This window comes from Lytechinus variegatus, chromosome 18 (assembly GCF_018143015.1).
Source record: "Lytechinus variegatus isolate NC3 chromosome 18, Lvar_3.0, whole genome shotgun sequence".
In the NCBI taxonomy this organism is placed as follows: Eukaryota; Metazoa; Echinodermata; class Echinoidea; order Temnopleuroida; family Toxopneustidae; genus Lytechinus; species Lytechinus variegatus.
Genome location: NC_054757.1, coordinates 21867224 through 22116394, shown reverse-complemented (window position 1 = coordinate 22116394; position 249171 = coordinate 21867224). Strand labels below are relative to the sequence as shown.

Here is a 249171-nt window from a genome sequence, read left to right as displayed (position 1 = left end):
AAATGCATATATATCAGAAATTTTGAGTACTTTATTTTGGAAAAATAATGGGTTTGTATGGGAATAAAAACCAACTTGATTAACCACTCTAATTGCTCGTTTTTGTATCGTGAATATTTTATCAATTAAGGTTGTATTGCAATTACCCCAGGCCAATATGGGATAGAACAAGTGTAGAATATAATGTTTTTAAAATGTGATCAGGAAAAAAAAATTTAGTTTATTCAAAATGCCAGTGTTACGAGAAGATAACTTACATATATAATCATATATATATATATATATATATAGTTGCCTAATTCCGTCTCTTCAAAACATTAATCACACAATACCTTGCAAAATAGTGAAACAATACAAAAAAGATTGCTTTATTCCAACTAAACATAATATCGTCTGGCTGGGAGCATGAAAATAAATATTTGTGTCATGTACAAGTATTTCTTTCAGTTGTCTAATTCCGTCTCTTCAAAACATTCACACAATACCTTGCAAAATAGTGAAACAATACAAAAAAGATTGCTTTATTCCAACTAAACATACATCGTCTGGCTGGGAGCATGAAAATAAATATTTGTGTCATGCGTAAGTATGCGGCAAATGCATTAAGTCTTACCCTTTTCACCTTTTTGTATTCGATATCGAAGAAAGAACAGTATTTGTCTATAATTCCTGCGTGTTTGAGAATCTTACGTGTACATTATGCATGAAACAATGGAATCGAAGTATTGATTTTCCCTAAATTCAATTGACAGTGTTTTCCCTCCTATTTCGGCAAACGTTTTAATTGAATAACACAAAGTGCATATCAAAATTACAGTCTACTTTACATGGTCTTAACTTAATTGGATAAAGCAGGCAGCATCGTAAATTATATCATCGCAATCTTATTTCAATATATGTTATAAATAACTATGTATGTTCATTAAACGAAATGTTTATCTCCTCCACAAACATACAAAACAATAATAATAGCGGTATTTATAAAGCGCTCTTTGCCTGAGGATACAAAGCGCTGCTATTATTACCCCGACTTGCGAGCTACCATCACCGGTTCTCAGCGCATGCAAGGAATTAATCCTGCCGGGTACCTATTCACCTCACCTGGGTCGAGTGCAGCACATTGCGGATAAATTTCTTGCTGAAGGAAAACACGCCATGGTTAGGATTCGAACCCACGACCCTCTGTTTGAAAGACGAGAGTCAGAACCACTAGACCACGACGCGCCCGTAATTCGTACATACTCATGTGTACATTCATGTACATATTCATCACTATCGTGTGGGAGGAGGGGGATTATTTTATTGAATCGGTGAAAAAAAACATCAGATTTTGTGAAAATTAAGCATTATTATGAACGCCTTTTACTTATTCATAAACAACCCACATTATACACAGTTAACTGACGAAATGCAATTTTCCTTTTATACATTTTCAAACAAGCGCTTTATTTGAATCAGGTTTTTGAAAAAATCATTTTACATAAAAAATAATCCACATTGACTCTAAGCTAGGTCTATCTATAGCATACTTGACCTTTAACAGTATGTGAGGGAGAACGTGAAGGTGCGTGAGTGTGTGTGTATGCCGCTGTACAAATTTGTGACATTGAAAAATCCATAATACGCGTGGGCTGTTTTTCATCTTACGATATTTTTGGCAAGGCTCAAATGAAAGTGACAAGCTGCCATTTAGCACATTAATGTTACTTATTTCTAACTTTAAAAAGGGTATTTTATGTTTGGAAAGCATATATGAAGAGGGAAGAACGAGTATGTTATACCTCCTCTCTCTTTCTCGCTCTTTCATCAGTGATTATAAAAAAAAAACATGAATGCATAATTCAAGAGCTTTTTGTCCAACACATTAAGAGGACAGTAAAAAAGATAGACATTTACAATCTATACGGGTAAATGAAGTATTCGCTCGCCGCTGTTTTTCTACGAATTATGTTTCAAATAGATGGTTGGTTGCCTATAGCTCCCTCGCTCTAATATCATCTAATGATGATATGGAGAAAGAGAAATTTATTTCTGGAGCCACTATAATGCCCAGATAATAATGCATCAATATTTTCAACACATAATTACTCCAACTCTTTTGATACTTTAAAAGTTCGTGAAACATTATAGCCACTTTCACTTATCCATTATGTACTCTTTGCCATATCAAGAAATGGATATATATAATTTATTTGACAAAAAGGTATTGATTTTTATCAACAGGAATGAAAATGAGTGAGTTCTTTCATATACGATTTCAGTACCTTCAACAAGAGTATAATGATGAAAGTGGCGAGTATTTTAGCACAATTAATTTCACCGCATGCTATCTATATACGTGTCAATAATGTCCATTCTATGTGTAACAATAGGAAACCTTCGAATTAAGTATAGTCGAGCGACCTTATAATTTTATAAAAGGAAATGATATTCATTGGTCCCCTAGCTCCTTCGTTTGAAGCTTATAAAATATAGAAGCAACGTTGAGTCGATCAATTACTTCGCCTTTAAAGGAGAAATGACAGTTCCTATTTTTCTTTAAATGAAATATTGGAGTTTTCAATCGTTAGCTGCGATCCAAGGTAAATCGCTTTTTGTCGCTTTTCAAAGTGTATAACGCTTTAATTTGTCGATTTATTTGATTTTCCTCTTCTTCATCCTTGGAACTCACTTCATCTAACAAATATCGGTAAAAGAAAATGTGAATAACATTCGTTTCTTTATAACGAATGATTTTTAATTGCCTACAGAAATTATTTTCGTCTTTGGAATTTAGGTCCTTTTAACAAAATGATCGGTAAAAACTAGCGAATAATGATTTTTGTTTTCTTTCAGGGTGACTTTTAATCATAATATTTCACTCAGCGTATTAATGATGAATAGATTGACAGCTCGTGTTTGCCTCGGATCGAATGAAAAATGAAGAGCGATGTACATGATGTAAGCAGATACAGGTGCATACATAATTAAGACACCGTATCTATGGTTTCTCAAACAGACAAAATTTATACCATGGTGTATAATTATAAAAGATCGAAAAAAATAAAGAATTATTTAGGTCAACCAGGACTAAATTGACACAACCGATGTACATGTATATATGGGAAAGGGAAGGCGGCCGGGAAAGGGTGAAAGAGGGAAGACGGAAATTGAAAAAAAAAAGCTTGGGAAAATTAGTATAAGTTTGGAGGAGAGAAAGGAGGGAGAGGGAGAGGGGGAGAGGGAGAGAGGAGGGGGAGAGAAAAGGAGCTGGTAAACTCACTCGAAATACGACATTATTTTCAATCAAAATTGTGTATAGGAGATTCAGATATTTAAAAAAAATAATAAAAAACGGTTAGATTTTTTGAAAATTGGTCACGATGGTCTTGAAATCGAAGGTACACATTGTAGCCTTTAATCATTGAACATATTAAATATCCTGAGAAGAAATTGGATGAAAGTTCAATTCCTCCAGCAAAGAGGTTGATTTATTTTTAATATAAAAGAGAAAAATCAAGTGATCAAGTAAACTGAAAAGTTCTTCGAATCAGTTGTAAAAAAACAACATTTTCCATTAATTTCCATACCATTTTCCCGTTCCCTTTCCTATTTTTCCAAGTATTTCAGGAGTTCTTAATTACAGCGTAGGAGAATATATATGCACAGTTTCTGCGCTAAACAAATTAGTGTTATTACTATTATTAAGCTGATAAAGTTCTGATATTTTTATTAGTAGTATTTGTATAGTAGTGATTTTCACAAAGCAATGAATGCACGGAGATCAATGGCAGTAAATGCAAAAGACAGAAACGATAGTGCGGGGACCTGGGAACGATTTTTTGATTGGGGCGCTGATGTAAATTTGACAAGCCTCCCCCCAAAAAAAATGGAAATCAAATTGATCCTAAGAAATTCGAAAAAAAGGTTTGCTACAAAATGGAAGTCATTTTGGTTACATTTTCTCATTTTTACACATCTTCCAGAATAGTGGGGGGTGCTGCCTATGGAAAATAATACACGCAGCTGAAGCACCCCCAGCACTGGGAATCAAATCAGTGAAGAGCTTGATTTAATCACCAAATGTGCAAGAGTCCAATTATTTGATATTTAATCTTTAAAGAAAATAACAAAAATACCACTGAAAGGCAAGGATGTTCATGTGACCGAAAATAAGCGATACTCAAAAATATTTTAGTCAAATTTCAATGAAAATGGCGAGTGACAAAAATATCTCTGAGTAATGATTTGCCTTTTGGGGATATTAAGTTGTTGGAATTCATATATTTATTTGGATCAATATAGAAGTAGATCAGTAAACAAATACACATGCGCACTCAATATCAAACATGTTAAATGACTCGTGTATAAACGTGTATAAATTATGATTGCTAAGTACTCTTTTTAGCAATCGAGTGAAAATGTCAAATGCATATCAATCTAAAATGTATTAAACCAATACCCGCTGTTTACGAAGGAGGCCATCAATCAATTGCAATTTTTCATTTTATCAAATACGTGACTAATTGTGGGTCTAATATTAACAATTGGACATGTATTATGTTTCTAGCTCCATCTCCTCAAATTCAATACACATAATATTTGTCCTAATGAACAAATTATGGGTCGTAACTCGTAACTGTGTCACCGTCATCATGATCAGCTCATTTGCCATAGAGATGAGCACGTAGTAGTTCAATTATGACATCGATGGATAATGGTCGTAGTAACTTTACAGTTTGGGTCGAATAAAGCTTCCAACAGGACCCTCTGTTGACTTAACAACTTTTACAATTACATTAATCATGGAGACATCGGATACATGTGAATCTTGACAAAGCGGCACTAAGACCCTGTTTGAACGCCTTATACCGAAAAGCATAGACAAACGGATTCACGCAGATGTTGAAAGTAGCAAGTATGGTGGTGTAGAGGTGTAGGCTGCTGCCTAGGTAGTTCTGAGGAACCCCGAAGACGTTATAGACGAAGAATGTGACTTGGTTAGGTGTCCAACAAACAAGGTACGTCACGAAGACGATCAGGAGGGTGATAGTGATGTTCCGCCGTCGGAGATCTCGTCCTTCTTCGGCCGAGGACTTCGCTACCGGTCGTGGGTTATCGAGGTTCTGGTTGTTCCCAGGAGGCGCAGAGGACTGCGGACCTCCTGTCGTGAGTCTTTGAGATCCTGGAGCCTCTTGCATTGGTACTTCATCTGTAGTGCTTTGGCAGGTTGGAGGTGGCCCATCTGAGTTGGTGCCTGCCGCGGGTCTGACACGCTTGAATGTGCGTAGTTTGGCCGTGATGCGAGCGAAAGAGTATCCCATGATCACAACTGGCATAAAGAACTCGACAAGGAAAGTGGCAACACCTGAAGCAATTGGGAAAGCCGCGCTTGTCTGTACGACGATACAGTCATTGGCCGATGCTTCATCGTAATCGAACAAGACGACGGCGAACATGATTTGTAGCGTCGGCGCGGTTAGCCATGCCGCTGCTGCTATAAGATAAATCGTTCGACGTTTCAATCGCGTCATGTAGAGAACCGGATGCACGACGGCGACGTAACGTTCGAGGGAGATGATCGTCAAATTGAAGGTGGAGATTGCAAACCCGCTGAAGGTCGCCACTCTGGAGTTCCAGACACGACAGAATAACTCCGCTCCTATTCCTTTATGAGGAGGCGAGAAAGGATACCAAGTTGTTTGGATGGTATTGATGATGAGGATGAGGGAGGTGATAAAGTCGATGGCGGATTGGGTAACGATGAGCCAGTTGGTGTTGTTATCCCTTGCCTGACGTCGCAACACAGCAAAGCAAAGGGCATTGCCCAAGACCCCAAGTATGCCAAAGAGGATCTGAGAAGCTGTAGCGATGGAGAGATCAATCGACAACGCCTGGGAATCATCTTGCAACGGCGAGGTGTCGTTTGTTGTTCCCGCCATCCTCACCTATCCTAAAGTTACACCTCCGTGCAAGTGATGTAATATCCTCGCACAGTCGTTTATAAGGTGGCTAAGAGCATGAAGAGTGAAATAGCTCCGCCTTCAAATCAGCCGATTGTAAAACCTATCTTAAAGTCAATAATAGCAGACTCATAATCAATAATTGAAATGGATGTAACCATAGCAACATTCCTACGGATTCGACACGTATAAACTCAAAAGGTGCCAAATATTGAAATATAATGATCAACATACAAAAAGTTGCCTTGCTTTAAAGTGAAACTTCAAGGCAGTTGCCTGAAAGGTGACGGAAATTAAAATAAAATTGATGTCAATTACTCGATGGGCGAGATAAAAATCAGACGATATGACAGCAAAAAGACATCGTGAAGTGAAAAGATTTTTAATTACATACTGAGTGCTTTGAATGACTGCTCAATTAAACTCCATTTTCAAATGTTCGTATTCCCGCTATATGACATCCAAAATACGATGCAATTTTGTTAGAGAAGAGGAAATTATAATGAGGGCGCGCCATAACTGGAAAAACAGCTTGATAATTACAAGAGGAGAAACTCAAATGCACGTTCGACCTTTGATTTTGACCGTAAATTTCGAGTGAAAACATTTCTTACTTTGCATGTTCGTGATTTTCTCGATTAGATTACATCATATCAGTATAGTCGCATATATGCGAAATCGAAAGCTATTCGATTCAATTGCATAAATATGAAAAACATGAAAATATTCTGATTACCCTTGTAAATGACGTCTATTGTTAAAACTACCCACAATAAAACCAATGGATGGGCCATTTGGAAACGACAGCGGATGGTGAAATGTTTTGATTTTATAATGCTATATTAATTTATTTATTCATTTTACTTAATTCATTTTGCTTATTTCATATATTTTATTTATTTTACTTATTCATTTATTTATTTTAGAGGGAGTGAATAAAAGGGAAATATCTGAGGTTGGATGTTTGGGGTGGCAAAGAATGAGCAGAATCTTGGATAAGACTAAGGGGTATGGAATAGAGCAGGGTTTTGGGGGTGGTCCTCTATCTCTGTATATCCCTTTCTCTCCATCTCGCTCGTCATTCATGGAAATAATAAATGTGCAGAGTGCAAAGACAGTGATTTGATGGATTATTCATGACATGAAGGTAGTCTACTGTGCAAACCCTTCACTCGAGTTAAGGGTCTGAATGTGCATTTTACTCATGCCTTGTGTATGTACTGAAGGCCCTCTTGCTGTATTGAAACAGCAAGATTTGTTTGTGTGCTAGTCTGCGTGGAGACACAATCAGGGTCTGTGCCTGCAGACTAACTTGAAGGGGCGGGGTCGCGGAAACGGTTTTGATAGTGTATGTGTGCATAGGGGCGTGGGAGGGGGTCTGACCATAGGCGGCGGAAGCGGGGGGACGGGGGGGGACGTGTCCCCCCTAAATTTGAGGAGGGGGACGGTCCCCCCCTAAATTTGTTGTTGACCTTTTTTTCAATTTTTTTTCCTACGTCCCCCTAAAATTATTGGGTTGAGAACCCTTTTTTTTTTGCTTGTCAAATTTTTTTTTGGTTGACCCCTCCTAAAATTTTTGGCTTCCGCCGCCAATGGGTCTGACAAGGAGTTACTGGTCTGATCATGCAAGGAAATCACAATCAGATGGTCATTTTTACGTTTTTTGTACACGGTTTATTTGGGGAAAAAAGATGAAAGCCCACCTTGTCGGTTTCACGGCACCTGAGGGGGTACTTCAGGCTGAAGATGATTATGATTTGAACAGAATAGTAAAATCGGTCAAACAAAATACTTGTGATTTCATAAAAATTGGACAAGGGTGATATTTAAGTTTAATAATGAAATTTTAGCGCTTTGCATTATTTCGGTGAAAACATCTTTTATGAATATTCAATGAGCAAGCTGATGATGTCATATCCCCACTTATTTTGATATGAAAATATATTTGACATTGAAATATTCAATGAGCAAGCTGATGATGTCATATCCCCACTTATTTTGATATGAAAATATATTTGACATTGTGTAATGAGCCAACAAAATTTGAGGAAGGGCAAGGCAGGGGCGGATCCAGACTTCACCAAGGGGGGGGGGGGGCGGCGGAATATTTTTCAGACATATTTTCCCCGATCGTCCTCTCAAAATTGAGTTTTGTTTGTTTCGTTGAAGAGGCAGTTCTAATAGTCATATCTTATAAATCAACATAGAAATACATTATAATCTTATTTAAATAGTGCGAGCGCGCAGCGCGAGCAGAAATTTTTAATATATTCATATTTTTGATCTGATGGAAAAGGGATCTGTTAAGAACTGCTTGCAGTTAGCCATATGATGTTACCTATCTCAACAATCAATTAATGTGAGTGCGAAGCGCGAGCTGAAAAAAATGACATTTCTACCCATAACGAATGGAACTTCCAAGCACTTTTGGTAATCGTGACTAGGATAGATAGGCCCTACATAACTATTGATGCGAGCGTGAAGTGCGAGCTGAAAATTCGAGATTTAGGGGAAAAAACCCGGGACACTCTATTCATGCTCTGTAAATCATGAAAAGGATGAGTAATTGGGGATCTTCTTACATTAATAATGCGGGCACAAATCGCGAGCAGAAAATTTTGGGTAATCTGATCTGAAACTGGATAATGGTTAAAACAGAGAACAAGCTGTGTGTCTGAATATACATGAGCGCGAATCTGAGATTTATACCTATAATCTAGGCATTCTAAATACAAAAAAGCGAGCGCGAAGCGCAGGCTTAAAATATTTGATATTCCGATCTGGAAAGGGGTCAATTTAAATTCTATATTTCCAGCAGTTTATAGGAATATTGCGACTGTGGATATGGATCGCACTTAATTTTTAAAGGGCTGGGGTCTGTTTCATAAACAGTTACAACTGTTGTTACTTTGCCATTATGGCAACTACCATGACAACAGGGCCCCGTCTTACAAAGAGTTGCGATTGATCCGATCAATCGTATCTCTATGGAAATCCATCAGTGTCATAATTCTTTTCTACAGTAGATTTGCAAATTGTCCTTTGTAAACAAAAAAAGAACACACCAAAATGTCAAGAATTCGATGAATTTATGAAAATACATGTATAGAATATTTCACGAACAAACATGCATTTTATATTTTAACTTTGCTGGCTTTCCATAGTTGTGATTGATCGGATCAATCGCAACTCTTGTAAGACGGGCCTCAAGGCTCAGCAGCAAGTAAAAATCAAGATTATCATGGTTGTTGTCATAATGGCAAAGTTAAAACAGTTGTAACTCTATTGAAACAAGCCCCTGATATTTTTCATCATTATTATTTTGAGTTTTTACATTTTTTAAAACTTTTTTTTGGTTTACTTCGACATTCTGAGGACTTTTTGTCATCATTATGAAAATTATGACTATCTCCCTATTCCTCTTCCTCAGCACGAGATGAAACTTGTCGATGTTCCATTCTGAAAGCTTATTTAATAATCTGGTAAGCCTATAATGAAAGCGCGAAATCTGTTTATACCAGGCCTGGTTTATGCCATAAAACCTGAAAAATTGACATTTTAAACGCTTTTGAAATTGTAAATAGGATGCATGATAATTACATTTTTAACAATAATGCGAGCGGTAATCGCGAGCCGAAATTATTGATAAACTGTCATGAAATTTCAAGCAGTATTGAAATACTGTATACAACTTGAAACTCAGCACCAATCAAAACGCGAGCGTGCAGCGCTAGCTCATACTTTTTGACAATTAATCAGATCTGAATATGGATACTTGAACTTTATGGAATACAAAAAATTATAGGTACCGGACAAATCAGATTTTGCAAGCGCGTAGCAGAAATGTTAATATTCAGACCATAAAACTGACATTTATATAGAGCATTAAAATAAGTAAATCAAGCAAAATAATGAAAGTTCGATTTCCGAACTAAAATCCCGGGGCTGAAATATATTTTGTATATCAACTTCAAAAATGGATATTCTAAAGCTCTATATTGAGCATATGTGAATCACTTGTGTGAATCATATGTGAATAACATGCGATGCAAGCGCGAAGCTCGCGAGCGAAAATTTTATATAGTGATATTAATTTTCTTTCCAAGTCTTCCCCTCATTTTATTTTTTTCACTCGTCTCCCTCCTTTTTCTTCTTCTTTTTCTCCTCTTTCCTCTTCTTTTTCTTCTTTTCTTTCTTCCCCTTTTCCTTTTTTTTGCTCCGTCAATAGGGGGTCTTTCGGCCGTCAGGATCCGCATATCAGTGTTGCAGTGCCTTGATGCTCGGCCTTGGCCTTAAGGCCTATTTTTTCAAAGCCTTGGCCTTGAGGATTTTGAGCCTTGAAATTTCAAGGCATTTTCAAGGCATTTTCAAGGCTTTTTCAAGGCATTTTGTACTCTCATTTGTTTTATATAAGTAATTATAAATGTTTCAATTGTTCTGTGTATCTAATGACACTAAATACTACCAGTCAGCAGAAGCAGTAAGTGTACTTAGCAGTGCCATCAATTGCAATTATCATCACATAATTATGTAACGAAGAGAAGTGATGAAAATTAATATTATTTATTGGTAATATGATGTAATCATGACTAATAAGGATAATGACAATATCAATAATAATGATAACAATTATGATTAGGATTATAGTCAGTGGTGTAACTACAGGGGGCATGGGGCACGTGCCCCCCCCCCACGACTGACTAAAAAAAGGAGAAAAGGAGGAAGAAAGGAAGAGAAACGTAGTGGGAAAGAAGACATTATTGTTCATTATAATGTTATAATTATGTTATGTTACATTACATAAGAAACATTTTTTTCATATAAATGAAACATAATTTGCTCAGGGCATATGTCTTCATTGTTCCTGGTGCTCCCATTGTCTGTTTACCGAGATATATAATCCTGTTATACTAAAGCCTCCCGTTTTCAAGTCAATATACACCAAACTACCAAATATATTTCCTCGCACTTCGAGTTATTGTTTTACATGTACAATAGCATGCTTCTTTTTCATGAATACTTTAAGTGATTGTCCCATTTTAAGGTCTTAATATAAAACATTTCCTGAGCTCGCGCTTCACGCTCGCAAGATTTGATTAGTGAGATGGGTATGTTAATCATGATTACAAGTGCTTTATGTGCATGTTTAGATGTAATTCTAACAAAATCAGCAAGCGCTTATTGGCACTCCCATTAGATGGTGAGATGTGTATAATCTTAATAGATAAAAGATTCCTAAAATATAGTCCTTAAAATCTTCCTGTTTGGGGTCAATATTTACAAAAATTTCAGTTCGCGCTTCGCGCTCGCATTATTTAGCGAGACAGGTACGTATCATGATTACAAAAGATTGATTGTAATGTCCCTTTTTAGGTTTGAATATTAAAAATTTTAAGCTCGCGCTTCGCGCTCGCATTATTTGTGAGATACATGTCCGTTTATTGGCACTGTCCTTATAAAAATATCTCTATTAGGTCAGTATACCTGGCAACTGGGCGCGCTTCGCGCGCTCACTAGGCGATTCCAAGTTTTAGCTGGTGCCCCACAATGCCGTGACCCACGGTACGCCACTGATTATAGTGTTTTTATGACAGGAATACTATTCTGACAGATCTGACTGCAATTTTGACAACAATTTTCATACTTTAAAAATAGCTTACTCTATAAAAGAATGATAACAAGGTTGATTTTTATTCCATTAGGTTTTCCTTGTATTATTTTCTTTGACCAACAAGAATGTTTTAAGTCTTAATGATATTCTGAAAAGATTCGGTAAACTTGAACACAAACTTCAATTTTGTCATTTCCAAATGGGCTATGGCATCAATGGCATGATGAGCCAAAAATTTTGGCATGGCATACAGAGCAAAATTTTAGATTTCAAAATCAACAAATTTTGGATTGTGCTTGCATGGATTATTGTTAAGTAAGTTTCGCATTCAATTTACACAAAAAATGCTTAGAATGTCCAGGGGCCCGTTGCAGAAAGAGTTGCAATCGATTGCAACTCTGAAAATCATGCGCAACTTGATTTTCAACCAATCAAAAGCGCGCATTTGGGACTTGCGTTTAATTTTCTGACTTGCGTTTAAACGCAACTCTTTCTGCAACAGGCCCCAGTTCTTAGGTCGGAATATTACAAATTTTTGAGCTCGCGCTTTGCGCTCACATTATTTGATTGGTGAGTTTTTTGTATGTATCCTATTTATGAGTCACTAAATGCAGTCCAGAACAGCTTCCTTTTCTGGTCAGTAAATATTCCAGCTCGTGTTTTGTGCTCGCGTTAATTTGTTTAGTAAGATGCACAACTTTTTCATGATTACAAAAAAAGCTCGAAATATTTAAATTTCATTTCTTATTACATCTTATTACAACATCTCGCAAGGATGCCCTTTTAACAGTGATTAGCACCATAATTGACCCAAAATCGAGTTTTACAACTTCAAAATTGATTTTTTTTTTCAAAACCACTTGCTCGCTATGCTTTCTATAGCAAGAAATTAAAGCCTAAATCAAAATATTTGTCTTATCAAATTAGAAATCACTTAAAAAAGCTTTGCTGAACTTAATTTCCACAAAACACACAACTTCTTCACACAGTTGATAATCTCATTTTGAAAATATCTGTTTGCACCAAAATTCTCATTTTGACTTATAGTGTAAGTGCATTTTTGGCTTTGACCTCCCACCCCCCCAAAAAAAATACATTCTGCCTCTCCTGTCCCAGGTAGAGGAGAAAGACATATGTTGAGATTGGGCATGCCAGGATCAGATCACCTTGGTAATAATAATTATTGCAATGTGAATCGCCTAGAAAAATAATTAAATGCACAAAGGTAACTATATATTTATTTTAACTTTATGTCTAAATCTACATGATCTATCATGAAATTATTTTCGTTTTAAGTACAAGGGTCAAAATTTTGCTCGCTCACACCTTTTATACGTTTGGTCCTGTTTGTCATGTCTGCCCCTTAAGTATTGTTGTCTAATTTTTGTTCTATATATTGTACAATTGAAATGCCTTGGCCTTGGCCTTGAGGTTTTCAGGCCTTGGCCTTGGGTTTCCATGCCTTGGCCTCAGCCTTGGGTATTGAAGCCTTGGCCTTGGGTATTAAAGCCTTGGCCTTGGCCTTGGAGGTTTGAGCCTTCAGTTGACTACAACACTGCCGCATCATGCAAGATATGCCGTAGGCCCATTCGGCAAAATTTAAGTTGTGAAAATTTTGGCTTTTTCATTACAAAAAAAAAATCAATTTTTCAAAATAGCGTTTTACTTAAGATTCAGACAATAACATCCTTTTTCACCCCTTTCTCCTTCCTTTGCTTTTTTTTCTTGGTTGTGAAGGGATTCCCGGCCTCCCCGGCAGGCATATAGGCCTATATACTACTATTAAAAATTTATACAAATTTGTCTGAAATTTCAATTAGGCCTAATGCAATCCAATTAGACCTATTAAACTGTTGTATTCCTTACCCCCTTTTATACGGCCCTACATGCCGCCGAACGTTAGTGCAGCATCAACATCCCCAACGGGGTGACCCCTGGGGATTTTGTCTTTTCCAGGCATAGGTCGAGTTGCCTATGATATTTGGTCGAGCTACTACAGGGCGTTGCCTTTATTTGTTGTTGATATTGGCCGAGGTACTAGAGCTGTACTATACTGGGTTCAAAAGCGAGGAGTAGAATTATCTGGCCAGGCTGTAGGAACGAGCAAGAATTTGCTATTATCTGCTCTCATCATGAGTGAAATACGTCAAAGGGAAGGTGAACAGGTCAAGAAAGAATCCAGTGAAGATGTGAAAAATGTAGAACAAGAATCAAATAAGGAAGAAGAAGAGGTAAATATAATGCATCGAAATTGCTCTTCCAGCGGTGACAGCTGCGCATTGTCGCCCGACCCCGGCCGTTCACACTCACACTGCACTGCCACTGGCTGTATCTCGCTCAGGTTCTGAGCGCAGGCTAATATTAAAGTAACAGTCTTAGTTACAGGCTAGACCAAAAAAAAGCTTCTATGTTGTAAGTGTAAATAGAGTATTAAAGTGCCCAAATATCGGACACATACAGATAATCATTTCATTGGACCAAGACAAAAATTACAATCGTTGAATCAAATAAAAATCATGTTGAGGTCTTTTTAAAGGTCAAGTCCACCCCAGAAAAATGTTGATTTGAATCAATAGAGAAAAATCAGACAAGCACAATGCTGAAGATTTCATCAAAATCGGATGTAAAATAAGAAAGTTATGACATTTCAAAGTTTCGCTTATTTTTAACAAAATAGTTATATGAACGAGCCAGTTACATCCAAATGAGAGAGTTGATGATGTCACTCACTTTTTTTTGTTTTTTATTGTTTGAATTATACAATATTTCAATTTTTAAGAATTTGACGATTAGGACCTCCTTGCCTGAAGCACAAAATGTTAAAATAATGGAATTCCACGCGTTCAGGGAGGAATGAAACTTCACATGACAATGACGAGAAAATCAAAATATTTCATATTTCAAACAATAAAAAACAAAAGAATTACCGGTAGTGAGTGAATGACATCATCGACTCTCTCAGTTTGATGAAGCTGGCTTGTTCATATAACTGTTTTGGGGAAATGAAGCGAAACTTTGAAATGTCATAACTTTCTTATTTTACATCCGATTTTGATGAAATTTTCAGTGTTATGCTTGTTGAATATTTCTCTTCTTATTCAAATCAAGTTTTTGTTGGGGTGGACTTGTCCTTTAATAAAGATGCATGCAGCCGAGTGCGTTAATGGAAATGCAGAGCACGCGAGGTTTATTTGAGTTTGACTTAAGATAGGACATACATGTAGGTCCCGCACTATGCACAAGCTGCTGGCGGCGAGTGCCCAGTGTGTACCATCTGAAGAAACCAAGCTTTCTCTATATTTACTCTTATGCACGACAGAGCAAGTGCATTATTTGTTTTATGAAATAGCTATGCAGAAACAAATTCTTATTCTTAAAAGTTACAGTACAGACGGTTTTGTTGGACTCTTCCCAGGACTGTACCGGTACCACACTTGTTTGCTTGAGCGTGCAATGTCAATTTTCGTTGCGCACCTTTTGCACTTATCCAACCTTACTGGCCCCTGCCCCCATCCCTTTTTTTTAATCACCTTTAACTTGTCCAACCTCACTGGTCCCCGACCCCATTTATTTTTTTTCATATTTTCTTTTTTAGCTACCTTAACTATACTGAATCCTTTTCCCGCATCCTGAACCTATTTCTCTTTTAGCTACCTTTAAGTCGAACCTTACTGGCCCCCATCCCCTTTTTTTAGCTATCTTTAATTAGAGGGATGGTCCGGGCTGAAAGTATTTATAGCTTAATAAATATAATAGAATTCACTGAGCAAAATGCCGAAAATTTCATCAAGATCGGATAACAAAGTTATTGAAATTTAAAGTATAGCAATATTTTGTGAAAACAATCGTCATGAATATTCATAAGGTGGGCTGATGATGTCCACTTCCTCTTTTGTATTTTATTATATGAAATTAGGTTTATTCAAATTTGTTCCTCCAAGAACTAGAAAAATTGGATTGACAACTGATTTAGTGCATTTAGATATACATTGCTGCAACTAATTTAGGGAGACATATTATTTACATGAATTTGCATGAAATAATGAAAAAAGTATGATTTTATGTAATAACATTCAGGGCGCGACAAACCCGCTTGCCCGATTGCCCGGGGCAAGTGAAAATGACGTGCGGGCAAGCACCTCTCAAAGTCAATTGCCCGATCGGGCAAGTGGTTGCTGCGTCTTTTTTTTCTGTACCGTACCTCGTTTTTCCATAAATCATCTAAAATCCACACTCAAAATCATGAATAAGCCTTAAAAAATAGGAGTAGCGCCGTTTCAAATTCCGAAATTGCGTTATTTTTTCTGTACCACGTATTTCCATACATGGTACGGTGTGGTACCAGTTATGAAAAAAATCAACGCAATGGCCGGGAAACAGTTGAATGTAGTATAGGGGTCCATTATGACTACCACCATGTGCAATTTCTAATGCACATTTTCCACCTTCCGATATCACAATTCTGTGATAAAATAATTAGAACTACACAGGAAATAAATCACAGAGTCTAGTAACTTCGCATTGGTGAGTTGTCATGTCATTCGGCTTTGCTTTTCAAAACGGCCTATTAACATCCAAAATAACTTGCCTTATTTGTTAATTATAACTTAAAATTCATTTGTTTCCCTTTTTGAGGGGATGAGGTAAATATCAGACAATAAATCATCAAACAAAGCTCCATCTATTTTACAAGGCCGGCGGGAGGCTCACACATGTGCGCATACTAGCTAGCCAGTCTGAGCTCTGTCTCTCTGCCAGAGCTCTGGGGGACAATCTGCTCAGTAAAGGCCACAATGATGGTGATTTTCTGTTTCAGACAGAGTTTACATTTCGGGTATATTATTCAAAACTTCCAATAAAGTTTGATGATTTCTTCATTGTCATGTATATTTAAGTTATTAATGAATACATTCTCACCAAATTTAGACTCCCCCATAGAGAAATGCAATTTTCGTGGAAGTCTGCGTTTTCAAAGAACTTCAGGAAAAGTTAGGGTATGTGGGCCTTTATTACACGGCCGAGTACAGGTTATTGTACTGGAATAGGCGAAGTAGAAATTAGATATTGAATTCATTTATATCAAAGTTCAACTCACAGTCACACCCACACAAACACACCCTCGCACACACACACACACACCCAAGATTCTAAGCATAGTGAAAAAAAATACTTAAAAATCATACAATATTAAACAATGTTACTAATAATTCATTAATAAGTGAACAGGTATTATTTAAAAAAATTGGGCAAGCAGTTTTTTCTATCGGGCAAGCAAATTTTTCATCACTTGCCCAACAGGGCAAGTGACGAAAAAATTTTTTGTAATAACATTTAAAGGAAAGTTGGGATGTGACATCATCAGCCCACCTAATGAATACTCATGACGACTGTTTTCACAAAATATTGCCAAACTTTAAACTTCAATAACTTTATTATTTGTTGTTATCCAATTTTGATGAAATTTTCAGCATTTTGGTCAGTGAATTAAGATGTAAATATATTCAGCCTGGACCACCCCTTTAAGGCAATACATCTCACCAAAAATAAACTCATATCCCAACACTCCTAATATTTCTTGTAAATTGTCTCTTAATAAATTTCATCTGAATTTTAAGAATTCCAGTCTGGAGTTTGCAATATTAATCTTTTATATATCAAACTCATATTGACAATCTGTTGAATGGATCATAATGCACATGTTATCAGTTCAATCTTGAATTTGAATTTAAATTCAAATGACAATTTTGTGAAGAGTGTTTTTACATTTAGAAACATGAAAGAATAAAAAAGTTAACATCACAAATCCCTTTGCACCTGTTGGATTAATTGTATTCAAGGCCAGAAAGTCTATCTTAAAATATTCTTGATGTTGAATATACTTGTTTTAGAGAAGGAAATAGCAACAAAATACATCCTTTCACAAGTGAACATTCATCTTTGAAATGCAGATGATACATGTGTGGTATACTGTACCATTGACCAATTCATTGATCAGTGATCAGGCAGGTTTCTTGCATAATGATAATAATACTAATAAATCAATAATGGTATTTCATTTCAAGAATGTTAGCAGTATGAACTGAATTGTACAGAGGTTTTACATATAAACAAAAGAAAACATAACTAGTACTTAATAAAAAATAATATCAAATTGGAATATACAAATATGCATGTATACAAAGCATGAAGAAGCATAAATCTTTTGAGGGTAATAATGAATGCAGCTGGGCAAGTACTTAGAACTGCACTTGACTTGTTCATTACGTATTCATCTCATTTGCATATTTACCATATTTTGTAGAAAATAATATTCTATGAGAATTTGTTCTTGTGCAATTAAACACGATATCATGGATGATGCTTGTATCCAATTTACAAGTAAAAAAATGCCCCATACCTAAGAACAAACAACATCGTAATATATACAATATGCATACTATATTGCATCATAATCTTATTTGGGCATAATTAACTAATTCAACATTTCTACTATGGAAATAAATGTTTTTATTCTATTCAATGATTGTATTTTTGTTTTGGTCCAATTTTGCTTAAGTGGCCGATATTTGGACACTTTACTACCAGAAACTTGTTTATTGCCAAAACTCGGACGCGTAGAGTTGTGGACAGCGATAATTTTTTTTCATTTAAATCTCGCTCTATACCCCAAAATAATTTCTTAATTGTTGATAGAATAACTTATTTTAGCTGCGCAAATAGCCATTTTAATTATTGCTATCATTAATTTTGACATAGAAATCGGTAAAAAATTTTAATTTACTTACCAAATGAACCTCTATCCTCTCTCTTTCGGCATAATAGTTTTGCAAAGCTTTAGAAAAGAAATCAAGCAGACAAATGTAAGATAACTATATCAGATGGAGATTTAAATGCCATAAATTCAATTTGTATCACATTTTACTTATTTGGAGATCTCTGCTTGCAAACTGATGAATTCTCGTTGCTTGCCAAGAAGATCGGATTTTCTCGGAACTTATGCAAAAGGTAACAAAATTCGCCAATTTTTTGCCAATATTTTCGCAATTTTAGACCTTACATTCAAGAAAATTATCATACTGAGCAATTCTGGCTCGCTTTTTCTGTTGGTGATTTTAAAGATCCAGACCGGACCCAAAAATGAAACTGACAAATTATATACCAATCGAAAGCTTATAAGCTACTAAATACAGAAAGGTATGCTTTATGCATTTTCACCGCTTCCCAGCTGAGTATTTTGCTTAAGAATATTCCAATTATCGGGCTTCGAACCCCGTTTAGAAAATAGGCTTTATTGTGCTTTTCACCTGCCTCGAGACCGTGACGTCACGTTGTGTAAGAAGCGTCGTGATTCCATAGGTTTGTACACAGAAAAACTGGGTGATTTTTTTGCTTTCCAGATAACGCATTTCATTTTCTTCACTTCTATCACAGAGGGATATCACATATATTTTTTCCCACAAGCTTGAATTTATGAAATCTACAATTTTGAACTAGTTTTTGCCATATTTTATATCCTGCTTATTTGGCGCAGATTTCAATTCTATCTGCATTTAGATTATGTATAACAACTTTTCCTGACATAGCAATTTAGGCCCAATAAGAGCCAAACAAAGAAATCACAAAAAAGGTAGTGAATAGTTGTAGGTTTACAACAATTTGAACAGTGAATAATTTTGAGTTCCATTTTCATCTGAAAACGAAAAAAATGGATTCATAACATGGAAATGGAAGAAAATACCCAATGCTTTTGTACACAAACTATGGAATCAGAACCCTCCAGACACAACGTGACGTCATGATTTCCAGGCGACGTGGGGGTGCTCAATCGAAACGTAATTTGGGGAGCAGTTTCTTTGATTTTTATTAAATATTTGTCAGAAATGGAAGGAGATATATGTAATACCTTTGGTATATTTGTATGGTATGAATCATTACCTTTATTTTGATATACGATTGTTTTTACACCGGTCAGGGTCTTTAAGTTTTTCAAGATAGCTGATTAGATATAGATATTCGACCATGCGCAAAATTAGGTAACGTGAGAATTTAGGTCACACCACCATACAGGGACTCAATTTCAATATGTTTATGTATTAGGCCTAAGTTTGGATTAACCAGTGAAGTTAAAGGTCACTGTTTTTTCCCCTTTTAAGTTTGTTTTTCCTGTTTCGGTACATGTCAGGCCAAAACAGAATAATAATCTTTATTTTGGTCCAGTTCTTTTTATATATTTTTATGAAATAAAGAAAAAAAAATGATAAGCCCTGTTAGGGGGATTTTGCATTGAAAATTACTATTAGACCAACTGGTTATGAGACGAAGTGGTCACAGACAAATTGGTGATTAGACAAAGTGATTATTGGACAATGTACACATAAATGAAGGTAGACCATGGCCCCATCTTACAAAGACTTATGATTGATCCAATCAACCACAACTATGGAAAGACAGCAACATCAGTATCTAAAATATATGTTTGTTTAGAATAATTTCTAGATTTATATTCATACAGTCATATTTTTCTTGACAATTCAGTGTGCTTCACATTGTTTTGAAAGGACATTGTGTTCATGTCCTGAAGAAGAAATCATGACATTGATGGATGTCCATTTTAGGTAGATCGTAACTCACTATAAGACAGGGCCCTAGATGTGATGAGTGGACGAGTTGGCAATAGACAAATTGGTAAATTTACCCATGAAGGTACACATGCAGTTTCACAGGGGTTACAGGTAGGCCTATCCCGGGGGGGGGGGGGGCACTTACATTGATGAGTGGATACCATGCGCGACCTAAAAAGGATGTCTTTTTAACCATAGGGCACGTTACATACGTAACGTGATGAGGGTGTCAAAAACACTAAAATAATGAAAAAAGGGTATCCATTTCGCTAGGAAAGGCACGTGTTTAGGGTCAAATTTGCGGGGATGATAAAAAAAAAAAAAAATTATAAAGGATGTCCTTTTTGCCCCAACACTACGTGTTTAGAGTCCGATTTTCTTGCACGAGGTGTTGAAGGTGGGGTCGTACTCAACCAAATGTTGTGTAAAGGTAAAACCAACGACCGAATTAGGACCCTAGAAATAACAATAAAATATTCCTGTACTTGTTTAGGGGTTCATTTCAGGGAATACTTGCCAAGTCAGAGTATCGTTTTGTTCACACGCCAATACTTGTTAAGGGGTGTATTTTCAGAATATGGAAATGGAAGTGGTCACCCCCCCCCCCCCCCCGAGGCCTATATGTAGTACCAGTAATTATCATGAAGTCTAAACCCAAATATAGTCACATGATCATTATTGTAGTCTCAAAGGGTCTGAGGAGTAAAGATGATGTAGACTACAAGCTCCCTCTTTTTATCTGAATCTACATGTATTTCTACGGATGCTATTTTTAGATTCTTCACTGCATCCATCTCCTACAGTGTGAATACATTACCAGCCCACCTTCCCATCTGTTATCATTAAAATTCTGATACCTCTCTCCCCTACACCTATTATAATGCATTAATCTCTACATGTATATTGTATAATGCACCTGGGAAATGGGAGTTCAGAGAAGAGCTATTGGGTTGTCCACGCAGGCCTATCTTTCACTGACCACTTAAAGGAGAATGAAACCATTGGAACAAGATAGCTTGTGTGAAAACAGAAAAATAAAAAAAAAACAGATCAACGAAATTTGAGCAAAATCGGACAAATAATGAGAAAGTTATGAGCATTTGAATATTGCAATCACTAATGCTATGGAGATAGCAAATTGGCAATGCGACAAAGATGTGTGATGACACTTGTGAACAACTCTCCCCATTACTTTAGTATATATTTCACTTGAATTGCCTCTTTTATCACATCTATCCATAAATCATGTGTTCTTTCTACATGAGGGCATGTAAAACATATTTTTTTAAAGAATACATCATGGATAAAGAGTTTGTATCATCATAAGAAAAAGCAAAAGAGACATTTTGAGGGTATTTTATAGTCCACCAAAGGGAAAGTTGTTCATCAGTGACATCACACATCCTTGTCGCATTGCCAACGGGAGGATCACCATAGCATTAGTGATTGCAATATTCAAATGCTCATAACTTTCTCACTATTTGTCCGATTTTTCTCAAACTTTCTTTATTCTTATTCTTTGATTTTTCTGTTTCTACACAAGCCTATTTGTTCCAAAGGTTTCATTCCCCTTTAAAATCTGCCAAAAAAAATCACATGTACATGTAACTGTATACTGTGCCCAGCGTGTATGATTGATAAATGTTGTACATGTACCAGTATTTTGTACAAAGCAATTGTAAGTTATGTCAGATTTATGATAATACTATTTAAAAAAATAAATGCAGAACCTTTATATTGTTGTTGTTTTTTTCTCCAGGGTCCTATGGGAGATAACCGTTCGTTGAATGGGCTATATGTACCCTGTTGAAAATATGATGTAAAAATAAAGATGATAATACAGAAGGTGTCTGCAGTGTATTGAAGTACATGTAGCTATTTTTTTCAAAACTGAATAGTGAATAATACATTTGAGACTCTGGATATGTAGGCTACATGTAAATTCACCGATCTGCTGTGAATTCAGATGGCCTTTGCAGAGCCCAAGTGCTTTTCTCCCTTCCCTTTTTCAGGCTTTAGTTTGTAGAAATAACTTATAGCATACAATAAAGCAGTTAGGAATCAGAAAAAAAAGTGATGTTGTAAATATTGATATTTGTGTAGGCTATACGTACATGTATATACTGCCACTTGACTCAAAATGAGATGAATGCAAGGCAACCGCAATTATATTGCAACATCATACTAGCTGCCTATAAAGATGCAAGTTTATGTAGCACACAAATTGTCCGAAGACACTTATGTGTACAAGCCCAGCAACAATATTAGATCTACATTGTATTTATAAAAAAAAATACAAATCAACTTAAAATTACACGATGTTTAAGAAGCAAATGAAAGTTTAGAGACAGTGTTTTTCCGTTTCCAAAAAAATTGTCTTTTCTGTTTCTGAAAATCCTGTTATTCCATGTCAACTTGATCTAAAACTGGAAATTCTGTTTTGTCACTGAAATTGTTCACAGCAAAAACCTGAATTCTGTTTTGAAATAGATGAATTCCATGAATTTTTACGTGAAAAGTATAAGAAGCAAACAGAATTTCCATTTTATTTAAATGGAAAATCACTGTCCCTACAAGTTCAGTTACAATTTTACAGTGTAATTCTAAAATACAATTTGCATCACTCATGGAAATCTTTAAAAGCTATATTTACCCAGAGCCTCTTCTAACAAAGAGTTACGACTGATCCGCGATCAACCTCACGTATATGGAAATCAATCATTTTCTTAAAGGAAAAGTCCACTCCAACAAAAACTTGATTTGAATAAAAAGAGAAAAATTCAACAAGCATAACACTGAAAATTTCATCAAAATCGGATGTGAAATAAGAAAGTTTTGGCATTTTAAAGTTTCGCTTATTTTCAACAAAATAGTTATATGAACGAGCCAGTTACATCCAAATGAGAGAGTTGATGACATCACTCACTCACTATTTCTTTTGTATTTTATTATATGAAATATGAAATATTGTTATTTTCTCGTCATTGTCATGTGAAATGAAGTTTCATTCCTCCCTGAACACTTGGAATTCCATTATTTAAACATTTTGTGCTTCAGGCAAGGAGGTCCTAATCATCAAATTCGTAAAAAAATGAAATATTGTATAATTCAAACAATAAAAAACAAAAGAAATAGTGAGTGAGTGACATCATCGACCCTCTCATTTGGATGTAACTGGCTCGTTCATATAACTATTTTGTTGAAAATAAGCGAAAATTTGAAATGTCATAACTTTCTTATTTTACATCCGATTTTGATGAAATTTTCAGCTTTGTGCTTGTCTGATTTTTCTCTATTGATTCAAATCAACATTTTTCTGAGGTGGACTTGACCTTTAAGGAAATTTGAACAATGTCCTCTGAATTGAAAACAAAGAAAAGCATACTGACTTGTCAAGAAAACAGTGACTGTATGAATATACACCATATCTAGAAAGTATTTTTTACAAACATGTATTTCAGATTTTGACGTTGCTGGCTTTCCATAGTTGTGGGCCAGATTGGATCAATCGTAACTCTTTGTAAGATTGGGTCCAGGTGGGGTCTGGTACCCTTCAGCTTGCTAATCCATTCACTATTAAACAAAATAGCATGCATGCACTCGTGTTGTCTGTAAGTACATTGAACTTATTGTTGATCAGATCATAATGGATCTGAAGTCAAACAAAATGAGACTTTAATTTGTATGGGTTCATTTTCCATTGTGAAATACATTTACATGTAGGACCCCTATTGTATTGTTTTTTGCTATAAATAATTGAGTATATCATGTATGTCACTCTGTGCATGTAAATGTATTATGTATTATACAGTTTGTCATTGATCTGTGAAGTGAAGTTCAATGCATGAATTTGTGGCATTGTTAGCTATATATTTTAATGATATTGGCTTAATTTCATTTTGTTTAAATTTTCACCAAAGATAACACAATTTGAATTTCAGAACACATAAGGACAAAGAGCAGGGCTCTACTGTAGGAATGTTTTTTTTTCACAGGGGGTGCTGGTTTGGAAGAAAAATTTAACAAACTCCCCCCCAAAAAAAAAATGGTTTTCAAGACAACATTAAGGTGATCTTCATCAGGAAAGTGGGACAAGCAAAAAAAAAGAGGCTTTCACTACCAATGAAGGTAATTCTTGGTTTAATTAAAAAAAAAACACCTTAAATTTATATCATTAGCATACCTACACTGTACCTGAATTCCAGGGGATTCTGTCTATGGTGCATAGCATGCGCAACACCCTAGAGGCATATCTGGGGGGGAGTTTCCGCACCCGCATCACCCCTGCTTCCCAGGGGCATGACAAAGAGCTATTTCTTGTCATAGAAATAACAGAAAAAGTTGGGAATATACTACTGTGCATTCAAATTTTCATTCATCTATATTTGCCCATTCAATGAAATTATTTATTTAATGGATGAACATGATCGATTTTGATGAATGACTGCAATTATACAGAATGGCTTTTTGGAATTTTACTGTACACGCCCATTGGCCAATGCACATTCCCACACGGTACAGATCTTGCTGCTGCACGCTAATTAACCATGTGCATGAGGCAGTTTTTAATCTGATAAGCATTCAGAAAAATAAATAGAATTTTCTCCTTTGTCATGACCAGTGGTTCTGTGTGACTTCCAATACTTCACTTGTAAATGCCTCACATACATCAGGGAGTGTATAGGGCATGTAGACCTTGTACAGAACTTATGTATTGTTGCCCTTGAAAAAAAAGAGAGAAAAGAAGATATTTCCCACTTTCGTTTTATTACCGGTATATATTGTATGAAGCTTGCTATGATAAAAATATATTCATTTATATGTATGTAGATGTATTTATATCACAGTTTTTTGCCAGATAATATGTGATCTTGTACATGATGTACATGTACATATGTAATCATGTACTGTACATTGTACATGTAGGCCTAATGTTTTTGTTTTGCATGATTTGGAAGTTAGAATTCTGGTTCAACCGATTTACATTGCTCAGTTAGAGCTTCCATCTCATAACCGCGAGGTCAGGAGTTCAAGCCCCGGCCATGTTAGACCTACATGTACATATATGTATAGACGTCAAAAGATGGGAGTTGCTGTTATGTTGGTGTTCAACAATTTAAGGGAATCTTAAACTGCACAGTGGCTACCGGGCCATGATCATTTGGGCAAAATGAATTTTCAGGGTATTTCTATAAATTTACATTTACAATATATATTTCAAACAATAAAATGGAATTTTCTTTTCATATTTCTTGTCTATCTATTGATTGATTGCTGATATTTATTAGGAAGTGAACAAATATCCTATAAGCTTGTGGGGTCTACAGTTATTGAAACTCTCTATAAACAACAACATGGCTTAAGAGATACTGTATGATATACAATATTTACATCATCAACGTTTGTGCGACCTGCTTTTTTCCCCAGGACCTGAAAAGGCTGAAACTATTTTTTGAAAATATTATTTTATTTATAAATTGTATGTTGCTTTCTGTGAAATTATACAGTAGAGCTGCAATACAAGGAAATGTTAACCAATGCGATATTGTATTAAGGAAACAGGTAAATACATGATTAAAGGTCAAGTTTACATGTAACCCAACAATGAGTTGATGATCAAACAAGTTTGTGCATGAAAATTTAAAGTTTAAATTATGTAAAATAAGAAAGTTATGACATGTTGAAGTTGTTGCTTACATTGTACCTGTACATATATTTTCACCCCCAAAATGTTATGCACAATTTGTGAAACATTAAATGAATGAGCTGATGATCATTTACATGTACTACACATTCACATTTTTTTCTTTTGTTACATTACCAAATACTGTATACATGTATTTACATAATAGATTGCACATGCTATAAATGTAAGAATAAACTTAAAAATTGATGCAGGTACATTACTGTTCAGTCTGGAAAATTAAGTAAAAAGCTTGCTTTAATTTCCATAAGTAAAGTTGCTATGATACAGTAATCCTATTTAATTGTTCTTCACATTTCCTTTGTCGCTTCAGTAACCAGTAGCAGCTGGATGTGTTCATACATAATTTACCTGAGATCCAAGAATGACCCGTCCCACCTCGGGAGATTAACGTCTCTCATCCTAATTATTCTTTATATCGTATTGTTCTTTTCAGAAACCGGTAGCAGAAGGATGTGTTCCTCCAGAGAACCTTGGGTTACCTGAGATCCAGGAACCACCGATCCCACCACAGAAGGTCAACGTCCCTTTCTTCCTCAAAGGACTTCCTCCAAGGTTTGTATTTTATATAGGTTTTTAAACTTGTGTGAATATTTTGATTTGTTTTGATAATTCCTATAAGTTGTAGGGAACACCCAGTTTGAACTGTTGACTATTGTAGTGAATGAATATAATTACCATATGCTTTGCACATGTACAAATACAACCCACCTCCAGAACATTATGGCCTGAGTTTACAAAGGTGGTTTAGAAAACCCACGGTTGAGTCCATGGTTTATGCAGATTTCCTGTATAAATTACGCTTATTTTACCGCGTATATTAAAAATGTCCAATACTGATGCGCGCTTTTGTCACAGTGCGCCAAATTGACGCCCGTTGCCGTGGTTATCCACGCTGTTTTATTCATGAGTCCACTTTTTGAAGAGTGGACTCGTTACTCAAAACAGTGGACTAATGAATAAAATAGCGTATCTAACCATGGTAACTGGCGTCAATTTGGCGCACTGTGACAAAAGCGCGCATCAGCATTGGGCATTTTTTATACACGCGCCCGATACCCGCTAAATTGAGCGTAATTTATACAGGAAATCTACATAAACCATGGACTCAGCCGTGGGTTTTCAAAACCACCTTTGTGAATTCGGGCCTATGAGATTTGATACCTGCGTGCAAAGCTGTATTTCTTTGTTATTTTTCATATGTCCTCTGCTTCAGATGGCAGAATTGGTGTATCCGTGGAGGAGTCACCTTTGCTCTGGTGTTTGGGTATATGCTCATCATCTATGCCGGACCAGTGGGATTGACAGGATTGGTAAGGACTATATATCAAGTACAAACTTTACCAGAAAACAGGGGTCTCATTTTATAAAGAGTAACGACTATTGAAACTTTGCCATTATGCCAACTACCATGATTGATAAGAATAATAATTATCTGGTTATTTATAATGCGCTTAGACGTGCATGTACATTGTACGTATATCACTTACAAATTTTTAAGTACCTTGGTCATCGGATTCAATCAGTCATTACCGCATACAGAGTATGCACATTCTCCACTCCTTGTGGAGTATTCCAGCATAACATCAATTAGGTGCACACAGTGCTAGACAATCTAAAATGACTTAAAAGGTCAAGTCCACCTCAGAAAAACGTTGATTTGAATCAATAGAGAAAAATCAGACAAGCACAATGCTGAAAATTTCATCAAAATCGGATGTAAAATAAGAAAGTTATGACATTACAAAGTTTCGCTTATTTTAACAAAATAGTTATATGAACGAGCCAGTTACATCCAAATGAGAGAGTCGATGATGTCACTCACTCACTATTTCTTTTGTTTTTTATCGTTTGAATTATACAATATTTCAATTTTTACGAATTTGACGATTGGGACCTCCTTGCCTGAAGCACAAAATGTTAGAATAATGGAATTCCACGTGTTCAGGGAGGAATGAAACTTAATTTCACATGACAATGACGAGAAAATTATATTTCATATAATAAAATACAAAAGAAATAGTGAGTGAGTGATGTCATCAGTTCCTCATTTGCATACCGACCGAGAAGTGCATATAACTGTATTGTGAAATGAAGCGAAACTTTAAAATGCCACAACTTTCTTATTTTGCATCAGATTTTTGATGAAATTTTCAGTGTTATGCTTGTTGAATTTTTTTTTTTAATTAAAATCAAGTTTTTGTTGGGGTGGACTTGTCCTTTAATACATCCTACCGGGTACACATTTAGCACCTGGGTGGAGAGTGGCAGAGTGTGTGCCTTGTCAAAAAACGCTAGGCCATTGTGGGATTTGAACACACAATCCTCTGATTACAAGGCGAAAGTCGGAACCACAACACCACACCTCCTTATTGATTGTGACTGGCTGCTAAGCCATGTTAACCTGGTAGATGACAGGGACAAACTTACAAGCTATACTATTTAATAAAATGAAAATGACTGAACAAAATTTGAAATTGAAGAAATAAAGAAACAAGGATGAATGCATAAAATTTGAAAATGAAATAGTTAATGAAAATAAAAAAAAATGAATTGGATGAGCAAACTTTGAAACTGCAGAATATGAATGGAGCATATACCTTGACTTGTAGATCCTATTGATTGAGGTAATTTGCTTCAAGTAGATCATTAGTATTGGACATGTGGTATACCACACAGGGGAGCACAGAACTTTCATTGGTTCTAAATGAAATTACGTAAATGAATGAAAAAGAGGTGAGAATCAATGAATAAAATTTATTCCTTCTTTTGTAGATCCTCCTGATCGAAGTGATGTGCTTCAAGGAGATCATCAGCATCGGTCACGCTGTCTACCGCACACAGAACTTGCCATGGTTTAGAACACTCAGTTGGTACTTCCTTGCCTGTGCTAACTACTTTGTCTACGGACAAAGCCTCAAGGATTATTTTGGCATTGTACTAAGAAGGGAATTGGTAAGGATATGAAAATTGAGTGTGTTCTATTGAGGTATGTTAAAGTATGAATTTACTCCCCATCAACTTTATTAAGCATTCTATTGACCAAGCAATTCATATAGGTCAATCTCTTCTGGAGAAGTGTCAGATAAATGTGTGAAGATATATTTCACATGTACCTGTTTGAGTACATGGTGTTCATGTAAATGGGCAGTAAACATAATCACTATAGATGCAATTTGTCTGTGGTCTATAGAGAGAAATTTGAATATTTGAACAAATTCCTTTCTGTTTTGAGTGCTTGATAATAGTAAACACAGCATTCATAATGAGCCATTGATCTAGTGAGTTCTGAGGTTAACAGCCTCCAGTTGTTCTCTTTTTAATGCTTATAAAATGGTTAATGACTTTCTTTATGAAGCAAGCATATGCATAACTATTGTGGGCATTCTTTTTACCTTGACTTCCAACTGGTTGTTTTACATTTCTTGTCAATTTGTGCAATTTCTATATAGGGGAAGGCGGGGTAAGTTGTGACAGTTTTTGCTTTTTGCATGTTAGAATTGATATGATTAATAATCTTGTCGAAATAAGTACCTTGCCTTGAAATTTAATTCTTCTGAAATATTTTCCACCTGTATATAACTTTCTATCCCCACACTGAAAGTCATTGTGACCTTTGAAAAAAACGATGTCAAATGGCTCAACTTGCCCCATATATGGGGTAAGTTTGAGCCACCTTCTGGGGTAAGTTGTGCCACAAAAACTATGTACAAAATGTATGAGGGGAGGACCAGCATGTCAATTTTTTGTTTAAAGTCTTTTCACTTGCTAATTCTCTATAAATACTAACATCCTTTAAAAGGAAAAGAGCAGTCATGTAAATTTGCTCCTTTCAGCCAGCATTTCAATCGATTTGTATGGTTTGTTTGTTTTTTAAGATACATTACCATAGGAATTACCATGGCTCAACTTGCCCCATGCTGTTTGGCTCAACTTACCCCAGTCCGAACTTAGTGCGATAATTTTGTATCCACACATTTATTATGCATCCATCATATAAAATACTATGACAAGAGGTTGATCCATACCTGGACTAATAATGTTGTTATCATGTCTTTATTATATTTAAAGACGTGTGTGTTTATAAAGCACTTATCTATTTCACACTCTTTTTTACTTTTTTGGCTGAAATTCATATTTTTCCCTCTAAAAAACTACTTTTTGTTTCAAAGTTGGAAACAATGTGGTGGGGTTAGGGGTTATGCTATGGGTCATCAATACATGACACCACCACAATGTCTGACTCATTCATTATTGGCCTGGGGCTGGTGGCTCAACTTGCCCCTATGCTCAACTTACCCCGCCTTCCCCTATTAATTGATTTCATCTTCTGTGTTGTATAAGTTTTCCAATGTTCATTGTGCACCTTGAGTGTCATTTTTGAAAGATATAAAATTATTATTAGTAGTATGAGGTGTTCTAATCTCTTTTAGTACCAATAGCAGAGTCAAGCCTGATGTTTTTTCCCCTCTCTTCCCCTTGTAGCATGTCTTGCAGCCCTTTATTGACTACTATAGGTTCATCTCATTCTGGTTGTATGTAATTGGTGAGTAAAAAGGCCTTACTAGTAAAATTATGCAATACCAAATGGGGGAAAGGGCTGTTGTTCATGCTCGGCTCTCACTGTGAAATTCCATCCCTTGACAGATCCGTGATACCAACTCCATTGAAGCATTTAAAGAAAATTTGAAGACTTATTTGTACAACTCTGGATTTAGTGTTTCGTTTCTGTCTTTCACCTGTATGCCTTGAGCATTTAGATTGAAATAGATTTGGTGCCTTAGAAATGTAATGTTGCCATTTTGCTTTCTGTACCACAAGGAACATGTTCGTCAGCAATAACAAGGTTTATTCTTTCAATTAATATTCAGAAACACGAATTGGAAGGATGTAATGTAATTCGCTCTCCTTTTAGCAGCTTGTCAGCACAGTGGAATGGCACTATTATTGGTATTGCAATGGCAAGGTTGCTGGTTTGAATTACAGTATACCCATGGACCTACTTTGAATTCTCTTGTTGGTTGGAATAGAGATGACACCTTGACAAATAAAGATAAACTCAGGACTTGTAGCCTGATTAAAATTATTTAGAATAGGCATTTTGATGTGTTAGTGGTACAGAAAGAAAAATCGCTTATACTTCACCAAGCTATTATTCCGGAGGAATGTTGAAATAATATATTGATGGATTGGAAAGAGTTAAATGAGAGATTAAATGAGTGGTGTTGAAATCTAAACAATATTGTACATGTATGTTAACCTTTATCATGTACATGTACATAGTAAATGCTTATTGTCATAAAATTCACCTACATGTATAATGTGCAGAAAAATTTTCTCAAATGAATTGTACATCAAAATAATTCAGTCAATTTGATACTTCCAGCAGTATTACAATCGTGTCTCAAATATTACTGTAAGCTACTTGCATTTGCATGTTCAGATAAGTATAGGTGATTTGTTTATGTAAGCTATTAACTAATGGAACACATTGTTGCTTCTCTTTGCTCTAGGTTTTATGATGTTTGTCCTATCTCTCCAGAAGAAACAATACCTTGTGCAATTTACTCTGGTAAGTGCTCTTGATCTAAGTTGTAGAGTCAAATTATACTGATGATAAAACGATAGATGTATTACAGTACTTTGAATAAATATTGTATACTGTATGGCCCGTATTCTGAAGTCAGGTTTAAGTTAGACCATGGTCTAACTCTGTGCTAAAATTTTGGGAAGTCAAACGTGTCAAAATATTGATTAAGTTGTATATTTCTTATGTTTACTGTGCTCTTTCCTTATTCATCAATAGTGAAGACAATCTTCTATATTACTTCCTAGACAATTATGAATGATTTGAGAGTCAAATGAGCTGAAGTATGATATCTCTACTGTTAGTGATTCATGTAACAATTGGCTTTCAATACATAAACCACATTCTTTAAACCTGAGTTTAAGTTAAGCCCGACTTCTGAATACAGACTTATGTATTTAAAGTACATTAATCATTTACTCATTGTATTTATATGAGGATTGATATTGTGCCCTATATAATTTTCAATTGTATATATGTTGAATGCATTCACCATGTAGTATTTTTATAATATTGATTGAATTATAAAATGTTGGTCTGCTTAAACCTCAGACCATATCTTTATGGAGTGCTAGTTGTCAACTCAGTCACTATTAGTAAAAATCTGGTATAAAAAAATGGTATAATTGTGAACTTCTATGATTATTTGGTACATTATCCTTTTTGCAGAATGTTGTATATTGAAGGAAGATGAATCCATGCATTCCATAGAAGTCTGTACTAAAATTCCCATTTAGTCTGGAGTGAAATAAAGGTTCAATTATGGGAATAGTTAGCACCCTCTTTCTTTATGTCAGGATTACATCTAAATATCATTGTCAACATCTATGGAGTTCATTTATTGTATATATGTTCAAATTGTATGTACTGGTATACAAATAATAAATGTTTATGAGTGCAATGGACAAAATACTTCATGAGGTGAAAGATGAAATGATTCATTCAACAAAGCGTAGCCGAGTTGGATGGACCATTATTTCATCTTTCACCGAATGTAGTATTCTGTCCATTGCACAACCGGAAAAAAAATGATTATTTGGTATATTTGACACCTGAAAATTGATTTGTTTTTTCATTTGAAATTTATGAATTTTGATGCAAAACATGCTCATGAAATGCAAGTTTGGTCTGTTGATTGTTACGTCATTACAACATGCGCATTGCTGGCATTTATTTATCTATGAGCTGCAGTCTCAGTGCGCGCGTGCAATGGACAAAATTGTATGGATCCAAAATTTCATGGTTATTGACGTCATTGCAAACTGGGCTGAATGAACGATATCTATCTAGGTGTCGTATAATATAGTCTGTGTGCTCAGGATATAGAAAACAGGAACATATGAAACCACTTTGGTTTATTCCTAGTTTGGTTGGACCCACATAGCCCTTCTGATTGTGGTCACTCAGTCCAATCTTATCGTCCAGACGTTGTTCGATGGTATGATATGGTTCTTGCTCTCAACCACATGTGTCATCTGCAATGATATCATGGCCTATATGTTTGGTAAGTATAAGGCATCATTTGGCATGTTGTATTTTCATAGGGACTTACTGGCTTATTATTTATTTTTCTTACTACATTCATTACGTTTGATGAAGCATCTATGTCTGTCTCTTCTCACTAATGCCCCTTTTGTCTCCTTGTTCCAGTGTTGCTGTTGTATGTCTGTGGTCTATATTATGGTTGTTCCACCTTATAGGTTTGTCATTTTGCCTCCGAAGAAGATTCTGCTAGGATCGAAAGCTTAGGCCCCTTTTGACTCTCTTATGTCTGAAGTTTCTCATTAAAAGCTTTTTAGTCACTCTTTCACTTTATAATAATACATCCAGTTTGTTGTATATAGTGCTTGATACATCAAAATATATCATTACACCGGTTATTGTATTTTGGCTTGCCCGCACACAATGTATGCACTTTCTCCGCTCCCTGTGGAGCATTCAAGCAATAGTTTCCAAACTCAGTTGCATTAGCTATTGCATCCTGCCGGCTATCCAGGTAATACCTGGGTTGAGAATGGTTTGATGCTCTGCCAAAGGACGATAGGCCACAGTGGGATTTGACCGCAAGACCCTCTGATCACAAGATTCAGAACCACTCCACCGCAATGCTTCAAATTTCATAGTGTATTGTTTATCTGTATTTTCTTTTTCAAAAGGTTTCTTTTTTGGGAGGACATCACTAATCAAGCTTTCACCTAAGAAGACCTGGGAAGGTTTTATTGGTGCTCTCTTCTCCACCGTAATCTACAGTCTATTTGTGAGTATTTATTATTTTACTACCGGGTACTTTATTAACCCATTGCTAACTGGAACTAGGTAATTCCTGTTCATGAGCCTTGCGGGAAATAATAGATTCAGGAGCCAATGAGGTTCAAGAAAATGCCTAGCTTTCTTGACACAAATTTTTCAGTAGTTAACAGTTTCTTTCAGAATCCTGAGGCACATGTCTTTTATTGATTATTATTATTTATTTGGCATTTAAACAAACAGAACCATAAAACGATGGCATGAAAAAGTATGGCAGAATTTTAAAATGCCCCCCCCCCCTGCAGTCCTGGAGTTGCCTTGAAGAAAAAAAAATGTAAAATTCCTGTAACCCGCAAGTCATTCCTTCAGACTCCAGGTAAGGCAGCGAGAGATGTCTATTACATACATATAGACACTTGCATGGTCATTTTATTGGATTCTGTACAATATCATTTGAAGTCAGTGTCACAACTGGCATTTATCTTTAACATGCCCTTTTCCAAGCTTTGATCAATGCATGTTCCTTCTATATAGTTCCTTTCAGTGTTGGTAATTTTCCCAGGGCCCAAGTTCTCTGGCAGCCGTATTGGATCGGCTTGAACTTTCATCATTTAATATGAAGCGAGGCTTGATATTATTGCGTGCCTACATGTACATGCAACAAGGAAGAATGTCCATTTTATGAAACCTGACCCAGATACCATTCTGTCCAATATCTTGCTTTTCAACAGATATATTTTACTTTGTACATGTAGTAACAGCTTTTTTATTGATGAATAAATGTATAGATAATTAAATAATGATGATGAGGAGGAGGATTTTGATGATGATAATGATAATCAATATGAAAAATAATCATGAATATCAAGGCTGTGAACATTTTAAGCAAAAGCCAATGCAAGTCAATCTAGGAATAAGACACTCTGGGTATGGTTTTAATTTTCAGTGCCTTACTGTAGTAAAAGGACACTTTATTTACTGCAAATGTATCATATATATCTTTGTTTCATAGCCATATTTGGGTTGATTCCAATGGTTTTGATCAGGAAGTTCAATGTAGAATCTTTAGATTGCTACTAATTTGTTTTGAATTCCTTGTTTTTTATATCAATATTATTTACTGTTTCATTTCTATCAACACTTACTGTATATCTGGTTCATGGCATTTACTAATTTTGGATGAAGATTTAAAATAAATTTTCATGAATCACAACTTTGAAATGAATGGGGGGGTGACGGAAACAAAAATTGATATTGAAATGAATGATGGATTGTAATCTGTTTCAAATTTTGTTTTTAAGACAAAGCTTGCAGTTGCCTTGCGGATTGTGTGTTTGAAATGTGCAGACACTGATCATTTAAAGAAAGAACTTCCACAGACTCCTTAACCCTTAAATTGTCACTAAATTAAGTGCTTTCAATTACCAGGTAAATTAATTAATTTATTATGTGCCCCTCTACCATCCTATTTTGTTATTAGTTCACAAGACTTCTCGCACAGTTTCAGTTCTTCACCTGCCCAGCAGAGGTAAGAATTATATATGTTGGATTGTAATTTAATGTTTTATTCCATTGAGCCTTTGAACAATGACATACATGTATATTTTTCATATGAAATTGGTAATATTACGTGGAGCACTTTTGTCTGTTTGCATCAGAGCATGTGAAAATTTCTCCGCTCTAAATTCCACACACTAATGGAACTACAACCCTGGGTTTAACATACCCGACCCTAAACCTAGCAAAACTCTGTTTCAACCCTAACCCTATATCTTAGACAAAATTAAGCCAAGAGCAATTGTTGCTGGAGCAAATGTTGTGTCACTGCGTCAATACCACACTAGATTCCTTGAATGTATGTGTATGAGAATCCTTTGGAAATCTTATAGATTAATAGCAAACAATTTTTCACCCTTAGTGGAAATTATGTGATCATCCATAATATTTATAGGAAAGAAAAGAAAAAAAAGTTATATTTCTAGAATATATTTTTGGGGTTACTTAACTATTGTTATTTTAAGTGATGTTGGGGCATTGTGATAAAGTGGTTAGAAAATCTCATCTTTCAGTCAGAGGGACGTGGGTTCGAATCCCAGCCAATTTGTTTATTCCTTCAGCAAGAAATTTACCCACATTGTGCTGCACTTAACCCAGGGGCCCTTTTCATTAAGCTGTTTGCAAGTTACGAATGACTTTACGCATGACTGATGACCATTTCTTGTGCTAAATGGTCCCCCTATGTAACTGATTTAGCACCAAAGAACAGGTTTCAGTTGTGCGTAACTTTACGAACAGCTCTATGAAACATCACCCAGGTGGGGTGAATGGGTACCAAACAGGATTAATTCCTTGAAAGGCAGCTCAAGCTAAAGCCGGGGTAATAATGATAATACATAATGTGCCTTGGAATAGATTATTTCCTGATAGATGGGGCTATATAAATACCTAATATACTATTATTATCATCATCATTATCATTATTATTATTATCATTGTAGTATGATGAAGAGAGTATGGTGTTTGTCATGGAGTGCGAGCCGAGTTCAACGTATCAAGTCAGAGAATACATCCTACCTGGATTCGTGCAGACTCTCTTGGGATTTGTAAGTAAACAAAATGTTATTCTATGCTAAACCTGCTCCCCACTTTGAAGAGAAAATCTTTGTTTAACTCTTTGCCCGCCATGGACAGAATTACTCCTGTAATTACAAGGTGCAACCTTAAGAGGGGATTTGCATGGACTGTGCTAATACCTTGGTCACGTTTGCTCTACGGCGGCCTTACGGCGAGTCGAAAACAGCAGTTTTTACATTTTATGTAGAGCTATATGTAGGTGGTTTGTCTAAAAATGAATAAAACGGCTGTTTTTGACTCACCGTACGGCCACTGTAGAGCAAATGTGACTAAGGTATTATTCAGCTCACAATAGCCTTTGATTGGTTTATTGTAAAGGAAAGCTTTGGCCCGAATTCACAAAGGTGGTTTTCAAAACCCATGGTTTAGTCCATGGTTTATGCAGATTTCCTGTATAAATTACGCTTAATTTAGCGCATATCGGGCGCGTGTATAAAACATGTCCAATGCTGATGCACGCTTTTGTCACAGTGCGCCAAATTGACACCTGTTACCATGGTTATATACACTATTTTATTCATGAGTCCACTGTTTGAAGAGTGGACTCATTAATTCAAAACAGTGGACTCATGAATAAAATAGCGCGAATAACCACGGCAACAGGTGTCAATTTGGCGCACTGTGACAAAAGCGCGCATCAGCATTGGACATGTTTAAAACACGCGCCCGATACGCTCTAAATTAAGCGTAATTTATACAGGAAATCTGCATAAACCATGGACTCAACCAAAGCCACCTTTGTGAATTCAGGCCTTTGTGTTTACACAGTACAATGCAATGTACACATCACTATTGTGTATATGTGCATGGATGATAGACTTCATACACTCCGTGTGTATTGTGAATGAAATGTGACTTGAGCCAAAGTTGGCAGCCTGCTGTATGTGACTCTAGTTGAGCAAAGTGGGCAAAGAGTTAAGGGAGGCCAGGGGGCCATTTCATAAAGCTGTTCGTAAATTAAGAGTGACTGGTGAATCTTTCTTACGCGCTAAACCATCGCCAATGGTGTATACCATATACCACAAGAAAGGTTCACCAGTCATTCTTAAAGTCGTTCTTATCTTACGAACAGCTTTATGAAACACCCACCAGGGGGCCATTTCATAAAGCTGGTTGTAAGTTAAGAGCGACTTTAAGAACGACTGGTGAACCTTTCTTACGCGCTTAACTATCGCAAATGAATATACAATTCTCCACAAGAAATGATCACCAGTCGTTCTTAAAGTCGCTCTTAACTTACAAACAGCTTTATGAAACACCCACCAGGTGGTGAAGAAATAAGCGTTCATAGCCTATTTGAAGTTTTGGTAAATCACCCTAAATGCATGTGATTATTGCAGTTCATTCCTAGAATGAATTTTTAACGTATATGCACTAAAAAAGTTATTATATGGATGATATGAAATAAAGTGTGTTCTGTATTAGATTTATTCTGTGGTTTTATATGAAAATTCTTTTTAATGTTCATTATTAAGAGAGGCCTGTGGGTCTCCTAAGATTTACATGTACAAAATATATAGCAAAGACTGTCAGAGAGAGAAAGAGAATTGGAAAAGATAAAGATATTTTATCAAACTGAACACTGAGTCCCAAGCATAGGGAAGAATAAGGATTAATCAATAGAACTATAAGTGAGATCCTGGAGAAACTGGCGTTTAGATGTGGTTTGTAATAACTTTAAAAGAGAAATTAGATAATTTATTCATGGTGTCGAGTACACTTTCATTGACAAATTTCTGAGGATTAATGCATGTGAGTGACGTCACAATAAGGGGGAAACTGATATGCATGTATTATGAAGCACATGTATTGTTTCTTAACATTTTCCCCTCTATGTCTTTGTGTAGGTTGGTTTGAACTGGGAAACCTTAAACCTGATGCCAGCTCAGATCCATGCTCTTGTCATCGCTCTCTTCGCATCCCTAGTCAGTCCGTTCGGAGGTTTCTTTGCCAGTGGGTTCAAGAGAGCTTTCAAAATCAAGGTAGTGTACATGTATAACTTTCTATTTACCGCTCACCATCCAAGTGTAATATACATGTGAACACATGGAGCATTGTGGCCCAGTGGATTAGTCTTCTGACTTTGAAACAGAGGGTCGTGGGTTCGAATCCCAGCCATGGCGTAATTTCCTTCAGCAAGAAATTTATCCACACTGTACTGCACTCAACCCAGGTAAGGTGAATGGGTACCCGGTAGGAAGAAATTCCTTGAATGCTTTGAGCGCCTAGGCAGCCCAGCTAAAGCCTGGGTAATAATAATAGCAGGGCCCGCTGTGAGAACAGTTTTCAGAACTGAAGTAGCTTCCCTGGGTAAATATACCTTTACTACTTCTATTATTATTATTATTATTATTATTATCATTTTCATTATCATTATAATTATTATTATCATTATCATTATTATTATTATTATTATTACTATTATTATTAATTATTATTATTATTAATTATTATTGTGTTATAACAAACAGTGCAAAACACTCACGAGTCTGCAAAACAAAGTTTATGATACCTTTTTAAGAAAGCAAGTCCTCAGCTTCAAATGAAACTTACAAGTCTGGGAGCCGTTCGTAGAGCCGTTCACAGGTTAAGAGCTACTTTCAGAATTACTGGTGATCCTTTCTTGTGGTAATTGTTGATGATTTAGTGCGTAAGAAAGGTTTACCAGTTGTTCTTACAGTCGCTCATGAATTTCGAACAGCTTTATAGAACATTCGCCTGTATTCCTAAGAGGTTTCAATTGTCCCATGGTACAAAACCATAGACTATGCAAATTTTTTATACATAATTGTGCTTATTTCATTGCGTACACTGAGAAAAATCCAATTACAAATATGCGCATTGGGCAAAAATACGTTTTATTATTATACCAGAAATCTGCATAGTCCATGGTTTTGTACTGTGGTCTATATGAAACTTCTCTTGAGAATATAGGCCAAAAGGTTGTAAGTATACCCAATGAAATTCATTTTAGGGTAATTCCTTGATGTAACCAATCTTTTTGTACATCCACACCCCAATTTCATCCGTTCTTATTTCACTCTAACAATAATTGGAAAATTTTACAACATTTCATATGAATGAAAAAAAAATAGGACAACATTTTAGGAAAGTCCCAAATGTAGGGGGTCGGACAAACATGCTCTATGGAATTGCCCTGTTGAATAATTCTAGGAAGGGATTTACAGAATACTGTGATATTGGTGTTCAAAGTCATGCACATGCGCTGCAAGATCTGACACCAATGAGTGTATCTTATTATCTGATTATTTGTTTGATTTCTCCTGTGCAGGATTTTGGTGATGTATTTCCTGGCCATGGTGGTATCATGGACCGGTTTGACTGTCAGTTCCTAATGGCTTCATTCCTCTATGTATACATCCAAACTTTCCTCAAGTACGTGTTTGTCTTCTTACTCTATGTGCTAGCAAAGGAGAATGTAATCCTTCAAATTAATTTAATTGTATGAAACAGGATAATCAGAGAGCAGGTCAATGAAAGTTTGATCAAAACAGAACTGCCAAGTAGTACAGATTTTTTCATATTTAGTACTGAAAAAATGAGAAGAATACTGATGGTTTCATGCAAAATACAGATGTCCAAAGTTTCAGTTTATGTGTTATCCTGTGGTATCTCTTTGAAAATACTGATTTCCTCACCAGAATTCTGATTTTCAGCATTAAAAATACTGATATGTTCTTGTTCAGGTTGGTAGCTCTGGAAAAATGAATGAATTATAAGAAAGTTATGAGTGTTTCAATGTCAGTAATGCTTATGCTAGGGCGGTCCTCCTCTTGGCGAGGTTACCAACAATTCTCCTATTTGACTCTTCCTAATTATTTTTTTTTCAGAACTGCTAACCCAACGAAGCTAGCGCAACAAATCCTAAACCTCTCCCAGGAGCAACAACTCTACGTTTTCAACCAGCTGAAAGAAAATCTCATCAAAACGGGAGCGATAGAGGCTTGAATCCCCAACTCTCCATGACGAGACAACAGAGGTCTCCCTAGTCAGTGGTGGAGGGAGTGTGTATATCGGCGACATGGCTGTCAGTAGGTACAGGGAGGACAGATCAGAGTGAGGTTGATATTTGAGTGACTATTGGTATATTGTCTGTGTATTGCACAAAAAGAATTTCTAGCTGCACTGCTCACTACCTAACAAAATGTGCATAATCCTGTGTACTATAATATAACCCCAATACTTCAGCTTTGCAATCAACTCTTTTGTGGTATAGTGATACCACTGTCATGTCAATGTTCCCGTACACATTTAAAGGAAAGGTAGACAATGACAGCATTGTAGCACAGTTTATCCTGAGAAATAGGGGAATGGAGGAAATCTTTGTCAGAAGGTTGATTTTTTGTGCATTGTGTTGGTTGGAGATATCTTCTAATGAGATAAAAACAGCTCATCATGGCTTGCCAAAGAGGGCGGTGTTCAAGGCCTAATTGGTGATTTTGCTAGAGAAAATATTGATGTCACAAATTATTAGAATGGCCATCAATTTTTTTAAATAAAACTTTACAGTATTTTTCTGATTGATTTAAGAAAGTGTATATGCTCCAACACTGTCCTAATACTCATGAATCTCTGACAAGAAAATCACTGTGTACTAAGAGCATGATGTTCTGGGGGGCATTTCATGAAAGGACTTGTCGGACGTTTTATCTGACAAGTCCCATTTTATCCGACAGTTACCATAGGAACGGTGCCTCTCAGCCAATCAAAATCATGGAAAGATGTCAGATCTGACAACTTGTTGGATGAAAATATTGATGAAACGCTCCCCAGTTCTCCTTTAAAACTCTAATTACTGACATAGCGCCAGCCTCTCCCTCTATCAGAAGTCTCTCAGCATCCCACAAGGGTGTATTAACTTTATCCTGGCTTTAGTACAGAAGTCTTGCATATTAACCAGGTCCCTTCATCATAAAGCTCAGTGTTTGATTGTGGGGCTTGTTTCTATTATTGATTGTACACAATAGTCAATGTTACCAATCGTAGAAACTGGCCCTGCAATCAATTACTTAGCTTTATATAACAGGGTCCAGGGGGGCGTTCATGAAAGGACCTGTCAGACGTTTTATCCGACAAGTCCCATTTTATCCGACAGTTACCATAGGAACAGTGCCTCTCAGCCAATCAGAATGAAGGAAAGATGTCAGATCTGACAACTTGTCGGATGAAAATATTGATGAAACGCTCCCCAGGTCCCCATTTCAAGGACAATAGCTCAATCTGTAAAAAGGGGGGGTGTTTTGTGTTCTGGTGATCCGGGTTTGATTTCTACTTGGTGTGCGAAAGCCCTCTGGTAAGGCATTAATCCTCATTACCAGGTCCCTCAGAGAGGAACTTAGTCCTCTGGTTGCTTGGTTGCAAGCATTCATGTTTTCTTAGAAATCATTTTTTTTTAATCACCGTCACCACTTATACCTCATCTGGGATGTGGAATATTTAATGTACTATGATGCTAGTAGACTAGTGATGAAAGTCCCCAGTTATCTGCAATACAGAAACAAACTCAAAGTTATCTGTCAAAAATCAATTCCTGGAAGAACACAGAATATCATGGGATCTCATGGAAAATGTGATGAATTTTTAGGGCAGAAATATTGATCACATTTTACCTACATATGAATAAACCCAAAACAACATAAATCATAATCAAAGAAAAATTCAATAAGATATTCTTCAATAGTTAATTCAAATCAATCTGTTTGCACTGATAAGGATGGGCCCATGAAGTAGCATTGCATCTCTGGAAATTGCACCATTTCAACAAGTTTTGGTATCAAAAGTTACATTCCATATGGTTTGTACATGCTACCAAAGAAAAAAGAATTGGAATGTAAGAACACTAAGTAATGCAGAATTTGCTGAAAGAGTTGATAGTAGAAACTGGGGACCTAATAGGAAAAATGCTGAACAATAGAGCCCAAAGATTTTTATATTTGCATGTGAATATTGGAAAGACAATATTGTCTTTATGTTGTTCTTTGTGATGTATATTACAAGTGTACAACTATTAGTAATTTGTAGTATTAATGAAATTGGTAAAGAATATCTGATTTATGTGCATGCATTTCACTAGGAGAATGTAAAATGGTGGATTACATGTATTTAAGCACAAGCACACACTATGCGATCTGATACGATGCGATTTCTTGATAAATTGCATATTGCATGAAATATGAAAGTTCCAAGAAGAAAAATTACTTTACAGGTTGTACTTAAAGTTTGGCATAATGTTAGTGAAAGTAAAATAATAATTTTGCTTTGCAGCAAGCCCTGTTGTCGTGGTAAAGTCCCAATTGGCTTCAAGTCACAGCTGACAACGTCATTGCACTTTGGAATAGAATTTTCTACAGGGAGGGTTGAACTTGACTGAAATTCAATTTCACTAGTCCTACTTCTATTCTTACCTCTGATTGCTTAAATTTTATTGATTTTAATGTTCATATCAAATGTTAAAATTTCTCTGAAAATCAGATTGCAATGAATCACATATTTAGTGTGTGTCGGTTTTTAAGGATTGTAAATTGATTTGATTTGATATGGAGAATTCATTAAGGAAATTTAGATACTAATAGTTTTGAAAGAAATTCATATCACCAAAATAATGCCATGAATTCTTAGAATTCCTCTTTTTTTACCAAGTAAGCTTTAACTTACACATTAAAGAACAGGAGTCAGTAAAGCTTTCTTGTACATTCTTTCAAAGTTCAACTGTTCCTGAAAAAAAATTCTTTGATCTTTAAACTTTGCACGGGTATGAAAGATTTCAAGTTTTACGGAAAATCGTCACAGGGATTGAATCATGATTATTTAGTTTTTAAGAATCTAGAATTATGATCTATTGAAAAATATGGAGTTTGGTGATTAGTGAAATATTTGATGCATACTTGCTGTAGTAGGAATGGTTTATAACATGAATGAATATGTATACATAGGATAAGATTTATTTATTGTTTGCACTGTTTTATATTGATGTTATAGGGTCTTGTGATGTGAGAAGAATTATTGTGTTGACTAAATGGGTGATTTCAAGTCCGGTGTTGGCCTTGGTGTTAGTGTTAGTGTTGAAATTTGGATTGCTTCCCCTAGCTCCAAAACGTATTTAGAGTTTGTCAAGCTGATCCAGATCACATTATTGACATCTCAACAACTAGTGAGTGACTTTTCAGGACCATCTTCATTTTATGTTTGGCGTTATAATCTTGTAAAAATCGACCTTACACCAATACCAAAAGGTCAACACTAAACTTGAAATCACCCAATGTAAGATAAGATGAACATATTTTGGTCCTATCAAATAAATTGGCTTATTAGATTATAAAAAAGGCTTTATCAATTGCGGAAGAAAAGCTAATATGTGCTGCAAAACTTTTCTTTTAAAAATTCACTGTTTTTGGTATTCACATGGTCAAATCTTATAGATAATAAGCATATTTTTTGTATGATTTTCTTATGCACTACTAATTTGTCCTCCACCAAAATATCACTTGGAAAAGTCACAGTTAGAAGTGCTTGAGAATGGGTAAAAGTTGTCAAAAGTTTGAAACATTGATGTACATGTCCTTTTAACTGGTAATGGAAGAAAGAAACTCCTATAGATGTTGTCTTTGTGAAAAATTAGTAGAGAAAAAACATGGTGTGATGCTGGCGTCATATGTTTATCTATCGCAGAAATATTTATGTACAAAGTTAAACTCATCTTGAAAACGATATTCAAGTGTTTGTGTGAATTTAAGAAAATATGTTGCATTGTTATTCTTATGACTCTTAATTATTTTGATCTAATTCCTAGGTAAACCTAAAAATAATGGCAAACTTTTGTTTAATTTTGAATTTTCTTTATAAATCTTTTTTTAGTTGTAGCAAAGAATTTCTTATAAGTTTTAGAGTTCTCACACATATTTTTTCATTTCTATTTTTGTACATGCTAACTCAATGATACATGTAGTAATATTGCCAAATCCGTTTGTACCTATGGATAAACCATGTCCACTTTAGTAAAGTTGTGAGTGATAATTAATGACGACAAAAGTTTTGTACCAGACTCCAAATTTCTTACTGAAAGCAATGTATTTTCTCATCCTCTGCTACCAACAAGCACTAACCAAGTAACTGCATATTGTAGTCAATTTTGCATCCCCCAATCAACGGGGGGGTGTTTCACAAAAATTTAAGTATGACTTAAGAGTATCACTTAAATGCCTAGTTACGTGCGGTATAAAAAAGCATTAACACATTGGTCAGATCGTGCAAAGAGGATGCGCACAACTGCATATTGGTCAATTAGATTACATGTTGCATTTCAGATATGCGTGGGAATTTAAGTGCGACTTAAGTCATGTTTAAATCTTTGTGAAACACCCTCACAACTCTTTGCAATGAATTTTCTTAATAACAGAAATCAATTGATTGCTGGTTGGCATTCTTCAACTGATATTACTAATTGTTGTAGTATAATCGATTCATCATTCAAAAATTTCACTTTGTTACTAATATTTCATGAATGCAAATGATCATCTTGCATTCCCTCCCGAGACCCAGCAATTTTGCATGTCCTCATTTGAAGGGTAATTTTTAAAAATCTTTTTAACATTTGTATCATATGAAAGGAAGGAGTATGTATATATTAAGCAAAGTTGGGCCAGTATTATCTATTTTTTAAAGACATAGTAGAGGTTAACACTTTTCAGCATGTAATTTCTATATTGCTGTTCATGTGAGTAGAATGTATAATCCATTCCTTTGATAGACTGATGAAGAGGAGATGGGGGGGGGAGGGGGTGAGGTTACTGTGGATATCCAGTACCACTTCTGATAAGTCCAATCTTGATCATGTGAAAGTTAACATGTATTTTTAAAGCCTCATGAATGGAGACCCCCAAAATAATCACCCCTCCTTGTTGGCCTCTGCAAATTTGGAGATATTGTGACCCCACCCCTATCACAAATAATTTGTTCCTCTTGTCAGAATATCTGTAATTGTAAGTATATCTTACCCTTCCCACTGTTTCACATTACAAAGACAGAGTCCCAAGTATGCCAAGATACTTACAAGTATGCCATATACATACAAGTATGCCAAGATCTCTAGCAGTGGTTGTTTTCTCGTGGTTTTACCTAAAGCCACAAAGAAATTGAATTCATATTCTATGATTCTACTTTAATCTTTCATACTGTAAAAGAGCTGTATAGAATGTATTGTGTACTAACAAAATTCTATTATCAATAAGGGATGTGTGTATATTAAGATCAAGAGAATTTATTTTAAGTGATTTCTCATTTTTTCAAGCATCATGACATTTGAATGTTTTCCCCCCATGAGAAAAATTTCAGATGTTTATTATAGCACTGTAATAAAGTTGTGATATGAGTATTGAATTTCAGCAAACTGAGAGCTTTAAATGCTCTAGACGGTCGTCTACATTTCACTTTCCAATATCTCCATTTCTTTATGAAAGCGTCTTTATAATCCATTGGCATATGATTTTTTTATTTACCTCTTCATTTACACCTGACTTGGCAGAGGAATGTATAATAATTTTACTGGATAGAATTAATTTGTGTTATGCAGTTATATTAATACAAGACACACAGTTGTTGATATGATTCAATATTCTACATTTACACCATTTTATTTTTTATATATTGCCTGTGATCATCCTGAATTCATTTAAGAATTTGATGTCCATTAACTTGAGATTGATTTACTTGAACACTTAAATAATGTGTGAGGTGAATCTGGTCTGCAAAGGCTATCCTAGGGAAACAAGAGTATAGTAGTTATTTATGAACAAGTTTTCTATACATGTACGGTCAAGTTCCTTAATAACACATGTTTCAATGGGGAATACTTGTGAAATATTGTGATATATACATTCAAACAGGTAGTCTTTCCATACAGATGGTTACTGAAGCAGGTTTAACTGTATCTCTTTGCCATTATGAGATTAATTCCCTCTCACATGTCCACCAATTTTATCACATTACTTTGTGGAATAAATATCTGTCCTGGTGTTTTGATTGATGCTAATTCTTTTCTTTATCTGATAAAATAGTTTATATTTTGGGGGTCAGTTCACATTGCTCCAATAACTCGGGAACAATGTGAATATTTTTAGTGCATCCAATCTCTTTGTGTAAAATCACTCTGTATGCTGTGGAGGCTAGCAAGGGATTTGTACCATGTAAATGTGCAGTGTTTCTCATACAGTCAAGCAAGGTCACCATTTAACTTCTGAAAATTTTCAAAGAGTGAATAATGGCTGACATAAATGTTAGGGTTTTAGTATCTTAAGGGTCCTGGATTGGTTGCATGTAACTTATATCTAACAACTGATGGTATTTTCCCAATACTAATTTACATAAGATCCTTGATTTTAATTGGTTATTGAGCCTTGTAACCATGGCAATATGATGGCAGAGTAACCATTAGTAATTTTGTGCAGTGCCTGCTTCCTCATACAACTAATTTCATTCTAGCATTCTTTGTGAGTAGGTCTTGTTGATCAGGAAATGATTGGTTAGCACTAAATCGTTTTTTATTTCAATCCTTTCAATGAAATCACCACTTTTATGTAGTAAAATAGCCATATTAATTGTATTCCAATTTGCGCATTTGATCCGGCTTGTTAATTTTGTGTCACCTGCTTATTGGCTGATGATGTTAAGTTTCTCTGATATTTTTATGTTTTGTTTTAATGGTTCCCCAAGATACAATGAAATAACATTGATAATGGATGTTGATTATCATTTGATCATTTTTTTTAGTTGATTAAACTTGTTTTATGCCAACTGTATTATCAAGGGTAATTGACAATGGTCAGAAATGCTAGTACTTAAATATTTGTAACATATGTACTAAAACTATCTTTAAAATCCCTCCCCCTACCACCCCTGGCAACAATCCCAAAAAGTCATCTGACTGGGCATGGCCGTTCACCTACAGTTCAAGGGACATTGTCCAGTAGGTACATAATTCACAGGCCACCATCTCCCAAAATAATTTTTTATGAACTACATATCAAACCTATTTTATAAAAAATCATTTTCCCTCTCACCCCGGGCAACAATCCAAACAAATCATCTACACAATACTAAATTAATAACAACACATTTGAAACTTAAGCATACTAGGAAGCAAAAACCTTGTTTTAATGTGTTATTATAGACAGCAAAGCCACTACCCCCCCCCCCCACTATGTGAAACCTTTTTTGCACATGTACATTGTAAGTGGTAACGCTAACATGTTTAAGTTTAAGTAATGGTTTACAAGTTAGAAGACCACCTTGTATACTTGCACTGTAGGGTAAATATGACTAATTGATATGACTAATTGACCATTATTATGTGATGCCATTCATGTAGCAATATAGTGAATATATAGTTGACTTCCTTATTTTTGTGGTGTGTTTTGGTGTTTATTTGCTGAAGTGAAAGACTTTCTCTTCATAAAGCATTTTGAATTTCGATGATGCAATGTGATAATGGAGTCCCTGTAAATTTAGACATGAAATGATAGTTGTGCTCATTTAAAGTTGTGCTGTCAGACATGATTTGGAATTTCAGATTTGCTGACCCACGATGAGAAAAAAAGTATTCCTGTGACATTTTTAGGTATTTTTATTAGTTCCAACGCATGGGCTCCTTTGTTGAATTACTACAATAACATTAATTGTAGTACATACATACTGCATTGATTCTGTTCATGTGTCACAAATTGCTAACATAAATTCATAGTTTGAAATTGCTTGGTTATTTTGTTAAATGTGAAAACATATTTCCATTCACCAATTACGTTGTACGCATTAATAGTTACATCTTATATTTATCTACTGGTATAGTTCAAAATTTGCTTTCCTCTTTTTTTATTATGATTACATAATTTAGTACATGTAGATGTATATGCATTGTTTTTACATGTTGTGATAATTAGACAGAAAAAAAATACATTTGTGTTGAATGGTGTAATCGTAAAGGAAAAATAACATATTTATTTATATTTTAGGAGAAAACAAGTTGTTTACAGGGATCGGTTTCTGTGTTACAGTGTGCAATGGTCAATTTAGCCTAGCCAGAGATTTGCATTGTATAAAGTTGTATGAAATAAATAAAAAAGTTATTATCTTAAATGAAATTCATGCATTGTATCGTGTGTGTCCTATATGTGGTAAAAAATGCAAACCGTTTCAAAAAGAAAATCCACAGGTAAAAGGAAAATTGTACGTAATGTTCTGCATTATGATGATTTCTTAAGAGAGATGTCTATGACCGAGAGTGGGAGAGAGAGGGGGGGGGGATAGACAGGGAGAGAGAAAGGAGACTGAATTAGAGGGAGAAAGGGAGAGGAAGAGAGCAGGGGGCAAGCTGCCCCCCCCCCCCCTTGGCGGATTTCACCGGAAAAAAGAAAGAAAGAAAGCAAGAAAGAGAGAGAGAAAGAAAGAAAGCAAGAAAGAAAGAGAGAGAGAGAGAGAAAGAAAGAAAGAGGGAGAGAAAGAAAGAAAGAAAGAAAAGAGAAGTGGAAGAAAAGGAGGAAGGGGGAGACGAAAGGGAAAAGAATACAGAGATAAACGGGAAAAAGAAAGAAAGCAGAACAATTGAGATAGAACAAATCCCAAAATACTAATACATTAGCATGATTAGTAAGAAATGAAATGAATTAAAAGATGACAAAAAGAAAAACAAAGGCGGAAAAAAGGGTAGGGTAAATGTAAACTGAAAAATTAAGAAAAGGGACAATTTTGATAACACGACCGGGCTGCCGAGGATTGAAAATAATAAAAAATTAAAAAAAAAAACGGAGAAAGAAAATACATAAAATAGTACTTCTTGAATGAAATGGGTGTTGCATAAGCTTCATAATATTTTTAAAATAGACTGTGAAACTCACATCGTACTCTTGAGGTACTAGCCTACACGAAAGCAGGTGAAACTTTGCCCTTTGTAAAGATGACGCAAAGTACTTTAAACAGTAACAGATAATCTGGGGCTCGTTTCATAAAGTAATTTGCATCTGTTGTAACTTTGCCATTATGGCAACTACCATGGAAACATTGATTCTGATTGGCTGCTGAGCCCTGTTACCATGGTAGTTGCTATTACGGCAAAGTTACAACAGTTGCAAATACTTTATGAAATGGGCCCCAGGGGACATTAATGGCCCCCTAAAAAATATATAATGAATATATAACACGACAGGGCCACGCCATATCGAAGACTATTTTTGGGATGTATGCATGGGTATGCGGTTATGATCTTATACACAACAAGTGCATCCCGGACCTGAATTTCTCAAAAACCTTTTTTCATGTATAAAATTCCTCGCCAAAATTTGTATCTGTATCACTATATGTACTTTTTGGTAAAGGACAAGTCCACCCCAACAAGTATTACTTGTTGGGTGTGTGACCTTGATCGTATTGTTATATGCATTTGAGGTATGGTATTTCTTGATAGTTTTGTATTTACATCTATATCTGCATGTATATAAACGGTAACTGTACATCAATCATTCTATATCTATCTCTATCAATATTCTTGCACAATAAATTAAACGGCTGTTTGACCTTGATCCAGTACCTCCTTGTATTTCCTTATACAAAATATATCAGTGTATTAAAGGGGAATCCAGCCTTGGCCATAAAATGGTGTGTTGGGAACGAGAAAAATAAATTAAACAGAATGGTAAAAGTTCGAAAGAAATCAGACAAGCAATAAGAAAGTTATTGCTATTTTAAAATTGAGATCACTAATACTATGTAGATTTCAAATTGGCAACTGTGTAAGTAAATTATGACAAGGGGCAAGGACAACTTTCCCATAGGCCATGTACTTTATTATCAGGGATTTGTGGTTTTCTCCTAAGTACCCATTCCCCTGGGGCAGTAATCTAAATATAACCCAGGTAGTATATTGTTTAATGTCCTCATGAAAGAAAAATACAATTTGAAATAAAACTTTTGGGGAAAATGACATTTTAGCCATAATATGTATTGAAGTACATGGAAGAGTAGTCCTTGCCTTACATCACTATGACATCACATAAGCGGCCAATTTGAAGTCTCCATAGGTATAGTGATTACCAATATTTACAACTTTAAAAAATTCATAACTTTCTTGTTATTTGTCCAATATTGTTCAAACTTTCACCTATCAACTTGTCTGATTTTTGTTTTTCTTATAAAACCAAGTTTTTATTTGGGTTGGATTCCCCTTTAACTTTCATAACTGGATAGACTACATGTAATGCTATACTAATTATTGCACTAATGCAAGCTGTGTATAATTCCAGAAGATAGGACGGTCTTATTGATAGTTCCTCTTTTTTATCATATCATTTGCATATTCTAGTTTTTGTAAAGACACGTTCATTCCTGTTTTGCATGTCATGTTCGTTATGATTCAAAAAAAATGTTATTACTAACTGTTGTTGCCCTCTTCTTAGTTTGGCGTTATTTGATATGTTTTTCCCTTTCATTCTTTCTTTGACTAAATTCTGTTTTTACACGTGCCTTCAAGTTCTTTTCATGGACCTGCATGACCAGTGGGGATTATTCTATTTTTACTGGGGGTGCTGTGACAATGCTGTGCACCCCCCAGTAACAATAGAACAATCCTCCATGGACAGGGCCCTGCACATTTACGTGTCTAGCCGAACAACATGTACATGTGAAGTTTATTATGTGACCGAAACCATAGTCAAGCTGATTCATCTGATTTTATATGTTCCATTTGCAATGGAAAACTCTTTCCTTATAACCGTTGAAGATGATGAGTTTTTATGGGTACTACAACATTTTTTTTTTTCATATGAATAGGAGTATTGCATATAGGCTTAATGTTCAAAATCTTAAAATCATTATTGTAATGCACAATAAGCTTGAATTCGTGCATTATTCCCTCAATCTATATGTACAAACTTCTGAAGAAGATATTGCAGAGGAGGAGACATTTAATTTCCCAACAAATCCATGTTCATATTATGTTATTTCCCGATGTTATGTTTTATCTTAATTCTACAAGTACAATGATACACCAATCTGGTGGACTGTATTTATGAAAATCCATAATTTATTTATTGTTCGAAATAGACATGAAATGAAATACTCCGAAAATTTGGAATTTGCTTTGCCCAATTGATCGTGGGCCCGGCAGCCACCGTAAAGCGCCAGATCGACGAGGCTCTATCCCTTTAATTGTTGAACGCCAAACAGGGTAGCAGCAACTCCCATCTTTTAACGTCTTTTGGTCTGACGCGCGGCCGGGGTTTGAACCCCCGACCTCCCGGTTGTGAGACGGACGCCCTACCAACTGAGCCAACACACCGGTTATCATATGAAATATGAAATATTCTATTTTTCTCCCCATTGTCCTGTGAATCAAAGTTTTATTTCTCACTGAACACGTGGAATTAACAATGTTTAACATTTTAATGTTCAGTCAAATTGTCCTTATTGTCAAATCTGCAAAAATTGAAATAATGTATCATTCGAACGATAAAAAACAAAGGAAATAGTATAAGTGAGGGACATCATCAATTCTCTCATTTGCACATGACTTATTGTGCATATTACTATTCTGTGAAAAATAGGAGAAATTTCAAAATGTTAATAACTTTCTTATTTTAAATTCGATTTTGATGAAATTTTCAGCATTATGCATTTCTGATTTTTCTCTATTGGTTCAACTCAAAATTTTTCTGAGGTGGACTTGACCTTTAAGTGTATTTTCAAATCGAAATCTCGAGAATTACTAGGCATAATTAGTATTTTACATTGCTGATATATATTCATACAGAGTAACAGTCATTGGGCATGTTGGGGTTGTAATAGTTCTTTGCACCATTTTGTTTCTGGGCTTTGGTATTGGTTTGTGTCAAAGTGACAGTTAAACCAACAGTCGATCTGTATGAATTTTTTATTCAATAAATGTCTGATTTTTTTTTTTTCGGGGACGTTGTAATGAGGTCCTGACCGGGAGTGATCGCGTCCGAAGGGCCAAGGGGGCAAGGGGAGGGGGTAATGATATAGGTGATTTAGGGGTCATTGTAAAAGTCCAAACACACTTTTCCCTCTTTCTTTCCATGCACGCCCCTCTCACTGATGATCAAAAATGTAAATAATGCTATGACGTTCACATTGTGAGCGTCTGGTACCGGGTACCATCTGCTATAAGCATCTCCCTATTTCAGAATCCCCTTTTCTCCATGAGCGATGAGTATAATGTGTCGCAGCGTCGATCGACAGTAATGTCAAAGGTCACACATTGTGCACAACATCCCGTCGCTGTCAGTTAAGCTGTTTTATCATGAAACCATGGACTAGTAGAACTATGAAACAACCGCCGCAAATCATTTTATAACAGCACCGAGTGCCTCGACTTAAGGCTACCGTTTTATGCTCCGATGCACCGTGTTGCATTGCCTGCGAAGCGACACGCAGTATTCGAATGTTTTCGGAACGATATTATTATCGACGCACTGACTTTTCTCAACACAATTTTGTATTCATGCAATAACCATAGAGCTATTAACAGATGTTATAGCTCCATGCATATACTGTCTGGTACGAGACCTGTCCTTCCTAAATCTGAACCGAGCTCGTGTAAGACAATGTAGCTCGCGTGCATTGCCACTTCGAAGAAATAAGGATTCCCTGTCTCGCGTCGAATAGGCTATCGTCATCTCTCTCCCATCCACGAGCATGCATCGTCGTTTTGGTGGATGACAAACCATGGATGTCTTTCGGAGATGCCGTGCCTATCTCTCAGAGCGATGGGGATGGGTGGTAACCCTGGCTGGCTTCTGCATCCATTTCGTTTGCTTTGGGATATACTACAGCTTCAACATCACCTTTCTAGCTCTCCAAGAAGAATTTCAGACCACGTCTACAGCTACGTGTGAGTGTAAAATAGTAGTGTCCCACAACCATTACTATTTTTCTGATGCCTCCATTGCCAACTAGTATATCATAGTATAGCATAACCTACTAGTATATCATTTAACAGTTGCGCTAGCCTAGAGCGTTTCTATATTTTGTGGCGCAAAAAAAGGGAGAGAGGAAGAGAGATGGAGAGGAAGGGAGGATGATGGAGCCCGGGAAAAGAAAAGGGAGAAAGAAAGGAAAGAAAGGAAAGAAGGAGAATTCGCATTGCCTGATACCTAATAACTTATCCGGAAACATATCCCGTTTAATAGAATGAAATGGCGCGTAAAATTTCCCATTTTTCAGATGCTCCGCAAACAAAAACTCCCGGGCAAAAACTATTCTTCAGCTTCGACGTTCGACCGATATTGCATCATGATCATGATTTCAATTTGACATAATAATCAGAAGCGTTCGAGCTTTATAGTATCTTCTTTCATCTGTTAAGGAACGATATATTGATTGAACCATAATTGAACCATGGACCAGGGTCAGAAGAGTAATCAACGAGTAGTATCGAGAACTGCTCGAGTGATTGCGATCTTTTCTCGGAGTATGGTAGAGTAATACCTTGGTCACATTTGCTCTACGGCGAGTTGAAAACAGCCGTTTTAACATTTTTTTCCAATTAACTACGTACATGACGTACAGGTGGTTTGAATTAAAATAAATAAAACGGCTGTTTTTGACTCGCCGCAGAGCAAATGTGACCAAGGTATTAACTGAGAGTGAGAGAGCAATTCAGTCCTTGATAGGTGGGAGTTTTCGTGCATTCTGCTTTTCCAAATCCAAGATGGATTGCCAAGTGGACCTTCTAGTCCAGGATAGAAGAGGCGTGACCTTGTTTTTTTTTCATTTGCAATATTTTTTAATGTTTTTTTTTGGTCGTTTTGAGGGTGCTGACTGATTACGAAACTTGAGCATTTTTCGCAAATTGGAAAAATCCAATATGGTCGCCAATATGCAATTACCCATGAAATTTATTGTATTTGGGTATAAATAATGTTTAAGAAAATATTTAACTTCTACATCACAGTAACATGCATTTTATGGTTCTCATTCTTGAGAAAATTAGTTTTCCTACAGCATAAATACATAATTCAGTTAGGGCTTGCTGTAGCAGCTATTTTCAATGTTAAAATACATTATTTATCACCTACATATATGACAGAAGAAATACTATATTTCATTAAACAAAACATGTTTTCAAACAACACTTTATTAATAGAACATAATTATATGGGTTTCATAGTCAAGCAAATCCAATTTCCTACAAAATTATACTGTTAAGGTCAATGGGCGCCAATTGTTTATGGGGTTATTTTGGGGTGTTTGGAAATAATTTGGTCACGCATGTGTAGAGCAATACATTAATTTGACTGCACCCGGGGGGGCGATACTTGCATCCTTGCATTCCTAGTCTTAACAAATGCGTTTTCACGGTTAGGGTCGACAGGACATGAATGGAGCTTCGTTTTGAAAGAGTCTCTGATAATTTTTTTTTTAAAGGTCAACGTATGCCAACGCGTATTGACTAGTGTTATCGGTCGCTTGCCATTTCAACGAACTTGATAACAATGTTTTGTTGTCTCGTGAGGACGTTTCTGTAATACAAAATGAAAAAAAAATCAAAAGAATGGTTCTCCCATAAAATGAACCAGGAACAATCACCTATGCCTATACCATACAGGCTGTGATCCTTACTGGAAATAATGTCATACAGTGTGTGTCCTCGTAGTAGATCTATATGAAAATATTATTAACACATAGTACCACACTAGTCATTAATGTTGGGCAAAAAAAGCCCCAATTTTTAACCATCACTGGGCAACATACTGTCCACACAACTATTGGTCCAAATTGGGTAATTAAAACTAGTAATCGGGTAAAACATTTGCTCAATTGAATAATAATTACCCAGAATATATATACTAGTATTTTTTTACCATAATACCAACGTACGTGAATACCCAACACAGTGGACAGTATGTTGCCCAACATCTTAAATGTGTATACTTTTGCTTAACTGCAAATAATATTTTATTTTCTGTAATATTTTATCAGATTTGCTCATCTGCTCATAGTCGAGGTTTATACAGCTTATACCAATTTCATTACAATCCGTCTCCAAACAAAACCACCTTTCAGGCGCGGATCCAAGGGGGGGGGCGGGGGGTCAGCGAACCGGCCGGTTGCCCAATTGAATATTCAATTTGGCAACCAAAAAGTGTCCTTTTTATCTTGAGAGAAACGCTGAAAAACAAAGAAAAGTCAGAAGGAGGTATTATATCCATGTTCAATTTACGGCCTTGTAACGGCCGGCCCGACTCCTAGAGGCCTAGTCGTAGTGGCAACGCATTCTCTTTGTTCACGCGCAAACCACGCTACCGCAACTGCGCGCTAATCAATGAAAGAAATTCTCCTACACATGGGTTTCCTTCACTCCGTCAACGTCCGAGTAGGAGGATTACCTTATGCACTCAAGTAGGCATTTAAAAAAGCTTAATTTTCAGGCCTTAATATCAACAAATTTTGCGTTCTTATGGTGAATAAGATAATTAACAGTCATGAATTTAATGGTCCTTTTTTTCAGAATGGAATATCGACAAGTTTCATCTCGCGCTTGGAGTAGGAAGGTGGCCATCATTTTCATATGATGACAAAATGTCCTTTGCTTACAATGCTCCGGTGCTATAGGTCTAAATATAAAAAAATGGACTCGCACTTCGCGCTATAGCATCATTCGTTCAATAGAATCCATATCCACTTCACACTTTTCTTGCACAGTTCTTGAAATAGTCTTTCAATTGACCCTGTTCAGATCGTTATATCATTTTTTCAGCTCATATTGAATTTCATAATAAAATATGTATTTATATTGCCAAGATCATGTTTATTCTAGGTCTAAGTCTGAAAAAAAAAAGGAGCACCCATGTTTATTGAGACATACAGCTGGTTGTTTATTCAAAACTTGCTTAATCTATCCATTCTCATATCAGAATATCACAAATTTTCTTCTCGCGCTTCGCGCTCGCTTTGTAGGTCAGAATGTCACAAAATTTTATCTCGCGATTTGCGCTCGCATTATTTCATTGTTGAAATTTGTATTGTTTTCATGGGTGACTGCAAACAATCCTTAACAGATAGGTCCTAATTTTGGATCAGGCCAGAAGGTATATTAAACATTTCTGCTTGCGATTTGCGCTAATTATTTAGCTACATATGCTACACATCTTGTTCACGATCACAAACATTGCACAAAACTTTCAATTTTCAGGACAAAATAATTTTTTTTTAAATGTAGCTCGCGCCTCGCGCTCGCACTATTTAATTAGGGTTTATATGAGAATTTTGATTTATTGTGTTGTAAGAATAAAGCCAAGAAATGGCTGTTATAGGACTATCCATTCAAAGAAACTAACAAAATTTGAGCTGCCGATCGGGGAAAATATGGGTATTTTTCGGCCCCCCTATTGGAGAAAGCTGGATCTGTCCTTGTCTTTGATATGGGGCGAGTTCAAGACTGGAGGCTGGAGCAAAGCATTCTATTTGTATGGTTCTTTTTATGTGTTTATCCTACATCACACAAACGAAAACAAAACTGCACGCACTATTCTCTCTATGTTGAATTCAGGGTAGGGAATTCAATACAAAACAAATAAAAGTTGCAAGTTTAAAATTCATGGCAAACAATATCAAAAGGAGACGATGGTGCAAGTGCAAATTCAGATTGGGCATTGTGATATGAAATGATATTCAATGCGATGCTCTATATAAAAACACATGTATTCTTAACAGGGAATGGTCAAAACAATTGAAGAACAAAATAAGGAATTATAACGAATTAACGAATATTCGTGTGTAAATCAGTCAGGTATCCATTGCGTAATTTAGGCATCATTCGCAAGTGTGTAACCCGCTCCGCTAAGGAAAAGATAGTACATGCTCTGATATCATCTCGACTTGATTTTGCCAAGTCTCTTTTGTTTCAGCTTCCACGATTCCAACTCTCACGTTAGAAAAATTACAGAGTTCTGCAGCCCGTATTGTTTACCTTATCAGACACTCTATATTCTTAAAATAGTTGGGCAAAACTTTTAACCAACCCTGGGCAACATAATAGTCCATAAAATTATTGGTTAACCCCCCCCCCCTGCGGGGAGCGCGAGGTTTTCGACATCTCATTAAATTCAAGTCAAAAGAAGGCGTCTCTTGTACCCTTATCAACTCGACTATTGATTTGCTGTGATTAAAACAAAATCGTTTTCGAAAGAAATTATGAGCGCCCCCAAAATGGGAAAAGATTTAAGAATTTGAAATAATTCCTCTTACCGCGCGAAGCGCGGAAGCTTAACAAATTATATAATAATATAGAACATAAATGTATTTACCTAACTTGGTCACATCAGATTTGATTGTAAAAAGGTGTATCTACATATAGAATAAAGTTTAATATCGTACATCGTCTTGCATATAGCACGGCATGAATTTAATGCCTTCCCTTTGAGCAGATACTTTGCGAAAAAATTACTTGCTGAAAAGCGGAAGAAATAGCATTTGGGGACTCTGGGAGTGACGGTAATGTTTACCCGCTCCAAACAGAAGAGCCAAACTTTTGTGTCAATGCGATATTTGAAAAAAAAAATACTTGTCATTCTCTTTACACCCATGTATAATTTATAATTCCTGGCAAGAATACACGATTCCTACAGCCGGAAAGGGGAAAAACGGAGTAGAAAAAAGTTGTGGGAAACAAAAGGAATGGCAATTTTTATATTTTTCCGCGCGGAGCGCAGAAGCAAAATTCTGTATGAGGGAGAGCGTCTTTGTTTAGGTTTTTATTCTTTTAACCAATAAATAAGGGAAAAAACAACAAACCTTTATCTTTCTTCCATTTTCTTCTTTCGCTTTTTGTTTTTCTCCTTTCCTCCTTTTTTCTGGGGGGGGGGGCGACCGCCCCCACGCACTTGTTCAAAATGGCTTGCAGATCCTAAATCAAAACAAAAATCATGGGGGATCGGTCATTTGCACATGCTGGACCATCTTTCTGGCATTAGTTGCCTTATTCCATCCGTAATATTTCAAATATCGATTGTTTCAAAATTGCTCTAAAAACCCATTTGCTTAAAATTGCCTTCAAGTAGTTTCCGCTCACTGTCATGAATGTGTTTCTTTATTGTTTGTCTTTTCCTGCTCATTGTATTTTTTCTTATTTCCCTTTCTCAGCGCCTTGAGCACATAATCAATGTGGATTTGGCGCGATTAAAATACTCAATAATACCATTAATATTTACTTTTATTATTATTTACGGTCATGTCACACCGTCGCAGAATTAGATTCGACAAAATCTAATGCTAAGCGTCAACCAAACATATTTTCTTGTTTCCCGTTGCGGACGAGTGGTGTAATAATTATATAAACCTTTGTCTAGTTACATGAGTCAGACTTGGTACAATCATTACACTGCATGAGTTTTGTTTAAATTACACCAGACGCAGTTTAAAGGGAATGCATTAAGCACAAGTATACCGGTGTTAACTCACGGTGTATAGCTTAACGCATAGTAATTCATCTAATCGATACCACTTACTCACGTTAGCTATATACCTCACGCAGCACCTTTGGTGATGTTTCAAACACCGGAGTTTCTACAGAGTAAATTAAAAGATTCAGAATTCAATCCAGTCATTTAAATTAAATTCAATTTAATTTGTTTTTTAACCGAAACAAGTATTCCAGCGTGCATATATTTTTTAAGTGAATGTGAGAATATTTCAGTACACGTGTTTTTACAAAAAAAATATTTTAAAAACACTTGTTTTTTTTCCTTCACTGGTAAGAAATCCCGGTAAGAAATACTGCTTACAGTATGAATTTAGACTGGTATCTATTTTTTAAAAATCGTCAAAATCAGCGGAAAGAGTCATACTTTTCAACCCTATCATGAAACTGAAATATTCGAGGCATTATTTACAGCGGGAAAATATGCAAAATACTTGTTCAGGGGAGCGTTTCATGAAAGGACTTGTCGGACGGTTTATCCGACAAGTCCCGTTTTATCCGACAGTTACTATAGTAACAGTGCTTCTCAACCAATCAGAATGCAGGAAAGTTGTCAGATCTGACCACTTGTCGGACGAAAATATTGATGAAACGCCCCCTGGAAACTCTCAAGTCAAAGGATGAATAATGATTAATTGTTTATAAGGGTTTTTTTTGTTCAAAGTGCATGTATGAGCTCAATGTCCACTGTAACCACGCTAGCTAAAAAAACGTTTGAACATGCTTCTCAACTTTGCTTTACTGTCGAATGGTGACTTCCTTGTAAAATGGGTCATGAACAAAATAAAAATGTTCATTACCTCTCGATGAACTTGTTTGCAGGTCAGTTTTGGTAATAAAACATTAATGTACAGCCTACTTCTTCCATCATGATTATGGACTTCCTTTATTTATGATAATGGGTCATTGTGATCTGCTTCACAATCAATGGTGTGCTGAGGTAACCAAAAAAAAAAAAACTAGCACATTAATTATGTGGAGCTCATCCGGCATATTGCAAGGAAATGTAACACAATTTCTCATTTCAGCCCAGTTGACGCGGCTGTGGTGACGTAAGTTTCCCCTTCAAGCTGCTAAAATGCTAGAAGGAGAATCCAACCCAGATAAGAACTTGTTTTCAGAGGAAAAGGTAAAATCAGACAAGCCCATAGGTGAAAGTTTGAACAATGTCGGACAAAAAATGAAAAAGCTATGAAGTTTTAAATGTTGTAAAAATTGGTAATCGCTAAACCCATGGGGACATCAAGGCAAGGACTACTATTCCATGTACTGCAACACATCAAATGACTAAAATGTAATTTTTTTCAAAAAAATTACTTCAAATTATATTTTTCTTTCATATATAGGGATATAAAAAATATACTACCAAGGTTATATTTAAGATTACTGCCAGAAGGGAATTGGTACTAAGGAGAATACAACAAATCCCTGATAATTAAGTGCATGTCCTATGAGAAGGTTGTCATTACACCTCGTCATAATTTACTTACCCAGTTGCCAATGTGAAACCTACATAGTTTTAGGGATCTCAATTTTAACGCACCCACAACTCTCTTAATGCTTGTCCGATTTTTTTTTCAAACTTTCACCTATCTGCCTTATTTTTTTCCTTTCCAACACAACATTTTATTACCAAGGCTTGATCCCCACTAAATATTACTATTACCACCACCACCACCAACATTACTAATACTACTACTAATAATAATCGTCATAATTATTGTTCAATCGTTATCACTCATTTGACATGTTTGGTAAGACGAATATTCGTTAATTCCTTGATTTGTTCTTCATTTTGTTTTGACCATTCCCTATCAAGAATACATTTGTTTTTGGATAGCATCGCCTTGAATATCATTTCTTACCACAATGCCCAATATTGCGTGCATGCAGAAATCATTTTAAAGGATATTTTTATTGTACTCTTTTAAATCAAAATGCTTATTCCTTAAACAAGTTTTACAAATTATTTGAAACACGATTATAAATCACACAATAATCCATATCTCATATATTTATGCAAATTATACATCAAACTTCAAAGACACTGGAAATTAATACTGATGCGTTTCAACAATTAGAAAAATAAAATATTAACAAGATGTATTAAATGACAAGAGAAAAAAAAAGGTGATGTTCTACCTCCCACCCACCCCCCATCCTCTGGTGAGAGCACCCTCCCCTTTTACTTGGAAGGGACTCAAATTCCCCGTATTATTCTTGCTTTTTCTGCAACGAGAAACGAGTATGTGTTTTTGTTTAATTGTTTTCGTGTATTGTGTGGTTTTGTCTCTCGCGGTATGCAGCTGAGGCCTAAAGCTCACATACATTCGCCCGCCAAACATGGCAAACTTTACCATTTTCCCCAAGACTCAATACCCCCATGACGAACTCAGTATCAAAATGGAAGAAAGCTCCTTCACATGATTGGGATGCCGTTGGGATTAAAGTACATTTCATGTGGAATTTTCTCTGAAGAAAAAAAAATAATATTCGTGCCAAATACATTCTATTGTTTGTTGTTATATTTTCAAACATCGTTTCATAGAAACATATGAATGTTGAATCTATGATTTATATTATATTTTCTATCATGATATGTCACTACTAAACAAAGAGGTGTAATCTGACATGTCTGAAATGTCTGTCAGTGTTGAGATGTAACTAGCACAGATATGAAACGTTTTTGTCAAGTTTTTATCTTTAATTTGTCTAAAATACTGTAACGAAATGTAAAGTTTATTTAATGTCCCAGTATGGTTTCGTAACAGTGATAAGCGTAGAATAAGTTTTAATCCATGTATATAGTTGCATAAGGAAATTCAGTAATCGTTTGGAATCGATTACGTAAGTATTTTCTTTGAAATGTGTCTGGGTACTATTTGCTGAGAAATAACGATGTTTACAAATGTTTGATTATGTAAGATGTTTATCATTAAACAGAAGTGAAAAAGACGGATTTTACACCAACTGGTTGTATATTGCAGCCGAAACGAACCAGCTCGTCAGTAGAGAAAGCTGCTGGTTCGGCTACAATAGGAAGATTTTTTTTTTTTGGGGGGGGGAAATGACACCTAAATATATTTCAATTCCTGACGATAAAGCAAATGTGATGAAGGGGCATGATATACTCATGTTTGACACCAAATCCACCACGACAGCACAAATATCTCATATGACACAGCAAACCCCACGACGTCCGGCAAGCGCCAACCTTTCCCCGAACCTCCCGCGTGCATGCATATGTACTTCCGACTCCAACTGTTCCTCTGCCTCTCTCTCCCTATATATTCCTTTAATTTATATTTTCCCATTTCCTTAAATGTAGAGACATAATGCCTCTACCTTACGCCAGCCTTTTTTCTTCCCATTCTTCTTTAATTTTCCTTTTAATTTCCTCATGATTGTGAGTGTGCCCTTTCCCCCCTTTGAAGATTTTTTTTTACAAAGATTATAAAGTGATTGTATTGACAAAATTCTTTTTCCAGTTATAAGCGATATTTCTTCCCTAAGAGAATCCTCTTTGTTATCTATTTTCATATTTCGTTTCCAGCTGACTGGAATAGCTTTTATAAATTGACTCTATATGGAAATCATTCATGTTTAATCCCTATCTTTGGGAGTATGGAAATGACTTGAAACTTGAGTCTGGCGCCTTAGACCGCTCGGCCATCCTGACAATGACCTTAAGTTTCCATCATAATCCCTAATTATTTTTCATTCTTTTTGGTCAAATATGCATTTCCCTTCAATTCGTACAAATTTATTATTAAAAATTATCTCATTTCCTGTAAATGTTTCAGATTTAAGTCGAAAGTCCTTCGTATCTATCCATACTTCTAACAAGTCTATACAGAATTCCGGCAATGATATCTCCAACAATCCAAGCAAATAAATTTACACTTCGACCATCGCCTACTTTTGATATTGTTCGGCGTAAATTTGCAACTTGCAACTTCTATTTGTTCTGTATTGAATTCCTAACCCTGAATTCAACATAGAGAATAATACGTACAGTTTTGTTTTCATTTGTGTTATGTAGGATAAACAGATAAAAAGAACCATGCAAATAGAATGCGTTGCTCCAGCCTCCAGTCATGAACTTGCCCCATATTAAAGATGGTTTGCTACGGTGCTTTGTGGACAGATTGTAATGAAATTGGTATAAGCTGTATATTAGTTGCAGTTAAGCAAACATTATATGAGTAAAAATATAACATTTAACTGACTCTTCAACTGGCCAATTACCTACAGTCAAAGATAATAGAGAATGTAACTGGAGCTTAGCAATCGGATGAAATAAAACTGAATGAGTATAAAGAAAAGTTTCGACACTGCGATCGATATCATAAGTAAAACACTACACTGTTAAAAAAAAAGTTGAAATAACTCAATAAAATTGTGGCAAAAAATGCCCTATTTTTGTTAAGTATTTATGAGTTTGGCAGTTTTAAGTAAAATTTACTTTATTTTTTTTTGCATCCATTTTACTCAAGAAAATTAAGTTACAATACCTTCATTCAAGTAAGTAAAACAATTAGTAAAATATTTGAAAAAAATCATATGGGGGAGTGATTCGAATGTCCGCTCCCCCATTGTCCCACTTTTGATGGCATCATTTTCATCTTAGACATCTTTTATCCAAATATTAGACTTTGTGCATTGTCACATGTCACTGTAAATACAGGTACTGACATTGATATTTATACGCGATCGTTTCATTCTTACAAATAAAACAGCGAGAATACTTAAGCATTTTCCGAAAACCTAAAAAAGAAATCTGAAATTTTGTGCTGAATGACCATTTAATGTTGCTCTTCCTTTGATTTAACAAAAGAATAAAATAGTTAATTAAATTTCACATCATTCATTTTCTTTTCCGGGTTTACATATGCAAGCAACATAATATATATCCATTTTATTTACGGATAAATGTGGATAGAATTACAATTCTAGTGGTTTGCTAGAGTCATATTATTATCATGATTATTAATGAGTTACAGATGCTGGTACCCTAGTCATGTCAGGATTTCTGACTCGATCTGTAAAACGAATAATGATCTTAATGTCAGGTATCTGGAGCAAGATCTATTTGCTTGCGTACAGTTTAAGCTCCTTTCACAATTGATGGTGCGACTGCGATTGTGTGCAACATAGTTATGTTGTGACCAAATGATCGCATTATGAAAGCCCCTTTGGACCTGTTTTTACCAGAGTATAAGGTGAAAAATTACGCCTATTTACCAACCAAAAATAATTCGACGTTTGTGAAATAATGACTTTGGAAAATTATTTTAAAAAAAACGAAGGAAAAAAAGGAGAAAGAAATTTATCACATTATCAGTCTTGTATTTATCCAGTCAAATATAAAAAAAGTGAAATGAAAATAATCACTTTTTATACCAGAGTAATCCTAACGAGAGGAAATGAAGGTAACTCAAATTTTTCACTCGAATGTACATTTTATCGTTGTTTAGCAGACTGCTGTGGGGCTGTAGTGCTCGACTAAAGCCCCTTTCACAATTGACGTACGACCATTTGCGGCCTTTTTGGTCGCGCGACAGGCTGCATGCGACAGGCATCAAACGGTACTTATCTCATATGATTGCACAGAGGCTTTCACAAATGCAACAGCTGTACGAACGTCGAATCCAAGCAAAGAGTAAACCCCGTTGCACGACTAAGACGCATATGCTCGTGCGAGTGGTCGTGCGATCACATGGGAATGTTGCACGGGTGATTGCGAGTGGTTTCACTGCTTTAACATCAGTCTCGCTAGTTGCACGACTGATTGCATAGTCGTGAGAGTCGACGTGAGACAATGCGATTGCTCATATACGTTTGAATAAAACCAGTTCGTGCGATTGATGTGAGGTATAGATTCGACTTCAGAGCAATGGATGATTTCAAGTACGGTGGTGGCCTTGGTGTTGGTGTTGATATTTGGATTGCTTCCCCAGTTCCAAATTATTCAGAGTTTGTAAAACTGACCCAGATCACACTATTGACATCTCAACAACTATATAGTGAGTGACTTTTCGAGACCATCTTCATTTTATGTTTGGTGTTCTAATCGAGTAAACTTTACCTAACACCAACACCAAAAGGTCAACACTGAACTTGAAATTACCCAATGTAATATAGCAGCCATAGCTTGGGCTTCCAATGGGCTATCAGCCAATCTGCAATGAGCTAGGTGCGCGTATGTATGCGCATATGGACTACTTATACAGAGTAGCTCCATCTCCATGGTCTGACCATGTCTATGTGTCTCTCTCTCTCTCCCCCCCCCCCCCCTCTCGTCTCTCTCTACTTCACCATTCCCTTGTCACGTTGCTCTTTTCGATATGACATCCTCTCCCTCATCCCTTCTCTCCGTTTATCTCTTTACACTACAGCATGGGTGGGGACCATTCCCATCGGGCTTTCGACGTTGGCGGGAATCTTCGTCATGCCGCTCATCTATCGCTTCAGTAACCGAGCCATCACCCTCCTTGGGATTATCCTGTGCTTCACATCTTGCATGGTAACTTCGTTGATCACGATCTTCCCTCTCATCTACCTGACTTACAGCGTGCTCTATGGTGTCGGCTGTGCCTGTGCGTCACTGGCATCGATTGATCTTATACTCCGGTATTTTCCGGTTACCAACTGTACGCGTGCCACTATGTTTGCCATGATTGGCAGTAGTGCAGGTAAGTGTGTGTGAGTAGGTGCGTGAGGAATTGTCCGTGTGTGCGGGTGTGCGTTGGTGCAGTAGACCCGATGCACAAACCCGATGTGCGCGCATAATGTGTATGCGATGTCTTTAAGGCTTTTTTACAGGGGAGTGTTTCATCAACATTTTCATCCGACAAGTTGTCAGATCTGATATCTTTCTCTGATGTTGATTGGCTGAGAGGTACTGTTACTATGGTAACTGTCGGATAAAATGGGACTTGTCAGATAAAACGTCCGGCAAGTCCTTTCATGAAACGCTCCCCAGACGTGCATCAACTCAAGTATATACCTACCATGGAATCCTTGACTGTGACTGGCTACTGATGAGCCGTGTTGCCTTGGTAGTTGTCGTGTTGTCAAAACACCAGTCATTATAGTAATTAATGAAACGGGTCCCTGACGCCTAGACCAACCAGGGATGTGAGCCCTCTCACGTCCCTGGACCAACCTATAACATCACCATCCGAGAGACGATCTATAGGGATTCGAACCTCTCCATCCGTTTGTAACTTCCCCAAAATGTAGCCTGGATTACCAGCGCATGCCACAACGCCCTAGCAAAGATCACCCATGATAACATAAATCTTTGCGATCTTGTGGTGCTTTCTACGATCGGTCACATTCATTAACATAACTGCCCTGTAATATTTGATTTATTATCATCATGGTAGGGCAATGACGTTACCGAGGGAACATGAACGGCTGTCAATTTGACTTCTTTTTCTATTCAATTTTCAACACCTTTGACCGTTTTCCGATCGAGGGCTAATCCTGACTATGATAATAAAGCTTCCGGATATACATATATCCAATGAAAACATAAACTGCAAGCCATTCGTAGGCAATTGATAATTTTTATTAGGTCATTTTCTTGAATTATAAATTTGAATCTCTGTTCTTGAGTAGGATATAGATACACAGTCATATTCACCAAGGCATTGGTTATGCATGTTCATTCTTGATTATCTTTTTAATAGGTATGTTGTGTATAGGACCTTTCACATATTTCCTCATCGAGCAATGGGGATGGAGGATCATGTGGCGTGTGGTAGGAGGTCTACTGCTTGTGGTTGGTGTCGCATCAGTTTTAGCTTTATCCCCCCCTTCCTCACCTATTTCAACATCTTCGAAGGAGGGCGATGATGACAACAAGAATGGAGAAAAGACTGGCAACAAGGCCAACTCGATTCCAAACAGCGCTCGGGAGAAGTTGGAAGTAAAGGATGACTGCACGAACCATCGGGAAAGGCCGAAGTATGCCCGACTCGATGATGATGATCCGACTGAGGATGGCGGCGCAAATAATGATGACAAATGTGAAGAATCTGGAGAAGAGAAAACGCCATTCTTAGAGGAGAATATTGGGGATGACGAAAAGAAGGTGTTCTCTTCCCTGACAAGAGACAGCTGTGACACGTGCGATAAATCAGTTGTCATGGACGCCGGAAATCTTCCTGCCCCTGCTGATGTAGCGAGGGTAGAGGCTGAAGGGGAAGTTGAAGAATCCGTCAATTTTTGGACGAAGCACAGAGCAATTTTCTATCCGGATGTGTGGGTCCTTGGATGTTGCATCATGGGACTTGGAGTCATGAATTCATTTTTCTATATCAACATGGTAAGATTCATACACACGTGACGTGTCATTGTAGGGGGCCGGGGCATGTCATGAAAATAATGACTTGCACTATGTTTATCCATATGGAAGCTTAAAAGTGCCACCGAGATGTTGAGATAATTATCTCGGGAAGTCGACATCTTGATAGCAAAAGATAAGATGACGAGATCCTGGATCTCATCATGTCGACATCTTTTAGAAGAGATGATGAGATGACAAGATCCTGGATCTCATCATGTCAACATCTTTTAGAAGAGATGATGAGATGACAAGATCCCGGATCTCATCATGTCAACATCTTTTAGAAGAGATGTTGAGATGACAAGATCCCGGATCTCATCATGTTGACATCTTTTAGAAGAGATGATGAGATGACAAGATCCTGGATCTCATCATGTTGACATCTTTTGGAAGAGATGATGAGATGACAAGATCCCGGATCTCATCATGTTGACATCTTGTAGAAGAGATGATGAGATGACAAGATCCTGGATCTCATCATGTTGACATCTTGTAGAAGAGATGATGAGATGACAAGATCCTGGATCTCATCATGTCAACATCTTTAGAAGAGATGTTGAGATGACAAGATCATCTCATCATCTCATCATCTCTTCTACAAGATGTCAACATGATGAGATCCAGGATCTTGTCATCTCATCATCTCTTCCAGAAGATGTCAACATGATGAGATCCAGGATCTTGTCATCTCATCATCTCATCTACAAGATGTCAACATGATGAGATCCGTGATCTTGTCATCTCAACATCTCTTCTAAAAGATGTTGACATGATGAGATCCGGGATCTTGTCATCTCATCATCTCTTCTAAAAGATGTTGACATGATGAGATCCAGGATCTAGTCATCTCATCATCTCTTCTAAAAGATGTCGACATGATGAGATCCAGGATCTCGTCATCTCAACATCTCTTCTAAAAGATGTTGACATGATGAGATCCAGGATCTTGTCATCTCATCATCTCTTCTAAAAGATGTCGACATGATGAGATCCAGGATCTCGTCATCTTATCTTTTGCTATCAAGATGTCGACTTCCCGAGATAATTATCTCAACATCTCGGTGGCACTTTTAAGCTTCCATAGTTTATCCATTAGTTACCATATATCAGCAGTCACACACGTTTACTTCTCTATGGGCAGCCAAAAGGGCCAAAATCTAAAACAGAACAATCTGAAAAAAGAAACTCTCAGAAATACATGTAGGGGAAGGCGGGGTAAGTTGTGACAGTTTTTGCTTTTTGCATGTTAGAATTTATATGATTAATAATCTTGTCGAAATAAGTACCTTGCCTTGAAATTTCATTCTTCTGAAATATTTTCCACCTATATATAACTTTCTACCCCAACACTGAAAGTCATCGTGACCTTTGAAAAAACCGATGTCAAATGGCTCAACTTGCCCCATATATGGGGTAAGTTTGAGCCACCTTCTGGGGTAAGTTGAGCCACAAAAACTATGTCCAAAATGTATGGGGGGAGAACCAGCATGTCAATTTTTTGTTTAAAGTCTTTTCACTTGCTAATTCTCTATAAATACTAACATCCTGTAAAAGGAAAAGAGCAGTCATGTAAATTTGCTCCTTTCAGCCTGCATTTCTATCGATTTTTATGGTTTGTTTGTTTTTTAAGATACATTACCATAGAAATTACCATGGCTCAACTTGCCCCATGCTGTTTGGCTCAACTTACCCCAGTCCGAACTTAGTGCGATAATTTTGTATCCACACATTTATTATGCATCCATCATATAAAAGACTATGACAAGAATGAAGATCCATACCTGGACTAATAATGTTGTTATCATGTCTTTATTATATTTAAAGACGTGTGTGTTTATAAAGCACTTATCTATTTTACACTCTTTTTTACTTTTTTGGCTGAAATTCACATTTTTCCCTCTAAAAAACTACTTTTTGTTTCAAAGTTGGAAACAATGTGGTGGGGTTAGGGGTTATGCTATGGGTCATCAATACATGACACCACCACAATGTCTGACTCATTCATTATTGGCCTGGGGCTGGTGGCTCAACTTGCCCCTATGCTCAACTTACCCCGCCTTCCCCTAGTCTTTCAGAAATAAAAGCAGTCTCAGAAAAAGTTGCTGTTTCTTAGAAATAAATTAGTTTCCTCAGAAATAATAGTATATCAGAAATATACCATTCAGAAATGAATACATTACTTTGGACGAATAGTACATAAGTCAGAAATAAAAGTATTTAACCAGAAATGGATATGATTGAGAAATAAAAGACAACTCAGAAATAAATCTTGTCAATCAAAGATAAAAGATTTTAGAAATATAAGACTCATTCAGAAATTGAAATAACAGTATATTTTACAAATGATTGTCATCGTTCAGAACTAGATAATCTCGCAAATATAATAAGAAAACTCTAGAAATAACTACAGAAATAAAGACAGCCGCAGAATCAGAAGTTTATGCGTAATTAAAACAACTATTGGAAATAAACACAATCACAGATTTACATGCTTTTGCAGGAATATATGTTATCACAAAAATAATTTATTTCTGAGAGTCTGAGAGACTGCATTATTTCTTAAATACTACATGTCTTTCTGAAATACTACATTTACATTTATTTCTGAGAGTTTCTGTATTTTGTAGATTGTTAATTTTGGCCCTTTTGGCTGCCCATACTTCTCTCAACAAATCAAAGCCATATTTCTTAAACAAGTGCACACCTATATAGTAACAAAAATACATTTTACAGCATTCACATTTATCTAAATGAAGGATAAAAGAGGATTGTCGACTAAATGCCTTGCTCAAGGGCATAGGTGCCGTGGCCGGGATTGAACCGTGGACTTTCAAAAGTCTATAGTCAGGCACCTATAGACCACTCGGCCAAGGTATCAATGAATGCCGTCAGACGAGAATGTTGATGAACGTTCACATAGCTTAGCAATGATCGTAGAAAATTTTCTACTTTTGATCCAATTGGCTACAATTTACAATTAATTGCTAACCTTTGTGTTACGGGACCCTGGTAACCTCTGTTGTTTAATCATTGTCTAATGAAATGGATATCAATCAATAAACCTGTACAAACATACAAAAACAAAATACCATTTGAAAGTACTTTTTGGCACGGTCAGCCCCTTCCCACTTTTCAAACAATTTCGCTGCATCTATTAAACCATGTAACTTCAACTGTGTTGTGAAAAATGGGCGAAAAACAGAAATATTTCATAAGTTATTCTTTTTTACATCCGATTGTGATGAACCGGTTGATTTTTTTCCTGATTATTCAAATAAACTTTTTGTTTTGCTTGGGTGATTGAACTTGCCGTTTAATTTTCCTGTGTATTGTCGTGTGTATTTCGCTTGTGTAGTTGTGACCGCTTGGTTCCAAAAAAAATTGAAGAAGAAAGTCATGAATTACTGATATTTTAGTTGTCATGATATGTTGACTTTTGCCTAAGAGATGTTTAAAAATGTTAGGACTATAACATTTATTTCATTTTGCTTCTTGTAAATAAACTATTCAAAAATTATTGAGATAAACAAGAATCAGTCAGGAGTTAGAAAATGTACATGCAATAGATAATAAGATGGGTATTGCAAATCATGATATTTCCTGATTGCCATTTATCCTCTTCATTTATCAGATAGGCCTTATTATCTTATTTGTTTGATACAAAGGAGAAATAAATTATTATTAAGCTTTAAAATCTCTCTTAAGGTCCTCTCTACGGGACCCGGTAATGAGGATTTAAATGCCTTACCAAGGGGTAATAGCGCACCAAGTGGGAATGAAACCTGTGGTCACCGGAATACACATCTTCTGACTAAGCGCGGGAAATTAATAAGTCTATGAAACAATGTTTGCCCATTTTTGTATGTTTAGTAATTCTACTTGTTCTGTATCTTTGATATATCCTTTTTATTTCGATCCTTCCAGGGCGACTACCTTCTCTCTGTTGGGTTTGAGAAACGAGTGGTTCCCTGGGTTGTAACAACTCTCGGCGTCACAGAAATGGTGGGAAAATGTTTGCTTGGTGTTATCTCTGATCGTCTGCCTTTCCCGAAGATATTTCTCTATCTTGTAGGGAGCCTGACAGGGATCGGCTGCATGATATGTCTACTCGTCGTCCAATCTGTCGTATTGTTGATATTATTATCGGTTGGTAAGAACAGATTCAATTTTTAATTCAATTCGATTATTTATTTCATTTCTATTCAAACATAATACAAAGTAATATAAACCAGAAACAAATTTAAGGATAGACAATGTAAAAAAAAGCCATATAAAGCCAATAGTTGATGCAATTTAATGTATATAATTCTATACTTTTTGTTACTTAACATTTATATTTTATTTCTGACAATTGTAAGCGCTGTGATAATTTTTGTGTATAGCGCATATAAATAACCGTTATAATTATTATTATTATTATTATTATTGTTACTATTATTATTAAATGATGCATATGGGAATGAGGGTCCACTATAACAGCAATGCTACAGTGTGGATCCCCTTGAAAACATAGAAATAATTTGTTACTCTATAAGATACCTACGTATGTGGTGAGAAAGAAAAAAAAAAAAGGAAGGAATCAAAAAAGAAAGGTAGGGATCGGACTGACGTTCAGTCACACAAAGAGTGAATAACTTTACAAGAGTTTTCTTCTTTCACTGACACAAGCGTGTGTCACGAGAGCAGCCCACCAATATAATGCCCTGTCTTACAAAGAGTTGCGATTGATCCGATCAACCACACTTATTGATGGCCAGCAACGTCAACATCTAAAATGAAAATTTGTTCAAAATTTCTAGAAACGATGCATATTCATACATTCATCGTTCTCTTGAAGATTCAGTTTGATTCTGTTTGTTAACTAAGGAGATTATACATATTTCCTGTTGAAAAGTTTTGGATATCCATACAGTTAAGATTGATTGGATCAATCGTAATGTTACACCCTAGAGATTCAAAATAAAATCACGAAACAGTGTAAAACTAACAATGTAATCACTGTTGTGGTGCTTTATGTACAGCAATCAACGCCACTGTTTTGCTGTGCGTAGGGGGAAACTCATGTTACCCCCCCCCATTCAGGTGATCACCTGTACCGCAGTAAGATTCTAATAGTCCGGGGTAATAAAAAGGAGTATAATTTAGGGTTCATAGTTCAGGGGGATATGAAAAATCCTTTAATATAAGTTCTGTTAGCGTTTTAGTTAGAGGCGCAGTTTGAAAATCTTCCCAGAGGAATTATGAAACTCGCGGGTAATTCTGACAGATTTCCCTCCAAATACCTGTAGGGGTATGATTTTGCTGGCTCTCCCCTTGTAAATGCCTTTGCCAGTTTGGGGCGGTCAAAATCTAACCGATCTCCATTCTCAAAAAAAGGATGTTTCTAATAATTTGAATAAACACAAAAATATGCTTGAGTGTGAGAGAGGCAGGTTTGGGGATGTCGTGTCATTGAAAAGATTAAAAAGTTTCACCCGGGGCATTTGCCCCCCCCCTCCTGACCCCTTTACACACATGGACAATAATAAAAAAAAACAATATTAGGATATGCAGAACCTTCTTTAAATTATTTCATTCATTTCATTTCATTTCATTTATTTTCCACAAATCAATCAAAATACAAAGAAAAACATACAACTCATTCCGAAATAGTATGCATAATTACAATATAAAAGCAGATTCTAAGTGGATGGACCTAAAGTAAAGCAAAAGCTTGTTGTGGATAGGCCCTTAACAAATAATTTATGTGTAATCATTGATAGCTACAAATAATTATAGAAAAAATAGAGCTGAGCTCGGAGAAAGTTACAGAAACTGGACAAAGACGAAAACAGAGAACGTTACAATGAACAGGGGCACACAGGTTACTAGACAAGAAAATTATGATTTTCTAGTTATTATGAAAGGTTGCAATTCTCGCAAGTTACAGTTACTCAAGTTACTCTGGATCAAAGAAAGAATAAGAAATTGGAGATAGAGGATGTCAATAATGGAAATAAAGTTTGTTTAATCATAGTATGGTTTAGGCATTTCTATCATTTCATTGCATTTGAAATCATCACAATCTATCACTATATCCAGAGATGCCAAGTTCAAAGACCAGCTATGCGTGAGATTTTCTGTGAATCTGGGTGAGATCACAGACATTGTGTACAATGTATATGGGGATAAGCTGTGATAGTTGCGTGAGACAGAGATTCAGTGGCGGACCGTGACCCCGAGGAGACAAAGCATTGGGGGGCACGGCATTGTTCACGAACAATGCAGTGCCCCCCCCAAAGCTTTGTCTACTCCGGGTCACGGTCCGCTACTGCAGAGATTTGAGGGGATGAACAAGAGTCCAAAATGCTTGAGTCTCATGCATAATGCGTGAGACTTGGTAGCTCTGCTATATCTTATAGTTTATTCTTTTTTTAGCTTCGGTTTGGAAAGCAAAAAAATGTTTTGTCTTATATCCCAAAATCTCATGTTTGCTTTTTCTTTAATGTACCCCCCCCAGTAGATTAATAAGAAAAAACATAATTTAATTAAGAATCAATTTAATTAAATCAATTATTTTTGTTTTCTTTTGTGATAGTAATTGGATTGGTTGTCATGACAATTGCTGATGTTCTCTCCTACTCCATCTGCAACCAAGTTTTCCGTAACGAGGATGCTGTCCATACTTGGACCATTGTCATGGTGATGCAAGGAATTGGCTTCATGGTGGCGGCCGTCTTTGGTAAGTTGAACTATATCAGAATTGCATGAAGACTGGAAACATTACTTAAATCTTAACTAGGCCGGGGGAGGGGTGGGCTCCCAGGGACCCCTTCTACGCTTCGCGCGATAGGTCTTAATCCGTAATAATTTCTGAACTAGCATAATCAGTGTGCCTATGCGCATATCGCTCGATGTTGAAATCCCTCCGTTTGACGTCCTATATGAAAATAAATAGCCAGTTTTTATGAAAATTGAGAAGTTTGAAATCTAAACTTCGTTCAGTGAAGAATATAGACAAGACTTCATTCAAACCGTACATTTCTCCGGATTATACTTCAGCTACGTCCTAGATAAATATATAAAAAATTATGAAATTTACAGTTTTTATGCATAAATATAAATGTATCTATAAATATGATGTATTTTTACTTTACAGGGGAAAGTATCGATAAAACAGGGTCATATAACGAGGCCATTTATACGAGCATGGGGATGTATGCAGTCTGTGCTCTTCTATGCGTGGCGGTTCCAATCTACCAAAAGATATTTGCACGTCATCGTTTCGTCATGTTCGAACACCAAGCCAAATGTCGACGCTTGAAGAAGGGCACGACGGTTAAGACGGCGGAAGAGATGGCAGCTTCTGCAGTTTGACTCAGAAGTCGTGATTTTCGATAATCATGAGATCTGGTGGTGTTGTCGGAAAATTAACACGTATAGTAAAAAAAAAAGTTACATTTCAATAACTTTCACCAGCTATTTCATTCATTCAGGGGACGGGTATTTCTCATGATTATACACAGCAAAAACGGTGGTGTTAACCGGTGTACATAGAGGACCACACCAGTTATTTTACACCGGTGTTAAATTGGTGGTGTTAGTTTCACACCTATAGGTGTTATTACAACACCTTTTGTTGTTACATTTACACTCTTTGGTTTTATGTTGTAATTTTAACTCCTCAGGGTGTGGTCCTCTATTAACACCAATTGGTGTCAGTTTTAACACCACAGTTTTTACAGTGTAAGAGAGTTTTCGCAATTGTAACGAAGACGGATTCTGGAACGTATTAAATGCTTTGAAAATATCTGTCAAATTACAATGAACAGCTGAGAGGTCTTTGTCAAAAAATGGTGAACCGGGACTGCAGACTGTCCTAAGATTCGGAGCTGACGAAAATTGCAAATGAAATTTTGTCGTTTGACCAAAGTCACGGAAAACACTGCTGTTTTTGATTCACTGATTTTTGACAAAGACTGCTTTGTCATGAAGGGCTTTTGACAATAGATCCTCTGCTTTCCAGAAAGCGTCTGTACACTCTAAATTACAGGGATTTAAAATAAGTCCAGATGGACTGTAGTTAGGGAGCAAACGATTTCTGGATTTAGTTTTAATCCTTAAGATTTACATTTAAATCTTTTGAGATTTAAAAATGAATCTTAAGGATTCAAACTAAATCCGGAATTCGATTGGTCCCTAACTATACAGCCCATCTGGACTTATTTTAAATCCCTGTAATTCAGAGTGTACAGAGTTGCAAAAACTCCCTAAATAATGCCTAAACAGCCACGGCAACAAAACCTCTAACCAACTGGTAGTATGCCTTTGTTGGTCAGGCACCGTAACACAAAATGCTAGCGATTAACCATAAATTGGCAATTTTATGGCAGAACAATATACGATATGAATATACACTCTAAATAACAGGGATTAAGAATAAGTCCACATGGACTGTAGTTAGGGACCAATCGAGTTCCGGATTTAGTTTGAATCCTTAAGATTCATTTTTAAATCTCGAAAGTTTTAAATTTAAATCATTTGAGATTTGAATTTAAGTCTTTAGGATTAAAACTAAATCCAGAAATCGATTGGTCCCTAACTACAGTCCACCAGGACTTATTTTAGATCCCTGTAATTTACATTGTAACCATAGTCTCAGTCATTGAGTGGAATTGTTCGGGATTGGATTAAATTGTCATGCGATCCGATACGAACGCCACGGGAGCGGGAGTGTGAAATAATTTGTCTCACCGCTGCAATATTACCTCGGACATTATTACCTGTGCCATTTTTACCTCTGCATTTTTACTCTGAACTTTCCTGAATGTAATGTGTGTGGGCGTGCATGCTTGTGAATTCTTATCAATTTTTATTTACAAATAAAAATGATCATAGCTATATTTCAATCAATTAATTCGAGCGCAAATCTTGATAAACGGTCAAGAAAAGATTTTGAGTAGTCAAAGAATTAATATATAGGTATACACAACTCAAAATGCGAGCGTGCAACACTGGCTGTTAGGCCGACGTTTTGACAATCAAACCTGAAAATGTTATAAATCGGGTATTTTACAAAGTATTTTTTTATAAAATCAAGTGGTAAATCAAACGAAATAATGAAAGCTCGATGTCCGAGCTAAAACATGTTTTGTGTATTGACTTCAAAACTTCATTTTAAACTTCATATCAGCCTATTGAGCAAGATATATATCCCATATAACAGGCAATGCGATTGCAAAGAGCGAGTGAAAATTTAATTTAGTGACATTAATTTTTTTTTTCATTTTCATTTTCTAAGTCTTCCCCTTATTGTATTCACTTGCTTCCTCTTATTTTTCCTCTTCTCTTTTCCTCCTCCCTTTCCCCTTATTTTTTTTATGTCTTTCCTCCTTTTTTCCCTTTCTTTTGCTCCGCCAATAGGGGGGGGTCGGGTTCCTCGGCCCCCCCCCCCCCCCCCCGATCCGCCTTTGCAAAAGAAACCTGTTTCCCAAGCTTTGCTTTCGTTTCCTCCACATGATCATTGAATTATTCAACTGCTTTCACGAATGTATTGTATTGTTTTCAATAACTTATAAATATGTCCTCACAACAGTCAAAATTTATTCCTACCTCTTACCCATCATAAATGGAAAATGTTTTACTCAGAGAAGTAAAAAAATACCAAAAAAACGTTTGATTTTTTTTCCTGCACCTCAAAAGTAATCCTTTCTTCAGATTCTTCTGAATGCATATAATGGTGCTAAGAAATTGTTACTACCGGTATATCATTGTATTTCATCACAATATTCAGATAGTCCCCAGACTTTGGACCGTGAGTTCTGGGTTCAAATACCACCGCCACAGTACCATTCGACAAAAGAGTACCTACTAGTATTCAGTATATTTTGCCACAAAGATGGATTTTACAGCATGCAGGGAGATATATGTGTTCTGATTGATATACACTGTATGTTAACTAGTACAGGTAGCACACAGTAAAACAAAATTGTACAACGCTGTTTACTATATGAACCTTACAGTAATTGTTTAAAAAGTTAAAACAAGTGTTTAAATCTTAACCAACAAAGTTTAATTTTTAATATCTAATTTTCAATAAATTAAAAAAAATTGTACAACGCTGTTTACTATATGAACCTTACAGTAAGTGTTTAAACAGTTAAAACAAGTGTTTAAATCTTAACCAACAAAGTTTAATTTTCAATATCTAATTTTCAATGAATTAAACATGATTGTTTAAACGATTAAACACATACTGTAAGGTTCATATAGTAAACAGCGAAATCTTAAACAGCGTGCACTTGAGCATTTAAGTATATGCCAAGCCGAGTTAGTGTGTAAAGACAATGGAATATACCCTTATTGTGTATAATTATGATTGCTATTTAGGCTTGATTGTACTTCATCCAGTAAATTATTAAGCGAGTGTGTCAATATTCATGAAGTTTTATTGTGGTACCACATAAAGATATTTCCGAAATAATTGAATATTCTATTGTACATTGAAATAATTTACATTAACTGATTTGGCATACATACTTGTGTTTACCGGAATTTAATGAAATGAATTCGGTTTAGATTTTTATATCTATGGTGGTATTATGATAGTCATGGTTTAGTTAAACCTGGATTAACTTAGAACACACCTTTATGGAATGCCAGTTGTCAACTTATTCATCAATCATAAAAAAATATATATTTTAATCCTGCTTCAAAACGTAAAAAAAATTGAGTTAGTGAAACAAGAAAAGTATAGGAAAACAAAAAATTAAATTGAATATTGGTAAATTAATTGATAAATCATAATTGCCAAGAATATGGACGCAATATTATAAACCAGCATTCCATAGAAAAGTGATTTATATTTAACTATATCAGAATACCACACCTAGGCCCGTATTCTGAAGTCGGGTTTAACTTAAACCATGGTCTGTCTTTGATCTGGGATAAAATTATGGAAAGCCAAGTACGTCACATTTTTCCTTACATTGTATGTTTTTAAATTTACTGTACTCTTTCCTAGCTCGTGAATGGTGGAGAAAGCTATCTTATCTATTCTTCCGAAGCAGTTAAAAATGATTTGTGAGAAAAATTACCTGACACATTGAAATCATACTGTTAGAGATTCATGCCACTATTGGCTTTCCATAGTTAAACCACAACTTTCAACCAGGGTTTAATTTAAAGTTGACATCCCAGTCGTATATAATGGCCATCTGGTAAACACTCAGCAGGATTCTTGGTCAGTTTTATTTGACGGAGGCTCCCTCAAGTTATTGGAATTGCTGTTGGTATCTTTTTTTAGAAGAGACAATCAAACCTTAAATATATTCACCATTCTAATTGCTATTTGTTAGATAGAATGATTATGATTCTGTGGCTATTTCATAATTTACAAGACACTGTAAGTGCCCTTCAAAGAAGTTATGATAGTCGTTAATGTTCTGAAAAATAAATATCAACTGAAATTCACCAAACGTGATATATATACTATACATTAGTATATGATGTTACATCCTTTATTATGTTTTACCATATTGACAGAGAGTATATGCATGTAGTTTTATGGATTAGTTTTATATGAACGGTTTATAAACTGTTGAGTTTTACGGAAAACTATAATAAACCAAGTGAAACAAAAAAAATGTCTGATGTGATTTATTCTGGGTGCTCGTTTTTTGTTGAGTCGTTTTCTTTCTCAATCGACTATAAAGTCCGAACTTTTCGCATTTACTATATACGTAGACACTGTCTACAATGCACCAATTCCTTTGAAAATGCAAGTTAAATCATAATGGAGAGCTGAGAGGCTTTTGTCGCAAGTTGGTGGACCGGGGGAGCGTTTCATCAATATTTTCATCCGACAAGTTGTCAGATCTGACATCTTTCCATGATTTTGATTGGGTGAGAGGCACTGTTCCTATGGTAACTGTGGGATAAAATGGGACTTGTTGGATAAAACGTCCGACAAGTCCTTTCATGAACCCCCCCCCCCCCCCCCCCCCCCGGTCGCAATCTCTTGACTCTGGACAACGACATAAAATTGTACATCCAGTGCAAATTGGATGATCTGCTGTCCCAGTCCACCAACTTCTGACAAAAGCTTTTTGGCTCTCCATTGCAGTTCTAATTACCTTTCCACAGGAATCGATGCATTGTATAGTTTCCCCGTAGTAAATGTGAAAACTACCTACTGACTGCACACAAGTTTAATAACACAAATCTCTCTCTGCTTTCCTCTCTCATTTGCTTATCCCATCTTTTCTCGGTAACACTTCATAATTCCGAAACACGTAAATTGCCTATACCTTGATGTTCATTAATCCGAAAACGTAAGAGTTTGTTAATCCGAACATTTGTGGCGTTATTCCGAAGGTTCAATAATCCGAAGATGGGGCAAGGTCGAGAATAATAGAGACAGGGAGAAACAGGAAGGTTGAGAAAGAAATTAATTGTATAAGAAATGAGGAGTATACAAACAGAAAAACGCTGAGAGAATAAGAAAACACAAGATGTAGGAGCGATAAATTCTGCAATTAGGGAGACAGAAAAGGAAGAGAAACTTGAGGATCCTGGAATCTGTATAATACAAAAGCGTTTACGTGCCATCAACTTGTCATGATTGGGCCAAAAATTATCTCAGCAAGTTGACATATAAAACATTGTAAGTTACCGTACATGTACATAGTGAGATAAATTTAGGTGAGATATGTTATCTCTCCAAGTTGACCTATAAAACATTGAATGTCCAAATAGCGAGTATGTTATCTTGTTGTATTCAGACATTGCATGGCAACCATTAATGGTAATTCAGTAGCTACCTTTATGTAATGCATTCTTCACCACCTCTATTGTGTTTGTGCACATGCCTAGCATGATCAGTTCTGAATGTTAGAAATTCCAATCCTATGCTGTGCCTGCTTGATTTTGATATCCAGATATTCTGGGAGTCTGCCATTAAACTTCTCTGCAACTGGACCTATTTAGTTTCTCTGCCTTTACTTTCAGTTACTGTACATATATGTATTAGTTCAAGAACCCATGATACAACACTTGTCAAATTGACATATGAAAAGTTGTAGGTCAACTTGGCGAGATAACATATATATCTCGGCAAGATAACACATGTTGACATACATGTAAATAATGATATTATGTTGACTTGGTGAGATAAATTATCTCACAATCTCAAAAAGTCAATGGCACTTTAAAGCTTTCTTATTATAAACAATTTGACAATGAACAAAACATTATCCCCGCATTCTATTCAGTCATACAAACTCAATATGTCTGAAGAAGGAAAACCAGTACGGATAAATATAATTTTTTTTCATATCACATACTTCTATACTTTTATCACAATTATTGCATTCCATAAAAGCAACTTAATACATGTTGTAAACATAAAAGCCATATCCCATTGGTTTCTCTTAAAATTGTGCCTTTGCCAACATACAAACAGATAAACATTTATCACCGGGATAGTCTTTGAAGGGGAAGATCACTCTGACAAAAAGTTTGCTCTAAAATACCAAAACTAATAGTTTTAAAAAATATTGGTGAAATTTTTATAAAAACCTATTACAGATTACTAAAGTTATTAGAATTTTAAGTTTGTGATGTCACCAGCTCCCCATATGTCATGTAATAATTTCAATATTTTAATGACTTCATGATGACCAAAAAATTTTATCTCAAGAGCGAGTGTGAAATGATTCGTTTGTTGATATGCAATATTTGAAAGTACTAAAAAAATAATGTTTTTTTTCTTTAAAGCCATTTCATTAATTTTTTTTAACTAAACAATAAATGCAGAAGCTGTTCGCATATGACGTCACAAATCTAAACATTAAAAATTGTAATAATTTTGTAATTTTCGATGGATTTTGCTCAAACCTTCACCAATGATTTTTAATCATTTTGTTCTGCTACCGTATTTACAATAAACTTTTAATCAGGGTGAAACTTCCCTCTAAACCTTGGATAGAATTAGGAAATTATAATTACCTTTTTATCTCTTATCATCAGGACAGTAAGTTTACATTCATGTACAGGGCAATTTTCAATTCTAGTGCAGCTGGCATAAGGGCTGTAGCTTTAGTGTGCGTTACCCAAAATACACTGTGTTTGAAGGTTAACACCCTTTGAATGTTAACACCCTTCTGCCTAAATACACAGTGTTTGAGGGTTAACACCCTTCTGCCTAACCAAGAGAATAGGAATAGACGTATGCTTTAAATCATATCATTCTGCCAGCCTGGTGATAAAACGTTTCACTTTTGGAAGAACTTTACAATGAACTACCAGTCGTCCCAGCACCATCTAGATGACTCGATCATCAGCAAATCTAGAAGAGTCACTGGCCCGAATTCTGAAGTCAGGTTTAACTTAAACTCAGGTTTAAAGTTGTGGTTTAAGTATGGACAGCCAATTGTTACATAAATCACTAAGGGTAGACATGTCATATTTCAGCTCATCTGGCTCTCTAATCATTCATAATTGTCTAGGAAGTACAAATAGATGATTGTCTTCACCATCGATGAATCAGGAAAGAGCACAGTAAACATAATAAACATACACCTTAATAAAAATTTTGACACTTTTGGCTTCCCATAATTTTAGCACAGAGTTAGACCATGGTCTAAGTTAAACCTGACTTCAGAATACGGGCCAATGAGACTAGAGCCCGTTTACAATCATTCAATAAACAATGCCATCTTTGCCTGGAGAATCAGGCTTCAAAAGAATGCATACTTTAGTTGGCCAAATATTATCACACAAGCACAGGGCCAGAATGTATCTAGCTCTAAGTCCATTATGACCAACATTGTGGCATTAGACCATGTTGTGTGTTCAATGTATAGAGCACCAAAGTGATGACATCACAAAAAACTTTTTTGTTTACATTTCAGCATTTTTGATACCATATATTGGTAGAGCATGATGTAACCCCCCCCCAAAAAAAAAAATTTGGTGGGAATCAATCCATAGGGCCCCAAGATAATAACCTCATGAATACATTGAAGTCAGTGTATATTGGCCTGGTTCAAAATGTTTGGAACCAAGTTAATAACATTGACTTCAATGGGGCTAATCATGTATTCATGTCATTTCATGAGGTGATATCTCGGGCCCCCATGGATCGATTCCCATCAAAGTTGGGCTGTGGGGGGTTTTCATCATGCTCTACCAAATATGGTATCAAAAACACTGACATGCAAAAAGGGAAAATTGAAGACGTCAGACTTTGGTACTCTTTATGGGAGGATCTGATATCAAGAGATGTTATGATTCAAGAATCCCAGTTTGGGCCCTGTTTCATAGTCTTACAGCCATCATGGCAGCTATCATAGTAACATTGATCGTGATTGGCTGCTGAGCTCTGGGCTCCGTAACTCAAAGGTTTGCGATGAATTGCAAGTATGAAAGAACCACACTGATTGGTTCCTGGTCAGTATTTTAAACCAAATGTGCAAGTAACATTGATATTGATTGGTCAGTTTATTTAGCGATTGATCGCTAATCTTTGTGTTAAGGAGCCCTGGTAATAATAATAATCATGCAACCTTTATATTACGCTTTATACAGTGTTTCTACAAACCGCATACTATTATCCTGGATTTAGCATGGTTTCTCTGAGTGGACGCTCGAGCAGTCAAGGCATTTCTTCCCATCGGGTACCAATTTACTTCACCTGGGTGGAGAGTGTAGATAAACACCACAGGTGCTGTGGTGGGATTCAAACCCTGGACCTTGTGGCTCAAAGTCCAGAGACTTATCCCCAGAGCCACAACACCTGTGGTACCATGGTGGTCACCATAATAGTTAAGTCACCCTTATTGTAAGCCTTTTATATGAATCAGGCCCCTGGACTCCATCCTTGAAAATATCGAAAATAAAATAACACAGCATCACGATTTATGTCTAGTACTACATGTATATATACAAATGACTATAGTACAGGATCTACCAGAAGATGGGCATGACGTCACGGTTTTGCTGCTCTCTTCGATGCCACTAGTTCCCTGAGGTTGCTTTCACTGTCCTTCAGTGAGCGTTCAAGGTATGTCTTGTTACTCTGCATGCATACAGGAAAAGACAATGAAAAGAATATTGTTTATATACATCCTTAATATGATATGATGTTCATTTTAAGATAAATGAAAGTAGTTGCAGTAAACACCTATTGCATGAGACGGTCAGTTAAACCAGGCTTAAAGGGGAAGTTCACCCTGACAAAAAGTTTATAGTAAAAATAGCAGAAAAAATAATAAAAAATATTGCCGAAGGTTTGAGAAAAATTCATCAAATAATTGAAAAGTTATTAGAATTTCAATTATTTGATTTGTGACGTCATATGCGAGCAGTATTCCTACATAGCGAATGGTAAAAAATCAATGAAATGTCATTTTCTCAGAAAATTGAAAATGGTTTTCACTGTAACTTTTGTATATCAATAGACAAATCATTTCACACCCGATCATGAAAAGAAAACAAACTTAAGTCATCAGGAACCATACAAAATTTGAAATTCATACATTTTATATTATAACACATGGGGCAGCTGCTCGTTTATGACGTCACAAATTCAAAATTTTGAACTCTAATAACTTTCTTACTCTTTAGCAGATTTTCCTCAAACCTTCTCCAAAATTTTTTACTATTTTTTCTGCTATTTTTACAACAAAGTTTTCTTCAGGGTGAACTTCCCCTTTAACTGTTACTATATCATCGAGGATCTAGATCTGGTAGTTACATAAACTGGACTTTGTGAAATCTTGAAATCTACGCTGAAAACTGTTCACACTGATCACCAACACAGAAAAGTGCATGTGGGACAGTGTATTATTATTGCTTTTAATGTCGGCCCGACGCTTGACCCAAATCCCGTGCTTTTTTGCCAATTTCTCAGCAATAACAAATTTTCTTCCAGAATCCTTTGGCACATATTTTTTTATTTATACAAACAGACACTTTGGTGGTCATTTTATTGGATTCTGTACAAACTCATTTTGAAATCGTCACCAAAACTGGCATTTATCTTTAATACCACATTGATTAATTTGTGGACATGGATTGGATGCAGATCAATTTTAATCATGTAAGGCTGAGACGCAGAAATGAAAAATAATCTGGATTATATTTAGTACTGATTTTAGGAGGACTCGATCTACACTCAACCCCCACTCTCAACCCATCTTCTGCGATCAAAGTCACTCATTTCCCATGTACCACAGCACTGCACTATGTGCCTACTATCTGAATGAACCACATACTCAAGAGCACTTCATCACAATGATTATAATTTGCAAGCATGAAAAATAATGTGAACTATTTCTAAACTGTTATTACCGAGTCTGTATTAGTCTGATCTGTATTCAATCCAGATTATTTGAGAAGAAATTGATCATAATCATTGTTACAGTCTCCTGGCTGAATTGCACACATTTTTTAAAAAGTAATATGAACATAATGCAGCGTGCATACCAAATACTAGATTCCTATAAAACATGTATGATCAATAAAAATAGAAAATAATTTAAAATTTATAGAAATATATCAATTAAAGGTCAAGTCCACCTCAGAAAAATGTTGATTTGAATCAATAGAGAAAAATCAGACAAGCACAACGCTGAAAATTTCATCAAAATCGGATTTAAAATGAGAAAGTTATGACATTTCAAAGATTCGCTTATTTTTAACAAAATAGTTAGATGAACGAGCCAGTTACATCCAAATGAGAGAGTCGATGATGTCACTCACTCACTATTTCTTTTGATTTTTACGAATTGGATGGTTAGGACCTCCTTGCCTGAAGCACAAAATGTAAAAATAATGGAATTCCATGTGTTCAGGGAGGAATGAAACTTCATTTCACATGACAATGACGAGGAAATCAAAATATTTCATATTTCACATAATAGAATACAAAAGAAATAGTGAGTGATGTCATCAGTTCCCTCATTTGCAAACCGACCGAGATGTGCATTTAACTGTTTTGTGAAATGAAGCAAAACTTTGAAATGTCATAACTTTCTTAATTTACATCCGATTTTGATGAAATTTTCAGTGTTATGCTTGTTGAATTTTTCTCTTTTTATTAAAATCAAGTTTTTGTTGGGGTGGACTTGTCCTTTAAGCTTTGGTGAAAATCAATCAGGGAAAAACAGAATTGAGAAATAATATCATGATATCATGAACTGAAAAAAAAATGCTCAATGACAAATAAAATATAGCACTGCAGCATAATTAACACCATTTAAACAAATTGACACCCACTCCCCCTGTAAATACTTGGTCTTAGTGAAAATAGGATTATTTTCCAAATTTCTGCATTATTCTGTAGCATCAAATGAGCATGGGCTCATCGACAATATTTACCTGCACTTTCTGTATTTGTTTCTCTGCATCAGTAACTCTGTCTGCAAGTACAGTTTTAATGCCCTCCATATCTTGCAATAGAAACCTATATAATAAAACAAATAATCAATTAGAATGTTGCTTTGGCTACAGAATTCTTATATCTATACAGGCAAAGCACATGAAATGAGTTGAACTTTACCCTAATCAGGAATTCAACATATCAAATGAATTGGGAAATGCATATGGACTTTATAATAATAATAATAATATGCAACATTTATATAGCGCTTAATACAAATGTTTCTAAGCGCTGCATACTATTTTTATATGAATACTTTATGAATTTGGTACCATAAGAAACATTCAAAAACTTTATTAAAAAATCATGGTGACACCTTTGTTCATTTCATACATACCACTAGACCAAAAGCTTCGGTTTCTGTGTTATTGGTTATTCCGCTTAACTCCGTTGGCACCACTCACCAATTACACAGACCGAAGTTATAACTTGATCTGTACCCAATGGCCATGTTTATGTCTTAAGTTCGGATAAACCAGGGAATTGGGAGTCCCGTGGCAGCCAAAGTAAGTCACTGTTTTTGTCCTTTAAAGTTTAATTTTTCCCTGTTTTAGTGTATTGCAGGCCAAAAAATAATTGTTATTTTGTTCCAGTTCTTTTTATATAATTTTATGAAATAAAAGACAAAAAATGAGCCCCGTCGGAGATTTTGCATTGTTTACCCCCCAATGGTGGCTGCATGATAGTGAGTCATCTGTGTATGAGAAAATTTTAAAAAATATATAAATTTTTAAAAACTCCTTGTTAACAGATGGCTGCCAAGTGCCAACTGCCTAACATACCACATGAATGTCTGGGGGTAATTGATTCAACTTCTGGCCTATTAAAGTTTCAAAAAATATATATGAGCGTGTATGCACAATTTCCTGACGATATACAATCTCAACGAATACATCAAGTTGAAAAGATAGGCCAATGCTGTGAGTCCATACAATCAGTCACATACAATGAGTAGCTATTTATTATTACCCAACTACACAGGTCTTTATAAGCATTGTCCCGTTTCTTATGTTAATTACACATTCCGTGATCTGTGTTAGAATTACTGAAGCATCTATATTTGACCATGTCATGAAAGCCAGATTTTGAATGTGGTATACATGTAGATCTTAATATTTCCCGGGTTAAGGACACCAAATGAGACTGTTTAATGAATGATGCCATATTTTGGCCATGAGATGGTGCTGTTTATCAAACTCTGCATGCTTGGTTACAGTGCTGGTAACCCAACATATCTCATGACCATAAACGCAATTTAATCTCTTACAATAAAATTGCAATCCACTCATATTGCCACAAATCAATCTGATATTCACTAGATAAATGATACAAAAATTTGGGCATCCTGGCACGTGTATGGCAAACCATTTTTACATCTCATCATATTTTGTGATATCAAAAATTTAATTATCGATGTAAACTCATTGTCATTTTGAATGAAACCAAAATGATTTATTATTAAATGATAAAAAGAAGTACACGCAAGATAAAATGATAATAAATATAGGGTATTTGTATAGTGCACATATGCACCTTGAAAGGTGCTCACGGGCAGGCACTCCTATTTTACCTCGGCTATGCTTGGCTACCGATTGGCTCACAGCTTTTGAGGAATTGATTCCTGCCGCTACCCATTTACCTCACCTGGGTTGAGTGCAGTACATGGTGGATCAATTTCTTGCTGGAGGATATTACGCCATGGCTGGAATTCGAACCCATTACCCTCTGGTTCAAAGTCTGGAGACAACTAACTGGGCCACAACTTCTTAATGCTATAAGAGATTATTATACAGGTATGTACATTGGCTTCACTGGCTAAAATGTCCAGGGTCCCATAACACAAAGGTATAAAGCGATTGATTGTACGCCTGATTTTTACGATTGATTGTACATAGTAGTCAATGCAATCAATCGAAAAGATATTCTTCTACAATGATTGCTAAGCTGTGTGTCACAGGTCCCAGGTGTGAAAACCCTTTATAGTAAAACGTACCAAATCCTTAAATGTGATACTTGATATAATAGCAGAGGTGAAGTTTTATGGAAAATATAGAGACTTTAATAATGCACATTCTTCCTACTCCTTCAAAGACCCTAGTTTCTCTAGGTAGGCCAGCACACTATGTGGCTGCTCCTGGGTCACCCTAGTAATAGTCTAGTTCCCTCACATCTTCCATCCCAACATATATTTTATAGGATTTTCATGCTTTTGCCTAAGTAAAAAGGCGCCCCAGTAAAAGATACTGGAGATAAAAGCGGGGGCATTTCACTCAAAAGAACAGGGACTTACATCCTTCCTACTCCTTCAAAGACCCTAGTTTCTCCAGGAAGAGCAGCTAGTTCTGCAGCAGTCAGTCTGCAATGCTGCTGTTTTCTCTTCAGTTGTTCAACTTGCATGTCAGCTATCTTAAGCTGCTGCGTCGTCTCGATCATACGGATCTGCTGCTCCTGGAATGCCTGAGCAAAATAAAGCAAAGAAATTTACTGTTGTAAATGTTGAGGATCTCCAATCCAAAAATACTATGTGATACAGTATGAAAATGGCATGCAAGGAGAAATTTCTGTAGAATCGTGAGTGTAATGAGTCAACAGCAAAATTCATCTATTTGGAAGGATGTCAAATTTCCCGCCGTACGGAATCCCCACAGCGGCGATTGCAGATTTTTTGCGATAGATTGAACGTGTGCAATCTCAATGGTGATATTTCTGGCAAAAGTCACTTCCCCCTTACAAATTTTTTTTGGGTCATCTATCTTTTGGAGTCCATAGAATCTTTTCTTTGAGCAGCAACTTGGATCTAGGCCTATGTCAGTATGTGTACAGTTTAATTGTAGGCATGTTCATGTATCTTATGCATGCAAGTCCTCTGCCAGAGCGGGTCCCTGTAGTTTTGGGGAGGGAGTTATATAGTGAGTGATTGTATTACCGACCGGCCTTGTATTACCGAACGCGCGCATCATATGCGTCAGAAAATAATCAAATATGCTCAAACCTTTGCAACTTCCTTCCAAAGGGAACTTAAATAGAAAAATGATGAAAAATTATCAAAAACACAATTTCAAAGTCTTTATATCCTCAAAACAATAAAATATGGTCAAAATAGCTCATGAGTGACTTTGTTGTTTTCCCAACTTTTCCCATAGAAAACACACGTTCGGTAATACGATACCTTTTCAAGTGACCAAAATATTTCACTTGCGAAGAGGGGTCCGATTGGAAGCTGATGTCGTAAAAATGAAAAACAATTTCGGCAAAATTTCTGCATAATTATATTTTGTAGGTATTTGTGTATTTATGGTGAAAGTTTAGTGAATTTTATTGGAATAATGTGTTTGATATGATCAAATTCATGAAAAGTGTTCGGTAATACGATCCACTACCATACTAAGTCATTTACTCCCTAGACGTCAGACGCCTCCAGTCTACCAACGACACCAGTTCGCTGTTGCCCGGGAGTTCTCCGCCGATGTCGAGCCCACCGACTCGCTGACAAGACAGGTGCTGCAGCTGAACCTCGGCCTCTGCATCGAGCATCACTTGTCAATGAATTTTTTGTAATTTTTGTACACTTTCACGTACTCAATTCACCCCATTCGAAAAACATATAATCATACAATAATCACAGATTTTTTATCAGACTGATTTGGACAAAAAGTGGATTTATTTACCTTCTTCAACTCAAGATCGACAGCCATGGTTGTGCTTTTCTATAGCCAATTCCTGTTCAATTACGACCGAGAGAGGGCTAAGGCCGCATATGAAAATCATGCCACACTAGCCTGCGCTATAACTAATAACATGATTAAGAGATGAGTGAATCATTCGATAAAATGGCCAAAAAACTACTAACTTGGTCTATATGACAATTATTTTACATCAGTTTTGAAAGTATATCTTTCCTGACAAATTCATCCTACAAAGTTGAAAAAAAATCTCGCCATCTTGAAAAGGCAAAAATGATATATTGATTCTAATTCAAGCTAGGCCTAAATTGGCATACTATATCATTATCTATCATGATTGATCATTATGTTACATTATGAAAAATATGCCAATAATAATGCTAGATTCCAAGAGGGTTCTATCTCATGCTAAAAAGCTATAGTGGATGATGGAATTGAACACCAATAAGTGTGAAGTCATCACAGTCACCAGGAAGCGAAACAGGATTGTACACCAGTATAAACTCAAAGATGCTATCCTTACTCCTGTAGAAGCAACAAAGTATCTTGGTGTCACTATCACATCAGACCTGAAGTGGAACAGTCACATCAGCAATGTTTGTCAAAAGGCTAACAACACCCTTGCCTTCCTACGAAGAAACCTGCGAGTAAACTCTCCCAAGTTGAAAGCTACAGCATACCAATCACTCGTCAGACCTTTGGTGGAATATGCATCTACTGTCTGGGATCCATCAACCTCCAAGAACATCTACAAGCTTGAAATGATCCAACGCAGAGCAGCTAGATTCACGCTGAATCGATATCACAACACATCATAGAGGTACCGTGGCCGAGTGGTCTAAGGCGCCTGGCTATACATGGAAAGTCCGAGGTTCGATCTCCGGCCGCGGCACCTATGCCCGTGAGCAAGGCATTTATTCTACAATGCCCTTTTATCCTGCTTTCAAATAAATGGAAATGCTATATGCAATATTGATAAATAGGTGTGCACTTGTTTTAAAAAAAAAAAAAAAAAAAAAAAAAATCAAGCTTTTGTTCTTGGAGAACTTTCGGCATCACAAAAACAAGCAATTATTATTTCATTAGCTAAAGAAGGGAAAGACCCACATTACGTAAAGAATTATAGACCCATTTCGTTATTGAATACAGATTATAAGATCATATCCAAAGTTTTAGCAAAACGAATTAAAGAGGTTTTGGAGAGCGTGGTGTTAGCAGATCAAATAGGATTTATTAAAAACAGGAATATAGGAGAAGCTATTAGATTAATTGATGATATGCTTTTTCATACGTTATATAATAATATCCCTGGGTATATGATAGCAATTGATTTAGAAAAAGCCTTTGATTCGATATCCCACAAATTTTTACATCAAACATTAGGTTCATTCGGTCTTGGCCAGCAATTTCGCAAATGGGTCAAAATATTATATACAAATAGCCAAAGTTGTATTTTTAATGGGGGGGATTCTACAAGCTATTTTCATGTTGAAAGAGGGGTAAGGCAGGGAGATCCGCTTTCACCATATCTTTTCATTTTATGTATTGAAGTATTAGCGCATAATATAAGATATAATAATGATGTTAAAGGAATTTCCTTTGGAAAGGAAGAAGTAAAACAGGTTATGTATGCAGATGATATGTCTATATTTGTCCGAGATCTAGATTCAGTAAGAAAAGTAATAGAAATTTTAGAAAAATTCAGAAAAGTGTCAGGACTCAAAGTTAATAACGATAAGACGAAGGTTCTATTATTAGGTTCCTCCCAAGGAAAATCATATGATTTATCTTTTGGCCAAAAGGTGGATTTTATAAAGATTCTCGGTGTATTTTTTTCTTTAGATGTAGAAGTAAAAGAAAGATTGAATTATAAAGAAATATTAAGTAAAATAAAGAAGTTGTTAAACTGGTGGAAGCAAAGAGATTTAACTTTGATGGGCAAAATACAACTATTAAAGCAGTTTATCTTTTCAAAATTCATATATGTGGCATCTCTTACACCAATTCCAGAATGGGTTTATGTTGAGCTTGATCAGTTGACTTTTACTTTTTTGTGGGGTGGCAGAAATAAGATTAACAAAAAAACGATGTACTTAGATTACCATCAAGGTGGCTTGAAAATGATGAATTTTCAATGGTTAATAAAGGCACAGAGAGTTATGTGGATTAAAAGACTAAAAGAAAATAATACAATGAAATGGAAACAATATTTCAATTATGCCACAAAACATCTGGGAGGAAATTTTATATTTTCATGTGATTACTTGCTTGGATTGTTGGAGATAGCATTGCCGCAGTTTTATATAGATTTGTTAGAAGTATGGATAGAGACGAAGGATTTTCGTTTAAAATCTGAAACATTTAAAGGAAATGAGATATTTTTTAACAATAAATTTGTACGAATTGAAGGGAAATGCATATTTAACCAAAAAATATATGAAAAAAATATTTACAGATTGAAACATATTATGGATTATGATGGAAACTTAAGGCCATTTTCGTACTTCCAAAGACAGGGTTTAAACATAAATGATTTTCATCTGATAGAGTCAATTTATAAAACTTTTCCAGTCAGCTGGAAACGAAATATGAAAATAGATAGCAAAGAGGCTTCTCTTAGGGAAGAAATATCATTTATATCTGGAAAAAGAATTTTGTCAATGGAGGAGTTAGTATCTAAAAACGTTTATGCAAATTTTATGAAATGCAACTTCTCAATACCTGATGTTTTCGAAAGGTTAAAAAACAAATATAGTTTCTCTTATGAAAAGATTGAACACATTTTTATGAGACCAAGACAATGTACTCTGAACAGTAGATTAAGAGAATTTCAGTTTAAAATGTTACACGGCATTGCTTACACAAATCATCACTTGTTCCGTTTTAAAATCTCACAAAATAACCTTTGTTGTTATTGTAAAAAAGAGGAGGAAACATACCGCCATCTTTTTTTGGAATGTGAATATGCTTGTCTGGTTTGGGATAATTGTAAGGAGATGTTTGGTTTTATTTCTACGGGTAATTTAAGCTGGGAGGAAATTCTTGTAGGGGTAGAATTAAAGGACGAAGGAAAAGAACGCTTAATCAATCACTTTTTAATCTTTGTTAAATTTTTAATCTTCAAAGGGAGGGAAAAGGGTGCACATATAACCATGGATGAAATTAAAAGGAAATTTAAAGAAGAAGAATGGGAAGAAAGAAGGCTGGCGCTAGGTAGAGGCAAGATGTCTCTTCATTTAAGGAAATGGGAAAATCTTAATTAAAAGAATAAATAGGGAGAGTGAGGCAAAGGTATATATACGAGAGACAAAGCCACAAAACAAAATAAATAAAAACACAGAAAAAAGATAATACGGAGAATTGCAGTCCCTTCCATGTAGAGTATAGGCATAAAGGGGAGAATGCTCCTAACCTGGGGACGGAGGGGAGGGAGGGGGGGGGGGGAGGTGGAACAACATTTTTATCTTTTTTTCTCTCTGATCATGTCATATATTTTGTTAATATTTCATTTTGTAATTGCTGAAACGCATTAGTATATTAATTTCTAGTATTTTTTAAGTTTGATGTATAAGTTGTATAATTATATTGTAATGGATTCATTGTATAATTCATAATTATGTTTCAAATAGTTTGTACAAATTGTTTATAGAATCTGATTATGTATGTTGATTTGAGAGAATATAATAAAACATCCTTAAAAAAAAAAAAAAAAATCAAGTGTGTCATCGATGCTGCAGGAGCTAGGATGGACATCCCTTCAACAACGACAGGAAATCTCTCGCCTTGTGATGTTCTACAAGATCCACAACGAGCTTGTCCCATTCAACTCTGATGCATACATCACCAAATGTACCAGATCAACAAGAGCTGTTCACACTCAAGGATATCTGATGCCTCAATCAAGGACTCAACAACATCAATGCTCTTTCTTCCCCAGAACCATCAAGATGTGGAACACTCTCCCAGTAAATGTTGTGACAGCACCATCAACCGAAGCCTTTCGTCTGCAACTGACGAAAGGCAACAACAGCTAGATCAATACCTGTTTTTACTTGCACCATGTATATATTTGGCACATGCACTTTATCCTTGTGACACACACCTCACCAAGTTCTGCAAGAATCTTCAGGATTGAAGGAAGCAGACTACACAGAAGAAGAAGAAGAAGAAGAGGTTTGATTATGGTAGATGTGGCTAGGGCTGCGCCACAAGGAGGGAAGGTCGACTGTCCAACCCCCCCCCCCCTTCTCCCTTTCCACTATGATTTTTTTTTCCTCGTAGTGTAAATAAATTCATGGGGGAAAGAGGAGAATAGTAGGCAGAAAAGGGGAAGGAAAGAAGAGGTTGCATCACCGTTGCCAATTCGTCTACTGCCATCTCGTCCATGCACTCACATTTAGTCTAATGCCATTCCGTTCATCAACATTTCGTCTAACAACCATTTGGTCCAATCACTACAGTGGCGTACCCAGGATTTTCCAATGGGGGGCCAAATTCGTCCAGATTTTGTACCAGAAAAAAATTGACGAGCAAAAAAAATAAAATAAAACAAAAGAAAGCCTTCAACCACAAATAAAGGATTTCGTACCAGAAAAAAGATTGACAAGCAAAAAAAAAGTTAAAAAGAGGGGGCTCGTCAGGGAGCAGTTACTCGTCAGGGGTGCGTCCCTTGCATGAGTTATTACTCGTCAGGGGGGCGTTAGTCTCCCCCCTTAGGTATGCTAGTGACTACGTCTATTATAATCACCGTTTCGTCTCATGTATGGCCATTATTCTGTCTCGTAACCATGTTGGTCTAATATCCATTTCATTTTCATTCACTCTGCACAATGAAACACTTGGTCCAATTAGACCAAATGGTAAATGGACTAAATGGCTATTGGACCAACTGGTTATTAGACGGAACGGCATTAATTAGACTAAATGAAAGTAGACGGTGGCGAGTGGACGAACTGTTGGTAGACCAAAATAATGATCGAGTTAGCAATTGGACGAATTGGCATTAGACGAATGGGAAATAATCCGTCACCATTGGGTCGTTTGCTTGACTTCAAAGTTTAAACCAATCAAAAACGGGCCGGGTCTTTATGAGTACATGGAGGTATAAAATAAATCAGAATAGAAGACACAATCTTGATGAAGACGACAAGATAACATAACAATATTTCTCATCACAATGCCTATATGGAGGAAGAGTACAGGTAATAATAATAATAATAATAATAGTTTGTAGGGCGCTTTTTATGGTGTTTCAAAGCGCACAGGTTGGCAGATACAGTCAATCCATTAAAAAAAAGAAAAACAGAAAATAAAGTTATGAGAAAAGGTGAGTTTTAAGAGACGATTTGAAAATTTCCACGGAGTGAGCATTTCCAGAGGGTTGGAGCAATTACAGAAAATGCACGTAAATGCAGGTAAATAGTGCATAATTGTCTTCTTGGCTTTTAGTGTATCATTGTCATCTTTTCAAAAGTTTAATACCAAAAGTACACACACTGAGAGATAAAGATTGTGCTTTTCAGTGAATCACTCTATTCCAACAGACATAGACCCATATGCTGAAGTCGGGTTTAATTTAAACTCTGGTTCAAGTTGTGGTTTAACTAGACCAATAGTTGCACAAATCTCTAACAATATGATATAATGTACACTGTAAAAATGATATGCTTATTTAGCACTTACAGTGCTTGTATAGTGACTGCACTACGAGTGCTGATTTTCTAGTTTAAAATTTGAACTAGAAAATCAGCACTCGTAGTGCTGTAAGTGCTAAATTAGCACTTCATTTTTTTACAGTGTATCAGCTCATTTTTCGCTATAATTTCCTAACTGTTTCGGAAAGATAAATAATATTACTTTCTTCACCATTCATGAGTTAGGAAAGAACAATTTTTACATGTTTGGCTTTCCATAATTTTAGCACAGAGTTAGACCATGGTCTAAATTAATGAAGATAATAATAATAATGATAATGATGATTATAATGATAATTATAATTATAATTAGAAATGATAATGATAATAATAATAATAATAATAATAATAGCGGTATATTTACCCGGGGTATAACCACTTCAGTTCCAAAACTGTTCTCCCAGCGGACCCTGTTATTATTACCCTGGCCTTTTTTCTCAAGGAATCCTACCGGGTACCCATTCACCTCACCTGGGTCGAGTGCAGCACAGTGTGGATAAATTTCTTGCTATAAGGAAAACACGCAATGGCGAGGATTCGAACCCACTACCCTCTGTTTGAAAGGCAAGTCAGAACCACTAGACCACGATGTACCGATGACTTCAGGGGGGCGTTTCATCGACATTTTTGTCCGACAAGTTGTCAGATCTGACATTTTTCCTTAATTCTGATTGGCTGAGAAGCACTGTAACTATGGTTAAGTGTCTGATAAAATGGGACTTGTCGGATAAAACGTCTAACATGTCCTTTCATGAAATGCTCCCCAGAATACCGGCCATAATCTACATTATCTTCGATAAAAAATATTTTTTTAATACACACATCCCTCACCCCGCTTACCCACAAGAATAATGAAGGAAATGTTGTAGACTATCACCCTTTCCTCTCCCCAAAACATTTTGGGTGAAATTTTGTAATTTCTAGTGTGCTCACTGTACATTGCTATACAGCAATTGATATTTTTAAAGAGTTCCATTTTAATTTTTCAATAATCTGGATGGATTTAGGATTGCTGAAAATCGAAAGTTTTCTCTAAAATCGTGTTAAAGACCCTTGCAAAACGCGATGTGTAAGTATCAGGGTCAGGATATTTGATACATGGTCAAATAATATTAGACACTGCAGCGGTGTCTAATATTATTCACACTGTAGAACATACCATTCACGAGAAATTGAATTTGACTGAATAAATTCTGAAAATAATTCTTCAGTTTTCTCCGGCGACAATTTCTCCGATGGAAAATCTTCAGCCAAATATCAAAGCATAATCTCCCAAACGAAATAAACCATAATTTTTATTTTTCAGTTTCAGTTTGGTTTATTTTCATTTCAACTCAAGTCAATTTGACAGTACAAGAAATCATTACAAAGATATAATTGAATATATGAATACATACAGTATGGCAATATGACATAGATAAATAAATATTTACAATAGGCACTAAGCAATATGATAATCATATTAATAATGATATTTACAATGAGCTAGATAATCATAATAATAACTGTAGACTATTCATGATAAAGCATTTTGCATATATATTTTATTAATCTTTACTTTTTAAATAAATGTTGAGGAAATGGAGGGATCTTTACATTATTCTCAACCAAAAACCCTTATTACAATCATAACTCTAACCCATAGCCTTATGAGATGTTAAGACCAGAGTTATTGTCGCAGGAGCAAATGTCGTGTCACCTTGGTTGAGACAATGATGCGAGAAACAGTTCTTTTTCAGAAGTTTTATCTGTTTTTGTAAACCTTCACTTGCGAGGCTGCAAGCGTCATCAGAACTTTGCCGTAGATGGCGTCGTTGCTTCTACTACTATTTTGCTAAATTGCGTTGAAAGAGTAACCCATTTCGATTTTTTTTCTTTTTCAAGATATTTTTATTTCTCTATCATTTCATACATAAGTTTCACATGCACAGATACATTGTAATTGAAAAAAAATAGCATACATTTCAAACAAATTCACATAGATTGTTCATTTTGTATACAAAATATTCAATTTTTTCGATGCACGTTCATAAAATTACGTTTAAAACAATAATTCTCTCGGTTGTTTCGATTTTTTTCCAAACTAAAATGAGCAAAAGTGGGCTTGATATTCCTGTATTTACATAAATAAATGAAACATTTTGCAAACAACACAATAATATTGGTAAGATGCAAGTTATTGAGGGTTATAACTCCAAAACAAATTTCAATGTCACTAAATTGTGTACTTCTAATATGCTTGGGCCCCTTGGCCTTCAACCACTCGTGAACTTGGTTCCAAAATTAAATTACATATTCACATCTAAGAAATAGATGAGCTATCGTTTGAACGTGCATGGTTTTCGCAGAAATTACATAAAGGAGAATCTTTTACTCCAATTTCAAATGAAAAAATCGTGTGTTGAAATTCTTCTGTAAATGAATCTAAATTGGAAGTTTCGAAGTATATTATCACTTCATGACTTATATAAAAGAAGGAATTAAAGGGATAATTCCAAATATATGAGAGTCTGACAAAATCACTCAAATCATCTTGCCATTTGATTTCTTAGTTCGTCATCGAATAAAATAGTCTAATATTTTCGCCGATGTAACGGCCTTTTAAGAAACCACTGATCTTCATAAATAATTGGGTCTAATACTTTTTTCAACTTAAATGAAAATTGATCTTAGCCAAAATTGTTTAATCATTATTTAATAGTGAAATAGGACGCCAGTTTTCAAAAGAAGTATATTTTTATCTTTTGGGGGATTAAGGTAATGATTACTCTCCGCATTGATGGGCAAAGCAAATTAATTTCACAACATTCGTTGAAAACGGCACATAATAAAGTTTTAATATTGTTCCATAAAGTTCTATAAAGTTTTATTGGAAGACCGTCTGAACCCGGTGAGTTATCGTTAGCAAAATTACACATCACATCAAAACATTCCTTTTCTGTTATTTTTTTACCCAACAAAGATCGTACATTTTCACTTAGGTTTGGTATATTTAGGTCGTCAAGAAAATTCAAAGTCTCTACACTATCTTCTCATGAATAGAGTTTACCCTTAAAACGTCTCTCTGCTTCCAGTGATTTTTTCATATTAGTATAAAGACCATGCATTACTTGTCTCCAGTTTCGTATTCTTTTCATAATTTCTTGTTTCCAACTTGAAAAATATACTTTGTATTCCGTTTTCCTTCCGCCACCCATGCATTTTGCTCTCGTCCTTACAATGTTTCCTCGGACATGTTCTTCTTGTAATTCTTCAAATAAAAAAAAATTCTTTTCTCTTTATTTCTAAGCTTTGTAACAATTTTTCATCTGAGGATTCTAATAAGATATTAATATTCAAAAGATTTATCTCTTGTTCCAGTAAACTTAATTTTCTCTTTCTCTTTTTAGACTGAAAGATTCTTTACAAATTGATTTTGCATTATAAAAATTGTACAATTTCAAATAACATAATCGCATTTGTTGAATAGTAATATTAATTTGATATGAATTATGGATATTCCAAATAGGCTAATATTAATCAAATTTATTCATTTATTTCGTTACAAAAAAAGAACCTTTCTTGATATTTTGTGTCTTGTTTAGTTTTTTTTTTGAGATGTGAAATACATGTATTTGAAATGCTGTTTTACGATTTTGTTATAAAAAAAATGTTTAATCTTGAAAAGGACTAGTTCATGACATGGGGGGGGGGTAGAGAGTGCAGAGAGGGGAAAGGGCATCAAGAGAGAGGGGTGGGGTAGTATTTAAACCAGCAGTCAGAAAGAGAAAGTGTGAGGGTGGGGGGGGGGTAGAGTAGACCGTCCTACCGACCAGTCTTATAGCCTTTCGGGAATTATTATAAAATATGATATTACCTGAAAAAATACTGGCTATAACTTATTATACTCTGCTAAAATAATTGGGCGCTATATTAACCATAATCAAGGGGGGGGGGGGTCGTTATCATTAAAATCATTATCACTACAATCATTTACATTTTGCGTTTTCATTTCCTTCAAAATGACCCTTCATTTCTGGACTGCATGTTGGAGGCGTCGTGGTCTAGTGGTTATGACTCCCGTCTTTCAGTCTGAGGGACATGGGTTCGATTCCCAGCCATGGCGTGTTCTCCCTCAGCAAGAAATTTACCCAGATAATATTGCTGCACTCAACCAAGGTGAGGAGAACGGGTACCCGGAATAAGAAGAAATTACTCGAATGCTTAAGCGCCTGGAGGCGGCACTTTTGTAGCCTGGGTATTATCATCGTAATGCACAGTTGAGAAGAGATATAATTGCGTAATTTTAATATTTAGAGTTCCCGAAATTCCTTGATTTTTTTTTCATTGCCCGAAACTTTCCTGGAAAAATTTCCCGAATTCCGGGAGAAATGGAAACGAGAGTACCGGTACTCAATAAAGAACAGCTAGGTGGCGATATTTAGCATCGATTTTTTTTAGCACTTTTTTCAGATTATCGACGAGAGTATATACCGTACCGGTACCGGTACCTTAAAATTCTAGCACTTCTGTAGTGAGTGCATTGCTCTTCTGCAGCTGCGATAGGATACGGGAAGCCATTTCTTGTCAAGGAAATTTAACTATTTTACTCTCTTTTGCAGAAGATGTAGACGCAATTTGGATTTTAATGATCGGAATTATATGCAAGGATGAAGTTTTCATAGCGGAGTCATAAAAGAGTCCACATTTTCTCCTTATTTTGTCCAGCGTTCGGGTAAGTTTAAGCAGAACAGAACAGAAGAAAAACAACTCGAGGAGTCGAGCTGAGCTGCCTGCGGCCACTGCAATGTCTTCATGGGTGGGGGCTGGGCAGGCGCGCTAGCGCTAGGCGAGGGCCGAGGGCAGGCTAGTGCTTTTTGTCGGTCCTTTAGTCTTGAGGACTCCATGGTGATGTTTTTTTTTTTTTTTAAATATTTTGACATATACTTCTTCATCAAGGAATCTTGAACCACCGGCCATATAAGAGACACACATGTACACAAAGATGGATTTCCCTAGAAATCCTGCGCGATTTGCGTGCTGTCGCCAAGCGGAAGACAAAGAAATCAAGTCTGGCGACGTAAACACGGCCGTAACAGCTCTTCCCATCTTTTCATAACAAATCTCTCGTTTTTTTTAATGAATTCTTTAAAAATGAAATCAATATCGCAGAAATGTTGGAAATGAAGTTGGACCCCATGTACATGTTTTACTTTTAGGGCTAGATCTTTTAGAGTGAAAGTAGAATTTTCGGGGGGCGAAAGTTTCTGGTTTTGTACCCGTATGTGGGGAAATATAGGTAGGGGTCCCAGGCGATAGTGGGGAGTGACCATAGTCCATACGTACAGTATATGACTTTCACTCCCCAGACACCCCAGGCTAGTCTAGACTAGTAGAGCCAGAGGGTAAAATCGGTTTTGTAGGGGTGAATTTATCTAACAAAGAGTTATGTACTTATTTATGAACCTTGAACCTTCATGCGCCTATATAGAGGGATATAAATAATTTCATTATAAATGGTAAAAATGAGACGTGTCTTACCAGCCCTATCTCCTGTACTCCCTGTAGATCCCTCGATCCGTTTGTGAACAAAGCAAAGACAATAGGACTGACCCTCGAAACGCTTCGTCATGAGGTACCGGTACATCCGATCAGCGATGCCGTTCTGAAGAACAATTTATAGATAAAAATTATTTCCCAAAATACTAAAATTTGATTGATTTTATTAATGATTAGTACTGGTAGTACTATACTAATTATTTATAATCACATATTAAATTTTAGTATTTTTGGAATAATAATTTTTATCTATAAATTGTTCTACAAAGCGGCATCGCTGATCGGATGTATGGCAGTGTATCCTATTGTCGGACACCTTTATTTCAGTGCTTTAAAAATGACAACTAGAGGAAATACAAATATTATGAAAATTATGAATATGATGAAATTATTTTATATTTACCAACCATTTTCTTTGCATCGCACTTGCCGCATACCCCTCCACGAAAAACAATTACTTTCGTGCGCGACAAATTACATCATGATTCCGGATGCCCGCCGGATGGGTAAAGATATCCTTGATTATAATGATGTAAGAACAAATTTGTGTGATTTTTTTCTTCTTATGTCATATTATGAGTAAATTCTAAATTTTTTTGCTTTTTTTTATATTGAATCTGAGCAGTTGTTGGTAATAAATTCGTGTTTGAAAACTGATTTAATTTTTTTTTGTTAGCTGCATGTTCCATGGCACTTTCCTATATTATGCTCATTCCTATCGTGACGCTCATCAAGTTCTATCGATGCGCTAGCTGCCGATCGACGGCTCTACTCACGGTAAACCTTGCGCACAGGTACCTTGAGAACTACTGTCGACGATCACCCACAATACACCTCATCATTCGATCAAAGGAGCGGACCAGATTGAAATTCGGCCCGTATCATGCTCATATTTCCGTTATAAAATATATCGATTGTTATGATATTTTAAGCATTTGCTGTCATTTTAGAGATAGATTAGGTAAAAGTTGGATTTTTTCGCCTTTTTTTGCAATCTTGTTCTTTGTATTGCTTTGTGAAATTGAATTGCGGAAGTCTTGAGGTAAAAAATTGTTTTCGAATCATAATAGTGTCTGGTAATAAAATACGTGACTATATGTCTTGACGAAGCAGTTCGAGGGTCAGGCGTATTGTCTTTGCTTTATTGACAAAGTCCGGTAAGACATGTCTCAATTTTACCATTTATAGTGAAATAATTTTCATCCCTTTATACGCATTAGGCGCATGAAGGTTCATAGATAAATAAAATTCAACCCTACAAACCGATTTCACCCTCTAACTATGGATTTCTAGGGAAATCAATTTTTGTGTACATGTGTCTCTTACATGTATATGGCCGGCGGTTCAAGACTCTATGATGAAGAAGTATAATTATGTAAAAATATTTTAAAAACATCATCATGGAGTCCTCAAGACTAAGTGCTATACTAATGTAGTTAGCGGTAGGCCTAACTTTTAGGTAGCCAAGAGGTTCCTGGAGATTATGTCATATCACTGACTAGATGCTAAAGATTTCAATTTTTACTGTGTTCTTCACATACACGTAGACCCTACTCTTTAAAATTCTACTGATTTAAATGTAGCCTCAGAACAACCAAATTTTAAAAGCACTTAAGGAGTTTTGTTTGAAATTCTTTTCATTTGAAATTAGTGGTGGGAGGAAATAGTGTTTTTCATGATTCGTTGTGGTGAGAAATCTTCTGTGCCAGTTGGGCCGACCACTGGCTAGGAGTACAGACATGAATTAAATGTATTTTTGAAGGGGTCAATGATGAGAGACAATTAAAAATGTATACAGTGTATACTTTACCTTTTTTATGTAATATTTGAAAGATTAGGGAATATTCTGTGAAAAGGGCACCATATTATGGAGATTTCCTCAGAAAACACATACTGCACATTTACTCCCATGTAAAGTTGTTTGAGCTACATCTGCCAGTATACAGTGGTGCTAAAAAGTTAGTATACCCCACTAGAAAATGCTCTCCTTCATTGCTCAGTGTTGAATGGAGACAACAACACTACAATGTTGGGCAAGCCCAGAGAAACAAGCCTTATTCAGTGTAATATTTTTATCCCCTGACTTTAAACCATTACATGTAAATATCTTAAAAATGGCAGAACTTGAATACTAATAAAATATGTCCATTTTCTGGTGGGGTTCGCTAACTTTTTAGCACAACTGGACATGTACGTGAATGTTCGATCTGTGTGTCATGGTAATGGATGAATCTGCATTACCGTACATGTAAATCTTTTATTTAATCTGAGCATTTAAAGAATGACCTCTCCCCCTCCTCCTCCCCCCCCCTCCTCTCCTCCTCCTCCCCCCCTCCAGTGATATCAGTCCCTCCAATGTGAAATTGAATGTGAGAGTGATGATCATGATGGATGAAGAGGGTGCATTTGTGTGTGTGTTTTGTGTGTGTGTACATGTAAGCGATAAGTGAATGGAAAGAGCCCTGGGCAGATAGACAGGTAATGAAGTGATTGGAGCAGGAGCATTGTTTGATGGCCACATCGAGGAGTACCGGTAATTGAAAATGTTATGGAATATGGACATAGGGATATGATGAAGTGCTTTTAATTCAGACTGATGAATGAATTCAGAGGTTGTACAGTATAGTTGGAAGCTTAGGAATGTCAAATACATGTAATCATAGCGAGTTTCATCACCTTTATTACATGTACATGTACATGTACAGTTTATTTAAAAAAAAAAGCTCTCAATGAATTGGCTACATTATAAAGCCACATGACTTTTCTGATTACTACATACATATATATACTGGTGCATATACATGTTTATAGGAAGTACATGTAGGGTATCCCTCTTCTATTCCTTGCCTATAAACTGGAAGTGTTTATTGTCTGCTGAAAAAAAAGATGTAATAATGCATTGTAAAGTCATGTTTTTCAATTTTTCAGGAATTCACTACTCGTATTGTAGCATACAGACATGTACATGTAGGGACAGTGATTTTCCATTTATCAATAAAATCAATGTAGAAAATCTGTTTGGTTCAACATGTATGTGTACATTTAAGACCTATTTTCATGAGAAAATTCATCAAATTTACAAAAATGGATTTTCCAGTGATGAGCATGATCGGTTAAGGGTTCGCATTGAGGTGAAAATTTTTTTTTAAGGTACTTTTATCAAATTTGCTTTTAAAATAATCTTTGATATCTCAGGTTTAAAAAAAACTAAGTTTCATGAAGATTGATGATTCCGAAAGTACCGGAATAGTCCATTTTATTCATGAGGGTGCTGCTACCTCTCATCACGGACGGACATTTCTACTCAAATTAAATTCACTCTAGTTTTATTGTATTTAAAGTTACTCTAATTTGGTTTGGATGTTCTTGCACTCTGAACATTACTCTATTATCAGACATAATATAGTAGGAAAAAATATTGGGAAGTAATTTTTTTGGTAGGTGTTAACATTTCCAATTTGAAATTTCCGTCCGTGATGGAAAAAAAGATGAAAAGTTATTTTATTCTTTATCAGAATAGAAATTAAAAATAAAAAGGTTTAGAGGTATCTCTCTAAACACTGTACATCATTTTATTTGAACATAGCTGAAATCCATACATTTTATCCATATCATAAACTCAATCAAAAATGATCACGGACGGACATTAATTTCATCACGGACGGACAAAGTTAATTCACTCAAATTCATTTCACTCTAGTTTTATTGTTTTCAAAGTTACTCCAATTTTTTTTTAATGGTCTTGCACTCTGAACATTAATCTATCATCAAACATAAATTAGTAGGAAAAAATATGGGAAGTAAACTTTCCTTGTAGATGTTAACATTTCCGTCCGTCCGTGATGAAATTAATGTCCGTCCGTGATAATTTTTATTAGGATAATGTCTATGGATTCACCTTTTTATTCTTTATCAGAATAGAAACAGAAATAAAAGTGTGTAGAAGTGTTTCACTGGACACTGTACATCATTTTATTTGAACATAGCTAAAATCCATACATTTTATGCATATAATAAATCAATCAAAAATGATCACGGACGGACATTAATTTCATCACAGACGGACGAGTGAAATACTTGTGGAAAGATTCATATATGCAAATGAGAAACTTTGCTGAGCAGATTATGAATTTAATTTTAGCTTCTAACTGCAGTGAAAAATGGCTCTGAGAATTATTCAGAACTCAAATGGAATAAACCTACAACTCTTCACAATTTTTTGTGATATCTTTGTTTGGCCGTTATTGGGGCTATATTGTTGTCAGGAAAATTGTTAAACTTTGGAATGCAGATAGAGTTGAAAAGCTACATGTACACGTATATACCAAAAAAGTGGGAAACAAAGTATGGCAAGAACAAGTCCAAAGCTGTAGATTTCATCAATTCAAGCTTGCAGAAAGTGATGGAGAAGAAGTAGAATGCAATGCATAATCTGATAAGCAGAAAAATCAATTTTTCCATGTACAAACCTATGGATTCACAATGCTTCTAACAGAACATGACATCACAGTCTTGAGATTTGTGAAAATTACATGAATACCTTTTTTCGAAGTCCATTTTGGAGCTAATTTTAAGCAAATTGCTTATCTGGTAAACTGTGAAAATGCATAAAGCTTGCACTGCAGTGTTTAGAAGTTTTAATAAGCTTTGGATTGGAATATCAATTTCAATTTTGGATTCGGTCAGGGCCTAAATACATGAGGGCTGTTGATGTTATGGGGTGTCTCCGCTTTGATATGTGCAAAAGATGGATTTAAAGAGAGCCCCTGACAAGTGTTGATCCAACAAACAAGCATAAGGATCAGCGACCTGTTGATCTTTTAGATTTAGTTTTTGGACCTTAAAAAAAAACATCTTTGCTCTTGGAAAATTAATGCCTAAAAATCATCATGATCATAAAAATACTTGTATCAACATGATCATTAATGAACTAGCTGTTGATTTTGAACCTACTAGTATTCTACAATTTAAAAAGACAATATTCTTTACATTCAATTTTGACAAGAACTGTGTTTTATAGAGCAATCGTATGTCTAGATTATACTGTGCGTCTAGCATAGAAATCAAGTTGCTACATCTTAAATCAAGTTGCAGCAACTTGATTGAAGTTGTCACAACTTGATTGTGCAACTAATACTGTTTAATTTTATTAAAATATGTACAAATCATCAATACAATAGCATTTGTTTACCCAAAAAAGTATTAAGAACTTCTTACAGCGTACTTCCATTGTATTTTAATTGTGTCCGTCCGTGATGTCCGTCCGAGATGTCCATCCGTGATGGAAAATACATGTATTTGCAATTCTCTCAGAAGTTTGATATTGGTTAAGAATTCAATATGCTGAACATAGAAGCTAACATACCCGAGTGTTAGTCGCATTAACAATTATTGGTCCATGTAAAGCTGTTTAGATAGAAACAATAAAAATGTACTAAAATTCGAAAAACCACATTTCTATCATGTCCGTCCGTGATATGGCACATTTAGTGGATACCTATGTTTGTAGGTAACCATGGCAACAAACTTTTTTCATCATTCAGCATACTTTGTCCTACCCTTCACTATAAAACACAAAGGAACCTTGTTCATCTTATTCCTAATTTGTTACAAGCCTTCAAAACTTTCAAAATCTATCAAATGTCCGTCCGTGATGAACCGATCATGCTCTGATCAAGATTGTAATGGAATAGCGGTTTTCAGAAATGGAAAAGACAATTTTTTACAAAAATTCAGAAAATCGCTACCCCTACATGTATAATGGGGAGAGCTAAAGCTGCGCAATTTGTTTACAAAGCAATAAAAACTATGCCAAGTTTCATGTTTGAACAATTTATCTTTTACTAATTTGTGGTAAATAATATTCTAAAGATCTTTAATAAACCAAAAAGAAAAAAAACAACTCACTAATACGAAAATCATGCTGTGTTTTCCGAAAAATTCTTGATTTCACCGCCCAATGTAGACGGGGTCCTTAAGCTGTACTGTACGCACTCGATTTATCATGCAGAGCAATCATAATTCCTTGCCTCAATTTCTAAAATATGTTCATATCAATATCATTATAGGAAAATATGAAATTAAAGTGAAACTCCATAATTCCAAACAGTTGCTGGTTTTTTCTGTACTTAGTGTTTTATTGCAGCCTCTAGAAAAAGTGAATAGGAATCGTTCATCACTCTACAGTCACAGTTCCGCACACAGAGTGCGCATTTTGCCATTGAAATTGCCTTTGTGGTGAGTGGTGCGTATCTTTAGGACCCGCGTAACTTCGGACCCCTTACATACACATACTGTAGTACATGTACACTATGTGAACATTGAAGTATTTCTTGTAGTCAGCATAAACTCTTTTCACCAACGTTTATACTACAATTATTCAAAATACACTAGACTAATAATTACTTAAAAGAAAATGAAAGAGTCAAAGTACAATGTAGAATTAAAATGAAAGTTGTACTGTTAACGTGTACGTACATTAAGCTCTATGCAGACAGCATGCTAAATCTTGATTCTTGAATCATTATCATTCAGGAAATACTTTGCAACAATGCTAAATTTCAGGAAATTAGCTCGTCATATTTTATTGAGAAGGCTGGTGTACATATTGAATTTGTGATTGCTCTTGGCATTGTGTCAAGAAAAGTGAAACTTGGTACAGTTATGATGGTAGATCATACAGTTTAGCCTCATTCAGACATGGGATCCTAGTCGGAGCATGGGTAGGTCCATGGTCGGAATAAACTCTAAAAGCATGGATAAAAGGTCAAGTCCACCCCAGAAAAATGTTGATTTTAATAAATAGAGAAAAGGCCAACTAGCAGAAAGCTGACAATTTCATCAGAATTGGATCTAACATTTTAAAGGAAGCTATGACATTTTAAAGTTTCACTTATTTTTTACAAAATAGTGATACAGCTGTATGCACAACTTTAAAAATGACAATTTTTTTGTTTATTTTTCGATCTTTTCCATTGCATTCTGCTCTCAAGTACGCAAAGATTTAAAATCAAGATTTTCCCCCTTTTCATCCAGGGATACCAAAGAATTACGGTATGTGCACTGTATATGATTTTGTGAAACATTTTCATGAGACTTTAATAGAGACGGTCCAATCTCTAGAGTATTATTTTTAGTTTATTGGTTAATAATCCCTGAATGATTGGAAGTGCCTAACGTACATTTGAACATGTGTATGTCACAGTCTCAGAGAATTACCCATTCATGGATAAAGCTTTTTGTAAAGAATGAATTTATTAGTATATTCATGCTTGCTGCTTATATTGTCCCTCTTATTATTGATTTCATGTTTTGTAGGTTTATTTTTTACCCCACCACATTCTGTTGTCAGTGTTGTATTCTGTTTTTAATACTCGTTCATATAATGCATTTTGAATGTATTTGTTCTAAATTGGATTGTTTCTATTTTAATAAGAATGTAGAAATTAACTTGAATTACTTTGAATTAAAAATGACTTTATATAACAACAATTTTTTCCTGTCTTCTTTAACAGAAATGGGAACTGGACAGACTGTTACTCCCTGATGAGCAGATCAGAGTAATGATTGAAGAGGGACTCTCCGTGAATAAAGCATATTGATGTGAACATGGAAAGCTCCCATGATCGACATGCTGAGAAAGTTTCTTCTGACTCCACCATGTATAATGTACGTGTGGACTATGCATTGCCTCCTGCTTCAAATGGTCTGAATTTGTTTAGGGTCGACCCTGATATATAGACTGGAATCATACATTTGTGTTCACCATCTCTAATTTTAGGATTTTTATTGATCTTGAGGCGTTAAAAGCTGTATTTTTCACTTACATGTAGGATCATTCTTTCACTATTTTTCATATGTTAGAGGAACTGAATACCGTGCACATTCTTCAGACTGTACAACTTTCAAAGGTTCGGAATCTACAACTTTGCTAGTTTGCTCCTAAATGAGTAAAGTGAGACATTTTCCTTTAGAAACAGACCGTCATATTTGAAATCGAATGATGGTTAACTTGAAAATCAGCTAGCGAGGAAGTCTGAAAACACTGAACGATTTCCCATATTGGATTATACAAGGAGCGGCGAAATAAAGACTAGCCAAACTGAAGAAGTTTGAAGATAACAGGGCATCGGTAGTGTACGGAGGGGACAACATGAGTGTCTACATCGACCTCCACTTTATACGCTGCCTCAAACGCAACCCGGAGGAGAGAACACCAGATGTAAGTATTAAAATTGTCCTAAATTCCACAGTTTTCCGTTTTCTATTCAAGTTCTGTGTTCACCGGTGCTCTAAACATCAAATTATGTCTGTTCGGTGACATGTGCATTATTAAACATATATGATGAAGTAGCGTAATATGCACATGAACCTGCAGTACAAAATGCAGATCTAGAATCTCTGTTCAAAACAGGTTTACATGGCAGATTTTTCTCTCAAAGCACGACTTCATGTATTGGAATTTTGTCATGATTTTCACTGCATTTTGGGGAATTCAATTTTTTTGAGGGTCAATACATTTTGTGGATTTTTGTTTTCCAAAACTGAGGACTATCTATTATCCTATTCCTACGTGTATCAATTTTGGTGAATGTGTCATACAAGCGTAGTAGCCTAGCCTTTAAACAAAGCCCTGTGTTATGATATTGATATCAATGCCTACAATGTACTGACTGGAAAAAAGACTATTCACGAAAGGCCAGGTGAATGCCAGCCCAGTCACAGGAACCTGACTACTTGTACATAAGATTTCTTTATGTTGTTTCCGATTGCGATCATTAACTCTTATACCCCTTTCATAAACCCAATTACCATGAATTAGGCGGTTAATAGCAGCATAATTTGGTCGTAAAATTGGAGGAGGACAAGAGTTATCCGCATTACTCTGATGCTGCTATTACCCGCATAATAGCGGCATCGGGATAAGATTTTGAGTTTATGAACGCATTTCCAAATAATGCGGATAATTGCCATGGTGCGGTCACAAGGTCACCCTTTTCCAACACAACCGCATTGGAGGGGGCGTGTACAGTTTTCATGGCGATTATCCGCCTTTTTCAGGACGGGCACTCGTAAAAATAATGCGGCTTATTTTCGGAGTTTATGAACGCAATTTTTATTGAATTATCCGCATTACTCTTAGGCGGCTAATTGGAGGATAGGTTTATGAAAAGGGTATTAGGTAGCGGCCAATCAGTGAGTGTATCATTCGCATCAATGAACCCTGTATGACCCTGTACTACAGAACCGAACGTTCCGGTCCCATGTCATCAGCATGGACGGTGCGGATTGGCACATCGGCATGCTAATGAATAATTCATACATCCACGTCTCCTACAGGTTTCAAAAGGCATCTCAACGAAAGTCCCTCGATCTCTCAGTCACTCTGGTCACGCCAATTTCTCTTTGTTGGCGGCGAGTCTCGTCTCAGCTACATGTACATGTACTACTTGATGACGAATGTATAGCCAAGTCGCGAGGCCTTTTCAAAAGGCTATGTAGCCCAGAACACAGTAATTACATGTAGGCCTACATGTACATGTAATTGCAGATTTTAAACACGAAATAAAGAAGACTGAAGCAGGGCCATTCACATGCATGTACAAAGCATGGTACATTACATTTACATGCAAAATGCAAGCATTTATTTGTAAATTCCTCCAACAATAATGAAACAATGAATACACTGTAGTAAAAAAAAGAAAAGAAAACAAAGGAACATAACAAGCACATGGTATGAAAGCCTATAAAAAGAGAAAAGAAAGTTTTGAGATTTGCCAAATGTGGAATTCACATGCTTGTTTTCTACATGTATCTCAATCAATGCTTTTGTATTATATCTGAGTGAGAAGAAGAAAGTATATTCACAAGTTCAACAGAAGGCTGAAAAACTCTATTACACATGTCTGTTTCTCTTGTATGACAAATGCATACAACAAATGTTATAATTTGTAAGGTTTTTTGTTCTACATGTATTTTAGACAAGAAATCCAAAATGTTGTTTTTGCAGTGAAATAAAAAAATCAAGTGCAAACAGGAAATCAGTGTTCTTTTCTGTATGGGGGGGGGGGGGGGTCTGTTCTACTATTGCAACTTCATTGGAATACATGTACTCTACCAATGAATAAAATATCCATTCAACCATCATTATGTGTTAGAATTTTGAAGCTACCATTATCTCGAGTGCGAAAAGGTTACTACTTGATTGAGCTCCCAGCCACCTGCTTTTCATCCAGGGTTTGCTTCATTAAAAGTGACTTTACGAAATATTAGTCCGTAATCCGAACCCTCCGGCGTGGGCTTCGGGATTGGGTTGTGCTCATCTCGGCTTTTTTTCTTTGGGGGGGGGGCTCTATGCTGAGACTATTTTGTAAACAACACCTATCTTGATGGCTATATATATACATGTACATGAAAAGTGAAATGCTTGGAGGAGAAATGTCAAACACAGTCTGCTGAGATCAGCTATGGTTAGTTTAGCATACTGAAAGCAACTATTGATGCACTCGTACTGATATAAAAGTGGGGGATGAAAAAAATAATTCCAGTGTGCACTTCTGACACCAATATGCACCTGAGATACACTGTACATTGATGTTCTCCTGTCAAATTGGTTCTTCTGCAGTACTTAGTGTATCTTTCTTTTTTCCATTTTTTGGAGGGGGCAAGATTCCATGAAAAGAAGAACAATACATTCTGTATGATACATGTACAGTTATGCACATAGTACATTGTATGTAGCAAAGCACACACAAATACAGTATGATTGAAATTGATATTCTTGTGTACATTGTAGTACCGGTATCATATAATGTACCATACATGTACATGTACATGTATGTGCTTCCAAAGCATGGGGGGGGGGGAATTTAGTACAAGCCTTGACAACAGATCTTTTAATAGGGGGTGCCAATTGCCCCGACAATATTTTTTTTCTAGATACACTCTACTACAAGGCCTGCAATGTATTCATTCATGACATTGTACGGTGTCCCGATCTCTCTAGCGGTGCGCTGGGGGTACTGAAGTGAATAACAAAGCTTCTGCAGTTTTTAGTGAATGATATTTACTGCATAATGAAGCATAATAAATCCCCCAACTGTGCATTTTATACTATTTGATTGGTGGATGATTGATAGACTGGTAGCGTTGTGGCTGAGTAGCTGAGGTTTGGCACAGATGAGTCATAGCAAGGATACGCAGTACATAATGTACATGTAAAAGAAAAGCATGGTTGCAGGCCAATGTACAGTATAGGAATTGTATTTTGTGTACTGTACTTTCAAAGCACATGTATGTGTATGTACACGTACATGTACATGCAAGGATGGTGCGTTTACGCATGCATTGGGAATCTATGCATGTAACATGTAGAAAGTCTTTTTTTTACTATAAAAACTAAACACTTCTCTATAGTCCTACATGTACATGTATATGTAGGCCTTCACTACATTTTTTTGCTTTATTTGATAATGGTTTCTTTGAACCTTGATTATGTACACAAAAATGACAAAGGGCGATTCCATACAGGTACATGTACTGTACATGTCGTACGGGACATTTGACATTTCAACAACAATTTCTAGTCTCGTAGCTGAATGCTTGAGCAATTTTAACATTTTCTTTTTATGTCAAAGATAAAGTTAGAGTTGATAGTCATGTGAGTAACTGATAACCAACAAATTGTTTGATTATGGGTGAATTACTCACTGTAAAGGTGAAAATGTGTAGTATGGGACTCAGAAATGTCATAGATGACACGCAACGTTTTCACCTGTTATTCACCCATGGACAGTATATGCCATTGACGGATTTCCAAATAGTTGAGGTTGATCGGATCAGTCGTAACTCATTGTAAGACGGGGCCCAGATCTTTTCTTAAACTTCAAGTATTCATACAAAACTAGGTTGATTTTCATGGTAAATGAATACATGTAACTAATGTACCATAGCCTACATGTCCATGCACTGTACCTGGACTTGACGTGAAATTACAGAGTCAAATACATGTACATGTACATAAAACTACACACATTATTTTATTTATCTAGTTTCCAGCATTGACCTGCGCAAATTTTAGGAAAATGGTCTGAATTTACAACCAAAAAATAAAATCCGTCTCCGTTTCGTAAGACTTGTCTCAAATAGTAAATAAAATCAGTCTACATGTATGTAGCAGGGCTCGACATTAGCATTGTCCCGCTGGCTCGGGGCAATCTAAATTATGAGTCGGGCAACCAAAATTTTTTGGAAACCCACACATGGTGGCCCGGGCAGGCTACCAAAGTTGTGAAAAATTGTAATGTTTTCTATTGTTTTGAGGCCATCAAATTTGCAATGCGGGCCTTCAAAATTGTGAAATCGATGATTTGGGTGGACCGACCGTGTCACCAAGAAAAAAGTCAGTGTGGAGCCTTGATGTAGCCTATTTTGAAAATTTGAAACAGAGTCTATGCCTGCAGACTAACGGTATCATCATCATACTGGCATGTGTTGTTTGAAGTTTTTATAGACAAACCACAACCCACACACCTGTAACAATAGAGATGGGAACACCAGTGGCCAGTCATACTTCATTCACCATGTTTATATTGTATCATTTAAATCATATTATTTGTTCATACTAAAAATAACAAAATGACACCCAAAAAGAAATATAAGAAAACTAAAAATATCACACGTAGGTATACAGTGTACTTCACATAGGTCACAAGCAATAAAGTGTATGGAATAAATGTACCAGAGCATGTACAGTTGTTGAAAAACATCTATTGTACAATAATAGTGCTCTTTACTTTTCTTTCATGGTTTTCAAAATAGATGGACATGATGTGGCCTATACATGTAGGCCTAAGTACTGTAAATGTAGGTCTAGTATACATTGTACATGGATATAAATTTGTGAATGGTGATGCGGTTGTCAGACCTGAACGTCAGTGTATGCTTGACGTACAGTAGACCTATATACACATGTAGAGTGTACTCATGGATAGGTCCTTAAAATCGAATGTAAAGTTATTGCATATTAAAATTTCACTTATTTTTTTACAAACCTCAGTGACATGCAAATGAGACAGTCGATGATTTCCCTCACTCTTTCTTTTGTTGTATGTGTTTCTCTTTTTATTCAAATCAACTTCTTGTTGGGATGGACTTTTCCGTAAAAGAATCTAAATTAAGAACAGGATCTACATGTACATGTAGGAGATAGTCCTTATCTTTTTCTTCTAGAGCTTTGATTATTAAGGAATCTAAATTAAGAACAGGATGTATGTAGCCTAGAGTAGATAGTTCAGATTCCAAGTCAACCACTCTATCCATACCACACAGACCATTTGGAGATCTGTGTACCCAGTACTGTACACATCTTGAACTCTAGACAGAAAAATGTCTTCAAGTTTCATGACATGTTACATTAACCATGTAGTAGGTCCATGTATAAACTTATTACATGAAGCTTCATAATGCAGTTACATGTACAGAGTGTTTGCTATTAAATAAAGACTTCTTTTCTTTGTATACTTAAATTTCACAATCAAATTTAAAAAAGAAAAAGAAAACTTATATTAAAAACGAAGAAGAGCACAGTACAAACAGCAACAGCAACTACAGGCATCAACACATGTACATGTACTGTATGTACATGTTCTGTGCCCAGGAGGAGGGGGGGGGGGGGGGCAGTCAAATATATTGCTGTACACATGCATGACCAAAATTCATGTTTAAAGGGGTGGTTTTTTTTAAGTTTTGGCCAGGGGTTGTGCATGCACTTGTTATTAAGGGTATCAAAAACACTGATTTTCAATAAAAAAAGGTGGTTTTGAGACTGGTTAATCACGGAGTCAAATGTATTTTTTTTCCAAAACTTTTATTACTAGCGAAACGTGTTTAATTAGGGTATTTTTTCCCCAAGCTTTTCCCCCAGGGTCAATTTCTGGTGACAACTTGTTTAGGGGCTAAAATGTGTAATGCCCTTTTTACACATGATTTTCTTAACCCCGGACTATCGCTAACCCCGTACTATCCTTAACCCCGTACTATTTTTTTCCTTTTCACACATGCCAAATTGTTATTGCTAACCCCGGATAAGGAATGCTTGCTTTTTACACACGAAACTCGCTAACCCCGGACTAGTGGTTTTTGTCGATCATTCGTAGTACAAGTGCTTCACTCGTACACTTTACACACGCTACAATTTCCTTAACCCCGTACTATAGGTGGGGCCAAATTGCCATTTAGCCCCACCTATAGTACGGGGTTAAGCTTAGCCCACTTTCATTTTACACATGCGATCTTAACCCCGTACTATTGCTCTTAGCACCACAATTGGTGGGATAACCCTGCTTTTTTGCAGGGCCAAATAATCCCGTACTATAGGTGGGGTTTTTAGCCCACTTTGCAAAAACGCTGTGTAAAACGAAAGTGGGCTTAGCTTAACCCCGTACTATAGGTGGGGCTAAATTGCCATTTAGCCCCACCAATAGTACGGGGTTAAGGAAATTTTAGCCTGTCTAAAAAAGGTATAAATAAAGCCAGTGAAAAACTTGTTTAGTGGTTGCTTTGCACACAGAGAAAACTTGTGTATTAGGGGGTCTTAATATTCTATGTCTATAAAAAAAAAAGAAAGCTTAACCTGTGTACTTGAAAATAGGAGGGGATTAGCCAGGGGATTAGCCCAGACTGTTGAATTAAACACTAATCTTGAACATCTACATGTACATGTAATGCACATCCCCAGGTAGAGGCAAAACTCTTAATACATGTAGTTTGTAACCTACCTTTTAAGAAAGTTACATGAAATTGTATACAAGATTTTTTTTTAATGCCATTGTCCCAATCATGTTCGAAAAAAAAATCTAGGAAATGAACAAGATTTTTTGTAAACAATTGTATGCTTACAGTAGTACCTCTAATACACATGGGTGAATTTTAGTGCATTATTATTATACGTGTAGTGAACAATTCAAACTGTACATGGGCATAGGGGGAGCTGGGAGGGGATGTAGATGGGGGCTAATTTTCACATGTTTACATGTTAATCTCTGACATTGGATAAGCTTTAACATTACAGGGAAAGTGGATTTCTAGGGCTTTTTAACAAATTTTCAGGTCATATAGGGGTGAAATTTGTACTGGCTGAATTTCTAGAATATGTGGACAGGTACTTGTACCTATGTATAAAAAACAAAAAGAAAGAAAATTAAAATGTAATTTTTTGTTAAACCTTGAGTTAGTTTAAGAGTTTTCTTAGTGGCGATTCATGCCTTGCATGATAATCAGTCATCAGTCTTTTTTTTTATTTGTTTAAAATCATCAATTATCATGCACTACATGTATTATCTGTTTTTTTTGCACTGCACACAGTATAATGAGGAGCATCATTAGTGCATCCTTCATACATGTAGACCTTCACACATGTATTGAACAGTATACATGTGGAATAAATGGCCAGCGGTGTCTGCTGCCTTGTTCGAATCATCCTTTTCTCAAACTTCTCAATACAGCTTTCTACGTCTGTGGTTTCCACGGCAACAGGCTCCTTCACTTTCTAAAGTGTGTGCCGAAGAAGGAGAGGTGAGGAAAGATGATGTGCCAAGTGCATCGTGTGTCCGTCATCATGTTTTCTTTTTATATTTCAACATACATGTACAACCGCAGCCTCCTCCATGTTGGATGCTGCAGTATTGCAGTATTTTTCATTCATTCATTTTTGGGGTAAAAAATAGTTTTATTGTATGCACATGTAAATTACAAATCATAATGGTTGAATGCAGATGTTCACTGTATGTACAGACACACACAAAATAAATACCGGTAAATGCAAATGATGAATCACTTACTGTACATGTATAATTATTTTAATTGTAAATGTATGGATGTACAGTGTACATGTACATGTAAGGCATCCTTGTTTTGTTTAGCACACTGTAAAGCTTGAAAGAGCTGTAGCATACATGTACATGTAGCCCATAATCATGTACAAATCTTTGGAATGAATTTATTAGGCCTAGAATTTGTTGAAAACTTGACTGCACTGTCACTTGCGATTTACATGTTCATGTACACTGTACATGAAGTTGGGTAATTCACAAATAGTGCCCTTGTTTTGCATAAAATAAATTCCGGAACAAAAAACCCAATTTGGGATAGAACTGTAGCCTTGTGACAAAGCCACCAAAATAATAGCGTTTTGATAACAAATACATTGTATTTCGGAGATTTTTCTGATCAAGAGAATTTGCTGGAGCAGGAAAATTTTTGAAAATTCGGTTCGATGTCGAAAGGCGGCCTACAGGCACTTGGTGTTCAGTGTCTAGTTCATCCCATCATCTGTGCATGTGCCTTCTCACATTCCAAGTCATGGTGTGTGCTGAATGCCATTGCCAGTCGATCCCATCCCTGTCATGATGACACATTAGTCATGAGTGTGCATTGCTTGCTTATTACTTGAGGCCCACTACGAAGTTTGCTCAGAAGCGACAACAAGACACACCACGTTAAAGGCACGCGGTCTCTTCAGTGCACGTGCAAGGCATTGGAGGTACAAACCCTGATAATTTTTGCATTGGTTAATCTTACATGGACATGTAGGTAAAGAACGGTTTGCCTCTCAGTGAGTTTGGAAATACATGTAGCCTCTGCTTTGCATACTGTTAACATTAAAAAAAAATGAGAAAATAGCATCAAGCCTATTAAACGCCCCACCTCGCCTTTCCTTATGTCATTCATGACCAATAATCACAAATAGTAATAAAAACGAAAGATACACAGGTTTCGCTAGAATTCTAAATGTACATGTAGCTGATGGGTGAGCTTTGCAGACAAAATGGCAAGTTGATCAATGAATTGTTCAATTAGAAGTGCAGTGTATACAACCTACATGGTTACATACAGGCCAATGGATGATCAGCCCAATTTGTGTCGATGAGGAGTTGAGGACACATAAAACAAAATGAGTCATTAAAAGTCATTGAGTCATTTGGATATTTAGGACAAAGGCTACATTTCGTAGACTATTAAAACTGGCTATGATATTCTTATCAACCAGCTTTGGCATTGGTGTACAAGTACATGTACCCGTCCCTTTAATAGGAAGAAGGTGAACTTGTTCTCCTACCCCATGTTGTGTAAATTAGAAATGTAAGAGCGCAAACAAAATTCCTAAACAGGTAGGAAAGAATACCACGAAACCACTTCCTCTTGGGATGTTGCTGTCTGTATGTACATTGTATACGCAAGGTGCCTTTCTGGGATTAAAGAGAATTTCCTATATGATCCTGTGTCAGGAAATATTACGGTATTAATTAGGTCTAGATTTCAGGTCAAAGTCAAGTGCATGCCCAAACTACAGCTGTACAATAATATTGGCATTTCTGCAGATGTACGTGTGTCTAGCAATAATCTTTTCTGGGATGCACAGTTTTTAGTAACTTGGCTGTTAGCTGGAGCTGCTATTTCCAGGACTACGCATTCAAGGAATATATCCTGCCTGCTTGGTACCCATTCACCGTGAATGTTCATATAGCACAATATGGATTACTGGTGATATTTTGCTGATAGACTGGAACTCCCAACCCTGTTTTTAAGTTGGGACACTAACCCACTGGGCCAGTGAATTCTGTTCATGTTAAATGTATATTTCCCAGACCCATATTTAAACCATTTTTTAAGCAGAAATATGAAAGGGGTGCTTGTAGACAGTGTGACCTTGGTATAGCATCTTTTGTTAGACGCACGGTACATGTACATGTATTGAAGATGAATCATCTTCATGTTTCAATGATCTCCCATCTGCTCTCACCATCTTCCGATCTCCAAAGTCATGGATATCCATGCATCTTCCTCCCGCCTCCTCCACTTTTATCTGCTCCGAAAACCTGCTCAAAGTCTGCCAAATAGAACCATTTTAGGATAGGATTGTATTTTTAGGGGTCAAACCGATGACAAGGTGTTCATTTAATTGAAATGGGTCTGAATATCAGCCCCTTTGTGCTTTTCTTACACTATTTATCATGCTGCCTCTACTGTTTATTTTTTGTGAACATGGGGTGGTATTATACTCATACATGTATGTAGCTGCACTTGCGCAAATTTCAACATTTTTTAAAGAAAGTATTTTAACTGTCAAGTATTTGCAAGCTTATGATAGTGACCCTAGATAATCATCAACAACCCAGGAATTGAAACTACTGAATGCTTTTTACTTTACCCACTTTTGTGCGATGGTGAACAAACTTGACCTCAAAAGACAAGGATAAAGCAAGTCTGTTGAGTGAGTAAATCTATTGAAAGGATAAAAGAAATATTAAGTATATGGTGAGTCAGGCATCAGTGTATACAGTTGGTGCTTTCACACTATTCACAATAATCGTGAAAATGTAATATACACTTAATTCTGTCCAGTATGCTCTCTGCGGATGTGTTCATACCATTTCTGATTTTTTAAAGACAATATGAATTGTACAAAACTACGTTTTGAAGCAATTTCTGCAAGGAGACTTTTTTCTCTTTCAATAATTTTTTATTTTCATAACTTCATATACATATTACATACCCGGTAATCATTATACATTATACATATTATATACAAAATGAAATAAGATACAAAACAAAGCAGATAACAAAGGAAAAAAGAAAACATTTCAGGATTGAATGGTTATGACAACACATATGATTTTGTTTTCCATCGAGGAGACTTGCACATACATGTACATGTACAATGTAGTAAGATATTTCCATGTACATGTAATTGTTTTATTCAGGTTTTTCCAGTTACTTTCTTGATGTGCTATTGCACATTATAATTTTCAGAACATTACCATCTTCCATGTGCATGTACATGTACATGTAGATGCTGTAAACCAAGACCAATATTCCCTCTTTTATTGTTGATCCTCAGTATTGGCCTTGGTGGGCACTGATACTGATAGTAATGTCTCACATGATTAAGATATTTTTTGCAATCAAATTATTGATAAAAAGAATCTTGTTTGAAAAGTATTACTTTTTTCTTCTGTTTGAGATTGGAATTTTCACAAGTGAATTACCAAGATAGATTTGCCTGATTTCTTTTGTCAATTAAATGTGATTCTTCAAATATTCTAACTGAATGATGTGCATTTTATAAACTATGGCAGGCTTTTATGTACAGAAAGAAGGAAAACCATCCAAGAGAAAGATATCTTCAGGGGCGTAGGGCAAAATTATTTTTGTGCGAAAGATGTATGATGATGTGAAAGCACCTTGCATGTGTATACCTGTGGAAGGCTCGCTTGGAGGGGATACTATAATGAAACACCGTCAATTCGTCGATTGGTGAAAATATGTGTGCCAGGCTGAGATAATGAAGTTCCATGTGGCGTTGAGCGAGAGTCGACACTGCAAGCTATCGTTACACCACCGCTGTCGTCACTTGCTATGATGTGAAGTGAGGGTGCCTAAAAACATGATAAATGAACATAACATTTAAGTTGGGATACATGTAAATGTATAGGAAATACTGTTGATTCATGAATTTAAAGAGAAATGCCAGTAGTTGCAGTAAACACTGATTTTATGAGAAAGTCTGTAAAACCAGGCTTAATTGCCAGTATATCATCAAGGGTCTAGATCTGGTACATAAACTGAACTTTGTGAAATCTTGAAATCTATGCTGAAAAACATTCACACTGAAGATCACCAACACAGATAAGCGCACGTGGGACAGTGTATTATTATTGCTTTGAATGTCGTGCCCGACGCTTGAACCGAATCCTGTGCTTATTTGCTAATTTCTCAGCACATACACAATTTTTTCCAGAATCCTTTGGCACATATTTTTTATTTATACAAACAGACACTTTAGTGGTCATTTCATTGGATTCTGTACGAACTCATTTTTATGTCGTTACCAAAACTGGCATTTACCTTTAACTGTATGGTCTATACATGTATGGTTACTGAGCTGAGACCACTTGACTATCCAGACTATACTTTAAATTCTGGTTTTAATTTTGCGGTCTTTGCTCACAAGTTCCCATATTAAAATTAATGCAATTTCCTTTATTGTATACATACAATATACATGTGTACATGTAGGCTACAGTATTTCTCAAGAATGCTTTACATGTACATGGAAATTTATGTTGGCCACTCACTTTATATAACATTAAAAAAAAACTTTGTACATGTACTGGTATACAGAATGACACGTAACCTCTAGATAAAACTTCATAAAAATGTGAAATACATGTTTATAGGTGCATGTGTAATTTCATTTTTTTCATATCAAATATAAAAACAAAAATCGAGCATACCAGTGAATTTTAGCAGGGATTATTGTACCAAATTAAATGAAAATATGATAAGTTGTTTAAGTTTACACTAGTATGTTTCCACATCAAATATAGCAACATGAATCAATGCATCTCTTAGCCTGAAAAGTACAAAAGTTGAAGTATACAATATGATAATTCAAACTTGTTTGGAATCTAATAATACACCTGTTGATAAGAGAATACGTGCATGCAAGACTGGATTATTATAGAGAACACGTCTGTCGCCACCCACCACTAAAGTAGAGTAGAGCGAGGGGATTTAGGATTTACCTTCTGTGATGTGTGCATGGATCAATTATTGGTATTGATTAGTGAGTTGTTTTTCCTCTCTAGATGGGTGGATACTATATGCATTTACTGGACTTGTTTGATTGCAATGTACATGTACGCTTGTAATGTTGACTGACACATGAAGTCCTGCATGTATGTGTATATTACCATATATAATGAGACTACTACATGTTACATTGCCAAATTGAAAACAAAATCAGAATTATTTTCGATCCTGTTTGACATATATTTCATTATTATTTTAAGATGACCTCTTCATAAATATTGTTATCAACCCGGAAAATTGAACGAAGTAACCGTCACAAATTTCTATTTTCCAGTCTACCATCTGTGGAAATTGAAATTATTTTTTTTAAAGAAGTGCTGGAATGTAAAGTCTATAATTTGTCAAAATTGATGAGGATGAGTCACTCTCAAAATTTCAAGCAGGGAAAAAATTAAGGTATCTCATTTTTTGCTCAAGAATACATCACCAGTTGTTCATAAAGTCATTCATAACTTTAAGGACAAGTCCACCCCAACAAAAAGTTGATTTGAATTAAAACAGAAAAATCCAACAAGCATAACACTGAAAATTTCATCAAAATCGGATGTAAAATAAGAAAGTTATGACATTTTAATGTTTCGCTTAAAAAAATGCACAAAACAGTTATATGCACATCCTGGTCGGTATGCAAATGAGGAGAGTGAAGACGTCATCCATTTACTATTTCTTTTGTATTTCATTACCTGAAATATTCTCATTTTCTCCTCATTGTCAAGTGAAATAACTATTAATTCCTCCCTGAACATGCAGAATTTGCCTTGTTTAATTGGTCCTTATTGTGAAATATGTAAAAATTGAAATATTGTATAATTCATACAATAAAAAAAAGAAATGGTGAGTGAGGGACATCTTCGACTGTCTCATTTCATGTCACTGAGTTGCATGTGGAAAAGCGAAACTTTAAAATGCCATAACTTTCTTATTTTACATCCGATTTTGATAAAATCTTTCAGCATTATGCTAGTTTGATTTTTCTCTAGTTATTCATATCAACATTTTTCTGGGGTGGACTTGACCTTTAAAAACAGCTTTGTGAAACCCCTCCCCGGTCCTGTAACTCCAACAGTTATTAAAAATTAACAGTTTTATAAATAACATTAAAAATAAAGAGCTCTACAGTTACAATGTATAAAATATGGTTATTATTATTTTTGTCAGCAAATATCCATATCCACACGAAGAAGCTGGATCGATCAGGTGGATTTCATTGGAGCAGGGAATTGATATAATAAGGGAGAAGATTGTATTGACCAAGATACAACAGATGAGATCATCCTTGCCATAAATACACTGTATGATATTTACACATTGTCACCTGTAGAGCTTCTGTAGTGTTTATGTATGCCTACATACACGTCACTGGCGGATCGGGGGGGGGGGGGGTGATGCAAAGCCGGCCCGTGCACCCCCCCCCTTGAGAGGCACAATTAAAAATTTGTTATGTAAAAATGCATTTTTTCCTGGACGAAATATCCTTAATTTTGGGGTAGGAACCTTTTTTTTCCTTTTGGTTGTCAAATTTTCTCTCGAGGAAAATGTGCCCCCCCCCCCCTTTTGGAAAATCCTAGATCTGCCCCTGATACACGTGTAGTCTCTCACATTTAGGATATTCCTCTTTCATACATCTATTTTAACAAATGTTCCAATTCAATACACATGTTTGATATTTTTATGGTAGTATATTTATAAATCTCTCTCCTAGACAATTGAAGAGGAAATCACTCCATAGAATGTTATCCTTCCGAATCACCTTTTAAAGAGAAATACCAGTACATTAGTTGCAGTAAACGCTGATTTCATGAGAAAGTCTGTAAAACCAGGCTTAATTGTTAGTATATGGAGGATCTAGATCTGGTACAGTTACATGTACATAAACTGAAATTTGTTAAATCTTGAAATCTACGCTGAAAAATGTTCACACTGAAGATCACCAACAAAGATAAGCACACATGGGACAGTGTATTATTATTGCTCTGAATGTCGGCCTGACACTTGACCCGAATCCTGTGCTTATTTGCTAATTACTCAGCAATTACACAATTTATTCCAGAATCCTTTGGCACAATAAAATACAAACAGACACTTTGGTGGTCATTTCATTGGATTCTGTACGAACTCATTTTGATATCATTACCACAACTGGTATTTACTTTTAAATAATGCATCCTTTTTTTGGTATTTCATGATTGCATTTTGAAAGATGTTTATGTTTGCTGCTAACAAAAATATTGGTAAAATGCAACCATGGTTTATTAACAACATCTCTGAAAAACGTGATTAAAGGGTAAAAAAGGTAACGATTTCTATGCATCCTTTTACGTTGTCCTATTAAAGTTTGAGTGGGGAAGGGAGGGGGGGGGTGGAGTTTGACATGTAAATGAATTGTTGAATTCAAAGAAGCCATAATTGAATTGATGCGATGTTATACACGGGCATGAAACCAGACGGGGCATCTCGGTATTCATTACAATACTACTCCAAAGTCAGAAATAATTACAACTCTCTTCATCGGTATCTGTAGCCTGAAAGCAAATGAATAGAACGGATAAAAAAAAAGTTTGGGGAAAATGAGTTCAGCTTGGGAAATGGATGCATTGTTACCGTCTGACCCATGGACTCCTGTTGCCATGGTAACGTGAAACTGATCAGGGAGGATTGAAGAGGGGGAAAAAACGTACATGTGTATGGGATGGGGAGAAAAAAAAATAGTGGGTGGATTGAAAAGAAAGTGAGGAATAAATGATGTATTGGGGTACATGTAAGTGGGAGTGGATATGGTTTTGCCTGTGGAAATAAGTGACTATTTATGGTAAATGTGGTGGGGGAAAACATCTACTCTTATGACAATAGTGACAAAAGAAGCATCGAAAGCTATATTTTTAGAGGAAAACTTAATTGTTATGTGTTTAGATATAAAATAGACAATATAAATATCCAAAGTTTTATTTTTAGAAGGAGTATTGTCTTAAAGCTAAAATTGAAATATCACTGAGTATATAGAGATATGGCTTTGAGTCTCTGTATGTTTTCTGAAGTTCTTTATAGCCATATCCACGCCACTCAATATTTGAACAGTCATCCAGTATAACTTTCAAGATACCAAAGGTAAAGATGAAATTTCATCAGTTGTGTTTGGACAAAACAGGGAACTGATGTATACACCTTTATTTATTTATTCATTTATTTATTCATTCATTCATTCTATTTATCTATCTATCTATCTATTTATTTATTTCCGTTTTCATTCAGGCAGGGTAGCCCTTTCAGTTACAAAAGTGCTTTACCAAGGGGCCCTGCACAATAAAAAACAAATACATATGAGTAACACTTTACACACACAAAAACTTAAAACTATGTACACAACAGACAACTACAAATCACATTAAATCAAGTAAAATCACATTGAATTAAAATTTGAAAAATAGAATCATATACATGTACAAGCAGAGTATTTATATTTAATTTGAATTAAATCTAAAAAATACAAGTATAATGTTTACATTAAATCAAAATTAAAACTGCTTTTTAAAATTCGGAGTTAAGAGTTAAAATTCCTGAAGCAAAATTATGAAGAATTCTGTATTTCAACCATTCTGAGCATGGTTAATTTTCATCAGAAGGTGGTTTCAAACTGCCTCGATCACAGGAATCCCCTTTAATTTACAAAAACTTTTTCAGGCTAACCCCCCCCCCCCCCCCGATAATTATATAAACTTCTGTACCTGTAGATCAACCCATGTACATGTATTAACTTTAAAATTTCTCATACTGTATAAAACTAGACAATAAAGATTAGCTACTGTGAAGCTAAGTATGCAGATATTGTAGACATACTAGCGTTATTACTCCTTTAATCTTCTTATTAAAAGAGGACTGCAGTTTGAATGTAGACTATAGGCATAGACTATTGAAACTGCAATGGTCATTCATACCCTTGAGGACACTGTTGTTCTCAAGAGCTTGTTTACAAGTAGGCCTAAACATCAAATTCTGCTCATTGATCAATGCAAAGGCAATACAGTCTATACGTACAATCCATGCACATTGTGCAGGTAGGCCTATACAATTTATCTGAATTTGTTGATCCAACAGTTTGGGGCATTATGTATAAAAATATACGGCCTACAATTAATGGTATCAACTGTTCTTTGAATGGTACACATGTAACTGTAACTTTGCTAAGAATTGTACACATGTAACTGTGCTATGAATGGTACACATGTAACTGTAACTTTGCTATTAATTGTACACATGTAACTTCCATGGTACCATGAGTCAACAACCAATCAAAGGATCCTATGTTTCAAATGTAATTACCATTTTTAGTTCTTGCAAAATGAATGTAAAAGACCTAATATTCATGTACCATACGCATACCCCAGATCTTGGTGATGATATTTTCCTGTAATACAGGCAGATACATGTAGGCATAGGCCTAGGCCTACATGTACATGCTACATGTACATGTATTATATGGCCATAAAATGACAATGTATGTATGGAAACATACAGAGTAGTTATCCACATATAGAAATACAAATTGAGGTCATCTGTATTTACTCAAGTTTTTGTCACGCAAGAAAAAAAAAAGAATAAGATGTCATCAGCATTTTTACCTTAATTTTTACAACATTTTTCATGTTCGGCTTGTTTCACATAAAGCAAGTTATTTCATCTGCTAGGCCAGAGATCATGGTAATCCTGTCAATTATGGCCTAATCTATACTCATGAATTTTTGGTACCATTTTATTCCCCACTAGTGTAAATGTCACTCCAAATCTATTAATTTATTCCAATTAAAATGGAAAACAAATTTTCAGTTTTTACAAATTCAAAGAATTCTGTAACATGAATTCTTATGCCAACGAATTTTGTAACATGAATTCTTATGCCAACGACTGGCAGTCACTTCAGTGGGCTTCAAAACGTTAGATGAAATTAAAATTTAAATACAATGTTTTAAAATGTAGTAGTGTGAGTGGGCCCTGCTATATCTCCATATAGATCTCTGTAATTGACAAGAAATTTCATTCATACTAGCTGTTAATTTGATTCATTATTCCATTGCTACATCAATTCAGGTTGCTCCCATAGACGGGTTGTAGGGCATCCATTCTTGCATGCATCCTCCATAAATCAAACCATCTTGTTTATTTGTTATGCCCTCCTCCATGCACAGTTAGCTTCGATCTCTGATTTATCGTTATGATGACAGGGGAATGCTAAAGGTTGATGTCAACTCTACAATATATCATGCAATCCCAGGGCTTCTTGATAAGTTACATGTACATGTATATGTACAAAACAAAAATGTAGGTTGCTGCTTACATGTATAAGTCTGTATTCTCAGACTAGGCTGATAGCAAATTGCATGTAGCACAGTGCTCGTAGTTCCAAAGACTACCAAAGATTAGTCTGGTACTTTACATATATGTAGGCCCTAATTAACTTTATAATTAAAAAATATGTCTTGAGACGAGCCTATCTCAGGCCAATTATAATGTGTGACCATTCATTATAATGTATAATTCTATAGTAATTCGGCAAATTAATAATTTTGATTACTGACCATAATTATGAAATATTTAAAAATGAAGTTTTTGCAATCGTCAAAGTATTTAAATTTAAAACATGAAATCACCAGATAACACTTTGGGTTTATAGTAAAAATATGATAAAGATATGTTTTATCTACACTGTTATTCCTTGTGATAAACAAATTAACTTACAGTGTAGTCCTGTATTTCACATCAGCCATCTCCTTTTCATAAAATATGACACAAGTTGAATTCCCAAAGTGATACTTGAAGGCCTACACCCCACTGCACCCTGGAAGCAGTAACAAATTTATGGGGATGAATACAATTCTCAACTTATAAACAAACATTTAATGGAGACAAGTGAGATATATACATTGCACTTGACAATGTTGAAGATTGGATTTAGGAATGAGATATTTCATTTTGCTGGATAGTATATGGTTCTGTGAAAGATACACATTTCATCGCAATTAATAGTTGAATTGTGGGACAGGGAATACCTTTATTATTGAAAGTATTATTATCTTGTAGATGAAATTGCTTATAAAAAGTTCTTAGCATTTAAATTAGGCAATACTTTGATATACATATGTTTATATTTCTGTTATATTTATATCATTTCTAGGAACAAACACACTGTAACAACATAGGCATATAATGACAACATTTTATTCAAAAGAAAAATAGCCAGCCACATATATACATTCAACCAATTTTTGTGGATTTCCTGAAAAAAAATCTGTTTGTACATGTAGGCTCTACTCATTGGTTGTTGCTTGCAAACTTATAACAACAAAATGGTCAGCATGTATGCAAAAAATGGATATAGGAAGACATGCCCAAGTCGTTTGCTGAATAACCATTTTTTGCATTCATAAATATATATAAAAAATAAAATTTTGAATATGTATTCATTCGGTTCATGATAAAGAGAAAAGCATTTAAAAAGGAGGACCAGATAGATACGTCAGGATTGTGGGCTTTAATGAGGAAAGTTGGGAACATGCAGTTTAAACGCATACTTTAAACTTTAAACAATTCTGGCAAATTCATGATAGAATGTAATAAGGAAATGTGTACTGTAGTATACAGGGCTGAATATCTTTATTAGAATGCAAGATATCCCATGTTCCCCCAACGTTGTCCCCCTTGAGTTTGTCCCACTTCATACATGTACATATAAGCAGCAAAATGTGGGATCCTCTAAACATGTCATCTTAATATCATGAGCTTGATTGAAGTTAGAAAAACACAATATTAGCAAAAACCAAAGTGGTCACAGATCACTTCGGTTCCTCTGCGATTAATTCTGAAAAGCTAGGATACATGCAGTGCCATTCTCACCAGAGAAGTTCTTTAGACGTTATAGTGAAACTCAGATGAAGAACTTTTTAGTTAGCAAAGCAGAAGTCATTTCATTTTTTGTGCATAGTATTGATTTTAAAAATATTCTTGGATATTGTTTTTACAAATATTCTAGGATATTGTTTTTACAAATATTCTTGGAAATTGTTTTTACAAATATTCTTAGATATTGTTTCTGGCATATCTTGAAGGGATTCTAATGCAGTCCATATAGAGACAACTCTCTATGCATGTAGAAGAATTATTTTGCTTTATATAGGGCTAATACATGTACATGTATTTCTTAGAGAGATATGTTTTTAACACAGATTTGAATCTGTTGAAATCTGTTATTGATCTTCTATTATGAGGCAGATTATTCCACTATTTTGGTGCCTCAAAGCATTTTTTAAAGGATTTTTTCAGGCGATTTGGCGATTGTTCCACAATTTCAGCTGCCTCAAAGCATTTTTTAAAGGATTTTTTTTCAGATTTGGTCTGTGATGACCTCGTGTGAACACCCATAGCATTTTGGATTTTCTCAGCTGAATTTGGGTGTACATTTATCATTTTCTATTCAGCCATTTTTCACAATGTGAATTGGGGGTGAGCATCTCTTGTACATGATCTTGGGAAAATCTTGTGTAAATATTTTGTTAGTGCCATCCAAGTCTTAATCTTGGATTGCTACATCCTTCATTGAACAAGCTCCATGATTTTCTCATTATCGTTCCCCGGACTGGGAAGGGGAAAAACACTGCAAAATATCATCTAAAAATATCCACAATATGACAACATGACCAAATCATCCAGTCAGTGGTTATTAGATTTGTTTCAAAATGCTAAGCTGACTTCTGTGACATTCTATTTGTGTTGACTCTTGCTCGGTGCATTGAAGACATAATGAATACAAAATGTTTTAAGAGAAGGAATCTCCTTTTTAGTATTAGCAAGTTTAATGAGAAACAATGTGCCAGGATTTATTTTGATGGTTTTAATCTGATTGTATTACGGTAATCTTTACCAATTATTATCCATTTCACATGTATGCTTATGAATTATCAGTTCTTTCTAAAAAAAAATTGATGAAGAAATAATGATGGTGCTAGAATACACATTTTATGATACATTGTATCTTGATCTTCCTCATTCCTCGTGATTCTATCATATAATTTTAGAAATAAATACCATTTGTGGTAACGGTCTCAAAATGAGTTCGAACAGAATCAAATGAAATACAACTGTAACATCCCACCAAAGTGTTGTATGTATAAATAAAAAAATATGTGCCAAATATCTGTGGAAGAAAATGCATAATTGCTGAGAAATTAGTAAAATAAGCACGGAATTCCATCAAATGTCAGGTATTTTTCGAAGCAATATTAATACACTGTCCCACGTATGCTTTTCTGTGTTTATAGTGATCATCAGAATTATTGATTTTGTGCTAAGATTTCATTATTTTATGAAGATACATTAATGTACCAGATATAGATTTATGATAATATTTTGACATCCTTGATTTAAAAGACTCTCATGAAATAATTGTTTGCTGCAACTACTATCTTTTTGAGAAATAAAGGGGCGATAAAATAGTGTGGAATACGTGTATAGTGTAGGCCTATATGATATTTTCATGCCTAGACCACATATGTAAGAATGTGATTGTACATGCGTGGTTCTCCAATTTTAAAGCAGTTCTTTTCTAAACAGAAAAACCGGGCCCATTACATGGTAACTTGCATGGAATCCTTGATTTTGATTGGCTGATGATCTGCATTACCATGGTAGTTACCATTGGATGGCAGAGTTACCTATGCCAATGGGGCACTGACTGGGCTCTGATTTCAAACCATTGAGAATAGAGAAACTTTTTTATTGTCCCATTTTGAAAAAAATCTCTTTGATTTTTAAGCTGTGCTTTATATGAACAGTTTACTAACACTAATACCGTGTTTACACATTGACTCGGCTCGGGTGTTGAATCCGCGAGCCGTGTCACTGTGTAAACACGGTCTACAAGTATTCATACCTTATCCCATATAGCTAGGGCAAATGTATCACTCAAAATTTTGGCTCTTTCAAGGAGTTAAGCAGCTTTATATGTTGAATGAATACTGTGTCTATATTAGCTGTTTTAAAGCTCTGGGATAAAAGAAGGCCCATGGGAATTTATTCTCAAGATTGAAAAAAATAGAAGTAAATTCAGAATGTGTAGAGCAATATGGCAGAAGAAAAACTTCATTAGACAAGGACCATGAAGCTTATACATCATCTACATGTACTTGTACTATAGGCCTTTTTACATGTATGCATTATTTGTTTTATATTGTAAAATGAATATAATGAGAAAAATCATGAAACTCAAGGGATGTTCCCACTCATGTTTTTACCTCCATAATCTATGAAAGTACAGGCTTTTTATTGTCATGGAAAAAACAGCATTTGTACGTATGTATGTGGAAATAGCATCATCATTTGTACATGTTTGTGGAAATAGCATATCATCATTTGTACATCCCCTACAGAAATTTCCAAGCTTGCGGGAAGCGTGCGACTAGCTTGCGCAAGCTTGCGGCATGCTAGTAACTAGCATGCGGTTAGCTTAATAAGCGTGTGATATGCGTGCAGAGTAATAGTTAAGCGATCTTTTAGCGAGCAGGGACTGTTCGCTAGCATGCACTCGCTTATTAAGCGAGTGCCCTGCTAGTCGCATGCTAGTTACTAGCAAGCGGCACGCTTAAATTTCGGTAGGGGATGTATGTGGAAATTTAGAAATAAACCTGATACACAAAATTGTAGATTGGTAGAAATCATGCTTATTTCTTTACAAGAAAACCATGGGATGCGTCGATCAATCATGTATGCATGATTTTTACAAGCCATACTACAGTTACTGCTTATGATTTTCATGTAAAGCGGTATGAAAAATCACAAAAAGCTTGTTTTTTCTCCATAATTTGTCATCAAGAGATACGGTACATGTAATTCTTCTTTTTGAATGTTTACATGTACATGTACATGGCATCTACATGTAAGATGAGCGTTCTTATCGCTGTCAAAATTGATGGTATTGCTGGTGTCGGATGTGATAAAACAACAACTCCCAAGCATGCACAGTAGGCCCTATATTGTCAAAGGCAATTCAAACACTCCGTCAAGAGGAATTGTCAAAATTATGGCCGAGTCAAAACGTTTAAACACCGTTCAAATGACCGTTAAATGCATAAATGTTTACCTTTTTTGACTGTTTTTTAATAACTGAATGTAGATCCAGTGCAGGGGGGGGGATTAAACCTTCCCCCCAAAGTTGCTGATATTTCACATTTTGCAGCTTTAAATCCATGAAATTGCCATATATTTTCCATCAGGGAGTTGAGACCCTGTTTCTTTGTTTCCTTGAAACTGTGTTCGATTTAGTTAGAAACCATCAAGAAAATGAAGAATGTTTAACACTTTCTTGACTGAAAATCATTTTATGATATTAAAACTCGGTATGTAACTCAAAATTCATATTTAGATTGGCATTGATTACTGGTTGATCTAGCCGAAATGAATTTCAATATACATGTATTTTCATTGGTTCAGCGAGGGCCAGGCCACGTTTACAAACTTTTTTTTTCAAAGATGAGATTTGTTGAAGGCCAGCATCATTATCATGCTAAACTACATCCAAATCCTCTTTCTATTGAATAAAAGCATCTGAAAACATTAAACATAGTGCTAAGAGAGGGTTTTGAGCCTTCAGGCTTTCACTCTTTTATAGAAAGAGAAGAGGACAAGAATTGATACTTAAGATCTTTAGAGTTCGTTTTACTTTTGTTCAAATTTGAATTAAAAAATCTCCCATTATATAACATCTTTGCAAACTACTCCCTGGGGCGTGTACCAGTTCAGGGAGAGCTGAGATTTGAAATGTTTCTAGATTTGAGCGACTGACTGCTAAAAATTTTGTGTCAGTTTATTTTCTATTTGGTATCCATCAGGAGTTATACACAAGTCATTTTGAGGTGGAATACAGTAGATATTTTAGGTGAGTTTCTTTTATAGGAAGTTATGCTATTTTCTAATTATAAGTGAGAGGAGTTTCAGCATAATCTGGATGGCTTGTGCTTCTTGGGGAGGGCAAGTCAAATACATTTACATGTATAATTGCATTGAACAAAGTAAAAATAAACTAGATCGTATTTATATCAAGGATAAGAATTGTTGAAAATGCATGAGATTATTGTTGCAAAACATTCTTTCATTGAGCTATATTCGTATTGTCGATGGAAGAACAGATACTGTATGACAAGAACAATTAGGCTCTTGTCAGTAGGGAACATTGTGTTTGTCCGGTTTCATGGTGGCAAACATGCATGTACCAGTAAAAAAAATATCTCTTCTCCTCCGTGAGCAAGCTGGTCTGACGTATCAAGTGTCCTCTAGGTTGGAAAATGAGACGCTGACTGAGTATGTGCTGGTTGATTGCTCATTAAGGCTCACAAATAATTACCCAAGATGCATCTGGCTTGATGATCTCAAGGCTTCCCCCGGCTTCCTGCTGCCTCATACAATGTCGGCAAACTTACAACTTGTATCTCTTTTCTATGAATGAATAGCATTTTGTCTTTGAATATGAAAAATTTACAGTATATAAAGATGAGGCTTTACCCAATTTTTACGTCGTCCACAACTATACTAGTACAACATGAGTGGAAATAGATGGTCTCAGGATGGTCTTCATTGTAAAGATTATAATTAGAGTGTACCCTTCTCCATTTGCTTTTAGAATTTCACAATTAATTGTTCTTCACAATTCTCTACTTAAACAAATGCAAGAACATCCTTTGTTACACATGAGAATAATCTCAAATTGTTAATGAAAAAAATATATATATACTAAAGAAGATGAAAATGGTGAAGTATCAGTATCCCAGAAATACTGCCAAAACAGTTTTAGAAGTCAACAGAGATAAGGGCAATGATTGTGACACAAGTCACACAACTCTATTTTTCATCATTTTTTTTGCCCATTCATGTTTCAAATTATACCATAGATATACCTGTAGGCATATAGAGCTCTTCCTCAGTGACAGATACATGTAGGGCCTACATGTACAGCAGTAAAATCGAACAGCAGCAAGGTTACCTGTAGAACAAAATGGAAAGCCAAGCATTTCTCTCCTGAAAAAAAGAATTCTAAAGAGTCCAGTTCTACAATTCCTGTTTTTGTCTGAAATTGTCTGATTTGTTTTGATTCTTGAAGGGATCATGGTCCAGGCTAGATTTGTAGTATAATTCACAGAGCAAAATGCTGAAACTTTGATCAAAATCGGACAACAAATAACAAAGTTATTGAATTTTAAAGATTTGCATTATTCTGGTGAAACAGTTCTAGGCTTGTCTTCATGAATATTCATTAGGTGAGCTGATGATGTAATATCCCCACTTGTTCTTTTGTATTTTATTTTAAGAAATTAAGTTTATTCAAAATGTTTCTACCAAGAACTAAAATAATTGGATTGACAACTGATAAAATGCATTATTTATTTATTACGGCAACTTAGTCATCATAATGGAGACACATCATTTACACATGTATATAAAAATGAAACAATTATGATTTCATGTACATTTATTAAGAATAAGGAAAGTGGAGATGGGACATCATCAGCCCACCTTTATGAATAGTCATGACGGTGTGCTTATAACTGTTTTCACAAAATATTGGTAAACTTTAAAATTCAATAACTTTGTTATCTGATTTTGATGAAATTTTCAGCCAGACCAGGCCTACATTGACAATTAGGGCCTTCATGTAGACAGCTACATGTAGTACTATAGAGCTCCCATAACAAAACTCTGTTCATTCATAGTTGTATTGGTTGTAAATTACATGGTAAATTACGTTGTAACTGCCTGGCAAGATTCTCTAATGGGATGTGTTGTGGAAGTGCTCAGGAGTTCATATCTCAATAGCAGTCAGACTGCAGGTCCCAAGAAAGTGGCTTCTTTCATCCAAGTGATATTCATGACTTGAGATGTTTTGCATATTTAATGAGCTTGATGCGGACCAAAACACCTCTTTTCATTCGGTCATTACTGCTCTAATTGTGCATTGAATTTCATGAATTTGGTACCATTGTAAAGAGGAAGAATCATTCTTTCAGGTCATGTGTTTGGATTTATTCAAAGATTTTGTAATATAGGTTAAAACTTTGATTTAAAATATGCTACAAAATAAATATTTTCACCTGACAAAAGCTGCTATTTTCACACTTTATTTTTGTTTGAGCCCAAATGATTTTTATATCATGATAAAGCTGAATATATATGCTTTGAAATGATATAGGTTTCAAAATAAGAATTGGTTTAATCGGGTCAAGATCACACTTTCATTTGCCAAGTACATAAAGCAGTTTGAAAACAAGAATACTGCACTCTGATTGGTCAAAGAGACCACATAATGGCAAATTCCAACGGTCCCAGTGCCTGGGTTCGTGGGAAGGTCACACTTCCCATGTGGTAATCTCCTCAAATACCCCGCGCCTGTTGTTCTGTGAATCTTATCCAGCCAATCAGAACTCTGGATTTCATGCAAGTACAAAATTTCAGAAATCTCGTCTTGTACCTTGGTGGGAAAAGTGTGATCTTGACCCGATTAAAAGGTGCCGCATATCAAGAGTGGCATTGTGAGAAAGTACAGAAGTTCAGCTTCATGGTGATATAGATATTATTGAGGCTCAAAATAAAAAGTTTTGCACAATTTGCAAAAGAAAACAGAGGAAGAAAATTCAGTTTTGAGGCACATTTTCAGGCCAGAAATTTACTTATTTAACAAAATATTGTATCCAAAATAAATTACCAAAATGAAAGAGTAACTTTTACTCTATCCGATGGTGCAATAATATTTCATTTAACTTGAGGTTAAAACAGGTAAATTCTTAGAGAAAGAAAATCTCACAAATCACGAGATTTTGCAAGGAGGAGGATTCAGCCACGAGATGATTTGGATGAATCTGGCCTTTTTGCTCATTAGCATAGGGACCTGCGGTCTGACTGATAGTAGGTGACATAGGTATGAATGGGATGAACAATGGAATGCCTAGTCTTGTTCCCAGGCTTCATCCAATGGACGGGTGTCTAAGTTGTAGTCACAGGATGTTTGACAGTTATGACTTTGGCTCATAATAAGCGCTAATTAATCCAGGTTGTCGATCGTGGTCACTACAAGATTATCCCTAGATCGATGCTAAATCAAATCAACCTACATTGAAGTATCCTGCTGCAATATATGCTACTGCTCTTGCAGATTCTGCTGCTGCTGCTCCTGGGTCATTATTGTGCTAGTGCTGGGCCCCATCATACAAAGAGTTACAATTGATCCAATCAACCACAACTATGGACAGCCAGCAAAGTCAACATCTATTATGCTTGTTTGTTCAAAATATTTTCTAGCTTTGATGTATTTTCATGCATTCATTGTTTTCTTGAAATTTCACTGTGCTTCTCTTTGTTTTTTACAAAGGACATTGTGCAAATTTCCTGTAGGAAAAAATTATGACACTGTTGGATTTCCATAGAGTTTTGCTCTCGCATACATTGTTCACGCTGGATAATTCTGGCAGGGCTTAGGGAACTGAGACGTTTCATAACAAGGGTCCAGCGAAAGGGGCGGAGCGGCTTCTGAATGGAATTTTTGTTGTTCGGAGTATCTATAGAACTAAAAATTGGGTCTGACAAAGGGGGTCATCAAAGCGGCATGTCCCTATACCACCAACATATATATGTGAGTGCCGACCCCCCCCCCCCCGGGCTGCCATTGAACAGGATTTGTTATTAGAACATAAATATGCATTACAAGTATCATTTCATAATCATATTAACGTTCATGTATTTCAGACTGGAACTTGACCTAATTATTCTAGTGATTCAAATGTCACTGCAGTGTGACCTTTTCTGGGATGTGTTGAATCCCTCAAATATATATGATGGCATTTTTCCTTACATAGCACAACATACACATACGCATGCAAAGACATATACATGCAATATAAAAAAGTCTATCATGGAATTGCACAAAAGTTTGAAGATTGGTCGATACTTAAGCGATTTAAGCATCGACTAGGTTTGAAATGGAAATACCAATGAAGATCAAATTTCTTCCATAAATTGAATCTTATAAGCAATAGGCTTACTTGTCCAATCTCAATTGTCCTTATGTTTTCTATATTATCATCCAAACCATAGAGTTGTATAAAAGATCTACACTGTACTGACCGAAAAATATAGCATGTGACATCATTGCCTCACTAATTTGCATACTGCCCATGTTGTGCATTCACTTTCTTACATTATGATGTAAGTTACAATATACATGTAGGCTCTATCTTCTTTGTATGAAGTCACCAGTGTTTGACTCTTGTGATTTATCCCTGTCTATTAAAATCAATATTGATTGTGTGTGTGATTGAATTTTCCAGACATGTATCAATTGGATATGATTATTCATGTGTGAGACTGAAATCAAACATCATCATCTGGAAGACGTGACCAGGGCTTGAACCTCAAACCTGCTCTGTGTCAATTCATAAATTCCACAATGTACCTTGGCTTATAGGCATAGGCCACAATGCCCAGTTGTTGTTGACAGAGTTTGCCTTCGAATGAATACCTACAAGTTATTGCGAAGGTTGTTATTGTCTGTGAAAGTTCTCCTTTGTCGTTAATTAAATGTAAGACTTTCTTTCAAATTGATTGGTACATGTATATATTACGTACAAGATACTAATCACTTTTCATTTCCTTCTCCAACTCTTTTGACTAGGATCTTCAGTGTATATTTGCTCATCTCCATGATCTGGAGGCGCTGCGGTCATTACGGGAACCCGCCATCAGAGAGATAGCGAAAACTGTACGATATGAACGTCACGAAGCAAATGATATACTCTATTGGTAAGCTTCATCCATTTTATCATCTTATTTTTTAATTGCACGAAAATCCCTCGTGAATACATGTGGGACAGGACAAAAATGTTACATGTAGTGTTTTTTTTCTCAAGAAAAAAAAATATTAAACAGGAAGCTCACTCTTATGATACATGTAGGTTGCTTTACATGTAATAAAAGCAGAAAATTTTGAGAAAAATATCGGTGAATGTTTGTTGAAAATCCGTCAAAGAATAATGAAGAATGAATGTTTACAGTAAACTTGTGATTTGTTGACATCACAGATGAGTAGCTTCTCCATACATCATGAGATCTGAATTGCTCGCACATGACATCAGAAATCAAAAACTTCATAAATTTCTTTTTTTTTCATCAAACCTTCACCAGATTTTTCTCTATCATTCGTTTTATATTAATTAACCAGCTAATTGTCAGGGTGCACTTCCCCTTTAAGAAATTCTAACTTCTTTAAAAGGCATTTCTGAAGCAATCTCCATCAAACTTTTAAAAGAAAAATATTGTAGTGAAAGGAATATATCTGTTGCCAATTTGAAGAATGAAAGTTGATTTTTGACTGATTCATTTTATAGTTACATGTAGTTCAAAAAAAGAATTATGCTGTTTATACAACTTGGATACCAAGTGAGAATACAAGGCATAAAGATCAGTAATTGATTAACGGCGTGTATTGTGAACAATTATACAGTCATCAACGTAAACATGCAGCCTTTTATGTAGCGTGTAAGGTGCTGTCTGTCATTTAGATGACAGTGAGCGGACAGACTCTTTCCTCACGATTGATGGCTTCACTGACTAATACATGCAAGTTCATACTATGCATGTAATAATCTAGTCCAATTTGTGTGAGGTGTTTTACTTTGCCTGCCAGAGGGAATGACGTTGATGAAGGAAGATAGGTCGTCCCTGGAACTACATGTACATGTAGTTCCTTGTAGAAGTTATGTCTGACTCACGCAGATATTACTAATTAGCTTTAATTGGGGAAACAAGGGATAAGAGGTGTATCAATGACTTTGGCAAGTTCGGTTGCGTTCATACAAAATTTTAGCTCAGAAATGCAACCTTTAATCATCGCACAAAAAATGATTCAAATTACTACTAGTTAGTGGCAAATCTTTGATAGCTTGGCTTGAGTTTTAGCTCAGAAATGTAAACTATTGTGCAGCGTTCTCGCACAGTTTGACCTCATGATTAAATGTCACCTTTGAAACACACAATTAAATCTGTTCATTGTGATGTCATCATGAACATGATCGAGATTGCCATCATGTTCAATCTAAAGAGCAATTGTTGAACAATCATGTGTCAAAATGCATTTTCATTCAAACATATTTTCAGATTTTACTTCTAATCTGGACACACTGTAAGATATTACGACAAGCTAAATTCTAAGAAATTCTAGCAATATCAACGAACTCTCGTGATTATCTTCATATCTGTCTAAGATTAGAATTCTCAATTACTTTGGTATGATTTTTTTTCTTTCATCTACAAATAACTATCTCCTGCATGCACTGAATTCTAAAACAAACCCACCACAATAGTGGGTTAAATATATTTTGAACAAACATGCATAATACACTTTACTGGCCGTCAAATTTTGCGATTGATCGGATCAATGGCAGCTCTTTGTAAGATGGGGCCCAGATCTACCCCATCCATTCATTCATTCATTCATTCACATTCCTTCCCAGAGTGCAACATTCTGGTCATATCTTACGATATCTATACGTTCAGACACGTCAGAGTCTTGCATTTTAGCAGGGAATGGGAGTGTTATGCTACCAACTAAAATCACTTTTTAAGAAGTTGTCCAATCAAAATTCCATTTTAGACTTGATGTTATCTCACTTGAAAACGATTTTATACCCCTTTCATAAACCCAATTATGCGGCTAATAGCAGCATAATTTGGTCGTAAAATCGGAGGAGGACCAGAGTTAACCGCATTATTTTGATGCTGCTATTATCTGCATAATAGCAGCATCGGGACCAGATTTTGACTTTATGAACGCATTTCCAAATAATGCGGATAATTGCCATGGTGCGGTCACAAGGTCACCCTTTTCCAATGCAACCGCATCGGAGGGGTTGTGTGCGGTTGCCATTGCGATTATCCTCCTTATTCAGGATGGGCGCTCGTAAAAATAGTGCAGATTATTTTCGGAGTTGATGAACGCAATTTTTATTGAATTATCCGCATTACTCTTAGGCTGCTAATTGGAGGATAGGTTTATGAAAGGGGTATTAGATGTCTTCGACCATCCCTCCTATTCCCCACATCATCCAAAATGTGCAAACAAATAAATTGGGGCCTCGAATCTTGATTTAGGTACAGGCTAAGTTAAAAATGCTGTAAATTCACTTGTGCATGTTTTCATATTTAGTACACAGAAACAGACAATGTGAAACATATTTTCTACATGTATCTCAGTAGATAGGCATTTATAACTTGGAAGTTTTGTAAAGTTTTGAAATACGAGTGACATGCCATGTGAACATGACTCTGCTTAAATCCATTCTACAAGTTTTATAATCAGTAGCCTGAAGGCTTGCTTTTCATATTCATATCAAGTTATTGGATAAAGTTAACATGCTTGCATGAGAGTTAGAAAGCTCTATTTAATCTTGGCCAATCATATTAAAGAAGATTCACCCATGGCCATAGCCTATTTCCAGACATTTTCTTGTGATTTTTATGAGGAGTCCAGATACGTTTCAGTGACAATTAAGGCCCCTGATCTTGTTGAATTATTATCTTCGCATTATTGAGGACAAACAAGCCATTCATATTCTTAGCCTTTAGATGCCTTCATATAAAGTCTAAAGACAGGATTATTTATCAGAGGAAAATGTTCAGTGCTCTTATGATCATGTATTGTTGTCAATCAAAGATTATTGCTACAATGAAGGGCAAACTTCTCACTATAGGATTTATAGTACACCTATCCACCTTGCTAGGTGCTCAAGGCGCTCCTAATTCCGCGGCTATGCTAGTCCACCGATTCCAGTACTCGCAGCTTTTCGGTGAGGAAGGTTTACCTCCTGCCGGTACACCTTTACCTCACCTGGGTCGAGGGCAGCACAATGTGGGTAAATGTCTTGCTGAAGGAAAGCATGCCATGGTTAGGAGTTGAACCCATGTACCTCATATCAAAAGACGAGAGTCTTAACCACTAGACCACGTCACTCATTTGTTGATCAGATTGAATGAACATGTATCTGAATTTCCTAATGTTTTATTGTTTTGTTTTATTGTTGTTTTACAGCCGAGACGACCTAAGTACATGTTGGTTCATACTCCTCTCGGGCTCTGTGTTCATAGACCATGCCATGTACCTACCAAGAAGCAGGTTAGTTCTTATATCCTTTTATATACATGTATTTTAATAACAGACAGTTATGTCTTTGGGCAATGCCATTAAATATGTACGTCCGACCCCATATAGGTGAGACCTTCATGAAATTTTCTTTCTCTGGTTTCTGGTTCTTTTGACAATCGGTAATGTCAGTTTATGAAGTGAAGTAAAACCTGAGAAAAATGGGAGGCAGATGTACAAAAAGGTTGATTATTTTACGGAATTGCCCATGTGACACCAGGAGCGCCATTTCATATTGCCTTTAGACAAGGCCCTGTGTCTGACATGTTTAGGCCAAGTAAAAAAAGATAGTTGATCGTCCGGGTTTTTTGAGAGCGGTGATGAGGGAGGTCCTTGCTATTTGCTATCTTACTATTTTTTTTAAGAACACGGAGGCATTTTCTCGGTCCGATTTTTGACATCAGTGATGAGGGAGGTCCTTACTATTTACTATTTTTTTTGCTATTTTTTATTCAAATGATTGTCAGGCCATGTCAAGCTCGAATTATGTGATCGATGTATGCTCAATAGTAATAATAAATGATTAGAAATATATATATACATATTATTATATATGTATGAATATCTACGATTGATTGGAAATCTATGGAAAATAAAATCTATTGATGAATTATTACTGATGTATACTGGTACTGTATTGTTGTCAAACAGAATGTTCATGTCAAGTGAATAATTTAAACATTTTAATTTATGTAAGGGTAAAAAAATGCATGGGGGGTCTTTTTTATTGTCATGGAGTCTTGTTCAATTTTCCAGAGTCAATCTCATTTGTAGCTCTGGGTATGGTTTCGCATCGCAGTTTTCGGGTGCTTGTTCGTTTACATAATGTTTAATACTACTGCTCAATTTTTATTCATTTTTAAAATTGATATTGAATATTAAATCCCTCATTGAATATTCGATGCATTGCCTCCTGACATTACAAAACTCGCCAGAAAATTCAATGCATTTCACAAATTCACATGTCACGCCAGCACAGTCAATCACATCATCCAAGCACACATGCAGTTCTCCCAACAGAGTCACAAGCACACAATCACCGTAACACACATCTAAGTACAGGCGCTATCACTCACCAAAAAACCCCGCTGAAATACAAATTACGTCATTAGAATTGATTTATCTGCGCCATATTTCAAGAGCATGCGACGGATTAGTTCAGATTCAGTAAGCGGGGTCCCCGAAAATGCACTAAAAATGAAGAAATCCGCGATCTTTTCCGAGTTTGCAAACTTTATTTCCTCGCTAATTTATGATGGTATCTTCAAAATCCAATAAAAAAACAAATCAGAATTTTTTTCTTTCTTGCAATTACGGCGATATCGGACTTTGCAATTGTTTTTGAAGTTGCGAGAGAGTTTTTTTTTTTTTTTTTTTTAGAAAATAGTAAATAGCAAAAATTTTCATGCGGCGGCCAAAAGTGATGCGCGCGAGGACGATCAACTACTTTCTTATTTTACTTGGCCTTATCAGAAATTGAGCAACGGGTAAAACGCAACCAATCGGACAAACCTGGGTGAATATGCCATCCATGGTGGATTGAGGAACCTGGCTTGGATTTCGTAAGTTAGCCAGCGTTCCTGGATTGAATCCGCCACCTGAGAAGTTGAAGCCAATCGGTGAGTATATTGAGTGCATCAAGGAATCCCTTACCGCAGAAGAGAAGAACCGGTCTGATGACAACCCCGTGTTTGTAACAGAGAGTCCGATCCACCAGCCTACATATATATGCACAGACCCTTTCAAAACAAAAACAACTTCATCTTGACCCAGACATGACCTCTCTCTCAGGGTATCACATCCTATGGTTAAACAACAAATGATTAAACCTTTGACAAACACAAGAAATGAATCACACTGCTTCATAATTTCTGTTTTGCTATTCTTGGTCCTGTATTACACAAAGCTGTAGTGACTGATCTTACAATTGTATTCATGATTATTGATATATTGTGGTCGCTGCAATTAAATTGTACAAAAAAAAATCATGATCAACTAGTTTACTGGGCACTGATTGTGTTTCTTCCTTGAATTCCATTTAAAGGAGATTTTCTTAATCTCGTGAATATCCTGGATAAGGATCTTATAAGATTTATAAGTTGTATCAAGGTAAATGACGTAAGGGATTATGCATTATCTTATAGACCCAACCAGGAGGGGCCACAGTAATCCCGAATCGTGCTGATCCAAGATGATTCTGACAATATGTCCAATTATATTCCACAGAATATTCAACATTAATAATTTTATTTCCACATTTTTTTTTACCTGAAAGGTGATTAGATCTGAAAAAAACATTGCCCATGCAGGGGCTGGGGGTGATTTAGCCCTCGAAATGCTCAAAAGAACCCTGGGAAATCCCCATTCAATGATGGAGCTCATCCAGTGTTACAGATTTAGACAGTTAATTGTGAAGAGTAGATCCTGAAAATTGAAAAAAAACCTTTTCAACTGAAATCAGATAAATAACACTTACATGAGTGGCAGGGGTTGGGGGATTTTAGGGATGCGTCTCCCCCGTCCCCTTTCATATAGTAACTTCATCCATGCCACATTCATGGTACGGTATCGCTTTCTTCCGTCATCCTTGTCAATTACATTATGAATGCCTTTATGATTATCATGATATTGGTTTCATGCTTTCGTAGCTTCTTGACTGTCCCACAGCGATGCTTCTGACACTTCATTAAGAGTCAAGCTTTGGTTGGCATCCCACCTCACCCCATAACCTATGATCTAGGCACAAGCCGCAACTGTTGTCTTTGTTTTTACAAGTCCGATGCTGTTAAATGCGAAAATTTTGAGATAAATTCTGATACATTGCAAAATCGCTGATATTTATAAATCCATTTAAAGGTATTAAACAAAGAAAATAGATGGATATTTTGTACATAATTTTTTTTAAAACAGACACAAGCTTGCATAAATGTTTTCAGTGACGGATGTCTAGGACATCGTTCTCACTACCGTCTTAAAACTAGTTGACTGGAAACTAGATTTGAGCGCGCTACTCCTCACAATATAGGGCTGTCTGCACCAGCCTGAGTTTTCAAATTAGTGTGTTATTTCTGATCCAGCAAATTATCCCGATCACGAGATTATTTGTAATGGAGACGCAATTATCGCGTGAGTTCACTGGATTAATCTCGAGATATTTGCAAAATAGCGCACTATTTTCCGAATTATCCCACTAATTTGCAGGTGCAGATGCACTCAGGATTATTTATTCATGTGTCAGACCGTAATGCATCGATGCCTTGCTAGAGCAGGAATCGCTCTTCTTTCAATGGTGGAGGCAGGGAAAAATGAATTTACTTTTTTCCAGTCAGGGAAAAATCAGAGAGTTCAATAAAAGATACCTCAAATCGGGGGAAAATTCCTCAATGAGGGAAAAATCAGGGAATTTTCATTGGCCCATAAGTCAAAAGCATGGTAGTCAGACTCTTGTTTATATTTTGATGCATATCAAATCAAAATCCATTGAATAATTGGTTCTGATGGAGTGGTTTTTTTTACGTGTAATTCACTGCAACAACTTAAAAAACATCCGAAACTGGGAATGGGTTTAAATAATTATCAGTGAATTTTTAAACTTCATCAGGGAATTTTGTTTTCTTTAAAAGCTGGGAACCCTGATAAACCGGTGTGCCAGGTCTTATTCTTCACCATTCAAGAGTGCAGTAAACAAGAATATTGGCATCCTTCAAAGGCCTCGTGACCTTTAACTGAGCGTGCATTCAAGAAATTACTCTTTGAATTTGATTACGACCCAGAATATACACCAAGTGACATTATAGAAAGAACACTGATATCTTTCTAATTGAATACTCATGTACATACAGTATATACAGGGATGCTCAGAAGTATGTGAACCCCATCCGGAAATGAACATATTTCAAGGGTTCAAGTTCTGCCATGTTTTTAGATACATGTATTCAATTGTGATGTCAGGTGATGAAATATTATATTCAATAAAGTGGTTTCTTTTTGGCTCATTTAACATTAGGTGGTTTCAGACCGCCTCGAAGTTCGTCAGTTCCAGGTATTCTCTGATCGGGAAATTTACCCCGATCAGAAAATACCAGGTATTTTGGTAATGTGAAAGCAAACTATGCGTAATCTCCCCGAAAGAAAATACCCGCTAAATAGTAGGTACTTGGCGAAATTACAAGAACTTTCGCGGGGATTTTTCCAAGGTCGCAGGTATTTTGGCGATGTGAAAGCAAATTACGGGAACTTTTAGCCCAGCGTGTCGTTGGGTGCGGCGCCGTGGGTGGCTGCTGGGCTAGTGATTTTGAATCTCGCGCCTTGCCTGCTTATCAGACCATACTGCGCATGCTCGTAACTTCAGGAACTTATTCCGAAGGGGTATGTTTCAGGGCGGTGTGAATGCAGGAATAATTAATGGGTATTTTTCAGCCTAAAAAAGTTCTCGTAATTTAACGGGGATTCTTGTGATCGAGGCGGTTTGAAACCACCTATTGTATTATCATGGTCTTCTTTTAACACATAAACATGAAGGAGTGCATTTTTTGGTGTGGTTCACTAAACTTTGAGCACAACTGTACATGTATAAGGCCTTATGTTATTTTCACATCCATAACCAAAAACTTTTGATTTTATTTGCAGATTATTCTTTATTTCTATCAATTTTTTTTTATTAGACTAATAATTATATCAATTCTTGAGATAAAAGTCTGTATATAGGTAGCACTTTTGATTTAGACTTTAAATAAGGTCGTTGTTCAAAATCCTGTAATATTGCTGCCCTAATGCAAGTTTATGTAACCTCAATGAGGACTGTAATTCAAATTTCTACAATGTAATTGTAAATCCTTCTTAGTAATAAAATGGAAACATTGTTCTTAGGCCCAAACTTGACATCAATATCATTGCTACACCACTAACTTCAAACTACCTAGTGTTACCTAAATTGGAATAGTTTTCTGAATGTTTGGATTATATGAGGCCGTTCTCATTATGCTTTCTAAAACTATATGTAGTTTACTAGAAACCGATTCCGGAAACCAGTTTGGAAGATCGCTTTGCTAGTGTTCACACTTGATCACACGAAAGTGGTTATCAAAATCACTTCACATAGAGCGATCTTATTGCTATGGAAACACTCTCAGTGGGGTGACACTTTTCACGCGAAATTTGAAACTGCCGCGTAGACATTCTACACCTGTCGTGTGGAGTAGCGCGCTCAAAATGTGCGAAGATCGCTTCCGGAAGAACATTTATGTCCTCACTTACGCTAAAACCAGTTTAAAGAGGCAAAATGATCTTGAAAACTACATCGCGAGGTGGTTTTCCGAATTGGTTTGGAAGTTCGCTTCCAAGACTGCTTCAACCGTTCTCACAGCACCGTAAACTAGTTTCCAGTAGATTAGTTTTAGGAATGTAGTGAGAATGGTGTCTATGGTAGCAATTCTTCCCAATTCTTTGTATCTGTAATGGTTGCATGCCATAAACAATAAACTCCTCCCATTGCCTCAAAATTGTCAATTTTCATATGAATTTGTAATAAAAAAAATTTCAAGGGTAAGGAACGGCATTATATTTTTTAATTTTTTGTATTCATTTCAGTTTTATTTATGCAGGTCGCCATTTCAGTTATAGAACTGATTTACATAGAGGCCCTGCCTATACATATTTTACAATGGACCTATAAATAAGATACAATCATACAATGAAACTAACATTAGGAAACGTGTACATGTAAAGTTAAAAAAAAGGAACCAGTAATGGAATAGCTGGAGAACAGAAACAGGGCCTTCTCCTCAATCTGTTTTGATGACATTCAAAGCGGTTTCACTTTTTACCATACTTTGTGTGAAGATTAAAAGTCATACGCTGAAATTTCATACTAAGTATACTGTACGAAAACATTTCGTTGTATTGTGACACAGACATTGGAGCCCTACTGATACATCATTGAATGTCTAAGCCTCCCCGTGGAGTTGACCTTGTAACCCACTGTTAAGGTCAAAGGTCAGAGGTCAGACAATTTACCTCTGGAGATGAAACATGAGGGCAAACCGCATCACACATTGGGGAATAGAAAAGGGACATTTTTGGATGAATTTCATTACTTTCCGATTTCATTCATGAGTGGAACATATAATATCCTTTCCTCCTGTTGGCAGACTGTTGCGAATTGATTGGAAATTAAATATTTGATGGTATAATTGATTTATTGGAAGAGGAAGGCGATGATGGGAGGGGGACTTCATGTAGGATGAGGAGAAAGGAAACAGAAATGGTAGGCCTATACATTATGGGCTGTGGTAGTGTCCCTGTATGATGGATAAAAACCGGAAAAAATATAGTGTAGAAATATTTTCTTTTTCAGTTGTACCACAGTTTGTATATGTTCTGTCTTCAAGCAAAAGGCTATCGCACACTCTCACAACTGACCATGTGCAGAAAATATGTGGTATTTTGCAGGTGTGAAAGAACTTTTAATATCATAGAAAAAAACCTGCAATTTAGTAGATAATTTTCACCTTAGAAAGCTTTCTCTCCCACAGGAATCGTACTATTTTGTGTATCAATCACATTTGTAGATTTGGGATTCTGCCCCCCCCCCCCAAAAAAAAAAAAAAATTATGTATTTTTTATCAACTGACTCTGTATCATATAGGGTGCGTTTATTCGACACTTTTTACCCTAGAATCATGATTAGAATCATGATTCAAATCACGATTCTGCAGAATCACGATTGCGTTTAGTCGAAATTGAATATAATCATGATTAGAATCACAAACATGAAACACGAAAAAAGGGGCGTTTGGAAAGACGTTTCTGTAGAATCATGATCGAAAAAGGTCGTATAAACGATATCGTGATTTGAATCATGATTCTATGACGTCATTGTGTCGTGCTTCTTCCGGTTCGACTCAAAGGTGCGCGCTGTGTTTCGTGCAGGTTAATTTTCGTGTAGCAGAGTATTGCCAGCATTTAGGAATTATCATTCTGTGTATTGTACCCCCGGGGTTGTACTGTAGCGTCATTTGTATATTTCATTGTTTTCATCCATCATTTCTTCAAGTTCCAAAGGCACAAATTGGACTGACGATGAACTCAGGGCTCTGCTTGTGCTTTGGGCTCAGCCTGAAGCACAAGCATCCCTTACCGGGATTCACAGAAATAAGACGATCCTTTCAGCGGCGCTTGCGAGGGAGGGATTTCAACGGAGATGTGGCACCGCCTGTCGAGACAAAATTAACAGAATTCGTGCCCAGTACAGGACCATCATAGACAAGAAAAATCGATCGGGAGGTGGGAGGGAGGATGATGACCAATTCTGGTTCCCGATCAAAAACAATACGAGGTACAATACACGGAATTCTGGAAGTAAAAGATTTATTTTTCGGAAGCCGAGTAAGCGTTGCACTTGCACAAACGATCGCGTGTTAGCTCCGGCGGCAGCAAAAATCTAGCAGCCGACGTGAAGTTAGAAACACGTGCGAAAATGTTGACCTATACTTCCTGGGTCAAACTGCGCACTGTGATGCGCACTGGATCGGCCCGAATTCAGGGAGAAACAGCGTTAGAAAGATGGTCGTATAAACGCTGATTCTGTCGGATCGTGATTCATGCTGCTGTTTTGAATCATGATTCAAATGGTGATTCAAATCATGATTCTGGGTCGAGGTCGCATAAACGCAGCCATAGATCTGAGTTATTGAAGCTTTCAAACTCAAGGAGGGGGGGGGGTATATTCTCAATAATATGGGTCATAAGTTGACTGTTTACCCCCATGGGTGCTTGAACTTGACCCCCTACCAGAGTGGAACAATGCCAGGGATACCTGGTGTTTGCCCCCCTTCCTCGGAACCTGTGAATCACCCTTCCCTTTTGTTAAGGCTAGTTTCCTCTGAGTTTCACAGAGGTATTACCTACACATAACCATGTTAAAAATACTTCTGGCCCATTCAATCTAGGAGCTTCAAACACAAGCTACTTGTTTCAATTAACAGGTTCAACAATAGTCCGCTGTGCAAACCCTTCACTCGAGTAAATGGTCTGAATTGCAGCCTACTCATGCCGTGTACTGAAGGCCCTGAATGGAAACAGCAAGTTTTGTATGTGCTAGTCTTTGCGTGGAGACACACCTGTTGATCAAAGTTTCAATCAGGGTCTGTGCCTGCAGACTAGTTCAACAAAGCCTTTAAGGTCACCCTGTAGATTGCCACCATTCACCTTTGTGTTTGCTTCTGAATGACAGGCACCTGTTAAAAGCTACTGAAATCTTCACACCTGATTGGTTGAGAGGAAATTTTTCTCTAAAAAATATCCATTGCAAATTGAAATACCTCTCAGATTTCAAAACAAATATACTTGTAGATTTATGGGTACTCACTATAGAAAAACCGTGGTTTGACAGAAAGGTGTTTGAAAGTTGTGATTCTTGAAGTGGACGCAGCCATTTATAGGCTGAAATACTGAAATTCTCTTGAAATCCTCGGTGTTTGTTGCCTTCCTGTTATCAGTCTCGGTTTTAATGATTTTCACTGACTAATATGAGCTACTGAATCGTTGCATCTGATTGGCTGATAGAAAAAATTTTTGGTCTGATTTTCTGATCACTGACTCCTTGCTTCATGAAACGCTCTCCATAATTGAGGTTTATAGAGAACCGAAGTGATGATGTCACAAAAACACCTTTTAGCATTTCAGCGTTTTTGATACCATATTTTTGTAGAGCGTGATGAAAACCCCCCACAGCCCAAATTTGGTGGGAATCGGTCCTGATATGCAAAAAGTGAAAATTGATCATGACGTCAGACTTTGGTACTCTATTTGTTATGAAGATGCAAGTAGCTGGCTATTTTCTTGATCTCATCCCAAAAATAAAAATTACAAACCCTGGCCAAGCTACTAAAACTTTATATTCAGAGTTGCATGACGTTATTAGGGCTATCTGCACCAGGGGGGGCCACTTACATTGGCGAGTGGATACCATGCGCGACCAAAAAACACGTAAAAAGGATGTCTTTTTCACGATAGGGCACGTTACGTACGTAACGTGATAAGGGTGTCAAAAACACAAAAATAATGAAAAAAGGGTATCTATTTCGCTAGGAAAATTACGTGTTTAGGGTCGAATATGCGGGGATGATAAAACAAAATTAATTTTTTTTTATAAAGGATGTCCTTTTTGCCCCAAAACTTCGTGTTTAGAGTCCGATTTGAGCGAAGTGTAGAAGGTCAGAAGGTGGGGTCGTACTAAACCAAATAAGGTAAAGCCGACGACCCGTAACAATAAAACATTCCTGTACTTGTTTATTGGGGTTCATTTCAGGGAATATTTGCCAAGAGTATCGTTTTGTTTCCAATACTTGTTAAGGGTAGGGTTTCACACGCCAATACTTGTTAAGGGGGTGCATTTTCAGAAAATGGAAATTACGTGTTTAGGGTGCTTTTCGAGGCCCCATGGTCGCGCATGGTATCCACTCGTGAATGGAAGTGGCCCCCCCGGGCATCTGCACCAGCCCAAGTTTTCAAATTAGCGCGCTGTTTCTGATCTGGCAAATCATCCCGATCTGAACAATCTTGAGATTATTTGTAATGGAGACGCAATTATCGTGCTAGTTATCAGTATTTATCTTGAGATTGCAATCCCAAGTCAACTTGGGATTATTTGCAAAATAGTGCACTATTTTGCAAATTATCGCACTAATTTGCAGGTGGAGACGCACCCAGGATTATTTATCACAGCATCAGACCATAATGCATCGATGCCTTGCTCAATCAGGAATCGTTCTTCCTGAGATGGTGGAGACGGGGTTTCTTGAATCTCAAGATTAATCGCGAAGAGGGCCGATCGGGCTAAAATCTTGAGATTGAGCAAACTCTGGCTGGTGCAGCACCGCCTATTGTCATAGTAGTCCACTAATTCTAAAAATGAAAACTTTCATGTAATGAAGGTTTGAGAATGAAGAGCCTGATCAAATATGGCTGATGGGAATCTACATTCTGTTTAGTCTGAAGGCACCAGACCCTTAGTTTTTTGCATAATTCAGAGTCTCAACCAGGAGACTACATTCACTCATGCACTGTGACTACTTCTACCAAACTTCTATTTGATGCACATCATTTCCATTCCATTCCTTGTTTTTATTTGTAGGTTACATGTAGGTTCTTTCTAGTCTCCATCCCAGACATGGTATTCTTTGTAAAATTATCAAATTTGAGTCTGTGCGTGCAGACTGCCTTCTATGTGTGTGAATACTGGTTTCGCTAAGTGCTCCTATGGGGAGAATGAATAAACCATGAATCCAGACTCTCTCTCATATGCATATCATCCTTTTTTGCGGTCAATAATAATTGATTAGAAAGCTGTACTTGGGAAGATAATTTTTAAATCTTATGACAATTTCATGGAAAAAAGCTGCCAAAAACTTGAATTGAATTTTGATGGTTCTTATTTCATGAAATGCAAGTAGTTGCATGTCATAAGGTGGTCCAATTTCCCAAACAGGGTAAAAATGGTTTAAAAAATTATTTTTTATGTGTTATCAGACCTGCCAACCAGTACGTTTTGGCCGTATTTTGTATGTTTTTGCAACCAAAATATGGCATTTTTTTGTTTAAATATGTTTTTGTAAAAAAAAAAAAAAAAATTACAAAATCGTAATTTGAGAAAAATTCATCTCTCTATGTCATAAAACTTATACCAAGATGCAATGCAATGAACGTTTTTGTCCTCACTTATGCTAAAACCAGTTTAACGAGGCAAAGCGATCTTGAAAACTACATCGCGAGGTGGTTTTCTGAACCGGTTTGGAAGATCGCTTCGAATATTCTCATTACACGTTAAACTAGTTTCCACTCAACTAGTTGTGGAAGGTAGTGAGAATGGTGTCCATACCGCTTTGACCGTTATTACATGTTAAACTAGTTTCCAGTAACTAGTATTAGGACAGTAGTGAGAATGGTGTCTTGTCGAAAAGAAATGCTCCAAGAAAATATCAACAAAAGGCCAAAAGATCAACTTGCCTCTACTATAGCAGGAGACTCCAGTCCTATATAAATCAATGCATCCCAAATGTCAAAACAGTATGATATCTATGTGAATGACATTTCTGTTTTGTCATCTGTCCTTTTCCCTTTTGAAAGGAAACAAAACGAGGGAATTTTTGCTCATTGTCAGTTGTGTTATTTTCTAACCATTAATACAAAAGAAATTGATTCACACCATCCTTCGGTAGCCATAAGTTATCCATCCTTCCGTGACCTTTTGTGTCCATAGAATTCCGAAAAGCCAGTGAAGCGATGCATCATTTCTATGGGATCACTTGGTTAATGAAAGATATGTGTTGTTGGTTTGTAGATGAATAGACTAATGAATAGTACTGAATTATTAATAGGTGTTTCTGGTGGGCTGTTCTAATCTGTTTGCTTTACTGAAAATGTCAATTAATGAATTGCTATTGATTTTATTACATTGCTTAATCTTACAATTTTAAGATAGAACACTTGTAAATATTGCAGAAATGAGATAAAGGGGAGAAACAAAGTATTCTGTTAGATTTATGTATTGTGTAGGTCTCTGTGTATACCAAGATTTGATACATACAAACTAAGTATCATGTGCATAAAGCTCTTTACTTCTTAAAATGTATGACATTATACAAAGTAATTTCACAGCTGATGTGTCATCATAATATAATAAAGAATATTAATCATGTGAACATAGCTTGATGGTTCACTATGATATGCTATAAAGACTGTAAAGTCTATCTTTGTATGAATGCATCTTGATATTTCATCATACTGCAACACATAAAGAGTAATCATCTTAATGTGAACGCAGCCCCATGTTTCATTATGGTACAACAACCTATAGGAGGTAACCCTCTGTGTGAACACATCTTAATGTTTCATCATGAAAGTATTCTGTTTTGTACGAACATAGCTAAATATTTTGTAATAATAATACAAAACAAAAAGAGTACAGTAATCTTCTTCATGAGAATACAGCACCATGTTTCGTTATGTGAGTGGTCATGTTTTTATGAACGTAGCTCAATGTGTCATCACAATACAACACAAAGTAAGTAGTGTAATCATCTTCATGTGAACACAGCTTGATGTTTCATTATGATATGACACACACAAATAATTGACTCCATGTCAATTTACATTATGTGTCTGCCAGGGTGGTACATCCTGTGTATATACTACCAGCTCCAGACCAATTGCGAATGTCATTGACCTCAAAATTGATAGTAACTTTCCTCCACATCATAGCAATTACATGTATTAAAACATAATCTATGCCATAAAAGCCTACATGCATATAACTATTTTATACATTTTTGTTCTATAGACTGTGCTGAAACTGGCATTATTTTGGTATTTCATTAATTTCATTACCAGGAGATCTATTTGGTAGTCTCTAAAACACAGACTTTTAAATCTGCGGCACTATTACTATTATGAATGTCCAAAATGCAACATCAGTCTGAATTTTCAGACAGTAGAGTCATTGGAATTATGTACTGTAGCTTCTCCAAGTTGGAACTACTGCTAGAGTTTTCTCAAGACTTGCTGGTTAATTAGATTGCCAATTGGGGTCTGAATCTGGAGACTGGTTAGGCCCTGGCCTTGATGATAGAGGAGCTGAATATGATGTATTCATTATCTTATATGCTTTTATACATCTTTAATTTTCTTCTTTTTTTCTGCACAGTTTTGGTAAACGAACATCCGGTAGTGGAAGACGAGGAACAGACTGTTTGATTTTAGAACCTTCGGAACTTCTTGTGGTGAGTAAGATAGGGAATAAAAAAACACCCCTTCCTTAAAATAAATAATAAATTCATGATATTTGGTTTCATGACCCAAATGAATGCATAAATATCAATTGTTCCCATTTTAAAGAAAGGGTATTTTGCATTCCTTTATAATTTGAGACATAACTTCACAAAATTTGACTACATTTTTTTTGTAAATCTTTGTCTTATTAAATCCAGGTTTGGCTATTTTGTGAATGAGGAATAGTGCACACATACTATTTTTGTAGTTGACATAGAGAACATCTCAGTTATGGAAAAAGAGGTCACAGCTTCATGTATTCAATATGATAAAGGGATATTCAATAATCAAAACAGAAAATCCAATTAATTGTTACCAGTAGACCTACATTTATAAACATTGTTTTGATTTGCAAAAAAGAGCATTAAAACTATAAAATAAAAAATAACATATGGTTTAGAATTCAGCAAACTTTTAATGCAACATCTACATGTACAATAAATCCTATTCATACATATTTTTTTCCTTAAGTTTATTAGTTTTTGAAAGTTGTATCTATTTGGCATAATTTTTTAGCAGCTTTTCTAACCTGCATCTCACTATACTTTACACAAATCCGATCAAATCCTGAAAACATTTAATATCACTTTTGCCACAGGGGCATTAATTTATCTTCATTCATGAGGTAATTTAGGTTCCTTTTGATAATTTTTACAGATGGAGACTAAATATAAAAAAAAAATCAGTAATCAAAGAAGACAAAAAATATTCATGTTTCTAACATTGCTCTCCAAAATCAAATAGTACACACATTTCTAATGACACTCTCACACCATCTCAGAAAGATTGTTTTTAATAATAATGCAATATATTTTGGAGAGAGTTCCCTTTGAAATGCTACTTGCTATTCATTAAAATCACCTGCATGTTGAGGGCCTAGATTTGAAGTCCCCGTGGCGGAGCCTACCCTGGCTTGGTTGAATTATTCACGAGAATGTCAGCTTGATGAGAAGTAATGTATTTCTAATGTACATTCAGTGATCGGTCCCATTCCATTTGCTCCGGTGACAAATGCTCCGCTCGAAATTCCACACACTAATCGAATGGCCAACTTCAACTGTGGGGGTTTAACATTATACCCTCCCCTAAACCTAATCCTGACATAAAACCCTATTGAACCCTAAAACTATGGCCCGTATTCTGAATTCGGGTTTAACTTTAAATTTGTGGTTTAAGTATGGATAGCCAATTGTTACATAATCACTAACAGTAGAGACATCATACTCCAGCTCATTCGGCTCTCAAATCATTTATAATTGTGTAGGAAGTATAGATAAATGATTGTCTTCACCATCGATGAATCAGGAAAGAGCACAGTAAACATAAGAAACATACAAGTTAATAAAAAAAATTTCAATCATTTTGTTAAAACCAGGGTGAGATATACACATGTTTCAATGGTTTTTTTTTCATGTGCAAGAGCAGTGCGCATTTTAGCTTGCATGCAGCTTGAGCACCGCAATGAGCGAGTGCGCCAAGCATTTTATTATAAGATACACTTTTGAGGGGAAAAATAAAGTTTTTTTTATCACAGAATACAGTTTTTCACTTCAAGAGGTTGGCTGGTCTGATGTTGCGTCATCTAGGTGATTCTGTCTGGTTTCATTCATATCCCATGCCATTCACTTTCTCTATGGAAGTTATTCCAAGGACCCATTTGTGAAGCTCAGCGCACAAATTCAGCCCAGCTTAATTCCGTTTGAGAATTGTGTTCATAATCATTGGGCTCGAGAAATAATCCAGGGTTTTAAAGGCGAAGTTAATCCACCTTGGCTTGAAGTTGGTTTTGATAAAAGCAGGAAAAAAAAGGAACACATTGGTGAAGATTTGGCGAGAATTCATCAAAGATAAACCTAGTTATGAATTTTTGAAGATTTCAGTGTGTGGCAGGTCTTGAGTCTGTTTCGCAGGTGTTAACCGCATCACTACAGTGTTTGTCAAGAAGTTTCCCAAAACAGTTTCGCAGGCTGGCATATTTTTAAGCAATAGACCAGTTCGTAGTTACTTCATGGGCAATTTTGGTCAAATGACCTTTCATTTCTTTCATCATGATAGGCAGATTTCAAAGCAAGATATTACGTAACCTTGCCTTACATAGCAGGATGAAGAAATTGAAAAGACCAGGTGACTAGAATAGCACACCAATGAACACTTAATGAAGGTATTTGTTGCATTCCTTCTTTGAATGCATATCTTGGCATGTTGCACAATGTACTTGACAAACTGTGAAGTACCAGTCGTTCGTGGAAGCATTGTTGTTTTTTGTGGATGTATAATGAAAAAACTATTCAAAAGAATATGAATAATCAAGACAACAAAGTTGGTGCTTATCTCATTAGATTTTAAAGCACCATGTCACTTTAGTACAAATGACCTTCTTCTGATCATGTGTAGAATCTTTTGATCATGCGCAGAAAGGAACTACGAACTGGCTTATAAAGAAATTGTGGTACTGATACAGTGCTGTTCCATGTGAACATTAGTTTGGGAGCTTTTAAGGTAAAATTAAAAACTGTAACTGTATTGCATGAACATGCATAGCCGTTTTAATAAGTGATAGTGACTTGACAAGTCACAAGATTATTGCAAAATGTCAGAAGTATGAGTGCCATGATGTGAACCCTGAGTTGGTATTAATCCCAAAACGATATTATTTAGTCTCTTTGACAGATGTGGGTTACAGAATGGCTCTGAAGGAGAACCTGCATTTACACTGTAACCAAAATTGTTATTTCTTGTATGAAAATTAAGTTATTCATGTTATTGTTGTATTTAAAGAAACAAATAAATTGACCTAGGATAAGATGATTACAAATTGAACGTTCATTAGTATGCCAAAAAGAGCTATGTGTAACCCAGGAAACTTGGCAAAAAGAATAGGAATAATATTCTTACTTTTTTGGGGGGACAACCGATTTTAAATGATTGTGCATATAAAAGAGGGAAAGCAAACTTTTCTTTAATAATGGAATTAAAGGGGTATATGTGGAAGGTCCCATGCAGTATCATGATAAAAAGCCATGGCTGTGCTGTGATTTGAAGAATAAATTTAGGAGGATCTATGAAATGAGTCAAGAATTAGTCACAACTCAAGAGGGATTAGAACATCTTGGCATTGATCCTAAGGTCGAGAAGTGCTGAACATTAAACTGTTATCTCTGCGTTCATGTCAAAATGTATTACATTAGTACTACACATACCCCTGTGTGTCATAACCCTAGATTTCACAGCCTCATAAGAACAACTTGGATTAGTATTCCATTTTCAAAAAGCAATTACATGTAAAGATCTCCCTTACTACAAAATAAATGAATTCCATTGTACATTTAAATGTATTTTTTATTGTAACCATCACACAGTATTGGGAAAATAAGGGAAAATTCCTTCCATTATGGAAAAAGTGTGATTATCTGAATACTGCCTGCAATCTTTTAAAAGTAACGTATCAAACTTTCTATATTTTTGGTAAATTTGTGCAAAAAGGGGGGGGGTCTATTGGCACTTAGGCACCCACAATTGTTCGAGAATGTTGGCTAAGGAGTGAATAACATCTTGTTCTTGCCCTTTTCTATCGCAGTCTTTAGCCCCACCCCAAGGGTATTACACAATCCTTTCAATTCCGGTACTTAACCTGCTCTTGGAAATAGGTTCCAGCTCTTGTGTCACTTCTTCAATTTTCCATTTGTCACTCCCGCTCTTCCTCCCTATCATGGAACTTGTTCACATAGTCATCTTATGCAGTGAAAAAGAACATGGATGCCAGTATCTCACCTTGGTGGACACCAAAGATTGATGCAAGTGAATCTGTGAGAGTGGGGTTGTTCAGCCTTTAGATCTCCCTATCCTCTGTTGCTTTCAGTCTCAGTGTTGAAGTCCGTCTTGGGCTCTTGGCTCACATTATTTTGTCCATTTCTGTATTTCTTTCTCTTTTTGTCTTTAAAAATTCTGTCTCTAGCAAATCTCTCCCTGTCCCTATTTCGCTAAGTGTCTGGTCTCTAAAATTTCTATCCCTTCTCTCACCTGTTTATCTTTTCTCCAAGTTTTACCACACCCTCAATGTCTGTTTTGATCACTTCATTTCAGTCTTTCTTTATACTTTCTTACTCTTTTCTCTCTTCCTGTCTTGTACTCTCTATCTTTTTCTTTTTATTTCTCTGTCACCCTTAATCTGTTATCCATCTCTTCCCCCCTCTCTTGTTACTTCTTTTCTCTTTTGTCTCATTCTACTCACCTCTCTCTCCCTCTGTTTTGAATTGTTCTACATTATTTATCATTCCTATTCTCTCTCCTGTTTCTTCTCTCTCTCTCTCACTCTCTATCTATCACTCTCCTTTGATCTCTTCTTCTATCTCACTTTGTTCTCATTCTGTCTATGAGTACGTGTCCTCTTGAGACATGAATCACTTGTTGTTCTCGTTCCCATATGACGAAAGTGGAGTTGAGAGAAGATCCCATGCGTCTTCAACAGTGACGTAAGGGAAGCAGGGAAACTATAACAATGCGGTGTCAGCTATCCATTTTAAATCGCATCCAGACTGCGGTCGCGCCTTAAACGTGCACGTCGTCGCCAAAATGTCACTTTTAACGATACCTGTCTTGAGAGTTAAGAGGCCATTGTGCAATCAAGGGCTGATCATCAGCTATCTTTAAAGGTTAAAGTCAAGCAGGAAAACATAGTCACAGTGTGGAGATGAGTTCAGGGATTCTTGAAAGTGGTGGAACTTTTCGAAAAATAACAATCTCAGAATGCACCAAAACAACTTCACCCTCTCTTGTTTTTTTTTTTAATGTTTATCATCGACTGTCTGAAACTCAACAACCTTTTCATAAATTAAATGTAGCAAAGACATTTCAAGTGATTGAAGTAATTGTCTAAAATTTGTGATTTAATGCAACAGCGATTGCTTACTCGGTATCAGATATTGACAAATGTACCAGGGCTTAAAATCAAGTCAATAAAATTGGATTGAGTTTAAAACCTTCACAAAGCATTTTGCTACGATTAATATTGGACGAGAGTTGTATCCAATTAAAAACTGAAGAATTTGTAATCAGTATGGAGACAACTGAAAATCAGAATCAATATTCAAAAAGGTTTTTGTCATCTCACTGTCGATGCAAAATATTGTCTCACACATTCATACCTTGTGTGCAAACTGGGGATATTCAGTTAATCATCTAGATCTGTTAATTTGCAGTTGGATGTTTTGTGATTTACCGAAACCCTACTGCTATCCCCTCCATCAGAATAAACCCAAAAAGCTTTTATTCTTTTTGTAATCATGACTTCGATGTCACATTATATGTTTTGGAATCCCTTCCTTAATAATAATTGCTAGACTTCAGTTTTCTTGCGAGCGTGGAATTAATGACTGTTCTCGACCCCGTTTTCTCGCGTTCTCAGACCATCCTCGCTTCTGGTTGATCATGCCTCTCCTCTTAATTTGTGATGAATTGGAAAAAAGCTCTTTATTCTGGCTACATGTACATGCGCTACATGTACATGCATAACATGTCTTTTGAATTTGTGATCATATAGTGCAAGCTTCTAAATTAGTCTTCAGATCGGTTTCTGATAAAAAAAGAAGATAATTGATAACTTCAAAGTTTTGTGTGATGACAAATTCCTTTGTATTTTTGGTTTGTAAATCATTTTCATCCCCTCATTTCATGGTTAAATTGAGCCATGTTGCATTACAATGTGTATTTCAAACAAGTCGTAGAGGTATATCTGCAAATGGAATCTCTAACCCAAAACGCTAACACTAAATCTTGGATGAAATAAAGCCCGAAGCAATTGATGCCATGAGCAAATGTCGATGAGAGATAACCAGAGGGAGAATGTTTACCAACAGAATGAGATACACTATACATTTGAAGTGGTGATAATTGATATATAGGAAATAAAATGTGCAGGCAAAAAGATACCCTATCGATTACATGTTTGTTGATTGAATGTGAGTCGTTTATCCACATTTATTTCAAGACACATATATCAGAATTTCTGATTTGGGGGTGGGGTCTCTAAAAAGAGCATGGATGAGTGGTGGGGATAATGACTGCTCTCCTGGGCAAGTAAGATAGCCTGCATGAAAACTGATTCGTTATTCAGGAGGGGCATCTTCATCAGCCCATGTTTGCTCATTCTGTACATTGTTGCATTATCTGCCTGCGTTGAAGTATCCTGTCTCTACTGGGACAATTAGACCTTAGACCTTGGCTCCATCCACATATGGACATTGATCCGTAAGGGTATGCCACTGGCGTCGATCATGAGGACTGCTTCATTCCAAGTTGTGTCCTTTCTATTAAATGTGTAGAATGTGACCATATAGGCAATGAACTCAAAGCATGGACCATTTCGGCTTCATGTTTCAAATATTTAGCAGGTCCAAACAATTGCGTGTGCCGTGTTTCGTACAGCAAGAAATTTCCCCACATTGTGCTGCATTCCACCCAGGTGAGGTGAATTGTTACCTGGCAGGATTAATTCCCTGAATGCACCAAGCACGTTTAGCAGCTGGAGCTGTAATCGGTGTAGTATATAATGTGCCATTGAAACGGCAACTAGATATCACCGCCTAATAAATGCTACATATCATTATTTCTAAGAAACACTCAATGATTTTGTAATCTTGAGCAGAAAAAAAATGGTGTGTTGGCTCAGTTGGTAGAGCGTCCATCTAACAACCAGGAGGTCAGAGTTCAAACCCCGGCTGCGTCAGACCAAAAGACGTTAAAAGATGGGAGCTGCTGCTACCCTGTTTGGCGTTCAGCGATGTAAGGAACAGAGTTAAGTCGATCTTGCGCTGCACAGTGGCTGTCTGGTCCATGGTCAAGTGGGCAAAGTGAATTTTCAGAGTATTTCTATATCAGAATTCTATTTCAAACAATGAAAGTACCTAAAAAGATTACTAATTGTACCTTCATGAAAATGAACTGTAGCTTGTTGGATAATTTACCCAGTCAAAAATATCAGTATAATTTGACAATTCAGGCTGTTGTGAATGGGGCACTCGGTTTGCAATTCAGAGGGTTGCGCATGAAGATCACACCTGACTTCTCATTTTCATTTAAATAGGAGCCAGGGGAGTTCCTTTTTTGTGAGGATTTCCCTGCTCAAATGAATCTAAAGAGAACCGAAAATGATATTACATTAATGACCCTTGAGAAGATAGCCATTATTTAATGCAGTCTTCGGTTCTCTGCCAAATTTCGTTTTTCAGCTCTGCTAAATTTTGGTAAACTGAATGTTATTAAAGGATGTGATAGGAGAGTTCATGAATGATGAAGATTATGGAAAACCTTTTGATAGAAATAAGGAGAAAATATTAAAACATTAAGAAGAGACAGAGAACGAGAGTGAAGGAGAAAGAAATATGGGTACTGGTAATATGTAAAATGAATGGCCTTTCGGGGCTGCGATGAATGCAATGAATGCTCCCCAGGGAGTGGAAATTGTGCACTTTCGTGTGGGATTGAAATGAATCCAATGAACGGGATAATAATATGCTGGAAAGCGCAGCATATAAAAATGGCTATTATTATAAAGCAGGTTTAAGTACAAGCAAATTTGGGGAGGCCCATTGAACAAAGTATGAAAAATATAATTATTTGGGGGAGAAAATACCTATACCGAAATAGAAGTTTGTGATAGGTAAAGAAAAGAAGGATTGAGATTGTTCGAGAGTAAACTAGTTGAAGGATAGAGAAAGACAGAAGGAGAAGAAGAGTTGATCTATTGTGGCAGCAGGTCAAAAGTAGGATATTGAACTGAAACAAGTGATTGATAGAACAAAAGAAGATGATCATCGAAAGGCCTCGAAACCCAGAGTTGAATAGGAAAAGGTAGGAAGGGATGGCCCGATTTTAAATCCTATTGCCACCTCTGCGGTCACGCGTACCTTATCAACCCTCCGCTCACGGATTATAGATTTTCATCCCTCATCAAATGACAGTGCAATAAAGTGCAGGAGCGTTCATGCTGTCCAGGGCTCTATAAATAGGTTCCTGGGTATTGGAAAAGCCTGTGGTGACGTCCTCTCACTACCCCTAAATAAAAATCTGGAACTGGGCTCTTCTTGTGAAGGTGATATCTGATATGAATAGATGTGGGAAGAGATGAAGAAGGAGATAGAATATCTTTTGATGAAAAAAGATATTTGGGTGCATTCTACCAATTTTCTTATGCCAAGATCACGGACATGTATTACAATTCTAAATACAGACATACGTTGTAGAACATTGCCGCCTAAGAGATTAATAATTTTTTTGGCTGATTTTTCTTCTTTTCAACACATTCATCTGTGCAATACATTTCAACAACATCTATATATGTCTGAAGTAGGCCACTATTGAAGTCAAAGAATCATAATAAAGATACATGTATATCAATTATGCTCAAGACATTTTAGGGCCATTCTTGGTCATGTGTGTGTCAGAAATTATGATAGATCTTGACTTTAATTAGTTATGAATCTAAAACTTTTAGAGATTTAGTAAAAAAATTTGAAGGTTTAGTCAGCTATCATTTGGAAATATTTTGTGCTGTCTCCAATATGCAGGTTCAAGATCAGAGGTAAAAAGAATTGAGTCACGTGTATCTTCACACAGATGCATGATTTTGAATGTTTAATTAGTTACAAATCTCTAAATTTTTTAGATTTTAATAATTTAAAGTCACGATTTGTCATAACTTCTGTCACACAATGGCCCTTAAAGCAACTTGCTCTGCAGAATCATTTTACAAAACGTGTCTTTTCAGTATATTTCATTTGCATTTTCAGCGATTTTTATTTCTTTGACTGACAAAAAAATCACTTGAATTCAACTGAGTTTTAATTTAAATATCTTTAAAAACAAACCACGGTTCTTAGGTGAAAATTGTCACTTGAAAGTGATCTGATAGTAATTAGATGCACAGAGATAAAGATTAAATTTTGGGAGCCAAGGGGGAGGTTACCAGACTGTTTAAAGTTTTTTGTTCGTGATGAAGGCACATTCATGTCTATCCTGTGAATGGCAGAAACAGATTTGTATCGTATAGTCAGCTTTGCTTTTCTGCCGAAATCTCTTTAAGAAATAAGATTTTGACCAAAAGCGGATGAAATAACGGTTCTGAAAATCGTCAAGCATGTGATGTCAAATCTGATAAAAAGAGATTACCGGTGGGATTATGAACCATTGACTGCTTTGCTCGATTCAATTCTCAGTTTACAAAAATTTGCCTTTACAACAAAATATATTGCTTAGCTGTAACTTTGTGTCAAAAATGGAGACAGTATGCCTACATTTATGTGTAGTTTTAAGGTATTGTTTAACTTTGTGAGCAGCCGATTTAAAAAATTCTCAAACAAAGATGAATCATGTGTACCAGTGCATACATGTATTAGAACTAATAAACCCTGAAAACAACCATTATTGAGAATGAAAAGCTAAAACTACAAGGCAAACCCCGATTTTGTAAATAGGCGTCTTATAGACGCCTAAATAGTACACATAAGTGTATGGGATGAAATTAAGATGGTGTTTCTGGTCACTTTATATTTCAATTTTTGAAGCACTAAATAATTACTTTCGAACGCAATTTTTTCTGGGCTTCATTTTTGTAACATATCCTAGACACAGGTGACAAGTGTGACCTTCTAGCTCAGATTTTTTAAAAGTCAAACCAATGTTAAACAATCACTTTAAGAGAAATATTAATCTATGTGTATCAAATTATTCCCTATCCTTCTTCAATAGTTTATAAGCAAACGGCTAATTGTACCGATGCATGATAACTCGACACCCTACCTATTCATGTTCTATTGTACTCCTCATTGTGAAAGTGTGTTATAGCTACAAAGACTAGAATGGCAGCAGATCATATTACAGTAATTTAAGAGAAAAAGATCTGAATGTAATCGTTAGATGAGGGTACGATGCTTCTCCTTGGAAGAAATGCTGGTACAAGACACCAACGATAACCCCCTTTCGTGTTTAGGTAGTATTTTATTACCTTTCATAGAAAGAGAGTTGTTATGATGGTAATGGTGAAAGAAAAGTGTGGATGTGTTAAAGGGGAATGAAACATTTTAAAGAATTTGGCTTGTGTGGAAAGGGAAAAATCAAAGAATGAGATCAAAGGAAGTTTGAGAAAGATCAAACAAATAATGAGAAAGTTGTGAGCATTTGAATATTGCAATCAGTAATGCTAGGGTGTTCCTCCTATTGGCAATGCGACAAAGATGTGTGATGTCACATGCGAACAACTTTCCCTTTGATGGACTATGAAATTCTCCCAAAATGTCTCCTTTTTGCTCTTTCTTATGGTGATGAAAATGCATGCATGTTGAAATATTGGCATAGTAATTTCAAAGGGAATGATGTCCTGCATGCAAAAATGATTATTATGATTTTTTTATAATGATTCATACCAAAATCAATAACCAATAATCAATAATTATGTTTGTTATGTAATGAAAATTGTATGAATGTTATGAATACAGAAGAAAACAATGAATCAAATTTTAATATTGATAGTGATGATAAAGTATTGTCGTACTTACATAAAAATATCTTACTTTGAAATTTGTCTATCCTAATAAAAGAAAGGAAGGGTTGTTTGGGAAAACCTGAGGTAACATTGATGGGGGTCTATTGTTGTTTACGCATCCTCACTATGTTACCAATACCAGCATCGCATTGTTGTTATTCTAAATGCTGTAATTTCAATGCCACAATTTTAAATTTGATGGTAGCTATTAATATTTGATGAGAAGTTGAATAATGAAAATACTGACCCAAGTTACATGTACATGTATTGAATGTATGTTGATGTAGTCAAATTGCCAATCTGTATGCAAAATTGACCTGAAATTATTTAATCTATGGGTTTTCTACCCTATTACGAAAATATTGATGCAAATTTCTTGAATAAGATGTTTTCCCTAAGGGGGTTATGTCTCCTATAAAGCGAGCTGTACTCATAGTGCTCTCTTACCAAGTTTTCCAAAACCATTCCTAAACATATTTGATTTTTTTTTATTTGAAATTTATTCATGTTTATTTTCAATTGCTATCTGTATGCAAATAGAAAAAAAAAATTGGGGGAAAAGATGCCTTACTTTTACTTAAAGGGTTGAAATGCAGAAATGCACACACTTTTTTTGTTTTTGACACTCTGTAATGTGCTGTGTGCTTATTTCATCTTCACCAGAAAGAAAGCTACCCCTTTTGATCTGGCACATGCAAAATTTGAGAGACAATCCCCACCCCAAATCGTGTCTTAGGGCTATTGAAACCTCTTCATTAGAACAATTTTCATTCGCAACTTATGATTATGGGTAAAAAAGGGTCACCTGAAAGCAACTTTCAACACAAAATTTACGCTATCCTCCAAACCACCAGGGTTTTCGATACCTGTGTAGTTTAAAACACTAATTTATATGCCAATGTGTTTAATAGATGTACTAAGCTTACAGAAAGAGCTACGAAGTTATGAAACTACACACTCAAAGTATTTTCAGACGATTTGTCATGATAAGTCTGCATGTGTAGCATATTGAAGAAGTTGTTGATACATCCTATGGTCAACATTCAGATAATTTGTTATGATAGTTAATGCATTCATTGACAGCCACCGAGTATACCTATATGTCTCCAAGTGTGCGTCTATACAAGATTACTGAGGGCAGAACAAGCGCTTCAAAACATGTGGGAACTGTCGTGGCGTAGTGCTTTTGACTCTTGCCTTGCTCTAAACGCTTAAAGCACAAAGTATCGGTCAAGAGGGTCGTAGGTTCAGATCCCAGCCACGGCATTGATTTCCTTTAGCAAGAAATCACATGATGCTCCACGCGACCCAGATGAAGTAAATGGGTATCGACAGGAAAATATATCTCTAGGTGTATGTTCACATGCATCACTTCTTCTCTTTGATACATGCCAATGGACCTGTTAGTCCATTTATACAAGCGGCCGTTGTAAATTTTTTAGTAATAGCTACATATGTAGGGTTGTTTGAATAAAAATGAATAAAACAGCTGTTTTTGACTCGCCATACTGCTGCCATAGAGCAAATGTGACGGAGGTATTAAAGTCACAGGAATTGCAATATGTGGTCATGGTCTAGAGTGGTCTTTAGGGAATTTCAAAGTATGGGTTCAAAAGGTATCTATTGATTTCAGCTCAGCAGTATCATCAAAATAGTTTTATATTCCAGTCTGTGCACATACAAGGGAAAATAGAGAAGCTTGAAATAGTTTCTTGACCAAAATTAGGACGGGGATGTAACCGCATAAACACAGCCCAATACCCTTCTCGCTCATACCATCTACAAGTTGACATGGCATTGCGACGTTGTTAATACCAATATTGACTCTTGCCTTAGCGTCGGAATGTATTGCCTTCTAAACAGTCATCAGCGGTCACTAATGGCCTGACTGAGCGGTTAAAAAGACAATTTCATGCGAGAGTGGATGGGCCCCGTGCTTATGAATTGTAAATGAGAATTTGCTGCCGCTGTCCAAATTTAGCACTGGAGGTATCAATACTGCTTCAGAATCAACACCCAAATACTTAATAGAATAGTGCCAGTTCAGCAGTTCACTACTTAATTGAATTTTTTTTAATAACTACCAAAAGTGACTCTATCCCCATACCTAGGTCCTGTTGCATAAAACTGGTTTTAATGACAAACATGCAGTAACAGTTAAAAGCTACTGAAATCGTTCAATTTGATTGGCTGATATTAAAGTTGTGTATTTGTTATCATAACAAGTGTGTGTGAAATGAACCCATGTATTTGGATTTCTACATCATCATCCCTGATCAATCTCCTAGGAATATACTAAATACATTTTACCATTTTGACAACAAAAATATTTACAATAAAACTGATTGATAGCATTTATCCGATCATCAAACAGACTGAGAAGAGATATACATTGTGACACGTAATTGTAGTGAGTATTCAAAAACAACAGAGAAACGGGAGCCCATAAAAAGGGGTCACCGATGTAAAGGATGTTAAAAACAAAAAAGAAATGCAATCAGTACATGAAACTTCAAGAAATAAAAAAATAATTGAATTCAATTAAATGAAACAAATCAAATCACAATCAACTTCCCATGATTCCTGAAAACATCCTACATTTATTATTTATTTTTAAACAATCAGGTGAAGCCGCAATAGTTATTAAAATATTCAAAATGATAAGGGACAGGTAATCAAAATATTTACACAACTTTGAACAAGCTTCTTCCTGTTATTTTCAAGCAAAATAATAGACTTGTGTTGGTAAAGCCAGCCAAATATCATACATACATCGGAAACATCTGCAAAATTACTGTATGTGTGTACTATTCCTCAAATTATGCATTCATTGAATATCATTTACTTAATTTTGTTTTTATAAATATTCAATCTTTGCTCATTCTATGCGAATGTTGTATTGCTCTTGATCATTTATATTTGTTCGAAAGTTGTACTTGCCTGTTATGAAATTGCATATGTGACAATTGCATTTTTGAAAATATAAATGCCGTGGATTTGTGGAACATTTATATACATATTTTGCTCATTTGTCATGTATGATTCTGATGAAGTGTTTCCTATTAAGTTTTCTTTAGAATCCCATTATACCTTGGTTATGGATATTAGTCTCATTAATTTTTTTGATATTTTAATCTTAAAAAGTTCAGTGCACTATCAAAGTAGTTTTCACAATGTGTATTCTTTCCTGTAGTGAATGAATGATAAACACTATTTTACTCTTATACATTTGACAGACCGTTACCACAATAATTACATTTTTCAGTAGTCATTAGAGCCTATTCACCTTAATCATGTTCACTGATAAACAATCAATCATGTATTACATAATTTGTAAATTGGAAATATAATGAACTATTATTTATATCACATATTACGTTTCTGAACTAACATCCCACTATATGGAGGTCCAAATTAATGGATTATTTTGATATTGTGAATTTAGGAAATGCTGAATATATGATATTGCACTGAACTTTTTTCATTCAAAAGCTCTGTAACTAAATATTATTGTTGCAATTATGGCACAATAGCAGCTTTCAGCTATAAACCGGGATAACTAATCATAAACTTGCTTTATTAAATCATATTATTCAGGAGGATATCAAAATCATTTATTATTTTGTGTATTGAATATTTAAAATGAATACCATTTCTGCTCAAAGTAGATGCTCTTTGAACAAATTATGTATTTTATAAGATTTTATTAGTTTGTGGTGTTTTTTTTTATTTGGTTCCGGAGAGGGGCATAATTTTCTTACTGAAAACATGATGAATAGAAAATTTGCTAATTCTTTAAACAGAATATATCAATGCATATGTCAATCAGGTTGACAAGTGCAGAGTGAAAATGATTTTTTTTAATGTTTTTATTTTCAATCTAAGGTAGATATTAATACATTTTGCATGCTGGGATGGGTTTGAAATATTTCATTCACTTTGTTATCTGGGCCCTTTCATATAGTAGTCATGGTACATTCATATTACTCATATACCTACCCCCTATAGTTTCATTAAACATTGAATATCTGGGCTATTTATGGATTGAAAATTTAAATCATCAATTTTATGGTAAAAAATGATTTGTCTTTTATGAACTGTTTGGACTATGAAGAGGAAAATGACATGTAAATTTTAGACAGTTGTGCTTACAGATAAGAGCTGAACTAATTTTGTTGATAAATAATTGATGAGTAGGAAACACAATATATTTTTCTGAAGTCATAGATGTATGAAAAGATACAAATCAAATTCAATTAGGATCTAAATCTATCAGGGATGAAATATATTCTCTTTTTCATTTTGAATAGATTCTAATTATTTTGAGAGGATTCTCTGTGATTTCTAATATATTTGATTAGAATGGTGAACAGAATGATGAATCTATTATTAAAAATTAAATGTAAAAATGTCCCAGGTTGATTGGTATCCAATCAAATTTAATTAGTTCATTTTGAGAATGCATTTGTAGGTAGATCATTGTGGTTAAGTCTGGTAAACTGAAAACAATTTTGTGAAAACGGGGCCCTTTAAGCAATTCCCCCTCCATTGGTGCATTGCATGGTGTTTTGTATTAAAGTGCACTGCACTTTCATAGGTGCATCTTAACAGTCAATGTATATACTCATGCATATGTATATATCTCTTTTGCATATTCATTCCTCCCCCTCCCCCATCTACTCCCGTACATAACACCCATACCCCCACCCAACATGCTATATCCGCACTCTACGCTACAACTGTAACACAATGTAACCATTGTTACAAATAAACCCAAAATTAAATTTCACATGGGAAATACTTTAATACCAAATCCACTTTTTGCACGAACCTGCTGATATGACATTAAATATTTGGGTGACATTTTCTAACATGACATCAACGTCTTGTTTGTAAATGTCAAATGTCTTTGTGGAACTTGTTCGCTATGCATGCTTCATCGTAACTGACTCCAATGTGTGCTCTTACTTTCCTCTATTTTAATATGTGTTGGTTCTTTTGTTGTATATGTGTATTCTATCTTTATGCATGTAAATTGGTTTCAATGTATCTCTGGCATTTTTTTATTCATATATCACTTTTTTTCTCTCTCCTAACAATTTGGAATCATTCATATTTCTTTCTATTTCTGTTTCTTTTCTGCACTTTTAATTTCTTTTTGAATTATTCTATATTTGTGGCTTTCTATGTTTCATCATCTTACTTAAAACATGTTGCTATATTAATGATATCCTGGGGATAATATTTTTGAATATTCCTTTTTTAATAAATTCTGATTTGAAATTTGATGTGATTTATCTTCATTTTTTGAATGTTGAATTAATATTCAAACTTGTACATACATATCCCACTGATGAACATATTTGACAACCCCTTCATCATACCTAACCTACACATATGCATTACCTATCCCATATATACCCATCCCCCTCCCTATGTTTCATTCTCTTTATTAACCAACATATAACTACTATTTCTACTTTCAATCTGCTTAATGTTCTTCTTGCATCCTACTATCTAATCCTTCCATCTTTCGTCTTATCGACTCGGGTGTCTCCCCCCCCCCTTTAACCAATATAACAACTTACCCCCTGTGTGTTAACAATCACCTTAATCTTACATTTCTTCCAAACCACCCCTCCTGTACTCTACCCTGCTACCCGACACACCCATCAACTCTCACACTTGTAATTTCAATATATAAACACACATCCCTCCTACCACCCCTACCACCACCATCATGGCCACGCCCATTTTGATTACCCCCTCACCCCTGAAACTCTGCACCCCCACACGTGCAAAAACACAATCTTATGACTGCAGATTGATTACCCCGATGCACAGTTACTGCACCCTGGCCAGAGGCAATCGTGCACACCCACCAATCTGGAAAGGCTCATGGCGCTGGAGCAGGAGGAAGTCAAGGTCTCGGCTAACCACAGAGGGCGCTCTTTGAGCGAGGACCGAAGCCACGAGGACGATCATGAGGTAAGCTTATCCGTTCGTCTGTTTTTGTTTTTATCTCGTCTCTTTTTAAATGCATGCAAAAATGAATAAATTTTTACTGTATTTATACATTTTAGTTACAAAATTGAGCATGGACTGTGTACAGCGTGCAGGGGCCTTACTTCAATCACATATTTCTTTCATTACAGCAAGTAACAGATTAGAAAATATATTTTCAATTAGTCTAATGCCAATTCATCCAATTACCAACTCGTCTACTGTCATTTGGTCTACCATCAGTTCGTCCACTACCCACATGGTCTCATTGCCAGTTCTTCCACTCACCATTTCGTCTAATAGCCAGTTGGTCCAATAGCCATTTAGTCCATGCACCATTTGGTCTAATTGGATCAAGTGTTAAATGGGCGAAATGAATGAATATAAAATGGATATTAGACCAATTCGTTATGAGACGAAATGGTCATAGATGAACTGGTGATTAAACGAAGTGATGACTGGACCAAATGGTTGTTAGACGAAATGTTGATGGACAGAGCGGCATTAAACTAAATGAAGGTAGACCATGTGTTGAGTGGACGAGTTGGCAGAAGACGAATTGGCAATTTACCGATATGAAAGCATCTAGTTTTACATAACAACCATTTTTAGGAACCTGCCTCTTTGTAATTTCAAACACCATGAATAATATTCTTGAAGTGATATGCTATGATATCAAGAAGTTACACATTACACTTGAAGAAAGTCATTAATTGTGGATTACTTGAATTTAAATTGTGAACTCCCTAGTTTTTATGAAATAATTGACAAGTTTCTATGTTTCTTTCCCATGCCTTTTGGGGAATATGGTAATTACCAAACTGTGTGAGCTATTGCCTACTTTCGAGCTTTGTACAGTTCTATCTCAACATGCTGTTCTATAGATTTACCCTATCTTATTCTTCTAAGTATATAGATGAGTGATTAAAAAAAATCTGTTTTTCCTCCCCCTTATTTTAATTTGATTTGATAAAATTATGAGGATTTGATGGGTTGAAACAAAGATTATTTTATTACATGCTGAATTATAGTTTATATCTACACCCATTTAAAAAAGAATGCATGTAAAAAGGATTCGTGAAAGAACATCGTAACAAGCTAGCATTTTCTATTTGAGCAAAGAGATATAAAATAAATTTGTATAAATCTGTATTAATGTCAAATTTGTTTGATATAAAAAATTAAAAACAAACAAACATGTATTATTTGAATGTGCAGGATATGTTTTTTTTTTGTTTAGCTGCTAAAAATAGCCCTCATAAATTAAAGAGAAGGGAAAAGTAGTACAAATTGAAATGGCATTATATTGGTTCAAAATTTTGCACTGAATCTACAGAGGCTTTATACTGAAACATTTTAGTTCACTATTTTGGACACATTGCCAGCCTGAATATAATGCACTGGAAATGAAATGTTTAGTATTCTCTTTTAGTTTCATTGTTTTATGTCTTGCTTTCTGATAACTGATCAAAGACATAGATAACTATATACTGCTTTGCGCATAGATTAAGTTTTTGAAGAGTCAAGACCGTGATATATGCAGATGTCGTAGATATAGCAGAATCGTACTTTACACATGTACACGTATCATGTGCTGATATGAAATGCTGAATGAATGCAATGTATGTATGTTGCCTGATGTTTATGTTATGTTTTGATATGAAATCTATAATGATTTTGTCTTCTTTCACAGCAAGTTGCTCTCCATTTTCTGCCCATTTTTCTACCAAAACTATTTTCTTGTTATCTTTCTAATAATTGTAACAATGTCATTTCTTCCTGTACCCTTCTCTTTTACCTCTCTATTAGTTTTCTCCTTTTTCATTCTCTTTAATATTGCTTTTTTGATTGCTATCTATCTATCTATATATCTATCTATATATCTATCTATCTGATTATCTATCTATCTTTCTACTTCTTGGTCTCTCTCTCTATTTCTTGATCCATTTCTCTGTTGTCCATTTCATTTTCCTCCATCTTATCTCTCTATACCTTCACTCCATCTCTTGAATCACTTGTATGTAAGACTGGTTTCTGATTCTTTCTCTGTGTCTCACTTGACAGCCTCTTCCCTCTATCCGTCTTGAGCGAGCTCTCTCTGTGGGCAGCGAGAAGGTAGCGACACCAATCTATCCTTACACTGTAAAAAACTGAGGTGTTAAAACTAACCATTTGGTGTCTTTAAAGGACCACACCCTGCAGTGTTAAAATTACACTCTAGGGATTGAACATAACACCATAGAGTGGAAATGAAACAACCAAAGGTGTAATAGCACCCATACATTACGTAGGTGTTGAATTAACACTGAAGATTAACACCAGGGTCAAATGAACGGTGTGGTCCTTAATGTACACCAGTAACACCACAGTTTTTATGTGTATATATCAAGCTTCTGCTTTTTATGCATGTGCCTGTTTTAAGTGTAGTAAATGTTTCTCTGATGATATCCTACTCTCATGTTTTTATTTTCATCCTGATATGTAAGGTATTGTTTGATGAAAAGTGTAAATTATGTATTCACCAAGTTTTCACGTCAAGTCATGAATTATCTTCTTTCATTGTTAGTAGCTTGGGCTTATTTCATAAAGAATTACAACTATGGTAACTTATACCCTTTTCATAAACCTATCCTCCAATTAGCCGCCTAAGAGTAATGCGGATAATTCAATAAAAATTGCGTTCATAAACTCAGAAAATAAGCCGCATTATTTTTACGAGCGCCCGTCCTGAAAAAGGGGGATAATCGCCATGACAACTGGACACGCCCCCTCCAATGCAGTTGTGTTGGAAAAGGGTGACCTTGTGACCGCACCATGGCAATTATCCGCATAATTTGGAAATGCGTTCATAAACTCAAAATCTTGTCCCGATGCTGCTATTATGCGGATAATAGCAGCATCAGAGTAATGCGGATAACTCTTGTCCTCCTCCAATTTTACGACCAAATTATGCTGCTATTAGCCGCCTAATTCATTTTAATGGGGTTTATGAAAGGGGTATTAGCCAGCGTTATTGTAATTACCTTGGAAATCTAGATTCTGATTGGCTGCTGAGCCAAGTTTCCATTTTAGCTGCCATAATGGCAATTCTACTATAGTTGTGACTCTTTATGAAATTGGCACCTGCTATGTCATGCTAACAAAATAATGTTGAATAAAAGAGTGATATATCTTGATACAGATGTGCTTTGCAATTCATAGAAGTATGAATGATCTCAATATTTTCTTTTCATAAGATTTTATTTTAATACATTATCTAATATTCATGCACATTTAAGAGTAAATTGATAATTGTTATTGATAAGAAAGTAATAATATTGTGAATTAGTTCATTCTAAAAATCTGTCATGAGAATCCTGTTAGATAAAATTAAACAAATAACCAAATAAGCAATTGCTAGTCTGCATGAATAGAGCACACTACTAATCAAATTTTACTGTTTAGTTTTTATAACATTCTTTTTTTTATCAGTTTTAAAACTAAATTGCTGAATATTGTTTAGTTCCATCCGATAGTAAATCATCTGAAGTTTTTCTACCCGCCCCCTTAAAAAGCCCTTTTGACATAAACTGAAAACAATCAGTGAAAAAACTAAACCCTTTTTGTTGTCTTTATTATTTTCTATATTTTCCAGACATCTTTTAAGTGTTACAAAATCTGCAAAAGATGTATCTAATTGTCACCAATGTTTCTGTGAATTCAATGTTTTTCTCATTGCATGTAAATACGCACAGCATGTTGATGTAGTTAGATATGTGTTTCTATCTCACTCATGTTGTGATTTTTGTACATGCACACATGACCATTGCACTAAGACTGAACTGGTCACCATTGTAAAAAAAAAGGAAGGATAAAATAATGTAAACAAAGTATAACACCTTTCCTAATGTATAACGGTTGCCTAGGATATTATCCAAATCCTTGGGAAGATGTTTTTTCTCGAAGATAAAACTGGTATTGACAAAAATACCTTCTAACAATCAGTCATCTTTCATTAGCTCACAAAGTTATTGTTATTTCTAACTCCTGATGGAAATTTGGTCTGGAATATGATCAATGTGTTTAGTCTGTTTACCATACTGTGAAACTTGGTCCTCTCCTGATGCTGTCCCGGTGGGTGTATAAAGCTGTGGAACTTAAAAGCAACTGTACGAACGACTGTTTATCCTCTCTTGTGGTAAATGATATAATGCAATTTTTTATGTGTGTTGATTTAGCTTGTAAGAAAGGATCACCAGTAGTTTGTAAAGTCGCTCATAAATAACGAACAGCATTGTGAAACATCCACGAGGTGATGATGCAATGCTGGTTAGGCACTCTATAAAAGTTAAATTTCTTGTTAACATTCTGCACAACCTAGTTAAATTCATTGTTATTAATATTCTGCACAACCTGGGATTTCATGCTTGGAAATAGACCAACTGGTATTAGTCCAAATGACTAAGTCCCAGGGTCCTGGTTCGATGAAGACATGATTGAGAGAGAGAATGAAATCGCTCCCCTTGACGTCACCTATTGCTTAAGGCGGGAGAAATCGGTGAATAATTGATGCAGATATGAGCCATTTAATGCAACTACCCCCTGCAGAAAGGAATAGTTTGTAAATTTTGTGATTAAATGTAGATGATGACATCAGGGGGGCATTTCACAAAACAAGTTTGTCAGTGATTTACACTGACTGTTTTGCTGTGAGCCAATCAGATGCAAGGATGTCAGTAGCTTATAACAGATAGTAAAAATCTCTGATTATTTGTAATCATGAAACCTTTCCAAGTCGTAAACATCATGCTGTAGTAGTAATGATTACTAATTGTAAGTGTTAAATTCATACTTTTGAAATGGCCTCCTTTTTCCTCTCCTTCCATATAAAGGTTAATTCCACATATTGGGGCCCAAATGTAAGAAGGTCTGAAGACACCTATCTGTTTTTACCTTCTTTTATGGTCAATTCAAATGTACCTCAAGAATTATAGATATCATGACATCAGATGATTATAGTTTATTCTTTAATTTCCTCATGAAAACTTTATTACTCTCTCAGCGAAAAGCACTGACTAAAAGCTTTGGGAAATGTTACGGAGTAAAGAGTCAGTGGGACATAAACTTTGTTTGTGATCAATGCCCTTCTAACACTAAATGGCCAAATGAATTTCCATGTGAAACAAGATTTTTGTTGTATTTGTGGTCAATTTCCACCACATCCATTATTATATTCCAAAGCACTTTTCCACTTTTCGGCAAGTCATCCATCTGTAAATGTAATCAGAGACAAAGTAGATGTGTCACAGTCATAAAGCATAAGGATGAATTGAAAGGCGTTGTAAACCGATCTGGATGTCATTTGCAGAACCCCTAATCAATGAGATGAGAAAAGATTAGATGTTAGTACTTGATAATGACTGGGAAGGTTATGGTAAGTGATAACGACTGGATGTCATTGACATCGGATATGCTCAGGAGTACCAACCAGGATGTCTTTTTAGTTTAGGCATGGTTTTTTTGGTGATGGTAGATAATGCACTGAGCAAGATAATATGTAATTTGGGGGATTCTCTTCAACATTATTAGACGAAAATACTTGATAATGACTTGAAAGGTAATAATAAATGATAATGACTGGACTTCAATGACACTAGAAACAAGGACATCTTTTAAGTCCCGGGACAGCTTAAGAGTCATGGTGCATAATGTACTGAGACTGATGGGATGTCATTTTGAAAAATATTAAGATGTTAGAACTTGATATTGACTGGTAATGTAATAGTAAATAATATTGATCGGAAGTCATTGGCATGGAATATGATCAATACTCAATATCAGGATGTTTTGGAAATTCAGGTACAGTTTGTGGTGATGAGGGATAGTGCACTGAGCATGATGGCAAAGTGTAGGGCGTCTTTTAAATGGAAGTATCAGATGTTGGTATGTGATTATGATTGGAAAGGTAGAAGTAAATGAAAACAACTGTGACTCAGTCATATTTTTTAAAGAGAAGATTTTATCAGTATCTTTTGCAATTTACAAATCTAGTAAGTTTTTTTTACTGTCTTATTTTGTTTAGTATAGTGTTGTGTCAGTACACTATCTAAAGGCTAAGGTATCCAACAACTATATTACATATATGTAGGATTTATGAAACCACATATCACCTTTCAGCCCCATAATGAGTATTCTTTATGAATCCTTTGAGATGCCAGTATTTCCTACGTGTGTCGAGTGGTATATCGGGTCACGTTAGAAACGGATATATGGATAGTTCTTTGTGACGCAGCTTGGTGTTGTATCCGTGTATGTTATCTCAAATGACATGATACTTTATTTCTGCTATTTATATTGGAATGAAGATATTACAGGAATAGATTGAAGCAGAGAGAGAGAGAAAGAACACAAGGGGGGGGGGTGTCCGATACAAAGGTGTAGAAAGATGAATATAAAGGAATGTAGAGACAAAATGAATGAAAACGAGACAATTGATGTATTTTTTCCAACAGCATATGAAGGGAGACAAAAAGATTCAAGATTCTTGTCTAGGTCAATGTACCCATGCAAGGTTTCCAATGGCTTTAACAATTGTATACACAAAGATGAAAAGTAGACTATATCATACCAATATTGAAAAGTTTGCATAAACAAACAAAATGAATTATTTGACTTTCTGCAGTTGATACCCCTAAACATTCATAATGCATATGGATGATGATACAAGGTCTGTATGCTGCTATAACACCCCCCCCCCATACAGTATATGCAGAATATATTCATCATTAAATATATTTCGCATGTACTAGGATTGGGGGTGTTATAGATCCTAAAAGAGTGCCGTAGAGTTGCATAAATGATAGATTATTCTTGAGAGAGAAAAAATAGGAGAAGGATAATAAAGAAGATATGTTTATGCCCTAGATAGAAAAGGATATATAGCAGGATCTAGAGGCTAGAGCTACATGTAATAGTATCGGAACATAAGGTAACAATCCTAATTTTGACACTCATGATGGCACTTTCTTGGAAATCATAAAAGATGGTAATTAATCTACAGAGTTTTGTATTCTTTGTTCAAAAGTGATGTTTGGAAAAAAAGCTTCAGTTTTTCCCTATAATGTAAATGCAGTAAAAGGCTGCATTACATATCAGAATTAGATAGTACCATTGAGAGTTGTATAATACCAAAGTACTTTAAACAGACCTCTTAACCATCCTGAATAATGAGGAAATAATCACGTTCTTATAATTTTATTCTTTTTTCATGATTTACACTGTAGGAAAATTAATCAAACTAAGGAAATGCTGCTTTCCAATTTTAGCAATACCATCTCTTCCAAACGTTCAGATGAAAAAAATGTAAATGAAACCATTATACAATAGAATAGTAGAATAGTAGTGTTATATACACCACTACATGCTACTGTAATCTAGATTTATAAACCGTTCCATATGAAGTTCAAGACTGAAATGGATCGTGGGATACTTGTCTGTGCGGATCCTCAGGCATTGTTTTGTAACTACACCATAATCCGATATGCATTGATGGATAGTTCTTGAATACGTTTAACTCAGGCGAAGAAGATTACCCTTGATTTCTTCACCAGATCCTGAACACTCAAATAGACATTGTACATCTTTACACCGGCAATGGGTTAACTGGGGATGTAGCAAGCAACTTCCATCCCAGGGACTCCTGGATGCAGGAGCAAGGGGAAAATGGAAGTTGGGGGAAATTCCCTTCTTCGCTTGAGCTACAGAGCCATGCATTTAAAGTATTTGACTTTCATTCTGTGTTTAATCAGAAAATAAAAGAAATAAAAGAGGTTTGGCTTTGCTTATCTGGGTCCATAATTGCAGAACAGTTCTGATTGGTCCCTGGTCTATGTTTTTAGCAAAATGCAGATGCAGCAATTTTCTTGATTGGTCTTTGCTAGCGATGGATTGCAAACCATTGTGTTGCAAATCCCTGGATCGTATCCAGGTAGAGTAATCGGAAATGGAAAAAAGGAGCAGAATTTTTGATGATGCAGAGGACTTTTTTCCCATAGAGGCCTTTCAGTCTTTTATTCATTACATAGATAATGTATGTGGTGCTCAGAAGGACATTGTGAATTGCAATGTTTCATACTGTCCTCAGGTTTTCTGCAAGAAGGCTCTTATTGATTAACGTTGTCAGATACATTTGAGAGATATATGTATGCTTCATATTTGCAACTGTTTTTGGCTCTTGTGTGATAGTTGATGGTTGACAGTTTTACTAAATTTAATGATTGATTGTATTTTTATGTTAGAAGGCCCAAAGCTGGCGCAGTGTTCTGTTTTATAAAAGCTAGTATCAATAAGAAATGCTATGATTCTATTCAATTTGTGCTCTTGGCCGATCATAAGAGACTATTTAAAGAAGGTAAGAGTAACTTATGATGTGCAATTTGATTGCAAAATTTATGAAACAGAGACCTGTGTCTAATCCTTTACATTAAAATATCTTGTTGAAGTGAATTTCATTTGGCCCCTTTATAACATTCATGAAAGTAAGTATGAAAAAAATTGTTTGCTATCTCCATTAGATGTGGACATAGTAGGAAAATGGGCCAAGGGTGGAGTGAGGGCTATCCATTTAACTTCCTGTTTTAATAAGCAGCAGCAGTAGTGTTACCTGTAAGAATAAGTAGTAGTAGTAGTAGTAGTAGTAGTAGTGGTAGTAGTAGATGAAGTAGCAGTAGTAGTAGTAGTAGAAGTAGTAGTAGTAGTAGATGAAGTAGCAGTAGTAGTAGTAGTAGTAGTAGAAGTAGTAGTAGTAGTAGATGAAGTAGCAGTAGCAGTAGTAGTAGCAGAAGAAGAATTCTTTATCCAGACTTCATTCAAAATCAGATCTACCTCCAAATATATGTTCATTACTTGTGTCAATGAGCTGCACTTGTATACAATAGACTAGTTCCAGTAAATTCAAATGAGGATGGTACGCCAAGGAGACCTTCATCTTTTTGCTGCAAATTCAGAGGAAGAGAGGGGAAGTGAGAGAGAGGAGAGGGAGAGAGAGATGCTAAAAGGTTGTTAGCCATGGGGCACCTTGAGGCGGTACTTGACCCTACTGTGTTAGCAAGGTGGGAGTACCGAACAGGATGTGGTTTTACATATCAACAATAAGAGTCTCTTTCACAACTCACATCCCGCTTGCCTCGTTAACTGATGCCGTGCATTACTCTAGAATTTATGCTTAAGTGGCATTTGAAACAATTTAATACGAGAAAACATACAAGCATTTTGCTCCCCAACATCATAACAGAGACAGGGGTAAGATAGCGATATCCAAATCACACAGAGAAGTTTACTTATGTGCAATGTATAGAAATTTAACTAGCATTTTTTTGCATCATGTTATTTTAGGTTGATTTGTAGATTCAATTTATATTTGTTACTTGTTTATATAAAAGGGAACTTTTGCTGGATTAGCACCACAATCATCTTTTTACAGTGTTGTGGTCTCCATATAAATCCACACCATTATAATTATTGATCATTAATTAACATACTCATTGAAGCAAACCATGCTATTGTCTTACAATCCAAACCTCACATTATGAACATGTTTGATCGCAATTGTATGCAATTACAGAAACCGATTTTGGTGAAAATTGGACCCCGAGTGTTTTTTTCCCTCCCGGCCCAACACTTCTATTATATGCATCCCCTCCGTAATATTGATCTCCATTGCTATACATAGAATAGGAAACGCCAAGGGACTTTGTAATGCTTACTGTTAATATCCCAAACTTGAATTTGTGCTCATTCATTATGTTAGGGCGGGGGGGGGGAGGTAACTTAAGGGGGAGGGGCAGATAACTTGGATGAGATAACTCAAATGTTGTTCAGTCTCATTTGTTATGATGATAGTGGTTTGATATTCAGGGGCACGACTTGATTGAGGTATCTTGTACACAAGTTCATTCTTTACATCGTGAGTAATCAAAGTACCCCTTGTTCTGTGCCCCCCTCCTTTCGATAAATATTTAGTCTGCAGTAGAATTCGAAGGCACGCTTGCATCCAAGCAGGATGCAGTGTTAGAATAGAAGATGAATACATGGGATGTGGGATGAATGTTTGATGGGTAAAGCCACTCCTGATCTTTAAAAAATCTGTTGTAAGGCATTTTTTATGATTCCTTGTTGTGTAATGTTGGTACCGATGAAAGCACTCGATATATATGTGAAAAGTATTCAGAATCAAAACAGCATAATGGAAAAAGAAAAGGAAGAAGGAGGTGAAGATGAATATGAGAGAGAACAGGAGGAGGAAGAAGGGCGGAGGGGGCAAAATTTAAGAAAAATTGAAGACTTGTGGAAGCGTCGTGGTGTAGTGGTTCTGACTCTCGACTCATCAAAGAGTCATGTATTCGCATCCTAGCATCCTTTGGCAAGGCGTCCATCCACGCTTTGCCACTCTCCACCCAGGTGTTAATTGGGTACCCTGTAGGTATGGATGCGAAAGCCTGTGTAGTATGCCCAGCAATTGAGTCTTGGAACTCTTGTTGGAATGCTTCCCAGGGATTGGAGAAAGTGCATGCATTGTGTGCGGGCATGTCAGAATCCGATGACCAGGGTTATAGTATTCCCGTGAAGCGCTTAGAGACGTCGTTTAGATGTATTACGTGCCATATAAAATTGGAATATATTATTATTAAAGATGAAGGAGAAGGTGGAAGAGAAGCAGGAAAAGTAAGAGTGGGGAAGGGAAAGGAAAGGATGCAAGAGAAATGGATTAAAAACCAAGAAGAGAATGATTTACAAAAGTAGAAAACTTTGTTGCTATGCTAGGAATACCTAATGCAATCTACTCTAATCACAGAGAGAAAATTTGTAAGTTTCCAGTTCTCTGTGAAACATGGCACATGTTCCGTCTGAACACGGAAATCCAATTCCCGACTTGTAGCTCGATCCACTATCTAATCCGGTCATCTCCCGACACGTCAGCACTTCGATTCAGGTGCATCAGTGCACATGATAGGGAAATACTATATGCTATCCTCGTTGTCATTGAAATGTGGGTATATATAGGAACTGCTCACACACAACATGCCTTGAAATGACATGGAAAAGAGGAGTTGTTGGTGGGCTTTAGAAACCTTTACTGCAAAAACACCGGTGTTAATTTAACACCAGCCCGGTGTCTATATTGAAAAAAAACAGGGAAACGTTGAAACAACACCAGTAAAGAATCAAACCAATGTTGGTTTAACGTTGTTTAAAGTGTTAGTCTATCATCTCTCTTGGGTTTTCGGATATAGTTACCAAACTGAGTGAAACTGATGTTAATTAACACAGGTATTTTTGCAGTTTTGTATCTCAAACTTTAATAATTTGAAGAATAGCTCAGCCTTTACAGGTATGGTGGCGACCCCATTTGTCTGAAAACGATCTCCTTATTCCTATACGGAAAAGAATGTTTCCACTTCATGCTATAATTCTGATATAGAGCCTTTTTTGAGCCATCTTTGAAATTACAAAATTTTGAGTATTTAACGACCAAATGAGTGTGTGTAAAGAGATTAAATGATTACTGGTTATGCCATTAGCTTCTCTGAATATTTTGAATTACTGCTAAAAAAATACTAAAAAATCCTGGGCAAACCAGCCAAAGTTCTAGGCAAACTATACCTTTTTACGATGTATTTTATATCACTTTATTAGTTCTTGTGTATTCAAGATCAGCAGACATTGCGATAACAAATAACAAGTGTTAAACTTTGTTTTAGTGGAAATATAAATATTTTGGTGATTTTGAACGAGTACTGCATTTTAGTGCAAATGAAGTAGTAATTATGGTCACTAAGTAGTATAAAGTGTAATATAGGACCACATTAGCTCTTTATGCTGACTGATATTGCATGAGTAGAAGAGGCTGAATTATAATATTGTTTGCCTCAAAATTTATTGTTTGAAATAAGTTTCATCAAATTGCATGTTAAAATACATGACATTGCTTTGGCGTATGCCCAAATAGAAAGTGCACCTATACCTGTAAATCTATCCCTCTTAGGGTGTGTTTATGCTTCCATTGCGAGGACAGAATCAGCGTTTTCAAACGTTGATTCAAAACCGATCGTTAACGTGGTTCTGGGAGTGCTGTTTATGCTTAACTTTTCAGAGGCGAAATCATGATTTCCAGCTGGCTTCGTAGGAAAGCGAGGTCAAACTGGGCCCCCTTTTTCGAAAGTTTTTTTTCCGAGTGTTGCTATTACGTGGAGACAACATGGAGCAATGCAACTGTATTAGCCCGCGGATTTTCATCTTACCGGAAGCATGTACCAAATGACATCATTTAAACACGTTTACGATCGTGGTACTGTTTATACTTCCCCAGAAAGCCTGATTCTGGTCAAACGACGTTTACAAACGCACCTATTTGTGAGTTTACGATCAGTGTTTTGAAACAGCTTTTAAATGAAAGTAAGCATGGACGCAACAGTATTTTGGATTAATCACGTTTGGAAACACTGATTCTGGCCTGAAAAGTGGAAGCATAAACACGGCCTTAGAACACACCACTGATTAGGTTTCAGGTCTATAAGCATGGCAGAGACACACAAAATATTAGAATTTCTCCCCGGTTTTCAATTTCATAAGAAAAGTAAGGTACTGAGCATTTGGTTACATGGAGCCAGATCCAAAGTAATTCTTTCCAAGCAGATAGTTTACCCCCCAATAATATTTGTGAGGTAATGGGTGTGGGTGCGCTTGTCATGCGCCATGTTTTTCAACAGCAATGCAAACCTTGACTCGAACACAGTCAAAAGCGACAGGAATAAAGAGGATATCATAGGATTCGTGCCATGCTCAATGATTTTCCCCTGTCTTGATTAATTAGTAAGTATAATTTTATTCATTTAATAACTTTATTTACTACTGAGTAAGTTTATTTTAAAGTATGAACTAAGTTCTAAGTTCTGAAGGAAGCAAGTTATTCTTGCAACAAATATGAACCATTGCGAACCTATGCCTGTCAAACACTTAAAGTGTTGTAAATCTCTTGTACCCGTACGGTATATTTAGTTCCCCTTAGACTTCTGATTGATTTTAATCATAAATCACAAAGTCGATTGTATGTTTATGGTGATGTGACCATAATTGACTTTCAATTACATGCAGCCTTCTTCAAGATGCTAATGCATTGACACTTCGGTGTGAATTCAGCACATTTATGTTTTCACTGTTGCATGAAGCTTTCCAAGAGGATACATTTTGTTGAATATTTGACCTCCATGTAGGCTCCTGAATGCTTCTAATCTCACAATATTTCTGAGTCTTTTATGATCTCACTGATTATCAAAACTTAATTCAATCACATACTTTTCAGACACAAAACAAAAATGTGTTTTTTCCACTTTAACCCTCTGAGGATTTGAAAAAATAGTGACAATATAATATAACCATAGCATTGACTGGAAATCCCTTATATTAAGGAGCAAATATTTTTTTGTAATTAAATGACATAGGATGGAAAAATCTCCTGACGTATAAAAGTTCAAGTGGCGTCAGAGTCCATGCAGCAATGACAAATGTGTGTTAACCTACCAGTAAATTGTTAGAAGAAAGTATCAAATTCATGATTGATTTGAAGAGAGTTCACAGTTTCTTAGTATCAAGGATAAACCGTGCTTATAGAAAACAAGCATTCCGAATACTTGCTGTCAGTTTGTTTTCATGGGAGGTTATCGCTAATTTCCTTTTTGACAGTACATTTCAAGTTTCTGTCAATATATTCATACATATCAAACCGGGCCATAAATTTTGATATTTTGCGGCAAGGCCCCTTTTTGGTAGGGCACATTCATTGTTTCAGCATAAATGGGACAGAAAGGCCCAATAAATCCCAAATGACAATGAGAGCAGCATTGATTTAGACCAATTAAAAGATTGAAAAAAAAGAAAGTTCCAAGGTTGTGGCTTTCTTTATGGCAGTGGTAAATTTAGGGCCTGATATACATATAGGGCTGGTAGATGTTGGCTTTTTATTACCACTCACTCAGAAGGGCCGTCTGCACCATCCCGAGTTTTCAAATTAGCGAGCTATTTCTGATCCAGCAAATTATCCCGATCTGAACAATTTCGAGATTATTTGCAATGGAGACGCAATTATCACGCTAGTTCGTAGGATTAATCTCGAGATTGCAATTCCAAGTCAACTTGGGTCATCTACCCTGTCAACATTTTTCTTAAATATATTCCAATGAATATAATGCTATGAAGTTGTTGTTATTTTAAATAAGCAAACTAGTCACTTTTGACTATTGTTAATTTGCTATTGAATTTGCTTTCCCCTTTCACTATATTTGTTGAACAGTGGGTATAATTTTTAGTTAGGAAGTTTAAAGTTTCTCAGAAATCGTGCAAGACCACCTCTCCTGCTCTGTATGAAAACATCCCTATGTTTTTCAAATGTGAGCACGGGGCGCTCTATCTGATACCTCTTAAAACATTGAAAATTCCAAAAGTTAATTTACATGTATGTAAAATCTGATCAAATATTTTTTTTTCTTTATCCCCAATTTTTTTCCCATTTATAGTAGTAAATACTGACAAACTGTTATGGATCTTTAAGAACTTCATTATATTATAAGTTGATTTTTTTTCTTATTCTGATGAGAAACTATTATTTTTCCACCTTGATAGTGAATATGACCATTTTCACTCCTATCTGTGTTACACTGAAACTCATTTTAATGATCTTGGTAAATGTTGATATAGGAGAAAAGAAAATTATCTTTCTTTGACAGGAAAGGACAATGGAGAAGTGTATAGTGAACTTACATACTTTTTGTTTATGATTTTTCTTGGTCGTTTCCTTCCCTATTCGTAGTTCCTCTTCATGTTTGAAATTAATTGGTCTTCCTTCTTCTATTATCATCATCTTGTGGTTAAGATAGTTTGTGTGTGATCAATTGTGGGTTTATCCCTTCCTCATTTTTATTAGCCTGAAAATGATTCTTGGGAATCAACGTACATTTTAGAATATTTGCTGCATTTTGGCAGCTTGGTACTTGGCAGTAACTCGTTTATGTGAGAAGTCATGTGTAAAGATGAGAGATGAAAAACTTCAATATCGAAAAGGGAATGTGGGTTTTTCTTTTTGTATTATATCATTTTATTTTTTTGCAAAGGCCTGTGTAAAGATAGAGTGCCTTGACTTGCTTATTAGGTTTATTGCTTTGAGGAGTGTTGTGGCCCAGTGGTTTAGTCTTCTGATTTTGAAACAGAGGGTCGTGGATTCGAATCCCAGCCATGGCATAATTTCCTTCAGCAAGAAATTTATCCACATCGTGCTGCACTCAACCCAGGAGAGGTGAATGGGTACACAACAGGAGCGCTGAAAGCCAGCTTGAGCTAAAGCCGGGGTAATAATTATAATGATAAAAACAATGTGCCTCGGAATAGAGTATTTATAGATAGATGGCATTATATAACTGCCTATTATTATCATTATAGCAATCACTAATTTTCTACAAGAACTGCTTGGCACAGGATATAAATTAATATGTTAAATTGCTGATATTTTCATTTGAAAACAAAAAAAAGTGATTGCTTCCACATTTGGAATCTACAAAATTCATAGAACTATATACGTTCAAGTACATAATAGACAGTATTAATAACAGGCACATTATATTCTTAATTTTTTAGTGGTCTAGCATTTTCCATTACATGCATGGGTGTGATTTTGTGTGGGGAATGTTGTGGTTTTTCAGCAATATATTTCATATTAATTTCTCATTGCTTGGTAAATTTTTTATGTGTTATGAATATATTAAATTGTAGCTTTTTCTTTTAATGTATTAGAAGAATTGATTCATTTCTAAAAATTTTTGAATGTGGAAGGGGAATGAAGAAAAACAAATTTATTGTTATCCAGTCTCCCTTTATCACTGATATTCTCTCATAGAAAAAAAAAGTGGTTGATAGTTGTTGGATTGAAACAAGGATATAGTAATATTGTCACTCCTTTCGGATGGTTAAATGTTAGTGAACCACTATGTTTTGTTGAATCACCAAAGAGTTCTTATTGGAGAGTTTTATAATCATGATTTTGCAGTTAATAGTAAAAGACTCTTTTTGTTTAAAGTTGTAGGGATTTCCCATGCCCTTTTCTGCTTTTGACCCTATTTCAGGTGCGGAGAATATCTTTATTTCCTATTTTTAAGAAGAACAGGGGAAAACTTGACGTTCCAGAGATGGTATATGAAATTTGTTATTGGTGTTCTCCCCACGGTTTCCAGTATTTTTGTTTTCATTTCCGTAGATTTCAAATAGTCCTAGATGTATAGACTAATTTATTTTGGTGTGGTTTCATGACTTGTATGAGTGGAAGTTGCTTGCCTTGGATCATTTTTAGAGCATTTGCTGTGGATTTTTTTTTCAGTGATATGGTGTAGCTTATTCAACTAAAGAAAATATGATCAAATTGACAAAGTATGAAAAATACAGGAGTTAAGCATTGCAAATTCTGAAATACCTTTCCAATATTACACAGGATTTTAGTAGGACCACTTGTTTTTATTATATTCTTCATTCCAATTAAAGGATGAATAGATGCAATACTTCTTGAATTTAATCAAATAGCTAAAGCCTGGCAAACGCTACATGACAATTTGAACAAAGGAAATGCTGCTTTGACATGTTAAAGCAGAAATTATCCTTTATTTCATGACATCCTATTTTTTTAAAACAATAGGCTAAATATCAAGATGACTACAATGCTCTGTTAGGTATACAAGTGCTAGAGAAAAAAAGACATTTTGAAAAAATATATTTAATCTCTATTAAAGCCTGCATTGGCTGTAGTACATTAGTCATAAATTAGGCCTTAGATTGGTTGTGCTATACAGACTAGATGATTATCTTCTTTGAAATATACATATGTGTACATGAACCTTGAATAGCTGTGTAATATTTTCAAGTATGGATGTCTGAATGTACGGTGTATTTTACAAGTTGAATTGTCTCGATAGAGGGATATAGATCTCAGCATACGCGTCTTGTTATAAGATGGAAACTTGATACAAGGAAATATGAATTGAAACTACCAGCAGAGAGAGAGGGCCTTTTTATACCAACAATCTAGAGTTTCAGATCTTAAAGGTATAGTGCCATTCTTTTCACAGACTTCACTTTATTTTTAGTTATGATATCAACGATTTCATGAGATGATGATTTTTTAGTGTACATGTTAGCCATCAAGGCACATGCAAAATATTAGGATGAAGAAAAATGAAGGGTATGCAAAATTTTCTTTGAAAATTGATGGTAATTCTACATTATTGCATTAGAAATTAGATCTTTAATTGTTCTCTCACAACAGACCTAATGGTCAAGTGCTGGTAATGATGGTTTAGCAACTATCTTGACCACTGAGGACCGTAATACTGATATACTGTAATAGAGACCAGGTGGACCACAATATAGCTTTTATAGACCAACCAAGAACTGTTATCTTTATTTCTTTCCAGAATGGTAAAGACATCCTTTCAACTTGAATCTAACCAGCATTTTATTATGAGAGCTCCTTTTTTTTAAATGAATGTTTGGTATTCACAAGACCTGATGATTTTTTTTCTTAAACAAAATTCAATATCGCTCGCTTGTCCTTTAAAATCACATAGAAAATAACTGGGCATACAGGCTGTAGACATATCATAAAACAGATACTTTAAAAACAATATTTTCATATTGTAAGTGAATAAGAAATATGAACACCACTCAACTGTAATGATTATTATCCAAGCAATGATATTGTAATTTTCTTTCATAGTATGATTAGATGCGTATGAGTAATGTCCAGGTACCAGTAAATGGATTCATATTGCAAACAAATTTATTTTCACACATACACACGGAGTAGGATTTTTTTTCATAGGATGGTTATGTTTTTGATGTGTTTGATACCGTTTATCATGTGCTTGATGAGTTGAAGTGTTGTCGTTGTTTTTAGAATGTTTCATGTGCTATCACGTTTCCAAGGTTTTTCAGTCATGTGATGTATTACTAGCTATGAGGAGCGAGTGTTAAATTGAATGATAAACATGAAATGCCCGATTCTTGCCTGAGAGGCTGATACACTTAAATAGATTTTGTTGATGATATGCAAAATTTATCTCTCAGTTCATGAAAAAAGGATCTTTCTGATGCTGCACCTTCATGGATCACCTGCAAATAAAGACCCATTGACCTGTATTCTGAATTTAGGTTTAATTTACACCACGGTCTAACTCTGTTTGCAAACAAACAAACAAAATTATGGGGAGCCAAAAATTCAAAAATTATGTTTCTGTTGTATTTTTCTTATGTTTAATATTTTACTTTCATTATGAAGAAAATTACTTCAAAATACTATTATGTATAATTCCCAGATTATTATGGACAATTTTGGTGTCATATGAAAACGAAGATTGAATGTGTACTGTTAGGGATTCGTGCCCCAATTGGCTCTTAATTCATAGTTAACCACAACTTTAAACCAGGGTTCAATTTGAACCCGACTTCAGAATATGGGCCATTTTGTCTCTCATGAAAGAATATCAATGACAGGCGTTTTTTAACTCTTGAATATGCATTATGCTAATTTAGGAGAGAATAGTGCATTGTGGGTTCACACCGTGACACCATCTTCATTCCGACTTACGGAATGCACTTAATGATAGTGTTATGATGCTTAAAAGCAATCTGGTACTGTGCACTTACTAGGCTTTGAACTTGGACCATGTTCTGTCAATTTACAAACAAACAAAAAAATTCTGAAATCCACCTTTCCTTCTGAACTATTAGCTAGTCTTTATACCACCAAACTAGTGCCCATACTTATTATAAAGCACCCTTAAAATCTTGTCAAGTGACTATTAACTGCTTATGTAATTACTTGACAAGTTTCTTTGTGAGGTTTATGAATGTGGACCCCAGTTTAAAAACATTCAGTCTTTGAGAATTGTCCAGAACAAGGCACCTTTTTTTAGTTCATTGCACATTTTATTTCGTAGCACATTAAAATATATAACTGCACATTACATTTTATTTACATCACAAATGAAGTTTCTTTCTGCTAAATTTAGATTTTATTTAAATGAAATGTCTTGTCTTTATGGAAACATTCTTGCATGTGTCAAGTGTTTTGTCTTTCAGTTGAATTTCATTCAAACCGTTGACCTGTTTGTTTTTAATGACGATCTTGCTTTTCATGTTGTTTCCATTTTTTTTCTCTCTCTCTCTTTGATACACGCTGTGTATCTGTGCTTTCGACGCGATATGATTTAAATTTTTTGATGCACGCTTCCTGACCTGTCTATAAATTTGTCGAATCTGAACGCGTAAATGTGAGTATGCATGGCCCGAGAAAACTCAAGCATTCTTGCACTCCGTTTGCCCCTTGTGTTTTTTTTTTTTACAAAACGAAAGTGAATGCGCACACAGAAATGATGTATACATGTGCACCATCTTTTGACGTGTTTTATTTTTATTCATGTATGCTGTGTCGGTAAAGGCAGGGTTAATCATATGCACTGTATGTTTATGACTGCCGTGATCATATAACTTCATCATTATGTGATACGTTACAGTTATTGTTCATTATAAAAAAGACTTTTTCCCTTACATATATTACTCTTTCCCGTTTTATGTATATATTCCTAAACCATTATCCAAAACCTATTCAGTTATACCACACTCCCTATTTAGAAATAGAAGTAAATGGTGAGAGCGAAAGATTATTAAAAATATGCACACATACAGTTTAAACGAGAAACATAATAGAGGCATACTCACTGATGCATGCACTATTGAAAGTGAAAAATGCAAACATGATGAAGGTTTTGATTTCCTAGCAATATATTCTATTATTAGCAATAAAATCTAATACCGGTACTTTATATTTTTAGTGTGATTGTGCGTATCTGTATTAAGTGTTACCGGCGAACTGGCATATTTTTACTAACAACCTATTTTGCCTCATGAGGGTCTCTTTTTGACCCAAAATTTAAATCCTCATTATTGAAGGTTTGCTGATACAGAATAACGCTCAAGAATCAATATTTGCATTTTTTTCTTGTCTCAATCATTGGATTGCTCTATACTGTAAAATGAAGAGTGAAATTGTTAGTTGGTTGATAATGATTTATGAAAAAAATCAGGAAAATTCAATAATCATGACGATATTTAGTACTACAGAATTACCTTGATTACTTTTCTAGTTTTCAATAAATAAAGAGTAATGCAGATATGTGCCAATGCATAATCAGTCATGTAATTTTATTATGATTAATTGAAATTAGTTGTATAAGACTAACACAGTCTAACTTGTATCCTTTTAACACAATAAAAACAATTTTCTCTATAATTCTGTACTTCTCTAACTATTTCTCTCTGTGTATCTTTCTGTCTGTCTCTCTTTCACTTAAACTCTTTCTTTTTCATCATACATGATTGCATAATTTCATCTTTTCAAACAAGTGTTTCTCTATTAAAAGCATGCTCATGAAATGTTTTATCAAAGGATGCATTCATTTTATTTTTATCATTTTCCTCATGAATGTCAAAGTAACATGATCTAACTTCAATCAACCTAATCAAATAACATTCTGAGATGTGTCAAAATCATGCATATCCTCAGCTAGTTCTTGGCCCTGTCTTATCTTTTACCCCTTTCATAAACCTATCCTCCAATTAGCCGCCTAAGAGTAATGCGGATAATTCAATAAAAATTGCGTTCATAAACTCCGAAAATAATCCGCACTATTTTTATGAGCGCTCGTCCTGAAAAAGGAGGATAATCGTTATGGCAACCGCACACACCCCCTCCGATGCGGTTGCGTTGGAAAAAGGTGACCTTGTGACCGCTCCATGTCAATTATCCGCATTACTTTCGAAATGCGTTCATAAAGTCAAAATCTGGTCCCGATGCTGCTATTATGCGGATAATAGCAGTATCAAAATAATGCGGATAACTCTGGTCCTCCTACGATTTTACGACCAAATTATGCTGCTATTAGCCGCATAATTGGGTTTATGAAAGGGGTATTTGATACAATAACTTGTACAATTGATTTTAACAGATTGTCCATGTCAAACCACATGCTGAAAATTGAAATCAATATCAGTATTGCAAATTTGTAATTCTGCAGGGCCCTGATCTAAAAACATATGTTTGTTTATTTATTTATGTAAAAACATATAACACTTTTTATACCAAGTTCTCAATATTAGCTGCCTTTCTGGCAAAATGATATCTGTTTTCAGGTAAAATGATATTTACTACATCGTCTTGCAAACGCTCTTTTGAGAGAACACATCTTTTATATAAAATATGGATAAAAATGACACACCTTCCTGTAGGATGTTCCATCAGTTTGACGGATGACAATTTGTGAAACACGTCCTAGAAACCTTGGGGATGGTTGTGTGCATGATTCGCCGAAGCTACTACCTTTATTGAAGATACTTTTTAGGCCCTGTAGCACAGATCTTAGTTATCAATCATAACTCACCATGGGACTGATATTTACAATTGATTGTATTTGTCATAGTGAGTGCAATCAATTGTGAAAATCAACTGTTGGAGTGATCGCGAGGCTTTGTGCAACAATCTGCCCCCAATTTCCTTTCCAATGACAATCACACATCTGCCTTGACATTCAACAAATAATATTGAGAGGAGGTTTCACTTAAGCAGCACATTTCATTAAATTTACTAGTTTCTGAGTGTATCCTCCCTCAAAAGGGACGTGGCAGAAAGAGTTGCGACTCATAAAATCAATCGCAAGTCCCAAATACACCATCTGATCGGTTGGATATCAAGTTGAGATTGATGTTGGGAGTTACGTTTGATCGCAACTCCTACTGCAACAGCCCCCTTATTTGTTTTTCTACTAAACTGTGTGTGTTTCCCTTAACATAGAGTGCCAATTAATGACAGGGCTGGTTTTATGATTGATTGCATTATGTATGATCAATCATAAAAATCATTCCCAGCATTCAATTGCTAAGTTTTTTGTAACAGGGCCCTGACCAACCGTTTCCTTCGCTTTTATTTTCAACATTGTGCATTCGATTTCTTTGAAATTCATACGCTTGCTTTGTATTTTTACTTAACCCCTTTGATCCTAAATTCCAAGTGATTCATCTAACCTAATATGCTTCTCTGATTCTGCCTTGCCCTCAATTCTTGACTAATCAATTCACGTTTCAACATCTAATTGTGCTATCGTGTGAAGAAATTTGATTGTTTTGTGTGTGGAATTTAAGTGATTTCATCTTTCTTTTGCTTTTAAATCAGTGAATGATGAATGACGTAACATATTTGAATTAGAAAAAAAATTATGAATGCATCTTTTGATATAATTTTTCTCTGAAGTATTTCATATGTCAGTGAATTTGATAGAGGAGACTAAAATGAATTGAACAGGCTTTATAATGAAGTTGTCTTTTCAATATTTGGGTTGAGAGAGAAAACAAAGACGAACTGATAACCATTCAGGCTAATTACAGATGCAGTTGCTTCAACCTTCTTATATAGAATTTATACCTCTAATTTGATGGTAACATGAGTTTATCATTTTCATCCATTAATTTAAGTATAAAGCATACCATTCAATTACCAGGGAAAATATTAATTGTAAACTTCTCAGGCACATTTTGAATACATTTGCTTCCAACTTTACATGTGAACTGTCCACTCTTTTCATATTCGCGTGGATTTTTAATTTTCTTCTAGAAATACAACAAAAAGGACCTCGACGATGTCCAGATTATTATGGATAACAACCCCGAGACCCATCCTCGACACTTGTTGGCACTCTCCGCCCACAACACTCCGACACATACCGTTAGCAGTGGGGACCGTAGTTCCATGCATAGTAGTATGAGTAGTAGTTACTCAGACATCTATTCTGCAGCAGAAAACCAAGATTTAGATCTGAGTGGCCTTGTGGAAAGCACCGTGGATTCAGATGAAGAAGAATCTAGTGAATCAGGGGTAAACAAAAATATTTAGCAACTCATTTTTGTAGTGATATTTAATGATAATTCTATAAATTTCAGGTGAAAATATTATTTTCCAATTTTAAGTTATATGAAAGAAATTGATTGATTAATTGAATTCAGATTCTTCATCTGCTTCGAACAAGTCAATATGACCAGCTCAAGCTTGTGATTGATTGATTTTCATAATTGGGGTCCCTCAGTATTGTGTGCTTGCACCTTAATTGTTCAGGGGCAGACAGTCATGTGTCCACAGTATCAGGGGTTCCTGTTTCTAGGCATATGAATGCATGCTAAGTTGCCTTTTGACTATAGGGTGTACACTGCACTCTGAGGAGGAACATACTTCATAGATTGCAGGTACATCAGTGAAACACATTGCCATGTTTTTAAACATTTGAACAGACATTTGAATTCTATTGAAATCACCAATTGCATCGAGCATTTTGAATCCTATAAACAGCCAACAGTCACCTATCAAGATTGAATATTGCTATTTTTTAAGCCTCATGAAATCTCTTTGAACTTACAAGAATAATCCTAAGTGCCAATCTTTATCTTGTCGATTTGAATTTTCCTTTTAGTCTCTTCTCGTGAGGGATCTTGTCCGAGATTGTTTGGAGAAAGACCCGATGCATCGGACAGAGGATGAAATAGGTAAGAATATTATTTCACCTGGCTCCTGCCATTAAAAAAAGTTTAGCTGATTTTTACCTTTTTTAGTAAAGACATGATAGTGATGATAGTAAAGTTTAAGAGGAAATTCACCTTGACAAAAAGTTTATTGTAAAAATAGAAACACTAATAAAAAATATTGGTGAAGGTTTCAGTTAAATCCATAAAATATCAAAAAGTTTAGAATTTTAATATTTTGATTATTTTGATTTGTGAGCTGTCCTATTCGAGCAGCTTTCCCACATATCATATGGTAAAAGATCAACTAAATGTCATTTTGTCAAAATATTTAATATAGTTTTTATTGTACCTTCAAGAATATCAACAGACAAATCATTTTACACCCCATCCGGGTGACGGACCCTATAGGTAGTTGCTAGAGAAGATTTGTTGTGTGATAGATAACACAAGGCTCGACATTAGCGGTGGCCCGGGGCCACCCAAAATTCATCTCGGGCAACCATTATTGAAAAAATGTTAAGTTTTGGTTGCCCGATTCGGGCAACCAATAATTTTCAAAGTAGCGCAATTTTTCTCCCGATTTTGCATGCATTTATCAACCTTCTACAGTTAAAATTGCAAGCCAATTCGTCATGCGCCTTTTTTGTTAATCTACACACAAATACACACACACAAAGAGTGCATAGTCATGACAGTATGTAGGCCTACCGCTAGCATACAGTAACTATTATTCAGCCGGCCGCGCCGGCTGTCTGGCTGAGCTTTGCATGCATGAAACCAATGCAGCTAGCTGTGCACGAGCAGACTATTCAGACCCAGGGAGCTGCGATACGAAATGTTACTGCTAAGAAATCTTCCCCAGAACTTTGGAAATCTACGTCAAAGTCACATTTTACACCAATGAAATGCCCTTCTACAGTCCATATTACTGAAACCTGATTAATTGCAAGCATTAAAAGGAGGAATTATGACCTCTCTTTTGACTCAAAAAGACCGATTTCCAAATGCATTAATACACATAGGTGAGTACATCACAGTCCCATATGTGCATTTGTATGTATGTTGATATTTGGTTTATTTCGAAGCTGTGTCTCTTTGAGCCAAAAATAAATAGGCCGCTCTTTCTTTCTTGTTTACAAATGACTTCTTAAACCACTCTTAAGGAAGTAAATACTTTGGGAAGGCATTTCATTGATATGACATGTGATTTTTTTTTCCATCATTTTGTCAAATATAGGGAAGGAATTGTCTCACTGTTTTTTCCAGATAACTTTTGCCATTTTATTTTTTTCTTTCATTTTTTTCAGTGATTAAACCATTTATACCCCTTCCCATTGAAAATACCTGATTAAAGAACATGTTTCTACTGAATAATAATAATTTTCCCCATTTTTTGATAATTTTGTTTTATTTATTTTTCTTAAATTTTCTTTTGTTTTTCTCAATTTTTTTTTTATGACCTGTTCTTTGTTTTTTTCTTTCATTTTTTCTTTTGTTTTATGCAAAGTAAAATAACAGCAAGCACAATTTATATACAAGATGTACAAAGAATAGTGGTACGTGTTAGTGATTGCAGAATATTTCAGTTTGTTTTATTCATTTTTAATTAATGTTTTTCTTTATATTTTTCGGGCCACCAAACTTTATTAGTGGGCCACCAAAAAAAATTATTTGAAGGTTTTGGTGGCCCGAATGGGCCACCACCAAAAAAAGTTAATGTGGAGCCTTGGATAACATTATATCCTTCTTTTGAATATTCATGAGTATCCTAGATAAACGATTGGTCAATTCACGATCATTTGACAAAGTACAATTTCAGCAGCTTCTTTTGCCAAAGTACAATTTCAATAGGAAAGCACATCGCTGCAATTAGCTCTGTATAGTTTTCTTCCAGCTCTGTATATTTTCGATATACTTTCATGGGGAGAACTGCGCATGCTTGATATGTTCCCTTAACGTCGAAACTGCGTATGCTTCTTGACCCGATATCCGCGAAAAAAAAATAAGATAAAATACAAGCTTTTGCTCAAATTACTTACCGACAATCTGAAAAAAAAATTATGGAATCGAGTCTAGTTCATCATGCAGAAAATTTAATTCTTTGAAGGCCTTTCAAGATTATTCGAATAATACCTAACAAGGTGAGTCAGGATTGTTTTCAATAATTAGCCTGCGCGTTTACAATTTGGGTACAACTGCAGGGCGCAGCGGACCTCTCATTAACTGCAGTCGGGTGGAAGCCTCACAGCCTACCCAAAAACTGGTTAGCATCACTAGCTCGTCAGTCCTACATTGTAGGACTAGGTCCGGCAAGGATAGAATTGGTCTAGATTGTTTACACATCACCAAGGACTAGGTCTACAAGTCAAAGAGGGATATAAAACAAATATATCAGGCGTTTCTTTCGAAAGCATAGTGGGAATCATTAATCCTGGCAAATAACTATTCGTTCTTGGGGCTTCGCCCCTCGGAGAAAATAGTGCTTGTCAGTCCAACCTCGGATAAATAATTCCCACTATACTTTCTCAAAGCCTGATATATTTGTATAATATTTATTTTACTGTTCAAAATTATCATTATGTGGGTAAAGATATTACTCTTTCTTTATGGATTCTAGATTGCTTTAATACCTTATGAGAGCATTCAGAACATATCTTTCTAGGGAGTGTTTTCATGAAGCATCTTGGCAGTGATTTTTCACTGGCTAACTTGCTCTTGGCCAATCAGATCGAAGGATTTCAGAAGCTTATAACAAAATCACTGACAATTTATTTTGTGAATACCCCCCCCCCCACTATCAAGTCTAAGCAGGATGTGACTGTTTTCTTCCAAGAACTTTTCGCAAACCTCTGGGAAACTGTTATGACTCTTATTCTCAAGATAAGATTTGCTTCCAACAAAGTCAGCTTTAAAGTCGTAAACTTAAAGGGTGTTGCAAGAAAATATTTGCAGTCAGTTACAAATGACTGTTGCAATTTTAGAATGGATTTCATTAATTTTAGCTGTAGCGAATTAGTTTAATAATAAACCAACATGCTTAATAGCCCATATCACTGCCAAATGCATCTTTATGTGCTTTTTTAGGAAAGAAAAGCAAAGAAAAGAGAGAAATTTGTTGGCAATCGTGGTGCTAACTCATTCAAAAGTCTTTTTAGATATGTATGTTTTCAAGGTGGATTTAAACTTGGGTGGAGAAGATTTCTTCACATATGATGGAGTGGTAATCCAAAGTGAAGGGGCAGCATGGGCAAAGGATCGTTCTCCATAAAACTTGGTGTGAACACTAGGGCAATTTTAAAGACCCTTTTGAGCTGATCGAAGATTACGAGATGGCACATACTTAACTGAACAATCAGTGAGATATTTTGGAGCCATTGCTTGGAGACACTGATAAGTTAGAAGTAGTACTATAAACATTACACACGACTGGACTGGGAGCCAATGTAGTAATTTTATGTCAGGTGTGATGTTTTTTAGTACACGAAAATACTAGTCTCTTTACAAGAACCAGGGGAGCAATCTGTTAAACATTTGATATTGAGAGACATACGATTGATTTGGGATGTTTGAACAGATTTGCGATTGATCACAAGTTTCATGCAACCTCACATTAGACCATCATTTCAAATTGTAACATTGGTGTTCTGTGCTAGGTAGCCAAAGACTGAATATTCAAAAGTTGGGTCCATTTTATGACAGGAAACAAAGAAGTGTGTCTTGTTATTGAGGTCATTGTTTTATTAGGGGATTGTTTTGTGCAGTTTTGCAGTCAACTTTTTATTGCATTGCAGAAAATAAATGAAATTGTATTGAATTAATCAAGTTATGAAATGCTCAGACTGATTTTTTGAATTTTTTATTTTATTTACCACTCGTGGGATGGAACACCCTATCAGCAAATGCTGTTTTTCGTAGGGGTCATTCTACACATATTCAAATGTTTATGTACTCTTCATTTTTAGGTATCATGTGAAATATAAAGGCTTTATTCATTCATTCCATGAGCACTGACAAAACATTAGTGATTCTTAAAGTTTTATTTTCCTCTTATGCTCATGTATACTTCCATGTTGATATTACCCATGCTCGAAACAAAATTTCCAAAAAAAAAATGGGTTGTCAAATTGTGTTTGATTCCTATGCTGTTGCCAATTTGCTGTTAACAATTATTACGGAAGACAGGCTTCCTCTCGAGACGGTACCCTGAAGTAGAAAATGTGTCAGTGAAACTGCGTATCCTTTGAGCATTGCGTGACTGCAATCGTCATGAGAGATTAAAGCAATGCCTCATTAAACTGAAGTAATTGGAGTAGATTCTAGTCTAAACTAACCAGTGACGTGCCATGTCTGTAGGCTGGTGGAAAGTAGAGCAGATAATGCGTTTTGAGATTTCAAAGGCCAATAACCGGCATCCCTTCTCTTTTCGCAAGAGGCTCTGTAACCAATATTGAAAACCCGAAGCTCTGAACCTGTAGAGAGAGGGTTCTTCTTTTTTTTTCTTTAAATCGACTTGGCACTTTTGTAACAGTTTTATCTACATGAAAAATATGATTAAAGGAGTGTGATATGATACACAGTCCAACCTGCTTTAGTGACAATCTGTATAGAAGGTCCACTTGTCTGTAATGACTACTACACAAAGGTTCCCTATAAATAATTTTCCCTCATAGAAATGTCTATAAAAGGAAATATGCCCATAAAGACACCTGCTCATAATAACCCTTTTCTTGTCTCCCTTTTTTCTTTTCTTTTTTTTTAAATCTACTCAGCAAGTTATGGAGTTGCCCAAGAAACAACTGTATTTACAAATATGATGATATAGGACTTCTTTAAGGCTTTTTAAAAATAGTTTTCTTCTTAGAAATATTTATAAAAGGAATAGGTCAATAAAGACACCTGCTCATAATGACCTCTTTTCTTGTCTCCGTTTTTTTGTCCTTTTTTAATTTAATTTTTGCAAATTTTGTAGTTGCCTGAGCGATGAAAGTATAATAGAAATATGATAGAAAATTACACTTCTGTTATTTTAAAATGATTTTGATTATTTAATTCATGTAAATTTTCAATTTTCATTGTTCTTGCAATGTATGAGAGATGACAGAATTATAGAAAATTATACTTCTGATATTTGAAACTGATTTTAATCATTGTTATTTATTTTACTCTTTAGTATTATCAGAGCTGTTCTTAGACTTTATTCGCCACTTTTCTGTGTTGCTAACTTTACATTATATGAGAGATAACAGAATTATAGAAATAAGATAAGAAATTACACTTCCATTGCTTGAACTGAATTTTATTCATTTTACTTTTTATTTTCAGAGCTTCTCTTAGACTTTATGACGATGAGTGACAGATAACAGTAATAGAAATATGACGAAAATTACACTATGGTATTTTAAATTGATTTTAATAATTTTTATTCAATTTACTTCTTGGTTTTCAGAGTTGCTCTTAGACTTCATGCGTCACCTCCCTGCGTTTGCCAACATGACGATGTCCGTGCGGAGAGCGTTGTGCTCCGTCATGGTGTTTGCGGTCGTCAGTAAAGCTGGAACGGTAGTCATGAAAGACGGGGAAGAGGTAAGGATGCAGTTTAATACTTTCTCAAGGGGGGGCACTTTCTACCATTAACTTAAATTTTTTAGATTATGTATCATTATTTTCGATAAAATTGGTTTATAGCTTCCCTGAAGAGGTTTAGGGATCATATTGGATGGTTGTATGAGAGAAAACATGTCTCCTATATGCAGTCAAGAAAATAATAAAAAGAGACTTTGGCTTACCACTTGCCATAGGCGACTTCAGAAGGCCAATCGCAACAATTGCTGTCTGAAAAAAGGCTACAGCAACATAGAGTTAGTCTTACAATGTTTTTTTACCTAATTTTCTTGATCATGCGATGAAGAAAGTTCATCTTTTTATTTTGCCTTTTATCTCTTTAAAGGCGAAGACAATCCTGATGTCTATTTTTTTTAATAAAAGCAAATAAATGAGAAAAAAAAACGTATCAAAGGTCTGGTGATAGCCCATCTCAACCACCATCTTTTATTCTAGATTATATTTGATGGTACTTTCAGTGGTCTAGCTAGGGTCAGGCAGTACATCCTGTGGTTTTATAATACATGTATATTTAACTGGTCGTAATATCAAAGGGTTCTATTGAACTTATTGATATACATGTACCATGGGATACTGACCTAATTTGAAAAATGAACAGCTCGGCTGAAAAGAAAATGTTCATTTCTGCAATATTATGTAAATCATTGAATGGGAAAGCTGCAAAAAATGTGTTCAATTTCATAAAATTGTTTCAAATATGTCAGAGGCAGGATGATGAAAATGTTCAAATCAATTTCATGTCATTCATACTTACATCAGCATAATGTCAATGTTAAACAATGAAGGATGATTTGGAAATAAACAAGCAAGCCCAAATTTCACAATGGCAAGAGATCTGATTTTTCCAAAGTTTGACCAAAGCATTTACAATATACACTTTTCAAATCTTTCTCCACTGTTTTGTACCCTTAACTCTGTAACAAATATTTCTATGGGTTATTTCACTGAGAGTTAGGTATAACTAAAGTCATTCTCAAGTATCATCATGCACATGATATTTAATATGCAATCTCATTAATTAATACATAGTAATGCGATTCCCGTGAGCATGATTTGACTAATGCAATGATAATTTATACTGCTTGCAACTGGGAATGTTAGTGTGACTCTTACCACCCTTTCATACGGTACCAAAATTGTAATGTTAATGATTATTCAGTGAAAAATGATTCTAATGACAAATTTTTAGCCGTGTGAAACCAAAGAAGAATCATGAACGCCAATCACAATTACGAATTCAAATTCTACTCTAGAGGTGAATTCCAGTTAAGTTTCAATCAAATTACAGTATGAATTTTACGTCTGAGAGGGTTGACCTCCAAAACATCTTTGAGGGTTGGAGTATCCGTGACCTTGCAAGCAATTCCGTAGATAATACAGTTGTCATGTACTCATCGTAGTTTCTTTTTTGCGATGCAGTGCTGTTATTGGGTTTGAGTGGCAAGTCACCATTACCCAATACCTCCTTCACTCAGGAATTCAAATTCAAATCAGTTTTCGAGTGAACGTGTGAAAGGTACAACGATTCTAAAGACAAATTGCTATCATCATTACAATAATGATTCAAGATTCTCGTGTGAAAAGGCCCTTTATAGTCAAACTTGAATCTTTATGAAACACCTCCCCCCTCCCATCCCCAGAGTTAGTAATCAGGTTTGTTGCCATGCTTTCTTATCCATTTCACTATATAGTTGGATTCCTGGTCCGTTATACTGAATGGTCATGTAGAAGTTTCTAAACCAGATGGAAGTGTCGATGAACTGCACTTAGGAGATAGGTAAGTGGCCCTCATGCCATCGTCCTTGACATCATAAGAACTTCTTTGTTGTTGTTGAAAAAATGTATCACTTTTGAATGTCCATTCAATGACTTCCGTCATTTTCCCCGTTTGGTTTTGTTTATGAGAGAATAGGCTGGGGCATTTTTGTTGTTTCATTTCCCTCTTGTAGTTGGTTTGCTATTCCCTGGTGAGAGAAAACTTGTTTGTATTTTTCTTTCCTTTTATATTTTCTCTCTTCCTTTTGTTCTTTCCATCTCTCTCTATCCCTCTCTCTTTCTCTTTCTGCCCCTCTCGCCTTCTCTCTCCGTCTCTTTCTTTCCATCTGTTCCCTCCATCTTCTTATTTGACTCGCTCCCTTTATCTTTTACATTATCTGTCACATGAAATCTAATGATATTATTTTTCTCTTGCTTATAATTTGAAATTTTCCACTCTTTCCAAGCAAAGAAAAATGGAAATCATATATTCTTCTGTCTGAATATACTGGGACCTGTTTCATAAAGCTGTTCGTAAGTTAAGAGCGACTTTAAGAATGACTGGTGATCCTTTTGTGGTGGTAAATGATCATCATTATGCGCTGGTGATTATTTAGCGCATAAGAAAGGATCACCAGTCGTTCTTAAAGTCGCTCTTAACTTACGAACAGCTTTATGAAACACCCACCCGGATGAAGATAGTGTGGCATTGCATTGTACAACTATGGCTGAACTATTTCAATTTGATGTTTGGCAGGGAAGAGGAGGGGATGGGGGTTACATGTATTTGTGTCAATGTAGTTACTGTATTCTACAATTTCTCTTTTGATTGACAGTTTTGGAGTGAAACCCACGGAGGAGAAGCAGCATCATGCTGGTGTCATGAGAACAACGGTCGACGACTGTCAGTTTGTCTGTATAGAACAAGGTCAATATTTTAGGATCTTAACACAGGGTGAGTACACATTATATGATAACATAATTTTAAATGTTTATTGTTTTTGTTTTTAGTTTGCAGGACCCTCTTTGATAACTTGGAGGCATTTTAACATCACTAACTTTCATCAAATGTCACAAGTTTCTGCCTACAAGGCTATGCTGATTGAATAAGAAACCTGAAAATTTGTAATTAATGCCAACAAAATTCAAGAAAATCATATTACAAACTAGCAAAGGAAGTTGGATTTTAATGTTGCTACATTTCCAGTTTGAATAAAGCCTCGTGGCTAAAGGTAGGTTGTATTGCTCTGTTATCAAGGAGATATTGGATATACAGTAACAGAATGAATGTATTGAGTAGATAATGAGTGTGTTATCATTCAAGTGGGTCTAGATGTATACTAACAATACTACACTGCTCAGTACATAGCATTATGAATTGTATCCGCTTTAAAAGTTAGAGCAAGTGGGTCCCGGTTTCATATAATTTGTTATGAATACCAAGTGTTTGAATTTCAAGATGGAATTTGGCTCTCACTCAATGAAACATCACAATGTCCAGTAGCTTATAACTTGCTAGTAGCGTACAAGTTCGTTGAAATAATTCATTATTACATGAACTGATTCATCAGTTCAAAATGCTAGAATTACATGACAAAAATTGGCTCTCCACCAATAAAACGGGTGATTTTCAGTAGCTTATAAAACCACCTTGTATCTTACGAGTTCGATGAACAGGGCCCACATGCTTTCATTCTCTCTCCTTTGTTTTTTTTCTTATTCAGGTGAAGAAAATATCAGGAGAATATCTGACGATGGGGAGCTGGTAATGGTTACAGAACACAGAGTCTTGGATGAGAGACGATACGGACATGTTGTAATTAAGGTGAAGATCACTTTCTTGTCTTTGCTTTTCAGGTTCATCGGGGGCCGATTGCACGAAAGGGTCTTTCCAAGGACCGTCTTTCGTGTCGCCCATCTTTTATGATATGCTATAAACGGGGTGTTTCTGAAATTTATGATAAAGAATAAGAGTCGTTAGCTTGATTTTAAATCAAATTTTATACAACTTCATGATATATCATATCATTTTATAAACAGATATTTTGTTAACTTTAACGGACGAATGAAATATGTTTGGAGATAATTTATTCAAAATGCGTTTCACATGGCCCATCATAAAAGATGGGCGACACGAAAGACGGTCCTTGCAAAGACCCTTTCGTGCAATCGGCCCCAGGAGCTTTTGTTCGCTTGATTCGTACAATTTACACTCAGTTCAGAGCCAAAGATAATGGAACGTTTTTTCCCCAAATTTCTTTGATACTCAGATTCTAATAATCTTCAGAAAAAATATATAGTGCATTTGAATACATATACAAGAATGAATAAATATATGACAGAATACATCAGCAAGAGTAATGAATAGTGAATATAAACATGATGAATTACTTCTGAATCATACACAATATTATAATTTCAAAAACATTTTGGAAAAACTGAAATAGAAATGCACTAAATATGGAAAAGATTCTCAAAATATATAACTTTTTTAAAATCAATTCATTAGTTATACAGTAAGTGTTTTATGAATATCACATACTGTCGTTGTTGTTATTATTAGTGTTATTATAATAATGAGACTTGTAAAGCGCCAAATCTACTCTGTAGAGTGCTCAAGGCGCATAAAGAGCTAAGAGTTAAATAGCAAAGTTTTTAGAAGAATTTTGAAAGTTTCGACAGAGGTACATTTTTTATGTCTTCAGGAAGGCTATTCCACAAAGTGGGGCATGCAAAAGCATCATTATTATTATCATCATCATCATTATTATTATAATTATTATTTTAATATTATTATTATTAACCACATTGTATTTTTGTCCTTTCCCTCCTTTCAGGCCACACCAAACAAACTTGTGGGTCATTTAGTTGCCAACCATTCTCCCATTGACCCTACCTATGTAGAAGATTTCCTGATGACGTACAGGACATACATGGACACCCCTCACCAGATATGCAGGTGTCTTCTTATTTGGTTCCAAGATGTAGCGATGAGAGATAAGGTATGATTGTTTAGCCTGGAACATATGGCACGATGCTTCCCTTAATACTTTCCAGGCATCTGCCTTCCCAGTCATCAGAAGTTTTTACTTGCACCCTCCACTTTTATTGTAAATAACCTCCACCGTCACTGTCGGCCATTGGCTGCACATGCACCCATCCCAGTTTAGCTTCCGGTATGAGCTGCAAAAGGGATTGTTTCTTCAAGGTTCAAGGTTTAATGCGAACAGTCCCTTTGGAATAGCTTTGTGATCAGTTAATTTTCATTGTTTTTCAATACCCTGTTCGTGTAGGTAGTGGATGTAGTCCACTTTGTCTACCTTCCATTTCATATCACTCCACACTGTCTGTTCCTACTAGTCTACAACCAGGACCCGTCTTACAAAGACTTTGCGATTGATCCAGTCATTCTCAACTGTATGGGAATCCATCCATACCGTAATTCTTTACAGGAAATTTGCACAATCTCCTGAGTAAACAAAGAGAATCACACTGAATTTTCAAGAGAATTTTGAATGTATGCATGTACATCATGTCTAGAAAATACCTAGAATAAACATGTATTTTAGATGTTGATGTGGCTGGCCATCCATAGTTGTGGTTGATCAGATCAATTGCAGCTCTTTGTAAGATGGGGCCCTGGTATTCAAAACTACTTGGTCTAATTCTACATTTACCATTATATCTAACTTCCAGTCGGGCCATGCCCGGGAATTAGCCTACATGGTTAGATTAAAGGTTTATCAACCAAATTTTCATTTGACAAAGTAAATAATGACTAGACGAAGTTGAAATTAGACATGATTGGCAATAGACGGAAGTGGAAATTAGATGTGTTTGGCGAAATGAGATTAAGACTAAGTGGTTATTAGACCGAGTGTAGCATGGACCGAATGGAAATTAGACCATAGTTCTTTCGCCCTTGTGTATTAGCATGTCTGAGAACCAGACTGCTTGTAGACCCAGTGAATATAACCTGTCTATGACACAGACCTTTCCCCTGGTGTCAGATTTTAGGAGTGAAATTTTTGCACTTTCCCTTTATTTCTGTAGATACGCCACTGCTCTTATGTCAGAGATTATCAATTGGATCTTTCACTTATTTTTATGAAATTTATTTGGAACAGGTGACTCGCGTGGTGCTGCTTTGGGTCAACAATTACTACAATGATTTTGAGAGTAATATTGACATGATTGAATTCCTGGAAGAGTTTGAGGACAATTTAGAAAAAGAGGTAAGAGCATTTTTTTCAACTCTTTCCTACATTCCGTGAAAATTATGTTCGAGGTATAAGGTTCTTTCACTCTATTCTGTCTTGTTATTATTTACAAGAGGAGCATCAAACGGCGTGTTTCTACAGAGAATCTTTAAACGGTATTACTCGCGTAAGTATCCAGAATTCCGGAAAACTTCCCTGTAGAAACAGACGCAGTGTGGTTTATTGATAAACCGCATCACGCAAAATACGGTTTCTCATAATCACCTCTAGGAGGTTGGTTATTGCCCTGTTAATCCATTCATTTGCGACACGTTTCCTATTTCTCTATTGATTCAAATCAATAATTTTTTGGGTATAGACTTCACCTTTAAGCTGCATCTTCGTACCTGTTATTATGCAAAGTGTATAAAAAAATAAACAGTACTATACATAACAAAATATAATGAAATTAAATGCTACCATGACAAAAGAGATCATTACAAACATAAAATATATGTATAAGAGTTTAAGTCCGGATAGTCCATCATACTCCTCTACAAAACTTGCCAACGATTCATCTTTTCATCTCCTCCATGTCCTCCTCTAACTTTCTAATTCGTCCATCTTGATAGGAGATGTATGAAATCAGCGATCCAACAATTTCTTTCAGTCGGTACGGCGACGAACTCATGTCCTGGATAAGAGGTAGCGCTAAAGTGTTCAACTTGACTTCATTATTATTTTCGTCATTAGCCTCAGGAGTACATGCATCCTCTTCCTCTGAAGAAATGTCCTCGTATAGTTCTTGTGAACTAATCCTTTCTCCAACATTGTTGTTCTTGTCCATCATGTCCATGGAGATGTCTTCTGTCGCTACCGGAGTATATGTATTATCACCATTCATCTCCTTTGACCTGTCTGTTCCATTGGTTACAGATGACAGAATGTCTTCTCCCAGTAATTGCATGATGAATTCATCATAGTCTTCATCGAAACTAAGTTCTGCAGCCAGTCCGGCCATTGTTCAACAAAGTAGACTTTAACTTAAAAAAGCTAACGAAATTGAGGATGAATAACTTTATAGGCCTAATCAATAAACTGGCCAAGTCAAGAGATGTCCACGAGCTTTAACGTAAATTGTCAACTATTGACGCTAATTAAGACCACAAGCTCTTTAAACTCTTAAAACATAACAGTGACACGTGTGCATTGTATTCAACCGAAAGCAAGAATGAGTCTCACGCCGGTCTCACGTTCATGCCGGTCATGAACTTCAATAGATTACGTAATCACTATTCACTATAAAGTACCTAAATCTTAATCCCTCCTTTCAAGAATTTGGGGTATTAATCTTACATGGTAGCCCTACATGTATAGTTTCAAAGCCATTACAGGTGGTTCTGTATCTGTGAACTGAAGGAATTATGAAGTGACATTTTATATATTAAATCAAATTGAATATGTTTAGAAAGCATGTCATATTTCAAAACTTAATTTCCAAATGTTGAAAATAAGCGCTAAATGTCATTACTTTCTTATTTTATATTCGATTTTGATAAGTTTTCAATACTATTCTTCTTTGATTTCTCTCTTTTTAAATAAATAAATTTTGCCGCTGGTGGACTTGACCTTTACCTTCTCCAAACTCATACATGGAAAAACTGTAATGTAATTGGTCTACAATAAAACGCACCACAATAATTACATTCGATATTACAACACCTTTAATTTCATTCATTGCACACTTCTGTATACGGGGGCAATATAAAATCAAAAGCTACGAGGGTGCAAAGCGAACAAACAAAAATTAAGACCTTTTTAATACAAATTCTAATTTTGTAAGAGATTTAACAGTTTTATAATATTCACGAGTTTTCCTCTGGTTTTGTTTCCTTTACTTTATTTTTCTCTTCGTAAACTTTTGTGGCTCTGTGGCCCTCAAAAAGCCCTCATCTGTACGACAGTAGTTTACTTGAATTGAAATAAAACAAACTGAATTTAACTGAACTGGTTAAACCTGATTAAATAACATTGATCCTATTATAGAACGACACATTCACATACAAATTCACAACTCATCAACTAAGTCAAACCTAAATCATGATTACAAAGAGACATTATCACATATACAATCATTCGAACAAGGCAGTATTAACAGTCAATAAATCTGTAACGTTGGAACTGAATGTATGTGATGTATACATCTCGTTTTAATCTTAAATGGGAATTGAATATTTTTTTTTCAAATGAACCTCAAAGGTGGACAAAAGAAGAAATACAAAAAAAAGGAAAGCAATTGCAAGGTTTAGAGTGTCATATCAACCAATGATGTATACGAGTTTTGAATTAAGAGTTATGTATTCTAAGTATCATGCACATATTCTTGGAGGGGGGGTTCGTTGCCCTTGCTCCCGGGGTAGGCAAAAAAGGGGCACCGAAAAGGGGGAGGAGGGAGAGGAAAGAAAAGATGAATACAAAGGAGGAAGCATGTTGAGAAGGAGAAATAAGGGGGAAAGAGAGAAAAAGAGGGAAGAGGAAAAACAAAAAAGGAAAAGATGAATAAAAAGGAGGAAGCATGAAGAGAAAGAGAAATAATCTGTAACGTTGTAACTGTATGTATGTGATGTATACATCTCGTTTTAATCTTAAATGGGAATTGAATATTTTTCTTTTCAAATGAACCAAACAGGAGGGGGTGAAATTAATTGTCGAATTGTAACCATGTAAAATATGTCTCTATGCGACATGTTTTGAAATTGATTGGTTATTTTGATATAACCAAAACGTCTCAGTGTGGTTTATCGTTCTTAATATCCCCTTACTTAACTATTTTGTTGTTATCTGTTGCTCGTGTCTTATTACTTATCACTGAGCTGTAATTGTATGATTACAAATGATTGTAATTGTTTTGCGAAATATATGCGAAAAAATTCAAAATGTCATAACTTTCTTATTTTACATCCGTTTTTTGATGAAATTGGCTTGTTTCTTATTTCTCTATTGATTCAAATCAATAATTTTTTGGGTATAGACTTCACCTTTAAGCTGCATATTCGTACATGTTATTATGCAAAGTGTACAAAAAAAATAAATAAACAGTACTATACATAACAAAATATAATGAAATTAAATGCTACCATGACAAAAGAGATCATTACAAACATAAAATATATGTATAAGAGTTTAAGTCCGGATAGTCCATCATACTCCTTCTCTACAAAACTTGCCAACGATTCATCTTTTCATCTCCTCCATGTCCTCCTCTAACTTTCTAATTCGTCCATCTTGATAGGAGATGTATGAAATCAGCGATCCAACAATTTCTTTCAGTCGGTACGGCGACGAACTCATGTCCTGGATTAGGCCCCCCCCCCCCCGGCTATATAGGGTTAAGGGCGATAAGGTTTTTCGATTCCCGAAAAGATAAACCGTTTTTAATGATTCTCTGTAGAACATGCCGAAAGACAATACCAAGAACAGTTCTTCTGTGTCCTTAATTAGGTCTGAGGTTATTTTCAAAGTCAACTATTGTTGTCTTTTGTTTGTGTTTGCAGAATATGACAGGCCAACTCAGGTTATTACATATAGCAGGAGCAGCCAAGGCTAAACCAAGGACCGTTATTCTGGTGAGTTTGATAAGAAGAACATATCTTATTTCAATTTGACACATGTCATTTGATTATCTCTCTGCTTTTTAACAATCCTTGATATGTTACATGATTAATCAAAACATTTAGTGAGAATAAATGTAGCATAACAGAAATTCTCTTTTGATTAGATGATGAAAAAAAATGACTGGAGGTGACTATGCCTTAGTTTAATCTACTGGAACCACAAAAATTACTTTAGATTACTTTCAGAGAAATTTGACTTTAAAGAGGTATATAACATGTTTTGCATATTCTGGTTTAAATTTGCTTTGAATTGAAAGATTGTTCAACTCATGAAAGGTCAACTTATGCAAGTTTACCTGTATTTTATCAATAAAAGTTATATATGTTTTATCAATAATTATATAAGCAAATATAGTTATCATTATTGATATTTATTAGTTATTATTATTGTTATTACTATTATAATTATTATTATTATTGATTCATGTTTCTCATTGTGCGTTGCAGGCCCGATCGGATAGGGAATCATCATTAGCATTCAGTATTGTAGGAGGTTGGGAGAAGAAGATGGGGATCTTTATCTCAAAGGTGGACAAAGGATCCAAGGCCCAGGAAGTAGGTCTACGCAAAGGAGATCAGGTGAGTCTGTGGTGGTAACAGGGTGAGATGGAGGTATTAGAGAGGCGGGGTTGAGGAAGGGAAAAAGTGACTGTGAGAGAGATATGTTTAGAGGGGGGGGGTGATGGATTGGATAAATGAAGTGGGTGAGATGAGAGAGAGTAACAGGGAAAGAGTTAAAGGGAGAAATGCAGAGAGAGAGAGAGAGGAAAGGTAAGGAGTAATTATAATGATGATGAGGACAATAATGAGGATGGGGAGGATGGTGAGGAGGAGGATGAGGAGAATGAGGACAGGGTGGATGGTGACAAGGGGAAGGATGATGAGGAGGACGATGAGAATGGGGAGGAGGAGGAGGATGAGAAGGAGAGTGGGGAGGATGATGAGGAGGAGCATGATGATGATGGTGCTGATGATGCCAATGATGACATTGACAACAATACCCATGATGCTTGTGATAATAGTGAGACAATCGACAAGTTGATTTGTTTGGATGGCAGCATATACATATCCAATACCTCCTTCAATCCTTCTGCTATTCCTGCGACATTCAACAGTATTTAACTGATGTTTCTTCTTCATCCATTATCTGTAGATCCTCGAAGTTAACGGACACAACTTTGAGCATGTGACCAATGAGAAAGCAGAGAAGATCTTAAAAGGAACAACACATCTCAGTATCATAGTTAAATACAACACCCTAGGTGAGTTATAAAGACGTTGGTAGGATTCTCAACTCCGGTTTAACTTAAACGCTATTCTAATTACTTAGTTTACCTATGGGTAGCCAACAGTGGCACAAATTTAGTCCCACCTTTTTATGGAATGCTAGGTTTCTTGACAACGTATTGGCACCCCATAGTTCTGCCTTTTATAAAGTCATGTGGGAAACTGACTAAACGGCTTTGTTTTAAGCAACCCAAAGGAAAAATAACTCATCCTACCATTCACAAAATCCCTCTTTTTTCAGCATTCTCCAAAGTTAAAGCATTGTCCTAATTTAAAGAAAAAAAATTGACTTGTTTTAAAAAAAAATATGCATTACTTCAAGAATACCTGTATGAGACTTTCCCTAGTAAGACCAACTCATTCCACAATGACTTAATGCAATGAAAGGTAAATTGAACTTTGGTTTTAGGCAGGGATTATTGAATCAATGCACTTGTCACTTGAAAAACAGCTCGTGCTGAAGCTGGGTAGTAACGATACTGCACATCGTGATAGTACATGTTGGTGTTATGCAAATGTGTATCATTCTTAAAGTCTTATTTTATTTGAATTTTACTACTAAAATTCAAAAATGAAGTTTTTCATGGTAGATGCTGGTATATAAATGCATATTATTATTATTTATTATTACTGTTACAATCCACAAATGTTTTTTTTTTTCAGCATTCCGTGACCTGTTGGCTTCTCAGGACAGTCGTCCTGGTACGGGCCGCCGGGCCAGCCAAGAGATAGCCCTCCTCCAGAGTGACCCACTGGCCAGGCTAGCCCTGCCGGACATGGGCCTGTCGCTTGCGGGTGGACCACCGGAAATCAAGGATAAGTCCAAGTTGGACAAGAAAACAGCATTCGGCAAGAACAAGACCAAGCTCATGAGAACGATGGCCAAATTGAACATATTACCCAACAAGCCAAATGCCAAGTAAGTCAATAATCACACATGTAATAATTATAATGATATTGTTGAGAGTTGTGGCCCAGTTGATTAGTCTCTGGACTTTGAAACAGCGGGTCGAGGATTCGAATCCCAGCCATGGCATGATTTCCTTCAGCAAGAAATCAATCAACATTCTGCTGCACTCAACCAAAGTGAGCTAAATAGGTACCTGGTAGGAATCAATTTCTTGAAATGCTTCTGCATTGTGAGTCAAGTGTTAATCCAAATCACTGCACTTTATTGGGGTTAATGTGGTTTTACAATGGTTATATATTTTTTATTTACTAATTCATTCCAAATTAGAACCTTCACGTTTTTTATTCTATGTCTAATACGTTTTATGGATCAACTAAACCTGTCTTCACATTCTGTTTTTTTCCACAACAGAGATGACAATGTAGCAGCTGGCTTGATGCGCAGCGGCCGTGCAAACAGCCTTGCCAGTAGCAACCCGTACCTGAGTAATAGCAACCCAGACCTATCCTCGTTGCCGAGTATTTCCTACTTCGATGGTGGAGGAGGCGGGGGAGGGTACGGCTATAACGACTTCCCTGAACATGTGCTGAAGATTTACAAGGCTGACCAGTCTTGCAAATATTTCCTTGTTCATAAGGTAAGTGAAATTGTAACTTCTGAAGGTTTCCATGGCGAAGAAGAATAGTGTAGTAGGTTTCACGGTACACTATGTATCTTTCTTGGGCAAGTGTTGATCCTGAAAAGGAACACCCAATCTCAATGTTTCGACAAGTGTGTTTTTGTCGTCTTCAGGAAAATGAGCGACAAATCTGGCTTCCTTGATCCTGTTCCGCTGTAGTCTTCTGGTGTGTTGGAATGTCTGCTCCCTGTAGAGACCATTGATGTAACTTCTGAAGGTTTCCATGGTGAAGAAGAATAGTGTAGTAGGTTTCAAGGAAGCCAGATTTGTTGCTTATTCTCCTGAAGACGACAAGAACACACTTGTTGAAACGTTGATTGAGTGGTCCTTTTCAGGACCAACACTTGCCCAAGAAGTGAAGTTCTATTTTAAAAACCTGTATTAACAACAGTTCTTAACATTAAAAAGATCTTATTTACAACAAAAAAGTCCAAAACTTTGATGTGTTTGTTGTGAATAATTTTTTTTATAAGGATTTTAAAACAATCTAGAAAAAAGTGACATTCATGTAGACCCTTTCAAGATATCTAGGAATTAAATTGAATTAAAATCATTGTTTAATTCATCTCAAGGGAAGATTTCTTGATTTCTTGGTTGTGTTTCATGAAAGGACTTGCTAGGTTTTTTTTTCCATCACAATTTAATTTATCCAACAGTTACCATAGTAACAGTAAGACATCTTTGCCTTTCAGCCAGTTGGAATCGGGGAAAGTTGTCAGATCTGAAAACTTGTTACAACAGCACATTTTAGTGAAATTATCCCCCGGAATTCAGTGATCAATAATAACCACCGGTCAACATTTGGTTCCTCCGTTGTTTCTCTCACAGGAGACCACAGCCAATGAGGTGACCATGCTCTCCATGCGCGAGTTCAACGTGTCCGAACCGGCCTGTACGGGTAAATATTCCCTCTGTGAGGTGACCGTCGGTCAGGGTGGACTGGTCAAGCAGAAGAGACTTCCCGATCATCAAGCCAACATTGCATCCAAGCTCAGTCTCAATGGGAGACTCTTCCTCAAAAACAACATGGCTTCGGAGACGCTCATGCCCGATGAAGTGGCAGTGGTAAGTTACAAATTTCTGTCTGTTCTTAACATGGTCCAAGTTGAGTCATTAGTAAAAAGGAAAAATAATCAGTTACGTTTAATATTTATTTCATCTGATTTATAGTTAGAATGCAATAGATGAAGCTTCTATGCAAAGAATCTTTGTTCATATGTCCTGATGTTGAAAATTTAGCAAAGCGAAAATATTTAATTTAAAGAGTTCAGACCAAATATTGATTTCAAATTTCTATGTGGTCCCCTATACTTGTTTCTTTGTGTGCAGTGCAGCTATCTATTGAATTAATTCAATCCAACAGCAATAACCCTTAAATCTTGCACCAAAGTCAGGTTTTGTCTTTATCCAATATAACATCCCCATTGCTGTGAAACGATTTCATTGTCATGAAAACTCCACATTACCTGGTAGGGCAAGAGTTTCTGCGACCTCAAGCTATCGCATTCCCTATTTTACTGTAGGAACTGCTGAAAGAGAGTCAAGTGAATTTCCTGCAGCTCGACAGTGTGGAGGTCGCCGTCCAGTTCTCTTTGCGTGACTACGCCATTTTCCAAGCGATAGAACCAACTGACTACATAGAGGATCTCTTCAATCTGGAACCCCAAGGCAAAAAGGAGGTGGACAGACTCAAAGCATATGAAGAGGTGAGGGTCGGTCTTACAATTCCATTCTAAAAGTTACCTTCTTTCCTTTTCTTCAAATTTCAGATACTGTAATTTGCATTGTTTTAATTAACATTCATGTATTTTTTTCATTTCTAACAGATTTGCACTGGCATAACAAAATATATACAGAAAAGATTGATATCATCCGTGATAAGTTGAGGACTTAGTTCTCTAATTCTCACTGTGATCATGTAGGGCCACGTGACTCTGTAGGCAATAGATTAAAATGCAACATGATAACATTATTGCACTAGGTTGGGTACCGAGTCCCGTCATTGGGATGGACGTTCCATAACCAGGCTATTAAACTGGGACTCATATTGTAAAAGCTGGTTTGTAAAGTTACCTGTGACTTTTCAAATTATCAATGCTGTTTGAAGAAAATGGGACTGAATTATTTCGACAAGTTTTGCATTCTGCATGTTGTCCTCTCCCGTTTTTCAATTTTCTCCCGAATGTAGACTTGGTTCCCCTTAGCGTTACCTTGAAGGTAAATGCTAGTTTTGGTAACGATATCAAATTGAGTTTGTACAGAATCCAATGAAATGACCACCAAACTGTCGGTTTGTATAAATAAAATGCATGTGCCAAAGGATTCTGGAAGAAATTGTGTAATTGCTGAGAAATCAGCAAATAAGCACAGGATTCGGGTAGAGCGTTGGGCCTGACGCTCTGAGCAATAATTATACATTGTCCCTCGTGCGTTTATCTGTGTTGGTTATCTTCAGTGTGTATATATTTTTCAGCGTAGATTTCAAGATTTCACAAAGTTCAGTTAATGTAACTGTACCAGATCTAAATCCTAAATGATAACTGACAATTAAGCCTTGTTTTACAGACTTTCTCATGAAATCAGTGTTTACTGCAACTACTGGAATTTCTCTTTAATGTTAACGGATTAGGGCTATGGTTCTCGCGAGCTTCTCCCTTATGTATATTCCCCATATCCTAGCTTTTAGGTAGGTGTGGGGGCGTCTTGGCCTTGTGGTTATGACTCTTGTCTTTCAATCAGAGGGACGTGGGTTTGAATCCCAGCCATGGTGTATTTTCCTTCAGCAAGAAGTTAGCTCGAGATAAAGCCGGGGTAATAATAATAATAACAATGCTCCCTGGAATAGATTATATCCAGATAGATGGCACAATGTAAATCCCTATTATTATAATGATAATAATAAAAATAATTACAATTACAAAAATAGTAGTAGTTTTACAGACCGGGTTGTTGTTTCATAAAGCTGTTCGTAAGTTAAGAGCGACTCTAAGAACGACTGGTGTTCCTTTCTAGTGGCAAATGGTATATTCATTGGCGATGGTTTAGCGCGTACAAACTTACGAACAGCTTTATGAAACGCCTTCCTGGGCATATAGACTTCAGTTTTATTTTGCCTTTGGCCAGCTCACATTAGATACCTCACGATTGATTTTATTTTTTTCTTTGTATCTCTGTCTGAAGTTGGTCAACCTTGAGATGTTCTGGGTTGTTTCTGAAGTTGTGAGCGAGCCTAACGTCGTGAAGAGAGCTAAGATACTCAAACAGTTCATCAAGATAGCAAGTAAGTAGTAAATACCTATTCTGGGTCCCCTCACACAAAGGTTAGCGAATAATCGTACATTTGATTTTCACGATTGATTGTACATTGTAATCAATGCAATCAATCGTAGAAAAATGTTCTACGATTGATTGCTAAGCTTTGTGTTACGGCCCCCTGATCATAATGCTTCTCTTTTTTATGCTTCTGCACTCTGTCTAATATTGGATTATTTATTTATTTAAGGTTTTATTAAAAATATCCATATATCGCAGCCAATAGGCTGAATTGCATTGGATTTGACAATGCAAAAATTATATAGCAATAGCAATTCAAACATTACAAAATTTACAAATAAATCGTGGGTTGCCTGGCGGATTAAGGAAAAGATTCCAGTATGTAGAGAAGAGGGGGAAAGAAAGATTCTTCAGATAGGGGATGAAGTAGATGAGGGAGGTATGAAGAAGGACAGGATAGAATGGCAGTAATACACAGCAGATAACATTTTGATTTAAACCAAGGGGAAAACTGAAGAAGCAAGCATGATATAGGTGTGAGCAGATGTGATGTGGGTTGGCCTGGAGATGGCGCTCTCGCAAAGAGATCTGTATACATATATATTCGATGGCAGTCCGTGAAACATGAACTAGCAAAAGTAGATGGATGCATTCGATTATCTCATAAATTAGAAAAATATTTTCATGACTTAGGAGTGATTGGGTACCACAAATTGACTTGAATTAATTTGCAAGCTTCTTGCAATGCCCCATGAGAAGTTAAGAAAAACTTGAATCAAGAAAGTTTACAGAGGTGCACCAAAGTGACTTGTTTCATTCTGATGATTTCTCTCTCTTGCAGGGCACTTCAAGGACTGCCACAACTTCAACTCCCTGTTTGCCGTCATCAGCGGGCTGGGTCACGGGTCGGTCTCCAGACTGCGCCTGGCATGGGACAAGGTCCCCAGCAAGTACATCAAGATGTTTGAAGATCTCCAGGCCTTGCTCGATCCCTCGAGGAACATGTCCAAGTATCGTAACCTCATCAATGCAGAGAATGTCCAGCCACCATTGGTGAGTGAATTATTCACAAGAATGTTTTTTTTTTATTTGTATTTAATCATCACTTTATCCAATAATCAAACTAAAAATATAGGTATGTGTATATAACAGAAGTAAAAGCATCCAGATCATAATAATAATAATAGCCGGATTTATAAAGCGCTTTTTGCCAGAGGATACAAAGCGCTGCGATTATTACCCCGGCTTTAGCTCGAGCTACCATCACCAGCGCTCACTGCATGCAAGGAATTAATCCTGCCGGGTACCCATTCACCTCACCTGGGTCGTGTGCAGCACAGTGTGGATAAATGAATGATAAATAAGATCATGAAATATTAATAAACAAAAGAAAGTAGTTGCAGCTTACAATTATTTCATAACAAAGTCTTCAAAATCAAGGTTTATTGGCACAATATTATCATAAATCTAGGTCTTATAAATTGTAATAAACTTATTTTTGTGAAGTGATGAAATCTTATCTGATGATCACCTACCCAAAAAGGCATATGTGGGACAGTGTATAAATATTGTTGGGAAAAATACCAAACATTCTATGGAAATCTGTGCTTATTTTGGTCATTTTTTGGCAATGACACCTTTTTTCCAGAGTGATTCGGCACATATATTGTTATTTATACATACAAACACTTGGGTGGTCATTTTATTGGATTCTGTTCGAACTCATTTTTAGATCATTATCACAACTGGTATTTATCTCTAAAATGTTATGATACCCCGAATCGGGTCCTTCGTCTTAAGAGAACATCCCACTTTTATTTTCTTGACAGATGCCGTTTTTCCCGATCGTGAAGAAGGATCTGACGTTCATCCATCTTGGCAATGACTCGTACGTAGAGGGCCTCATCAACTTTGAGAAGCTGAGGATGGTCGCGAAGGAAGTCCGATATTTCCACAGCATGGGCAATGCACAATATGTGAGTATAAGAAAGAAATAGAAGTATGGGCGGAGAAGAGACAGAGGGGATCTAGAAATGCAAAATATTCAAGGACATGGAAAGAGAGAGAGAAAGAAAGAAGTGAAAAGAGAAAGATTAAGAAGTGAAAAGAGAATGATTAAAAATGCATTAAGTGATTGCTTAAGATGGTTGTTTTTTTTTCCAAGAGACTTTTATAAAACATGCATATTGGACAATGTTTGTAGCAATTCATAATCGCAAGCAATAGTGCTGTATTGAAATTTTAGTATAGTTCTTAGTTGGAGTATATTATATGAGAGCAGAGATGAGGGGGGGGGAGTGAAAATTGTTATACAAAAGACAGGGGAAAGGAGGTGAAAGTCTCATTGTTTTCCAACACAAATTTGGCACACAATTGCTCTATGGAAAATATGCACGTCAAGCCAAACATAAAATCGTAACTCCAAACTAAATAAACCCTAATTCTTATCTTTACATTATTCTGATTTAAAAACTTTACTACAATCCTAACCTAACCTCCAGTCTTAATATTAAGACTGGAGCAAATGTTGTGTCACCATTTATGTCTTACATATACATGAGTAAGAAACCGTAGCAGTGGTGGAAAAATATTGATATTGCCAATTTGAAGAAGAAAAAAAAAACTAATACAAAAGTTCAAATAATTAATCATCCCTGTGCAGGATCCCAAGCATCTGCTGACCCCCGTCCAGCCCCAAGGCAACTCCTACAGCTTCAGCGTCGTCTCGGGAACGGCGACGTTACCAAGGAAACGGAACCAGAACCGACGCAACTCAGGGCTTCTCAACCCCAAGAAGATGTGGGAGGAGGTAATCATGGGGGTCTTTCATGAAAGAGTTTTATCAGTGATTTTTACTGATTTATTTTGCTTTCAGCCAATCAAATGCAAGGATTTTCAGTAGCTTATAACATCTGATGATGACAATGACTGATAAACATTTTCATGAAACTCTCCTCTTGTCTAGACCCTTTGGCCCGTATTCTGAGCTCGGGTTTGAATTAAACCCTGGTTTAAAGTTGTTGTTTAACTATGGAAAGCCAATTGGAGCACAAATCCCTCTCAGTACAATTTCAAGTTATTAACTCATATGACACCCAAATTGTTCATAATTGTCTGGGAATGATAACTGAAGTATTTTCCTTCATTATGAAAGCAAAAGGAAACAAAATAAACATAAGAAATATACAATATAAACAGAATTTCTGAACTTTTGGCTTCCCATAATTTGAATACAGAGTTAGACTGTGGTCTAAGTTAAACCTGACTTCAGAACATGGGCCTTTGTGATCATGTGGATTTATTTCTTTCTATGTTCCTGTTATGGTACATGTAACTCCCATAGGAAGTTGGCAGGACAGCTTTCTACTGGTATAACACCAAGGTGGTATAAACAATTATAGAAGAAACTTTTCAGACGAAGTCCGGAGGGGGCATTAAGCGTTGCCCCTGTCCGTCAATCCCCCCCCCCCATTTGGTTTCTGCGCAATAACTCGAAAAATATTGAAATGGATTTTTAAAAATTCTGGTGTGTGACACCAAAATACAGGCTAAGTTCAATTTCTGATCACGTAAAGCGGGACATCTGTGTCCTTTGGACACGTCAAATTTCTAGTCACTGTTGTCATGGTAGTTGACATTCCAGCAAGAGTTTCTAGCATATCAACTGGACATGTAATGAGTCCCGGACCTTCTGAATTGACGTAGACGCAGGACTGCCAAGTCTCCCTGATTGTGAGGAAGACTTTCTGAAAATCGACTGATTTTCAACTGAAGCACTGAATATTGATTTCTTTCATTGGTTTGTGTTTAATCAAGAAAGATCTCCCTCCTTCCTCAGAAAATTCTTTTTGAAAGGTGAATATTAAAACTGTCAGTGCTGTAAGATGGCGTAGTTGGTGATGCTGCACGACAAGGCATTCTCTATTCATACAGAGATTCCATTCGATATGAACATTGTATCGGCCACCATGCAGGTGAACTCTTTCCAAAAACGGATAAAATTTCATGATTATTCAAAAGAACATTTTCTCATGTTAGTCTGTTGATGTTTTTCATGCAGGCTCAGATGTGCCGTAGAGTAAAGATGTACATGGCCAATCTGACTGTGATGCAAGATGAAGATAAACTCAGAGAGATGTCACTCAGGTGTGAACCAGTAGCAAGCTCAGGTAGGCAAAGTGTTCTATCTTCAACATTATCTTCTTCATGTCTCCATTATGATGAATTACATTTTGAATATGTACCCTGTGTGGGGCATTTTCTTAAATCAAATGTCTTTAATTATCTTTAAGGTTATTTAAATAAAAATTGAAAAAAAGAGCTGTGATGAGGCTAATGTACGTCAGTCATCATGATTCATTAATTAACAGGAATTTATCCAGCCAGCATCTCACATGAGATTTCCCAAATCAAAACTTGAAATTCATAACAGTTTTTACTCTTTTAATGATTTTTATCAAACCTTCACCAATGTTTATTTTTCCTCAAATTCATCTGCTTTCATTAAAGCCAACTTATTGTCAGGTGAACTCTGATAAATATGAGCACTCTTTATTGACCCACTGTTTTATTATCATTATTGTAATATTATAGTATTTTTATATTATTATTATTATAATTGAATTATATACAATCTCTGCATGTTAAATCCTAAAGTACAAAGTTTGCAGACAGTCAGGATTAAAAATTGAGGCATGAATTAGACTTGTACTCTCAAATATTAATTTAAGGATAGTAAAGTTTCGGTGTAAATTTATATCACAGAAGTTAACTTTTAGTTGGACACCTCATTAACTACAGAGATTTTTTTTCTGTTTGCTATGGTTTGTTGTGGAATATTAAAGTAACCCATTTCTATAAAATATTTTGGTGTGATTAATGAAAATTTGTAAATGTGAATGGATTATTGTAACAGAATTTGATTGCAGCAAATTATTTGATCTAGATCTTGACAACTCCAAAAGAAGATAAAGCAAAAATGCAAGGAATCCTATACCAATATGTTTGTGTGTGATAGAAAGGATGAACTGCATAGAAATTATATGCATAGATGCATTTTTATTTCTAAAAAAAGAAGAAGATTTTTGCCCACTGTTTTCATTTGACAAAATTGAGTTTTCAATCATTAATTTGAAAGCATGATGAGTATTCGGCTGCTTTTCTTTGTTTGACTTATTTCATGTTTCGTTCACATTGTTAACATCATGATCATTAACTTTCTACAAGAGTAACATTTTAATGCATTTCTCCATTTTCAGCTAATTTTCTTGGAATAATTTCAATGAATGTTGTTTATTCTTCAGTCAAACTTCCTTTTTTTAAGTCAACTGATATGAAACTCTTTCCCCAGTACCTTTCACTCAACTCGTCTGTTCTGGAAGTCTTTAATCTCTTTACTTCTAATCAATTGTCAACGTTCTGTTCAAGTACAAGTTCCCCACAGATTTTTAAATTGTCGTGTCCGACAAGTCCCAGTATTGATTTGATATATATTTTTGTGTTCCTTTATATGTTCATTTCTTGACCAACTTTCATGGCAACTTACTACATTATGCTGTGCATGTCTAGTGATTTGTGCATTGTGACATTGTACCTGCTTATTTTGATTTGAAGAGATCATTTTATCACTAGTTTACTTTAGTTTGAATCTGGGCCCTTTTCTTGTAATGTTCATGTTGAGCTTGCCCCCCTCTTTTCTTTTATCCTTTCCTTCTATTGTTATTATCTTTTCTTCCGAGCTGCGCCAAAGGTATCTAAGATTAAGAGGGAAAAATGCATTAGATTCTGCACATAATGTAGATAAAGTACATGTAGATAGAACCAAGGAATAAGCTGGCAGGTAAAGAGAGAGGGGGGAAGGGAATTATGTGAGAGGACGAGGAATAAGAAATAAAAAGATGTAAATTGGAATAGTAAAATATTGAAACAGGAGGTTTAAGTAGTAGTACTTGAAAAGAAGAAGAAAAAGAAGAAGAGGAGGAAGAAGAGGGGGAAGAAGAGGAGGAGGAGAAGGGGAAGGAAAAGAAGAAGAGGAGGAGGAAGGGAATGAGAAGAATAAGGAGAGAAGTAGACGAAAGAGATGAGGGGGAGCTGTGAATTTGTGAGGGAAGGAAAATATGACATTGCAAAATAAAGACACATTAAGAAGAGATGGACTGAGAGAGAGGAAGTCGGATGAGAAAATGATAGCATTATGATAGCAAATGATAGACAATGAGGTAAGGCGCTATATGAAGTTGGTATAGAAATGAACATCTGCTTGCACACAAAATCAAATCAAATAAAAAAAAAATCAGCATCTTTCTTCTGAAAAATAACAAAATCGTTATTAAATAATAAATACTAAGATTTGACCAGGGGAAAAAAATATATATGTATAGGATCGATTGGGCTTCTGTTTGGATGGGGGCCGTCAGATATCTCAGACATTCTTGTGTTTAATCATATACTAGGTAATTTTAGTTCATCACCAATTCAGTCCCCTATCCCTAAAAAGGTCATTCAAACTCTTTGTAGATCAAACATTTCGTCTTCTCTCTCTGAAATAAATATTTTGATTTATTGTGCTGTGTTGAAATTGTTTCATAATTCCGTTTTACAAACATTAACCAGATTTCACTTATTAAAAGATTAAATCTGTTGTCCTTTTTGTCTTTTAATACTAACTTCTGCCTCAGATAATTCAAATAATTTCCTTTTTTTTGTTAACCAAAAGGCAAATTAAATTTATGAAGATCTAGAAAAGTTTGATTAAAGGCATTATGATATGAATTACTGTCAAAGATAAAGTATTTTAAGTGATAAGTCAGTTAACGGTCCTGAGCTCACCCTGTCTCCCTCTTGCCCCCCTCCCTCCCCCCATATCTTCTCAGGCGGAAGCAGTGGTAACAGCAGCGGCTACTCCACCCTCCCTCGCCGAACCCATCACAACTCCGCTTCCAATGTCTCTCAATCTTCGCTGGATCCCAGCGATACCGCCTCCATCACCTCCTCCTCCTCCTCCCTCATGCCCCCTCCCCAGACGGCCCCCTCCGGCCGTCAGCCCCACCCCAACAAGTCGTCCTCACCGACGCACGGGCGCGACCCGAGGGAGGAGAAGCTAAAACAGATAATCTATAAGGACGCGCCCAAGACTTCTTTTGGTTAGTATGGATGGTGTTCCCTTTGATAATCTCTCTGCTTTTCTTGGTTCCTTTCTTTCCATCATGTTGCTATTTAACATGATTTTTCAAGGTTTTATTTTATGAAAATAAAGTTCAGTCAAAAGCAAATGACTTTCTTTAAAAGATTAAAAGAATCATTTGTCAGATAGAAATATTTTTGCTCTTTTCAGAATATATGCTGTAATGTTAGAAATCAATCAGGCAATGTTAATGCAAATTACAAACCAACGTAAGGTTGCTATAAAAAAAAATCTTTTAACAAGAAGTGCCAAGGATAAAGCACAGGATTGCTTAACCAATTATTTCTAAAATTTTCGATTTTTAACTCACATATTCTTGCAAAGAAAAAAAAATGGAATCATTGAATGACCAAGTCATACAAAATTATAAAAAAATTCAAGAATTCCTCATTTTTGCTCTTATAACTACATGTATAGACAACAAGAAGGTGAAATACATTTTATAATGGTGATATATATCCTCTGCTCTTTAAACAAAGATAAAGCTGTTTTAATAAGCAATAAAGGTCATTGGTCTACAATAAACAACACACCAGAAATGTTTTATTCCCATTCTGTACAAAAAAAACAGTCTAGTTTCAATTTTGTCTGGTTTCCAAAGAGGAGATTAATTACATTTTGAAGTGTGTTCAAGGTATTTTTGAGTCGACAGGACATTTCTTCACAAATTTAATTTGATTCTTCATGTCCTTTTTTCGACAACCAGTACTCACTATTTGTGAGATATGAGGTATTTTTTAATAAACACGTGCATTACATGCACACAAAAAAATCTTGGGTTGTTCTTTATTTCGATATTCATCTTGTTGCTTATTTTAATTATAAACTAGCAAATGAATAAAAACCTGTATTTCAAGTCATTAACTTTTACAGTATAAACTATACAGAGGGTATCATAATACTTGAATATACAAAAACATCTCATTAAAATTTCTTTTTAAAAATATATACACTCATTTTGATATTCATAATAATATATTGGTACACTACATCTACTAGCTCTTTAACACTAAAAATCTAGATAACCAATGACTTAATGGGAAATATCGTGGACCCCTATAACCAATCCCTTTCAATGTTTGTTTTGTATATATATCCCCATAATTTATGTATTCCACCTTCTCAGTGTTTATATCATGTAAAAAAAAAACTTAATCTTTCTACATAAATATTTCATGCATGTTCCTTTCTTTCATGTCAGCTACGATGTTTCTTCATTCAAAATTTATCTCTCTGTCTTGTCTAATATTCAGCATGGTTTATTTTCTTTGTGGATTATTTTTCACCTTATGATTTCTCTCTCAAATGCAGTGCTCACAGTGGCTTGATTTTGTTGGATGGTTTTCACATGCTTAATTCAAATCGATTCATGCACATTTTACCATGATTAAGAAACAAAAATATAATGATTTAGCTGAAGACTTGAGGGTTGAATACATACTTATGGGATAATGTGGTATTTAGTTTTAGTTATGTTTTTAAAGCATGACGGTTAGAGGAAGTTATGTTGAAATATATGTTTTGGGCAGGTCATAGTGTTTAGTTTTTAGTTTGATTTTTTTTTTATCTTGGGATGATTTTCATGTGATTGACAAGAGATGAAGTCACAATGCTTAATGCTTCTCTTTTACCAATTAAACGCCAACCATTGCAGATGGCTTGACAATTTGAATTGGTTCATTCTGTTTAAATTGTAAGCAACATGTCCCAAGATAGGTCAGGTTAGTTACAAAGGTCACATGGGCAAGTGTATATTGATTACTTGCTCATGTAGTTTGGAGGTAATTATATTCTCATTATAAATCCTGTTTCCTCCCATCCCCTCTTCAAATTGGCAACCCCCTGATCACCCCCTGAAACATTGCACATCAAACTATTACCACACCGTAGGTGCAACGTCTCCAAAAAATCTCAAGAAACTGCTCTCGTTATCGGAAGAGGGAGACAAACACATAAAGACCTTGCGCATGGATCGATCATCGAAGAGCGACGATTCCGCATCCATCGACTCCTCCAAGGCCTCAATGATGAGCTCCCCGCCGACCTCGCCGGGGGGCAAAGTCGCAGAAGAGATTTCGGAAGCTTGGTATCGTCAACAAGATGAACAACATGTCGACGGGATCGTTAGAGCCGAGACAGAGGCGGCCGCTGAGCCCTCAGAGGAGCGATAGCGGATACGGAGGAAGCGAAGCAGGATCTCAAAGTGGTCGGGTCGAACAACACGATCCTCGTAGGAGACATACCGTTGGTGAATATTTTTAGTCAATCCCTCAATAAGAATGATATCTCCCCCTACCCCTTCATCTGCAACAGAATTATATTATTGCTTGTACCTTTAGCTTTGTCTTTGGGGGCCTTAACTCTGCTCATTTCTTTAAAGAAATGTAGGTCTAAGATTGGAAAGGTATTCCAGATAGATTCTATCGCTCTAACCACCTCCATTCTCCATTGTAATCTCTTTTATATCTTTTTCACTTCCTGACTCTTTCATGACTGAAACTATAATCAATTCAAGTAAAATAATTGAAAACCAATAAATACCATTTCTTGAGTTAAGCATTTAAGTGATACTTAATTGATGCATCATCACATTGAAATGCTTGTTGACTTGGCTATGAAAGTGTCAAGTGTCTCTCTGTCTAGCCCTCCATAATTACCATGCACTGATTCATTCATGCATTCTATGTGGAAGTGTGGTTGTAGAAATTGCATATATGGAACGTTTCAGGAGGTGCCGAGTGTTCCTCAAGGCGCAGTATGCTCCCCAAGCCTGTAATAAGGGGTAGGAGAATGTAATAGCTAATACACACTGTCATCTTCTTTCTCTCACAATCATCATCTGCATGAAAACTGGTAGAGGGTTAATTATATTAAAAAGGGTGTATTCCCACTGCTCTGATTTCAGTGTTGTGTATGTGTGTTTGCAGTATTTATACTTTAAATTGCTGCATACACACATAGACCTTGGTTGTGCTGTGTGTGTTAGCCTATGCATGATAAGGCCTGTTCAGGTATGCCAGAAACTTCTGCAGTTATGAAAAATTGCCATTAAAAGTATAGTAGAAATGCATGGTATTCTGTATCTTGCAAGCAGAACACAGTTCATATGAAAATAATTCATCATGTGATTGGCTTTACTTCACACAGTTGAAAACGTTGGCATTGCGTAGACAATCGTCCATTTTCGTCATGCCTGAATGGGCCTTTGTGAGGCGGCTACATCCTCTGACTTAACTCACGATGCAGCATAAAACACCATGGCAGTGGGAACACATCAAAGTTAAAGCATGTCCATTGGGCTTGTATCATTCATTATTGGCTGACTGCAAGAAGGCAATAAGATCTGTATACTGTCATCAGTAACATCCTTTTTGCAGGAAGCCAACAATATATATATTTCAAGGTGTATACTATAGGGTTCTCTATCCATTTTATATATCCACTGATTCATATTATAATTAGAAGGTAAGTAAAAAAAAAATATATATGTGTGTTAGAAACCACTGACAGTGCCTTTAATGTACTGCATTTTTATCACACAGTTGAGACATATTTTTGTCTCCACTGGGTAACTTTTTTTTTTATCTTAACTTACAAAACAATTATTAGAAATTATTTACATCCAAGAGGATTTTTTTTTTATTCATGTTTTTCATCCCCCCCCCCGAATAAAAAAGGAAGAGATACCTATATACTACCTAATATTAGTGTAGATAACAACATTCCTTTTTAACTGTTGTTGTTTAATGTTGGAGATTGGAATCTTTGCAAAGCTGTGACACAGTAAAATCATTTTTGAATTTGCACTTTTTAACATTTTGGAGCAAGAGTGCAGGATTGCAAAATGATAAGCAAATGCAGATTATTTTAAATGATAATGTAGAGTATTGATATATTTGTTTATTTATTTCTTAATTTGATATGTTTAAGTAATAATTATTAAAATGAGATATGTTTGATTCCTATTCATAAAGCATCTGGTCCACCCGCCTCTGCCTTCATTGGCGGGGGTATAGGTGCTTACGACAGCTCCGACTCGGGGGGCGGGCTTTCTTACGATACGCAGAGCAACTCCTCTTTCGGTTCGTCGTCACCACCTACGCGTGATAACCGATTCGTCCGAGATGGTAAGAGATGGCTTTTTATGCACGTTGTTTGTCTTATTTTGTGTTTAATTTCCATAATACGGGAATGATGTGACATTATATGTTCTCTACATTAGAACATATAAGCAATTGTCTTGTTTTAGGCCTTTTGCAAAGTGAAATAAAAGAAGGATTACTTGAACGAAGACAACAAATTTGAAAGGATCTCGAAGTGCTGTCTTCTGAAGAATAAAGATTTGAATAAAAACCCAAAGATGGGTGTGTCCATGTCATCTCACCAAATATCACTTTCAATTTGCCGTGAAAATGCACATATTAATCTGAATATACTGATACATCAATCATTGTCAGAGATCATCATAGATGTGTATTGGTGATTTTGCTCATTGCAAAGTTTTTAATCACTAGGATAAGATGTGAGTTAGTTCTGGCTAAATGTTACCACTGCCCTTATTAAAGGCTTGAGTTGATTTCAAAATTATTGCCGTGCTTTATTTTCTAATTTTCTTCCCAACTAAAACATGAATCACTGTATTTTTGGCAAAGTGCAAAAGCTCATTATCGCATTCATGATTATCTTTATATGTCTTAAAAATGATTTCTTTTGACTTAGATATTTGTTTGTAAATATATTATTTCAAAAACATTTAAAATGATGATTTTAATGTTTCTTTTCATTTAAGTTGCCTGCACCCTCCCATGCATGTTACCTACAGTCATCTAAAATAAACTAGTTTTAATAATTATTATTTAATGAATATGATTTGATAGAAACATTTTTTTAATATATTTTAGCTCTGGGGTATTACATGTGTATAATTTTTGGAGCAAGCATAATTTTTTTTTTTTTAGTTTGAACCATTTCATGCATGTTGTAAAATAATCAGTCAACATAAACTGTACTTCTAAAATCTGTTATATCATCTGTCGTTTTGACATATTCATTGATACATCCAATATAAGATTAATACACAGTTATGTTAACATTTCAGATTACAGATTAGAAAACAATGATATAAAAAATAAGATTTAATCTTGTAATGGTACAACGTTATCGATTAAGGCTATAGTCAAGTATATATAATTGATATTATTTTAAAAATCATTTAGGAGCACAGGAATTATTAGTAATTTTCATTAAATCACAAGTAAAAAGTCATTCATTCTTAACATCACTTATAGATGATAATGAGACTTTAGCTTGAGTCCATTTAATTGTTTATATCAAGAATCTATAAATTTCCATTGGAATTTATAGGGGCTGTAATCATTATCTTTCAAGGGCTTTTTTTTCTTGGTCATGTGAATTCTAGATGAACAATTATGACCCGATCGGCTTTCCGTGCTTAGAATTGATTTTAATCTATTGCACTCTGTATAGACATGGCCTTTATTTCTACAAGTATATTACAATAAAGCGAAGGGGTTTATTCATTCACATGTATACCCGCACAGAACTTCTACTGATTACTTTTTTCAAATAAATGGGCATTCATTGCAAATGGGACACTTACATTGCACACTCATGTATATCATTCTGACCACAATTGTACAAAACATGTCTTCAAATAATAAACAATGACATATATACCTGTGTAATGAACAAGCACCATATTATATAAGTCACAATTTCTTGGAAAGATGTTGAGGGAAGTGAGTAGTAAGCTTCCTTTGAATATTGGATTATGTTATGGAATGATAGGAAAAAATGACTTTTTGTTAGGAATAAAGATATTTATCATTCTTTACAGTAGTTTTGTTGGGTTTTTTGAAAATTATTTTTAGGTACGTTTAAGTAGGTAGGAATAACATCTCTATGAATTGTTGACAAAACATTTTAGATTATGTTTTGAAGTAGGAAAAAGAAATGACTAGTTACACTACCAGTCACAATGGTTTGACTCGCTATTACCTGTTAAAACAGAGAGTAATATATTCAGTTGACCGGACATATTGTTCTCTGGATTTAATAGGTATTAGTAATTCAAATAATAAAAGAAAATTCCTTATTGATAATAATTTCATTTTTTTGCTAGGGGAAACAAAAGTCTTGTTTGTTTTTGATAGATCATTTATACAATTTGTGATCCAAAGTAATTGTAAAATAGGAATTCAAATATGATTTTGTAATTTTTTCGGTGAATGTGTTTTTGCTAGTAACTTTCTCGATTAGACTTATGTTTTGAAATGAAAAGGGAAATTCTAGGATTTTTAAAATAAAATCAATATTATAATTCATTCTATCCTGACTGCTGTGAATGATTTATGATTATGATTTTTATTATGTTTTGGCAAGGGAAGCAAAAATCTTGAAGTTTTTGTTGGATCTATATAACGAATTGTCCTATCCTGATTATTAGGAGAAGATTTGTAACCATGATTTTTTGTGTTTCGGCACGGGGAAACAAAAAATATTATGATTTGTGCTATCGTGGTCGGCAGGAATGCATACGTACAACAAAGCGCAGGCCTTACCCGTCGGTCAGATGGGATACGGATCCTACCCAAGGCCCCGCCCCCCACCTGACTACCACACAGTCAGAAAGAGTATATCTCCTAATAAAGGTACATGCCCCCCTCCCCTCTCTAATTCACCCTGGTGTTTCATTCCAAGTTTACACACAAATAATACACGAGTTATGCAACATGTGTGACGTGTATGTAGCAACCTCTTACCTGCTATTCTGTTCAGATAATGAAATCCAGCTTTGATCGCATTAACCGTGAACATTTCAAAACATAGTAAGTTTTGGTTTGGTTTTAAGAAACTTGACAGTTAAAAAAGACTTGGTGTATTCATTATTTGGAAAGATGTTATTTCTTCTTGATTTTCATTTGACATGTACAAAAAGTGATAGACATTTCTTTTTTTTTTTTTTACATTTTACCAGAAATCTTGACATTGTTCTACATTTATGCCTTAAAGTAGTTTCTCAACTGATTTATTTTACCTTAGGTTATAAACTGTCGGAATATGAATGGTAACAAACATTATTTCTTTGAATTAATCAAGCTTAAGCAAAAATGAATAACAGATAAGAGGTTGCTAACATGTCGGAACATGTGCACTGTTTTGTGTTTTAACACTGAATTGTAGAGCACATATACACTTCACTCTAAAACAATATTTCTATATGAATAGCTTTGTGCGGTAATTAGTATAGTCATCACCATATACATTTAAAAGAAAAGAAGTTGTGCCATTCAAGTTTGAGCATTTATCCCCCCCCCCTCCTTGAGTCGCACATCTCTGTTAAACTTTGATAATCAATTTTCCTCAATAACATCCACAGTTGTAGCCAAAATATTGTGCTGCAAGGACTTTTTTATAGAAATAATCAGGCTTATCGAGCAGTTTAGATAATAAAATGAGAGAGTTCAACATCGAAACCTGAATTGCACAACTTCTAAAGGTGTTTATGTGAAGAATAGTGATTAACACACTAACATGTAGCTGCTAATATATACTAAACCTGTTTGGGATGTTGGTTATCGTTAATATGCTATGCGCCCTTGTTGACAGCGTATATATATATATATCTTCTCTTTGTAATCATTTAATCCGTAAACAATGCACCGGCTTTATTGTTCAGTATCATCAAAGAAAAACAAATTGTGCTGAATTAATTTGGTTTGCAATTTGCACTCAAATATCGGATATATCTATTTACACAAAGGATACCTTAGTTATCATGCCAATATCATTTAAACCTGGAAAATAATTGTGAGATTAGAATGTTTTGATGGTCAATTTGTTATTTTGAAGCAAAGTTTTTGAGATTATTTTATCTTGGTGGCACCGAAACTTGACCACCTCATGGTATGCGGTGTAATCAACTTATCATGCACATCACAGGTTAATGAGTAAGAGTTTCTGTATCTCTATGTAAGATGAAAGTTTTGAGTGGTTTTATTTCGATTTAGGAGAAATTAAGGCATGTCAGCAGAATTTTGTAATCATTCACATACCCTGTAAAAATTTATTTACTCTTGTATTGGAAGATTTTAGCAAGAATAATAATCTGAAATAAATCCAGTACATGTGTATTTTATACTGTACCAGAAGTTAATAATCAGTCATCTTCCTTAAGTTCAACAGATAAATGTTTCTTCAATAATATGTATGTAAAATTTATTTAAGAAAGTGAAGCAATTTACTAGCATCGTAAAGGTATTTAGGCTATTAGGGAAAAATATAAAAAAGCTGTATCTTAAGAACTAACATGGTCTTGAAAAGGTGAATTCTCATTTGGTCTTTTTCCAGTTTGTCTAATGCCTATTTGGTCCAATCCTTGGCCAAAATCTTCATCAGTTTTTCTGCACAACTCTAGAATCTGTATTTTTTAAAGACTTGAGGTATATAATGCATGCTCATTTGCTTAATTGAGTAATTATGCAAATTATATCTGAACAGCAGTTTTAAACAACGTTGCTTAGCTTTGTCACATATCTGAATAAGGCTTGTTTGATTGATTGATCAAGTTGCCTTGCAACTCATCTTCCATTTTTTCTGATTTTCATTGAGGCTATGCCAATTTTTCTTTATATACAGACTTTTGTTACTACTCCTTTTAATCTGACTCATTAGGCAGAATTTGAAAAAATAATAGACCAAGAGGAAATTGGAACCTTTGCTCAAAACATAACATGGCGTTAGATCTTATGCATTGATGTCATTGCGCTGCCATTTTAGAGGCTGAAGCCATTGCCTTGCATGCAATGGTGATCTGCAGTTGGCGCATCTCTGACAACTCCATTTACATGTATTTCTATATCCTCTGAGGGAGGGCGCTATGAGATTATGATGTTATAAAGTCTATTAGCACTAGTGGATCATTGGACCAAATGAGAAATAGACCAAAGGTAGACCAGATGGGTCCTGCCGTAGGGGTCATAGAGAATCAGAGATTAGACCGACAGGGATTGGATGAAGCGGCTATAAAGCTAGAAAATTAGACATATTGCATGCTAATATATTCATACCCTGCATGTTTAATTGCATGTCATATATCCATCATTCCCTTTCCTTCCCCAATTTTGTCTCTAAAATAAAAACATGCATTCCTCTCATATATCAAAAATTTGTTAGACTTATGGTCTTAGGCTTGCGAATTTAAAGACTACTCTCTAGATTTCAATTGACAGTGATTCATTTTTCTGAGTAGGGTCATGTTTTACAGAAAATAAAAGTCATAAAGATACCTAAATGTCCATATCATAGTATTTCATATTAATGATATTTGTCTTCAGAATCCATCTGTATCATGATTCACTTTTTCCTTGAGTTGAGTAAAAATAGATATGTAGGAAAAATATGTATGAGAAATATACCTGTTTGATACTGTATTTGATATTTTGTAATTAATTTGCCTTGAGCAATTATATCTCTTGACCTCCATGAAAATATTGGTAAAGTTATGTTATAATATCTAAGTTTTGTTTTGTTGTATGGATTTGTAGAAATGAAACCTAGATGGAAATGAAATGAAATACACCTAACTCTGTGAGTCAAACACTTTTTGTACATTTTTAAAGCAGAAAATTGAATACTGGGTCACTTTGTCAATAATTTGAATATGTCATTTTTTTATTCAGAAAAGATGCAAAACTCTTATATACTATAATCTTAGACTCAATACACAGTATGATAAATGATAAAATAATGTATTTCACTGCAATTTTGCTTCATAGAGGAATGAAATGAAGTCACCCAACCTCTTAACAAGTCATGTGCATGTTTCATATATCCCTTTGCTACCTACCACCTTTGCTGATCCTACATGATTCATTAAAAAAACCCTCATTGCTCAATATCCCTAGCCATTTATTTCACTTTTGTGTTGTCATTTTCTTCTTTTATATTATTTCAAATTTTTCCTGATTTTTTTTTGGTTTGGTTTGTTTGTTTCTTGGTTCATTTTTTATTGATTTTGACATTTTGTGAAAATCATTGGACTTAAAAAAGGTTAAAGCATATTTCAATGTAACATTTTCAAAATTGTAAAAATGATTGAAGTGTAAAACGGTATACCTGTTAATTAATATAATTGGTGATATGTAATAGATTTGCCACTGTTATTTATCATTTCAGTTGCATTCCATCAAAAAGTAAAATATGTATGTGATCTCACTTTTCCTCCCATGAATATTCACGCCCACCTCTGATTGGTAAATGACTCCATGAATATTCATTTTCTCTGTGTAGTCCCTCCTCCCAAGCTCTACTCTCCGCCCCCTCAGGAGATGCAGGAACGCAAACCACCCGATTATGAGATCGCAGCTGCCAGGGCACGTAAGTATCCACGCATAAAAGCGTCATGGTTTTTATAACGTGATGGTTCTGCTTGCCGCATCTTGGTTAGAACTATACAAAAGCAAATGGAAGCAGGATATCCATATCCTTTTTTGGGGGGTCCAGGTTATTTTAATAGGGGTTAGGGTAAGATGAATTTGTTTTCTCTCTATCTCTCAAATGAATTATACAGGAATAATAAATAGTTGCACGACCTTCAACGTTCTTTAATGCTCTTCTTTTTTTTTCTTGTTAAAAAAAAAATCAAAGGGGGGGGGGTGTAGCCCCTGAAGCACCTTCCCTGTCACAGTTTTTTCTTAATGATTTTATGATAGTGGTAATAACAATGAAGATGATAATTAGCATTTGTATATTGCTGTTTATAAAAAAAATATCTGATTTCAAGGCTTACAATGAAATGCTTCATTGTATAGTTATAACCAAGATTGCTCATGGTGGTGCCTCTGAGTGTATTATGCAACCCTTCTATGTATTTCAAAATTCAATGGGAAACATCAGTAGTGCATTAAATGTAAATAAAACATATATCCATACCGAAATGGCAATATAAAAAGTGGATTAGGGCCCTTTATCATAAAACTCCTAGTGATAATAAAATTAGAAGCCACTGTTATAAGCTACTGAAATACTGCCATTTGATTGGCTGAGAGCAGGTTTGCCATAATATTCTGAGAAGTATATAACAAGTTTTATGAAATAGGGTCCAGATATGAAGTGTGTAAAATTGTCTTTAAAAAATTGCTTGGAGTTTATAGGTATCCCCCTCCCCCCCCCCCCCCCTGTGCAGGAAAGTTCACTTGAGGAAGAACATGCACATTAGAACATTCTCTCTACGGTTAAATTTGAATATGAAACTCCTGATTTCCACTAGCATATTGTGAGAATACATTTATGATGGAGATTGGATCACAAATCATGCTCTAGACTTCAATTCAATTCAGTTTTTTTTTCCACTTACAATTTGTCATATTTATAATTATTGTACAGTTTGACATATTAACATAATCACATTTTGAAGTATATATATAATATTACAATAGACAATAATCTAAACAAAATATAAATTGAAAGGGAGGGGGGCCAACTGAAAAGCAGAGCTTGTATAATGTAGCCACCCCTCCCCCTCCTGAAATTGAATATGATAGAAGTTCTGTACTTTTCCTTTGTGAATATGTATACATGTAATTTTGTCATAGAAAAAAATAAACTGAATGAAATTGGATTATGTAATTTTCCAAAATGAATACCTTTAAACCCACAGGATTAAATTTTTAATTCACAGTTGCAAAACACAGATTCATTATTGGGCATGGTTGAACATTCCTAATGTGTATCGATAACACTACAAGATAAATTATGTGTCAAATATGAATGTATGAATGAAATCTTTGTACGGTATGCAAACTGTTATCACTGGATGTAACATGGTTTGGACTGCCTCAAGATTTCTAATGGAATGGAAATGTGAATGTTGGAAATTATGCTTCAAGATTTGGGGGATCTGTATTCAAAATCATCCTCCATTACCCTTAAACGGTGTTGAAGAATGGTCACTGAAATCCTAATCCATGTGCAATGTGTTTTATTCTAGCCAAAGCATGGATCATTTAACTCTGGATTTAAGAGACAACAGGTGAAAAATATAAATCTAAGAAGTTTTGAGAAATTGGAAAAAAAGAAGCAATGTACAGGTTTACGTTGTGTGGATACAGCAACTACTTTGTTTTGTGTATGTGGAACAGTGTTGTGGGTTTTGCATCATTTTGTCAATAACCCATGTCTGTTTATATAGACACCCAGGGGGCGTTGTAGTTTGGTGTTGTATTGCAAGGAGCCTTGCGTTTTGAATTTGTCGTGCAAAGCATGGTATTTTGAATATGCAACACTTACATCTAACGGAGATGAGGCATATGGAATGTAAATGATTTTAACTATTCGTTGTCGATGTTCCATTCTAGCATTAGTTTACTAGAACAAGAATTTCAATGGGGTTTTTTTTTAATGAATATATTGGTGCTTTCTGTCATGAACAACTAACAAAATACATGAAAAAATGCTCTGTAAGCATTATTTTTTAAAGTTTTTAAGTTTGACTCCTTTCTATGCACCCTTTTATTCTAATGGCTAAATGGCAAGACATTAATTCACCCTTGCTGCTCTCCGCCAAGATGTTAAGACAGAAAATCTTTTTCTTCCTCTTAGCACCGAAATCGGTAGCCAATATGGAGAGGAGACTAGATAATATTACATTTCTTGGACATACTCTTAAAAGATGCCATTAATTACCATTATTATCAATTCATTTACATTTCACGATGCCTCATTCTCCGCCTCCTTGAGTGCTCACTGATGTACTATTCCTCACTCATTTCAATTTTTTTTCCATTTGTTGTTTGCCTGTTTGCCTTGCCTGATGCTGATTGTTCAAACCTTTCACATTCTTATAGGGGACTTGCCACGTAGTAGTGAATCATGTGATTTCTACGATTCAGGTACGTTTGGAAATAGGGGACATCCCTTTTTATCTGTTCCCTTATTTTTCTCTTTCAATTAGTAAAGGGGGCTCATTGAGTTCGTGTTATTAAAGAAATTCCTTTCATATTTCAATTTTCCCTGTCATTTTACATAATGATGCATATCTCACCCAATTTGACCAAAAGAAATCACTTTTTTACCATGATTTTCATTTTACATCAAAGTGTCAAGAAAAACGGGGTATTTTCAAATTGTCCGTGTGAAGCAGCAATATGATTTATTACCAATGAAAGAGGGATCAGAAGTTGCCCACTAAACCCATCAGCTACTGGACCTGAATAACCAGTGTATTAAGCCCATGGGGATAAGAAGATTATAATTCAGTGTTTGTTTACTGTACCCTTGCATGGTTTGCAGTGGGAGCCTAAATGTCACATTGAATTGGGGTCCTTTTTGATGGAAAATTTATTGCAATTTTGAAGTTTGGGAATTGTCTGATGTTTAACCAAATTTGGCATAGTTTGACAGTGTTGTTTGGGCAATTTATTGCATACTGAGTGCTAGTCTTCTTTATATTAATTTCATTTTTAGTGATTTACTTTCTTATCGTACTTATGTCTTTTTTTACACTTGGTGTCAGTATTATTTAGTTTCACGTGAAATAAGTATTTGGCACATCAAATAGCTTTACAAATCTACCTCTGATATATGAATATATGTTTTGTCATGCACAATTCTCTGTTTTATGATATATTTTTTTAAGAACCTCAATTTTTTTTATAGAATAGTAGGAACTACTTTAATTAGAAAATATGTTAGTAGGACATGGTTGTAAGAGATGTTGGCAATTTTGAAAGTGAATATGGGATTCTTTGCCATGCTTAGAGAAACAATTTCTATTTCTGATATAAGTAAATGAGATGAAAGTCGATGAATTCACATAAAATTTATTACGAAATTAGTTTAAAAAAGTGTTTAATCAATGACCGCCCTTGATGGTGCTGGATTTTCTGTAAAATTATCCTTTAGGGCTTGTTTCGCCCTTTTTCTGTGCCCTTTTGTGAGTTATGTTGTAAGATGTTTTGAAGCCATTGAACCTCATAGACTTGCAATGAAATGTCCCTGTGACTTTTCGCATTTACTACAGGGAAACTCTCCACAATGCATCGATTCCTTTGAAAATACAATCGCAATTCCAATCACAATGGAGAGCTGAGGGGCTTTTGTCAAAAGTTGGTTGACCAGTCAGCATCAGAATCTCTCAACTCTGGACAACGACATATTTGCAATTGTTCGTTCGGTGCAAATCTTCGGATGATCTGCTGTCCCAGTCCACCAAGAGCCTTTCAGTTTTCCATTGTGATTTTAATTACATTTTCAAAGGAATCGATGCGTTGTAGAGAGTTTCCCCTGTAGTAAATGCGAAAACTACCTATTGAGTTTCTGCCTTGAAGACATTGTGGCAATCCGCTGCATAGTCCTTTAGGGAAATTTTTAACCTTTCTGGGGGTGTTTCACAAAGAGTTAAGTCTGAATAAAAATTCATGCTTAAGTGCCAATGATGGGTGTCGTGGTCTAGTGGTTACTAATCTCGTCTTTCAATCTGAGGGACGTGGGTTCGAATCCCAGCCATGGCATGTTTTCCTACAGCAAGAAATGTTCCCACATTGTGCTGCACTCGACCCGGGTGAGGTGAATGGGTACCCGGCAGGATTAATTCCTTGAATGCACTGAGCGCCTTTAGCAGCTGGAGCTACTAGGCAACTAGATAATTGGCACCTCACAAATGCAATATATTATGATATGTAATATGTAGTCTCAAAGATTGGTATGCATTAGAGCGCATCCCTTGAGCATGATCTGACCAATGAGGGGATGTGTTGATCTAGTCACTCTGAAATCTTTGTGAAACAGCCCCCTGAAAACCTTTTGCATGTTGATATGATGATTCTGATGTCGACTGCTTGACTTGCTATCAAGTCCCCAGTGAACGCGATTGAGAGACATTGCCATTATTTAACATCTTCTCTTTTTTTTCTTTACTTCTTGTCAACAGATAATGAGCAAGTGTCTGTTGTATGAGTCATCCGTAGAGTCCATTTCATGTTGGCACCACAATCATTGGTAGATGACCTTATGACCTCCGTGCAGTTCGTCCTGTTCCAGATGTATCAATAGACCTTTTACTTTGTACTGTATATTACACAGAGGAAGCACAAAACTTGTAGTTGTAAATCCAATCTATGTGCAAGGACTTTGTCAATGATGTAGGACTTTGGAGCTGGCCATCGAGCATAATATTGGTGATGACCGAGGAGAGATACTAAGAGAGAATTAAAGAGGATCCATCTTCAACCGGCTATATTTATTTTCATGCTCATTTTTATTTGAACGGACATTATGATGTCATGAATCCATTGAACTCTTCATGAGCTTTGGTAGAAGATACCACAGGATTGGATACTTCTGTGAATAAGACAGTGGCCAAATGAGATCCCTGCTGAACTCCATGCTCCATTCTGCATAGTTTTGTCTACCAAGTGGACACCCCCATCCTAAGTGTTTATGCAAACTCCTGTAAAAGGGCATCCTTGTTAAAGGGTGTCTTCTGCAGTCCTAAGCTGGATGGAACTTGTGCAAAAGTCTGTAGCAATCTTGTCTGTGTCTTTTTGGCGTCAAGTTGTTTAACATGCATGTTTGGCCATGTTTCATAAAACTTCTTTTTAATGGCAGCTTAGAAGTTACTGATATCCTGCCATTTGATTAGCAAACTGCAAGTTCATCTTTTTATCATTTAATATGATAGAAAATAATAAGTTTTGTGAGAATGAGGCCTAGATTGTAGTTCTGAAGGAACTAGATCAGCCCATAGCAGTTTAGATGAGTTTATTTAGCTACTCCAGGATTTTTTTTTTGGGGGGCTGGGTTGTACTTTGATTTAAATGAGCCAGAATTTCGAATAGAATTGACAGTGATTGATTCTTTTTTTTTACACTCTTCCATAGTAAGAAAAACAGAGATAAGTGTTTTTGATACGAATGTTTGCATAATTGGAAGGAATAGAAAAAAAAATTGTACATTTTATGCAGAAATTGATCTGAAAGCTTGCCATTTTAATATACAAACTTTAATCTATATTTTACAGTTGATCCAGTAGTCTTTGTGAATATTGAAAAATGTTCTTAGAAAAATACAATTGATAGAATGATTTTTTTGTTGGTTACATTCTGGTCATTAAAACCTTTTGGAGCACCCAAACTTTTAAACATACAACCACCCCCACCCCCTTAAAAAAATGTGACTCTAAACTGCTGTGGATGCAATGCACTGTACATAGAGACAGATGACTGCTATCTCCTCCTGTGCAGTTCTTTTATGTAGTTATTATTTCCTCTGTTACCCTTTTAACCAATGTTTGACAGTGTGTGTGCAATTTCTATACAAAGTTTTAGTTGTAAATGGTGAGAGATTTATCAATTCCAAATCAGTTATGTTAGGAAAAAAAAAACTCCCTCCATTGTATATGTCAAAGGTATTTTGTTTATATTTTAAACCATTCTGTAACTCTGTACAGATCTTATCGATATGCAAAGAAAAGATTGAAAATGAGGGAGTAAGAAAATTGCCACTATTTGCCATTTTATTTAATCTCTCCTCAAGCGACTTTAGTAAAAGTATACTAGTAGTCTTTGGGTCAATTTCCATTACATTATTTGAGCGATGCATGCTAATTTTTCCATGTTCATAGTGTATGAATTAAATAGTTTTCATGTCCATTGTTCAAAATGTGAATTGTCAAAAGTATTTTGGTTCTGCTGCAACTTCTGTCACAAGATTTTTTTTTTCCACAAATCAATTTGTTTCAATCATTTCGAATCACTTTTATACAAACTGAAGTAATACAACATTAAATTACAAGTATTTTCATTTAATAATGATCATTTCATCCCTATAATTTTGGTTTCTATTTAATTAGAGCACAGTGCATTCATGAATTGGCCTTGTGTGAAGTATCACAATAGTATTGAACTTTTCTATTCATCAAATTTTACTACCTGCATTTAGTTATTATTATATGATATTGATGCTAGCTCTCAGGTCATTTCAAACAGTATACACATCATTTCCTAATAAATCCTAGATTTCTAGGTTCTCCTTGTACAGGGTGTCCAAGAAAACAGACTATCATCTCTTAGTTGGTTGTGATTTTATGCTCTTTTTCAGCAAAATGCTTAATATTCTCCTCGGGTAAATCATAATCTTTTTATGCATGGAAAGAGATGTTTGAAGGGGCACTGTGGGCTGTATAATCGGAATACAGGTTTGACCAGTGTGAGCAGAAATTTGATTTATTTGATTAAGTTAATTCTGTTTATATATCCATTATAGACTGGAAAATGTAGCTACATGCATCTGAAGGATTAATTAACCTGTTGCCAGTTTAGAGCTCATGTGATAAAGCAGTGGTCTCGCTTCACGATCTCTGAATAAAATCCTCGTCAGTTCATTAGTGTCTTTTATAAAGACATACGTTCCCATTACTTCTGTAGGTGCCTCAGAATGGACCTGAAAGCGACATGTCTTCTTGTCATTCACAAACAGACACTTGTCCTTTCAGTGAGTAAAACCAACCAGCCAGCCAACAAACTGTTTTTATGTCCACCCTGTACAATGTAATAAGAGCATTTATAGGATTAAGTACAGAGGCTGAAGAATTTGTATTTAGTAAGAGATAAATTAAATGGATGATTTAAAATATTTTGGGGGTGCAAGATATATATTAAGCACTCAAATCACATGATATCACTCAAAAACAGCTTGGCAGCAATTGTTCTCAATCTCATTATCTAACCTTAAAAGATACATACATAGACTTGTCAAAGTATTACTGCATACAGTGTTGATGATAAAAAGATTGATTGTGAATGTCATCAGTGTTGCCAATTTAATAGTGAACTTCAGAGCTTGGTTTATTAAAGATTTTTCTTTAGGATTTCCATCAAATGTGAGATATTTATTATATAATAATCGAACGTAATGCACAGGCTTTTCCCCATTTCTATTCATGCATTGTGCAAAGAAGTTCTGAATTATTAAAAATAGAATGATGCTAATGATAGAGGTAGATGATTATCCTGAAAGGGTAACATTTTGAAGGGTAGGTGGTGGCTTATTCCTCAGTTTTTGTCTCACCTGCGAAGCAAAGTGAGACTATAGGCGCCGCTTTTCCGACGGCGGCGGCGGCGGCGGCGTCAACATCAAATCTTAACCTGAGGTTAAGTTTTTGAAATGACGTCATAACTTAGAAAGCATATGGACCTAGTTAATAAAACTTGGCCATAAGGTTAATCAAGTATTACTGAACATCCTATTAGAGTTTCATGTCACATGACCAAGGTCAAAGGTCATTTAGGGTCAATGAACTTAGACCATGTTGGAGGATTCAACATCGAAATCTTAACCTGAGGTTAAGTTTTTGAAATGTTATCATAACTTAGAAAATATATGGACCTAGTTCATGAAACTTGGACATAAGGTTAATCAAGTATCACTGAACATCCTGCCTGAGTTTCACGTCACATGACCAAGGTCAAAGGTCATTTAGGGTCAATGAACTTTGGCCGAATTGGGGATATCTGTTGAATTCCCATCATAACTTTGAAAGTTTATGGATCTGATTCATGAAACTTAGACATAATAGGAATCAAGCATCACTGAAAATTTTGGCAAGTTTCAGGTCTCATGATTAAGGTCAAAGGTCATTTAGGGTCAATGAACTTTGGCCGAATCGGGGGTATCTGTTGAATTACCATCATAACTTTGAAAGTTTATTGGTCTAGTTCGTTAAACTTGGACATTAGAGTAATCAAGTATCACTGAACATCCTGTGCACGTTTCAGGTCACATGACCAAGGTCAAAGGTCAATGAACTTTGGCCGAATTGGGTGTATCTGTTGAATTACCATCATAACTTTGAAAGTTTATGGATCTGATTCATGAAACTTGTACATAAGAGTAATCAAGTATCACTGAACATCCTGTTTGAGTTTCAGGTCACATGATCAAGGTCAAAGGTCATTTAGGGTCAATGAACTTTGGCCGAATCGGGGTATCTGTTGAATAACCATCATATATCTCTGTAAGTTTATTGGTCTAGTTCATAAAAAGTGGACATAAGAGTAACCATGTATCACTGAACATCCTGTGCGCGTTTCAGGTCACATGACCAAGGTCAAAGGTCAATGAACTTTGGCCGAATTGGGTGTATCTGTTGAATAACCATCATATATCTCTGTAAGTTTATTGGTCTAGTTCATAAAAAGTGGACATGAGAGTAACCATGTATCACTGAACATCTTGTGCAAGTTAGAGTAGTATTCAAAGTCAGCACTGCTGCTATATTGAACTGCGTGATGCAGGTGAGACGGCCAGAGGCATTCCACTTGTTCCTCTTTTTTTAAGATAAATGCTTTTCTTGAATTAAGTATGAAGGGGCCCCCATGTCTGCGCACCTAACTATTGAAGTCAAGATTTAACATGAATTTCTATTTATTTCACAAATATTCAGTTGATAATATTCCTTATATTCTTATGAGTAAATGTGCCAAAAATCTCATTATATATGATTTTCTTGGATAAACCTTGGCCAGTCATTTTCATATTGAACAGAAAATGGTGCCCCATGCTGCTGACCCATTCACTGTACACATGATTCAGGGATTTTATTGAGAAAGGCTGCATTTTGAGGCCATCACATGAAATGCCCCAAATTCATTATTTTCCCACCATTTCGAGTCGATTTTTTAAATGAATATCTTGCTGTGTATCGCATGTGTAAAATTCTCATGCTATAATTGCGCAGATACGCGTGTGCGCAGACGTGGGGGACCTTACCATACCATGATGTATGTTTGCTAAATTATGTGTAATCCTCTTTCCATTATCTTTATATGTAAATAGGTTGATTGATAGCTGCATAAGTAATCAAGTCCAAAGAATCCTGTTTTTATATATTTTGGTCATGAATGAACTTATCATCCCAAAATAATGCAATGGTTTGACCTATGAGAAGTAAGATGTATGTTAGCTTATACTATGTGTTGTCTTTTCTTCCTATGCCTGATGTATCATGTATGTAGATTACATTGACATTCTTCAACTATACAGATTTGTACTGCACTTTTTCCAGCTCGCTTTTCCAAATCTTATTTATTTCATAATGAAGCTGCAAAACTGTAGAAGTTTATGTGAAGTAGGTGTTATGTGTAGCTTATTCTTTCAATGAGTGTGAAATTGCGAAATGCTCAGATATGCAGACTTTTTTGGGGAAAAAATTGCCTCTACACGCTGGAGACTGTCAAAATCCAACATGCAATACCTTGTTTAAAATGATACTTCTAGGGCCTCGTTTCATAAGAAGTTGCTTTGATTGCTGGAATGTCAACTGTCATCAGAAGAGCCAATCAGGAATCAGAATTTTCGCTGCTGTCATGGTAGTTGACATTCCAGCAGGAGTTGCTGTCGTATCCAAGGAAAAGTTTACCAGCAAAAAGCTGTCCTGTCGAGTTCCTACGGGTGTTGCCATAAACAGAAACAGTATCAACTTTTTGTGAAATGGGGTCCCTGGGCTTTGAAACGTATAGGGATACAATCAGTAGATACAATTGATTGTAACTTTTTGTACATGGTTTGACTTAAAGCTACAATTAATTTTGAATGATTGATTGATTGTACTTGTATGTCACAGGGCCCAGTTGCTGAAAAATCACTCTGTTGTACAATGGCAAAAGGATGCAAGAGCCATCTTGACAATTTTGATGCAAAGATGTTGTTTGACTGTCATTGCTATAATGTCAGTGTAATACCATTATGCATTGCTCAACATATCGCTTTGTTGGGAGATGCAACAAGAGGTGACTAATATTTGTAATTAATCATAACTTTGTATACATGGTTAGCTACCGACTCGCAGTTAACGCTCAATTGTATCCTTTAATGGGCAGATGGGTGTTTTTTGTGTGGATGTGGCAAAAACATGTCAAAAACTCAAAATTAGCTGACAAGTCACTTAGACCCTTTTGGTATTGAAAGGGAGAGAAATTTGGCCCAGATTACGAGCTTTGCAAGAAAATATCAAAAATTCAACTTGGTTGATAAGACACTTGCGTCCTTTTGGCACTGTAATGGGGCATTGCCATAGCAGCGATTCAAGTTTAATAAAACAGTGATTAATAGCCTTCCATTAATATCCCTATGACTACGTTTAGACATTAAGTGGCACTTATCTCGGTTGATTATCTCCAACAAAGGATAATTAAAACTAGATGAATTTTCTGTGTAATTATGACTTGGTTCTGGAATGAGGATCTTGTATATGATCTATGTAAATCTAGTTTGTGAATATAAAGAATGAAAGATTTTTTTTTTGCTTCATGTATTTGTGCAATCTTCTTTAAGAATTTCTCTGTTTGTAGAGAAGAGAATTTTATTGTTGTATGATAATATCACTGATACAAACCAATGAGGCCGTAGAGTTGGTACACAATCAACGGCTCTGTATTGTCATTGGTTCCGCGGTGTATAATTAGGAATGTAGCTTGTATAAAATCTGCACCAAAATTGTCAGCGGTATTAGACTGTTATCACCTTGCGATAATAAACAATTTATGATTTTTGTCGTGCACATTTGTTTCAAAGATATCATTAAAAATATATTTATCCGAGAATGAAGTTGATAATAACCTCGTACAATAGAGTAACCTGTATCTAGCGATAAATACATGTAGAATGTCAGGACATGGCTTTTAGATAAGCAAGCAGAGTCGTGTATCATAAAAGTTAGCAATTAATCGTACACTTGATTTTCACAATTATCTCTACATTGTAGTCAATGCAATCGATCCTAATAAAATGTTCTATGATGATTGTCCCATGATCTCCTCGACTGCTTTACTCTTGTTAACCAAATGCCAGAATAACTCTTATTTAGTGATATATATTCTGACATGCTTTAGCTTGGTAAGTTCCTGAATATGTTTTCTCCTGTCCACATCTTGGCCCAGAAGTATAAATCTTATAAAATGAAAGTCCCCGCAGCCCCCCCTTCCGTTTTCGCGGCCCTTGTTTATGACTCGCGTCGACCCAATGATTGACAATTTGATTTTAAATTCAGTGTTGAATGCAGGTGTTGGTTTTAAGTCAAAACAAATTTCCAGCCATTCCACTCAAATTAAATGCAAGGCTATTGTGTTTTAAGGACATTACACAGTGTTAAGCTTTCAATAATGCAAATGACATTTTTCTCTTAACCCAGAGTCTTCTTTTTTTAAACAAAAATCTGTAGCCTAATTTCCACTCGCAGCACCTACACCCAACACCATACATGAAATAATCCCTTTTGATTTTCACTAATAAACAGCTGTTATCAGCTACTGAAATACTTGTATTTGATTGGCTAAAAGCAACACCTCATGGAAAGCTCCCCTACAATACCCAGCTCTTGTGTTAAGCTTTTTGGAAAGTAGAAAATTTTGAAAGCAGACAATTTAATTGAGAAATGTGGCCTTTTGAACAAAAACAAATTTGAATTATTATTTTTTTTCTGGTTTGATGTAAACATAGATAAAGATATGGGGTCTTGTAGCTAATTGAGTGAAGGGGGTGAATGACCTTTAGCTAATTCAAGAGTGATTATTATCTAGAACCAGAATATATATGTAGTAACCTCATCTTGTCAGACTTGTAACACTAAAATTGTCATCAGTAAAAGATAACAGAAACTGTGACTGGTTGATGCTAAAATTTGCAGACTTCTAACATCAATCATGATTGGTTGATGCTTAGCCTTTTGAATAGTGTATCCCACAATGAACCTGATTGGCTCGTTATTGTTCAACATTTGATTGCAAATGTTTGATACGTCGAAATTTATTTATAAATGAATGATAGCGGGTTTTTGATATCTCACCAATGAAATTAATTTAAATTTGTTTAATGCAGTCTCTGTATGGTGAGGTAGAATTTAAATTATTACTGATAAAAATGTATTTATCAAAATATCAAACATGGGTTCATAAATGATAGATTTTAACAAGATATAATTTGGATATAAATTCAGTTTAAATCTGTGCAGGTGTAAACTTTGTGTCTATTGGATTTAAATTGATATTCAAGTTAGGTCTGTGTCAAAAATCCATAAAGGATGTCAATTAAGGTGTAACTTTTGATTTCCCTTATTCAGATGTGTTATCAAAGTGAATCATTTTGACCTATCAATGGCATCTAATTTAGAAACAAACTTGTATTGTGTCAGAGAAACAAAGTCTATTGTCATTCTTCCTTTCAAAAACAAATATTTTAATATCCCTTTTTTTTAATATTTATATGAACACTCCATGTAATTTTCCTGTCAAAATTAAATGTTTTCTATCCTTTCAAGAAAATAATAAAAATGTCCCCTTTCAAGATATTATATTATAACTTAACTATTGAAAAAGAACTTGTTTGAAATATTAATATTTCATAATTACAAATAAGAGATGAAATATAATTCAACAATATGTTTCCATTTGCATTCTGATATCAACAGACAGTTGATTAATTAATTAATAAACTTCTTTAAAAGTTAAAGATTTTTTTTATTTTAACACCTGTGTACAAAATGTAGAGTGGCTGGGAGGTATTTCCTTTGTGTGTCTTGTGAATAAAAGCTGTGATTGACTATCGAGTATATAAAGCTCATCGGCTGTCAATGTTTTAATGTCATAAATACTTTTTTTATATATATAAAACTGTGATCTACTATCCATTGTATAGATTGGTTATGTTCTAGTGTAGTGTAAGATATACTTGTATGATATATACAGCATGTATTACGCAACAGATGAATTGTTATCAAATGTCATAATGTGAATGGCCTGGGACCATTGTATCATATTTTGGGCCTTGTATTTATTTAATAAAAAAAGAAGAGTATTATTGCTTTGTAGACCATGATGAGGAGACTCTGATATGTACATTGTATGGAATCATCTACATGAATGCTTTGATCTTCCGATGAAGAAAGGACATTAAAAAATGCATAGAAAGGGAAAAGAAGTTTGTGTGGTCGCATAGTCCATTTATTTGAGTCGTTCATGTTTATAAACGGATGGTTTTCTCAGAATTTAACCTTGGGGTAATGCCCCCGTCACAAAGACAAATCCAACTCCAGACTGAGCTAATCTATTCCAATGGCCTACCATGATCAATCGTAATGCATTGGCTCGATTGGTATGACTTGAACATAACTCCAGGACCCCGTCTTACAAAGAGTTGGGATTGATTTGATCAACCACAACTATGGAAAGCCAGCAATGTCAACATCTAAAATGTAAATTTTTCAAAATATTTTCTAGATATGATGTATATTCATACGTTCATCGTTCAGTGTGATTGCAAATTTCCTGTAGAATAAAAATTATGGTATGGATGGATTTCCATACTGATGAGATTGGTTGGATCAATCGTAACTCTTTGTTAAATGGGGGCCCAGACTAAACAAAAATTAAGGTCCACACTTCTTGGGAATACTAGATTCTGTCTTCTTTATCCATGACAAAAATAATGCATCAAAGAACTCGTTGAAATTTTATAAGTGTCTTTTTGTTTTGATTTCATTGTAAGCCTATTTTGTCTACACTTTCCATTGTAATGTGAGTATAATCTCTACTTTTAGGCTTGCCCTGTTATTCAGTTGAGGGCAAAAATAATGTCACATTTACTGTGTCATTTTGCACCCTCCCCCCATACCCTGGTGCTGCCCCTGACCAAGATTTAAATAATCGAGTGGTGCCAGAGGGTTTTTAGAGGTTGTGAGTGAGCACAGCTCGCGAAAAAAAACGGGTTTTGCTCAACTTAAAGGGATGGTCCAGGCTGGAGATATCTATATCTCAATAAATAGAGTAAACTTCACAAAGCAAGATGCTGAAAATTTGATCAAAATCGGATAACAAAGTTATTAAATTTTCAAGATTTGCATTATTCTGGTGAAACAGTTCTGGGCATGTCTTTATGAATATTCATTAGATGGGCTAATGATGTCATATCCCCACTTCTTCTTTGTATTTATTATTTGAAATTAGGTTTATTCAATATTTTTCTCCCAAGAACTAAAACAGCTGGATTGACAACTGATTAAGTGCATTAGTTATTTATTGCCGCAACTTAATTCATCATAACGGAAACACTTAATTTACACATGTATGAAAAAATGAAACAAATATGATTTCAAAGTGGGGATGTGACATCATCGGCGCATCTAATGAATATTCATAAAATCATGCCTAGAACTGTTTCATCAGAATAATCTTTGAAATTCGATCACTTTGTTATTTGTTATCCAATATTGATCAAATTTTCAGCATTTAGCTTTGTGAATTTTACTCTATTAAGATATAAATATTTTCAGCATTTAGCTCATTGAATTTTACTCTATTTATTAAGATATAAATATTATCAGCCCGGAACATCCCTTTAATTACTACAAAACACACATCTACTTCACGCAGAAGATAATCTCATGGTGAAAAAAAAATCTGTTGCACTAAAATGCCCATTTTGACATAATTATAAGAGCCCTTTTTGGCTTTGCCCCCCCCCAAAAAAAAAAACAAAAAAAACACGAAAATATGTTCCTCCGCCCCTGTAATCTGATTACTATGGTGGTGGCAAATAAGTTTTTTTCGTAAGACTTCCCTAATAGTTCGCCAAGGTACCCCCCCCCCCCCCATTGTTAAAGAGGTGTTGATGGTCTGCACTAATAATGGCATTACTGGATAAGAAGAAAGGGAAGGAAATAAAGAAAGAAGCTGATAGTGCTCTGAATGAAGCGCTTTATAACGCCCTGTTGTAAATCGGTCTGTTATATTGTCTGCCTTTCAGAGAGTGTGAAAAAGGAACAATGTGTCACCTTTTTTGATGCGATAATCTGCCAATTACGACAGAGATTTATACAAGCAACAGGGGCTTTTGACATATCTTGTTAATAGTTCTTTTTACACCGTTGAGGACCAAAATATGGAAGACACTTCACGCCCACTCCTTACAACTCTTGCACATGAATGAACCCTCTTTTATAATCAGTACCCTGTAACATAAAGCTTAGAGAATGATTATGAGGCTGATTATTACGATTTATTTTACACATTAATCAATGCAATCATTCGTAGAAACCAGCCATATTAAATCGTTAAAGGTCAAGTCCACCCCCAACAAAGCTTGATTTGAATGAATAGAGAAAATCAAACTAGCATAATGCTCAAAATTTCATCAAAATCGGATGTAAGATAAGAAAGTTATGACAATGTAAAGTTGCGCTTATTTTTCACAAAACGATCATTATGCACAACCCAGTGATAAGCAAATGAGACAGTCGATGATGCCCCTCACTCCCTATTCTTTTCTTTTTTTATTGTTTGAATTATACAATATTTCATTTGTTTACAGATTTGACAACAAGGACGGCCAGCTTGACTGAACCATACATGTAAATAAGGCTAAATACACATGTTCAAGGAGGAATTAATCTTTGTTTCACTTGACAATGAGGAGAAAATTGGAACGTTTCATTTTTAATAAAATACAAAAGAAATAGTAAGTGGATGACGTCATCAGTTTCCTCATTTCCATATACCGACCGAGATGTGCATATAACTGTTATGTGGAATCAAGCGAAACTTTAAAATGCCATCAAACTTTCTTATTTTACATAGGATTGGTGAAATTTGCAGTGATATCCATGTTGGATTTTTCTCTTTTTATTCAAATCAACATTTCGTTGGCGGGTGGGGCCCAGAGTCGTACACTGTAAAAATGAAGTGCTAATGTAGCACTTACAGTGCTTGTATAGTGACTGCACTACGAGTGCTGATATCTAGTTCAAATTTAAACTAGAAAATCAGCACTCGTAGTGCAGTCGCTATGCAAGCACTGTAAGTGCTAAATTAGGAATTCATTTTTTACAGTGCACTGTAGACGTTTGGAGGTGTCACAAAAGAGACGAAATTTAACGGCTTAAAGATAACTATTAAGGCGAATATACTATTCAGCAAGGCAAATAAAATTATGTGAATAAATGTGGAATGTGTTTATCACCTAAATGCCGAGCTACTGGAATGAAAGTCCTCCACAGGAAGCAGAATTGGAAATTACGAAATCAGTACCTAACAGAATAACGTGCAATAAAAATTAGCAATAGAAATATAAAGGAACATCGATGTTCGTCGTCATAACTCATTTGAAG

General features: G+C 35.6%; 6 protein-coding genes across 6 annotated transcripts; 4 read left to right on the top strand and 2 right to left on the bottom strand.

Moving 5' to 3' along the window:
* Positions 1-4363: 4363 nt before the first annotated feature.
* LOC121432232 (cholecystokinin receptor-like) lies at positions 4364-5921 on the bottom strand. Its single transcript, XM_041630085.1, has one exon. The coding sequence runs from the start codon at positions 5919-5921 to the stop codon at positions 4779-4781; it is 1143 nt and encodes a 380-aa protein (XP_041486019.1). The 3' UTR covers positions 4364-4778.
* Positions 5922-13610: 7689 nt separating this feature from the next.
* Positions 13611-44152, top strand: LOC121431714 (phosphatidate cytidylyltransferase 2-like). Its single transcript, XM_041629373.1, has 13 exons — positions 13611-13784; positions 26315-26433; positions 27095-27191; positions 28654-28833; positions 30364-30424; positions 31392-31450; positions 32831-32969; positions 33622-33722; positions 35193-35240; positions 36211-36315; positions 38194-38328; positions 39639-39742; positions 40198-44152. Exons 1-13 carry the CDS (start codon positions 13686-13688, stop codon positions 40313-40315), a joined length of 1365 nt encoding a protein of 454 aa, XP_041485307.1. The 5' UTR covers positions 13611-13685; the 3' UTR covers positions 40316-44152.
* Positions 44153-52380: 8228 nt separating this feature from the next.
* Positions 52381-74762, top strand: LOC121432103 (monocarboxylate transporter 9-like). The gene is made up of 6 exons (XM_041629959.1): positions 52381-53258; positions 65246-65542; positions 66545-67182; positions 71128-71353; positions 73781-73924; positions 74342-74762. The coding sequence occupies exons 1-6, from the start codon at positions 53093-53095 to the stop codon at positions 74557-74559; spliced, it is 1689 nt and encodes a 562-aa protein (XP_041485893.1). The 5' UTR covers positions 52381-53092; the 3' UTR covers positions 74560-74762.
* A 7906-nt stretch (positions 74763-82668) lies between these two features.
* Positions 82669-89398, bottom strand: LOC121432101 (prefoldin subunit 1-like). The gene is made up of 4 exons (XM_041629958.1): positions 89293-89398; positions 87915-88081; positions 85564-85648; positions 82669-83260 (listed from the first exon to the last, which is right to left on the bottom strand). The coding sequence occupies exons 1-4, from the start codon at positions 89317-89319 to the stop codon at positions 83171-83173; spliced, it is 369 nt and encodes a 122-aa protein (XP_041485892.1). The 5' UTR covers positions 89320-89398; the 3' UTR covers positions 82669-83170.
* Positions 89399-89732: 334 nt separating this feature from the next.
* On the top strand, positions 89733-93480 carry LOC121432100. Its single transcript, XM_041629957.1, has 2 exons — positions 89733-90118; positions 93020-93480. Exons 1-2 carry the CDS (start codon positions 89733-89735, stop codon positions 93339-93341), a joined length of 708 nt encoding a protein of 235 aa, XP_041485891.1. The 3' UTR covers positions 93342-93480.
* A 6034-nt stretch (positions 93481-99514) lies between these two features.
* Positions 99515-237204, top strand: LOC121431636 (rap guanine nucleotide exchange factor 2-like). Its single transcript, XM_041629234.1, is given in 35 exon segments — positions 99515-99714; positions 108053-108759; positions 136888-137015; positions 140299-140382; positions 153113-153188; positions 169598-169762; positions 171842-171892; positions 192513-192773; positions 193363-193435; positions 198861-198997; positions 200728-200813; positions 201628-201746; positions 202516-202616; positions 203629-203793; positions 204919-205026; positions 208545-208616; positions 209112-209243; positions 209818-209926; positions 210615-210870; positions 211273-211498; positions 212369-212605; positions 213064-213246; positions 214721-214820; positions 215655-215866; positions 216643-216789; positions 217476-217622; positions 218874-218982; positions 221686-221955; positions 223887-224047; positions 224049-224244; positions 225971-226123; positions 228545-228667; positions 232308-232394; positions 234863-234907; positions 236947-237204. Coding segments are annotated over 34 exon segments (4614 nt in total). The 5' UTR covers positions 99515-99714; positions 108053-108690; the 3' UTR covers positions 236973-237204.
* The last annotated feature ends 11967 nt before the right edge of the window (positions 237205-249171 follow it).

Bases quoted from the DNA above. Each gene is read 5' to 3' on its own strand.
- LOC121432101 (XM_041629958.1), bottom strand. From the start codon at position 89,319: ATGGCTGTCGATCTTGAGTTGAAGAAG. The intron at 88,082-89,292 runs GTAAATAAATCC...TATTTTGCTCAG, and splicing joins TCGATCTTGAGTTGAAGAAG to GCATTCCAGGAGCAGCAGAT. The intron at 83,261-85,563 runs GTAAATATTGTC...GTATGCATGCAG, and splicing joins AACAAATACAGAAAGTGCAG to AGTAACAAGACATACCTTGA.
- LOC121432232 (XM_041630085.1), bottom strand. From the start codon at position 5,921: ATGGCGGGAACAACAAACGACACCTCGCCGTTGCAAGATGATTCCCAG.
- LOC121431714 (XM_041629373.1), top strand. From the start codon at position 13,686: ATGAGTGAAATACGTCAAAGGGAAGGTGAACAGGTCAAGAAAGAATCC. The intron at 31,451-32,830 runs GTAAGTGCTCTT...GTTTATTCCTAG, and splicing joins ACCTTGTGCAATTTACTCTG to TTTGGTTGGACCCACATAGC. The intron at 38,329-39,638 runs GTAGTGTACATG...TCTCCTGTGCAG, and splicing joins AGAGAGCTTTCAAAATCAAG to GATTTTGGTGATGTATTTCC.
- LOC121432100 (XM_041629957.1), top strand. From the start codon at position 89,733: ATGATGGAATTGAACACCAATAAGTGTGAAGTCATCACAGTCACCAGG. The intron at 90,119-93,019 runs ATCATAGAGGTA...AAAAAAAAAAAA, and splicing joins CTGAATCGATATCACAACAC to ATCAAGTGTGTCATCGATGC.
- LOC121432103 (XM_041629959.1), top strand. From the start codon at position 53,093: ATGGATGTCTTTCGGAGATGCCGTGCCTATCTCTCAGAGCGATGGGGA. The intron at 65,543-66,544 runs GTAAGTGTGTGT...TCTTTTTAATAG, and splicing joins CATGATTGGCAGTAGTGCAG to GTATGTTGTGTATAGGACCT. The intron at 67,183-71,127 runs GTAAGATTCATA...CGATCCTTCCAG, and splicing joins CATTTTTCTATATCAACATG to GGCGACTACCTTCTCTCTGT.